The sequence below is a fragment of the Choloepus didactylus genome, chromosome 21 (assembly GCF_015220235.1).
Source record: "Choloepus didactylus isolate mChoDid1 chromosome 21, mChoDid1.pri, whole genome shotgun sequence".
Taxonomy (NCBI): Eukaryota; Metazoa; Chordata; class Mammalia; order Pilosa; family Megalonychidae; genus Choloepus; species Choloepus didactylus.
The window spans coordinates 31,525,882-31,777,065 of NC_051327.1; the positions used below are offsets into that span (position 1 = coordinate 31,525,882).

At 49.3% G+C, this 251,184-nt stretch overlaps 6 protein-coding genes across 16 annotated transcripts; 2 read left to right on the forward strand and 4 right to left on the reverse strand.

Moving 5' to 3' along the window:
• The first annotated feature begins 13,837 nt into the window (after positions 1-13,837).
• On the forward strand, positions 13,838-53,603 carry SEC14L5 (SEC14 like lipid binding 5). Of its 4 annotated transcripts, none has more exons than XM_037814017.1 (16): positions 13,838-14,084; positions 14,758-14,873; positions 29,431-29,547; positions 30,154-30,285; positions 32,205-32,333; positions 32,938-33,130; positions 35,791-35,903; positions 36,622-36,811; positions 37,630-37,718; positions 37,799-37,869; positions 39,255-39,426; positions 41,857-41,991; positions 43,541-43,675; positions 44,153-44,380; positions 47,463-47,641; positions 49,615-53,603. In XM_037814017.1, the coding sequence occupies exons 2-16, from the start codon at positions 14,811-14,813 to the stop codon at positions 49,724-49,726; spliced, it is 2,058 nt and encodes a 685-aa protein (XP_037669945.1). In that variant the 5' UTR covers positions 13,838-14,084; positions 14,758-14,810; the 3' UTR covers positions 49,727-53,603. The 4 variants fall into 4 exon arrangements, with proteins under 4 accessions (XP_037669945.1, XP_037669946.1, XP_037669943.1 ...); XM_037814018.1 differs by lacking the exon at positions 49,615-53,603 and adding an exon at positions 48,914-49,280 and having other exon boundaries at positions 29,398-29,547; XM_037814015.1 differs by having other exon boundaries at positions 13,839-14,084; positions 29,398-29,547.
• Positions 53,604-56,392: 2,789 nt separating this feature from the next.
• NAGPA (N-acetylglucosamine-1-phosphodiester alpha-N-acetylglucosaminidase) lies at positions 56,393-65,779 on the reverse strand. The gene is made up of 11 exons (XM_037814019.1): positions 65,644-65,779; positions 65,093-65,542; positions 63,944-64,083; positions 62,977-63,085; positions 61,910-62,038; positions 61,213-61,418; positions 61,054-61,101; positions 59,725-59,853; positions 59,404-59,535; positions 59,251-59,314; positions 56,393-57,155 (listed from the first exon to the last, which is right to left on the reverse strand). Exons 1-11 carry the CDS (start codon positions 65,727-65,729, stop codon positions 56,948-56,950), a joined length of 1,701 nt encoding a protein of 566 aa, XP_037669947.1. The 5' UTR covers positions 65,730-65,779; the 3' UTR covers positions 56,393-56,947.
• A 2-nt stretch (positions 65,780-65,781) lies between these two features.
• Positions 65,782-85,315, reverse strand: C21H16orf89 (chromosome 21 C16orf89 homolog). 2 transcript variants are annotated; one of them, XM_037814021.1, is made up of 8 exons: positions 84,837-85,315; positions 81,067-81,216; positions 79,828-79,978; positions 78,496-78,613; positions 76,157-76,292; positions 75,350-75,454; positions 74,230-74,316; positions 65,782-65,922 (listed from the first exon to the last, which is right to left on the reverse strand). In XM_037814021.1, the coding sequence occupies exons 1-8, from the start codon at positions 85,039-85,041 to the stop codon at positions 65,810-65,812; spliced, it is 1,065 nt and encodes a 354-aa protein (XP_037669949.1). In that variant the 5' UTR covers positions 85,042-85,315; the 3' UTR covers positions 65,782-65,809. The 2 variants fall into 2 exon arrangements, with proteins under 2 accessions (XP_037669949.1, XP_037669948.1); XM_037814020.1 differs by lacking the exon at positions 65,782-65,922 and adding an exon at positions 70,966-71,733 and having other exon boundaries at positions 84,837-85,310.
• A 3,780-nt stretch (positions 85,316-89,095) lies between these two features.
• On the forward strand, positions 89,096-110,693 carry ALG1 (ALG1 chitobiosyldiphosphodolichol beta-mannosyltransferase). 5 transcript variants are annotated; one of them, XR_005213543.1, is made up of 15 exons: positions 89,096-89,344; positions 91,012-91,089; positions 91,201-91,307; positions 93,084-93,232; positions 94,597-94,686; positions 94,956-95,066; positions 95,666-95,787; positions 95,913-95,951; positions 96,246-96,305; positions 97,096-97,206; positions 98,161-98,275; positions 99,119-99,194; positions 100,246-100,373; positions 108,961-109,100; positions 110,514-110,612. XR_005213543.1 is itself a non-coding variant. In XM_037814255.1 (14 exons), the coding sequence occupies exons 1-14, from the start codon at positions 89,134-89,136 to the stop codon at positions 110,608-110,610; spliced, it is 1,494 nt and encodes a 497-aa protein (XP_037670183.1). In that variant the 5' UTR covers positions 89,096-89,133; the 3' UTR covers positions 110,611-110,693. The 5 variants fall into 5 exon arrangements, 3 of the variants coding, with proteins under 3 accessions (XP_037670183.1, XP_037670185.1, XP_037670184.1); XR_005213542.1 differs by lacking the exons at positions 108,961-109,100; positions 110,514-110,612 and adding exons at positions 101,489-101,675; positions 101,788-102,032; XM_037814255.1 differs by lacking the exon at positions 108,961-109,100 and having other exon boundaries at positions 110,514-110,693.
• On the reverse strand, positions 98,451-118,299 carry EEF2KMT (eukaryotic elongation factor 2 lysine methyltransferase). 3 transcript variants are annotated; one of them, XM_037814259.1, is made up of 8 exons: positions 118,161-118,299; positions 116,144-116,206; positions 113,531-113,611; positions 112,333-112,434; positions 105,371-105,504; positions 105,005-105,285; positions 103,561-103,710; positions 98,451-100,893 (listed from the first exon to the last, which is right to left on the reverse strand). In XM_037814259.1, exons 1-8 carry the CDS (start codon positions 118,254-118,256, stop codon positions 100,802-100,804), a joined length of 999 nt encoding a protein of 332 aa, XP_037670187.1. In that variant the 5' UTR covers positions 118,257-118,299; the 3' UTR covers positions 98,451-100,801. The 3 variants fall into 3 exon arrangements, with proteins under 3 accessions (XP_037670187.1, XP_037670186.1, XP_037670188.1); XM_037814258.1 differs by lacking the exon at positions 98,451-100,893 and adding an exon at positions 101,067-101,333; XM_037814260.1 differs by lacking the exon at positions 98,451-100,893 and adding an exon at positions 102,984-103,039.
• Positions 118,300-118,501: 202 nt separating this feature from the next.
• Positions 118,502-165,560, reverse strand: LOC119517237 (ectonucleotide pyrophosphatase/phosphodiesterase family member 7-like). Its single transcript, XM_037813803.1, has 6 exons — positions 165,375-165,560; positions 162,462-162,519; positions 146,114-146,259; positions 126,203-126,829; positions 122,437-122,674; positions 118,502-118,794 (listed from the first exon to the last, which is right to left on the reverse strand). Exons 1-6 carry the CDS (start codon positions 165,558-165,560, stop codon positions 118,502-118,504), a joined length of 1,548 nt encoding a protein of 515 aa, XP_037669731.1.
• Between the last annotated feature and the right edge of the window lie 85,624 nt (positions 165,561-251,184).

Here is a 251,184-nt window from a genome sequence, read left to right on the forward strand (position 1 = left end):
AAGGGTCTTTCTCCTGAATGATCTTCATCCTTGGTGTGGGAGGGGAAACATTAATTTAAAAACCCCACTCAAACTGTAAACTTTTCAAAGGGGCGTGGGGACCTAAAAATGATAAAGACCCCACAAGAGGGTTTGGTTCTGAAGTGCAACAGAATCCCCAGCCAAGTTTGTAAAATGCAGATTCCAGGGCCCTGGCTTCCTGAGGTCCTGACTAGGGAGGTCTGCAGAGGAGGAGCCCAAGAACCTGAATCTTTGACAAGTTTCCCAGCCTTGCTGTGAGAAGCCAGGAGTAAGGGATGATGCTGTCTGCAGCCCCCAGCTCTCAGGCAGTGGGGATCCCTGGGCAGAGCTTCCTGCGAAACCCACCCTGGTCATTTCCCCTCCTGGCTCCTCTCTCAGGTGCGCCCCGCCCCCAGGTGAGGAATTCCTCCCAGGGCAGGTAGGACTTAAGCAATTCCCTTCACCGGAAGTGCCCTCCCTTGGCAGCTGGCATTGGGAGCAGGTGTTGGGGATGAGCCAAGGTTCCAAGACACAGGCATTTGTGGGGCGTTCGTGCAGAAGCCTGAGCTTAACACAGCTGGCTCACCCACAGAGCCCCTCTCCCGCACCCCACATGGGCCACAGAGAGGGGCTCGGGAAGGAATCTTGCTTGTCCCTTTGCCTCTGCCCACGCTGCACCCTCCCACCCCCCAAGTCCTCACCTTTCTCCTGGATTAACCTCCCCTACAGACAGGCTCTCATGTGGGTGCTAAACTGGGTTGTGGGGTGCTCATGCAGCAGCATGGCTAACGAGGAAGCCCTGGAAACAACCTGTTACCCCTCAGGAGGGGGTTGATTAAATAACCCAGGCATGTCCACACCGGGGAAGACCTTATAGCTGAAAAAGGAGAGGCTGGTGTAGGAGGCTTGCCACGACACATAAAGTCAAATGCAAGAAGCAAAGTGTGAAAGAGTGCATAAAATGTGGTGGCAAGATGTTGAACTTGGTGGATCTGGGTGTCTGGGGTGGGGGTAGGGGTTAAGCTGAAGTTCTCTGTATGGGGTTTGTATTATTTCTGCAGCTGTCCTGTAAGTTTGAAATTATTTCAAAATTAAAAGCTTAGGGGAAGTATTGACCAAAAGGGGGAAAAGAAAGGTAACAATAAGGTCACAGTGGCTAAGAGATTTCAAATAGAGCTGAGAGGCTAACCTGGAGGTTTCTTTTATGCAAGCTCCAGCTAGATATTCCAAATGGCCACAGCATGCCAAACCCTAATCAACAGTAGCCCCAAAATACCTAGGTCCCTATCTGAGACTCTATAAAAGAATCACCACCAAGTTTATCTTCCAGAAACTTAAATCCACCAGAGTGTTCCTGTGCCAGACAAGTCCTAAAACCCAGAGGCAACAGCCTTTTTAAGAACACCAATCAGATGCAGCCCCCTTCCCCATAGTGTTGACACCCCCTTTCAATATGAACAAGTTAGGGTGGTCACTGCCCAGACACCCCTGAAGATGGAGAAAGAGATTAAGTGAGAGGAAGGGGTAGCAACAAACAAGATAGAATTTAACAAAGAATTACAAATTCTGAATCTTTATATAAATATATATATTTAGATGCTAGAGTATTAGAATAGCTAGAAGGAAATAACTGAAAAGGTGGAATTGTAACCCATAACATTCTTTGAAAGTTGCTCTATCACTAGTCATTAAATTGTACTTTGAAAGATACCAGCTTTCTGTTTATATCTTATATTTCACAATAAAGAAAGAACTATGAAACTGTAACCCATAACAGTTTTTGAAATTACCTATATAACTACTTGTTAAATTGTACCTTGAAAGTTACCACCTTTCTGTATATCTTATCTTTCACCATGAGGAAATAGCCGAAATTGTCTAACTGTGACCCATGGCATTCTTTGAAATTTGCTAACTACTTGTTAGTTTGAAAGTTTTCACTGTTATGTGTATTAAACTTCACAATTAAAAAGTGTTAAAAAAGTTTAGGGGGAAGAAAAGATAGAGCATAGGAGGCTCCTGTTTGCATTTAAAAAGAAAAAAAAGGACTCTACATGCGTGTATGTGCACTTGTACAAGCATAGACAGCTTCTGGAAGGATCCACATGAAGCTCCTAGCTATGACCCTCACCCCCTTAGAAGGGACAAGGGGAAATCTGAATTTCCATTGAACACCTTTACACTGTTTGGATTTTATTTATTTACTTTTTTTATCGTGTTTGAATTGCCTATTTTGCAGTTGCTTTAGAAATGACCCAAGCCTGGCATTACCTCTTCCCAGAACCTTTCTTGCCCTGCCTTGCTGGGAGAGCCCCCCCCACCCTGCAATGCCCCCTCCCCACACCGGGTGCCCCCTGCCAGCACAGACCGGCAGCGCCTTATGGGAACAGCCACTCTCCTACTGGACTGGGAGATGCTGGAGGATAAGGATCATCACAGATGGGAAATTAGGAAGTCAGCCTGCCCTCAAGATGCTGCTGGTCCACGAGCAGAGACAGAGACCACGAAGCCGGTGGGGGGCAGGGATGAGAGAGACCTTTCAGGGTCCCAGTGGTGGGGAGCGGGCGGGCAGCCTGCGTGGATCTGGTCGGGCCAACACGGTCAGTCATTTTGCCTGAGCCTCAGTTTTCCTCATCTGTGAAATGGGTGCCATTGTGCGTACAGCCCTTGGCATTTATCAAGGAAGGGCTCAACCAGTGGTGCAGGGGATCATATCTGTAGCTCGAGGCTGATGCTTGTGGGTGTGAGGGGTCTAGCAACTCCGGGAGCTCCAAACTGTGTCAAAACTCTGGACTTCTCCACACTTCCACACCCCCTGTCACCACACCCCCTGGGCAGGGGAAGGTCGGCCTTGGGAAGGAAAGGGACAAGGGACGCCCAGGCTAGCAGGCGTAAAGCTCAACTGCTCAGTGGTGGCAGTGGACTGGAAATATGGATGTCTCTGCTTGTTTCTTGGGCCCACCTCTGTGTCAACCAATGTAGCGTGTACCCAACATGCCTCAGCTTACCCATCCTCCCAGTTCCCCACACTGGGTGAGGCGGGCCAGCCCTCCCCGCCCAGGGTGGCCACTACCCAGCTTCATTTTCCAGAGAGGCAAAGCGAGGCTGTGCGGGGTGCAGTGACGAGCTGGGCTAGGACCCCAGCGCCCGAGCCCCCAGACCTGCACCCTCTGCTCAGGGCCGCTGGGTCCCGCTCCCGCTGACTCAGCTGGGCTCCGCCCAGGAGAGGCCCGGCAACAAGCAGATTTAGGGAGGGATGCCAGCGGCTCCTCTCGGTCCCTTCCCCCCGCGGTCTCTGACAGGGGGCTCAGAGCGGCCTGGGCTGGGTGGGGCAGGCTGTGTGCGCGCGCACGTGTGTACACATGTGAGCACGCACGCGTCTCTGGGTGGACGGAGTGGGAGATCGGTTTCTGCCCGGTGCATCCGCCTCTGGGCAGCTGAGATTTGATCGGTTCCGAAGAGCCGTCCCCTGCCAAGTGTTTCACCCCCGCCCGGCCGCGGGTGGGGCCCGGCCTGCTCCCAGGGGCTCGGGGAGCGGGGTTCGCTCCCCTGCGCGTTTGCCTAAGGGTTAACCCCTCGGCGATGGCATTTGCAGGGCAGTGCCCACTTGGTGCAGCTGGGCCAGGCTTCCATCCTCTTGACTGGCGCCCCTGTGTTCCCCCCCCACCCCCCTTTTGCCCGTCACTGTTTCCCCAGCAGCTGGAGAGGCACTCGGGGTGCCTGGTGTGAACCAGTTTGAAACCAGACAGGCAGCATTCCCCAGGCCAGGCGAGAGGGGTGTGAGGATGGGGGGATGGGGGGTGGGTGCTGTGCCTTTTGGGGTGGGATCTGCAGCCTTCTCCTCCCCGATGGAGGCTGGGCCACCCCCTGGGGACAGCCATTCTCCACCCTCCATCCATACCGCCTCCCCACCCCCTGGGGAGCGGGTAAAAATGCAACTTCCAGCCAGATCCCACCACCCCAGATATGGCATGGGGGGTCTTGGAGGGACCCAGGCATCTGCATTTTTAATAAACACGTGCCCTGTGAGATGCTGTAGCAGGTGGTCCCAGTGTCACCCTGAGAAACCCCCCCATGGACCAAGATGCAGGACAGACACAGAGCCTGTCTGAACACAGCCAGGGTGAGTCCCAGCTCCTCCAGGCACCCAACTGCGTGACCTCGGGCAGGCGGCTTAACCTCTCTGAGCCTCTATTTCCCCATCTGTAAAATGGGGCAAGCCAGCGAGCTGTCATGAGTGCAGAGGCCGGCCATGGAGATCCCTTCCTCCCCCGCCCCAAGGGCACGCGAGGGGGCTAACCCCACTTCACCCTGTGTTTTGTAACATTTATTTACTTTTTTCACAGGACAATGTGAGGAATGGAAAATCTTCGTGGGCCTCCAGCTCAGATGGGCTGACTCACACTCGCCCCGGGCAGGGGGCCCCCATGAGTTCCCCACGGTCCTCCTGGGGCCAGCGGGGAGGCCAGGCTCTGGCAGCAGGGACAGGAGAGGGGCCTGAGTCATCCCCCGAGAATGTGCCGCAGGTTCCCGCCCGCCCCCGCCCCTGGCAGGCTGCCCCCCTCCAGCCCTGCCCTGGGGGCCCATGCCTGGAGGAGCCCCTGCCAGCCCCCCAGGTGCAGGTGTGCGGGGCCGCGGCCACGTCTGTTGTCAAAACACCCAGCTCCGTGCTATGGCTGGATAGTGGCCCCCAGGGTCCCCAGGGTCCCCTGCTCCCAGGACCAGCCGAGGCATCAGCTGTGCCACCCCATCAGCCCGGCTCCCCGACGCAGGCCTCCGGGGCTGCAGACACCTCACCTCATCTCAAACCCTGGGCCGCTTTCCGGCACATCTGCCACCCATCACTGGACACCTCATTTCAAGCCTGACCCGGCCTCTCCCTCCAGGTCTCAGGGGCCATCCCGGAGGAGGTGGCACTGTCAGGGCAGAGGGAGGAGCTGGTGGGGCCAGGCCAGCTCTGCCAGGCCCAGGATCCCTGCAGGACGGGCTGCCCAGCCCCACCCCAAGCCCCGTCCTCCCCTCCGTGCCCGCTCCCACTTCCTCCCTGCCCCACCTGCTCCCAGGGCCCTGCCAGGGCTCCCACTGCCCCGACCAGTGGGGCCGCATTTCTGGGGCCAGTGTCTGGGGTGTGCCCCGACCCTGGGGAGTGCCTGGGTCAGGAGTTTGGGCCCCAAGTGATGGATGGGCCACACCACATGGGCAGAACGCAAGTCAGGTCCCGGCTCCCCCGTTTGCTGTCTGTGTTACAAGGTCTTCACCGCTGTGAGCCTCAGTTTCCCCATCTGTAAAACGGGGAAACCCTGGCATCTGCCCCAAAGGGTCTTGAAAGGACTCTGTGAAGTAAGACAGGCAATAATGACAAATGGTAACCTTTTTTGAGTGCTTTACTCTGTGCCAAGCACCATTTTTTCTCAGCTTTTCTGCAGTGTAATGGACAGTCAACCAAGCGCACACATTTAAAGTGTACAATCTGATGAGTTTCGACATGAGTGCACAACCATGAAGACATCAAGATGATGAAGTGAGGTTCTTTCTCACCCCCATTTTTCAGAGGAGGAAACTGAGCTCCGAGACTTTAAATGCCTGCCCCAGGTGGTCAGTGGGGCAGTCAGGATTAAAAACCCCTGCCCTCTGAGCTAGAGCCCCGTCCCCACCACCTCTGCCAGCAATCAGCAGGGCGCGTGGCACAGAGCAGGGGCTCGAAGTCAATGTGGAATGAATGAATGAATGAGTGAGTGAGTAAGGGAAGGTTCTGAGTCAGAAATATGGTAGAAGGGAAGGAGTCCCTCCTACACATTCATTCAGCCAATGGTTGAGCACTTACCGTATACCCAGCAGCAAGCAAGACACACCCCACATTTAAGGGGCTCCTGTCTGGGAAGTGGTGGATAGAAAACCAGACAGACAGCCACATATAAAAAAAATTGGGAGAGGTCTTTAAATTATGAAGCCACCCTGGGATGGAGTGACAGGCAGCAGTGGGAAGGTGGCGTCTGCACATCTGACAAGGGGGAACCCGGCGGGCAGAAGGGAAGAAAAGGAAGTTTCCCACCATTAGGTGTAACTGTTGTCCCTGCGTCTCCAGAGAGCCCCCTCCTGCCTGCCGCTGTCTGGGTTTGCCCAGCCCCTTTGTCCACTCTCTCTGCTGGACTCAGACATTCCTGCCCGGGACTGGGCGGCCAAGCCGTCATTGGCTGCCCTTCCAGGCCATTCTCTGACCACAGACTCAGGCTTAATCCCCGCCCTGGCCCCATCCTCAGGGACGGATGAGGCAGAGCCAGTTCTGGACAAACATCCCCTCCTCCCAGCCCTGCTCCACCCTGACCCCCGGCCCAGTCTGTCCTGCCCCTCACCCCCACTGCCGAAAACTCCAGCCTCTGCTGCTCTGGGGAAGACCCCAAGCAGTGCTAGGCAAAAGAACCTTCTGCGAGGATGGATATGTAAATGTTCTACACATTTGGTAGCTACTGAGTGTTTAAAATGGGGCTAGTGCCACCGAGGAACTGAAGTGTCAATTGTATTTAATTTTTTTTTTAATTCAGTTTTATTGAGGTATATTTACATACCATACAATCATCCACAGTGTACAATCAATTGTTTCACACTACCATCATATAGTTTTGCATTCATCACCACAATCAATTTTTGAACATTTCATTACTCAAAAGAAAACAAATTTTAATTAAGAACAAAAATAAAAGTTAAAAAAGAAGACCTAAAACATCCCATTCCCCTATCCATCCCTATAATTCATTTAGTTTTTGTCCCCATTTTTCTACTCATCTGTCCATACACTGGACAAAGGAAGTGTGAACCATGAGGTTTTCACAATCACACTATATAGTTACACAATTGTCTTCAAGAATGAAGGCTACTGGGTTGCATTTTGACAGTGTCAGGCATTTTCTTCTAGCTATTCCAATACACTAAAAACTACAAAGGGATATCTATATAGCGCATAAGAATGCCCTCCAGTGTGACCTCTCGACTCCATTTGAAATCTCCCAGCCACTGAAACTTTATTTTGTTTCATTTCTCTTCCACCTTTTGGTCAAGAAGATTTTCTCAATCCCAGGCTCATCCCCAGGAGTCATGTCCCACGTTGCCAGGGAGATTTACACCCCTGGGAGTTAGGTCCCATGTAGGGGGGAGGGCAGTGAGTTCACCTGCTGAGTTGGCTTAGCTAGAGAAAGAGGCCACATCTGAGCAACAAAAGAGGTTCTCTGGGGGTAACACTTAGGCACAATTTTAGGTAGGCTTAGCCTCTCTTATGCAGTCACAAGCTTCATAAGGGCAAGTCCCAAGATAGAGGGCTCAGCCTTTTAAATTGGTAGTCCCCAATGCTTATGAGAATATCAGGAATTCCCCATGTGGGGAAGTTTAATATTTCCACTTTCCCCCATTTCCTTGGGGGTAGGGGGAGGAGGGGGCTGCAAGTGCATTTTTATTCTCTGCCAAAATTACTTTGGGATGTATCAGGATTTGTATTTCATTTTAATTAATTTAAATTTAAACAGCCTCATGTGGCTGGCAGCTGTCACGCTGGGCAGCTCCAGAATCAGCCTGGACGTGGGTCTGGAGGGGAACTGGAGGCCAGCGGCAGCCAGAGACCCGGCCTCTCCCCTGGCTGGGCAGCTCTGAGGGGCTGGGGCGGAGGTGACTGGGGCCTCAGGGATGGAAGGATGGGCTCATCCGGGCTTCCCCTTCTCCCCTTTCCTGGGAGCTCCGTTTCCCAGCAGAAAGCATCCTGCCTCCTCTCCTGCACACGCAGCACAGCACCGCATGGAGAGCAGGTGCAGAGCGGGGCTCACTCATCCTCTGCTGCCAACCCCAGTGTCCGTCCACCTCCATCCCTCTCCCCGTTTACTGCAGGAGCCTCCTCCCGGGTCCCTGCTCCCACCCTGGGCTGCTGCAGTTTATCCCAACATGGCAGCCAGAGAGCCAAAGCCGAAGCCAGCAGACCTTCCCCTGCCCCGTCTCCCCCGGCACCTCCTGTTTGCCTCAACATCAGAGGCCCACGACACCCTGTCCCCCTGCAGCCTCTCTGAGCTCATCCCGTCCCCTCCTCTAGCTCATCCACCCCAGACCCACAGACCACCTCCTGTTCCTGGAACCTGCCAGGCCCACTGCTGCCCCGGGGCCTTTGCACGGGCTGCTCCCTCGGTGCTGGGTCCTGCGTGGGTCCCCTGCTCTTCCTCCAGTCTGTGCTGCTCTCGTCACCTCCTCCATGAGGCCCCCCCATCTTCTATGCAACCCCTCCCCCCATCGTAACTCAGTACACTCTAACACACAGCAGCGTTTCCTTATTTATTACTTGCATTGTCTGTCTTTTCTCTGGAGTGTAAACTCCCTGAGGGCAGGGCTTTGTCCTTTTTTTTGTTCACTACAGTATCCATGGTGCTCAGGACGCCGCCTGGCCCTTAGATGACACCAAGTAATTTCACACTGAATGACCGCATGGTGCCACGGTGCCCCAGGGGCGGCCGGCCGGAAGCAGTGGACCCTCCTCTCCTTCACCTGCAGGGACTGTTGGCTCAGGCGCTCACCAAGGAGGAGGCCTGGGGTGACCAGGGTGGAGTAAGGCCCAGAACTGTCCCCCAAACCTACTCGGCACAGGCTCCCAGCTCCTCCAAAGGACCCTGAGGGGCTGTGAGGAGGGGGCCCCAGTACGGGCTGAGCTTCCGCTCCCCAGCAGCCCTCGGCCCCCAAACTATGGGGCATCTCGGTGTGCACCCAGGTCCCCCTCGCACGGAGACGCCCCCTCCCCAGCGGCTGGCAGCGTCCTTGCCGAGGCTCCCGGCAGTGTCCCTCCCAAGGACCATCTCGGTCAGTGCTGGTCAGTGCCTGTCATGGAGGGACTACAAGGGCCTGGGTGGGCCCTGGCCTGAGATCAGGCCGCTGCAGGGCCCCAGCTCCCGCGACCCTGTGACCCAGCTGAGGCCTCTGTCCAGCCTTTCCCTCCACCTGGCCTCCCTGCTGCCCGCCACCCCCTTCTGGCCTTCCCCCTTCCTGACCCACCTCCCTGGCTTCTCCTCTCCCCAGCCTCCTTCCTACCCAGCCTCCCCCCGGCCTGGCCTCTCCCCTCTCTCCTGTGGGTGCTGTGCACCCCCTGTAAACCTGCTTGCAGAGCTCCGCTCCAAGCCTTTTTCCCGAGCACCTGACCCAGGATGGGGTTTGGAGTCTCACCTGATCTGCCGGGAGGGCGATAACAGTGGGTGCTCCCTCAGCCCACGTGGTCCTGCCCGGGTCCCCCAGGATGCAGAGCTTGGGGTGCAGCAGGGCCCAGGCAGAGAGAACAGGGAAGGAGGCACAGCAGCCCGGGGCTGCTGTGGAAGGTGGCACCGCTGTGAGTGGCCTCAGCTTAGCTAATCACATCTCCAAATAAAGGCCACACTCATAGAAACAGGGGTTGGGACTTGAATGTATCTTTTGGGGACCCAGCCCTGCCGACCCCTTGACTTCAGCCCAGGGAAACTGATTTTGGACTCCCTACCTACAGATCTGTAAGAAAATAAATGTGCATTGTTTTAAGCCATTAAGCTGTGATCATTTGTTACAGTGACAACAGAAAACTAGCACCGGGGATTCTGTCCTCCCCGCCATCAAGGTCCCTTGGGTGCTGAGGCCCAAGGAAGGTCAGGGACAAGGGTGGGGGGTGCAGGGCCTGGATCACGAGCTAGGGAGGGGCGCGGGGCTCTCCCTCACCCCCCAGCCCCTCCTTGCCCAGGTTCCCGGGAGTCTGCTCTAACTAGGAGAATCGTCTGGTATATGAATTGTATCTCAATAAAGCTGTCATTTAGAAACAGAGCTCTCACCTCCCTACCTGCAGCCCAGCACCTCCTGTACCCTGAGGTCTCCCAGGAGGCAGTGTCTCCCTCCGAGCTGATGTAATAGCATAAAGATTCATGCTCTGTCCTCTGGTCAGGCCCAGGCAGCGACCGTCCCCCCATGATCCCCACCAGCCCTCAGGACAGCCCGTTACCCCATTTAAAGGAGGGGACGCTGCAGCTCTGCCAAGCCTGTGGCCACACAGCTGGAAGGTGGCCAGGTCAGCCTCACTCCAGCACCCGCCTGCTCACCACTCTGCATCCCCGGCCCCCCACCCCCAGCGCTGCGCTGATCCCCCCAGCCCCCTCCCTCCACTCCTGCTCTCCGCACCGAGAGCCCCTCGGTTGCAGGACCACTTTCCAGTCACCTGTGGGCCCCGCCTCCAGGTGCAACACCTGTGGAGCCCTGACGTGTTTGTGGAATTGGCTGGACTTGGGAGCCAGGCTGGGGGTGGAGGGTGGGTGGCCCCTGGGGACAGGCGCCCCCAGACTTGAACTCTGCCCAGCAAGGCCACCCCCAGTGACCAGGATGGCCGTAGAGAGCTGAGCAGTTTACAAGCAGCACACCTGGACTTGCTGTCCCTGCCGTTGACCCCATGGCCCTCATGCTCCCCAAATCCAGGAGGCCTCTGAGCTCCACTCAGAGAAGTGGGGGAAGGAAAAGGCCTTAGAGGTGGCCTCAGGAGAAGCTGAACGCCATCCAGGAAGTGGACTGCGGGTGCCAGGGGCTGGGAGGGCCTGCTAGTGGGGACAGGGCTTCCTTTCGGCACGATGTTCCTTCTGGAACTAGATAGAGGTGATGGTTGCACGACATCATGAATGTACTAAATGCCACTGAACTGTTCACTTTAAAATGGTTAAAATGGTAAACTTCATATCATGTGTATTTGAACACAATTTAAAAAATAATTGAGACATCATCCTGCCTGCCCTGCTCTCTCCAGCTTCAGTTCCATCCCAGGACCCTTATGCATTCCAGGTCCCAAATCTAGGGCCTCTGGTTCCCCCACAAATGTCTGGACACCAGTGGTCCCAAGGCTCAGGATTCTGGATCCTCTCACTCCCAACCCTCTTTCTCCTCCCATCTGTTCTTGGTGTCACACTGAGCTATCAAATTGGGGACATTTTCCTTCAGGATGCCTTTCAGGGACAATTGCATTTGGGTTGGGTCCATTGTTGTAGTCAGATAAATGCATTGCTAATGGTTGAATTACCTGTATTAGTGGCCCACATGTGGGAAAGATATTCAGGGATGTGGGGTGGTTTCTGGGATCCTCAAGACCTACATCCTCACAAAGCAGTTTTGACTGGGTCCTTCCAGTCGGGCAGGTAGGAAGCAGTGGGCAGAGGCTGCAGGTCCTGCTCCTCAGGACTGATTTCAAGTCCCCACTGTTCCCATCTGGGCCCAGGGTGCCTGGATACTTTGCAGCTCAGCCTGGGGATTCACACCTTCTGGGCCCTTCAGCTGCAGCCCTGGACAAAGAAAGCATCGGAGAACCAGAGAGTCCTGGGTTTGAGTTCCAGAGCTAACCCCTACTAGCAGTGTGACCTTGAGCAAGTTACTTAACCTCTCTGAGCCTCAGTTTCTTCATCTCCAAAAGGGATAATAACAGTCCCTACCTCATAGGACTCTACAATTAGCCACACAGTCAGCATGATCTTGGCCAAGTTACTCAACCTCTGTGAAATGAGGATTAAAATAGTTTCGAGCCCATCAGGGTGGTTTTGAGGATTAGAGATGTGATGTTTGCTAAGCCTGCAGGACAGGTACCTGGTGCAGTCCTAGACAGTGGAGAATTTAGCAAGAGGACAGCATTCAACAGGTAGCACAGGACAGGTGGCAGGTGAGTGTCACACCCCTGGGGCTGGAGGAAGAGGGAATGACATTCTCATGCCCCCTGGGCCCCCGTCTTCCACTCTGGGCTCTCTGTACCCAGCCCGCTGGGGTCCTCTTTCTCCCACCCACAGGCACGTCCTCTCAAGGTTATGTGTGTCTGTGGGGGGGTGGCAGGAGAGGGGCTGATGGTAGCCAGGAAAACTGGAGCCTGCACTCTAGCTGCCCCCAGCCGCTGGCAGTCTCAGGGCCTCTCACTGCTCCTCTTGGCGCCCCTCAGCAAGTGCTGACCCCTCTCGCCCCATCTCCTGCACCCTCTTCTGCTCTCCCCAGCTGTCACCCTCTGTGGCCCGCGTGGGGAGTGGGCGGGGCAGCCAAGCAGATTCTGCCTGGGTGGTGGTAATGGGGGAGTGATGGGGAGTGAGGAGCAGCCAGACGCCCCCGTCCCCGAGGAGCTGAGACTTAGGAGCCCACCCTACTCCTCCCCAGCATCCTGGGATCCCCAGGGGCTTGGAGAAGCCTCCAAGATTGGCCAGCCAGTATTTTCCCAGGCCTGTCTGCTTACAAGAACTGCTTGGAGAGCTTGTTAAAAATTCAGAGTCCCAGGCTCCTTTGGGTGGGAACCTGCATTTTAACGTGCACCCTCAGGGTGTCCTAAAGCCTGGAAAGTTTGGGACAGACTGCTCCAGCCCCAGCCTCCCAGCTGTAAACCTTGGCTTCTGAGCTGGAAATAACAATGAACGCTGTTAATGATTAGTGCGTGTCAGACACTGACGTCCAGGCGGAGGACGAGTAGTTCCCATAAGTCCAGGACCGGGTGAAAAATTCCTGGAACCCCAATTCCATCCCCAGTTCCCCGTTCTGGAGACAGCCGTGGACTGTTATTTGCTGCCACCTTGTGGCAAGAAGTGGAACTTCGAGCCCTATTTCCATCCTTGATGGCATTAGGAAAACACGTAGAACACGGTTCCTGGACCCCAGCCGACATGGGGGCAGACGAATAAGACAGACACGGTCCCTACCCTCATGGAGCCTACCGTCTCCGGGGAGACACAATGACCCACAAACAATTGATTAATTATAACGATTATACAGTGTGATACACCCCAGGAAGCAAACAAACAGGAGCTGGTTCTCCCAGGATGCAGTGATGCATTTCCTAACCGGAGTGTTATCTCCCTGCCCAGCTCTCCACCCTGCAGGACCGTGGGTCACACGAGGGCAGGCACATCTGGTCGGACTCACCCATGTATCCCAGTGCCTGGCACGTGGCAGGCGCTCAGTCAATGCTGAGAGAATAAGTACGAGGTAGTCCGCCGGCTCTTCCAGGTCCCAGCAGATGGGGAGCAGGAAGGGAAGTCTCATGGGAGGGAGGCAGGCCCGTAGCAGGCGCTCTGTAAACACGCGCAGCAGGAATGAATGACTGCACGGGCGGGGCTTGGCGTGGCAGCGGGACCGGCGCTGGGGCGTGGCCAGGTGAGTAGCGCGGCTCAGTGGCCAGGCGGAGGGGCTTGAGAGCGAGGCTGATCCAATCAGGGAAGGGGCTGCAGGTAAGCTGCATTAGGAGGGCGCAGACCGGTCAGGGCACAGGGTCCGCCCGGGCCACGGCTAAACTGGACTGGAGCCTTGGGGCGGGGTCTTCCCTTGGCTGGGTACCTCAGAGGAGCGACCAGAAGGGGGCGCAGGGCCAGGCTTGGAGGCGGGAGGGAGGTGGTGCCTGAAGGATGGCCAATCAGGAGGAAGGGTAGAGATGGGGGCGAAGCCAACCAAAGGATTTGGCGAGCGGAGGGCGGGGCTAAAACTGAGGTGTGTCCCGACCGGGGGCGGTGCCAAGCTGGCGAGGGACCAGTCAGGGGGCAGGTTAAGCCTGGGGCGGGGCCATTGCGGGATGGCGTGGGCGGGATTGGACTGGGGCGGGGCCAGGGAGGGCCAATCAGGAGTTAGGATAAATCGGGAGAGGCGGGGTCACGGCAGGGTGGAGTAGGCGGGGTTAGACTGCGGCGGGGACTGGGTAAACTTGGGGCGGGGCCATGGCTAGGTGGTGTGGGCGGGGATAGATCGGGGCGGGGCCACAGGGTGGGACCAGTCAGGGAGCAGGATAAGTCTGGGGCGGGGCCCTGGCAGGGCGGCGTGGGCGTGGCCGGTCGGGGGCGGGGCTCGCTCCGGGACCTCCGCTGTCCCAGGTCCTGGAGCTCTCCGGCCCGGCGGGTCTCACTCCCGCCCCGCGGGCCCCATCGGGACAGCCGGGCCCCAGGGTGCACGGAGCCGGGAGCCCCAGGTCGGGCGGCTGCGTTCGGGCCTCGCCCCAGGCTTGCACTCGGGGCTGGGCGACCACAGAGGTCCCCGGCGGGCTCGCTCCCGGTGCGGGAGAGTGTCCAGGGTACTGCCCCGGGGCTGCGTCTCCGGAGACTTCAAGGGCGCGGGTGAGCACGGCTGGGGGGAGCCTGTGCATGCATGGGTGTGTGCGTGTTACGTGTGTGTGCATGTATGCATGCACGTGTGCGAACCGTCTGTGCGCACCAGGGCAACTGTGTGTGCGTGGAGTTGGGCAGGTGCGTGTGCTAGGGACGCTGAGTGTGTGTGCACAAAGTTGTGGGCGTGTGCAAGGGCGGTCCCGCGTGGGAGGGGAGTCGTGTGTGAGTGCGTGTGTGTGACAGAGTGCATGAGATTTGGTGAAGGCTGTGTGTGTATGTCAGGGTGTCCTGGAGGAAAACGGAAGGGCAGGTGCGAGGGTCTTCGGGGCTAGAGGCTCAGGAGGTCTGTGGCCGGCTGTGGGGCGCATGCGCGAAGTGAATTGCTGTGTGTGTTCACGTGGATGCTTCTGGGGGCCCTCAGAATGAAGAGGTGGGTGAGGGGGAAGGTTTGGGGGTGCTGACTGTTCTTGGAGGGGAGAGTGGTCTGAGGCCGTGGGGCACACACAGGCAGGGGTTTGGGGCCTGGCTGGGAGTGCTTTGGGGATCATATCCCGGCTCACTTTGAGGACTGGAGAGATGTGTGGGTGGGGCCAGAGGGGCTCCGCCCCATGCACCTGAGAAGCAGACAATCTCCCTGCTTCACTTGAGGGAGCTGCCACCTCACGTCGCCCCCTCGCCCCAGGTTCTGTGTGCTCACCCCGCGCCTGGTGGCTCCACTGGGGCTCCCGCAAGAACATGGTGCAGAAGTACCAGTCTCCCGTCCGCGTCTACAAGTACCCATTCGAGCTGGTCATGGCGGTGAGTGACCCCTGATTCTCGGGCCCCTCAGGTGATGGCTGGAGGGATGCAGGAATTCAGTTGTGGTGGGAAGGAGAGGGGGCCCCTAAGACCCCCAAATCAGAGGGAATTCTTGAACCTGTGTCAGCCATACCACACCTCTCAGCTGACCTGGTGGTTCAAATTTCTAACCAGTGACCCCTCCACCTGGCTTTCCCTCCCGTCTTCCACCAGAGCTTCCTGGATCCTTGCCCGGAGACCACCACACAAGTCCTTTCTTTCTTCCCCTCATCAAAGCTTTCCTGTTCTCTCACCTCAGACTCCCTGGCAGAAAACAAGGATATCAGGGCCCAAGCCACAGCTGTCATTTTGTGTAATGATAATAATAATAGTAAATATAATGATGATGCTGATGTTAGCAACCATTTATTGAGTGTTTACACTGCTAAGTCTTTCCATATGTTGTTTCATTTAATTCCCAATAGCTCTCATTATTCCCATTTTGCCACCACTCAACTGAAAGGTGAAGTGACGGCTCCAGGTTCCGAGGCTAGGGTGAGATGGAGCTGTGGCTCAGATCCATGCAGAGGGGTTCCAGAGCCCTGATTTCAACTGTGACTTCCATGAGGGGGCTCCTTCCACTCGCAGACCCCCGCCCCTCCCCTTCCAGGTTGCTGACGTCAGGAGCAGAGGGCAGTAGAGAGGGAGTGAGTGGGCAGGCAGGGTCGGGACACCTGACATCTTGGCAGGGCTGTCTTGCTTGCAGATGTGAGTCCTGGTGGATGGGGTCTGAGACCCCCCCAACCTGCAAGTTGCTGCTTCTCGAGGTCCCAGGCTGCTCCTGAGACGTGGGGGGCTGACCAGGCTCTGGGTGGCCCCAAGTATAGGCACTGACTGCACCTCAGGGTGATTTGAAAACAAATCAATATGGTGAGTCGTTTTCAGAGTAGACTCTCAGTGTCGACACAACCTGCTAAGGATCACACGGTGAGTCAGTTGGGGTCTAGAACCAGCTCCTGGCTCTCGGCCTCCTGGATCAGTCATCTTTGCACTGCGGGGCAGGCTGGAAGCCAGAGAGGCCTGGGTTTCCTCCTTGGCTCCATCACGACCTCTTGGGGCTGCATTTCCCTTTGTGGTAAAATGGGGGCAATGCCACAGGTTGTAGTGAGGAGTAAAAGACAATGTGTGGGGCCTCTGGGATGCAGTAGGTGCTCACTAAATGCTGCTGCCACTGTTATGACACCATGTGGACTTGTCAGTGATTGCACTGAAAAGGTAAGAAATGCCAGAATCCAAGCCCCCCACTCCCCACCACCGCCGTTTAACCATGGCCTCCTCCTATCCAAGGGTGTTCATATCAATGTGTGTATCCTGCTTGATCTTATTCTACAAATCTACGTATATGTGTGCTTATAGTTGCATCAAGGATTTAAAAAGCATCCTGGGATCATCCTTACGCACTGTGCTCTAACACAGAGATAGTTCCATATCAAAGAGAGGCAGGGGCATCAGGCTTACAAGTGCAGGACTCATCATGCCTGGGGCCATAGTCCAGCTCCACAGTGGACAGGCTGGATGACCTTGGGCAATTCACTTAACCTCTCTGAGTCCCCACTCCATCATCTGTACAGCAGGGATCACACAGATTTGCAATCTAGGCATTGGGTTGTGGCTTCAATGAGTAAATATCTGTAAACTACTGAGTGCAGATGAGGCACTCAGTGAGTTTAAGTTTTTAGTGTGGCTTTTGTGGCTGGGGTCCGTGTGGTTTTCCTGTGTTTTTAATAGGGATGCAGTGGGGTGGGGCACCAGAGTGTGATAAAGAGACCTGGGGACGTGTGGTCAGAAGCCCTGCATCCCTGCCGCTGTTCCAGCATGCCCTGGCTGTGTGTCTTTGGAAAGTCACTGAAATTCTCTGAAATGGGGATGATTATAAGGGTGTCATAAGGATTAAAGATGGTAATGCATGTGAGTGAGTGTGTGTGTGTTTGTGTGTACACGCACGGTGCCCAGCAGGAGGCCCGGCCCACAGTAAGCAGACAATAAATTGTAGCTAAATATGAATAATTGTCCTCTGTCTACAGCTCCTGGCAGTTCACTGATTCTAAGATCCCGGGACTCATTCATTCATTCATTCACTCAGTAGAAGGGAGACACCGTGCCCACCCTTCTGGAACAGTCCAGAGATCCACAGTTCTCTGCTGTGAAGTAGAGAAACCCACATAACTACAGAATGGAAAACTCACTATTGCATGGGCTTAATAAGTATAAACTTTGTTTAGTCTGTTTAGGGTTCTCAAAAATATTCATAATCTTTGCACTTAAAAATAAAACATGCCCACTAATGCAGCACTTAAGACCATATTAATAGAATAGCTAATGTTCTCGCCTTGCCTTTATCGGAACGTTAAACATATTTTTAAGCTCCGCGCTCAGTGAACGAAGGCAGGACTCGGTTTACCCCCAGGTTGCTAACCGTCTTTGGACTCTGATGCATGGAGGCCTGTAGGTACAGTCAGAAAGAAAGATTTTCAAAATATTTATTATCTGTATCTGTGCTAATTTAAGTCCTTCATATTTTTCAAGGAACCGCAGTGACCCTGTTGCCTTATCTTCCACACAGTCCTTGTTGGCAAAATGTCCCCCATCCGCAGCGTAGCCAACAAAGCCACTTTGCTGACTGTTTACAAAACATCATTGTCCCCAAAATAGCTGCATAACTCAGCGTAAGTTGTGAGCTGGGCAGGCACAAAAGGGTTTTTCTGCACTTAAATGTCTGCTTTTGTTCCTCAGTTAAACACTTGCCCTCAGTTTGGGTTAGATGCCAGGGAAGTTTCGGATGAACTCGGCTGTTTTCCTTGCATCCGAGTCATAGGATGAGTTTGCCTTTTGTTTCTTCTGTTTAGCAAAACTGACTTGACAATCACTGTGTCTTTTGCTTCTTCAAAAGTCCACCAGAGACGAATATACAACTGAACTTGGGATCAATGATTTGTTAGTAAAACAGCTGGCTTAGGCAACCTTTCCAGACCCAGCTTTAAAAGTTTTTGGTTTTTCTTTTATCTTTCACTTTCAAAAATGTATCTAATCAAATGAAGGAGCATCTCTGTCCTTAGGTCAAATCCTTGGACATGCATTCTGCCTCCAACAGGTGGGATTCCAGGGGGATCTTGGCTTTCTTCTTTCACATTCTGTAGTATTTGATTCCAACCAATGAGCTTGTAATAACTTTGTAAACAGAGAAAAATGATTGAAACAATGGAGGCTGGAGAGGGTCCTGGGTTCCTCTGAACCTGGTCCCAGGAGGATGGGGGGCTTTGTTTGAGATCCTGAGTGTGGGATACAAAGGGGCATCTTGGACTGAGAGGTAGATGATTCAGAGTCCCGAGGCCATTCTCCATCAACCTCCAGCTCGTTGTCGTGATTCTGGGTGACATGGACGCCCTCCCCTAATGGTGGCCATTCGGTGAGTTTAAGCAGATGGCGTTTTAACTTTGCTTAATTTAACAAACACGTCCCAGGCATGGTTCTGAGCCCATTCAAAAACTAACTCCCGGGCTGCTCACGACCACTCTATGAGATGGGTTTTGTGAGTGGCCCCATTCTCTAGATGAGAAAACTGAGGCACAGAGAGGCTACACGGCGTACCCCGGGCCACCAAGCCAACATGTGGAGGGTTGGGACTGAGAGGAGGCAGTTACATTCCGGAACTTACATTCCCACCCATTAGCTCTGCTGCTTCTCGGAGCTGGTTGAGGACTGGGAGTTACTGTGATGGCAGAGCTGGGCAGAGGAAGCGGTTCCACTGGGGCAGTGACCATCGGGCCTTTTTCCAGGGCACAGACCCCTAAAAGGAACACAGAAGGGACCTGCAGTCCCTGGCCACTTGGAGGGTCACAGAGCCCGGGGGTGTTGACTGGACCCCACATGCACCCTACCCTACACCATCCCAGACACAGGTACTATTAGAGCAGCCTCATCTGTAGCAGATGAGGAAACTGAGTCTTCGAAAGGCCAAAGAAACAATCACAGATCACAGTCAGTAAATGGCAGAGCTGGAATTTGGACCCCCTGCGCCCAAGCTCATGGCCACAACACCTGCCCTGCCACTGCCCGGGGACCCCTGGGGGCCTGAAATCCCTGTGGTTTCAGATCATCACTGGTTCTGCAACCTAAAGAAGAAAGATGGCACGGCGTAGAATTTCCTACGCAATAGAAAGGGTTGTGGAGTGAAGATCATCCTCAGCAATTAAGTGTTAAAATATTTAAAGGCCTAGCCTGTTTGTATTGATAAACAGCTTGTAATTTAGCAAATGGATCATTAATAAGGAGCAGCCTTTGCAGGCAAATTCTTGCAGCCCTGGCCAAGGGCGGTTACAGTTGGAATCGTAGTTAGGGACATAGTTTTAATAAAGCAGCAGGGGCCTAATTTAAATGAGTTTAAATTAGTCCCCTGGAGCCTGTCACCTGATGCGGTTGCTAACGGATTAAAGGAAGCAATGTTTTCCACCCTGGATGGTTTACAAAGCCTTGAGCCGGCTCTGATTTGCACTGGGAGAACAGAGCTTATTCACTGCCCGGCAAAGCGGCTTCTGCTTTCAGGTGCTCCTGACATAAACTTAGGGCCTGCCTGTGTTCAGACCTCCTACAGCTGCTTACTGGGCTCCCACCATGTGCCAAGCACTGTGCTAGCTGCAGGGGCTCCAAAATAATTGCCTCCTAGCCCTTCCGGGGATGCATCAGTTTTTCTGTTAATTTGCTTTTTCATATGGGTCACTTCCATCAAAGGAAGCCCCAGGAGGGCAGGACTGGATCTGTCTTGTTTGCCTGGCTCTTCTGACTTGGTCCCTGCCGGATCTCATAGAGCTCCCACTTGCATGCATGTTGTGGGGGAGGAAGATACAGACAAGCAGCCAGCAAATACCACGTGGACTGATATGTCCCCTAGTGGGGGAAGAAAGGGGTGTGGTAGGAATAGAGAGAGGGGCCCAAGTCAGCCAGGCTGAGAGTTGTCGAGAAAGAGAGAAGCGAACGCCAAGAACTATGAGGGCAGAACTTGTCCCTTCGAAGAAATGAAAGTTAGAAAGTGTCTGGCCGGGCCGGCAAGGGCCGGTTGGAACGGACTGCAGTCATCTAGTTGAGGACTATGGGAGCCTTGGAAGGTTGTAGGTAGGGGGAGAGGCCTGATCGGGTTTTGGGTTAGGAGGATACCCCCAACCCCAGCTCCTATGGAAAGTGGACTGAAGGGAGGCTGCATCCGGAGGCTGCCAGAGTTGTCCAGGTGGGAGGCCCGGGATGCACTTCTAGGGTGCTTGGAAAGTCTAAACTGGCTCTTCCCTGCCGGTCAAGAGCCTCACACAGCACATGAATGTCACAATATTCCAGGCCGGCCTGGCGGCCTCCTTGTCCCTCTCTGAGCTGTCCGGGCACCAGGAGATCCTGGAATCCCCAGGCACGGTGCCCGTTCAGAGGAGAGAAATCCCTGCCCTGAGAAGCGAGGTTGCTGTGCTCTGACGCTGGGCACAGGTGGGCATGCAATCCTGGAGCCCGTGAGGCCGGCTGCTGGGACGGTGGGTCCTCAGAGGGGAGAGACGTGGCGCCCCACACCCAGGGAGCCTGCCTCGCTTGGGGACAGAAGCAGGAACGCATAATAACCAGGCCCGGGCTAATGTCCCCCATGCTGCAGCTGCAGGACTGGGAACCTGTTAAAAACAGGCAAACCTGTTCAAGACATCCTTACTGCCTCGTTCTCGACGATGCATTGACCAATGCCACTGTTTTGGGGGAAGATACTCAGGTGTGTCTTCACCTGTCCAATATGCACCTTCCAGAACTGCACTCTCCAAGGGTGGAGACTGCTTGGCTGTAGTCAGTCACAGGTTCCACTCTGAGCCGTGCGCCGATGTTCCCCAGCGGGTGTAGACGCCAGCCCGTTCACTCTGAGATAGGGGAGGCCTACACGGCCTGACCTGCGTGTCTAGTATCCATAGGAAGATGGTTCAACTGCCCTGTTCTTTCCCCAGTGCCTGCTCATTCATTCATTCATTCATTCAACAAATATTTGCTCGATGTCTGCCATGTCACCGTGTATAAGACACTGGTGAACAAAACAGACAAAATGATGGTTATATTGAGGCAGTAAAATAAACACAGACATAAAATCCTATTCCAAGTCATGATAAATGCCGCTGGTGGGTTCTAAACTTCCTAGGGTTGCTTGACTCTTGTCCATTTTTGGGGTCAGTTTTTTTTGAAAACAGCTATGTGCTGTCTGGCTCTGTGCTAAACTCATACACAGATTGTCTTCTTTTAATCTGCACAGCAAGGCTTAGAAAATAGGTATTGTCATTGTTATCATCATCATCATCATCCCCATTTTTTTCTGAGCAAATTGAGGCTCAGAGAGGTTACATAAAGGTCCCCTAGCTGGAAAGAGGCAGACGGGGTCCAAACCCTGTGTTTTCTGTCTCTGCCCCACTGCACCCCACTCTTGTCCCCTTTGCACCTGGGTGCCCTGGCTGCAGGATCCTTCTGACCCTTTGTGTGTGTCTTCCAGCTGGCTTTGGCTGGAATAGTGGTAGGTTTTTCAGCTACAAGGCCACCTGGCGTGGCTGCCTTTATAGATTGTGTGCCTCGGGCATCTCAAAGGGCTCTCAGGATACTGTCGCCTTCTCCTCTGCCTCCTTCCCTTCATCAGCTGGGTGTCTGATTACTCATTCAACAAGCTCCAGTGGAGCACTCCTGCCATAGGTGGGGATCCCTACGATGGAAAATTACTCGGTCACAAAAAAGAGTGACGTTCTGATCCATGCTACAACGGGGATGAACCTTGGAAACATTACGCTGCGTGAGAGAAGCCAGACACAAACGACAAATATCATATGATTCCACGTATATGAAATGTCCCTAGGGGGCAAATGCATAGAGAGAAAGTAGATGAGTGGTGTTCTAGGGTGGGGGCCAGGAAAGGAGTGGGGAGTGACTGCTGATGGCTTCCTTTGGGGGTGATGAAAATGTTCCAAAATTAGTGGTGATGGTCACTCAACCCTGTGAATGGACTAAAACCCACTGAATTGTACACTTCAAAAGGGTGAATTGTATCTCAAAAATAAGAGTTGGGGGAGGTGAGGGGACTGAAATGCCTGCCTGCCCTGGGGTTGCCCTGGCTCACAGGGTCCACGAGTGAGACCCTTGAGCCGTGCTGGCACCGTCACCCAGTGGCCCGTGCCCCCAGTCCGGCTGCAGGGTGGGAAAGGGAAGGTGAGGTACGGGGCTGGACTCTCTGGTGCGGCTGGGCTATTCTCTCCCCACTCGCAGTGGAAGGTTTGGGGTGAGCCGCGTTCCAGCTTCCTTTGGATTTGGATGAGGAAGAGCAGGAAGGAAGGAGGGAGGGAGGGAGGGAGCAGCTGTCAAGCGAATTTATTAGCAGAAATAGCTTCTCTGTCCTTTATAGAAGCTCATTCTTTTTTTTAAATTTAAATTTGTTTGACAAATGCTTATGTAGAACTTGCCATGTGCCAGGCACTACTCTAAGCGCTTTACAAAAAGGCACTCCTTTATTCCCCTGACAACCCAATAAAGTAGGTGCTTTTATTATTCCCCTTTTTACCAACCAGTGCATTAGGAAGGGAGAGGCGAATGACTTGTTCAAGGTCATGCAGCTGGGAAGAGGCAGAGCAGGGATTTTAGCCCAGGCTCCAGAGTCTGTGCTCTTAATGGCTATGCTGTCATTCATTATTCATTCATTCATTCATCATGTAAATATCTATTGAATGTCAACTCGATGCCTGGCATTTTGCAAAGCCTCCCACCTCCGCATGCTGAGTGTGTCACTGTGGATTTTTGCAGGATGGGGGCTCATAGGAGGCAGCCAACGGGTCCCTGCCCTTCCTGGACATATCCCTGCAGGGGCAGTTTCTGGGCCTTGTCCAGCGTCCTTTCCGAGTGGGCAGGCTTGAGTGTCCCTCTCTGGTCACCTGGCAGGAGCTTGTAACCTAATCCTTCTGCCGCCTCGTGTCCCTGAGGGGGCCAACCCACGTGTTTATTCAGCAGGAAGAGGCTCAGGGTTCATCTGTGGATGGTCAGCGCTGGGCAGGCCAACTGTGCGACAGGAGCCGAGCGGCCGAGGCCCTTGGGCAGGGGTGAAACTGGCCCTGGTGAGCTGGTTTCCCACACAGGCACGTTCCTCCCTGTGAGACCCTGTGATGTGCTGAAGGTGATGGAAATGACACCCTCTGCTGGGGCCTTCTGCCCAGGGTGCAGGAGCTTCTCAAGGGTCACAGCCATGTTCAAGAGAGAAAGAAAAGAAATGTAACGATTCCAGAATATGGAAGAATGCTATAAGAAACGGGGAAAGTTAAATGTCTACCAAATGCATCCTCATGTTAGGTCCTTATGTTACCCCCAGCTCTTGTGGGGTAAGATATGTAAAACAGGGAGGGGCTACATTTGCATATGCTTGCTGTGATGGTTGTAGGTGGGGTCAGGGGCCTGCAAACCTTCTGGGGCTCCCTAGTTCCCTTCCAGGCAAAGTCCCCATCTGCATTTATTAAATGCCTGCCCCGAGCCAGGCCCAGGCAGGGGACAGACCCTCAGGGGTGCTCCCGTTCAGCTGTGTAGACAGACGCACTTCCAACCACACTGGGCTCTGGGGCCCCCCCATAGGTGGGGTGGCTCCGCTGGTGGAGCAGCCACTGGTGGCATGGAGGCAGCACCTGCTCTTTGGCTGTCCAGATGCCCATTGGCCGCTGACCAGTGTCCCCTGTCCCTGTTATCTGGGAGCTCCAGACAGGGCTTTCCTAACACGAGGCTTGTCATGGCAGGAAGTGAGCCCAGCTGGCCCAGTGCCCTCCGCTGGCTGCATGTGCTGAGCCTGTGGCCTGTTGTCCCCTGATCAGGACACTTTCCCGGGGCTGTTTAGCCCATCGGCAGGTTTACACAATTTCCTTCTTTGTTCACTGACATTCCTGTACTGTGTGAGCCGAGGACACAGCCAGGTGCTGGGCATCTGGTCAGTGCTGTGGAAAAGCAGATTCGTCAAAGCTCAGGCTCTAGACACGCCCCTCACAAGCAAGTGCATCGTTCCGGGGTGTGATGGTGCTATCAAGGAAACACAGGGACGAAAGGATGGAGGATAAGGGAGGAGGCAGCTGTGTGGAGGATGGGGAAGGGGGCGTCCCAGGGAGAGGGACTGGCATAGACGAGGCCTCGAGGCCGCAGCATCTTCTCAGCCCCCAATGCAGGTCTCTGACTCCTCCAGGAAGTCCTCCATGACTGCCTGCCTCCCTCTGCCTCCTCTGGATCCCACCATTCCCTGAGAATGGGCTTTTCCTTCAATCTCCCTCCAAAATGAGGTCTGGAGGGTTATGCCATCAGGGGAGGATGTGACGATTCTGCAGCACCCAGTGGAATGCTGGGACCTGTGATCAGTCTGCTTGGATTCAAATCTCCACCCGCCCCATGTAGTGGGCACTCAGCTTCTCCCCGTGGGCCTCGGCCTCCTCTTCTATCACCAGCTCCAGCTCCTAGGGTCTGGGCACACAGCAGGGGAGGAGGACATTGTCCTTGGGTGGGAAACAGAGCTCTCTGGGGAACGAACAACAAAAATGGTCAATGTGACACCCTACTGCAGTCCCTGCAGGAAGACACATGCCCGGTGATGCTTAGCAGAAAACGCTGCCCAGGAAGTCCTCTGTTCATGCAGGTTCAAGAGCTGACCCAGAGGCAGGACCCAGCAATGGCTAAGTGTTGGGGTCAATGGGGACCTTGCTCTTGTCAGAAAGAACGGTCGTGGCTGTAGGATTCTGTGCGTGGAGGCAGGTGGCCCTCCCTGTCTCAGTAGCTTTCCCTTCCCTGCTCTGTTCCCTGCAGGGCCTTGTTCTGGTCCCAGGTGGCACCACAGCTAGGTGTGGAGGGGGCTCTATTCTCCCAGCAAGGCTCCCGGCTCTGGGCATAAAGCATGATGGGGACTAAGGTGGATCTTGCACGTTCTTTGTCCCACCAGGGGACTTTCCTCATAATTCAGTTATTCATTCATTCATTCACTCATTCACTCATTCATTCATTCTTCACATATTTACTGAGGGCCTCCTGTGTGTGGGGACTGCAGAGCCCGAGGGGTCAGCAGTGTGTTCACTGTCTGCGGAGGGCTCAGAAAGGACCAGGGTGGGGCCTCTTTCATTTCTTGAAAACCTGCGCTGAGCCACTGGGTCCTGCTGCCGGGTGGAGGCCCCGAAGAATAAAAGTCCTGGGTGTTACTATGCATTGAGCTCCGAGTGAAATGTTCAGCCTCGTTGCATCCTCTGGGGAATGAGCTTGGTCATAGACCCATTTCCCGGACAGGCAAACAGGCTTGGAGGAACGGAGCCTCCCAGCTGGGCTTCCAACCCAGGCCGCTGACCCCACGCTCTGCTCTCCCCCACGGCGCCAGCGGCTCCCTCCTCGGGAGAAATGCGTTCCCTTCAATGGAGGAACACAGTTCTCAGGAGGCCCCTTTGCCTGCCCTCCGACCCCCCCCCCCCCAGGAGTCCCACTGAGCCCCCTCTCCTGGGGGACAATGACTCCCACTTCTGCGGCTGGTGTGTTTGTCAACAGCTCGGGGATGTGGCAGGAGGCGGCTCTGTCCTCGGACCCCGGGCAGGGGAGCGCCGGGCTGGCCGTGTGGGCGCCGGGATGGGCACAAGGGCACCTGGGGACAGCGCTAACTCTTCCTGAGTCCCCTCCCCCTGCCCCATCTGAGTGGGGCGCTGACGTCTCTCCCTCTCTTCCCAGGACCCGGGAGGGAAGTGGGAGGAGGGCTCTGTCCTCAGATGCCGGCGCTATTTTTGGAGCTCACCTTGATCCTGATCCCAGGGCGCGTGGGCTGCGACAGGCGCTGGGAACATACCCCCCCCCCCCCCCCCCCCCCCCCCCGCCAAGCTCAGCAGCCATGGATGCCGGGCGCCCCCAACCTGCCCCCAGCTCTGAGCCTGGTGCTTCTAGGACTGGGCACAGACTCCCTCTTCCTGGGCCCTTGTCTGTGGATGTGGGAGTCCCTCCAGCCACCCTGGCCCAGTTCTGCACCCATCTGGGAGGACCCTCCCCAGCTGAAGGGAGCCAGTCCTTGCCCGGAGCCCCTGCTGACCCCGGGGTGGCTCAAAGCAGCAAGGCTGGGGACCCCACCCAGACCCGGGAGGCCTCCCCTCCAACCGGCACAGCACCAGAGAACCCGGCCTGAAACCTGCCTGCGCTCAGCGCCATGCCCTGCCTGAGGCACACAGAGAAGCCCCAGAGGGGATCACCCCACTGCCCCCTCAGCACCCACGCCGGCTCGCTCAGTCCTCACAACCACCCTGGGGTAGGGCTGCAGATTAGCCTCAGGTATCCGGAGAAGTTAAGGAACCTGCTCAAGGACACGCAGCCTGGAAGTGGCGGAGCTGGGGTTTGAACCCACGTGGGGGCTCCGGGTCTGCTGTGAACCCTGGGGGGGGGGTCTCCCCCAGCTCACAGGTGAATGGGTCACAAAGGGCATGAAGATTTACATGCACATATGCATTTATAATATAACACAATGCAATGCAATACAATACAATATAATACAGTGTATTACAATTCAGTGCAATGCAATACAATGTAATGTAATACAATATAATACAATGGAACACAATGTAATACACTATATATGCTATATATAATATAATAAATATATTCATATATAAACAAACCCAGTATTTAAATACATATCCATTTTTTATATATACCTTTATTTACATATTATATTTAAAATACATGCATGCTATCTATATTTATCAAATTATAACACACTACTTATGAAACCTTGTATATATTATGTATAAAACTATATACACACTATATATAAATATATTCACATAAATTCATATATATTCATGATCCATATAAACTATCTTAATATACACATTTATTTATTTATATTTGTTATGTATGTTACATGTGTGGATACATATGTGTGTGGATATACACACAGAATAAGAGGGACTTTTTTTTAAAACAAATTTACCTATTTGTAAATACCATACAATTCACCCATTTAAAGTGTAGAAATCAATGGCTTTAGGAAAATTCACAGAGCTGTGCAACAATCAGCACAATCAATTTTAGAACATTTTCATTACCCAAAAAACAAACTCCCCACCCCTTAGCTATCATCACCTATCCCCACCTCCCAGCCCTTGGCAACTACTACTGTACTTCCTGTCTCTATAGATTAGGTTTTTCTGGACATTTCATATAAATGGACTTATACACTGCATGGCCTTTTGTGGCTTCTTTAACATAGCATAATATTTTCAAAGTTCATCCATGTTGTAGCATGTATCAGAATTTCTTTCCTTTTGATGGCTGAATAATATTCCCTTTCATGAATAGACCACACTTTTTTAATCCATTCCTCAATTGATGGACATTTGGGTTGTTTCCACTTTTAAGCTATTATGAATAGTGCTGTGATGAACATTCCCATAAAAGTTTTTGTGTGAGACATATGTTTTCAATTTTCTTGGGTATATACACTTATATTTAACCATTTGAGGAACTGCCGGACTGTTTTCAACAGCCGCTTCCCCATTTTACATTCCCACCAACAGTGCATGGGGGTTCCAATTTATCTGAGTCCTTGTCAACGCTTGTTATTTTCCATTATTTAAATAATAGCTATCTTAGTGATTGATATTGTGGTTTTGATTTGCATTTCTCTAATTACTAATGGTTAAGTATCTTTTCATGTGCTTTTTGGCCATTTGTATAGTTTCTTTGGATAAATGTCTATTCAAATTCTTTGCTGGTTTTTAAATTGGGTTGTCTTTTTGTTGCTGAGTTGTAGGAGCACTTTATATATTCTGAATATTAAACCTTTATCAGATATATGATTTCTAACTATCTTCTCACTTCTGTAGGTTGTCTCACTTTCTTGATAATGTTCTTTGATGCACAAAAGTTTTTAATTTTGATGAAGTCCAATTTATCTATTTTTTCTTTTGTTGCTTGTGCTTTTGGCATATCTAAGAATCCATTGCCAAAATCCAAGGTGGTGTAGATTTTCTCATATTTTTCTTCTAAGAGTTTTATGGTTTTTAGCCCTTATAATAAGGTTGTTGATCCATTTTGAGCTAATTTTTGTATAAGGTGTGAGGTAGGAATCTAACTTCATTCATTTGCTTATGGCTATCCAGTTGTCCCAACTCTTTTAGTTGAAAAGACTATTGAAATTATACTGAATTTTCTTGGTAGCCTTGTTGAAAATCCCTTGACCATAAACATGAAGGTTTATTTCTGGACTCTGCAATTCTATTCCATTGATCTCTGTGTCTATCTTATGCCAGAACCACACCGTTTTGATGACTGTAGCTTTGTATTAAGTTTTGAAGTTGGAAAATGTGAGTCTTCCTATTTTGTTCTTCTTTTTCGAGATTGGTTTGGCTTCTCTGGGTCTCTTGCATCTCCATATGAATTTTAGGACCAGCTTGTCCATTTCTGCAAAGAAGTCTACTGAGATTTCGATAGGGATTTTGTTGAATCTATAGATCAGTTTGGGGAGTATGACCATTTTAACAATATCACGTCTTCTAATATATGAACATGAGATGTCTTTCCATTATTAGATTGTCTTTCATTTTTTTCAGCTGTTTTGTAGTTTTCAGAGTGTAACTTCCTTTGTTAAATTCCTAAGAATTCTATTCTTCCTGACACTATTGTAAATGGGATTATTTTATTAATTTTATTTTTGGTATTCTCATTGCTACTGTACAGAAATACAGTGGATTTTTGTATATTGCTCTTATATTCTGCCACATTGCTCAGCAGTTTATTAGCTCTAATAGTTTTTTTTTGGGGGGGAGGTTGTTTTTTTTTCTTTAGGATTTTCTATATACAAGATCATGTCATCTGCAAATATGGTTTTACTTTTTCCTTTCCAATGTGGGTGTTTCTTACGTCTTTTTCTTGGCTAATTGCCCTGGTTAGCACCTCCAGGACGATACCGAACAACATTGGTGAGAGCCGGCATCCTTATTTTGTTGCTATCTTAGAGGGAAATCACCTAATCTTTCACCATTAAGCATGGCCTTAGCTGTGGGTTTTTTGAAAATGCCCTTTATTGGGTTAAGGAAGTTCCCTTCAATTCTTAATTTGTTGAGTGTTGTTGCTGTTGTTTTTAAATCATAAAGTCCTGTTGAATTTCGTCAAATGCATTTTTTTTTTTTTTTTTTTTTTTTTTTTTTTTTTTTTTTGAGAAATGCCTTCTTTTTAAAAGACCCTGGTGAGTCAACTTTTCCTTCTGAGGGTGAAAATTCAGATGTGGACTAAAAAGCTACTGGTCAAATCTTGCTCAGGCACTTGTATAGCTCTGCCCCTAAAGGTGCAAAAACGGTGTCATGGCTAGAAATAATAGCACACGTCTCCATTCCCCCACGAGCCAAGAAAGCTTATCCCTGCTCTGGATCCCGGGCTTGTAGATGGGACAAGAGCCTTGCAAGGGCGGGAGGAGGGTGCGCCCCGGACCCCAGGAGCTCACGCCCGCCCCGCCCCGCAGGCCTACGAGAAGCGCTTCCCCACCTGCCCGCAGATCCCGGTCTTCCTGGGCAGCGAGGTGCTGAACGAGTCCCGCAGCGCTGACGGGGCGGTGCACGTGGTGGAGCGGAGCTGCTGGCTGCGCGTGGAGGCCCCGCGGCTGCTGCGCAAGGTGGGCGGGGCTCCGGGGCGGGCAGGGGAGGGGGCCCGGGGATGTGGGCGGGGCTTAGGGGGACAGGAGGCGGGGCTCCGGGGCGGGCAGGGGAGGGGCTCCGGTGAGGTGGGCGGGGCTCCGGGGATGGCAGGGGAGGGGCTCCGGTGAGGTGGGCGGGGCTCCGGGGCTGGCAGGGGGCAGGGAGAGGCAGGAAGCGGTGGCGGGAGATCCCGCGCGGGATGGGCGGGGTACGAAGGGTCCAGGAATCCTGGACAGAGCAGATCAGACCGCATGCGGGGGTCTGCGCCTTGGGTCCGGGGCTGTGGGGTCCGGGGGGAAGAGAGGGGGTGCCAGGGAGGGGGCAGGCGGGGTACTGGGAATCCAGAGGTCGGGGGGTTTGGGTCCGGGCAGACCAGACTGGGGTCAGGGGTTCCGGGGAACGCGGGCTGGTGGCAGGGTGGGATTTAAGGGTCCAGATCGGGAGCGCACCGTGTCGGGGGCCGGGGCCGGGAATCTGGGCTTGGTGCGGCCACCCAGCTGGGGACCGCAGGGCAGAGGTACCCCAGGACGGTGGTGCGGGGTCCCGGGTGTCCCCACCCCCGCGCCCTCCACAATCTCTTGCAGATCGCGGGAGTCGAGCACGTGGTCTTCGTGCAGAAAAACACCCTGAAATGGAAGGAGAGGACGCTCCTCATCGAAGCGCACAACGAGACGCTCGCCAGCCGCGTGGTGGTCAATGAGAACTGCAGCTACACGGTGGGCACCCGCGGGGCCACCCGTGTGCCCAGAGCTTTGCCGTGACGTCCACGCAGTCCTCCCTGCCTTCTGGGGTTGCCAGATAAGATGTAGGAGCCCAGTTACATTGAAGTTTAGATCAGCAATTGATACTTTCCTAGTATAAGTATGTCTCAAATATGTTTGGGACATACTTATACTGAAGTATCAATTGTTGATCTGAAATTCAAATGTGACTGGGAGGGGGCTGTATTTTATTTATTTGCTTAATCTGGCAACCTTATTCCCTCCCTCCTTTCTTCGCTCCTTCCTTCCTTCATGAAACTGTGCCTCAGTTTTCTCATCCTTTAAATGGGGTTGATAGCCATACCCACCATATAGGCTGTGGTGAGGAGTAAATGAAGTAAAATATCCAAACCCATGAAACAGTGTCTGGCACATACTAAGTTCTATACCTTACCTTTCAATATAATTAATTACTATTATTGTTATTCTCCAGTATATACTGATTGAGCACCATCTTGCCTGGCCACTGCCCTCTGCAGCTTCCTTTCTTGGAAGGCACAGAAAAGAAACAAAACCAAACAATGTAAATTCACAACTTTGTCACAGGTGCTAAGAAGGAATCTGGCAGGTAGAATTGAGAAAATTAAAGGGGTGCTTTCTTAAATGACAGTAGTATCTCGGGCCTCTCCGAGGGCATCCCATTTAAGCTGAGAGTTGAGGGGGAGGGGAGCCAGCTGTGGGAAAGGCTGGGAACAGCATCGTGGTGGCGGGAACAGCATGGAGACCCCGAGGCAATGAGCTGGATGGGAGGAGGTGGGCCACACGGCCAGGTCCTCCTGGTCTCGGGGGCTGTGCTGAGGGGTCTGGAGGGCATTTGTGGGTTTTATACAGGGCAGGGACTGGTCCCGACTTACATGGAGAAAGACCCATCTGGCTTGGGTGGAATGGGAGAGGGACAGACCCAGCTCTGCCACTTTCTGGCTGAGTGACCTTGAGCAAGTGGCTTCAGCTCCCTGGGCCACCCTTTCCACATATGAAAAATGGGGTTGTTAATGGAAACTGCCTCATTGGGTGGCTGTGAGGATCGAGTCAGCTAACATAAGTAAAGCCCCTTAGCCCATCCTAGATCCCCAAATGGAAGTTATCACTATGTAACTCTTTATTGCACTTATATAGCATTAGAGACTTTTTGGTGTGCCTTGGCCCAGCCTCCCCCACGGGGGGCCTTGCCTCACTCATCTTAGCCATGGTGCCTTATATACAGCAGGCATCCCGTAAATGTCCCTCGCTTTTCCTTTCCACGCCTCCAGCTCTTCTCGGGGCCTCCTGGATGTTCAGATACTTACCTCTGGAGAGGTATGGGTAGCAGATTTTTAAGACTGTTTTAGAGCATGCTGTTCTTTCAGCAGCAGAATCAGAATCATTGAGGCTGTTTGTGAAATGCAGATTCCCCAGCTACACCCTGCACCAGGGGGTGGGCCTAGGAATCTGCATATTTAATAGACTCCCAGGTGATGCTTCTGCTCTCACAATTTTGAGGAGCACTGAGCTGGGGTCTGCATAGTAGCTCTGTCAACAAAGTTTGTTTTTGGAAGTTTTATTTATATGTAATATGTGTTATATATAACATTTGATACATTCTTTATATGTATCATTACATATTTGTAGTTTTTTAGGGACAGGAGGGGCACAGACAACCAGACCTGCTTTCTCCCGGCCCCTCGTGAGGTGGCTCCTTGCTCCTTACATTACAGGGGTCTCTGGGTGGGGCCCTGGTACTGCTGCCCCCTCCGTGTGGTCAGACCGTGATGTGCCATCCATGGTTTGCTCTGGCCGGGCCACTGTCTCCTGGAGATGCTGGGGTGGGGGTGGGGAGGGCACAACACCCCCACCCCAACCGTGACTCTGTCCTTGTCCCCCCGTCTTTCTTTCAGGTGCACCCCGAGAACGAGGAATGGACTTGCTTCGAGCAGTCTGCCTCCCTGGACATTCGGTCCTTCTTTGGCTTCGAAAGTGCCCTGGAGAAGATCGCCATGAAGCAGTACACAGCCAGCGTCAAGCGGGTGAGAGGTGGGCTGGGTGTCACCTGGAGGCAGGTGCACAGACCCGGGGGTCCTGCTCCTGTGTTTAGACACACTGTCTCCTGGCAGTTGTGTGACTTTGGGCAAGATCCTCCACGTTCCCGGGCCTCAGTCCCCTCACCTGCGAAGTGGGGGTTACAATCATAACCACGTCACATGAGAATGGGTGGGAAGTGCCTGGCCCCTAGTGGGTGTCCCCTAATCTTTGTTCCAGGGGCACCCTGATGTCAGGGCTTGGGGAGTGAGCTCCTTGGGTGGCGGAGGGTCATCCGTGGTGCTTTTTCCTGGTTAAAATGATCGCTTGGTTTGAACAGCTCAGACCTATCACCTGGTGCAATGAAACAGGTGGAATTCATTTTCAGAATACATTTTGCCCAATACGTTGTCAATATGAAAATTATTACTGAGATACTTTGCATTCTCTATCACATACTAAGTCTTGGAAAGCCAACAAGCATTTTATACTGACATCACATCCTGATGGCTCAGGGCAGGTTGAAAGCCTGGGGTAGGTGACCCCACACCACCAAGTCTCCCCACCGTCCTGCCCCCATGCTCATGTGTCTTGGGTCTCTCTGGCTTCCAGGGGAAGGAGGTGATTGAGTATTACCTGAACGAGCTCATCTCACAGGGTGTCTCCCACATCCCCCGGTGGACCCCTGCTCCTGTCCGGGAAGAGGACGCCCGCACGCAGGCTGGGCTGCGGGACCCTGGGACCCCCGAGGCCGACAGGCCCAGCAGCAGCCCGGGCCCCACCCCAGAGACCATCGCTCCGGAGGGTAGGTCACTGTGGCCGAGGCCAGAGGGCAGGGCAGGTTCGGGGGACCCCCCTCAGTCCTCAGAAGCCCTTGGCTTGCTCTGTGGAGGGAGAAAGGCCCGGGTCCCCTCGGGTACAGGGCTGGGTCCTGGAGGGACCCCAGCCTCCCCCGTCTCCCGGTGCTCCCCGCACTCTCTGTCCTGGCCCAAGAACCAGAACCGGTGTATTTCTAGGCTGGAAATTGACCTCTGGTGCCTCAGTGCTTCCATTTTCTCTGTTTTATTTCTATTTTTAATTAGATGAGTCATGCCTGGTTGTGGTAGAAAAATAATCAAACTGCTCAGTAGCTGTAAAGTAAGATGTCAGACTCCCTTCCCCTTCCCAGATGCAGCGATAGTTTTCTGTTTATACTTCCTGAAAATATCTAGGCATATGTAGGTACAGAAATATATATGCATATGCACACACATATGTGTATAGACACATCTACGTGTAATGTATGTTGAACAAATGAGAGCATATTATACATTTTAGTTGACATTAGCTTTTTTTTCACTTACTAATATTTCTTGATCGATTTTCCATGTCAGTGCAGTATCTTTTTTTTAGCAGGCCACAGTATTCTCTGGTGTGACTGCACCATAATTGATTAATCTTGTCTTCTAATGATGGGCATTTAGGCTGTTTCAGTTTTTTTTTTTTTTTTTTAATACAAACAATGCAGAACATCTTTGTGCTTAAGAGTGTTTTCTTTTCTTAAAAAAAGATATATTTGTATGAGTAGATACATAGAACAAAAAGTTCAAAGTGGAATTGCTGGGTCAAAGGTTATGTGCAATTAAAATTTTGGTAGCTATTACAAATTTGCTCTCCAAGGAGATTGTACTAATCAGTGTTCCTACCGAAACTGTGTAACTGTTTATTCCTAACTTTCTTCCCCATTTCTCATGAGAATGTTATTAAAAGTTTTAAACTTCTGAAAGCTGAAGGATTATCACTAGTAGATTAGTAATCAGCTCTTTGATTATGACTGAGGTCAAGTATGTTTTCATGTTCAGTGATCCTTTGTTTTCCTTTTTTGTGAATTCCTTTTCTCATCCCTTGTCCATTTTCCGATTGCCCATTGATGTTTTATTGCTTTGTGAGTGCTCTTTATATATTAAGGCAATTAGCCCTTTGTCATATTTCATACTTTGATTGACATGGAAAATGCTTACAATATAATGTTAAGGGAAATGTAAAAAAACGAGTACACAGACCTCTACATACAGTCTTTAAAAATGTGCTCGTGTGCTAGGAATGGTTCAGTTTTTAATTTAGTGACACAAAGCGGAGGGGCTTCCTGACTCCAAGATACTCGAGTGACAGTGCCATGTAATTAACACACCTGGGGCTGCATTATGAACCAAATTCATTCATTCGACAAGCGTTTATTCCACACCAACTCTGCGCTGTCTGCTGTCGTACGTGCATTGTTTTTCTTCAAATGAGACATTTCTTCTGCCCCTTTCCATACTGACACCCAGTGGTGTCCCGGGTGGGCCTTCTTCCTGTGGGGTGGGCACTCAGCACGGCTGGTGGAAGGCACAGTCCTGCCCTCCTGCCTTGCTCAGTCACTGAGCCTTTGTGCTCAGAACTAGAAAGGGGCCTTCACATCCACCTCGTGCCTTTCCCCTCGTCCCCTCTCTCTCCTCTGCCCTTCTCCAGCATCTCTGCCTTGGACCAGTCTGGCCAGCAGGGACTGGACGGTCCCCCTGAGCATCCCTCCTGCCTCTATTTACCCAGATGCTTCCTGGCACAGTTGGGGTGACTCCTAGCCCTGGGCTTCTCTGTCTGGGGGGATCCATGGCTCCTGGAAGTGCAGATACTCCATTTGTTTTCTCACTGTGCCATCTGTACACAAAGACCTGCTTGTGCCAGATGGGCTGCTGCTTGGTGTGACATCTCCACCTCCTGCCGAGCGGCTGGGATGCTTCAGGGCGCTGGCATCTGCCCCCCTAATAATTAAGAGTGGGGGCAGTGGGCTCAGGCTGGGGGCATGACCTAAGCATGCCGGCACACGCAGACCCCAAACAGCCCAACTGCACGAGATGGGATTGCACAGTGGGAAATGATGCACGGGTTCCTGGGCCCCTAAAGAGACGGCGTGGCTGCATCTCAGATTCAAGGCTCTGTCTGCCAAAAGGCTCACATCCTGCAAGGGGGCTGGGGAGGTGGGAAAGCAAAGGGAGCTGATATTTGAGGTCACCTCCTTGACACTGGTCACACTATGTGTGTATTCTCATTTATGTTACATGGCCTCTCCAACCTCAGTTTTGTTTTCTCTAAAGTGGGAACAGTCACGAGGCCAGAGGTGTTGGGGGGCTTCACGGGGGTGCTGGGAGAATTCACTGAGCATGTCCTGAGCCCTCAGCAACCCAAGCTTGTCTTGTTAATAATCTTCAGAATAGCCCCAGAGGGTGGGAGTTATTATCCTTATTCAGGGGGTCACAGTGAGAGCCAGGTTGGCTGTGCCATGAATCGACTGGAAGAGTTCCTGGATCTGGGGCCCACGGGGCTGTGGTCAGGCAGAGAAGACGCAGTCAGAGGCGGCCAGTAAGGGGTCGACCGCCTGTTAAAGAAACGGGGCGTCTCCCTCTTGTCCTGATGTGCTCCTCCTTCCCTTCTTTCTTCTCCTCCAAGGGGACAAGCTGGATGCCGACTACATCGAGAGGTGCCTGGGCCATCTCACGCCGTTGCAGGAGAGCTGCCTGATCCAGCTGCGCCACTGGTTACAGGAAACCCACGAGGGCAAGGTGGGCTCGGGGGCAGGGCTTGCCGGAGCAGCCTGCCAATCACAGGAGCTCAGCCCCAGACCCGGGGAGGGGTGTGGGGGTAGATACATAGGTGGATGTGATTAGCACTACTGAACATTTACATTTTGCCTTATTTTTGTAATATACCACCTCACACATCTGAAATGCATGCCGTGCACACCACCGAGGGCCCAATTTTTGAACCCCAGCACCATGGGCATTTGGGGCCAGATGATTCTTTGCTGTGGGGGGCTGTCCCATGCACTGTAGGGTGTTGTGCACCATCCCTGGTCTCCACCCACCAGGTGCCAGCAGGTCCAAGCTTCCAGTTGTGACAACCAAAAATGTCTCTGAATGTCCCCAGGGGAGCAAATTGCCCCCAGTTGAGAACCACTGCTGTATAATACTATGTTCTCAAAACCATGTATATTGTTCTTTTCTGAGAGATTTAATGACTTCCGAGGGTAATTTTGACTCCCTGGGGACTTGGCTGTGCGCTCTATCCCCGCTAACGTGAAGCTGCACCGTGGGGATAGATCCCAGGCGTGTGATTTATCACCTGCGCCCCTCGACTGCCTCCTGCTTTAGGGTTGAGGGAGAATTTGGTCCTTCTTCCAGCTCAATATTTGCAGATGAGACAGGAGACTCCTCTGCTGGCATTTTATCTCCTGGATTAGGAAATAAAACGCTATGGGGTTTCTCCTACTTTCCCTCCCAGATTCCCAAAGACGAGCACATCCTCCGGTTCCTGCGTGCTCGGGACTTCCACCTGGACAAGGCCCGGGAAATGCTGTGCCAGTCCTTGAGCTGGCGCAGGCAGCACCGAGTGGATCTGCTCCTTCAGACCTGGCGGCCCCCTGCCCTGTTGGAGGAGTTCTATGCGGGAGGCTGGCACTACCAGGACATAGGTGCACCCCTTTTCCTGCATAATGTAGGGGGCACACCTCAGTCACTCTTTATCCTAGCATCTTACGACTTCTCCTTTGGGTTTTCTGGGCATCTGGAGATGGCTGTGAGGTGACGACCCAGCCCCCGAGAAGGCGGAGCTGGGATGACCTCTGGACTTGAGGTCAGATGTTCCTCCCCGGGTCTGGGCAGCCCCCAGTCATCGTTTCGGTTCCTTGTGATCATATAAGCAATGGCCACGTGAATATCCTTTCTAGGTGTGTTACTAAGTTTCCATGGAAGCCAGTGCCTGTTAGAGCTTTCAGTGTCCTTTATACACAAATTCATTTACACATGGATCAGGGAAAGCCTTAACTCCCCTGATAAATTGTGCTAGTTTCCTAGTTGTCGCTTGTCCCAGAACTTCATTCTTTTTTCGTGCTGTGTAATACTCCATAGCATGTTAGACCACGTTCATCCATTGATGGACATGTGGGTTGCTTCCAGTTTTGGCCATGGCAAATAACGCTGCCATGAGCCTTTATGTAGAAGTATTGGTTTGAGTCCCTGCGTTCAGTCCTTTTGGATTTACATACCCAAGAGTGGGGTGGCTCTTATTTTATAATGATTTTGACACTTCCGTCATTTCTGTCTTTTGGAAGCAGGCAGGGTCTCCGTAAATGAACGAAGGGAGGGGCCTAGGTACTGTGTGCCAGGCTGCACAGGCTGGGCATCCCATCCGCCGAGGGGGTGACGCTCTTGTCTCCAACTCTGGCCTGTTCCCTCAACTCCATCCCCCCAATAACCACCCCCTCTCTTTGCTCGGTCGCGTCTCACCAAGACGGCCGCCCCCTCTACATCCTGCACCTGGGCCAGATGGACACGAAGGGCTTGATGAAGGCTGTGGGGGAGGAGGCGCTGCTGCAGCACGTGAGTGGGGTCCCCACTTCCCGGACGCCTGGGGCCCATGCGGGAGCAGCACCGGGAACAACGCTGTGTCTGCCTTTCAGGTTCTCTCGGTCAATGAGGAAGGACAGAAGAGGTGTGAGGGCAACACGAAGCAGTTTGGCCGCCCCATCAGGCAAGATCCTGGGCTGCAAGGCCCCCCTACGTAGTAAAAGCGGCTGACTGTCCATCAAGCACGTGGGATGTGTCAGGCCGGGTGCTCGGGGTTTTACACGCATTTCATCATTTAATTCTTTCAATGATTCCATGAGGCAGGAACGTGATCGCTGGTGATGCCCAGCCGAGATCACTAAGCATTTAGCAGCGGGGATGGGATCTGAACCTGCTCCCATGTGGCTTCAGGGCCAGGGAACCTTGGCCCTCGTGCTCCTCTGCCACCTCGCCTTTCCCCTTAGAGACCAGCCCTCCCACCCCGAGTTTCACCTTGACGAGGCAGGTGCACCTCCAGGTGCCGCGGTGCAGCCAGCCGTCCTCTGTCCCTCTCCAGTGTCCTCAAATTTCTAGTCCTCAACCGAGTTTCCCACACCCAACATTTGCAGCGTCATTCCCCAAAGGCAGGGAGCCTCCTTTAGCCACGGCTTCGTCTTCCGTAGAGTGGGAATAGTAAGACGTCCTCGGGTTTCTGTGCAGATCATCAAAAGTAATAGGTGATTAAGAAATATAGTGCAGACACAGATGTCACACTTCCTACTACCGGGTGCTCTGCTAGGCACCTTGATTTATTGCATCCTCATAACTGCCCTCTGTGGGAGGGACAGGCAGGGCCTGCCACCTAAGTTTTTAACCCCAAATATCCTGATCTTTGTGAAAATTTAGTTCCTTTGCTGTTTGGAGATTTCCTAAGATGACACATTGTGGTGGCTGGGTGGGCGGGTGGGGGAGTGAATCAGTCAGGCTGTGTTCTGGCTGGAACCAGAATTCACCCCAGATGGTTCAGACACGGAGGTGTGTGTGTGGGGGGAGGGTTAAGGGAACAAAGTTGGGATGGAGAGGCTTCCAGGGGGTTAGCAACTGTAGTAGGACTGTTGTTTCCCCCATTAGCACTACTGAAGTTAGTAGCACAGAGAGGTTAAGGAACTTGACCAAAGTCACACAGCAGGCGGCAGAGCTGGATTTGGCCCTGGATGCTGGGTGCTTCGCCCCTATGCTCTCTCTTCTTATAACAATTAGTAATGAGAACTAGATTTTACCACAGCGTGCTCTGCGCCGGGCCTCACAAAGAGCTCTACCTGCGCCATCTCATTTAATCCCAACAATCGTTTGAGATGGGGCCTGTCCCTGTGCCACCATCCTGGCTCGTTGAGTCGGGACAGTATCCAGTTCACTGCCCACGTGAGACTTGGATTCCAGCTCTTAACCTCCTCGCCAGTGGCCTCCCCAGGGTGGGAGGTCCCCCGAGAGTGCCCTGTGGCCCCAGCCCCCTCCCCCTCCATCCCTCTCTGTCCGGGCCCGGGGCAGGGGCCGAGTGAGGTGCAGCTGAGGGTCCTGTCTCTGCCGCAGCTCCTGGACCTGCCTGGTGGACCTGGAAGGCCTGAACATGAGGCACCTGTGGCGGCCGGGGGTCAGGGCCCTGCTGCGCATGATCGCCGTGGTGGAGGACAACTACCCCGAGACCCTGGGCCGGCTGCTCATCGTGCGGGCGCCCCGCGTCTTCCCCGTGCTCTGGACGCTGGTGAGAGCAGAGCCCCAGCCATGTGGGCTCCCTGGGAGGGAGGGCGGAGGTCCCTCTGCGAGCTGCCCTGCCCCTGGCGCCTCTTTCATTTGTCCAATAACGGTTTGATTGGGATATAATTTGTATACTATGAGGTTCACCCCTTTAGCGTATTTGCTGAGTTGTGCAATCATCGCCGCCTGCTAATTCCAGAATGTTTTCATCACCCCCAAAGTAAATCCCAGACCCAAGAGCAGTCACTCCCCACTCTCCCCCCGAAGCCCCCCAGCCCTGGCACCCAGCAGCCTGCTCTCTGGCTCTATGGGTTCTCCTGTTCCGGAACTTTCATATAAATGGGATCAGCCAGTATGTGGGTTTTTGGGTCTGTCTTCTGTCACTAGGCTTCATGTTTTCAAGGTTCATCCTCTGTGGCATGTGTCAGAACTGCATTCCTTTTCATGGCTGAGTAATACTCTGTGGGGTGGACGGGCCACGGTGTAGTTATCCATCGTCCTGTTCCTCTGACGAGAGGGACACTCAGACTTGCTCCCAGGGCCCCTTGTGCAGGAAGGCAGGGGGTGTACAACTGTTTTGCCCACAACCCACAGTAGGAAATGCCTTTTATGTTGCAACCTAGTGTGTGCACACACAGACATGCACACACACCCACAAACACCTGAAATGAGGGCCACAAAACCAGGCTCTACTTACCACTCTATAGTGCTCTCTTTCCCAGTCTCTATCTCATTCTGCTCAAATGTGCTAGTCTCAGGCCACTAAACTGCCAGGGCCCACTGGAAGGCTGTCACTTGGGTGGGTTCCATGAGCAATGCCAAGTCTTGGGCCCCACCCAGGGCTACAGAATCAGAATCTGCATCTTAAGATCCCAGGGAATCATAAAGTGTGAGAAGTATGGCTGTAAGTAGTGGTGAGAATAATAATTGGGGCAGAGATCTGGGAATTGAACATTAAATGTATTCGATCAGTTTTGGGCTACATGGCAGAGGCCTTTCCAGGCCCTGGGGGTCCAGCAGGGAACAAGCCAGCCGTGGTGTCCCCCATCATCACGGGGAGAGAAAGGGTCACCAGCCCCATAAACACATGCATCCTGGTTCTCTGGGGCAAGGGCACGAAGTTCTGGGTTCTCAGAGGGACTAAGCTAAGTGGGGCGGGAGGTGGAGGGCATGATTTAGGTCGGAGAATCGAGGTGGGGGCCCCCCTGGGGCTGAGACCTCCAGAAGGAGCAGGCGTTGGTGGGGAGGGCGGGAGGAAGAGTGTGGCTGGCAGAGGGCACACAGCCCAGGCAAAGGCCTTGAGGCGGGACCAAGATTGCCGCTTTTGAGGAATTGAAAAGAAAAGTCCAGGGTGGCTGGAGCGGAAAGCTCAGTGGCCCTGCGGAGGCTGGGAAGATGTACAGGGGCAGCTCCTGACCAGGGTGAAGGTGAAACCTTGTCCGGAGGCAGCAGGGAGCCACGGGAGGTTTGCCAGCAAGGAGAGCATGCGTAGACTTCCAGGGCAGAACTTTCCCTCTGGTTTCTGTGGCCACTGCCAGGCTCCTCTGTGCTGGAAGGGCTGGCGAGCAGGAGCTGGGAGAGGAGAAGGCAGCAGGCCCTGCTGCTTAAGGTTTTCATCCTGAAATGTCCTGATTGCCAGGAAAATTTAGCTCCTTTGCTGTTTGAAGATTTCCTCAACAGACATACATCTTCGCCTTACAGCAGATGAGTCAATCCATCAGGGTCATGGCGTGAAGCAGAAATCCCCCGATAGTTCCAAGGAGGGGACGTCATGAAGTAGTCCGTGCAGAGGTGTGGGTGGGGGTGAGGGAGCAGAGCCGGGGAACTGCATTAGCAGAGCCTGGGGGGAGTGGACCCCAGAGAGGGGCTGTGGTTTTGGAGGGGCCCTGAGGCTGGGAGGGCACAGGGAAAGGAAAAGTGTCTCCCCACCCTCCCATCCCCTGCTGCCCACCCCACTGGCATCAGATGGGAGCCAGAGGAGCCCTGCGGCCTGCAGGCGTCAGGAGGGGACAGTGCAGGGGGCTCCCCAGTTCCCAATGGCTCTTTTGCCTCTGGCTTTCCTTGCTGCTTTGGCTTGTCTTGTATCTCACTCATTCATTCATTCATTCACCCATCATACTGAGTGAAAGAAGCAGGCACCAAGGGCCACACAGCGTTCGATTCCATTTAAGTGGAACGTTCAGAACAGGTGCTCTCTAGAGACCCCGAGTGGAGGGGTGGGTGCCAGGGGCTGGGAGAGGGGCAGCTGGGGAGTGGCTGCTTAACGGGTTTGGAGTTTCCTTTTGGGGGGCTGAAATGTTTTGGAGCTGGACAGAGGAAGTGGCTGCCTAGCCTTGTGAAATACTAAAAACCACTGGATTGTGCACTTTAAAATGGCTGATTTTATAGGGTGTGGATTATTCCCCCATAAAATCTTGCCTCACTGCCCCTGTTTCAGATCAGTCCCTTCATCAACGACAACACCAGGCAGAAATTCCTCATCTACAGCGGCAGCAACTGCCAGGGCCCCGGAGGCCTCCTGGATTACCTGGACAGGGACGTGATCCCCGACTTCCTTGGGGGGGAGTGTGTGGTGAGGTGTCCGCGGCTGGAGGGAGGGTGGGGAGGGGAGGGGGCGGCGCTGCGGCCCGGCCGGGTCTCCCCTCCGCTGCCACCACCCACGCCAGGGTTCCTGAGGGCCTGGGCAGGGGACAAGGGATGGGCCCCCAGGGGGCTGGAGGAGGGCGGGAGGTTCCACCTGCTCCTACCTGCGGAGGGCCGTCCTGGCTTTTGGGGGCTCAGGACTTATTTTAGGAGCTGCCCCCTGGAGAGGTGACTCCTTTCCAAGGGTGGGGCCCTACTTTGGTTCTTTGAAACCCAGTGGGAGAGACCAGGCTGTGAGAGCTGCGGGTTTGGTTTCTCCCACCCCTTATCCACTCTCTGGGCGTTGATGAGCAGCGGTGAGTTTACCTGCCCAGGTGGGGGTGACGAGTGTCTCAAATGTCCCAGCAGCCTTGGACCCTGGAGCTCATGCGCCTAAAGGGATTTCCCCGGCGCACAGCCACACGCCCTTACTGCCCCCCTGGGGGCCACGGTGACCTGCGGTCTCCAGCAGAAAGGCTAAACAGCAAGCTTGCATCTTGTCGGGATTAAAAAAGTTTTCATAGGAATTTTGCCAACCTGTTCTTGCCACTTGTTGCCACACAGACACGTGACTCATGTTTGGCAAATGGGCTGCAGATCTTAGGGTGACTTATTTAGGAACAGTGGACAGTAGCCTTGCTTTAATACTAGTATTTTCTCAAGCGGAATGAAGGAGAAAACCATTGGCCTGGTGATCCAGGATCTGTCCAGCAGCCACTCCGCCTCATGCTGAGGGGTGCGGTGTGGCGTGTCCCCCAGGCCTGGGCATCACCCAGCACAGTGGTAAAGGCTGTGGCTGTGGGGGGCTGATCCCTGTGGGTTTTCATCCCGGCTCAGCCACTGTCTGCTGTGTGACCTTGGGCAAGTGGCCTGGCCTCTCTGAGACTCTGAGACTCTCTTTCCTCCTCTGTGAAGTGGGAAGAAGGATGGTTCTGCTAAAATAAGTTTAGGTTTATTGAGCAATTCATGAATCGGGCCGCATCCCATTCAGAGAGTAGAGGGGAGCTCCCCGAGGGGGTGGAAAGGGGGAGCTCACAGATGGCAAACGTGGAAGCAAGCAAGGAAATGTTCTGATTGGCTGACGTTAAGTTTCCATTTTACACAGTGGGGGGGTGTTTCCAAGTGGGGAGCAGGTACACACTGGTTAGTGTGGCATGCTTGTCCCTTTGGTTGAGCTCTCTCTGCTGGACCATTACTGCTTTATCACCAGCTGTTTACCTGCAACCCTGTAGGCTGCCTTCCACTCGCTCAGAAAGCCCTGCAGGTCAACTGGTTCTGTCTTCTGGAAAACCCTTTCTCGGACAGGGGTCCCCCCCGCCTGGCCCAGTACAGCGGCCATTTCATTGATGAGCAGTTCTCACCCTTCTGCTCTCCTGGGGGTGACGTGGGGCTCAGCCAGGGGCAGCTGTTCTAAGTGTCTCGGGGTCACAGAGCCCCCTGATGGAGGCCAGGCCAGGCTGGACGCCCCTGACCTGCCTTCCTTGCTCTGTGTCCCTCAGTGCAACGTCCCCGAAGGAGGGCTGGTCCCCAAGTCCCTCTACCTGCCGGAGGAGGAGCAAGAGCACGCAGAGCAGCCAGGGCAGTGGGCGGACACCTACCAGTCGGCCAGCGTGCTCCGGGGGGCCCCCCACGAGGTGCCGGGGCTCGGGCCTGGGAGGGGCCCAGAAGCAGAGCCTGAAGCGAGGATTCCTGTGCAAGTGATTTGTTGAGGGAAAGTCTCAGGAGGAGCCCGAGAGGAGGGACAGGGGCCGGGGCAGGGTGGCTGCAGAGAGACGGCTCCTGTGGACATCTAGCCTCAGCCTGATCCCACCCGAGGAGGCTCTGGGGAGTGACCAGCCCCACGGCCCTGCCTTGAAGCTGGGGAGCAGGGTTTGGACCCTCTTGTCACTCAGGCATTGGCTGTGGGCCGCCCCCAGGGGAATTTCAGAGAGAGGGGGTTCCCCCTGCTCAGAGCAGTCCCCTGGAGCCTCAGCAGCCTGAGCTCACAGCGGCAGGGGAGTGGCTCCCATGCCGTCTTCCCCATCCCCACTCTCCCCATCTTGGGTGGGATGTAGAGGGTGAGAAAGACACCCACTGGTCTGGACCCTCGGACCTTGCTTGTCTCCGTGCAGGTCGCCGTGGGGATTCTGGAAGGAGAGTCCGTCATCACCTGGGACTTCGACATCCTGCAAGGGGACGCGGTGTTCAGCCTGTACCACACCAGGCGGGCGCTCCCGCTGGGCGTCCAGGAGCCCAGGGCCAGGGCCGGGGGGCAGCTGACGGACAGAGGCTGGGTCCTGGGCGTGGACTACAGCCGCGTGCAGGCGCCCCTGGTCTGCCGGGCGGGAGACAGCATCCAGGTTCTTGCTCTCTTGTTCATTTTTCTTTCGTTACACATTACCGAGCGTTCACTGAGTGCACAGGCCTCCGTCTGAGAATTGGGAACCCCGAGGGGTGTCTGCCCTAATGTCTCAGAGCTGCTGTACCAAGGAATCACAAGCTGGGGGGCTTCGAACCACAGAAATATATTGTCTGGCAGATCTGGAGGCTGGAGTTGGAAATCAAGGTTTCGGTACCACCAGGCTCCCCAGAAGGTTCTGGGAAGACGCCTTCCGGGCCTCTCCCAGCTGTCCTTGGCGTCCCTCGGCTTGAGGATGCACCGCTCCTCCTTCCTTACAGGGCCCACTCCTTGCATCCCTATTCTGTGGTTCCTTTCTCTTATGGGGACCCCAGTCGTTGGATTTAGGGCTCATCCTTAACTTGGTGACATCTGCAGAGACCCTATTTCCAAATAAGGTCCCATTCTGAGGTTGCGGGTGGAGGTGAATTTGGGGAACATGATTCGACCCCTGCGGAGGTTACGAGGATTCACGAGTTAAAATGTGCCTGGTGCACGGCCGCCCTGGGGAAGTGTCCAGGACCCTGTCAGGAACTGTTCAGGGGAGTGGGGCTGGCGTTGTGGGTGTGTTCGGAGGGTGGGGGGATTGTCAGGAGGGATTTCCTGAGGAAGAGGCACTGCCCTGAGTCCTGAGAGATGCAGGAGGAGTCTTCTGGAACCTTCTTATTCAGAGAGCAGGGACAAGTGTGCTGTGGGGTGCTGGGGGAGAATAACTTGAATGTGGGGGAGCAGAGATCCACCTCCTGGGCTATGACATCATTCGGGAGTTAAAGGATTCCGGCCATTGTAAGGCCCAGGGTCACCTCCAGGTGGGCACAAACAGGTCTTAGGACGTGTCCTTCAAGTCAGTCACAGATCTCCCGAGAGACAGAACCAGCAGGTTACAGATATGTGTATACACGTGTGTGTGCACGTGCGTGTGTAAGCATCTATGTGCATATGCCTGTATGTATATGCACACACATATATTTTTAAAGAGATTTATTTATTTTAAGGAGTTGGCTCCCACAATGGTGGGGCCTAGCAGATCTGCCATCTGTGGGGCAGGCTGGAAACCCAGGCAGGAGCGGATGTAGTCTTCAGTCTGAGATTTGCAGGGCAGGCTGGCAGGCTGGAAATTCAGGTAGGATTTTTTCTTCTCTCGAACTTCCGGGTTTTGCTCTTAGGGCCTCCCACGGATTGGATGGGGCGCCCCTACATTATTGAGGGTGATCTCCTTCACTCGAAGTTGACTGACTGTAGGTGCTGACCGCATCTACAAGACACCAACATCCTAGACTAGACGTGGACCCCCCGAGAGGGAGCTGCCGGGGGTGGTCGTGGTGGGGTACGGCAATAAGATACTTCAGAGGATGAGGCTGAGGTGCTTTGGCTGCATCCTCCTGGGGGCCCTGACTTGGGCTGGGCCCTGGGATGTGACAACCGAGTGGAGAACTGAGGGACAGAGATGGATCCTCGGAAGCCGAGTGGGAGAAGGACTGAGGGGCTGCCCAGCCTGGCCCCTGTCCTGCTCTGCAGCAGGGCTGCCCCGGCCAGGCCCCAGATGTGGGGGACAGGAAGGGATTTAGACCCAGGAGCAGGGGTCTGGCCTCAGTTTGTGATACCCATTACCTGGTGGAGCTGTGAGGAGGCAGGGGCTGAGGAGGGCCCCTCCTGTGGCCACTCCTAGGTGGGGCTTCTTGATAACTTTGAAAATGGGAGTTTCCTGGGCCCTATTTCCCCTGGACTTGGGAGAGTCCATGCCCCCAGGCTGGGGGTCCCCTTGCTCAGGGCCTGTGTGATTTTGTGGCTCCTCTTTAAACCTCTGCTTCCTCTGGGCAGCAGCTCAAGGCCATGTTGGCCTCATTGTTCGGCTTCTGGTGTCCCACGTGCCCCCTGTTCTGTCCCTGACTTGGGATCCGGACTCTCCTAAGACAGGACATGTCCGCCCTGCCCCTGGCCATCTGTCTGAGGGTCTTGGCCCATCCTTGTGTCTCTGAGGAGAACAGCCACCCCCTTGAGCCCTGTTCTGGGCTGCAAATGCTGATGGCAGGGGGGCAAATGTGTTCGGATGTGAGGTTTGAGTTCTCTGCACGTGGAGGAGCAGTGGGAAAGCGCCATATGGAAGAGGGACCTACAGGGCGGCCAGGGTTTGGAAGATGGTGACAGAAGATGAGGTTCCAGGTGGCGCAGCAAGTGCAAAGTTGAAGCAGGGGGTGGGTGAGCGGGCTCAGGTGCAGAGTGTGCGCCGGAAGTGTCAGGAAGTTACCTGGATGGGCAGGACGTGCTAGGGCCCTGCGGCCAGCAGGCTGATGGGAGTCAGTGCTCTTCCGGGTACAGACCCAGGGCCCTGGGACCCCAGACTCAGACGGCTGTCAAAGATGCAGGTGGCCAGGCCCCACGCCAGGTGGACTAAACCGAATTCCTGGGCACAGGGTGGAGGGTCTGCCTCCCGCCTCCTCCCCTTCCCCAGTGATTTCTGATTCACACTCAAGTTTCAGAACAGACACAATTGAGAAATTGTAGATCTGGAAACAGAACTCTGACGTGTAACCTGAGCGTGAGCCACCCCTGCTGGCCCCTCACGTTCACCAGTGCTTGCAGGTTAGACATCACCCCATTCCTCTGAGCCACACAGAAGGCCAGGTCCACAAGACCGGCCAGTGCAGAGGATGTTCCTGAAGGTTCCGCGGGGGAGAGGAGCAGAGGCCTGTCTTACAGATCACCATCCCCACCCCCATTTAACATCTCACTCCGATCTCAGAGCTGCTCTTTTTATAACTTCCTCTTCCTTTCTCCTGGCTCCTCAAACTCTAACCACCAGCCAGCGCCCTCTCCAAATCCCCTCAGCTTGCAAATCCGGTTCAGCAAAACAAAAGTCCAACAAAATCCGGGGGTCTGGCCAACTCTCAGCTACCAGGGGTGTGGAGATGATTGTGTGGGGGTGTGGGGGTTGGGGGTGGAGTGTGGCTCTGGACATCCTCTGAAGGAAGACTTGGCCAGAGCCAGAAGCCTGTGAAGGCCTGAGAGGCTCCTGAGGCTCAGGGCGCGGCTCCTTGTTTCAGGGCTCCCACGTGGCCCGGTGGCCCGGCGTCTACCTGCTCCAGTGGCAGCTGCTCGCCCCCCCTGGCAGCGTGGCCTGCAGCCTCCCCGGCGTCGATGACGTCCTGACGGCCCTTCACAGCCCCGGCCCCAAGTGCAAGCTTCTGTACTACTGTGAGGTCCTGGCGTCTGAGGACTTCAGGTAGGAGGGGCCCCGGGACCCCCTCTGGGCCAGGCGGCCCCCAGCCTGCACTCACGAGCACCCCTTCCGGACCGCTGCTGGGATGTCCTGATGTCCGCCCCCTACCCTGGGCCTGCTGTGCCAACTTTCCCAGGGCTGGGCCCCAGCTGCGGTACTGTCAAAACTCCCCAGTGATTCCCATGAGTCCCTCAGCGGGAGAAAGCGGGGGGTCGGGGGGTCAGGGAGTCAGGGTGGGGACACCAGGCCCCAGACTGCTTCGGAAGCAGAACTTCCCCTTCCACGAGAACCTGCACGGAAGCCCATCGTAGCACCCCAATTAGTCCATCACAGTTTCCTGGGGCTTCCATAACTAATTACCACAAACCAGGTTACTCAGAAAAAACACAGGAATTTACTTTCTCGCAGTTTAGGAGGCCAGAGATGGGAAATGGGGGTGTTGGCAGGGCTGGTTCCTTCTGGAGGCTCCAGGGGAGAATCCGTCTGTGCCCCGAGCTTCTGATGGCTCCTGGCTCTCCTTGGTTCCCTTGGCTTGTGGCTGCATCACTCCGGTCCCTGCTTTCACCTCCACGTGGCCTTCTGTGTGTGTACCTGTGGCTTCTCCTTTCTCTTTCTGATGAGGACACTCTCATCTTAGTCAACTATGACCTCACCTTGATCCTAACCTTAATCTCACCTGCAAAGACCCTACTTGCCAAATTTCACTTCCCAAATTTCCTTTTTCACAGTCTGAGGTTCCAGGTGGACCTGAATTTGGGGGTGGGGGAGAAGGGGTACACTGCAACCCAGTGCAGAGCCTCTAGAAAGGTGGATTCCGGCAAAGAGGCCTGGAGCAGCTTCTCCCCCATTTGGCCCTCCTACCTGGACCTCCCCTCACTCCTAGATGCCCACAGAGCAGGTCTGGAATGCTTCTAGAACAGTGCTCTGGAACAGTGCCTCACGGACAACTCGCCCCCAGTGTTGGTGTTGGGGGGATGGGGAAGTGTCATGGCTAAGATGCTGCAGCATGGCCTGATTGCTGTGTCACCTCCCTGAGCCTTGGGCACCCCTCTGTTATACGGGGATCATGGGAGCCCCTGCCCAGTGGGGATGTCATGAGGCTGAATGGTGGTGCAGCCCCAAAAGCAGAAATGAAGCAGCAAGTCTGGAGACGGGGCTGGCTGGCACCCCCGAGGGGCAGGCCCTTTCTTCAAGACTTAGAGTTTTATCTTTAAAAACGGAATGTGCTTTCACCTTCCATGTCCATGACGTAGCTGTGTTCGTTTTCGTCTGCAGATAATTCTTTAAATTCTCTACTGTGGAGTAAAATGGAGGTTCCGGCAGATGTCCCATTTGGACACGGTGTGGCTGCTGGCTGCATGGAGCGATTTAAACTTAGCAGTTAGAATTAAATACAAGTAAAAGTTCAGTTCCTCGGCCGCCCTGGCCACATTTCAAGCACTCAGTAGCCACACGTGGCTAGGGGCTGCTGTGCTGGATGGCGCAGGCGTGGAATACATTGCAGAAAGTTCCACAGGACGTGCTACTCGCACGTCGGGAGCAGGAGCTAACTAGACCAAGCGGGGAGGCAGGGAATGCTTTGGGCAGCAGGGACAGCACGTGCAAAGGCCCTGAGGGGAGCTGAAAGGCACCCGTGAGACTCGACTACACTCTGCCGGGGTGGGGGGTGAAGTGGGAGATGGGGGCCGGGAGCCCCCCAGGCTCTGGAGGGCCTTCTGGGCCAGGTTTGGTCCCCAGGTCAGTGAGAGCCCCTGAAGGGCAGAGGGGGGCTCCGTGTGGTGGGAGGGGCTTAGGGAAAGGGCTGGAGCTTCATTTCTCCTCATCCTTCCCTCACTTTTCCCTCTGCACTTGACCTGGAGCCCTGGGCGGTTACCAGCTTTGTGGAATGAGCCCTGGGACCTCATTTGCAGCATCAACAGCTTTCGTGACGCTGCGTCTCAGCCCCAGGGCCATGCCACCGCCTCTCTCCTCCCCAGGGGCTCCATGTCCAGCCTTGAATCCTGCACCAGCGGCTTCTCCCAGCTCAGTGCAGCCACCTCCTCCTCCTCCTCCAGCCAGTCCCACAGCAGCTCTCTCGTCTCCAGATAGCCGGGACAGCGCCCTGTGGGGCAGCCCACTCACTTCCTGTGTCCAGAAGTGCCCAGGACCAAAAGGCAGTTTGTCACGGAGCCTGGCACCACATGCGTCTAGACACTGCCAACATTGGGGCTGTCTGGAGCCAACAGCAATGCCCCAGCTCCGGGGCCTGTGTGCGACTCTGGGAGCACAAGTGACAGAACCATCTCATCCAGGCTTCATGTAAAGAGAAGCCCAGGGTCCACCTGACCTTCAGGTTGCCCTGGACCGAGGGGTTCCGTGTCTCCAGGACTCGGCCCTGCCCTCTCCCTCTTGCTCTGCTTTCCTTGGGGTCGGCTTTCCCCATGCCCGGGGACCCCATGGCCCTAGGCTCCCCTACCTCCCTGAGAAGAGGACCCATCTCCCCAGTAAGGTCCAAGTGTCACCCCACAATCAAATCTCATCAGTTTGGTTGTGTACCAGCCAATTCCTGAACCAGCCGCTGTTGCCGAGATAACGAAAAGAGCAGACTGGCATTGCAGGGTCATGTGCCCAATCTGGACCAATCTTTGGGACCAGGGGGATGCAGGGATTGGCCAGCTCGAATCACGGACACGTCACTGGGCTGTGCAGTGATTGGCCAGCCTGGATCATGTGCACACACCGGGAGCCAATCAAATGGACCAAAAAGGGCAAGAGGAGGAGCCCCAGGGAATACAGGGCTCCCCTGCAGAAAGAGGAGGATGGGTTGCCAGTGGGCAATGGGTATTCACGGTGGCATCTGCTTCTGTAGACAACGCCTGGGTCCCAAGGTACCAGGGGTGGGCAGCCATAGGAGTCTCGGGCTCTGCTCCCTGTGTATTAAAAAGCCATTTTCCCAGTGCTGCCTGGGAAGGCCTGACCCTGCCCACCCCTGCCCTGAGGAAAGGGGGAAAGCCCAGGGTTACCTGCAACTTCCAGGCAGCAATGAGGTGATTAGGGCTGTCTGTTCTCCACCTGAGGCCCCTCTCTCCTGGGCAGCTGTTTAATGGTGACTTTTTCTGGTTGGAAGTCACAGGAACCAACGACCCCCCAGTGACTTAAACTGAAAAGGTAACCATTGCCTGGTGCCTGCAGCTGGTCAGTAGGGGCTTGCTTCAGTCAGGCTGGTGCAATGGACATCGGGACCCTCCTGCAGGTGACAGCTGGGACTTCACTGTCACTGTCCTGGAGCAGATCTGAGCCCCCAGAACTGGCTCCGACATTGACCACAATTTCCTTGAGTCCACAGATGGGAGAGTCTCGGTCTCCTTGGGGCCTGAGGTCATTTTCTCCTTCCTCTTCTGGGATCCTAAAAGGGCAACGGGTCAGAGGTCACCAGCTGGCAGCCCGCAGTCTGATCTGCCTGCCTTTAGTTTGATTTTTCTGCCTATGGAGTGATTTTAAAATTTTTACTTAAAAGTCAGGATTTCTGGCTTCTCTTAGGCTTTTGGGTATGTTGGCAAAATGGGGCTGTGGTTACTGCATAGAGACAACCAACCAGCTGCGCCCCCTGGGATGGAGCCACCCCAGCCCCATCCCTCCCTATGGACTCCCACCCAGCCCACATCAACAATCCCATTATCTGCCTGCAAAGAACCTCACTGAAATGGCTCTGGAGGCAGCCTGGGAGCTGGGAGCCCCAGTATTACTGTTGCCTCTTAGCTGTGCTTAGAGTTGGGGGGTCCTCTGTTGCCCACATCCGGAGCCACGGGGCCTGGTCCAAGGGGTGGGTTTACAGCCAGGCATCATCACCTTAACCCAGCGTGGCCTCCCGGGGCAAGAAGAGTGAGGACGTCCCTACCCTCCTCCACCCAAAATGCAGCACAGAGGGAAAGGGCCATTCTTTTTCAGAGAGTCTTATCCAGTTTCCTGTTGACTCTCTGTGCTTCTCAGGTACACAACAAAATGCCCAACTCTGCACCCTGCAGCCAGATACCTGTGCACGTGCACGTGTGTGCACACCAGAGAAGGACAGAGACTGGTGGGAGAGACCTCCAAACCAGTTGCTCCCATGCCACAAGGCATTTATCACAGAGAGCAATTTGCGATATTTTAAATGACCTGTAGATGAATGTCTAACTTGTCTCCAAAATGTAGGTGTTATCCTAGAAGTATTGCCCAAGTGCTGTCAGCTCTCTCTGGAATCCGGTGGGATACCCAGACGTCTCCCCCACTCCATCCAGGTGGGGAGGCAGAGGCAGCAAGGGCTGGGGCTGGCCTTGCATTCTCCTGTGGCCCAGGTTGGAGTGGACATTGGAAGGAATCGTGTTAACAGCAGTAGGGACTCGGCGGTCACCTGTAATCAGAATCCAAGGCGGAGACGAGAGGCGGGTCTTGTTGCATTCATTGTCAAGGGCCAGGGCCCAGGGAAGGAGGGAGAAACCTTCCCTTCACTTGGGATTAAATTGGCTTTTGAGAAGTGGGGAAATTGCTGTGTTTGGAATTCAGTTCCGTGATTTTCCCTGGGTCTGCCAGTTCCAGAGAGGAGGGTTGGCCATCATCAGTCCACCCTTAACAACAGGAATGAGAGCCTCAGGCCCGCTCGGCTCTCCTCTTAGGGGCTCTCTGGAGAAACCCAGCTCACACCAGCTTAAGCAAAAAATGGAATTCACTGGCTCCTGTAACTGGGAAGGCTGAGGGTGGGCTTGCTTCAGGTATGGCTGGATCCAGGAGCCCTGTGTCATCAGAACTCGCTTTCTCATCCTCTCAGCCTCACCCAGGACTCTTGCCTCTGCATCTGTTTGCAAGTTGGCCTTGTTCTCTCCTCCACCTGGTGGCTGCCAGCAGCCCCAAGCCCTACAACCAAATGGTTCACAATCTCAAAGGCAGAGAGAGGCTCTCTCCTTTGGACTGTCTTGGCCCGGGGTCTAGGGGTTCTGTGATGGCTTTCCCTCCAGAAGTGACAGTGGACACTGTCCCCTAGTGGACAAGGGGAGCTGGGCCATAAAACCAGTAGATGCCCATCAGATGCCTGATCTACGCTGGAGGTGTCTGGGACTCCATTGAAGCATCATCAAATGGCCAGTCCTCTTGCCTTGGGGAGGCTTGGAATTAAAATTCACAAAAGGGGCTGCCAAGCTTTGGGCTTTCAGATTTTCCCAGCCCTGCGGGGTGGAAGCTCCTTGGATTGGGCTTCTTTCTCCATCTTGTCCATTCCTCTATTATGGCTGGGACAGAAGCAGTCTGCTAGCCATAGCCCCCTGCCCAGGCAACGTGATGTTTAGAAGCCTGGGTCTTGAATTTAGACAGACAGGGTGGGGCTCAAACCCCACTTTCCTTTCACTGGCTGTGTAACTTCAGGCAAGTGACTCAACCTTTCTGTGCCTCAGTTTCCTCATCTGTAAAATGGGGATAGCAGTGCCTACCTCACTGGGTTGTAGTGGGACTGAGATCATGGCTATAACATCCTTAGTGGTTACAACACCTGGCACACAGGAAGCACTCGATAAATGCCAGCGGTTATTCTGATTATTTAATGCTTCTCATCCAAAGATTCCAGCTCCTTCCAAGGATGCCCATCAGTGCTTCCCGTGGGACAGAAAGGCTCAGAGCGCTACGTGGATCCAGGGGAAAGTGGTCTCGAGTCAGATTTTCTGTTTTTGAAACTGCTTGTGTGTCCTGGGCAAATCCACTAACCAGGAAGGGCGAATTCTGAGTGGCATTTCCCTCAATCAGTTAGAGAACATCTTCTCGACAGAATGAAAGAAGGGGGATTTGAGATTTTTTTCCAGGCTGCACTCTCTGGCATTTTTCCCCCCTGTACAGTTAACTGTTCAGTGAGAACTGCATACTTCTTTTCAACAAAGTCTGTTGCATCCTGTAAAACAGTTTGTTTTCCTGAACATTTGTTCCAACCGAACGCATTAAATATTTTAGATTTGGATATACATCTATTGTCTACTTCCTGAAACCCTGGATTTCCCTGGACTAAAGAATTTGGTAGCTGCCTTTTATGAGTGGAGAATTCTCAACAGGAGTGCTATCGCCCCCAAGGGGCCGGAAATTGGTTCTGGGGAGTGGAAAATTCTTAGTCTTTTTATGTATAAATCACAGATGCGCATACAGAACACAGACAGACAGACACAGAGTAGATCAACAGCATCACATTTCATGATGGGGGGAGCAACTGGGAAGAAAAAAGCCAAAAAGTTTCCTTGAGTGGGGAGAGGGTTGATAGTGGGAAAAAAGGCTGAGCAGCATGGCTCTAGAGTAGGCTGTTCATTGCAATCGCCCCTCAAATAGTGCCCTGACCGCTGTGATTTCCCGTGATCCCAGGTGTCGCCGGGAGCCGTGTCCCCTGAACAGAAGCCGCCCTCAGCATCCTTCCCCGAGTGGCACGGTCAGCCTCGTCGGAATTGTTTGGGCCCTTGCACAAAATGCAGGTCCCTGGGGCCCACTGGGTGCTGCCGATTGGGAATCCTGGGGATGGGTTTCTGGAATCTTCTTTCCAGGTGTCCAGGTGAAGGTGAAGTCTCTGTGATCCATCTTTCCCTGCCTTTTGATGTGCCGTCTCCTGAGGTTTTAGCAAACCCAAGAGCGGGGTCTCTGAGGACAGAGTCCTGACGTCAGAGGGTGCGAAGGCCCCGTCCTGGGGCCGCCTGTACTTCCAGGGAGCACTTGGGCACTGGGCTGAATGGAGGGCTGGGGGGCAGGTGCTGGCTGCGTGACTCGGAGCTGCAAGCCTGGCACTGCCACTTGGGTGAGGATTGGGGGTGCAGGTCCTTTGCATGAAGGTGTGGGGCCGCCCGTCTACACGTTTCTGACCCAGCGCTGCCCGGCACGTCTGCTTCCCTCCACTGCACTCATTCCGAGAGCAAGCAGTTCCCAAGAACCAGCCAGCCCGCTTGGGGGTTGTTTGGAGGGTTATTGAGAAGGAGCAGTCCCATCGGAGGAAGACGGAGTCCCCTGGGGCCGGCGGGAGGTGGCATCTGAGCCACAGGTCACGGCTGATGTCTGTCTCGGTCACCAGCGCCTCCTGCGAGGCCTCCAGGGAATGGGCCCAGAGAGGGCAAAACACGCCCAGGGCTCCCGTCGGGCCCAGAACCGCCTCTGGGAGCAATTCTTGCCCCGGGGCCACGGACTGGGTCCAAGGCAGCCCTCTGCGGCCTCTGCAGAGGAGGGTCTCAGGGCAGTGGCAGCCGTTGGGGGAGTTAGGGCAGGGCCTGGAAGGAGCTGGAAGGAAAGGAGCTGGGTGGCTCTCTGGGAGGTCAGGAGGCTGCAGCTAGCAAGCTGCTCCCAGCCCATCTCCCCCTCAGCTCCTTTCTCTTGCCCCCCCCACACACCGCACCAGCAATTTCTGAGGAATGCGGGTCTCCAAAAAGCAGTTTGAAACCTCTGAATTAACAGTTTTCTGGAGCCAAGATTTTTCTGAAACACAGACTCCTTTGAGAATCTGATGAAAGCTGTGGCACCACACACACACACACACACACACACACACAGACACACACACACACACACACACACACACACACACAATTCTATTTCAGGGCTTCTCAGAACTCTTGAAAGCCCACCCAAAGGATCAGACCTTTTCCTGAGGTGTTGCCCAATGCTAAAGTTTGATACAGAGCATCCCGGCAGCCAGGACATGTGTCATTATGGTAACCGCCCATGACAGGTCCCCAGTCTGGCCTTGAGAGTTCCGGTCCTCGTTCTGTATGGGGAGGGGGAGGGAAGTCTTCCATGTCTAGAATGATGCGGGGGAAGGGATCCTCGTGACCCTCTTGCAGCTGATGATTTTCGCTCTCGTGTATTTGTGTCACGTGTCTCCCTCCCACCACCAGAGGCAAGTGTTGGGCTCTTGGACACTTCTCTGCTTTCTGCTTTATGTCCCATCTAAGCTCTGCAAGTGCTTGAGTCCAAAAACGTGTCTCTGCTGCAGGGGTACATTATGAGTGTCAGGACTCTTGGGGTTTCTGCCTCAAACAAAAAATGGTAATTTATTGGTCCATGCATTTGCAAAGTCCAAGTATACATCTAGCTTCAGGTATGGTTGGATCCAGGAGCTCCAATGCTGACCCCTCCCACTCCCCTCCCTGTTAGGCTCCTCTTCACGTTTGGAGCGAGCACCTGCAGGATCACACGCCCTGTGACAGACTCATGGTTGGGCACTTCCCAAACACCCTCCATGGGCCACAAATTGCACATTCTGATGCCCACAGGGTGGGGCTGGGCAGATCACTGGGACTGTGAAGGACTGGAAAGGGCTGGCCAGGCTGGCGGGCTGTTGGCCCCCACCTGTAGCCAGTCATTGCTGTGTGTCAGCTGCCAGACTGCTCTTCTTTTTCAAAGGGACACCAGAAATCTGGAGTTTTTGTTAATAGTTTGCTTTTTAAACATTGGTAGCTAATTTAAATTTATAAAACGACACTGTGGACTAAACCTTTGCCACTCAGAGTGTGGTCCCTGGGCCAGCAGCCTCGGTGTCGCGAGGGAGCTTGCGAGCAGCTCACAGCATCCCATCCCAGGCCCAAAGAATCAGAATCTGCATTTTAATAAGCCCCCACATGATTTGTGTTCCTGTTAGTCTGAGAAGCACCGGGTTAAACAAAATACCTCAGGGAGCTGGACTTGGCTCCGGGCTGCCTGCGATCTTGGAGGCAGGAGTTTCAAGACTCAGGTTCAAAGCCCCACCTGTGAGGCCTCCAGGACTCAGCACTGACACCACCTGGCAGCTCCTTTTATTATATCAATTTATTCAAGTGATAGAAAACCCCTTCAGCGGCAGGGCGCCATACAAAGTCTGTAAACATGATGCTTTCATCCTGCATCTGGTCTTCCGATGCGCTTCCTGTGACGGGAAATAGAATTCCAGATGGGCAAATTCAGTGATGAGGTCTGGAAGAAGCCAGGAAGCCCAAGATGCAGCTCTCGAACCAACCCCCGTCCACCGGGGCTGGCTGGGATTTGCCACTTGTCATGATTTGGTTGCAGGGAGTTCCATTCTCCAGCAGCCTTTTCTCCAGAAGTTGGAGACTCTTTGGCACCAAAGCAGGCCCTCGGAGGCCAGGCCTCATGGGCAGCAGACACAGGCAGGCAGGGATGAGCGTGGGGGCTCGGGCCTGGGGAGCCCCGTGTTCTGGGGCTGCAGGTCCCAAAACAGGCGAGGGCTGAGGCACAAGTGCCACCAGAAGTGTGGCTGGGGCACAGGGGCAGAGGCCACCCAGATGCATCCCATTGGTGGCCTTGCAGTTCCCCCTGCAGAGGCTAGACTGCGAGGAAAATGGGGTGTCAATCCTTGAAGGTGGTGCTAACGTCCCCAGGCTGCTCCTTCTCGGCGGCCAGGAGCTCCCCGTTCATCTCCTGCAGCGGGTGGTAGACGTAGTCCCCGTGGAGGTGCCGGTTCCTCTGGGCCCTGGAGCCCAGGAGCAAGATGTTTGCCACGGTGCTGACCAGCAGCAGGAAACCCAGGGCCAGCGTGACGCCCAGCCAGGTGGTCCTGGGAGAAGAGGGACACTGAATGGGGGGGCGGGGAGAGTCACTGGGGGGGGGGGTTCCTTCCCTCTCCTCACTTCACCCCCCCCACCCCAGAACAGGGGTCACAGAGTCAAGGGCCCCCAGGCACCACACAGGTTATGTCCCTAAGGGGCCACAGCACGCTCAGGAAGCTGGGGGCAGGTCCCATGTGGGAAGCCACAGCTCCTGATAGTTCACAAAAGGCCTTAAAAAACAAACAAACATTTTTATATGAACACCCCTGGTTTTCAGATGTTGCTGATAACTTCGACAAATTTAAAAATTGTGCGGGCCAAATAAAACAGCATTGCAGTTAATCCGGCCCACGAGGCAGCAATTTGCACCCTGGACCCCAAGGGATGGAGAGGAGAGGGTGGGCCTCTCTGAAGTTCTGGGTCCCCCTCCGGGGTCCTCAGTGTAGACAGAGCAGGGAGAGCTGGGACCCTTTCCCCCAGGGCAGCGAGCTGGCAGACAAAGGCAGGGTCTTTCAATGATTATTTTTTTTTCTTTCAAAGGGGTCTCACGCTGAAGCCCCCAAAGCAAAAGCAGACACCAGCAGAATTAAATGCCCAGAGTGGGTGGGCTGCAGCCCTGCCCCATCCCCTCCATCAGACCCCTCTCCTCGCTGGCAGCTGCCGTTGGGTTCCGGCTCTGTGGGGGCAGGTGGGGAGGCAACATCTCACACCTGAGGGTGCGGGAATTTAGAGCGGGGCACGGGGGTGCTCCAAAGTCCCGCTGTGCCCGAGCTGGCGTGTGTTCTGAGCACTGGGGGTCTCCCCCAGGCCTGGCTCGGCACCTTCCACGTCTCGTGCAGTTTGTTCAACTTGCAATTCCAGGCCCCACCCCAGAGGGTTGGAACCCCAGGAGGGGCCTGCGATCCACCTTTGTGATGAGCCCCCAAGATATCCTCTAGGACAGTGTGTGTGGGGGGGTTTAAAATTTTGATAACATACAAAATATTCCCAATTTTAACCATTTTTAAGTGTATAACTAAGCGGCACTGATTACATTCATGAAGTGGTGCTACCGTCACCACCATCCATTACCGACACTTTTTCATCACCCCAAACAGCAGCTCTGTCCCCACTAAGGAAGACGACCCCCCCATTCCCACCACCCACCCCTGCCCGATAACCACTTTTCTGCTCTGTCTCTGAATCTGCTTCTTCTAGGTAGTTCGTAGAAGCAGAATCATGTAACATCTGTCCTTTTGTGTCTGGCTTGCTTCATGAACATAATGACTTCAAGATTCATCTGTGTTATAGCATGTATCAGCACTTCATTCTTTTTTACAGCTGAATAATATTCCACGGTTTGGGCAGACCACATTTTATTTATCACGGATGCTTGGGTTGTTTCTACCTTTTGACTACTGTGAATAACGCTGCCATGAACACTGATGTGTAACTATCTGTGTGAGTCCTTCTTTTTGATTCTTTGGGGTATATTCCTAGCAGTGGAATTGCCAGGTCATAGGGTAGTTCTATTTTTAATTTTCTGAGGAACCACCACACTGTTTTCTCCAGCAGCTGCACCATTTGACACCGTGGGAGCTTTTACTTCATCCCCACGTGACCCCACTCTGGAGCTGGGGTGGGGCCTGGGCATCAGTATTGCACGATTGGAGGTGGGAACCACCAAGAACAGGGGTTCTCAAAGTGGGGTCCCAAGTTCTCAGACTCCACCCAGACCAGCTGAATTCAAAACGCTGGGGGTGGGCCTGGCAACCCCTTTCACTGAGCCCTCCAGGGGATCAAGTTTGAGATGTGCCATACTAGAGCATATAAAATAACCTGCACAATGCCGGGGCGCTCAGAGGGACCTGAGAAATGTGAGCTCCTCCTGTCTTTGTGTGTCGGCACCAGGAGCCAAGAAAAGAAGTCTTCAAGGCCAAGGGGATTAAGTCCTGGGCCCTCCCCACATGACCCCCCATTGGGATACTGGCCGGGCCCCTCCCGCCATCCCCCAGGACCGGACGGCTCGGGCAGCCACGCACCCTGGTTGCACCTGAGCTTACGTCTCAGAATTATCGGTGCCAGTCCCCGGGAGAGGCCAAGACGCATAGGTAGCCAACCTACCGGGTAAAAAAAGAGAATTCTCCTGCCCTCAGCGTGGCCTCAGCGGATGGAAGACACTGCTTCACTGTAAAATATCAGAGAGAGGCTTGGGGGCCCGGGCCGGGGAGGGGCCTGCCCTCTCCTGTCCCCCGGGGTCCGGGGAGGGGCCTGTACCTCGGGAGAGGATGCTGCTCAGAGCAGGTACCTGGACGAGGCTGCAGTTGCCAGTCCTGGGGTCGCAGGGACACTGGTGCTCACACTCACAAGGCCTGTGGCAGCCTGGCCCGTGCCAGCCGAGGGGACACTCTGCAGAGGTGACAGGGGTCAGAGGTCACGCCACATAGCAGGGTCCCAGCTCCGTGCACTGACTCTGGGCCCCAGGTGTGTGCAGAGCCCAGCTGACGGGAGATCCGAGAGCAGCTGAGCAGGAGCACCTCTCTGGGCCTCCCTGCAGGGGGCCCTGGGGGTCCTCCAGGCTCACTGACTTGGGCTTACCACGTGCACAGGTGTCTCCAAAGAAGCCAGGGGGGCAGGTGCAGGTCCCGTGAACTGGGTCGCAGGCAGCTCCGTTCTGGCACTGGCACTTCCTGGCACAATCCTCCCCGAAGGAGCCGTTGGTGCAGGCTGGGATGGGGGAAGGCGACTCGCTGCAAAGTCTGGCCCTGCCCGCCTCAGGCCACGGACCCAGGAACTGCTAACGGACCTCAGCCACCCTGGGGTGGCCCTGTGGGTTCACACACTCACCTGACAGGTAATTACTGAGAACTTATTATGCACCAGTCCCCAAAGATCCATGGAACTTATAGTCTAGAGGGGAGCCCACCAGCAAGCCAGCAAGCAAACATCAACGCACAAGTGGTGCAAGCGTGGGAGGAATACGAACAGTGGGTTCCATTGGTGGTGGTGGTGGGGGTTGGGAGGCACTCAGCTAAGGGAGGGGAGGACTCCGAGGAGATGATGTTCAAGCAGAGACTTGGAAGAGGAGCCAGACATTCCGGAACTGGGGGAGGAGCACTTGAAAGGTGAGAAGAGGAGGCAGAAACCCGGGGACTGTCTGAAGGCTGACCAAGGGTGGCCTGGCCGGGCTCAGCCAGCAGGGCTGGGTGAGCAGAGCGGGTGGGACCAGGGCATGGGGGCCTCACAGGTCACCCCTAGGATTTTTCACTAAGTGCAAAAGGGAAGTCACCCAAAAGGGTTTTAAGCTGTGGGTGATTATCATGGGTTGAACTGTGTTGTCCCCCCACCCCCTAATAAGTATGTCCACACCCAAATCCCTTGAAACCTGTCGACATGACCTTATCTGGAAAGTCTGTAGATGTAATTATTTAAGGATCTCCAGATGAGATCATCCTGGGTTTCAGGTGGACCCTAAATCCCATCCCTGGTGTCCTTTTAAGATAGAGGAGAGGGAGATCTGGGGCACAGACACGGAGGGGTGAGGGGGAGGTGAAGAGGGAGGCAGAAGCTGGAGCAACACAGCCACCAGCTGGGGAACTCCTGGGACCTCCAGAAGCCGGAGGAAGTGAGGAAGGTTCCTCCCCTATAGCTTCTGGGAAGCAAAGCCCTGTTGATACCTCGATTTTGGACTTCTGGCCTCCAGAAGTGAGAAAGTCAATTCCTTTTGTTGTAAGCCACCCAGTTTGTGGTAATTTCTAGCAAGAGCTCTAAGAAACTAAGTCAGTGATTTACAGGCGAGATGAGGGACAAACCACTTCCAAACCGGAAGGCAGGGACGCTGCTCTGCCTTGCCAGTGGGGAGAAAGGCAGCGGAGGAGCTCAAAATTGCTGCCATCACCCTCTCCCCATGTGTCCGGGGGCGTTTACCTTCACTGCAGTTGGACCCCGTCCATCCAGCTTCGCAGCGGCAGCCAGCTGCCAAGATAAAACCAAGGCTGGGTGAGGGCCCAGGCAGGGCTGGGGGCAGAGAGAACTGGGAGACCCCAGGCTGGGAGCTGCCGCCCTGAAGCCCCCCCGCCCACTCACTCTCGGTGCACAGCCCGTGCTGGCTGCAGTTGGAGGGGCCGCAGTCCAGCTCGCTGCAGGCAGCTCCCTGCCAGAAGTGCCCCGTGCACTGGCAGGTCCCCTGCACGCAGACCCCGTGGCCGCTGCAGTCGGCCGGCCGGCAGCGGGGCTCATGCAAGCACACCACGGTGGACACGTGGCGGGGACAGCGCCACATGTTGTCCTGGCTGGGGGCGGAGGCATGGTGTGAGGAGAGGCTCAGGGGCCGGCCACCCCAGGTGACCCCTTGAAATCCCACCTGCAGCCCACGAGGGCAGTCCTCCCTGCCACTCTCTCCCCTGCCACTTCTCTGGCTTTTTACGGTTCCTCACACTCCTTGCCGTTCCTCCCACCACAGGGCCTTTGCACGTCGTCCCCACTGCCTGTAAGGCTCCCCCACCCCTGCCAAGCGGCCTCTGCCTCCTTCAGGGCTCTGCTTGCATTTCCTCATCCCCAGGGAGGTCTTTCCTGGCCCCTCGACCCCCTTACATAGGCTTGGGTCGTCCTGGGGTGCCCCATACCAGTCGTCACACGTTCCCTAGGTCGGGAGAGGCAGGGATTGCAGCTTGCTCTGCCCCCTCGGGAGTCCCCAGGCCTGGCACCTAGCAGGTTCTCAGTATTTGCTGAACGAGCCAGTTGGGGGCAGGCAGCCACCATCCAGGGGTTTGGGTGGGCTCACCAGTGGTCCGATGGGTAGCTGGCCAAGGTCCCGTTGAGCACGAAGGTGGCGGAGCCTCCCCCATCCAGGTTGATGGCGTTGACCACGCCCTGCTTCAGCAGGAACTCCGCCATCTCCCACAGGTTAATGCTGCAGCACAACAGCAGCTCCTGTCACCGAGTTCCCCACATTTCTGGGTTAACTTGTCTCACTTTCAGGAGTGGACAGTATCATGCTTGCTGTGGTCAGCGAATTTCTAAAACAGCCCCCAAGATGTTCTAATCCCCAGAAGTTGTGTGACAAGAGAGACTGCCGTGACCGTGTCATGTTACGTGGCACGCCTGACCCCAGGGAGGGTGATGATCTTGGATTATCTGGTTGGGCCTAGAATGGATTATCTGAAATGAGACCTCAGAATGCAGAGATCTTTCTCTGGCCAGTGGCAGAAAAAGCAGGTAGAGGGGGATTTTACACACCTTTGGTGGCCTGAAGATGGGAGGGGGGCTGGGGTCAGCCTGAAGGAGCAGAAGGCCCCGGCTGGCAGGCAGCAAGGAAACAAAGACCTCAGCCCTACAACCGGAAGGAACCGGATTCTGCCCAGGACCTGACAGAGCCCGGAAGCAGGTTCTTTCCCAGAACCTGCAGGTTAAGAGCCCAGCTGGCCAATATCTTGATTTTGTTCACAGGAGACCCTGGACATAGAAGTCAGCTGAGCCACCAGACTTGTGACCTACAGAACTCGGAGCTAATAAATGGTGTTGTTTGAAGCTGCTAAGTCTGTGGTCATTTGTTACGCAGCAGAAGGAAACACACACCCACTGTGGCTCAGAGAGGGTGAGTGACTTGTCTATGACCACAGAGCTGCCAAATGACTGAGCTGGGAGTGGAACCAAGGTCTTCCTCCTAAGTTTGTCATCTGATCCCTTTACTCCAACCAGGGTGCAGCAGACCTAGAGGTGGTGGGCTGTGGGAAGTGTGTGGTGCAGGATGAGTTCCTGGAAAGAGGCCAGAAGGATGTGAGGCCAGAGAGGGGGCTCAGAAGCATGGCTGTCCATGGGCTCATATTCCGCAAAGTCCCCGGCACTCACCCCCGCTGCTCTGTCTGCCCGTCCACGTGGAAGAGTACCAGCTGCCCCTGGCGGTCGTGGCCCACAGCCGTCCTGGCTGAGATCACGTTCACAAATTTGCTAAAGGAACCTGAAAGAGAAGCCACCAGCTGGGAGGCTTCATCGGCTCTGCCTCCCACTTCTGACCAGTGCCCACCCCACTCCCCACCTCCAGGGTCCAAGCCATCACCATCCAGTCCTCCCTCTGGACCCTAATCCAATCTCCATGTAGGAGCCAGAGGACTCTTAAATGTAAACCACGTGAACTCTGTCTGCCGGTGAAAAGCCTCCAATGGCTTCCACCACTCTCAGAACAAAATCCAAATGCCTTACAGGGTTCCAAGGCTACCACATCTGCCTGCTTCTTGGACGGCATCTGCTGGGGCTCCCTGCTCTCACCACCCTGCAGCCACTTTCTGCCTCAGGGCCTTTCCTTCTACTCCCTTTGGCTGAACTGTACTCCACCCCCCTTCCCCCCATGCTTGCTCCTTCTTATCTAAGGTCACCTCAGTGTGGCCTTCCCTGACTGTCCAGTCTAAAAGAGCCCCTCTTGGTATCGGGGCAGGGACACCCCTACCCCCAATATTCTCCATCCCAGAGTGTCCACTGGAATCACACAGACTCTTGGGCTTTACTCCAGGGATTCTGATTCAGGAGGTTGGAGGTGGGGCCTGAGGTTTGATCTTTCTAACAAGCTGCTGCTGCTTTTCTCTCTTCCTTACCCAAGGCTCCCTGCCCACTATCTATCTCCTTACCCTCCAAATGTAGTTTTCTTTCTTAAAGGTTCCAAGAGAACTGGAACCTCATCTATCTTAGTTCCTTAAAAATAGTGCTGGACACAAAGCAGCTGCTGAATCTGCTGAAAGACTTCACTGTAGCTTCTTGCCCTGCCACCCCACCATTCCTGGTTCTCAAGAGGGCTGTGGCCAACGACTCCCTCTCCCCATACCTGTCTCCTGTGTCTTGTCACATTCGAAGGCCTGGCTCTCATTGATGTAGATGCTTCCATTGCGAATCAGCCACACGACGCCGCTCAGCAGCTGGACAAATGGATTCTCCGTATCTAGCACCTCCTCCTCAGACAGATATCTGGACACAGAGAAGGTGTGAGGCTCACTCACCAGACTGGGTGGCTTTGGGTTGTGGGGCATCCTGTCCTCCCTCCTTCCTGGAGCCTGGCTGCTTGATCCCCACCCACACCCCCAGGAGCCCCAGGAACCTGCCTGGTCCAGAGTGCAGCAGTATTGCCTTGCAGTTCTTTGGAGCCTCCATGTTGTTAAAAGTCAGGGCTGCCAGGACTGTAGGCCCAGGGCAAGACTCTGCCAATACTTCCCCACGTCCTTGTGATCTACTGGGCACCTCGCAGTCTACGCTTCATTTCATCTGAACAACTGTCCCTACCATATCTCAAATCTACCTATTGTCCTCAATATCCCCTGCCATCACCCTAAGCAAACTACCACCTGATGATGCCTGGACCTCCTGGCTTCTACTCCAGGCCCTCCAACCTATTCTCCACCTGGGGTTACAGCAAGCATTTAAATAATCAAAGCCAGTCCCGTCATTCTCTGCCACTCTGCTCCTTCTCTCCGTTCCTTGAACACACAAGCTCTCTGCACCTCTGGGCCTCTGCACTAGGTGTTCCTTCTGCCAAAATGCTCTTCCTTCAGTTCTGACTCTGGCTAACTTATGGTTAATCTTCAGGTCTGAACTCAGAGAGGTCTTTCCTGACCACCCTCTCTAAAATCAACACTGTTTATTACTTATTCTCCCTGCTTATCACTTCACTGCACTTACACAATCTGAATTCATCTTGGTTATCTACCCAGCTCTTACTTCCAGTAATGGAGCAGTCATTTAAGGCATAGCAGAGAGTGCTCATTTACTGCTATAGCCCCACTGCAAAACAGGTAGGTGCTCAGTGCTACTGGCTGATGAATAAACTCTGCAAGGAAGGTATCACCTAGTCCCATTTTGCAGACAAGGAAATGGTAAGCCTAAATCAGCTTCTTCCGATGATCTGAACCAAGCGGCAAGACTGCAACTGAAAACTCTGGTCCGCTGCCCTGGATAGCCACGGGACTCCCTGCCTCCTCACCCGGTGACCAGGGTCCCGTCGCGGCGGATCCCGAACTGCGCGTTCTGCAGTCCCCCGGAGCTGCTCACCCGCCGCCCGTCGCTCACCACGTTCCCCAAGCACTCGCCCGTCTCCATGCGGAAGAAGCCGCCGTTCTGCGCGGCGCGGCAGTCCGCGGCCCCCGCCGTCTCCTCCACGGTGGCACGGCGCTTGGACGCGCAGCCGCCGGGCCCGCCAGGCTCCAGCACCGAGAAGGTGCGCAGGGGCGCGGCCACCCGGGTCAGGTGGCCCGCCACCGGGCGGCCCGCGAAGTGCGAGACGAAGGTGCGCACCGCCGGGCCGCCGGGGGCCGCGAGGGACGGCGGCCAGCTCTCGTGCTCGCGGTGGCCGGCGCGCGCCCGTGCGCAGTCCCGGGCAGAGCGCGCGCGCCCGTGAGGGTAGGGTAGCAGCAGGTCGTCGTCGCGGGAGGCCCTGCGGGGACCGGGCGGCGGGGAGGCCGTGAGCTCGAGAGGCCGCGCCCCGGGCAGGGACGGACCCCCTGAGCCAGGCTCGCCTCCGAGAGCTGCACTCACCCCGAGCCGAGGCCGCGGGACGCCTCCCCGAGCGAGCGGAGCAGCGCGAGGAAGAAGAGAAGCCAGCGACCCATGGAGGCCGCCATGTTGGACGCCCGCTTCTGGTCACGTGGGCTCGCCCCACGTGACACACACCCTCTGGCGGCAGCTTTCAGCCGGGACTGAATTACCTTCGCTCCTGGCGGATATCCCGAGATCTCCCATTTCCCGTGATGTTTTCCTTTTTGACTTCCGCGGTGGGGAGAGGGAGTAACTCGTTACCTCCACGTAATTTCAAACCTATAGAGAGTTGCAAGAATAATACAAAGAATTTCCTTAAACCTTTTACTAAGATTTCTCCAACTGGTTTATCTTTCACCCCATTTGCTTTATCATTTGTATTCTATTCATATATATATATATATATATATATATATATATATATATATATATATTTTTTTTTTTTTTTAATTAGTTGACAGTAAGTTTGAGACATCATGATCCCTCACCCCAGTACTTCACTATACATCTAAGAACAAGGATATTTTCTTACATAACCACAGGGCAAGTTACAAAATTAGTATGTAGAGCACAGGCAGGACTGGCTATCTCATTTGCCGGCCCAGTGCAAAGCAAAACTGCGGGGTGCGCCCGGGGCCCTTGTTCAAAACTTATTAAGAATTTCAAGATGGAGGCTGATCAGAGTATTAGAGCAAGTGGGGGAAGGTGGGGGTGCTCTCTGAGCAGGGGCCTTGTGCAGCCGGGCAAGTGTTCCTCACCTGAAGCCAGCCCTGCATACAGGTCAGTTATTTTGTAGCATGTGGCTCATGCTTCCTTTGAGAGGATACTTCTCTTCAGGGCTCTTGCCACAGGGCAGCCTCTGGGGTTAGGTTGTGTTTGATGCAGTGCTTTGCTTGGCTGCCCCAGGAGCTGTCAGTAGCCCCAGGTACACAGGGCCAGCGCTGTTCTATCCACAGTAAGCACTGTTTAGGGCTTGAAGTCAGGCCCCTCTTTGAGTCACTATTCCTTATAGCCAGTGCTTGATCAGGGTCGGGGACCTGAATTGGGCCCCCAAGAATGTCTCTAAGGCTGGTGGGGGAACCGCAGTTAGTTGACTTCCATTAACTACACTCTAACACATGAAAATGACTGATCCTCTCGGGGGTTAAACAAGCAGACCTGACACAAATATATATGCGAGGAGGGATCATCATGCCTTTCGGATCTTTGCATTTAGGTTGCCATAAATTATCAGCAAACAAGCCAAGGCCCACCTCCAACTTCCCTGCCTCCAATAAGTCCTCTTTTCTCTGTCAACCGGGAGCTGCAGGTGGCAGGCAGTCTCGGGCTGGTTCTGACCTTTGGTCTCTGTAGTCTGATGTTTGTCACTCCTTTGCCAAGTCGTTCTAAGTACATGACAGGTGCCCTAGAAACCCTCCATTTGATTGAGCAGCCAAATCCACAGTTCTAGCCTAACCGGCTAACTAACCCAGGGGTGTTTGTACTCACACCCACTCTTCAGCCTGGATGCCTCTGTGCCTTTTAGTGCCCTCATCCAAGTCGTACCATCATTTGTTTATTCAACAAACCGAGCACCTGCTATGGGTTGGAAGTTGAGAAACAGCCCTGAAATAGATAGGTCCCTATCTTCATGGAGCTTTGATTTTAGTGGCAAGACAGACAATACACAGCAAGTGGGGTGAGAGCTGCCAAGGAGCGAGGGCCAAGAGAGAATGAAGCTGCAGGGGTGCCAGGAAAGGCCTCTCCTAAGCCACTAAGAGGGAGACATAAAGGATAAGAGGAAGGGACAGCTCTGTGGAGACCAGAGGCCAGAGTCTAGCGGACAAGAAAAGGGCAGAGCCTTGAGTGAGAAAGTTTGAGCACGCTGAGCAGGAAGTTCAGCCTGGCTGGAGGGGGCTGCTGGGGGTGGTGGGGTGGTGGATGGGTGAGTAGTGGGGGCAGGCAGGGGTGCGGGTTGCTGGGCTGAGGCCACATCCTGCAGGGCTTCAGGGAATGAGTTTGGGTGTCTGCCAAAGTGCAACAGGAAGCCACTGGAGTTTTCCTGGGTTTTTTGGTTTGTTTGTTTTGTTTTAAGCAGTTTTATCAAAGTATAATTTACCTACCATAAAACTGACTTGTTTCAAGTGCACAGCTCAGTGATTTCTTATACATGTACAGACATGTGCCAGCATCACCACAATCAAGTTTCAGAACATTTTCATCACTCCCCAAACTGTCTATGATTCCATTTATATTAACTGTCTGGAAAGGCAAATCCAGAGAGAAAGAAAGCAGATTTGTGGCAGTTGGGGGTGGGTCTGCGGTGTGGGGGTGAGAGTGGGGAGTAACTACACTTAGCATGGGGGGGGGCATTAAGCAGGATGGTGGCAGGACTGGAGTTAGGTTTCTAGGCCGTCTTCCATGAGACCTCAGCCAACCGTGTGGCTGTCTTCCCTCAGTGTCTGTCTGTCTTGGTGTCCAAATTTCCCTCTTCTTGTAAGGACACCAGTCATATTGGATTAGGATCCAACCAAACCTGGTATGGCCTTATTTTAACTGATTACATCCGCAAAGACCCTAATTTCCAAAGAAGGTCACATTCCCAGGTTCTGAGGGAATCAGATCCTGCACGTGTGCCCTGGGAACTGGTTAAAGGCTTCTCCTGGAGGCTGACTGAGAATCTCTGGGCGCAGGGCCTGGTAATCTGCATGTTGAACAAGATTCTCCAGGTGATTCGATGCAGGTGGCCACGCTTCTAGGAAAGCGAAGAAGAGTGACAGGTAGAATGCCCATATTTGGCAGCGAGGAAACGAAGCCCCACGTTGACATCATGCTAAATGGTCACCTTTCCAAGGAGGGAGATGCTGAGTTTCTCTCCCTGAGAGCTACAAAGGTCCAGGAGGGGCTGGAGAGGCGAAAAGACTCACTTCCCGATATTTTGACCCATTCTCAGTGTCCTGAGCCACAGAAACCCAACAGAAGTGATGACCCCGATATCCTTTTCATGGAAGTGACTTGGAAGCTCGGGCTTTTCTCTGTGGTCACTCCCGCCTGATTTGGTAACTTCTAGAATGAATTGGTGTCAGGCTCTAGGGACTGATCCACCCCAGGTTCGGGAAGGACCAGGGCATAATGTCCTCTAATCCACTCATGGGCAGCCTGATTTCTCTAAGGTCACACGCTGTCTTGGTACATTTTTGTTGACTCCATGTGAAAGAAATCTTTGAAGTAGATGGAATGCCAAGTGGGTATTAAATTCCGGCCTCTCCCCAGAAAAAAAACAACATTAAAAGCAAGTCAAACCTGTCGCTGAAATCCAGGCACAGCCCTCTGGGCTGGACAACTTAAGAAGGATGTGGGAAAGCGTTCAAGGGACAGCAGCAAAGAAGGTTAGATAAAGGGAGACTGACTCCAAAAGAAAAGGTTTAGAAGAATCTCCTGTCCCTGAGTTATTCCACTGGGCCTGGAAGGAGCAAGGACATCTTAACTCTGATGTTCAAATATGATAAGTTGCTTGGTAAGGATGATCAGTAGCTACTTTCCACCTTGAGGCAAAGTAGAAGGTATTTAAATTGTGAAGCAATGGGGGAGAATCTATGGATAAAGTTGGTTAACATTGGCCCTCTTTTCTACAGTCCCTTGTGGAATTCTATTGGCAGTGGAATGAAAGAGAAAACACATACTTTAATAATGGGAAGAGTTCCAGTGAAGATTTTTTTCCTGAAAGCAATGGGATGATGAACTTAAAGGAACTTTCAGTCCAAGGACCAGGTTATTGTCTGGTTTTTCTACTTCAGAGCCTAATATTGACACCCTTCGGTGTGTAGCCAGTATCATTAGCACAGCCAGCGTCTGAACCCCAGATGTGGCTCCAGAAGGTATTTTCTCAAATACTAGTTAGTGTCAGAGCTCCAGGTAACACATTTAGGTAGATTCCTACTGAGTCAGAACACGAGGGGAGAGCTGCAATCTCGGAATGAAAGCAACATGGAAATGCTAACCCCCCTCCCCCCACCCCTTCCTGCTGCTTCTGGACAAGTCCCTGCTTCATGCAACATTGTCGCCGTTGTGTCAGCAGGTATCACTTACCTAGCACTTAATACAAGTACTATTCTTAGTATCCTACAAACAAATCTTGCAGCCCTGGAGGTAGTTCTGAGTCTGGTGCTATCATGGCTCAAATTTACTGATGAGGAAACTGAGGCACAGAGAAGTTACATGACTTGCCCAAGGTCACAGAGCTAATAAGTGGGGGAGCTGAGATATGAACTCAGGAAGCCTGAGCACAGAATCCATGCCATTAACCACTATGGACATGGCATTTTATAAAATGATATGGCCATGGCATGATGTGCCATAAGGCTACTCTGGAGTTATTTGTGCAGGATATAAAAACTAGTATGTGCAACCTCTCCTGGTGATATCTCCATTTCGAGGTAATGAGTTGAGCTCATGACTTTCTAACTCAGAACTTCAGCTTAGAGATTCTTACTTCTCCCATCTGGGAAATTCAATAGTTCACATCTGAACAAACAGTCTGTGTGCCAATTTGAATGTATTATGCCCCACAAAATGCCATTATCTTTGATGTAATCTTGTGTGGGCAGAGGTACTTAGTGTTGATTAGATTGTAATTCTTTGAGTGTTTCTATGGAGATCTGACCCACCCAACTGTGGGTGATAACTCAGACTGGATAATTTCCATGGAGGCGTGGCCCTGCCCATTCAGTGTGGGCCTTGATTAGTTTCCTAGAGCACTATATAAGCTCAGACAGAAGGAGCAAACTTGCTATAGCCAAGAGGGACACTTTGAAGAACACACAGGAGTGGAGAGAGGAGCTTCAGCTTACAGAGACATTTTGGAGACGGCCTTTGAAAGCAGACTTTTGCTCCAGAGAAGCTAAGAGAGGACAAACACCCCGAGAGCAACTGAGAGTGACATTTTTGAGGAACTGCAGCCTAGAGAGGAACGTCCTGGGAGAAAGCCATTTTGAAACCAGAACTCCGGAGCAGACGCCAGCCGTGTGCCTTCCCAGCTAACAGAGGATTTTCGGATGCCATTGGCCATCCTCCAGTGAAGGTACCCAATTGTTAATGCGTTACCTTGGACACTTTGTGGCCTTAAGACTGTAACTGTGTAACCAAATAAACCCCCTTTTATAAAAGCCAATCCATTTCTGGTGTTTTTGCATTCTGGCAGCATTGGCAAACTAGAACAGCCTGTAAGACTCAAACTTATGGGAATCTAGAATTTGTGTTAAGTGAGATTGAAGATTCGAAACAGAGACCTAGAGATTGTCCCAGATTGTCCTTAAGGCTGAAAAACAAGACTCAACTCCCAAGTCAATTCCATTCTAAATTTATTCATCTAGACAAGAACTCCTACAAGGCTGATATCTGGAGGTCCCTGTGAAGGCAGGACCCAAGCTGGAGATAACTGTTGGAATGCACAGCCTTTAACCAAGGGAACTCAGCAGAGCCTGGCATGAAGGACATGTGGGATAATCTGGATTTTACAAGCCAAGGGAGAGGCAGAAGACCCACTGATGAGCAATAGGATTGATTAGTTATAATCAGGAATTATTTGCCTGATGCCTCCAGCTATTGGCTCAAGGGGACAGGGGAGGGATAATTTGGAGAGCTGCTCAGATAAGCAAGTATTTCAGTCTTTTGCTTCAAGAAGACAGAATCCCAAGCTGGCTCTGAGCTCCTGCAAGCCCCACGGGGTGGAGCAGCAGCCCCACAATTCCCAGGCTTGGGGGAGTAGGAAAGAGAAGGACCTTGTGATCTTTGCTGGGGCAGGTCCTGGGTTCCCACGCCTGGATCCAGCCCAGCTCCCACCTTCCCTGGCCCTGCCCAACAACCGAGATGATGTATCCAGGTTGTCTGGCTCATCTGTTTCCCCAGGAACCCAGGACCTAAGAAAAGGACTAAACAAGTCTGTTTCATCTTCCAGGCAGCACATCTGGAACCATCCATCTCAGTAGCTGCTTGGTGGGGAGGGGGGCGGCTGAGGTGGCTTTCTGTTTGTGGAGGGATAGTCTGCCAGGGCATAGAGGAAGCCACCCAGGGCTCCTACCGCCATGGCTGTGTTGTGGGAAGAGCAGCCATCTGTGGAGAGAGCATGTCCCCCATGAGTTCTGGGCGATGGCAGCCAGTGCCATTTGTTGGGCCAGGGAGCCCATCCTCCAGCTGCTGAGCATTGGCTGCTAACAGCTTCCCTCTGCCAGGGAGTGGTCTTCAGTCAACTGAAGCCTCCTTATCTGGCAGGTCACACCCCTTCCCCAAATGGCTTAATAATACAGGGATACAAAAGCTGCCCCCTTGTCTCAGGGGGTTGACTCTGTGGTGCGATTCACGCTCCAGAGATCCCCATGGGATCAGGCCGGGTGGACCTGACCCGAGTCCACCATGCTCTGCTCCTTCCTCACCCTGGCCTGCTTCTCTTGTGCCCCTAGCCAACAAGCCCCCCAAATCTGCAGGTGCCCAAACCCTGTCTGAGGCCCTGCATAGGGAGCCTGACCTCCTAAGACAGTAAGTTATTGTCCCTATTTTACAGATGGGGAAACTGAGGCTCGGGTAGCAGAGCAGCTGCCTTCCACAGTAGCTGATGACTCTGCAGCTCATTTCCTCACCCTCCATCAGCCTCCCTGGAAGGCCCCTCGTTGCTGCCTCAGGCCCCCACATGCCACTCACCCAACTCGTGGATTCAGGGTTTAGGGAATGAGAGGAAGTCACTCCTGGAGTTACTCAAACCCTGCCTGAGACGACAACCCCTTGTCTGCACTCAAGGTGGGTCTACCCTTAGCCTCACACGCATCTGGCAGGTTTGAGGGAGCCGGGGCTTTCCCCCCACTCCCAGAATCTGAGGAGGGAAGGACCCCAGCCAAGCCCCTTGGAGGGAGGGAGGTGCAGATTTCAAGGTGTCTCCTTGTGAACACTGGCAGTTTATGCCTAACAGTCTCCCACCATTGGCCAAATACTATGGTGAGCACTTTACAGTGAGCTGGTATCGACACCAGCAGCCTGTGGATGAGGCGCTATTTGATCTCCATTTTACAGATGAGGAAACAGAGGCTCAGAAAGGTTGAGTGACTCCCACAGCGAGTAAGGGGCAGACACAGGATCCAAACCCAAACTGCCTGCCTCCAAACCCTGAGCTCTTAATCTCTACGCCAACTGCTCCTGCTCCGTGGATACCTCAGATCTAGTCAAAGGCCTTGGGCGTCAGCATCTTTTCAGCTCCCTCTCTAGCCCCCAGGGACAGTCCTACTATCAAACTGACAGTCTTTAGAGAACAGTCAGCTCTCCAGGGTGTGCACGGCAGCCCCCGACCACCGGCCATGGGTGGCCCCAGCCCCTCTGTGTTGGGCTGGACAAACCAGAGTAGGGGCTTCTGGAAGCTTCCTGAGAACCCCACTCCCTTCCCCTGCCCGATCTGTGGTGGCAGCTACAGAACAGACTCATTCTGCGTTTCCACTCCCTTCTCCCATCCACCTGCAGACAGAGGAGGAGGCCCAAGTCCGGCTGAGGTGGGGGCTGATGACAAGACATGTATTTCCTGGAATCACCAACGAGCAGGGATCTACAGTGTGAGCTGACTCTTCCACTCCTTCCTCCTTTTGCCTTGCAGTTGTGTTTTTCATCAATAAAAAATGGAAATCCAGGTCTTCTCTCCCTTCCTTCCTTCCTTCCTCCCTCCCTCCCTCCCTTCCACATTATTTCTTGCCTTTCATCCCTTCCCGATATAGTCATATTTTATTCCCAGCTCCTCTACATTGGTGGGTTTACCATATAACCTATCATCCCTACCAGGACGCTTCTGAAGGGCAGGCGGTGCTATTTGCAGTTACTGCAGGACAACAGGTGCAAACGAGGGCAGCCCTGGGAGAGCCAGGGCATGTGGTCACAGGACTGAGCCGGTCACTTGCCCACTTGCTCTCAGATCCTTTCTCTCCCCTTCCTTTTTCCAATCCCAGTGCCCCAAGAGCCCTCCAAACTACACTTCCAGGCTCCTTTGCCCACTGGCTTCTGGTTAGGCTTGACTAACAGGAGGCGGACAAAAGGGAGAAGACGGAGGAGTTCTCCCCCTCCAACCTCCTGCCAGGAGCCATGTCTCCCCCATGTCCAGCCCCTGCGGGGTGGCCCCGGCCCCCATTCTCTGCCACACCACCTCCTCATGCTGTGTCTCCAGCTCTAGGGGGGAGGTGGCTTCCTGCAGTGGTGAATCCCTGGATTTTCTCCCCTTTTCTGTGTTTAACTCTACCAACACCTCTGAAACGAGTTCCCTGTATTAAATTCCTGGTGTTGAAGTTCCCGATGTGGGTTCTGTTTTCCTGACTGGACCCTGGCTGATATGGTTATCTTTGTGAATTCCATTAATATGCTAAAACTTCTCCTTCATGTTCCTGTAACTAGAGACAATATCTTTGGACCCCCCACTTTCTAAGAGGGGGTATTAGAGACCCCTGTCCTTCCCTCCGCCTCTTAGTAATACTTGGGGCTTTTTCTCCCTCGAGGGAAATCTGTGCATAGAAGAACACAGCCTTCGGCTTTGCCAGGTGTCCCAATTTCATGCCAAGAAAGTTCCTTGGGTATATTCATTACCTGTAAAGAGTTGTTCTCGTCTCTTTACTCTTCTTAAAATATGCTGTTGGTATTGAGCAGCTTTAGAGGATCCTTCTTTTTCAGCAGCTGAGGATGGGAAACCGAGGAAGGAGTGAGCAGTGAACTTCTCAAGGGGGCCTTTTAGCTCAACTCACTAAACTCCCTGCCCCCAACACCACCTCAAGCAACTCGGTTCTTCTCCTGTATCTGGGGGCCCTCTCTGTAGTTTTTTCCTGCATGGGTCTGCAGATCTTTCCCTCCACTAAATATGTCACCCCAGGCCCCCCACATCATCACTGCTGGAGATGCTGGTCAAAACTGCAGATTCCACAGCCCCACCCTTGACCTGCTGGATGTATAGGGCTGGGAGCCTGAGAATCTGCATTTTATCAACTCCTCTGTTTTAAAACAGACTCTCTAATTTCAAAAGCTTCTGCTTCTTTGAGCATCCCGAGCTCCTCGTTTAGGACATGGGCATTTCCTGGAGGCTTGTCCTGTGCCTGGCTCTGAGCTAGGTGGTTCCACACAAACTATATCTACTCCTCTGCCCAGTTCAAGGAGGCGGAAATTATTATATTCATTGATTTACAGATGGGGAAATTGAGGCTCAGAGAGGGGAAGCGACTTATCCTAAAGAAACCCAGCCATCAACTAGAATGTGGCCACACTCTCAGTCTCTCCTCCCTTCCAGGTCTCACCTAAAGAACCTCCCCGACCTCCTCCTCCTTCACAGCCCGTACCAGAACTTGCGGTTATTTTACATGTTGGTCTGTTTAGGTGCCTCTTTTCCTCAGGGTCCTTGTTTCCCCCAGGAGGGCAGGGGCCTGTCAGTCTCACTCCCCTCCAGAACCCCAGAGCCTAGAACAGCACCTGGCGCCTAGTACATGCTCAGTAAATACTCATTGAATGAATGGATTTGCCTAATGCACGTCCAAGGGGCCAATGTCTTCCGGAAAGGCAGCCTCCCATCTGATTATTTTGGCTTCTAAGCCCCAATCTCATTTCCACCTGTGCATGTGTGTGTGTGCACACACATATGTGTTACAAAGCTCTCTCTGCGCTGTGCAGCCCAGCCTCCCTGCCACCCTCCGCTCCCAGCTAGCGTGGAAGCACAGCTCACCAGGCTTCCCGAAGCATCCTTCCCGCGGCTCCTGCCAGCTGAGGATGGCCTGTAGCCACTGGAGCTTGTAGAAGTCGGAGAACCCGCTGATTCCACAGAGCATGACTAGAAGAAGATGGGGGACCACTGCAGGCCTGCTCCCCAGGCCCACCTCCTCCCTCTCCCCAAGGCCACCACAGTGCCACCTGCCTCCTACCACCAGGATGCGTACGCTCAGCATGGGGGCTGGAAGGAGGCAGCCCTGAGGCTCTGCCGGAGTGACCAGGGGCCCCCATATCTGTGTCCTGCCTCCCACTCAGGGCATCAGTTGGGGCTGTTCAAAAGTCGAGGCTCGTAGGAGGGGTCTGGAAGCCCAAGCCAAGGAGCAGTTGCCCAGGGGTTCCCTTTCTGCCTCCTCTCTAAGGCTTTTGAGATCTGTTTGCCTGTCATCTAGTCATTTGGTTCTTCAACCTTTTGAGGTCAGCTTCTGGGGGGCAGGAAGGGCTCACACAGTGGTGGCAAAGTTAGCGTCTGTAGTCAGCTTGCCAGATAAAATACAGGGTGCCCAGTAAAATTTGAGTTTCAGATAGTAGAACGAATCATTATTTAGTATAGGTAAGTCCCATGCAATTATTTGTTGAAATTATTCATTGCTTGTCTGCAATTCATATTTAACTGGGAATCTAGTATTTTTATTCGCTAAATCTGGCAACCTTCTCGTGTGTGTGTGTGTGTGTGTGTGTGTGTGTGTGTGTGTGTGTGTGTGTGTAGATGTGCACGTGTGCCCTGAGCCTGCTGCTTTGTCTCGAGAAGGGGATGCCGGCGCACTGTTTTCCATGAAGATGTCCCGGATGGGGTAGGCGTATCTGATGGCCTCGGCTCGCCGGTTCAGGTCCATCATGTTGGCGCAGAAGAGGTCCATGTAGTGCTGGCTGCGGCAGAACAGCCCCCTCTCGCATCCCTTCTGGGAGACAAACATCCAGACACAAGGAAGTCAGTACAGAGGACAGACAGCAGACTGCAGTGCTGGGATGATCTGAATGGAGGCTACATTTGGGGAAGGTCTTTTCCCTTTTCCCAGGATTTCTTCCCCACCAACTCTCCCGGCTTCCTTGGGGCTCTGTTACTGGAGAATTGTGCTGGGTTCTCAGCTGATCCCTAAGAAATGTCCAGCACAGATTCAGGCACCTGGGCTGCTCTCAAACTGTGAGCCGCCCCATTGCCTCTGGATTTGGGACAAACCCTGTGCCTGCATGCTGACCCCTGACCCCGAGGCCTGCAGATGCTTCAGCGCTACTCAAAGTGGGCTCCACGGACCGGGGCTGGTCTCTGGGCCACGGTCCATGCAGGCCAGGAGTTGAGAGTTGGCTTTAGAAACTTCTATCACAATGTGTCAGTCACGTTCTATCTGTCGAATCCAACCATAATAATTTCCCTCATTATCCAGAGTTATTGTATTTTATAAAAATATTGGTCTGTGATAGCTTTCAAATAAGTAATCAAAAATAAAAACTGTGGAATAGAAACAGACTTTCCAGTTCCTCAGAAGGTTAAGCATAGAATTTCTGTATGACCCAGCAATGCCACTCCTGAGTATAGATCTAAAAGAATTGAAAAGAGGGACCCAAACAGATATTTGTACACCAATGTTCACAGAAGCATTATTTGCAATGCCCAAATGGCGGAAGCAACCCAAGTGCCCGTCAACAGATGAATGGATAAAATATGGTATATAGATACTATGGAATTTCATTCATCTGTAAAAAATAAATGAAGTTCTGATGCATGCTGCAACATGGATGAACCTTGAAGATATCACGTTGAGTGAAAAAAGCCATACACAAAAGGACAGATATTGGGTGATCTCACTCATATGAAGTAATTTGAATATGTAGACTCATAGAGATAGAAAGTAGAAGACAGATAGATTACCAGGGGCTGGGGATGGTGGTGGTGTCTGGGTATGGGGCATTCTGCTTAACAGGTGCAGAGTTTCTGTTTAGAGAGATGAAAAAGTTTTGGTAATGGATGGTGGTGATGGTAGCACAAAATTGTAAACGTAATAAATTATCACTGAATTGCATATACCAATGAAAGTGGTTGAAATGGGAAATTTTGTGTTGTATATATATGTTACCATAATAAAATTTTAAAATCCAAAACCCCAGTGAGTCTCTTCTCTAAGAATTCTCTAAGAGCTTCTGGATACTGAATAACATTTTTGAATAAAGAGAATGAGCCCTACCTTCTAATATAAATAATGAAAGCATATATATATGTAATTACTATTATTCAGCCAGCCTTGAGCTCTTGGCACATCGAGCACTGGAGAGGTGAGGGTGGATGACCCCCCCATGCTTTGGTTCCCAGGACCAACGGACAGAGCCATCGTCTACTGCAGCAGGGATCCCCAACATGCTCACGCCTCACGAGGGGCACCCAGCTCACCTGCGACCACTGGGGAAACCAGGTGTGGGTTTGCCTAACGGCTTTTGCTTGAAGCCTGTGGTTTCACACCATTGACCCCCTCCCCCATTTTTCCAACCAGTTCAATCGTATTTTTAAAATGAAGCTAAAAGGAACAAGCAAATATACAGCTTAGTCTCCTCCTTGATATTTCAACCCAGTTACCTTGTGCCCCTTCTCCACTGAGATTGTCCATAAATTCAAGAGTGGAACTAGCGACCCCAAAGCAAGGATGAGTTTCTGCTTCTGACCCTCTCTTCTTCCTTTCACCTCCCCACTCACTCTCTCCCCACTGGCTGCCGCTAAGGACTACGAACTGCCCCTGGCGCTGGCTTGGTTTGTCTACTGGAAAGGGCTACCGAGCAACCTTCTCTGAAGTCCTTTTTGATTTGGTTTTCTTCGCTGAGTTCTTCCTGTTGCTTCTTTCACTCTCTTTTTGTCCTTCTGCTGCCCTGCCCTCCAGCTCCGTACGCAAAACCATCCGCTTTGCAACCCATCAAGCTCACTGATCTCCCCCCCTCACGATTTCATTCAATTATGTAGCAAAGGATGACAGGGCACTCACCTCTCCCTCCCACGGCCCAAGCACACATCCAAAAAGCCGCGTGGTGTTCTGGGGTGTCCTTACAAGACTGCACTGCCGTGAGCCCCTTCCACACTCTCCTTTTCCTCCCCGGGCCCCGCCTGCCCCCCACACTCACCAGCCGGGCAGAGAGGAAGAAGAGCAGCTGGTGGGACAGGCAGTAGCCGGAGCAGCCCGGCGTGGTCATCAGGGTCCTGCAGAAGTCCGAGAGCCTGCAGGGGGGGCCGCCCTCGGTCCTGGGGAGAAGGGGGGTTGTCCTGGAGGAAGATGCCGGGCACTGGAGCGCCTTCTCTGGTCTGACCCCTCACTAGTTATTAGAACCCCCGGGAGGTTCCAGGCAGGGAATGGGGCACAAGTATGGTTGTCAAATAAAGTATGGGCGTCTAGTGTTTTTATTGGCTAAATTTGGCCCTCCCAGGCACAGGGCACGGGTGGAGAGGTCTCTGGGGTGGTTCTGGGACTGGGAAACATCTAGGGCTGCACCTCCTATTGCTCTGTGGGGGTTCCAAGTCAAATTTTTCCCAGCACTGCCCTAAACAGCAGATACCTAAACCCAGAGAGCTTGAGGTCCAAGCCCCAAATGCTCCCCAAAATGGAAGGGGCGCCTCGGTGGAGAGCAGGTGTACCCTGGCCCAAACGCCTCTCTGCAGGATGCAGGGGAATTGGGGGCCTTGGGCACCTGCTCCCCCTCTGCCCATGGGTCCCCCCACCCAGGGCTGCCATGGGGGTTCTCTTCACCCCCCCCCCCCCCAAACACACACAGCAGGATAGTGACGAGCCAACCTAGCCTGGGGACCAGAACACAAAAGTAATTGCATCTGTGGCTACGGGAAGGAGAGAGACGTGGTGCCACGACCGTCTATCCTGGGGGCTTTGCCTTGAGCTGGGGGGGGGGGCCTGGGGGGGGAGGTGGGGAAGGCGGGGGTGGGGGTGGACTGGGGTGGTGGAAGGACTCTGGGGCCGGCCCCCGGGTGGGCGGAGCTACTTAGAGGAGGTGGGGGCGGGGCGGGGGAGACGAGGCTCTCGAGGACCTGAAAGGGGGCCCCGGGTCTGGGTGGGGGAGTGTGGTGGCGGAGGTGGAGGGGCCTGGGGACGTGTGGGGCCGTGCGCACTGGGAAGCCGTTGGGGTGCCGTGCTCAGAGGCGGTTTTTGAAAAGTTCATGGGCGTTGAAGTGGGGGGACCCGAGAGGAAGCCGGGGCGGGGGCCCAGAGGGAGGGGACGTGGCTGGAGCAGCTGGAGGCGGTGGCGGTGGGGAGCGGCGCGCGGATGCGGGGTGTAGGGGACCGATCCGGGAAGGGCTGGATGGGGCGCAGAGGGCGGGGCGTCAGGGGCTACTCGGCGGGGCTGGGGTTTGCCCAATCCCCGAGATTCGGCCTCAGGACTTGGAGCAGGCCTGGCACAAGAGCACTTCGGAGTTTTCACGAGGCGGGTGGGGTTCGGCAAACCCACCCTGTCCCCAGCATCTGCACCAAGCACAAATCGCTGCGCTCTTCTGAGAAGGAGTCCTCGGGATCGAACTCGGGGTACACCAGGGAGGCGTTGGTGCGGGTCCACGCGCGAGGGGGCTTCCAAAACCCGGGCTGGACGATGGGCTGGAACTCTGCGGAGAGGAGGCTCAGGGCCATCCGGTACCTCCTCCCACCCGCACCCCAACCCCCAGGCTCGGAGCCAGGAACTGGGTGTCCCGCTCCCGCTGTCCCAGGCAGTCCCAGTGGGGAGTAGAAACCTCGTCTGCTGGTTGGGTACTGAGTTTGAATCACTTGGGAAACTCCTTTTCAAACAAACAAACAAACAAACAAACCAGGAGCAGCAGAGAGCCAGCTTTGATTACCTTCACCAGCTCCCGTGGAAGCCTGGCTTGGCTGGGAAATGGGGGCTTTTACAAAATGGACTCCCAGCCAAGGGGCTGAGCTATTGGGGGACCAGGCCAGCGAGGGGGCATCTCAACTGCAGAGAGGCCTGCCTGCGGGAAGGGCCGGGGGGTGGGCTGGGGCAGCTTTCCTGGCTATTGTTGGAAGATGTGGGGTGGGCTGGCGAGCTACCTCCCTGCTCGCCCCCACAACTGGTGTGAGCTGTAGGGTCGGCGGAGAGGATGGCTTAATAATCTGGCCCTTCCCTCCCCAACATTTTTTTTTCTTTAACACTGCACACTTGTATTTGAGCATTTCTTGCCCAGAGCACACCCCTCTGCAAGGACGTGCAAAGCTCGGGCCAGGGTTATCGCATGGGGTCCTTTTAGGATAACTGAAGGATAACCAAGGCTGGCAAGGGGACGGCGGCTCAGCATGATTAGGTATGAGATGCACTGGCCGGACGCTCATCTTTGCAAAGGGTCGGGTTACCGTTTAGATATTCCCCCGCTCTGGGACAGACCCCTGTGAGGGCCTCCTCCCCCTACGCTCTGGTCCAGGACAAAGGCTCCCACGTGTGGGGGTGAACTGAACGGTGAGGGGAGACACGCTCCCTGCTTTCCAGGCCTCTGTGTGGGTGGGGGAGGTCATCTGAAGCCAAGGATGACGGAGCTTGCCCGGGGTCTGTCCGCGGCGTCCTGGGCAGACCGTGTGCGCTCCGCCCCGCACAGCGCGTCCCACCCTGCCCTGCGCCCCGAGGCGCCTGCGCTGGGGTATTTCAGTAAACTGCCCCAGATGCTGCGTTCCTGAAGAAAGGGGACTCCACCCCACGCATTACCTCTTAGGTACTTGGGGTCACTCTGCTTGAGGTAGAAAATGGATCTGTGGAGGAGGGTCGCCAACTTCTCGGCCAGCTTTCCCGTGCGCAGGCGCAGAGGCTGCAGCAGGGGCTCCCGGGCCCACGCCTCCTGGGCGCCTTTGAGCTGTGCTGGGAGGGGACAGGGTTCATTCATTCCACATTTGACCAACGACTTGGACAGGAAAAAAGAGGCCAAGTTGTCATACTCACTCAGAGCCTCTGCCTCTCCCAGCTTCCAAAGGGCAGGGTTTTCTGAGCTGATTGGAGATTAGAGCTTTGTGGGGCTGAGTTGCATGATGGGGTGGGGGGTCAGAGGGATGGAATGCAGTGGCTAAGATATTGATTTCTGGAGGAGGGTCTGGTTCAAATCCTGCCTCTACCACTTTCTCGTGGGGAGATCAGAGAAAGTCACTTTCTCGCCACCTCACCTTCTTCATCTACAAAATGGGAGTAATGAAAGTCCTTACTTCTTGGGGTGACTGTAAGTATTAGATGAGCTAATGCATAGAGAGACCTTAGCACTATCTGTAGTGAAAAGTTAGCACCTCCTAAAGTTTTGCTATTAGTATCAATTAGAGAGACTTGAGTTTGCTGTATGTTGGAAAAAATATGAGAGAGCTCCAGCTGGCAGTGGTAGAGAGCCCACTGTGTACAGTTGGGCAGGTTGTGTACTGCAAAAGGGCAGTGTTGTCTCTTGGGTCTGTATATTTAGAAAGACAATTTTCCAGTAGATGACATTAAAGTGACTCGAAGAAGGGGCACTTTTTTGGTGATGGGGGCAAAGGGGGAGAGAAAAGGCCCAGAGAGAGGGAGATGTGAGGGAGAGCATTAGCACAGGGCTGGAAGGGTCAGAGCTGAGGGGCGACAGCTATTCTTAAATAGAGAACGCTGTGGCGGAAGGTGGACCAGGGTTAAGGAGGATGCTGAGGAAGTCTTGCAGGGTGATGGGCCCTCTGAGCAAACCTTTGGAGAAGTATGGACTCCTTGAGCCTGGTGAGTCCCAAGCATGCCAGAGGCTTCTATCCTGTGCCAGGTGCTGGGACAACAACGTCCAAGACAACACAGAACCTGCCTGCAAACTGCTTATTGTTCAGACAGGGAGACAGACGGGCCCTTTGTAGAGGCTGCTCAATGCTTTCATAGACAGAACATGTATGGAGCTCGCTATGTAGGAGGATGTACATACGTGATCTCATTGAATATTCCCATCAACCCGTTGGGGTACCGCAGATGAGGAAATGGGGCTCAGTGAGATCAGGAAACTCACTCAGCATTACCCAGCTAGCGAAGGACAGATCTGGGATTTGAGCCCAGGAAATGTGGCTCTACTTGGCTCTACCAGCAGACTGAGGGTGCTGGGGCTGTACCTAGAGGGGATGGTCAAGCCAAAAGCAGGGCTAGGAGAACCTAACTGGGCCCCTGTGCTGATCCTGAGTCCTGAGACTTAGTCCCCTTTCCCCCTGCCTGGGTGGAAGCTGCTGCCACATTTGGGGAACCCCACCCTGGCCGACATCAATGTCTCCCAGCTTCGACCCAAGCAGCGAGGACCCAGGGAATGGAGTGCGCTGTGCTCCTGTGTCTTCCCAGAAGCTGAACTGCCCGCCCCCCTCCCTCTCCCAGGGAGGCTGAGAATGAGGGCGGGGCCCCCACAAGGGGAGCGGTGGGAGCTGGCTGGTTTTTGTGCCCTTTCAGTCCCCTCCCACACTGAAGTGGGCTGACCTGCAGAACCAATGGAAGATGGTGGAAATGGCTGGCGGCATAAAGGCCCTCATGGCTTCCACCTGGCTCTCTCTTGGGTCATCGCTCCAGGGGAAGCCACCTACAGAGAAGCCCATGTGGCAGGAACCAAGGCATCCTGCCAACAGCCAGCAGCCACTCACCAGGCACGTGAGTGAGGCTCCTTGGAGACGGAGCCCCCGGCCCCAGTCGAGCCTTCGGGTGACGGCAGCCTGGCTGACATCTCAACTGCAGCCTCACGAGAGACCCTGGGCCAGAACCAGCCAACTAAGCTGCTCTCAGATCCCCGATACTCAGAAATGGTGAGATAATAAATGTCTGTGGTTGTTTCAGGCAGCTGAATTTTGGGGTGATTTGTTATACGGCAAGGAATTATTGCGAGAATTTGGGGTGATGGTCACAGAGAAGGGAGGGGGCGAGCAAGAGGCTGCCATGTGTGGCTCCCCTCCTCTCTCCCGGCCAGCGCTACCCTATGTAATGAGTTAAAAAGTGGGCCCTGGAGTTAGACAGAGCAAGGCCTGATCTACCTCCTTCACTTACACCCTGTGAGATCTTGGCTAGGCCCTAAACCCCACTGCCTCATTAGTTAAAGGGGGATAGTAATAATAATAGGATGCACCTCCTGGGTTACCAGGAGAAGTGAGTTTTACTATTACTTGCACCCTAGAAATCACTGCTTTCCTGCACCCCCCAATGAGACACCCCCCCCCCCATCTATCTTTAAAAGGAACCAGGGGCTTCTGATTACAAGATTCTGTTGATCCATTCCATGGGTGCTTATTGAACATCTGATGCCGAGTGCTGAGCTGGGCACTGGGGGTGGAAGGAAAGGTCAGTAAGATGCCCATGCACCCAGGCGCTGGCATGGCAGGGTGGGTTTGAATCCCAGATCTATTACTTGTCAGGACTAAGGCTTTGGGTGGAGGGGTCTACTTAACCTCCCTGTGCCTCGGTTTCCTCAGCCACAGAAGGAGAACAGACTGGCTCCCCCCAGGGGGTCTGCTTGACAGATTGCATGACACAGGTGAATGGGGGGAGGAGGGGGCCCCCATGCATGTTTCTGGGGCCACATCATGTCCTTCATAGGCCTGTTTGCCTTGCTGGGCCCCTTCCTCCATTAAAAAAATATTTAAAATTATACTTTGTGTCTCTCTTGCTTCACCCTTGTCCTGGCCTGGGGGTGGTGGTGCAGGATCTGGGGGCTCCCCAGGGTGCAGCCCGGGAGATTAGGGGTATGGAGAGGACCCAGGGAGGCCCAGTGCCTGTGAAGCTCCCGTGCAGGCGCCAGGGAGGAGGAAACCTGCTCCGAGCCACACCTCCTGGGCTCTTAGTTCCCGGGTGGGCGGAAGCTGTGCTGGCCACACTTAGGGCGGGATTCGGGGAGACGTCCCCTGCCCTTCCCCAGGGGCCCGGGTCAAGCCGACACTGATACCAAGCCCCAGGTGGCCTGTGGAGAGGGGCTCAAAGCAACTCACAGTGGGGGACGGAGCGGGTGGGGGCTCCCTGTCTGCCTTGGAACATCTCCAGCCCACTCCTCAAGGATCTTATATCTCCCCAGCTGAACAAACACTTGCCTGTTTTCTCAGAACCTCCGGGTGGCTTTGGCTGGAGGTGGAGGACGCTGGGGTGGGGACCCAGTTTTGTCCGTGGGCCACCCCCCATGCAAAGGGAGCAGCCACCCCATTAGTCCCTGTTAAAAGGGTGCCCTCCCCTTGCCCGCCTTGTCCACCTTGTTAGGGGCCTGTCCTAAGGGGCTGCAAAATGGATCCCCCCACCCCCACCAGCCCCCGGGAAAATAGTAATTCCGAATCATGGCTCATGTTGCATTAAATCCTTCCTACTTCTAGAAAATTTGACAATAGCCAGGCCCTAGGCACCCAGGCAGAGCCAGCCACCCCCTGCCCCCTTCCCTGGAGCAAATTCAGGCATTTGGATGCCAGGAAGTGGCCGGGCCTTGGGGGTGCAGAGCAGGCAGGTGACGGGGCCGAGCCGGGGGCCCAGAGCTCACCCACCTTCCAGCACCCGGAACCCCACCACGCAGTCCAGTTTGAGCTCGGGCAGCCTCGCCTCCAGGAAGACCGTGGCCCTCTCCACCGCAGACAGGACCAGGCCGGCGATGGGGGCCATGCCCTCCGGGGCGTCCGGCGGTAGCAGCAGGGAGGGCCGCAGCGGGGGCACCGCCAGCAGGAGCAGCAGCAGCAGCCCCGGGCCTGGCATCCTCTTCTGCTCCGGCCGGGCGAGTCCAGCGTCTGCACGCCCCGCTCCTGCCTCGCCTCCTCCCACCTCCTTCTCCCCGCTGCCCTGCTGATGAGTGGCCGAGGCAGGGCTGAGCCAGGAGCCGGGGGTGGCCGGGCAGGGTCAGGCCCTGAGCAGAGGGTGCTGGGAAGGAGAGCCACAGAGGGACGCAGGGGACTGGCCAGCAGGGGCCCTGGGGCCAGGCCAGGGGCAGACATGGAGCCAGCTGCCCTTCTCTCTCACCCGATTCCCTCCCCCTGTGCACAGCCATCTTTGAGCTTCCTTCCGGCTTCACAACCCCCTAGTTACAATGAGGAAGCACTGAAGCGCAAGGGGCTTTTTCTTTTAAAAAAGTAAGCTCGGAGTAAACTCATTTGATGGCAATATGTGCCCTGAGCCGACGTGACGCTCCTTAGAGCAGCCCCATCCAATAGAAACAGAACACGAGCTGCATGAGCAATTGAAATTTTTCCAGTGACCAAATTCAGAAAAGCAAAGAGAAATATATATACCCCAAAGAATCGAAAACAGGGGCTCGGAAAGATACTTGTACACCAATGTGCATAGCAGCATCCTTCCCACTGGCCAAAAAATGGAAGCAACCCAAGTGCCCATGGACAGAATGGATCAACAAATGTGTATATCCATACAATGAAATATTATTGGGTTGTAAAAAAGAAATGAAGTTCTGATGCATGCCACAACATGGATGGACCTTGGAGACAGCGTGTTGAGTGAAATAAGCCAGAACCAAAAGGACAGATGTTGTATAATTCCACTTATGTGAAATACCTAGCATAAACATATTCATAGAGATAAAAAGTAGATTGCAGGTTACCAGGGACTGCAGTGAGGGGATGGAGACTTGTTGCCTTAACAGAGGCCAAATTTCTCTTTTGGGTGATGAAAAAATTTTGGTGATAAATCGTGGTGAAAGAAGCACAATAACATGAATGTAATTATTATAACTGAATTGTACACATCAAAGTGGTTAAGATGGGAATTTTTGTGTTGCATATATATTATCATAATAAAAATTAAGAAGGGAAAAAACAAAGAGAACCATGTGAAATTAAATTACTGATCTATTTTATTTAACCCAATAGGTTCCAAATATTATAATTTCAACAAGTAAGCAGGAAATGAAGGCAGGACAAGAGAAAGCAAGACCCAGCCATGCTGTCTTGATACACTAGGTGTGTTGTACCATTTTATATGTTGTGTAAAACAAAAAGCACTTATCAAAGCAAAAGGTGATGTATGTTTATGAGAAAATTAATTGTATGGCAGCGTTGCAGTACATTTTGTTGTACATTTTAATCTCATTTACTTTCTCTTCATTGTTGATAAGACGATGCAGACTGCCCAGCTAGTTACCCATATTAGAGAAGAAATAAAAAGAGAGTATTGGAAGAAATCAGGAGAGACAATGTTTGCGAATTGCAGTTGTTAAAAAAAAAAACTGCCTAGCAGGCCTAGGCTGGGAAGCATAATTGCTTTTAGCCTTTGGAAGTGTTTTTGTCACATTTTCTTTGTATATGATTTGTATTAAACTTAAATAACTTTTTTTGAAAAAAAATTTAATTAATTTTTTCAGTATTTTTTATAGCCTTGTGTATTTTACTTACAACTCATCTCAACTTGGGTCAGTCACAAGAGGCTACCATATCAGTCAGTGCCAAGTTAGAGTCCTTATTTAGCTCACTTACTGTGTGTGGACACTTTCTGTTTCCCTTGTGGAAATTTGAATGTTTGTTTATGGGGTGTTGTCCCAAACTTTGCTGGGGCTGTTTTGAGTCTATGTACCATATTATCTTTATAAAATCCCCCCAAATCTAAATTCAGAAACGCATCTGGCCTCAAGAATTGCAGTTCAGAGATTACAGATTTGTAATAACAATAAAAATAATAACACCAAACTGTGTCCTTGATAATCCTTGTCGACAGGCTCTAGGTTGGGGCTTCTTGACCTTTTCATTTCATTATAGCCCCCCTACTGAAGGAGAGTTTTAAAACATTTTTCCTAATTGCCCCCCTCCAAGAATTTTTAAAAAGTAGCACCTTCTTCCTTTTAAAGAGTACTGTTCAGTGGTTTTCAGAATAAATCAGAGTTGTGTGACCATCACCACTATCTAATTCTGGGACATTTTTATCACCCCAAAAAGAAACCCCATACCTCTGAGCAGTCAGTCCCCTTCTCCCCCTCCCTGGACCTGACAGCCACTCACCTACTTTCGGTCTGTGTGGATTTGCCTATTCTGGACATTTCATACAAATGGAATCACATAGTGTGTGGTGGATCTGACTTATTTCACTCAGCTTCCTGTTTTCTAGGTTCGTCTGCATTGTCGCATGTACCAGAATTCATTCATTTTCATGGCTGAATACTATTCCACCACATGGCTAGACCACATTTTGTTCATCCATTCCTCAGCTGATGGCCATGTGGGCTGCTTCCACCTCTTGGCTAACTGAAGACTGCTATGAACATTAGGGTACAGGTTTTTATGTGGACCCTCCCATGAAATTTTAATACTGCAGATACACTGTATTTTTGTTTGTGAACTGTATCTATGTATGTGCTTTATACATAAGAGTAAGATTTTTTTTTTTCTCCCCAAGACCCACTCTTTGCCCCCGGGGGTTGGGAATGCACACTCAGGTGTGAGGCTTAAATGTCTTACCTGTAGTCATACAACTAGTACATGGTGGAGCTGGGATTCCAGTACTTGAGCCCAGAGCTTACCCATCAGGCAATCCTGCCAGGGGCCAGCCCCTGTCCCCCTCCCTGTCTGTGACCTCACCTGAAGGGGACAGCGATTCCCTCTTAACTGTTGGGAGGAATGAATTTCCTGCGAGATACAAGCCGAGTGCCTGGATGGTGGGCAAGCGGGGCAAGCTGAGGTGGCCCATCTCTGAAGTGGCCTTGGGTGGTGTCGCCTTTGCAGGGTAATCATCCCACTCCTTCCCCAATTGCAGTTTCACCTTCCAAGGAGCAAGGAGTTTGCTCTTGATTTGTCATAACCATGGAGACTTGTCCCTCTCCTCTTTGTGTGTTGGAACTCCGTGAAGTTCCCCTCCCTTAATTTATAGGTGAGGAGGGTCAGTTGATCAGAGGTGACTTGCCCAAGGTCAAGTGGGGGGAGCCAGGACCTCTGGGGATCCCAGGGGCTCAGGTCTCCAGATCCCAGGTCCCGGCCCATCTCAGAGTGGGCAGGGATGTGTGCAGCTCTTGGAACCTACAGGCAGGTCCTCGCTGGGAAATGGAGAATTAAGAAGGTTTCCCAAAGTGTTTGTCTGTCCATCCCTCTCATCTGTGCATATTTGCTCATGCTTCTTGGCTCTGCCAATTCCTTTCTAATGATGTGAGCCTCAGTTTTCTTAAATATGAAAAGGAGAATCAGTGGGCTGTCGTGAAAATCAAGTGAGGGTGTGCCGAGGCCCCAGCCGGGCTCTGAGGACACAATGAGCTGTTCTGTCAGCTTGGTGCCGCCTATCCGGGCTCTGAGCAAATGGGAGGGCGACGGCTCTGCGGTGCGGGGCACTCTGCAGGTTCTGGGGCACCCCTCAAGGCGAGAGGGCAGCCGGGCAGCTTCAGGAAGGCGCTGGGTGTTTCTAAGCAAGGGGGCTCCCCTTTCAGAGTCAAAAGGACGTCACAGTGTATGGGATGATGAGTAATAAAGACAAAAAATAAATAAATAATAGGATGGAATAAAGGGTTTGGGGTGTTTTGGATGCTCTTTTTTATTTTCATTTTTGGAGTAATGAAAATGTTCTAAAATTTATTGTGGCGATGAATGCACAACTATCTGATGATACTGTGAGCCATTGACTGCATACTTTGGATGGATTATAATAAGGGAAATACACAAGAATTTGGGGAATCTCGTGTGCCTGTGTGTCTCTTATTAGTTCCCGGCCCTGAGGGGCTCCTCGGCGGTTCCGCGGGCCCCCACTTTGGGAAGCACGTCCCGCCTCCCTTCTCCTCACTCACCCGGTAGGCTCGGTCTGCGGCTGCGCAAAGCGCGCTCGGCGGCGGAGGCGTGGTCACGTGACTGCCGCCAGCCCGCCAAGATGGCGGCCTCCGCGGTGGCTCTGCCTGCGCTGCTTCTCCTGCTGCTGCTGCTGCTGCTGCTGGGCGGATGGAAGCGCTGGCGGCGGAGGCACGCGGCCCGGCACGTGGCCGTCGTGGTGCTGGGAGACGTGGGCCGCAGCCCCCGCATGCAGTACCACGCGCTGTCGCTGGCCAAGCACGGCTTCTTCGTGACCCTCCTGGGGTTCTACAGTGAGTGCCCCCGGGGCGCGTATCAGCCTTTGATCCCTGGGCTGACCGTTCCAGGAGGACCGAGGCCGGGCGCCCCTTTTATCGCTTCTCCCTCGGGCAGCTCTCCGAGATTTATCGAGCCCCCTGGGCGGCTGTTTCCGGGTTTCTGTCCAGTCTCGGCTGAGTGGATCTCCAGGAACAGGGGGTGCAATTGAGCGCTTACCATATGCCAGTACAGCGCTAAGTTAAGCGCATTCATTGCATGATCGCACTTAAGTCTCCTAATAAGTGAAGAGACTGGGACTGCAACCCCGATGTGTATGACTTCAGGGCCAGTACTAGTCCCCACATGTCCACCCGGCTACTCTTGTCAGACTGCACGGCAGTGGGACAGGCACTGTGTCTCTCCTTGTGATGCCTCATCACCCCGCGCAGAGCTCTGCAGGTTGGAGGTGTTGCATTTGTGCCCGACAAGCAGCTTTTTCTCCCTGTGTGCAGGGGCGGTGTTGTCTGCCCCTTTCTTTTTTTTTTTTTTTTTTTTTTATCATCATTTTATTGAGATATATTCACATACCATGCAGTCATACAAAACAAATTGTAGTTTCGATTGTTTACAGTACCATTACATAGTTGTACATTCATCACCTAAATCAATCCCTGACACCTTCATTAGCACACACACAAAAATAACAAGAATAATAATTAGAGTGAAAAAGAGCAATTGAAGTAAAAAAGAACACTGGGTACCTTTGTCTGTTTGTTTCCTTCCCCTACTTTTCTACACTTCCATCCATAAACTAGACAAAGTGGAGTTTGATCCTTATGGCATTCCCAATCCCATTGTCACCCCTCATAAGCTACATTTTTATACAACTGTCTTCGAGATTCATGGGTTCTGGGTTGTAGTTTAATAGTTTCAGGTATCCACCACCAGCTACCCCAATTCTTTAGAACCTAAAAAAGGTTGTCTAAAGTGTGCGTAAGAGTGCCCACCAGAGTGATCTCTCGGCTCGTTTTGGAATCTCTCTGCCACTGAAGCTTATTTCATTTCCTTTCACATCCCCCTTTTGGTCAAGAAGATGTTCTCCATCCCACAATGCCGGGTCTACATTCCTCCCCGGGAGTCATATTCCATGTTGCCAGGGAGATTCACTTCCCTGGGTGTCTGATCCCACGTAGGGGGGAGGGCAGTGATTTCACCTTTCAAGTTGGCTTAGCCAGAGAGAGAGGGTGCCCCTTTCTTTTTCATCCTGAGACCTTTGGAGGATAGCTCAACCCAGTCTCAAAAAAGCAGGGACTGTGTCTTTGGTCACTGTTTAGTCTGCTGTCCCACGGTGAGGGGGAGGAGTTGGACTTCCTGGGGGTCCCTTCGTGGCGGGATAATTCCACCATCTAGGGGCTCCAGATCAGTTTAATCCAGTGGCTACAATGGGCCAGGCATTGTGTTAAGTAAAGGTGGATGCGATTTGGATCCTTCCCCTGTGGGCAGTCTGGTGGGACCTGGACTTTCTCTGTTTTGGCTACTGAAGAACAGAGAGGTTTTGAAAAGTCTTATTTTTCCAAAGCATTCCCTCTCTTCACTCTTCAGCCTGAGCTGGGAGAATATCTCGCTTTAAATTAGATCACTCCATCCCAGGGCTGATCCAGACATTCTAGTGGGACTTTAAAGGTGACATTCTCTTTTTCAGACTCCAAACCTTATGATGAGATCTTACAGAGCAATAGAATTCAGATTGAGGGGTTGAGAGAACTTCCCAGATTTGCAGGTAGGATGCACGTAACCTCCAGATCCCTGCTCCGAATATTTCAGGGGTGGCGGGGAGCCTGCAGATTGCTGAGGACTCACTTGGTAATGACTGCCATTTTCTGACTTGCAGTTGGACCCCGCGTTCTCCAGTACGGAGTCAAAGTTGTCTTTCAGGTAGTGCAGCTGCTGTATGCTTTGTTGGTAAAGGTGGCGCCATCAGCCTACATCTTCCTCCAGGTGTGTGCCATCCTCCTCCTCCCTCTGTGAGAACCGCCGCTAACAGTTTTCTTTACTTTGCAGCCTTTTAGGAATGCCGTAACAACTTGATACGTAAATTGCATAACTAGGTGTATATAAAAACTTTAAACAATGTGTTGTAGGAGCCCATGGTATGTGTCCATTCTATTCCTGGTACCCCTCCATGCAGTTTTCCATTCCATTGTGGTTAGAGTTGGAACTTACATTGTGCTTATTATGTTCTACTCAGTGTTGTAAGTGCTTTACACATATTAACTCATTTAATCCTCTATATGCACACACATAGAATTTTATTGAGATATATTCATACAACATATAGTCCATCCAAAGTGTATAATTAGTGGCTCACACTACCATCATATAGTTGTGCATTCATCACCACAATCAATTTTAGAACATTTTCATTATTCAAAAAAAAAATATATATATAAAAGAACATCCAAAACATTCCATACCCCTTATCCCCACCCTATTATTGTTATTTTTTGGTCTTTATTACTCATCTGCCCATACCCTAGAAGAAAGGAGTGTCAGTTAAAAGGTCTTCACAATCACACGGTCCCATGATAAAAGCTCTATATAGTTATACACTCATCATCAAGAATTAAGTCTACAGTTCAACAGATTCAGGTATTTCTTTCTATCTATTCCAAAACACTAGAAACTAAAAAGAAATATCTATATACTGCATAAGAATAACCTCCAGAATGAACTCTTGACTCTATTTGAAATCTCTTTGCCACTGAAACTTTATTTTGTTTCATTTCTTTCCCCACTTCTGGTCAAGAAGGCATTCTCAATCCCACGATATGAGGGCCAGGTTCATCCCGGGGAATCATGTCCCACGTAGTGGGGAGGGCAGTGAGTCCACCTGCAGAGTTGGCTGAGAGAGGCCACATCTGAGCAACAAAAGAGGTTCTCTGGGGGTGACTCTTAGGCATAATGATAAGTAGGCTCAGCTTCTCCTTTGCAGGAAAAAGTTTCATAAGGGCAAGCCCCAAAGAAGAAGTAGGTTCTTGTATTATCTATATTTTAGAGATATGGGACCCCAGACCTGGAGAGTTCTAAAAGTAGCCCTCCATCACATGGCTAGGAAGGGATGGAGCCAGGATTTGAACCCAAGATCAACTGATTCTAAATTTCTGCTCTTAACCTCTTCCCTTCACCGATATTGAACATCTGAATGCACCTTGTTATTTTAATTGGCTGCATTGTATCCCAGTATGTAATATCCTAATGTATTTATTCAACCCCATCCTAAAGTTCTTCCTGATTTTTACAAATATGATGCTAAGAGCATCTATGAACATACCTGGGTCTAATTTCTTCCTTGGGATAAACTCCTGGCTGTGGAATTGCTTGGTCAAAGATTTTACAGTTTTAAAATGTAATAGTATGTTATGATCACCCCAGAATAAGGTTGGGCCAAGTTATCCCCTAACACATGGGGGCATCTCACCCCCCACACTGTCACCTTCGCCCTCACTAGATGTTGTTAGGCTTTGCATTCTGGTAGGTGAAAAACGGAGATTTTTTAATCTCTTTGATTATCAGTGATCTTGCACTTTTCAGGCTGGTCAATTCTGTTTTTGATTTTTGGGGGTGGGGGAAGGTGACTTTTCTCTGCTTACTGATTGTCAAGATCTCTATAAAGATACCTGACTCTTTCCCATGTATGTTGCAACTATTTTCACCAGTTTATTGTCCACGGTGGTCTGGGTTTCCTCCTCTTGATTCAAGCCTGCCTCGTTCCAGAACCCCCCAGGCCTGCCCGCCATTGCCGTCTGCTGGTGTGTGGGCTGCCTCTGCGGGAGCAAGCTTGTCATCGACTGGCACAACTATGGCTACTCCATTATGGGCTTGGAGCATGGCCCCAACCACCTGCTCGTTCAGCTGGCCAAGTGGTGAGGGTCTGTTGGGGTGCATGCAAAGGAGGGACGGAGCAGAGACACGGTGACACTGGTTCCTGTGTGTCTGGCAGGGGTGAGGGCGAGGCTGGTGACCCGGGCTGGCCACTGGTTACAAGAGAGAGAAACATGCCTAAGCCAAGGAGGGCATTTTTCTTTTTGGCTCAAAAGACTAAAAAGTCCAGAGAAATGACTACCCTCAGGCCCCTGCCCCTCTCTTATCTGCACGCTCTTGGATTCCGTGAGCTCCTGGGCTCGCATCCCCACCACTTCAATTTTAGTGGAGTGAGTGAGCCTCTCCGGTTGGCTCATTGGGGTCGCCTGCCTTCTTCTGGTCATGCCCTGTTGTCTTGGGCTTAGGACAAGTGCTTCATCGTGAGGGCAGAGGTCCCAGGCAGATCCCCAGGTGGGAACTGAGGAAATAGGCCGTAGTCTGCTCCAGCTGGTGAGACAGGGAGAGGGGGGATGGGCCTGCAGGAGCAGACTGGACCTGGAGTGGGAGGAATCCGTGATCCTGAGTGGAACATCTGCCTGGCATGGACTCCCAGCCTCCCTTGGGCTCTGCTGCCTTGGCCCCAATGGGCTCCTTCATCAGTGATGCTCGTGGCAGTGGTGGCAGCAGCAAATAACCATTGGGCGCTTGCTGCCTGCCAGGCCTCAGGCCACAACCTTGGCTGAGCGCTGGGTGGGTGGTGACAGCCCCAGACAGGGTGCCCTGGGATTGCTCTCCTTGTATGGCAAGGACACTGAGGCTGAGGGTGGTACGTCACTTGCCACGTAGCCAGGAAGCCTGAGAACCAAAATGCAGTCCCAGGCAGTTGGTCACCAACGCTTTTCCTGAGCGAGGGGCAGGATGCGGTATATTGGCAGGGCATTCAGTAACCTTAAATCGCTAATTCCCCTTTTCAGTTCTTTTCGGTTCTCCCCTGTGATCAGGGCTCAAGCCTCCATCTGGATGTGATGTGTTTTTAGCGCCTCCCTCACATCTGCTCAGCTCCCTCTGTGCCCATCGAGGGCAGGCAGACAACAGCACAGCATGACCAAGACTTAATAACGAGCCTTATCCTGCATTTTTTTTTCCTCTTTCCTTTTTATGGCAAGAGAGACTGGATATTTGCTTAGGTAGGGATATAACGTTTCTTCTTAGAGTAAGTGTATATAAGCTAAAAACTGACCTGATTTAAAGAAAGGGGTAACGGGGATGCTAGTACAGATGGAAATCAGTGCTCGCAGGAGGACGTGACCCAAGTTTGGGAGAGCCCAGCTCTGCAGCCTCTTCAGTCCAGGAGGACGCGGAGTCGGGAAGTGTGGAGGTGGGGCCCAGCCCAGGCTCCAGGCTGACCAGCGAGTCACCTCTGCAGGTACGAGAAGCTCTGGGGGCGCCTGTCGCACCTGAACCTGTGTGTGACCAATGCCATGAGGGAGGACTTGGCCGAGAACTGGGGCATCAAGTGCGTATGGCTGCGCAAGGCGTGGGGTGCCAGGGCTGCGGGGATGGAGAGCCTTGCTGGCAGGGGGCCCGGGAGATGGCGAGGGCCTCAGGAAGCCGAGGGGGCAGCCGGAGTTCCTTTCTCAGACAGCCGAAGTGATTCTGAGGCTTCTTGTCATTGGCTGAGACTTGGTTCCTCAACCCCCTTCTTTTTTCTGGGTCCTCCCCAGTTCTTGTTTCCTTTGGCCGCTCTCCACCGCTGCCTAGAGCCCCTCAATGATCTCGTTGCAGAGCTGTGACCGTCCATGACAAGCCAGCATCTTTCTTTAAAGAGACGCCGCTGGACCTGCAGCACCAGCTCTTTGTGAAGCTGGCTCAAACCCACGCTGCCTTCAGGGACAGGTAGGTCTCCGCTTTCAGCTCCCCCAGACGCCTCCTCTTGTACTCGCTGCTGCCCTGGCTGCTCCCCGTCTTCTAACTGCTGACCTGGGGGCCCACCAGGCTGCGGGCCGGCCACCTGTTTTTATGAAGTCTTATTGGAACCCGGCCACACCCACTGGTTTATGCACTGTGTGTGGTGTCTGCACTGCAGTGGCAGAGCTGGGTAGCTGCGACAGAGACCGTAGGGCCAACTGAGTTTAAAATATTTGCTCTCTGGCCCCTTAAGAAAATGTTTGCCAGCCCCTGCCCTTGGCTCTGGGCCTCCTTCCTCTCCCGCCAGCAGGAAGGGTCTGTGCTGAAAGGACCTCTGTGTAGCCCACTGGTGTGGCCGTCGGGTGGGTCTCATGTCATCCACTTCTTATTGCTGTGGGGATGACGAGCCGTTCACTGTTACAGCCTCCGCCCCCAGCCACAAAACTCCACAAAGAAAGCGAGCAGGCCCTGTATGCACCAAGGTCTCAGAGTGGTGGGGGCGTCCTGGTTGTTCCAGTGTGGCACGAGGTGGCTGTCATGGGGCGCTGGCCTGCTCTCGCCTCTCACGGCTCTGTCTGCCCCCTCAGCGCGGAGCTGGCGGACCCGGGCCTGGAGAGGACCATCTTCACGGAGCAGGATCCTTGGAGCGGGGCAGTGGCGCATCGGCCGGGGCGGCCGGCCCTGCTGGTCAGCAGCACAAGCTGGACAGGTCTCCAGGACCCCTCTGCCCCTGTCGGGCCCACCCAGGGGTGCGGGGTCCCTGAGGAGGAAGGGGAGGCTTGCTGAGCTGGGGTGGGAGGCATCTCTCCTGACACCTGCTTCTTTCCCCTGTAGAGGATGAAGACTTCTCCATCTTGCTGGTGGCCTTAGAAAGTAGGTGTGAGGCTGCGGGCAGGGGCTCTGGGACCCTCAGGGGCTGCTGGGCAGAGAGGGGCTCCCCGGCCTTGCATGGCATCCTCTGCTGCCCATTCTCACCCTCGGGGTCTGGGGTGGGAGGACCTGGAGGCCAGCGGGGGTGGTGAGGGTGGGCAGCCCCGAGTCCCCGTGGGGTCACTGGGTTATCAAGCTCTACATTGGAAATGCTGTCTTGGGACTGACACCCCTCGCCCCTTGCCTTGCTTGATTCCATGGTCCTGCTTGTCCTTTGTTTATGATTTTTAAACACAGAGTTTGAACAGCTGCCCACGGATGGAGAAAACCTTCCTTCCCTCGTCTGTGTGATCACAGGTGCCGCCGGGGCCCTGGGAGTCCTCTGAGAGGGGGATGGTGGGTGGGGCGGGAGGCTCAGCCTTGTCGTGTCCCTTCCACATGCCAAGCACCTGGTGGTCACTGCCTCCTTGGTCCTCACCACCCCACCTTTGGTAGGGTCGTCTACACCCCTTTACCGAGGGGAGACTGAGGCACAGAGCTGAGCCTCACCCCAGTTCTCTCCCAGCAGGGTGCAGAGTCCAGGTTGAGTGGCAGGTGGCAGGACTTCAGAGAGAATGAGCATCCCATTTTCCCCAGGGTTTTCAAGTCTTTTTTTAACTGCAGGAGTCCATTGTCCACCCTAAACTTCCTTTGAAAGGAACGGTGATGAGAGAACGGCAGAAGGGTTGGGTGGGGGAAGGGCAGGGAGAGGGTCCCAGAGTGGTGGCTCACCTCCCTCACGCCCCTCCTTGTCTCTGGGTGCCGGGTGGGCTAGGCAGAGCTCAGCGTGTGTCCCCCGCACACAGCCCTGGTGGAGAAGCTGTGCCCAGTGGGTGCTCTCGGGCACTGTGGGCCGGGTGGGAGTTGCTCCTGGCCACGTTCACAGCCCAAGGCCTGCTGGCTTCTGGCTGCTCGTGGTAGGCTGTGGTCCAAATGGTTGGGGTGTGTTCCCAGAAGTCGTTCCTCTAGGAGGCCCAGTGGGGCCTACTTGGGGCTGCCCGGGGACGCCCCATGTAGGGGGCTTCTGGGAATGTGGCGCTCATGCCCCAAGGGCCTTCTCAAGCCCGAGACTGAGGGGACAGTGTGGTGATGCTGCTGCTCTGTGAAGGCAAAGGGCCCCTGAAGGACCATTACAGCCGCCTCATCAGCCAGCAGTGCTTCCAGCGTGTCCGAGTGTGCATGCCGTGGCTGGAGGCCGAGGACTACCCTTTGCTTCTAGGTGAGCACACCCACAGGAGGCTGAGGGGTAGAGGGGATATTCGGGGCAGGGTGGGCAGACTTTCTCTGTGGGGTGCCAGACAGTAAACATTTTACTGGTCTCAGTCACATTTTCTGTTTTTATAACTCTCTAAAAACATGAAAATGTTCTCAGCTCAAGGGCCATATACACACAGGCCCCAGGGGCCCCTAGGCGGGGAGATGCAGCCTGCCGGGAACCTGCCAGGCAGCCCTTGGCTGACCTCCAGGAGACGGGGCATTTCCTGGTGTGCGGCCTGGGTGCTGTTTGCTGAGGGGTGATGGTGGCAGGGGGTGGGGGTCCTCAGCCCCCGCCCTCCATTTGGGCCTGCTCTTGTGTGCCAGCCAGAAGGGCTGGGCCTGGGCTAGGGCCGGGACCCAGCATCCCCAGGAAAGGGAGAGGCAATGGCTTTGGGTGGCACAGAGGCGACGCACCGAGCAGCACTGACTTGAAGGCCGAGAACGTCCGTCCCTCCGTCCCTCTCTCTGCTTCGTCATTCCTGGAGGGAAGTCTTGTCTTCAACCCCTCATATTTGGAGGCTAGAGCTTCTGGGCAGTATTTAATAATGTAAAGTTGTTTACTTGGCTTTATTTTCACAGTGACAGCTGGTTTTCTGTTAGGTTGGCTTACAGGTTCTTTTAAAATAAAATGCAGTTAAATAGAAAAAGGGAGTCATTTGAAATAAAAATGACTAGTGAGCCCTAGGCAGGTAGTTTTCAGATGGGACAGAGAGGACAGGGCTGGCAGTTGGGGTCTCACTGCCTTGCAGGCTGCAGGCTGCCCCCCACGGGGCTCTAGCTGGTGGTGTGTGGGCTGGGGGCTTGCCCGGGCTGGGTGGGGTTGTGTTCCCTGCCTCTACTCCCTGCCGGGGGCATCAGTTTACGGCCCTTGTGGGCCTGGCCCTCACCTGACCGTGCCCCTGGCCTTCCCCTCCAGGGTCGGCGGACCTGGGCGTCTGCCTGCACAAGTCCTCCAGCGGCCTGGACCTGCCCATGAAGGTGGTGGACATGTTCGGGTGCTGCTTGCCCGTGTGCGCCGTCCACTTCAAGTGGTAGGAGCGGAGCCTGAGTCCTCCTAGGCCTGGGTTCTCAGACCAGCAGTGAGGGGGGAAAAGGCGCAGTCAGGACCAGCCTGGAACTCCCCAGGAAGGTGCCTCTTTGCAGACAGGTGGTTTCTGTGGTCGGGGAGCCCTGTTTCCGTCTAAGCTGGCATTACATAAAAAAATATGTCTTAAATCCGAGGACTCCATGCGAGCATCGAGTGGTGGCTAGATCTGCCTGCAGTTTACACTGCCCTCCCCCCTCTGGCCGAGCCCACGGTGTTGGGTTTGGACCAGTCTGAGGCATGTGCTCCTGTGGCCCTGGGCCCAGTGGGCAGGGGTGTCTAGGCAGGGCATTGGCAGGAGATATCAGCCCGCACCACACTGCAGCCCCAGTGCGGGCTGAGGGCTCCGGGCTGCTCAGGCACCAGTCTCTGAGCTGGAAATGTGGGATGTCACGGCCTGTGGGGACCAAGCTCAGGGCCCGCTGGAAGCACCCTCCGTCTAGCCTGAAGGTGCCCTGGGTTGCTTTTACTTTGTTTCTCTGGCACAGAGTGAAGAAAAAAATAGACAAATGATCCCAGAATTTTAAGTTCTCATTGAAAAGTTGCACGGCACAAAAGGCCCAAGTCCCTTATCATCATCCCTCACCTGTCAGTTTGAGTATTTAGATGTATATCCTTCCAGATCTTTTTCCTGTTGAGACACCAAGTCAAGGAAGACTCCCTGAAACAAACTGATGTTTCTGACCCCCAGCTTAGCCTGAGGCGGGTGGGATGAGGGTCTGGGTGGGTACCACAGGGTTCCGGGCTATTCTCCAGGCAGCTCTCAGGCCTCCCTTGGTTCTCTTTGCAGTTTACATGAGCTGGTGAAGCATGAGGAGAACGGCTTGGTCTTCAAGGATGGGGAGGAACTAGCCACTCAGCTGAAGGTAGCTTGTTTGCCCCGATCCCAGGGCCCTGTGGCTTTTTGGATCCACTTCCTGAATCCTTACTTCTACAGCCCTGGCAGGACAGTGTGGGATCCGGATGAAAGCAGGGGGCAGGAGCTGAGCCCCAAGAGACTGGGTCTCCTTCCCTGTTGGCCTTTCCTGGGGTCGGTGGGTGCTGGGGGAATCAGTGCATGCTCCCGTCTCCCTGCTGGGTTTTTGGAGCTTCCCCCACAGATGATGGCAGAGCAAGGCTGAGGTGCCTCCAAGAGAGTCAGGCAGGTGGGGAGTGAGGGGTGGAGGAAGCTTCCAGGCCCAGCCTCAAAAAAGGCTACTAAAAGGATACTTATTCTTAAAAGGATAATCATTTTTTATTACAAAAAGTAATACATTGTCAGCCTTGGCAGTTTAGACCAGGGGTCAGCAAACTTTCTGTTATGAGAAAGAAACTACTTTAGGCTTTGGCATTCAGTCTCTCTCACAACTACTCAACTCTCCGCTGTGCAGCCCTGGACAATCTGTAACAGGGAAGTGGCTGTGTGCCGATTAAACGGTATTTACAGATGGGTGGTGGGCTGGAGTTGGCACAGGCTGTGGTTTGCTGACCCTGATTTAGACATTCCCTGTGGCCAGCAGATGGGTGGGACTGTGCTGGGGGAGCAGTGGGGAGGGCCCTTTCCGAGGAAGGGTCAGCCCAGGTGTGGTGTGTCTGGGAGATGGGGAGCTGCACAGCCTGGCTGGGACAGGGGAGCAGCGGAGGAACTGGGAGCAGCACAGTGAACGGGGAGATGGGGCCGGAAAGGTTAGCTCATTGCTGGGCATAAGGGGTCTCGGATGCCAACTGCACGAGTGAGGTGGGAGGTGGTTTTTCTGGGTGGGATCATCGGGATCTGCGCTGTTTGCGGAGGTCACCCAGCTGTGTGGTTCTCGGGTAGGGGCAGCAGTCCCGGCTGACGGGCCAGCGCCTGGTGGGGGAGGCGGAAGGGCCGCTCTGGGATGGGATGGAGTCGGGGAGTGGTGATGAGTTATGCTTGGGTCTTTATTTTTCTTCTAGATGCTTTTCTCAAAATTTCCTGATCCTGCTGGCAAACTACACCAGTTCCGGAAGAACCTGCAGGAGTCCGAGCAGCTTCGCTGGGACAAGAGCTGGGAGCAGATTGTGCTCCCCCTGATTACGGACAGGTGACCCTAGGGCCAGAGACGAAATCCCAAGAGGGACTTTGTGCTGGACATTGGAGACGTGCTTCTCCCGTCCGTATGACAGGAGCCCCTCACGCTGATCCCCTTCCCCTCTGCCCACCGCCCTGCCTCGCCCCCAGCTGACCTGACTCCATTCCTTGCCTTCCCTTGTGGGCGTGGGTGGGCCCGAGTCCCTGGGCAAATCCTTCAGAGGCAGTGCCACCCAGGGGTCGGAGGCCGAGAGCCAGGGCGGTGGTCCCTGCCTGCTCAATCAAGTTGTTTCTTGAAGAACCAGGAGTTCAGGGGCCTAGAAACGGCGGCTCATCCAGGTTTCTTCTTTAGAGGCTACAAAATGCTTCTTCCTTTTCTTCTACTGCTCCGCAAGCCTTCTTTCCCGCGGTTTCTTTCTTTTCTGTTATTTGCTTGTGACGTCAGTGTCCTTTGTCCCCTTGTGTGTCTGTCACCAGGACATCGGCACTAATGTTTTGATTCCTGCCTTGGAAACGGTGTGTCAGCATCTGCACTGGGGGGGTGGGAAGATGGGTGGGGGGTAAAGCAGGCTCCGCGTAGTGGGAAAAATGGCCTTGATGGACAGGGATTTTTATTTGCACAAGTGAAATGCTTGTCTTTGAATGGAAATTTTCATTTCTCATTTTCATGGTTGTTTGCTTAAGAATCAGAACTACTAGCAGAAAGTAGTACACACTTCAACACACATTTGTGTTTTATTAGAACACAGTTTGTGGTTCCTGATTCAGAATTTAACATTCTTCAAAAATTCAAGTCCAGTGAAGGTTTTATCAGCTTTCCCATGTAAAAATTCCTTCCACAATGATTAAACTTGCATGTGAGTTCGTGGAGCCTGCAGTGTTAGTTTCAGAATTGCCATCTCTGAGTGCTCATCGTAAGGAAAGAGTTTCTGGCTGTGACGGGGCACTGCTTCCCATCGGATCCCGACCTGGTCTGGGGGTACCACGGGCGTCTCAGGTGGGGGTGCCCAGGGACCGGGTAGGACCCTGCCTGTCCGCAGAGGGCTTGCACGCAGGCCTGGGCCATGCCTCCCAGTTGCCCAGAATCAGCCTTCAGGGCTGGGACCAAGGTCCCTTGCTTTTCAACAGGTGGCCACTCTGCCTTCCCAAGTCCCAGGCTCTTCCTGGGCGAGAGGACAGCGACCAGAGGGGCAGGAGTAACCCAGGCCACTGAGGGCTCCCGTGTGCTGGGGGCTGCTCTAGGCCCCTCACAGGCTTCTGTCCTTCGCCTGAGTGGGGGGTCTCCCCTCTACAGAGAAGGAGGCAGGCACAGGAGGTGATGTGTGATGAACCCTACGTGGGTGGGTGGTGGGACCTGCCTTGTGCAGACCAACCCTTGGTGAAACCTGACCGAAACTGACAGAGCTGCCACCACTTCCCCTGTACAGACAAGGAAATGGAGGCCGGAAGGCTCCAGAAACCTGCTTTAGAGCACACAAGAAGCTGCTGCCTCCTAACCATGTGGCTGGTGCTCCAGCCGTCTCCTGTGCCTCTACTTCCAAGATGGGGTCCTGAAGGGCGGGGCAAGATGGCGGAGTGGGGAGGAGCAGAATTTCGTCTCTCCCCTACAGCAGCTGGCAATTACCCAAGAGCTATATGAAACAGTGTTTTCGGGGTCTCCAATAACTAGTCACACACTGGACGCAAGTTTGGAATTGGAGGAAAAGCTGAGATCGCAGCGAACATTTTAAGTTCCCCGGACCAGGGGTCTGGCGCCCCTCCCCACCCAGACCTCACAGACTGTCTTGCTGCCGGCTCCCTGAAAGGGGGGAAAAAAACACCAAAAAACAGCAATCTGCTGAGGGCAAGAAGGGAGGCTCAAACCAGCCTCAACTGCAGAATTAATTAACAAATTAATTAACTAACTTTGGGAGCTGGGGTGCTAAAGAAGGGCTGGGCTCTGAGAAGTGGGGGCACGTAAAAGCGGGCACCCATTCCCAGACTCCAAAAAAGCCATTTTTTTTCCCCCTACATTTTGTCCCTTCTGGCTTCTCACTGATCCCTTATCTTTTTGCATTTCAACAGCCCCCGGCAGGGGTGGAACTGAAGCTGTTGGAGAGTAATTATCAGACAGTAGCCCAAAGCATATCTTTAAATGCTCTATTCTGACACTGACAAAACTTCCAGGCTGGGGAAAGACTTTAAAAAGAGACTCTTTTTTTTTCTTTTTTCTTTTTCTTGTTTTTCTTTTCTTTTCTATTTTTTTTTTTTTAATCTAAAAGTAATATATGTGGTTATTTTCTATCGGAAAGCCCAGGTTGACGGACTAGGCTGGGCTTGGGGGAGACAGAGTACCCACAGCGTCTTTGAATTCCGTATTCACTACTGAAGGCCTCCAGCCCCGTCTTTAATTGGCAACTCAGGCTGACCAAGGAATCTACCTGGAGAGGCCCCAAAGAGGAGAGAGGAGAAGGGAATAGTGCCCCTGAGAGACAACTGGAGTTCTGAGGATTGGGAGAGTGGAGGGAGGCCCAGCTCAACTGGCAGTCCTCCTTCTGGGAACTCAGACCCCAGGGGCTGGAATTCAGATTCCGGCTTCAGTCAGCCACGCCCCCGACAGGATCAGAGTCACCAGGAGAACTAAAGGCTCCACACCTCCTTACACTGGTGGGGGAGCTGCGGGCTGGCCAGCGCCACCTGCTGGACAGGAGAGGAAAAGCACCAATTCTAAAGGCCTCATAGGAGGGTCTCATTCTCAGGAAAACTCCATACCCTCCCAATGAGACCTGGGCCTCACTAGACTGGGAAAATCTGACTAGGGTCGACCATATCTGAGGAGACCCACTCACAAAAAGGTTACATAGAGGCAGAGCAAGAAACAGAAAAAACAAGAGGGGAAAAATTCTGATCAACTAAATAAAACCAAAGTTAGAGGTCTAGAATAAGTTGAACTGAATAACAGAGGCCAGAGAACAAAGCCAACCAACAAGAAAACCACTAGGTAAAAGATGGGGTCCTGGGCCCGTCACTCTGGGCGTCCTTACAGGGGCTGGGGTGGGGTGGCTCGTCTGCCCAGCCTATGTCCACTGTTGGGCATCCTGACTTTTCTCTACTTTTTCTAAGTTCTGCCTCCCTGGAGTCCTCCTTGTGGGGACTGGGGCCTGGGGTCCTCTGAGGCTGCTGCCCGCCCTCCCCAACAGACTGCAGGGCCTGGCGCTTACCCAGCTCGGCTGTGAACCTCTGGCTCGTCTCCGGGTTGCGGATGGTGAAGGCCACGAAGGCGTCTGGGGCCCGCTGGTCTGTCTGGCCCGCTGAGAGTGCCCGGAGGGCCCTGACCAGGGAGTGGCTGGTTTCTGGGCAGTAGAGCACATCTGCAGGGAGAAGCCGCGGTCACTGTGTGTGCCGCTCCGCAGAGCTCAGGACCCCACAAGGGGGCTGGGGCCTTTGCCGACCTTGGGGCAAAGCAAGGACTGGGAAAGCCGCAGTCATATCAGATTCGTGTTATGAGGCTCAAAGAAAATTACTAGGTAAGGGAGAAAAAAAGACTGTGAAAAGACACTGCAACAAATGAAAAAAATCCTAGGGCTTACTGGTGTTTCTTAGGAAAAAAGAAATTGCCAGTTAGCCTATTTCAGAGGTGCTTAATGAAGCAAAGCCCCACTCTGCACCTTATATTTCCAGGCATCTGCTGATTTGCTAGTTGATGTGGTGGTGGTGGGGTGCTGTAGCCTCACTCTGTGTGGGGGACAGGCTTGTGGTGGGGGGTGGTGCTGGCGGGGGATGGGGAGGGTGGCAGGGACGGTGCTGCCTTGGGGCCAGTTGCTCAGCCTCTGTGTTCCCAGTTCTAGCCTCCGGGGGGCCTGTGGGTTCCCTGGCCAGAGCCCAGGCTGCGGCCCAACACTGGAGAGCCAGAAAGGAGGGCGTTGGTGAGGGAGGGACAGGGTGAGCTGGGCAGGGAATGGGCCTTTTGGGGGCCTGGGCAAACGCCACCTTATCACATGGACACTTTCTTGGGCCAGAGCTGGGTGGTTCCCCCTTGGGGTGACCTCTCTGGGACACAGGGGCCTGGGCCTGGAAGGAAGACCTGGAGACACAGACAGGCACAGCCATGGGGCCCCACAAATGGGGTAGTGTGCGGAAGCCCCGAGCAGTCGTGCAGGAACGGACGGAAGCAGAGCCCTCACTGCCCGCCTGGGCTCAGCCACCTCTGTGCGCCCCGTGGCTGTCCCAGGGCTGGGTGCTGGGGGCCCACAGAGACAGACAGATCCTGGGAGCATCGAGTTGTTCAGTGACCCTGGAAAGATCAAGGCTGCTGAGGCCCTTCCCACCCCCTCATGTGAAGACTTGGGGTGTCTGGGGGGACACCCTTGCTCCATGCCACACTCTCAAAGGGGCAGTGGGGGGCGCTGGGGAGGAAACAAGGTCTGTGGACAGGTCAGACTGCTTGGGCAGGATTCACTGATCTGCCATAGCTGCCTTAACCTGTGGGCACCAACCAAACAAGGTGCCGTCCTCAGAGGCACAGGCCTGTGCACTGGTTTCATTCAGTGACTTCTTGAGGCCCCTTCTTCCCCTGCCCTGGCAGCATCCACTGTCCCTCCTCCCCGAGCCTGAGAGCTGGGAGCAGCAGCAGAGGGGCCACCCGCTCCTCTGGCTGGGTGGTACCTGCTGCGATGACCGTATCTGGCTGGAAGGCCGAGAGCTGAGAGACCGTCACGAGATCCCAGTCTAGCTGGGCCACCGTCACCGTGGGTTTCTTTGAGTCCGGCGGGCAGTGTCCTGGGGGCTGTGTAGGCTCTAATGAGAAGCCATTTAGCAGAATGTTCCCTCGGAGCTGCTCAAGGACACGGCTGTGACAGTCACTGAAAATGTAGGCTCTGGGATGGCAGACCTTGCAGATGGCCAGGCCCGTGAAGCCGGCCCCACTACCGAGCTCTAACACCGTCCTGGTGGGAGAAGGGGACCACGTGACGGTGACAGTGCCTGGCAGACCTGCTTTGGCACCCTGCCCCATGCCCCCCACCCTGGCACCTGTTGGTGAAGGCTGCCGGGTTCTCTACAGCCCATTCCGCGAGGTAGAGTGCGGCATTCCAGGTGACCAGGCCGGTGGTTCCGTGGGAGATGATGGCTGTGCTCTCGCAGAGGGTGACCGCGTCTCCGGAAGGCTGGACCAAGAGACAGGGAGAGGGAATTCACCCAGGTGCTAAAATAAAAGTAGCTGCTTCACAAGGTGCTAAATAAAAAAGGAACCAATTACTGATACACACCACCACTTAGATGGATCTCAAGGGCATTATGCTGAGTGAAAAAAAAGCTAATTTCAAAAGGTCACATAGTCTGATTCCACTGATGGAACATTCTCAAGTGACAATATTCTAGTGATGGAAGATGGACTGGGGGTTGCCAGGGCTTAGGGGTGGTGGGGAAGAGAGGAGGGCTGTATCTAAAGGGACAACAAAGAGGAGATCTTTGTGGTTGTGTGTCCCAGCAGAGGCCACAAGCCCTAATAAACAAGGTAATTTCATTATCATTATCCATTGCTACAAAGAGAACGAAAAGGATCACATGATAATAGAAGACTGGGGGATTCCATTTCAGACAGATTGAATAGGGATGTCCTCTCCGAGGAGGTGAGCTGTGACCTGACATCTGAGTGAAAAGGAGAAGTGAGGCATGGGAGGTTCTGGGGGGAGAGCATTCCAGGCAGAGCAAGTGCAAAGGCCCTGAGGCAGCACTGTGGTTGGTAAGTTAAAGGAAGAGAAAGCAGACCAAGGTGCTGGAGCCCAGAGGGGTGGGGTGGAGCACGCAGGGCCTCGTGGGTCATGGTAAGGAATGAGGATGTTCAACTGAATGTGAAGGTAAGCCACCGGCAGGTTCTGAGCAGGAGAGTGATATGATCTGATTAACCTCTTAGAAAAGATCTCTCTGGAGGATTCTGGGACGACGGTGGCAGTGGGTGCAGTGTTTTTTTTTTTTAGTGCAAAGCCTGGCTCATTTTTTTTTTTTGGATTTTTTGTAGCAAGTTTTTTTTTTTTTTCATTTTTATTGAGATTGTTCAGATACCATACAATTATCCAAAGATCCAAAGTGTACAATCACTTGCCCCTGGGTGCCCTCATACAGCTGTGCATCCATCACACTTAATTTTTGTTCAATTATTAGAAACTTTTCATTACTCCAGACAAGAAATAAAGTGAAAGATGAAAAAAGAAAAAAAAAGAAAAGGAAACTCTAATCCTCCCCTATCCCTAACCAACCCCCCTCAATTGTTGACTCCTAGTATTGATATAGTACGTTTGTTACTGTTTATGAAAAAATGTTGAAATACTACTAACTGTAGTATATAGTTTATAATAGGTATATAGTTCTTTCCTATATGCCCCTCTATTATTAACTTCTAATTGTATTGTCATACATTTGTTCTGGTTCATGAAGTGATTTCTAATATTTGTACAGTTGATCATGGACATTGCCCACCATAAAGAATCAGACAATACCACCAATGTCAAGTGTCTAACATGCCTCTCCTATCCCCCCCTCTTATCTGCATTTACCTTAGTATATCACCTTTGTTACATTAAAGGAAGCATAATACAGTGATTCTATTAGTTACAGTCTCTAGTTTATGCTGATCGCATCCCTCCCCCAATGCCTCCCCATTTTTAACACCTTGCAAGGTTGACATTTGCTTGTTCTCCCTCGTAAAAGAACATATTTGTACATTTTATCACAATTGTTGAATACTCTAGATTTCACCAAGTTACACAGTCCCAGTCATTATCTTTCCTCCTTTCTTGTGGTGTCTCACGTGCTCCCCATCTTCCTCTCTCAACTGTATTCATAGTTACCTTTGTTCAATGTACTTACATTGTTGTGCTACCATGTCCCAAAATTGTGTTCCAAACCACACACTCCTGTCTTCTATCACCCTGTAGTGCTCCCTTTAGTATTTCCTGTAGGGCAGGTATCTTGTTCACAAAGTCTCTCATTGTCTGTTTGTCAGAAAATATTTTGAGCTCTCCCTCATATTTGAAGGACAGCTTTGCTGGATACAGGATTCTTGGTTGGTGGTTTTTCTCTTTCAGTATCTTAAACATATCACACCACTTCCTTCTTGCCTCCATGGTTTCTACTGAGAGATCTGCACATAGTCTTATTAAGCTTCCTTTGTATGTAATAGATTGCTTTTCTCTTGCTGCTTTCAGGATTCTCTCTTTGTCTTTGACATTTGATAATCTGATTATTAAGTGTCTTGGCGTAGGCCTATTCATATCTCTTCTGTTTGGAGTACGCTGCGCTTCTTGGATCTGTAATTTTATGTCTTTCTTAAGAGATGGCAAATTTTCATTAATTATTTCCTCTATTATTGCTTCTGCCCCCTTTCCCCTCTCTTCTCCTTCTGGGACACCAATGATACGTACATTATTGTACTTTGTTTCATCCTTGAGTTCCCGGAGACATTGCTCATATTTTTTCATTCTTTTCTCCATCTGCTCCTTTGCGTGTAGGCTTTCATGTGTTTTGTTCTCCAGTTCCTGAGTGTTTTCTTCTGCCTCTTGAGATCTGCTGTTGTATGTTTCCATTGCGTCTTTCATCTCTTGTTTTGTGCCTTTCATTTCCATAGATTCTACCAGTAGATTTTTTGAACTTTTGATTTCTGCTGTATACATGTCCAGTGCTTCCTTTACAGCCTCTCTCTCTTTTGCAATATCTTCTCTAAACTTTTTGAATTGATTTAGCATTAGTTGTTTAAATTCCTGTATCTCAGTTGAAGTGTACGTTTGTTCCTTTGACTGGGCCATAACTTTGTTTTTCTTAGTGTAGGTTGTAATTTTCTGTTGTCTAGGCATGGTTTCCTTGTTTATCCAAATCAGGTTTTCCCAGACCAGAACAGAGGGAAGAAATATTCAGTATCTGGTTTCCCTGCGGGTGTGTCTTAAAAAATTGCTCCACCCTTTGATGCCTCGAGTCACTGTGCTTTTCTGCCCAGCAGGTGACGCCTGTTAGCCTATAATTCTTGACTGGTGTGAGGAGGTATGGCCGTGTTCCCCCAGGCTCTGGGGTCTGGTTCTGAATGGAAAGGGCCCCACCCCTTTCCTTCTAGAGAAGACAGACCCCCCAGGTGGAGGTCATTAGCATTTCAATGGTCTCGCTCTGCTTGTGCTGTCTCCGCCCTTCCCCGAGTCACAGCCCTGGAAACTGAAAATGACTGGGGCTTTCTCCACTGAGCCGAAAAAGAAACAGATAGTCCCCTTCAGACCCAGTCAAGGCGACCCTCCGGCTCTCCCAGGTCAGTCGTCACCCAAAGCCTCTGTCTGTTTTTTGGGGCTGCGTACCTGTAGTGAGCAGTTCACACTCGCTACTTAAAACCCCAGTTGGAGCTCAGCTGAGCTGTATTCGCTTGCTGGGAGAGAGCTTCTCTCTGGCACCACGCGGCTCCGCAGCTCGGGCTATGGGGGAGCAGGTCTCCCGACCTGGTTCCGCAGGTTTTACTTACAGATTTTATGCTGTGTTCTCGGGCATTCCTCCCAATTCAGGTTGGTGTATGATGAGTGGATGGTCTCGTTTGTCCCCCCGCAGTTATTCTGGATTATTTACTAGTTGTTTCTGGTTTTTTGTAGTTGTTCCAGGGGAACTGCTTAGCTTCTACTCCTCTCTATGCCGCCATCTTGCCCCTCTGCAGTGTAGTTTTTGAATCTTCCTGAGTCTCCACGAGAACTGCCAGACCAGGACAACACTTACAACAAAACTAGGTGACAAGGTATTCCTGTGACACCCAAATAGAAACAAGTGGGGACGAACCACCAGCAGGTACAACACCATGGGGTAAAAGTGTCTGTGGCAGACAGGTGAGGGAAGCAACGGGGTGTCCCACAGAGCTGAGGCCAGGAGACCCCAATGGCCAAGAGCCAGCCACCGGAAAGTGCAGACAGAGGCCAAACTGAGGACGGACAGCAGACAGCACCAGGAGGGCACTCAGCCTTCCTAGCAGCAGCAAGGCCTGAATCAGAACTGGAAACACTTGGAAATGTGTGGCTACGTTCGCATGTGTGGCTACATTCGCACGAACCGCAAACGTCACTTTGGAAAGGAAGACCATGCTAGAAGGAACTTAGGAGTGACAAAAACAAACACATAGACTCTTTAATAAGAGTCTAGGGGTGAAAAGGAAAACTTTTTAAAATTGATAAGAAGTGAAGAGATATACAGGATTTAAGAAAAAATGACACAGAATGAAGATAGGCAAAGAAGACTCAATATAGTGGAGAAAACGATAGCCAAGAACAAATACTAAAAGTTGTAATTCAAGAAAACTTTCCGAAAAAAAACAGAAAGAAAGATTTGAAGTAAACATTGAGAGAGCACACATACCGCCCCCGAGATTACAGACCCAGGACGATCAACCTGAAGACATTCTAGGAAAATTACTGGGCTTCAAAGAAAAGCCATATCCTTTGGCCTTCTACAAGAAAAGAGCACATGACTTATAAGGAAAAGAAAATTAGATTATCGTAGGCTTTTCCACAGCAACACCTATTTTTATGCCAAAGAAAATGGAATGACGTATTTAAGAAACTCAAGGAAAGAAAATGTGCATCAGGATTCTGTATCCAGCTAACTAACTCCAAGTTTAAATGGCTCAAGCTATTACCAGCATTTAGGAACTCGGGGAAGATTGACCCCTGGGTCCTTTCTAAAGAATCTACTAGAAAAGGAACTTGAGACAACTGAAATGCCTGGAGAGGGCTCGGTGAGCTCTAGGTACACAGTTACCTGCAGAACTGAGACCAAGTGAGACTTCAAAGGGCAAGATTATAGCATCTGGGTTAGGTCGAACAATGGCCCTCAAAGATGTCTCTCTGCTAGTTCGCAGAACCTTCAGTTATGTTACATGGGAAAAAAAAAAAGATGTGCTGAAGGTTACAGGTCTTGAATGGGGAGTTATCCTTGATTATCCAGGTGGGCCCAGCTGAATCACAGGAGCCTTTAAAAGTAACCGTTCCCTCCCTGGCTAAAGTCTGAGAGACGCAGAGGAGGTGGCAGCAGGAGAGAGCGGGAGTGGGAGGGGAACTCAACCCTGTGGCTGGCTTTGAGGATGAAGGGGGCCGTGGGCTGGGGAGTGTGGGCAGCTTCTGGAAACTGAGAACAACCCCTGGCGCTCTTGGTCCTACAGCTGCGGGGAACTGAACTCTGCCAACGACGTGAATGACCTGGGAGCAGCTCTGCCCCCAGAGCCCAGCCCTGCTGACACCTTGATTTCGGCCTTTTGAGACCCGAAGAAGAGAAACCAGCCGGGCCCATCAGACTTCTGATCTATAGAACTATAAGATAATTAAATAATGTATGTTTTAAGCTACTTAAGTGTGTGGTTATTTGTTTTGACAGCAACAGAAAACTAACCCAGTACGTAATGGCCATATATTATGACAGTGTAGTGACAGTACAACTGTAACAAACAAACACACAAACAAAATGAGGCAGAATGGGGACAGCATATGTAACTTTTTAACTGTTTTCAGGAGCTCCAATAAGTGGGTAGTAACAGCACTGTTATTCCGAGGTGGCTGTGGAAATAACATGGGATAAAGCAGAGAGCTAGCTCTGGAATAGCCTCACTCTATCATCCTCTGTGTTCTTGAGAACAAGCAGCCAGGGCTGTTTGAAGAAATCTACAAGATGAGTCTGGAAAAGATGGACACAGAATAAAGCAAGAGAACTATTAGGGTGATGTTGAAAGGACACAGGGGCCAACTTGAAGTGGCCCCAAAGAACTTCTGGGCTTCAGGAGGGGTAAGCACAGAAGGAGGTGGTAAGGAGGGGATAAGGAACCAATTCGCTGGCAAACTGGGTAAAGGAAAGGAAAAGATCAAGCCTTTATCCTGCCTTTCCTTTATGATCTGTACCACTTAACAGAGCATGGACATATCTCATAAAACTATCTCAGCTAATATGTGAAAACAAATGACAGAATCAGAATATTACCCTTTTGCCTCTCCCAGTGAATTAGTGACTCTAAGCCATGACTGCTGACAGCTAAAAAGAGTGAAAAAGCAGACATGTGCCCCTACACTCCTACACTGTGTTCTTGCCAGAGGGTTAAAAGGATGTGTGACTCTGAGCCAGCCTCTGGATCCAGCTGCCAGTGGGCAGAGGTGGAGGAGGGAGGCCAGCTCAAGGGCATGATGAGTGTGCAGCCACTGTGCAGACAGGACAAGTGTGCGGCCATCGTACAAGCTGGGGGAGGCAAGGCTGGCTAACCCGCTAGGGTGTTCAGGATGTACTGCATGGAAACGAAAAGAGACTGAGTCACACCTAGTTAATGGGCAAGACAGAACTCCACGGTCCAGAGGTGCATACATGTGATAAAACCACAAAGACAGAGACTCAGGAAGTGATTATAAAGGGCAGGGGGTGGTGACTTTATGGGGCAGGGGCTGGGGGACTGGGGTCAGGGTTGGTCAGATGGAAGGCCTTGCGGCCTGGCCACCAAAGTTCTGTCCCTTGGCCTGGGGGGCGGTATCCACGGTGACCATCTTACAATGATTTCATAAGCTGCACATTTCTTTTGTGTGGTTTTTCTGTATTCCTGTTTTATTTTACTATAGGAGGTTAAAAAACAAAAAACAAAACTGAGGTCCCTCTGGCTGTTGAACGGATTTTCGTGGGGACAAGAACAGGACAACCAGCCAGAAGGCTGCAGCACTGGCCCAGCAAGCAAGAGAGCAAAAGGAGGCTGCTGTCCAGTGACACTCAATTACCTTGTGATCTAATCTAACCACTCCTTCAACAACCCTTTCAGATTGGTTCCACTATTTGTTGAAGCTTAGTTTCCGGATGAGGACAGTGAGGCTAAGGGAGGTTAACTGATGGCCTCTAGGATTACAGAGCTGCTGAGCCTGGATGTGGACCCAGGAGAGGCTGACAGAGCCCATGCAGCCCTCCCGGAAGGATCCGTCTGGCCTGCATCAGGGAAGAGAGTGCACGGCTCCTACCAGCAAGTAGCTCCGGTGGGCCTGGGAGGACTCCTCGGTGGTCAATACCTCCGCCAACGCCTCGTACAGCTCGTCCAGAGGCTCTGTGTGGACGGCCTCGTGCTGGGGGCAGACACAGCAAGGGATTAAGCTGACCATCGTGAATGAAACAAAGGTTCTGCCTGTTTGCCTTTACTCCGACTTATAAAAATAGCTGGATAATTTGCACCAAATATGGAGGGTTGATTTAGGACGAAATGATTTAATTTAGGCCCCGTAGCACCCGTAGCATGGAAACATTCATTTGATGGGCGGGTCTGGGGGGTTCCTCAGAGAGGGGTGTAGTTACCCTCTAGGGCAGCAGAAACTGGGGTTCTATGAGAGGTGCCAAGCGAGGGCTGGAGGATCAGGGTGTTTTAGAGAACACAAACGCTGCTCTGAAATGAGCTCAGGCAAAAGGCACAAGGATGGGCCTCTAGATTGTAGATGTGGTTTCCATCACCTGCTGCGTCATGGGGAATAGCAGCAGGGTCCCACTGAGGCCACGTCAGGCCGCTCCCGGGTGGTGCTGGGGAGACCTGCTGGCTGGGGTCAATGACAGAGAAGTGGGGATTATTCCCACTGCTGAGCCTGGGCTGTTGGAACTAGGTCTGCCACTGCTACCGTAGAATCGCCTCTCTGAAACCCAGTCTGACGACAGACCCTTAAACTCCATCCCGCATCAGTCCAGGACCAGTCAGGACTGGAGCCCACCCAGGTCGTTTAGGGGGAGAACATAATAAAGGGAACTGATTACAAAGGTTCTGGGAGAGCTGAAAAGCCCAAAAGGGGCCAGTAAAGCAATCCAGGGATCAGCAACAGTGGGAAACTGTTAAAAAAAAAAACAAAAAAAAAAACCCAGAGATGGCAGGACTGAGGGAGGAAGTGGGGTTCCCATGCTCAGGGCAGGCAGCAGAGCCCGCACAGTGACAGCCAGGGCCACAAGGGGAGGTGGCCGCTAAGGGTGACCCCTTGAAACAGACAGAGCAAGAAACCCCCCAGCCTCTCCCTTCCTCTACTGCCCCCGTCAGCAGAACCCAGCTGGAAGGCAGGTCTGCAAAGCAGGCAAAGGTGGACCTGAGCAACCCTAGGTAAAAGACCGGCAGACGGCCCACTCCGGGGGATGCGGCAGAGCCCCACATGCTGGCTCACTACTGGGTAGACCCTGCCTGATGCTGACCTTTTTGATGAGCTCCAAGAGAAAGCAATGCACATATTTCGCTGATGGCGGATGCTTCACACTCAGGGGATGTTTCACAGTCTATGATATAGGACAAGACACTGATTATTGGAGAAACCCCTCCTCTGTCCCCCATGATCCTCAAGTTTTAAGTGAATATAGGAGTGACATGTTCAATGGTATCCCCCAAAAGTCATTTCCACCCAGAACCTCGATGTGCCCTTCTTAAGGGTCTTGCAGGTGTTATTAAGTTAGGATCTCAAAATAGGATCATCCTGGATGTAGGGTGGCCCTAAACCCAATGACTGGTGTCCCTGTCAGAGAAAGGAGAGGGAGATTTGACACTGACAGACACATGGGGAAAAGGCCACATGAAGACAGAGCCAGAGACGGGAGTGATGCCTCCACAACTGCGGAGTGCCAGGGGCCACCAGGAACTGGGAGAGGAGTGAAGGCCCTGCCCTGGAGCCTCCGGAGGGAGCTGGGCCCTGCTGACACCTTGGTTTCAGACTTGTGGCCTCCAGAGCTGCGCGAGGATAAATTTCTATCGTTTTAAGCTGCCTGGTCTGTGGCTCTTTGTTACAGGAGGCCCAGAAAACTACCACAGGGGTAAGCCCCAAAGTCACCTGAACCTCCCATTCCTGGCAAAGAAGGGGCAACAGGGGGTTTGGCCACAGGAGTCCCTAATGCATCTGAAAGATTAAGCCTTAAGGATTCAAGCACTTTCCTAAAAAATGTTTTTTACTATCACAGCTGCACAGTCTGTTGAAGGTGTTTCTTTGCCCATTTTGGGCTGGCATATGGGCATATGGAATCAAGCCAACTCCCCTTCCCAGGGATCCAGTGTGCACTAGAGTTGTGGCACGGACAATCGTCAGATGTGTCAGGTGTGGCTCTGGCCCATGGGAGTGAGAGCCCAGATGGAACAAGGCAGACTTGGGGCCCAGCCAGTCCACAGAGCTGGCCATGGGCCACACCCGTGAGAACACGGTGATGAGTGTTGGGACCAGGGCAGGGAGGGAGACGAGCGCCGAGGCGGAGACAGACGGTGTGAGGGGCAGGGACCCTTCAGCTGACACCTGGGGAAGCAAAGGGCAGGGGAAGCGAGTTCCAGGCAGAGGGGAGAGGCTGTGCAAGCTCTGGCATTTGGGGAAGAAGGCCTAATGGGGGGCGGGAGGGGGCAGGATGGCGAGGGTGAACCTGGAGAGAAGGGTGGTGGTCTCGCAGGGCCTGTGTCCTGTCCTGGAAGGACACTGATTTTACCCAAGGACAACAAACACTCTACCCGACCCTGAGACCCTTCAGGGGCCGGGGTTAGGTCTTGAAGGGCCCTCCCCACACTTCATGCTCTAGCATCTCTGGGTGCTCAGGGAGAAAGTCAGAATAAGGCGACAGCCACAGGTACTTCCGCGTTCACATTTCTGAGCTACCGGACTGCTCGGACACCCTTCCCTTTTCTTGGCTTCCCCGGGGCTGCCTGAACAAAGAGCCACAGGCTGGGCCGCTTAAAATAACAGAAACTTATCCTCGCACAGCTCTGGAGGCCACAAGTATGAGAACAAGGGGTCAGCAGGGCCAGGCTCCCTCCAGAAGCTCCGGGGAAGGGTCTTTCCCTCCTCTCCCAGCTCCTGGTGGCCCCTGGCACTCTGCGGCTGTGGAGGCATCACTCCTGTCTCTGCCTCTGTCTTCATATGTCCATCTTCTCCCCTGTATCTGTCTGTCTGTGTCCAAATTCCTCTTATAAGGACGCTGGTTATGCTGGATCAGGGCCCACCCCAAACTGGTTTGGCCTCATCTGATCTAATCATACCTTCAAAGACTCTATCTCCAAATAATGTCACAGTCACTGGACCGGGGCTCAGGACTTGGGCATGTCTTTTTGGGGGACACCATCTGGCTATAACACCTCTCTAGGGGTGCACCTTTTCCAGCTGGTGGTCATATGGCCCATCGTGGTTCACTCTCAGCTTGGGAATTCTTAACCTGGGCTCCTTGGATGGGCTTGGTGTTTGGGCGGAGTGTCTGTGACTCCCCTGAATTTATATGCAAAATGTATTATTCTGGTACATTTTTCTTCTGGGAAGAAAGTCCATGGCTTTTGGTTTTTGGAAGGGTTCAGGACCCTAAGAAGGTGAAGACCCAGGAGGCTGTGTGACCTGCATTTGGCAAGAGCCGTGGCACCCAGATGCACTTTAGGATCCACATCCCACCTCCACAAAGGGCCCGGCTTCGCCTAGACAGGAGACAAGTGGGAAGACGCGCCTCTTTATTTTCTCCTTAAATGTAAAGAAGAAAGCCTTGTTCTGAGCAGCTCCCAAATGCTACAAGATGTTCCTGCACCTGTCATCTCTGTTTTCACTGCGGAGGGTTTAAAAGACATTCCTTGAGTCCCACCCCCTCACGCAGAGTTTTGTGTATTCTGATGTCTTCATCTAAGAAAACAAAAGAGCCAGAGCTGTCTGGGGTGGCAACACCCAAAACCAGGGCTGACTTGGATGGCTTTTCTCACTGTGGCTTTTTTAAGGCTACAAGGGCACCGACTGCACTCCTGCCACGTCCTCACGGGCAAGTCAGGAGGCCAGGCTGCGCCCCCCGAGATTCTGGGATTCTTACCTTCTGCAAAATAGCCAGCAGCAGCTCTGAATCTGTCGAGTCCCTTAATTTCTCTTCTAGAGTCTATTTGGAGGGGAGTTTAAATAAAGAGAGGGGGAGAGAGAAATGTCAAGGGCATTTTCACAGGAACATTACACACGCAAAGACCATGTTGGCAAAGTGCTAACTGAGCTCTCCCCAGGGACCTGGAGAGAGTGGAAGTGGAAGCCACAGGCAGCTGAAAACCTGACCTTGAGATGTTACAGGTTACACCTGGCCGAGTTGAAGGACGCGTGTACACGAGCATGCCTGCTTATGCTGCCTTCTCTTCTGGTGAATTCGAGCCCGGCAGCATCTTAGGCTCCAGTGCTAGGCAGGTGTGTGATACCTCATTTTCCCAGAGCGCCTTACCAGGCCCTGGAAGGCCCCCTCTCTCTGACCTCATCTCCCAACAGCCCTGCTCCATCCCTCAGTCCATACTGGCCTCCTGGCTGTTCCTTAGACCCGGCAGCCTGGTTCCTGCTCAAGGCCTTTGCACTTACTGCTCCCCCAGAACTCCCCATGGCCTGTGGCTTCCCGGGTCTCTGCTCATTTGTTACCTCTTGAGGGTTTCCCTTACTCTCCTACTTTGAGACATTACCCCCCAGTTGCTCCATTTCCCATTTCCCTGTTTTACTGACATCCTAGCCACTCTCATCACCTGGGGTCTTCTTGTTCATTCTCTGGCTCTCCCATCTGGGCAGGGCCTCTTCTGTAATGTGTACAGCTGATCCCTGGCACCTGGCTCATGGATGGCATTTAATAAACATTTGTTGACCAGGAAAAAATGCTCACCAGCACTACATGCCAGACACTGCCCCAGATGCTTTCACATCATGTAATCCTGACATTGGCCTGATGAGGTATCGTTATATTCCCATTCTACCAATTAGAAAACTAAGGCACAGGGAGATGCAGTCACGTGCCTAAGGTCACACAGCTGCTAAGTGTGGAAGCCAAGATTCAAATGCAGACAGGCGTTCTCCCAGGTCCCTGCCCCCAGCTACTGCACTGTTGTTTTCTGATCAAATGTGGATGACAAGAATCACACCTACTTCCTGGAGTACTGTGGGCAGGCCTAAGTATGCATTTAGCCGGGCACACAGTAAGCACTCATTTCATGTGAACAACGCTATTATGAAGGTTCAAATGTTGGGTTAAATGATGCACACGCTCCTTCCTGGCAGCAGATAATCTCTCAGAATGCTACATGCTTTATGTTGATGAAACAACACAACTGATGCCACCCCAAAAGATGGGGCAGACCCATGAAGTAGGTATTCAAACTGAGTCCTCCTGGAGCGCTCACCGCACACGAATTATAAAGGAGGCGGCGCCCACGAGGGCCCTCTGCTGGCCCAGTCAGGGCAGAACGGCCGGTCCCCAAACCGGCTGGGCCGGTTTTGTACTCCCTCATCTCTCCTCCATCGCAGGCAAGGCTTAAGAACCCCGAGCCGCCTGTGATCTGATTTAATCCAATGCCTGATTACACGGATGCGAAAGGTGAGGCTTGGGGTGTGCAACCCAGCTAAGGTCGCAGCGCTCTCCCCCTGCTCCGGGGACACTGAGTTCCCAGAAGTGGCGGCAGCAGCTGTTTCGCAATGACCGGGATGCGTGGCTTAAAAAAAAAAAAAAATCCCAAATAAATAAAACATCTACTAGAGCTATCAATATTAAAACAAAAAAAAACCATGCAAATGATGTGAGCTGTTCACGACCCCCCGAAAACCAGACAAGAATCAGCGAGTAGACTGAAAAGGGAGTCGGGAGAAAGCCCCGATTCCTCCGACTTTTGGGACCCAGTCTGCAGAGGCCACGTGGCAGGTCACGGAGGGGCCCGGAGGCGAGGGCGGGCGCCGGCGGCGGAGCGCAGGGCCTTCCCTTCCCAGCACGCGCCAAGCAGCGCCCGCTCCCCGCCGCAGGCCCGGCTCGAGGACGCGAGGCCGAAGGGGACCCGAGCCCGGGCCGGACACCCGCCCCTGGACAACCCGCGGCCCACCTGCCAAGGGAAGGAGCGCAGCGCGCGCGCCGCCAAGAAGCGGCGCTCGAAACTCCGCAGCAGGCGCGCGGCCTCGGCGCTCTCCTCCGGCGTCATGGCGCGCGCGGGCCCCACCCGGCGTTGCCCGGGAGACAGGGCGGCAGCGGGCCTGGGCCGGGAAGGGGCGGGGCCGAGGCGGCGCGCCGGGCGGATGGGCGGGGCCTGCGGGAAAGGCGGGGCTAGGGGGCGGGGCCGAGAGGGGACGCTAGGGCAAGAGGGCGGGGTGTGAGTTGTTGCTTGAGACCTCGGAGACCCGGCTTGGGGAGGGCGCCCGGAGGGGCGCGGGGCCCAGGAGACAGGGCTTAGGGCGGAGCCGAGGTGATGCGCGAGCTCTGGGAGGCGGTGCTTGGGGCGGGGATCCTGGAGGCGGGGCCCGGGAGGCGGTACCTGGGAGTCAGGGGGCTCTTGGCTGGGCTCGGGGGCGGGCCCACGGGCCCACTGGGATGCTGCTCGGGCCTGGGAGACGGGGTTTGGGACGGGGCTCGGGGCGGGGCTATGGGGGACGTGGGCGGGGTGGCGAGGCTCTCGCGGGGCGTGGGGTCAGGCCACGGTGCCGCGTGGTCATTCTCGATTCTTCTGAACCTCCTGGAGGGTCCTACGGGCGGGCGCGACCCTACCCCTCTGAGTCCGGCAGGAGGGAAGGACTCTGCCGCCTTCACCGCCAGCCCCAGCCTTTGGGTCTGTCCCTAACCCAAGGCTTGCCTGCGGCACATACTTTTTAAGCACCGACTTTGTGCCAGGCACTGCCAGGAGCTGAGGATGTAATAGAAAATCCACTCGGCATGGTCCCTGGCTTCCGGGGTCCAAAGCCTTGTGTGGGAAGCAGGCATTCGGAGAATTGTCATACAAATAACTAGGAGAAAGTGGCAGTGAAGGCGGGCACAGGGAACCATGAGGACTTAACAGTAGGAGTTTTGACCTTGTACAAAAGAAAGGAATCCCACAGTAGAGTAGGAGTTGGCCTTGGGGAGTGGTGTATGTGTAAGGTGGGGAGGGGGAGGGAGGGAAAGAAATATTTTCAGGTCAATGTTCTTCTTGTTTGTCTCTTGAGTTCAAAGATAGTGCAGTTATCAACCCATGGGTACTGTTCAAAGTGCAAAACGTTTTACCTTAGCAAATTTTTCATAAAACTCCATTTGGAAGAGTCCCGAGAGTTAATTTGTTAAATATACTTGCAGAAGGTAGATGAAGAGGACAGATTAAATTTTATTACCCCTTTCAGATGGGGAATACTTAAGCCCCACTCAGCTATGAGAACAAGAGAGGGGAATTAATGATAATGGAATGCAATTATTCTCTCCTATCAGTTGTTCCTTCTCCAGAAAAAGTGAGCATGGGAGCTGAGAAAGTGTTCATCTGTTACTTCCTCAAGGTTGTTGATTTAAATAAAGAGGGTGAGCTGTGGTCGCTGTGGTTTTTTTACATGGAATTAATGGTTTCTGAGTCTATGATGTTGTATAACTCCACTTCGCCGTTGTATCCTGGGACGCAGTCACCTGTGGTATGACAGGGAGTCTTGGCCCAGTCTGGGTCTTGGTCTTTGAGGATGAAGACTTCAGAACTGGGCCTGGCACTCCAATTCGTTCTTGCTGTTTTCCTCAGCTCTCTGCCTGTAGCAGAGAATGCAAACCAATGGGAGCAGGTTAGCTCAACTCATAAATTCTGGGCTTATTCTATTAACACACATAATAGCTACTAATTTATTCGCATTCACTACCTTTCCTCTGAGGAGCAAAAGTGCACATGCAGTGTGCTTTCAATGCCTCAGGAAGTAACGCTGTGTGATGTTATACTAAAGTATTGATAAATCCAGGCTGGGCCAGCCTTTCCTGGGACCAGACACTGGAACCAGATGGAGGAATGATCCTGTGTGGCCCCAGAAATGATCAGCACACAGAGAAGAACACCTTTATCTTGGTGTGTGGGTTCCTAGGAGGGACAAAGGGGCATATATCTCAGATCTGATTCTGGAAAGGATCAAGACCCTGAGGGGACTTGAACGACAGGTGGATCTCACAGGTGTGATGCATTCAGGGAAGATTTGATCTGCTGCTTAAAACAAAAAGTAAAAATTCCAGGGGGTGTTGATATAGAGAGAAGCACTGGGATATTTCTGAGCAGTTCTACCACTGGCGAGAGGGGATTGTGTATGTATGTGCAGGTACTATATTAAAGATTTAACTTGTGGATTTGAAGTTTTTTATAATAATAATAACAAACCAATGCATTTTAACTGTATGAAATGGTCACGTTTTAGAAATTATGCTGTAGGCATGGTAGTTGAATCAGTAAATTGAAAATCTTCCTTTATGTCCTCTATGGCTAATGGTTTCTATGGAAAAGGACCAATTGATTTCTTTCTAAAACGTTGCTTCAGGGTGTAGAGACCTTTATAGGTCATGTTTCAAATCACAGAAAATTTTTATAGTTCAAATATAAATTACATTAAATGTCGATTTTGTAAGGCGTTTAAGGTTAAGTAAAGTTCCAACTTTCTTTAGGCTGTTTATCACATTCAGGACCCCACCACCATGAGATCATGTCTCGGGCTACATTCCAGTAGAGAAATGGTCAGGGTTGGACGTAAGAAGGAATACAGAGGCTTGGTCTAATAATGTAACTTATCGAGATATGGAAAGAGATGTATCAGAGCCAAATAGTGCTTTGTTTGGTGGCAGGACTGGCTACATAATTTTCAGGGCTAGGGACAAAGTGAAAATGGCATCCCTTAGTCAGAAAATTATTAAGAATTTCAAGGTGGTGAGAGCAGATTTCTAAACCAAGCTCAGCATCCTTCTGTGTGGGGTCCTGAGTGACTGCACAGGTCACATACCACAAAACTGGTCCTGGTCATTGGGTTCTCAGTGTGCCCTACTCCAACCAGCAGGCCGGAAGTGGTTGAAATGGAAAATTACAATGTGGTCTGGTCAACCAAAGGCAAACCGAAGGCCACTTACTTCTTTTTCTCACGAATGGCTGTGTATGTGACGCTAGAGACAAACAGAACCACGAGAACTCCTGTGACAGTGCCGAGACCCAGCCCTGTGCTTTGAAGAGAAGATGCCCTCCATGTCTCCTTTCCTGTTAAAAAAAAAAAAAAACAAAGGGATTTTCATTGTCAGATTATTAAGAGGCTGTTGTGGCTGCCGATGGGTCCCTGGGAAGTTCCCCATGCAGGCGCTGATGAATATTAATTATGGAAATGAAATGTACATTTAACCCAAGGAAGTGCTCACTGTAGGGAAATCTTGTAGGGCAAGTCGTTGAAAGCCGATTTACTAAATGACCTATCCGCCAAATGATCCATTTGCCTAAAGACCAATTTGCGAAAAGCCAATTCGTTGAAAATCAGTTTATGGAATGTCCTGCTCATCAGTAATTGACAGTCACCCTTCTCACCCAGCCTGTTGATGGGATATGGGGCACGGGCAAGACAGTTGTGGCAACAAAATAAAAGAAAACCTCAGTGACTTGGCAAATTGCTCATTCAGTTAGATTTCTGCAAAAAGTCCTGCTTCTTGTAAATTCACAAGAAGATTGTGGACAGTGACTTAGAAGAAGGGAAAAGGGTACAGGAAGCGGTGCTTTGTACTCCTCTTTGGATCTAATTGTTTTAAGCATCCTTCAATCATTGGGTGCTATCTTTATACATTCTCACCTTGGCAGAAGAAAAGACAATCCGTGTTTGTTAACAATCTACTAAGGAAGGGTGATACTGAACTCCTAGAGATTTCCAGTCTTCCTTTATATCGTTCATAGAAACTTGCACAGATTTAGGGCTTTCAAATCTACAAGTGACCAACCTCATTTTACAGACACCCCGCCTCCCTCCCTTTTTCAGCAAGGTTTGTCCTCCCCCACGACCAGGCACCAGCAAGCGCTCTGTGGTGAGGGAGGCTGATACTCTGTATCTGGAAGGGGCATCTTGGGAGCAGACTCTGTACAGGATTTCCTCATGATCAGGATTATCCTGACTTTCTCTATGGGGCACCTTCCTTTTGCCCAAAAGGCACTGTGCAAAATATCACCAGCCAGCAAGTCAGGGAATCCCTACTCCCCCTGTATCTGTTTAGAACTGTTGTTATCTTCTTCTGGGGACTCCAAAGCACCTGGGGAACCTGAGGTTTTTTTTTTTTTTTCCTTCTTCTCCCCTAGGAGACCCCTTTTTGAATCTTTTCTCTCTCAAGAGAGAACAGACTATGCTGAGAATTTTCTGACTGTTGCTTTTGTGTCTCACTGGACTGTTGGTCAGAAGAGTCCAGGAGCATTTCCTGGGTGACTGCCAGAGAGCCGTTGTGGGGTTCGGGGGTCAGTCCCAGGAGCTTACACATCAGTGGGTAGATGTGGATGCTGTCAAAAGGCTCGGCCAGGTGATTCTTCTTGAAATCTGGTCCAAAAGCTCTGAATATGGTCTTCATGTCCATGTTGGCATTATCAAAGCCATGATCCCCTTTGTTGAAATATATTATAAATCGCTGAAAAATAATACATTAAAAAAGGTCATTTACGATTCCAGTTCCCTGAAAGAAAACTATCCCTTGGTTAATCTCATTCTTGTCAAATCCATGAAATCTTAAAAACTTTAAAGTACAAGGGCACTGCTCTTTGCAGTGGCAGAAAGGATAGCAAGGAATTAATTTATTATCTTTCTTAAGAAAGAGAATAAAGAAAGCATACCCCATAGAAATAGCCAGAAAATAATACTATTAAGCTAAAATATATAGGACTGACTGTGTAACCAGCAATTGTTCAGAATGCTTTATAAATATATTTTAACTCCTCTAATCTTCACAGCAATCTGGAGAAGACATTATTATTATCACCCCCATTTTACATATGTGTAAACTGACGCACAGAGATGAAGAACCTGCCCTGAACCACGAAGTAGCAAGTTAACCCAGGCAGTCCGTTCTAGACCCAAGTATGCTTCCTATGTCACAAAAATATATACATTTTTGGGGGACAGATTGGAGGAGGGAGTTAATTGTTTAATGAACCAAAAGTAACCTTTTTCTGTTCCTTTTCAAATGACTAAGCAAGGCAGGTTGAGTTATACACCCCAACAAACACATGGCCTTCATCTTAATCGCCGCCCTGTGAGTGTGAACCCATTGTGCACAAAGTGTGATCTCTTGATGTTGTTATTTTTACTCAGGGTGTGGCCCAACGGAATGAAGGTCTTAAATCGGACTCCTAGAGTTCTTGCAAGGAAAGAGCCCGGAAGCCAGAGGCGGAAAAGCCCATGGGGAGGCGCCGGGAGCCGGAAGTCAGCGGGGAGCCGGAAACCGAAGTCAGCCGGAACCGGAAGAGAAAGGAGAGGACGTCGCCGTGTGGCGGGAAAGGCGAGGGGCGTGAAGGGTTGCCAGCTTCTCAGAACCCTTAGCTTCTACGGCCCCCAGGAGGAAGCAAGCCGTCCAGCCTCTGAAACCGTAAGACGGTATTCATATTATCTAATAAGCCAATCCATTGTTGTATTTCTCACAGCAGCAAACTAAGACACTGAGCGACATCAGTCACAACGCGGCTTATGCCTTCTTAGCATCAACATATATTCCAGCATGTAAGGAACGTCATGTGCTGTACTTTGGAAATTTGGTCTAGTATTCGCCCAGGTGGACACAGACGGTGTCTGTCTGCTCACTTCCGGCTCCCTCAACCTGGCTAAACAAGCCAAACAAATCCCCTCCGAGTTCCCCAGGCAGCGCAAGAACGAATTCCCTAAGTGATGACCTTTGCATGTTTTGCAAAGCCCCTAGTTACTGACGGGAGGCGAGCAATGTCCATTTACCTGCGCATTAAAGCAGGAAGGTGGATGGGACTCTGAGAATTGTATTCAGGGAGCAACAGTGGGACCCAAAGGACTTTCTGCCTAATGGTAGGAACCTTCTGCAGGTCATTGTGCTGGGTTGAAGAGTGTCCTCCCAAATTCATGTCCTTCCTGGAACCTATGAATGTGGCCTTATGTGAAAGTAGGGTCTTTGCAGATGCAGTTAAATTAAGATGAGGTCATGCTGGATTAGGGTGGGCCCTAGATCCTATGATGGGGTCCATATAAGAAGGCTCTGGGAAGACACAGACACAGACACACAGGGAAGAAGTCCACGTGACGATGGAGGCAGAAGTTGAAGCGATGCAGCTACAAGCCAAGGATTGCCAATGATTGCTAGCACCACCAGAAACTGGAAGAGGCAAGGGAAGGTTCTCCCCTAGAGCGTCCAGAAGGAACGCCACCCTGCCAACACTGTGATTTCAGAAATACATTTCTGTTGTTTTAATCCACCCAGCTTGTGTTACATTTTTAGGCAGTCCTAGGAAACGAATGGTCAAGTTGGGGATGTGCTTATCCCATAAATGCTCATGTCTTCTCTCCATGATGAACCCCACTTGCAACCTGTTCAGTTATGAACATCACAATCTAGCTTTACAAAAAGACCGTTTGACTACGGAATATCTCCTTGGTGAGACCTTAGCTATAGGCGTGTGGTCTCAGTTTTCTGGGCCATCTTGAAGGATTAGAATATATTTTAGGTGACAAATTGTTGCCTTTTACCGTGGATATTTCCACCACAGTAAGCAATAACCCTAATGGTTTTCTCATATTTGTTATACTCTGGAGTTGTAACAAGCTAAGACTATGTAAGTTGCAAATATAATTACAATATTTGGCTGCTGTCTACAGCCTTAGGCAAGGGTTCTTCAGGCTATACCTTAGACAGCCTTTTGTAACTGATGGTCGCTTGTAATGTGATGTTTATAACATCACCTAAACCTTGTTTCTGTCATGAATCATTGGTTCATAGGTAGTTAACAAAAACCAGACCATCTCATGTATGTCTCACAATTAGCATTAATTTTAGCATTTTCAGTTTAAGATATAATTCATATATCATACAATTCACCCATTTAAAGTGTTTTTCATTAGCCCCAAAAGAAACCCTGTATCCTGTACGCCCCCAGCCCTAGGCAACCACCAGTCTACTTTCTGTCTCTATGGATTAGTATATCCTAAAATTTGTATATACATATAATTTGTATATCATAAAATTAACCCATCTTAAGTATATAATGCAAAGATTTTTTAGTAAGTTTACCAAATTGTGCACCCATCATCCTAATCTCGTTTTGGAACATTTTCATTACCTGAAAAGGATCCCTTGGGCCCGTTAACAGCTAATCCCCCTCCTTCCACCAGGCTCTGGTAGCCATGAATTCACTTTCTGTCTCTATGGATTTGCCCATTCTGGATATTTCATAAAAATGGAATCATATAATGTATGGTCTTTTGTGCCTGGCTTCTTTCACTTAGCGTATTTTCAAGGTTCGTCTGTGTTGTTGTATGTATCAGGACTTCATTGCTTTTTATGGACTAACAACATTCGGTTGTGTTGTTGATATCCCATATTTTGTTTATCCATTCATCAGTTGAGGGACATTTGTGTCATTTCTACTTTTTGATTACTGAGAATAATGCTTCTTTGAACATTTATGTACAGGTTTTTGTGTGGACAGTCTTGCTTATTTATTTATTTATTTATGTATTTATTTATTTTTTGATATGGGCAAATTGGAACCAGCAGAGTGGTTGTTTTTGGTGACTCTATTGGTGATTTGTGCATAATGATCGAGCACACAGGCTTGGGTTCAAACCTTGGCTTTATACTTCTGATCACAAGTCAATTCTCCCTTTACTTTGGTTTCTTCATCATTAAAATAGGGGAAATAGGAGCATCTATGATAATGTTGTTGGAAAGAAAAAAAGGAAGTATGTGAACTTTTTAGCATAGTGCTGGGCACATAGTGATGGTCGGGGATTTTGCCATTATTAATGAGTAATGGCAATGCCCAGCAGGGTTGGTTGAGTGGGGTGGAGGCTTGAGGGAAAGGAACTTATAAAACAGTGGGCCGCAGTAGTTGTGCCCTTGTGTTTTAATTTTTTCAGAACCCCTGCCCCTCATGGCTGTCTCCCAAATTGGAGACAACAATTCATTTTAGTGTCAACTTACCCCATTGATGTTGTAACCAGAGTCACCATATATCACAATTGGCAGGACCCGCTCATGTTTAGCAAAATGAAAACGTTCTGGAAATTCCTCCTTTTTGTAGACGTTGAGGTGAGGATGTGCATTCTTTAACGCTTGGTAAATGGCTTCCTCTTGCCCCGGTTTGGGGAGGATCATCCCAAAGCTGCCATAGTCCTCAATGTCAAACTTGACTAGGTTCCTGAAACTGATGTAGTTTGACAAGAGGATCTCAGTGACATTGGGCTGCTTCTTGACTGTGGTCATGCCATGGTCTGATGTGATGATGATGTTAAGGTGATTCGCCAAGCCATGCCTCTTGATGGCGTCCACCAGGTACCTGATGGTTCTGTCGATTTGCCGAATGATCACCCTCCTGTTCTCTGTCTCAGGCCCGACTCTGTGCCCCACCTTATCCGGCTCTCCATGGTACAGAGTCACGAAGTCAAAGTCCTCCTTGGTGAACCAATCCATGACGATGTCGATGTTCTCTCTCCACTCCGTCTCGTTGCTATCTGGGTGTGTGTAGGACTCCACCAGGGAGCTCTGGACGGCCTCACCTTTATACTTGGCACCTCCCCCGGGGTAGTGGAATGATGCTGTTTTCCTCCCCTGCAAGTGCAAGAAGAAGGTTCTATCAGGGTCATCTCATATCTTTTTCACAATAAGCAAAGCCCAAGTGATTGGTATCCCTTGGTGCTCCAGTCCAGGGGAATAGAAAACACATGGGCTTTGGAGTCAGGCAGGTTTGGGTTTCATTCCCAGCCTTACCTGGCTCTCCCTGAATCTGAAACACTCTTAATTATAAGACATGCCATTATTTTAGGTGCTACTAAGAAAAAAAATGCTGCCGATTAAACTCTGACACTCCAGTGATTGTAAGATGCTCCTCAGTTTCATAGAGGGCAAAATGAAACACAAACACAAAAACAAAAACTAGAACTAGTGCCTTAGACCGGAGGGAAAATGGTGCTTATAAGTTGGAGATGGTGAGTGAGTCCTTTGTTCTCTTAATGCCTCAGTTTTTCCACCTGTAAAATGCCAAAAGATTGATAGGATTTCTGTGATAATTAAGTGAGATAACTTAAAATGTTGGACATTGTATTTTGGCATGGAGTGGGCACTCTTTCTTCTGCCTCCAGATAGAGGCACCACCATAAGTCTTCCCAGATGTGTATCAGGGCAATGACTATGTTTGCCTGCCCGGCATCTGCCCCCTTCTTCTTGTTCATGACACCCTGACTTTCCTGTGGAGGTTCTCCTCTCTGCTCTTGGTTCCTGTGGTTCAGGATGAGTTGACTCCACCTTGGGCTCCAGAGGTGGGATGTGACTCAGGCCTGACCAACTGGAGGACACTGCATCCTTTGGCCATGGCGATTGGTTCAGCCTTGGGCACATGTCCTTATCAGAGCCCATGCAGAGCCCAAGTTCCCACTGGGACTGTTGGGAAGGGGAAAGGTCTGAGGCTGAGGGGCCCAAGAATATCACTTGGAAAATTTGGGAATATTTTCAAGAAGAGGACATTGTCATCTTGTTCCCTGTACAGATGTCCGCTCAGCCGCCTGGCTTAATGACCTACTCAGAGGCAGAATAATACGGTGCTTGAAGGCATGCCCAACGCCAGACTGTGTGGTTGTATTTTTTTTTTTTATCTTAATTTTATTGAGATATATTCACATACCACGCAGTCATACAAAACAAATCGTACATTTGATTGTTCACAGTACCATTACATAGTTGTACATTCATCACCTAAATCAATCCCTGACACCTTCATTAGGACACACACAAAAATAATAAGAATAATAATTAAAGTGAAAAAGAGCAATTGAAGTAAAAAAGAACACTGGGTACCTTTGTCTGTTTGTTTGTTTGTTTCCTTCCGCTATTTTTCTACTCATCCATCCATAAACTAGACAAAGTGGAGTGTGGTCCTTATGGTTTTCCCAATCCCATTGTCACCCCTCATAAGCTACATTTTTATACAATTGTCTTCGAGATTCATGGGTTCTGGGTTGTAGTTTGATAGTTTCAGGTATCCACCAGCTACCCCAATTCTTTAGAACCTAAAGAGGATTGTCTAAATTGTGCTTAAGAGTGCCCACCAGAGTGACCTCTCGGCTCCTTTTGGAATCTCTCTGCTACTGAAACTTATTTCATTTCCTTTCACATCCCTCTTTTGGTCAAGAAGATGTTCTCCGTCCCACGATGCCAGGTCTACATTCCTCCCCGGGAGTCATATTCCACGTTGCCAGGGAGATTCACTCCCCTGGGTGTCTGATCCCACGTAGGGGGGAGGGCAGTGATTTCACCTTTCAAGTTGGCTTAGCTAGAGAGAGAGGGCCACATCTGAGCAACAAAGAGGCATTCGGGAGGAGGCTCTTAGGCACAATTATAGGGAGGCCTAGCCTCTCCTTTGCAGCAACCGTCTTCCCAAGGGTAAAACCTACGGTAGAGGGCTCAACCCATCAAACCACCAGTTCCCTATGTCTGTGGTAATGTTAGCAACCATTCAGGTGGGGTAGGCCAATACCCCTGCATTCTCCACAGGCTCCTCAAGGGGGCACTACATATTTTTTTCCTGGTTTTTTCCTTTTTTATTTTTTAACCTTTCCTTCCTTTTTAAATCAACTGTATGGAAAAAAAAATGAAAAAAAAGAAAAAAAAAAAGAAAAACATACAATAAAAGAACATTTCAAAGAGACCGTAACAAGGGAGTAAGTAAAAGACAACTAACCTAAGACAACTGCTTTACTTCCAACCTGTTCCTACTTTACCCCAAGAAAGTTACATAATATAGCACCATTTCTGTGAACTTGCTCCTACTATATCCATCAGAAATTAACAGACCATAGTCATTCCTGGGCATCCCCAGAACGTTAAATAGCATATCTGTTCTTCTTGGATTACTGTTCCCCCTTCCTTAATTGCTCTCTATTGCTAGTTCCCCTACATTCGACATTATAAACCATTCATTTTACATTTTTCAAAGTTCACATTAGTGGTAGCATATAATATTTCTCTTTCTGTGCCTGGCTTATTTCGCTCAGCATTATGTCTTCAGGGTTCATCCATGTTGTCATATGTTTCACGAGGTCGTTCCTTCTTACTGCAGTGTAGTATTCCATCGTGTGTATATACCACATTTTATTTATCCACTCATCTGTTGAAGGACATTTGGGTTGTTTCCATCTCTTGGCAATTGTGAATAATGCTGCTATGAACATTGGCGTGCAGATATCTGTTCGTGTCATTGCTTTCCGATCTTTGGGGTATATACCGAGAAGTGCAATCGCTGGATCGAATGGTAACTCTATATCTAGTTTTCTAAGGAGCTGCCACACTGACTTCCAGAGTGGCTGAACCATTATACAGTCCCACCAACAATGAATAAGCGTTCCAATTTCTCCACATCCCCTCCAGCATTTGTAGTTTCCTGTTTGTTTAATGGCAGCCATTCTAATCGGTGTGAGATGGTATCTCATTGTGGTCTTAATTTGCATCTCTCTAATAGCTAGTGAAGCTGAACATTTTTTCATGTGTTTCTTGGCCATTTGTATTTCCTCTTCAGAGAACTGTCTTTTCATATCCTTTGCCCATTTTATAATTGGGCTGTCTGTACTATTGTCATTGAGTTGTAGGATTTCTTTATATACGCAAGATATCAGTCTTTTGTCAGATACATGGTTTCCAAAAATTTTTTCCCATTGAGTTGGCTGCCTCTTTACCTTTTTGAGAAATTCCTTTGAGGTGCAGAAACTTCTAAGCTTGAGGAGTTCCCATTTATCTATTTTCTCTTTTGTTGCTTGTGCTTTGGGTGTAAAGTCTAGGAAGTGGCCGCCTAATACAAGGTCTTGAAGATGTTTTCCTACATTATCTTCTAGGAGTTTTATGGTACTTTCTTTTATATTGACCTCTTTCGTCCATTTTGAGTTAATTTTTGTGTAGGGGGTGAGGTAGGGGTCCTCTTTCATTCTTTTGGATATGGATATCCAACTCTCCCAGCCCCATTTGTTGAATAGACCATTATGACTCAGTTCAGTGACTTTGGGGGCCTTATCAAAGATCAGTTGGCCATAGATCTGAGGGTCTATCTCTGAATTCTCAATTCGATTCCATTGATCTATATGTCTATCTTTGTGCCAGTACCATGCTGTTTTGACAACTGTGGCTTTATAATAAGCTTCAAAGTCAGGGAGTGTAAGTCCTCCCACTTCGTTTTTCTTCTTTAGAGTGTCTTTAGCAATTCGAGGCATCTTCCTTTTCCAAATAAATTTGATAACTTGCTTTTCCAAGTCTGCAAAGTAGGTTGTTGGAATTTTGATTGGGATTGCATTGAATCTGTAGATGAGTTTGGGTAGAATTGACATCTTAATGACATTTAGCCTTCCTGTCCATGAACATGGAATATTTTGCCATCTTTTAAGGTCCCCTTCTATTTCTTTTAGTAGAGTTACATAGTTTTCTTTGTATAGGTCTTTTACATCTTTGGTTAAGTTTATTCCTAGGTACTTGATTTTTTTAGTTGCTATTGAAAATGGTATCTTTTTCTTGAGTGTCTCTTCAGTTTGTTCATTTCTAGCATATAGAAACATTACTGACTTATGTGCATTTATCTTGTATCCCGCTACTTTGCTAAGTTTGTTTATTAGCTCTAGTAGCTGTATCGTCGATTTCTCAGGGTTTTCCAGATATAAGATCATATCATCTGCAAACAATGACAGTTTTACTTCTTCTTTTCCAATTTGGATGCCTTTTATTTCTTTGTCTTGCCGGATTGCCCTGGCTAGCACTTGTAGTACAATGTTGAATAACAGTGGTGACAGCGGGCATCCTTGTCTTGTTCCTGATCTTAGAGGGAAGGCTTTCAGTCTCTCACCATTGAGTATTATGCTGGCTGTGGGTTTTTCATATATGCTCTTTATCATATTGAGGAAGTTTCCTTCAATTCCTACCTTTTGAAGTGTTTTTATCAAAAACGGATGTTGGATTTTGTCAAATGCTTTTTCAGCATCTATTGAGATCATCATTTGATTTTTCCCTTTTGCCTTGTTAATGTGTTGTAATACATTGATTGATTTTCTTATGTTGAACCATCCTTGCATGCCTGGAATGAACCCCACTTGGTCATGGTGTATGATTTTTTTAATGTGTCTTTGGATTCGATTTGCAAGTATTTTGTTGAGGATTTTTGCATCTATATTCATTAGGGAGATTGGCTGGTAGTTTTCCTTTTTTGTAGCATTTTTGCCTGGTTTTGGTATGAGATTGATGTTAGCTTCATAAAATGAGTTAGGTAGTGTTCCATTTTCTTCAATGTTTTGAAAGAGTTTGAGTAAGATTGGTGTCAGTTCTTTCTGGAAAGTTTGGTAGAATTCCCCTGTGAAGCCATCTGGCCCTGGGCATTTATTTGTGGGAAGATTTTTGATGACTGATTGGATCTCTTTGCTTGTGATGGGTTGATTGAGGTCTTCTAATTCTTCTCTGGTCAGTCTCGGTTGTTCATATATTTCCAGGAAATTGTCCATTTCCTCTACATTATCCAGTTTGTTGCCATACAGTTGTTCATAGTATCCTCTTATAATTTTTTTAATTTCTTCAGGATCTGCAGTTATGTCACCTTTTTCATTCATTATTTTGTTTATATGGGTCTTCTCTCTTTTTGATTTTGTCAGTCTAGCTAGGGGCTTGTCAATCTTGTTGATCTTCTCAAAGAACCAACTTTTGGTGATAGTTATCCTCTCTATTGTTTTTTTGTTCTCTATGTCATTTATTTCTGCTTTAATCCTTGTTATTTCTTTTCTTGTACTTGGTTTAGGATTGGTTTGCTGTTCATTTTCTAGCTTCTTCAGTTGATCCATTAGTTCTTTGATTTTGGCTCTTTCTTCCTTTTTAATATATGCGTTTAGCACTATAAATTTCCCCCTCAGCACTGCTTTTGCTGCATCCCATAGGTTTTGGTATGTTGTGTTCTCATTTTCATTCGTCTCTATATATTTAGCAATTTCTCTTGCTATTTCTTCTTTAACCCACTGATTGTTTAGGAGGGTGTTGTTTAACCTCCAGGTATTTGTGAATTTTCTAAGTCTCTGATGATTATTGACTTCTAATTGTATTCCACTGTGGTCAGAGAATGTGCTTTGAATAATTTCAATCTTTTTAAATTTATTGAGGCTTGTTTTATGTCCCAGCATATGATCTATTCTGGAGAAAGTTCTGTGAACACTAGAAAAGTATGTGTATCCTGGTGATTTGGGATGTAATGTCCTGTATATGTCTGTTAAATCTAATTCATTTATCAGATTGTTTAGGTTTTCAATTTCCTTATTGGTCCTCTGTCTGGTTGGTCTATCTATAGGAGAGAGTGATGTGTTGAAGTCTCCCACAATTATTGTGGAAACATCAATTGCTTCCTTTAGTTTTGCCAGTGTTTCTCTCATGTATTTTGTGGCACCTTGATTGGTTGCATAGACATTTATGATTGTTATTTCTTCTTGCTGAATTGCCCCTTTTATTAGTATGTAGTGGCCTTCTTTGTCTCTCAAAACATCCCTGCATTTGAAGTCTATTTTATCTGAGATTAATATTGCTACACCTGCTTTCTTTTGGCTGTAGCTTGCATGAAATATTTTTTTCCATCCTTTCACTTTCAATTTCTTTGAGTCCCTGTGTCTAAGATGAGTCTCTTGTATGCAACATATTGATGGTTCATTTTTTTTGATCCATTCTGCGAATCTATATCTTTTAATTGGGGAGTTTAATCCATTTATATTCAACGTTATAACCGTGAAGGCATTTCTTGAATCAGCCATCTTATCCTTTGGTTTATGTTTGTCATATATATTTTTCCCCTCTCTCTATTAATATCCTTTATGGTACCCATACCGAATCTCTTTAGTACTGAACCTTTCTCCAAGTCTCTCTGTCCTTTCTTTGTTTCTCTGTCTGTAGGGCTCCCTTTAGTATCTCCAGTAGGGCAGGTCTCTTGTTAGCAAATTCTCTCAGCATTTGTTTGTCTGTGAAAAATTTAAGCTCTCCCTCAAATTTGAAGGAGAGCTTTGCTGGATAAAGTATTCTTGGTTGGAAATTTTTCTCACTCAGAATTTTAAATGTATCATGCCACTGCCTTCTTGCCTTCATGTTGGCTGCTGAGTAGTCACTAATTAGTCTTATGCTGTTTCCTTTGTATGTGGTGAATTGCTTTCCTCTTGCTGCTTTCAGAACTTGTCCCTTCTCTTCCGTGTATGACAGTGTGATCAGAATATGTCTCGGAGTGGGATTATTTGGATTTATTCTATTTGGAGTTCGCTGGGCATTTATGATTTGTGTATTTATGTTGTTTAGAAGATTTGGGAAGTTTTCCCCAACAATTTCTTTGAATACTCTTCCTAGACCTTTACCCTTTTCTTCCCCTTCTGGAACACCAATGAGTCTTATATTAGGATGTTTTATATTATCTATCATATCCCTGAGGTCCGTTTCGATTTTTTCAATTTTTTTCCCCTTCTTTCTTTTATGCTTTCATTTTCCATTCTGTCATCTTCCAGGTCACTGATTCGTTGTTCAACTTCCTCTAGTCTTGTACTATGAGTGTCCAGAATCTTTTTAATTTGGTCAACAGTTTCTTTAATTTCCATAAGATCGTCTATTTTTTTATTTAGTCTTGCAATGTCTTCTTTATGCTCTTCTAGGGTCTTCTTGATATCCTTTGTATTCTGTACTATGGTCTCATTGTTCATCTTTAGTTCTTTGAGTAGCTGCTCTAGGTGATGTGTCTCTTCTGATCTTTTGATTTGGGTGCTTGGGCTTGGGTTATCCATATCGTCTGTTTTTTTCATATGCTTTACAATTTTCTGTTGTTTTTGGCCTCTTGGCATTTGCTGAACTTGATAGGGTTCTTTTAGGATGTGTAGACCAATTGAAGTCCTTATCTCTAATATATCAGATCTACGGCTTTGTGGAGTACACTTTCTCTAACTAACCAGCAGGTGGCGTCCACGAGCCACCTGTTCTCCACAAGCCAGTTCTCCCCTGCTGTGCCTTTGTGGTGAGTGGGGGAGTGAGTCTTGTGGGGTCCAATTGGTGTACCAAGCTTGCCTGTGTAGTTGGTGTTGCCCGCCCTGTATATGGGGTGTGTTTCTGGGCAGTCAGGGAGGGGGGGGTGGCTCTAAGAATCAAATCTCCCTGGTGATCCTGGAGTTTTAAAGCTGCTGCAATAGTCTAATCATTCAGTTCAGTCCTGCCACAGTTTGTCTCTGCCACTGACCCACAAGTCCTTGGTATTGGCGTATGGCTCCTGAGACTTGCAAGTGGGTCTCTCTTCCAGGCCGTGCACCCCCTGGTCCTCTGTTGAGGGATGACTGTGCTATGTCACAGGTGAGTGCCGTCCCCCCAGGACGGTTCTGGGCTGCTGGGCTGTGTAGGGAGGCTCCCAGCCTGCTGAAATGATGGCTGAGTGGGGCTTTGTTAATTCACACTGCTCCACCTTCCCAGCTCTGGGACAATCAGCTGAGGTTGCAGGGAAGGCTAATGTCCACACCCAGTTTTGTGGTGTGTGCCTGTTAATTTGAAGCACTTCCGTCACACTGGGTTGTCTGGGGCAGCTCTGGGGTATGGGGCTGGCGATGGGCAGGAGTGTTTCCTGTCCACCAGGATGATGGCTGTGAGCAGACACCCCCCTTTTCTTGGGAAGTTGTGGTGTTTAGTGAATTTTCTCAGCCACTGGATTATTGCCTTTTGTCTCAGAGCTCTCTTAGTTCTGCTCTTGTCTTGACCTGCCGAAATTGCAAGTCTTTGAAGCTTTCTGTATTGGGCTTCTTAGAGTAATTGTTTTAGAAAAAGAAAAAAGGATTAAAAAAAAAAAAAAGAAAAAAAAAAGGGCTCTCCTCACAGATCTAATGGGTTATTGAAATGCTAAGAGACAAAGCAATTAGGGCCATTAAGGAAAGGTCCACAGGGCAGAGAGATCAGCTTTTCTTCGCAATTTGCATATGAGCCTGAGGGCCTGAGCTCTGCCCTTCCCCTTTCAATGTTCACCAGAACTCCAAAAATCCTCCGCTTTTATTTTGGAGTTTTTCATGCTGTTTTTTTTCTATGTCTGTCTCCTCTCTGCTGGGCTGGCTGCTCTCAGATTCTCTGTTGTCTGGTCTCAGTCTATCTATGGTTGGAGTTTGGATCAGTAGAATGAGTTTCCGATAAGGGCTGCCACTGCAGTTCTCCCTTCTCCTTCCCGGAGCTGACAGCCCCTCCTCCCAAGGGACTGAGCCTGGCAGGGAGGGGCGCAGGTCCCCTGGCTGCAAAAACTTACAGATTTCGCTGAGCTCAGCAGTTCCACATTTTCATAAATGTTGTATGAAGTATGCCGAAAGTCAGATTGCTCTGTGGTGTCCAGTCCACGCAGTTCCTGGCTTTCTACCTACTTTCCTGGAGGGGTAACTAAAACATACAGCTCACCAGTCCGCCATCTTGCCCCGCCTCCTGTGGTTGTATTTTTAAATGCCATGTAGCCTTGGGCTTCTTACCACCATTTCCCAGTCTGTAAAATGGACATGATAATACCTACCCAGTGGGGGGTCATGAGGACCAAATGCACAATGGAGTATATTAGTAAGCATGCAAGGAGCTCAGCTATTGTTTTTCCTGGAGAGGAACAAGGAGCTCCAGGTGAGGTGGCCTGGTCCAGGGGAGAGGGGACAAGGGTCATTTCCCCTTGTTTCTATCTCCTGAGGGGTACCAGTGCTGGATCTGGAAGGTACCTGCTGAGGGAAGATGTGATAGGGGGCCCCAGGCCTGGCAGAAATAGCTGCAGTGTGGAGCATTGGGTCCCTTGTGTCCAAGGAATGGGGTGGGTCAACCATGAAATGGGGCTGAGTCTTAGAAGGGACTAGCTTGTCAACGGGGCCTGGTGACCTTCACCTTGCCATGTGGATCAGGCAGTGAGAAAAGGGCCATGGCCTCCTCACAGGCTCTCTTGGGAGGAGATGAGGCCCCTTCCTTCCCCTTCTCCCCTAGGGAAGAGGCAGGGATGTATGTACCAGAGAGCAGCCCACAGTCCACACTCCTTCTCAGGGCTGCTGGGGTCACCAGAGGTTTGGAGATGGGGAGCCAGAGTGGGGGGTGGTGAAAGAGCTTTGAATCCGGATATGAGATTAAGGTTTTACCATGAGTAGGACTGAATCTTCAGACTGGAAACGCTGTTTTAACAACAAAAGTGAACTGCAAAGTCACGACAGTATTCTTAAGTGACTCCCCAGCAGAATGGTGGTGGTAGATAGAGGGTGACTTTTAACAAGCATGACAAAATCATTAGGACAATAAATAAAATAACTGTGTGCTTGTGCACCTCAAGTTAATGAATTGACACTTCTTCCTGAATAGTCTACCCTGTGGTAAAGCAGTTCCCCAGTCAGGACCTGACGTGGAGAAGGCGCTCAGTGGATATTGGCTCAAGAATGATCTGCCTAATTGGGGAGCAAATATGTTCCTTTGTCTCAGCCCAGATGTCAGCTTGAGGGCAGTTCTGTGACACTTTATGTATCACTGAGCATTTAGTACTGATAAACACTATAGTTGGCTTTAGTAGAGCCGAGGGGTGTGTGTGTGTGTGTGTGTGTGTGTGTGTGTGTGTGTGTGTGTGTGTAACTATGTTAATTTGGAATGGAGGATAGGTAGCTGGGAAGAACTGTAGGATACCAGAATGGTCAATGAATGAGCAGGAAGGCATGGCCAAGAGTAACCCCCCAACTTCCCACATTCTCTTTGAGAAAGAGAAACAAGGGGGTGAGTTTGGAAGGGGGTGCCCCACCTGGATCCAAACCCCATTTCTGTGAAGGTGGCTGCTAATGACTCACAGCTGCTGCATGCTCTAGACAGCTGTCCTCAGCCAAATGGCCAAGTCCAAGCTGGCACAGGAGCCCATGGTTGGCACAGGAGTCCCACAGAGCACACAGTGGGGTTCACGCTCTAGAGCTCCCCGAGGGGCCAGGCTGAGGCCCCTTCCCCTGCCCTGTCCTCACTCCCATCTCCCGAGAGCTCGAGTGACTGGCACTGAATCCCTGCCTCAGGCTCTGTTTTTAGGGAACTGGACCTACTGGCAGAAATCTTAATTCTAAATACTTGGCAAGGCCTCAGAAGCTATGCTATCTCCAGAGAGGTGAGACACTGTCTCCCCACCCCTCAGTCATCTTCTGTTCTGTTCTATTCTGTTATTCTATTTTGTTCTCCAGTTTTATTTTTTAGAGTTCTTTCCCCAATCTGAAATCAATCTTCATTTGTTTGCTGTCTGCTTTCCGTTTCTCTGTTTTCTCTAGGACGTGAAGCCCAGAAGGCAGGGACCATGTCTGTCTTATTGGTCTTTAGGGACCCAGAACAGGCCTGGCCCAGAGTAATGCTCACCATCCGTTGAATACATGTTGAATGAATGTATGTATCTCATCTTTCGTGGATGAAAAACTCACTTTACTCTCACTTCTGATTAGCTTTTGGAAATCATTGCAGACATTCTTTCTCTTCTGGGTCCCAGTGTATTATTTGCAGCCTCTCCAGTTAGCACATTTTCCTTTCTATGGTTGCTTTAGCTTGCAAATGATCTTGTATTTATTTATTGCATTTCTGATTGGTATTAAATGTAATTCTCAGGTTTTAGTGACGGCACTTTGTTTAACTTACATATAAATTGGCTTTGCCCTGAAGTATGGAATGGACTAGAAGGATGAAAGCACTGACATTTTGTAGAGCATAGTTTGTCTGGCTCTTTTATTATTTAGAATAAGCTGACACCAACATCCTGAGAGGCGTGGGCACCCCTGAATACCTGCTTGAGTTCCCGTTGTTTGCACATTAAATCTCAGCTGTTCCCAACTTAAAATCGTGCTGTGTTCTCAACACAGGACCTTCTTTAAAGATATCCCAAGTTGCAGTCTTAGGAAGCCATGATTTTTCTCACTTGGTCTCATAGGCATTTTAAGAGCTACACTGCTTGTGAAATGGTCTCCAGAGTGAAACACGCATGTGCGCACACACACACGACTGTTTATTTGGGACCCATGATAATCGAAAATGCTATTTTCAAAAAATACTTCTGAGAAATAATCTGAGCACTTAATTGGATGTGTAAGAGTGGGTATTTACTATTCTACCCTTTAATTAGCATGATCAGTGTTTTCAGCAGCAATAGCAGTGGGGAAATCGCTAGTTTCATTAGGTTCATTTTTCTCCCTTAGTGTAATATTGCATCATGGCATCTATTTCTCTGAAGTTGCTTCTTTTAAACAAGGGTTGGCTCTTTTTACAGGCAAATCTTGACTCTTGGGTTTTGTACAGAGTCTACCGGACTCTTCAGAACCAATCATTCGAAGAAAAATTTCCCTTTGGTTTTGCATTTGTCCTGTCATTTCCTTGAGGTGACAGAGTTGATGTTGCCAGGCACAAATGTTTTAGGGAGGCCTGTTATCAGGCTATACTGTTGTGCTTCGTTTTGGTAGGAAGGGTGTGTGGTTCGGGGAAAGGAATTAGCTGCTCATTCTAGAGGATGACTCAGTGGAAAGAGGTGGATTTGCGTATTTGAAATTCGAGAGTCAAGATTGGTTCTGTTTTTGTTGCTTTTTTTAGTGCTCTGGTGGAGCCCCTGGACAGAAGGAAGGTAGCTGGCCCCAATTCTATGTTTTCTTCTCCCTCCCCTCCTCTTTCAGAGCTTGTTATTCTTAGATCCTTTTTGATGCATAATAAAGACCAATAGCAGCATGCATTGTCTTGCTATTTAAAATATCCTTCTAGGCAGAAGTAGCTGGCATCACCTTGCTCATAACTGTCAAGTTTGGAAGCTATTTTCTAGAAGACTTGGCTAATACTTTGAAGCCCTCCTGACGGCAGCCTACTGCTGTCTTGCCACAGACCCTCATCAGCCCATACTTGGACCACCCCCTCTGCCCTTTCTCTCTCCCAAACTGTTCATAGCTCAGTTGGAGAGAGGTGAAGCATGCTGTGACGGTTTGTATATATTATGTCACCCAGAAAAAAAAGCATGTTCTCTGATGCAGTCTTGTGGGGACAGATTGAGTAAACTCTTTGATTAGGGTGTGACCTTTGGATTGGATGTTTCCATGGAGATGTGATTCAATCAACTGTGGGCAAGACCTTTGATTGGATAATTTCCATGGAGGTGTTACCCCACACATTGAGCATGGGCTTTGATTAATTAACTGGAGTCTTATAAAAACACATAGACAGAAGGAGTTAGGAGCTGCAGCTAAGACAGACATTTTGGAAGACGGCCTTCATGAAAGCTGACATTTTGTAGAACGCCATTTTGAAACGCAACCTGGGAGCAAGCAGACACCAGCCACGTGCCTTCCCAGCTAACAGAGGTCTTCCGGATGCCAATGGCCTTTCTCCAGTGAAGTTACCCTATTGTTGATGCCTTACTTTGGACACTTTATGGCCTTAAGACTGTAACTTTGTAACCAAATAAACCCCCTTCATAAAAGCAGATCCATTTCTGGTGTTTTGCATAATGGAAGCATTAGCAAACTGGAACACATGCCCTTAGGTTTTTATGGTTTTCCTGATCTCACAGCCATGGCTGGCTGCCTTTCTTTGGGAACCAGGACTTCTGAACTTGGTGAGATACCTCAGCCGTTGATCATGTTGCGTTCACAGGGGCACTCATTTAAAAGCCAGGCCTGGGGTGGGGCAAGATGGCGGAGTGGTGAGGTGTAGGTTTTAGTTACTCCTCCAGGGCAGTAGGTAGAAAGCCAGGAACTGTGTGGACCAGACACTGCAGAGCAATTTGACTTTGGGGATACTTCCTACAACACTCATGAACATGTGGAACAGCTGACATCAGCACAATCTGTAAGTTTTCACAGCCAGGGGACCCGCACCCCTCCCTGCCAGGCCCAGTCCTGTGGGAGGAGGGGCCATCAGCGCTGGGAGGGAGGAGGGAGAACTGCAGTGGCAGCCCTTATCACAAACTCATTCTACTGATTCAAGCTCCAAGCTCAGATAGACTGAGACCAGACACCAGAGAATCTGGGAGCAGCCAGCCCAGCGGAGAGGAGATAGGGATAGCAAAAACAGCAAGGAAAACCCAAAAATAAAAGCAGAGACTTTTTGGAGTTCTGGTGAACATAGAACAGGAAGGGCAGAGCTCAGGCTGAGTCAGGCTCACATGCAAATCCAGAAGGTGAGTTTCTTTGTCTGAAAAACTGGTCTCTCTCTTCCCTGGAACATTCCTTAATGGCCCTAATCTCTGTCTCTTAGCATTTCAGTAGCCCATTAGAACTGCAAGGAGGGCCCTTACCTTTTTTTTTTTTTTTTAATCTTTTTCTCTTTTTCTAAAACAATTACTCTAAGAAGCCCAATATAGAAAGCCTCAAAGACTTGCAATTTGGGCAAGTCCAGACAAGAGCAGAACTGAGAGAGCTCTGAGACACAGGGCAATAAGTCCAGTGGCTGAGAAAATTCACTAAACACCGCAACTTCCCAAGAAAAGGGGGGCATCCCCTCACAGGCATCTTCCTGGTGGGCAGGGAAAACTCCTGCCAGGCGCTGGCTCCACAGCCCGGAGCTGCCCCAGACAACCCAGTGTGACGGGAAGTGTTTCCAACAACACATGCACACAGCACAAAATCGGACGTGGACATTAGCCTTTCCCACACCCTCAGCTGGTTGTCCCAGAGTTGGAAGGCGGAGCTGTGTGAATTAACACGCCCCATTCAGCCATCCTTTCAGCAGACTGGGAACGCCCCTGCAGCCCAGAACCGCCCTGAGGGGACGGCACCTACCTGTGACCTAGCACAGTCATCCCTCAACAGAGGACCTGGGGGTGCACGGCTTGGAAGAGGGACCCACTTGCAAGTCCCAGGGGCCATACGCCAACACCAAGGACTTGTGGGTCAGCGGCAGAGACAAACTGTGGTGGGACTGAACTGAAGGATTAGATTATTGCAGCAGCTTTAAATCTCCAGAAACACCAGGGTGATTTGATTGTTAGAGCCACCCCCTCTCCCTGACCGCTCAGACAAATGCCCCATATACAGGGCAGGCAACACCAACTACACACGCAAGCTTGTTGCACCAATTGGACCCCACAAGACTCACACCCCCACTCACCACAAAGACAAAGTGGTGGAGAACTGGCTTGAGGGGAATAGGTGGCTTGTGGATGCCACCTGCTGCTTAGTTAGAAAAAGTCTTAGCCACAAAGCTGTAGATCTGACAAATTAGAGATAAGGGTTTTAATCGGTCTACAAATCCTAAAAGAATGCTATCAAGTTAAGCAAATGCCAAGAGGCCAAAAACAACAGAAAAATTTAAAGCATATGAAGAAACCAGATGATATAGATAACCCCAGCCCAAGCACCCAAACCAAAAGATCAGAGGAGACATAGTACTTGGAGCAATTAATCAAAGAACTAAAGATGAACAACGAGACCATGGCACAGGATATAAAGGACATGAAGAAGACCCTAGAAGAGTATAAAGAAGAAACTGCAAGAGTAAATAAAAAAATAGATGATCTTATGGAAATTAAAGAAACTTCTGGATACTCATAGTACAAGACTAGAGGAAGTTGAACAACGAATCAGTGACCTGGAAGACGACAGAATGGAAAATGAAAGAACAAAAGAAAGAATGGTGAAAAAAATTGAAAAAATCAAAATGGACCTCAGGGATATGATAGATAATATAAAATGTAAAACATCCAAATGTAAGACTCATTGGTGTTCCAGAAGGGGAAGAGAAGGGTAAAGGTCTAGGAAGAGTAGTCAAAGAAATTGTTGGGGAAAACTTCCCAAATCTTCTAAACAACATAAATACACAAATCATAAATACCCAGCGAACTCCAAATAGAATACATCCAAATAAACCCACTCTGAGACATATTCTGATCATAGTGTTACATATGGAAGAGAAAGAGCAAGTTCTGAAAGCAGCAAGAGAAAATCAATTCACCACATACAAAGGAAACAGCATAAGAGTAAGTAGTGACTACTCAGCAGCCACCATGGAGGCAAGAAGGCACTGGCATGACATATTTAAAATTCTGAGTGAGAAAAATTGCCAACCAAGAATTCTTTATCCAGCAAAGCTCTCCTTCAAATTTGAGGGAGAGCTCAAATTTTTCACAAACAAATGCTGAGAGAATTTTCTAACAAGAGACCTGCCCTACTTGAGATACTAAAGGGAGCCCTACAGACAGAGAAACAAAGAAAGGAGAGAGAGATATGGAGAAAGGTTCAGTACTAAAGAGATTCAGTATGGGTATGTTAAAGGACATTAATAGAGAGAGGGAAAAAAATATGTATGACAAACATAAACCAAAGGATAAGAGGACTGATTCAAGAAATGCCTTTACAGTAATAACATTGAATGTAAATGAATTAAACTCCCCAATTAAAAGATATAGATTCGCAGAATGGATAAAAAAAATGAACCATCAATTTGTTACATACAAGAGACTCATCTTAGACACAGGGACTCAAAGAAATTGAAAGTGAAAGGATGGAAAAAAATATTTCATGCAAACTACAGCCAAAAGAAAGCAGGAGTAGCAATTTTAATCTCAGATAAAATAGACTTTAAATGCAAGGATGTTATGAGAGACAAAGAAGGCCACTACATACTAATAAAAGGGGCAATTCAACAAGAAGAAATAACAATCATAAATGTTTATGCACCCAATCAGGGTGCCACAAAATACGCGAGAGAAACACTGGCAAAACTAAAGGAAGCAATTGATGTTTCCACAATAATTGTGGGCGACTTCAGCACAACACTCTCTCCTACAGATAGATCAACCAGACAGAAGACAAGGAAATTGAAAACCTAAACAATCTGATAAATGAATTGGATTTAAAAGCTAAGCCTGCCTGGAATGGACCCTCTTCCTTCATATCGGACTATTAGCAAAGGCATGCTGGAGTGTGGATACACCTGTGGGCCCCGAGAACAGCTGGGGATCCCATCTTTAAAGCATCATCCACCTCATCATGTCAGTTGCCCTGTGTAGAGACTCTGGCAGCACTAAGTGCCGCTGAAAGGAACTATTTTAGCCATATTAAAGGTTAATGCATTCGTCTTCACAAAGCTTACCTGGAAGATGCTCTGGAAAAGGATGCATTTTTCTCCTTGCTGGATCCAAGGCAGGCTACCCTCCTGCAGCCTCACCCAACAATGCAGATGTGCCTCGGAGGGTCAGATGGGGGTGGAGGGCTGACCTGGGGCCACGCGTTTGCCCTGACTGCAGCGGCTTTTCCACCATCCCCTCGAGGAGCTGACTGATGGCCCTGCAGCGCTGCCAGTGGCAGAGTGAGATGCCCCACTTTGACATTCCCCTGCCAAATTAGTGGCATGTCATCAATTTCCTGGCCTCTGTGCCCGATGCTCCTTTTTTTTTTTTTTTTTTGTATAACCAGTCGTGAATTCAGAAGAGGAATCATGAATTGAGCCGAAGGAAATAAAGTCCTGTAAGTAAATGGCAACAGCACAAGAGCTGTGAATAAGAAAAACGACAGGAAAGGAGAACGCCACCAGACGCCACCTCATGCCAGTGAAGAAGCATAGGAGACTATGGTGGCCAAGGGTCCTGCAGAGTGCACAGAGGAACACTGTCTCGACCTCCCTGGAGCCAGGCGAATGTAAGACTTACTCCTGAACTCCAGGATTGTATGGCTTGGCCACAGAAGTGATATTACGCCTTGGTGGAGATCGTGGTCACTGGAACCAGAGTGAGTTCAAATCCTGGTGCAGCTGCTTGCTTGCTCTGTGACTTTGAGAAGGCATGACAGCGCTCTGTGCCTCAGTTTACTCATCTGAGAAATGGACATAATCGTAGCACCTGTCTCTGAGTTGTTATGAATCCATACATTTAAAGCACTTAAATTGGTGCCTGGCACATCGTTGGTGCTATAAATGTTATTTTCTTGGGAGGACAGAATTTATTTGCATGGTGTTTGCTGGAAGGTTTAAAAATGTGACAATGGGGAAAAAAAAAGGAATAGGGTCATGGGCAACTGCTGGCTGCGTCCCATACGGTAGCCACTAGCCACAGGTGGTTTTTAAATTTAAATTTAAATTAATTAAAATGAAATAAAATAAAAAATTCAGTTTTTCAGCCATCCATAGCCACATGTGCCTAGTGGCTACCGTGTTGGTTAGTGAAGGGTAGGACAAATCCATCATCACAGAATGTCCTAGGGGATAGTTCTGGCTTAGTTGGAGAAGTGCTAAAATTATGGAGTCTTCATCAGTAGAAAGACTAACATTTTTTGAGCACTTAGTTCTAAGCCCCCTACATGTATTATCTTGGTTAATCCTCCCAGCAGTCCCGTGATAATCTTCAGTTCACAGATGGGAAACTCAGGCCCAGGGAGTAAGTCATTGCCCGAGGTCCCGCAGCTGGGGAAGGGTGGAGCCAGCTGGGACCCTGTGCCGGGAGTCTAACTGCACGGCCTGTGTTCTGAGCTACATGCACAGCGTCGGCTTGGAGTACGGAGGTGAAGCACCAGGTGCCACAGGTAGCCTTGGAGCAAAGGTGTTTCCTTGGTGGTGTGTGGGGGAAGCAGAAAGGAGTCATATTTGAAAACAATGACTTTGGAAGCTCATTGAGAAAACTCAAAGCTGGCACCAGCTCTTGGGAGTGGGAGCTGAACACTTGGCTGATGACTCAACACAGCTCTGCTTGCGGCTTTTTCACAGCCGTGATGAATGTCCACCAGACTCCTCTCGAGCTAATATTCTTGTAGCTCGTCACGGGCCAAAAATGTGTGAAACAGTCAGTTGCATTCATTCCAAGGACTTTTATGCCATCCAGTTGGAGGTAGGGCATAAACAAATATTGATGTAAAACCTAGTAGGTCCTGGAACCACAGTCATGAACAACCAGGCCCTGCCTTCATGGAGACTGGTCCAGCATTAGGAAGAGCTAACTTCTGCTGAGCGTTTGCTCAGTACCAACTGCACCATAGCACACTGAATCCTCACATCAAATCCATGAAGTACACACACTAGCATTATCCCTGTGTCCTAAGGAATTTGGCTTCCAAAAAGGGGTCTACCCTTTGTGCCAGCTCTTGTCCTGCGGCAAGGGGGGCGGAGTGTACCCTCTAAATGCTCGGACTTTCCCCAGTGATAGGAGTGGCTTCTGTTAGTCATGTGACTCCACCACAGTGCCTCACAGTTTGTGCTCACTGAGGTGGGACCAGTCATACTGGGTGGTCTTAGGGTTGGGGACCGGCCACACCAACCCTGTGATTAGGAAGTTGGGGAGGGGGCTGGAGGTTGAGTTCACCTTCCTGGCCATGGATTCATCAATCACATGGAGGCCATGAAACCCCAGTAAAAACTCTGGACACCGCCGCTCGAGGGGGCGTCCCTCTTCAGTAACATAGACCGATGTGCCAGGAAGGTTCCGAGTCCACAGAGGTTAGTGTTTGAGACTCTCTCAGACCTCACCCCATGTGGCTCTTCTTTTGGCTCCTTCTTATTGCTATCCGTTTTGCTATAATAAAGCTGTAATCGTCAGGATAGCACTTTCCTGAGTTCTGTGAGTCCTTGTACCGAATTACCAAGTCTGACGGGGCGTGGGAAACTCTGCAGCTTGTAGCCAGTTGGTCAGAAGTGAGAGTGGCCCTGGGAACTTCCCAAACCCTTGGCTGGTGTCTGAAGCGAGGGCAGGCTTGCAGGGACTGTGTCTTTAACCTCTGAATCTGACCTAACTTTGAGTAGAGCCAGTAGTCATTTCATCCTTATTTCACATTTGGGGTGAGAGAGAGTAAGTAAGTTGCCCAAGGTCACACAGCTTCTGTGTGGCAGAGCCCAGATTCTAACCCTAGTCCCGCTTGCCTAGGACTGAGAGGTGATGTCCTTGAAGCCCACCCAGGGGCCTGACAGCACCTGCCTCTGGGCTGTGATCCAGAGGGGGAGGACCCGTTTGTCCCACCACTCAGACTTGTTCTGGGTGGCCTTGTAGGTGTGCTTCCAGAGCGTCTCTGTGTTGAACATCATGTTGTGAATGACTCCATGATCTTCAATCCAGCGACCTTGGGGATAAAGGAGAAAAGGCATGAAAAATTCAAGAAGGAATGCGGCCGATGTGCTTTGAGGGGCAGGCTGCGTGACTGTAGAGAGCTCAGCGTCCTTTCTCACTCCTCCTGAGACTGAAAGGGTTGGAAGAAAAGATGTCGAATTACAAACGTTTTGCAGTCTCCGTACCTCCGGAACCTCTTTGTGCTATAAGGAGGACAGTGTCTGGTTGCAGAAACCAGGCAGTGGGCAAAGGGAAGAGAAAACTGAGGAGTTTAGAGATGTTAGATTGATATATATGAAAGAACTGAGGCAGAACTGGGTTGGCTGGGTAATTATTTGAATTCCTTCCAATTGTATTTTTCTGTTAGATTCTGCTTTTCTTCAAATTCACTACTATACAAAGATGGGGACATGTGGGTCGCAGGTTTATATGGGTTATGAATAGACACTAGAGGAAAGATATGAGAAGGCAGTCACCTGCAGAGCATGCTTTCCCAGACTCCATAGGCTCTGGGTAAGGGAATGTTTACTGAGAAGTGCCTGTACTGGAAAGAGAAGATTCACCCCACCAAGTCATCGGGGGAGTCAATAATTCATGGAATGGGATGCAGAGGTACTGCTAAGCACGTCTTCAAAGTCCTTTTAATCCACTCGTTCCCTCGCATGCTTGAGTTTTTTCTCTAAGTAATGTTATATCTTTCCTTCTCTCTCCTAATCCTATCTTTACCATCTTTTAATCAGCCCTTGAAATCATTTCTCTTCCATGAATTATTGCTCATGTTTTCCACTCCATGCTTTTTAGAAAAAAGACCAGAATTGAAACCTGGAAAACCTGAATTTGAGTGTCAGCTCTGGCTTTACTAGCTATTTTGAGAGGATACTTAATTTCCCCCTTTTAATGCAAACTGGAAGACAGATATTCAGAGAGGCCTGCACTGCCCATCTCAAGGAATTGTGAAGATCAAATGAGATAATATGTGTCAGAAGGTTGAAAAAGGCTTCAAAGCATTGCACAACTGAAATGAAACTACTATGTTTTTTTTTTTTTGAACCAACCAACCAACCAAAGATCTCTTCCCAACCCCCACCTAACCTCTCCCTCCTATTGTTTCCATAATTACATACTTGTCTTTGCCCTTCTCCCCCCAGTGCAAAAAAGTGTTTGCTTTGGCCCTTAGTGGTAATACCGTCTATCCTTTCATGAAAATGCCTGGCATTCTGGCTGCCCTTCAATAAAATACTTTCAATGACCATTCACTGAGTATCTCTTATGTGCCCAACTGTACTAGGTGTGGGGGATACAGTGGTAACCTAGAGAGCCAGAGCAGCTCTCTGTCCTCACTGAACTATGGAAGAGAGCTGTTAATGTAAAAAGTCACAAAAATAAAAATAGGATTGCATGTTTGCTTAGTGGTACAGAAGAAAAGTACAGGAGGGGCATGATGCAATTTGGCGGATGAAGGAAAGCTTAGATAAGTGGAATGAGTAGGAGGCAACTCCTTGAAAGAGGTGGTGGTAGTGGGGAGAAGCTTCTGGCAAGGGCATCAGCACGTGCATGTGAAGGCCTGTAGGACTGTGTGTGGGGGTCTGATAGCCCCCAATGAAGGTTCACAGTGAGAGCAGAAAGAAGTGGGAGGAGAGAGGTCTGGGGAGGTGGGGGTTGCAGACCATTCCAGGGCTTGTAACTATGGCAAGGATTTTGCCGTTTATTTTGTGGTGGTTTGGCCTCTTCTAAAAGTAGACCCTGAGACAAGGATTCAAGAGCATGTCCTTTAGGTGGAGGTGAGCCCAGGCAGCATTGCTGGGGGCGTGGGGAGGTGAGCAGCCTACCAGTGCTATGCTTTCAGACCAGTGACTGTTATGGGCATGTCCCCCAAATAGACAGGGCAGGTCCTGATCTGGTACTCATGGATGGACAGGGCAAGTCCTGACCCAGTACCTGTGGACATAGCAGTGTTTTGAAATGGGGTCTGTGCAGGTACAGCTGCACTAAGATGAGGCCATGAATTAGGACAAGCCTTAATCCAGTGTGTCCAGTGTCCTTAGAAGAAGAGGAGTGGACGGAGGCACAGAAACCCAAGGAGGAAGGCCCCATGATGGCAGAGGCAGAGCTGGGGAGAGGCAGCCACGGGCCAGGGAGCCCAGGGATGGCCAGGTAGAGGCAGGGAGGGATCCTGCTCTGGAAACTTCAGAGGGAGCACAGCCCTGCCAGCGCCTCATTTCCGGACCTCCAGCCCCTGGAACTGAGAGAGAATAGATCTCTGTTGCTCTAAGCCACCCTGTTTGTGGTCAGTTATTACAGCAGCCCCAGGAAGCTGTGACAGGTGTTGTGGGCAACTGGGGCTTGGTCCCAATGGGGAACTCTGGGAGATGCTATAGTCCCCAAGCCCAAGAGTCCCTGCATCCCAGGGGCTGCTGCTTCGTCATCCGAAGGCTGTTCCCGGGGGCCATTCATTCCTGGGCTCTCCAGCCTCCTCATCGGTGCGCAGGGCCCTGGGCAAAGAAACACGAGTGTTGGGAGTGGGAAGTTGGCCTGGAAAGCGTTCAAGCAGCCAGGAGGAAGCTGGGGGGTGGGGACACCCTGCCTCTGCTGCGTTTACACCATCACCTCGGCTGGGTACCCAATTATCTTTAGTTCCTCCTGTCCCTGGGCCTTTGGGGTGGAGGGTGGGGGTAGCTCAGCCCCGCCCCACCTACCTTCACAGTGTCGCCTGTCCTTCCCTTGTCCCCTCCAGGTTCTCAGGTCAGGGCCCTCCCCCCATCACCAGGAGTAGAGAGCTACAGTTCTCTCAGCATCCATCCCCTCCCCCCTCCAGACCCTCGGTCCTATAACACAAGCCCAAGCATGGCACTTCTCTGTTCAAAAGTCCCGTGGTGTCTTCCCACTGCCTAGGAATGAAGTCCAAGGCCCTCAGCTGGACAGCTCGCCCACAGCTGGACTCTAACCTTCCTTTCCTATGATTCAAGATGAGGAGGGCAGGCTCTGGAGTCAGAGGAGAATGGGAGGAACCAGGGAGCTGTCAGAAGACCTTGGGCCTCGGTTTCTTCATCTGTGAACTGGGAATGATGATCGTCCTGATCTCTGGGTTGGGAAGATATAATGAGATGGGGTATGTTAGGAAGGGCTACACGCAGTGTCTGGGACACAAATTCCCCCAGAAGCCCACTGCCTTCATTGTTAGGTTTAGTCATTACCCTCCCCTATGTGCCAGCAGTGTGGCATCAGGGCTGTGACCCTCACCTTCTCAGGTGCTGCCGTACCTGGGGTGGGGTCTCCCCCGTCTGGGATGCCCTTCTCCCAGCTGCCCTTCTCTAGTGGAGCTGCACTGCTGCCTCCCCCTCCCCACGATCCCCTTAACTGTCCCCTCCTCTATGCATGGGCCTCTCCACTGAGCACATGGTTTATTCTGTTTCCTGGCTCCATGGGGTGGCTCTCTCTATTTTCATATTTGTAGTCCTAATCTGCCTCAGGACTCCTGGGCTAGAGGTTTCTGGAGGTCGGCAGTTCTCTCTGACATCTGAATCCTCTCAGGGCTTTATTTTGAGTGAAATATTGCCCATCACCCTCTTAGGAATGTTGAAAGGGATTTCTGCTCTCTGCTGACTTTTCTACCCGGGTCTGCTGCAAATGAGCCCCAACCGGGAGGCGGCTGCTGCTATGAGAGCCTCTGTTTCATGTTATGGAGAACACGTCTATCATATTTGGTTGCTTCTCACTCACTAGTGATTGGCGCCCTTATCTGAGAAGGCACCACCTGCCTTTGTGCCAGTGGGACAGCCTCATTCGTTTCCCTCCTCCAGGAAGGAGGGGGTGGGGGGAGAGGGGAGGGAGAGGAAGGGGTGGGGAGACAGGGGAGGGAGAGAGGGGGAGGAGAGGGGGGTGAGAGGGAAAGAGAGAGTGAGGGAGAGGGGGGAGGGAGAGAGAGAGGGAGGGAGATAGAGGAAAAGAGAAAGAGGTGGGGAGACGGGAGGGGGGGAGGCTCCCTGAACTGTCAAAATGAGTTATCCAAATAGTAGACACAGAGGAGCTGTGCGGATCGCAGACAGCATGTTTCAGATGAGGCTAGCCTCTTCCCAGCAAGTTTAAGGCGGTTGTTATTCCTAAACATGTTTTCAAACGGATTTGGCATTTCCTCGCCATGGTAAAATCAGCATGGGATTGTGATATCGAGGCTTAGGTCTCAGCTGGAATGGCAAAGTAGCTGGGCAGACACAACCTGGCTGAGGTGGGGAGAGAACGTCAGAAGGAGCCGTGGGGCCCCCTCGCTGGGGTGTCAGGCCCGTCCCTCAGGCCCCTGCTTCCCAACTGGCCGGCGGACAGTCTGGCCACTGAGAGCCCCTTGGGCTGCCCCTGTTAGGCCATAGATTTTTTTTTTCACTCGAAGCATTTTATCTTTCACTTTAAACTTTGTATTATGGAAAAGATCCTGTTCTTTCTGCTTGTTGATATTCGATAATTCAATAATTCATGCATTTATCCCCAGCTTCAACAACTGTCAATTCATTACCAAATGGATTATTTTTGAAGCCAGTGTCAGACTCCGTATCTTTTCATTTATGAATATTTCAATGGAGGCCTCATGGAAGGACTCTTAGAAAAACTCACATGGCTGATGTCATTCATACTCCTTAAACATTAACAGCAGTTTCTCATTATATTCTGTTCAGTCAGTGTTCAGATTCCTCAACTATCTGTCATGGATTGAATTGTCCCCCCAAAAGATTAGTTCAAGTCCTGATCCCGGTCCTGTGGGTGTGTCCTATTTGGAAATAGGTTCTTGAAGATGTGATCAGTTAAGATGAGGCCAAACTGGAGTAGGGGGGCCCTGACCCAGTATGACTGGGGTTCCTCTAAGAAGGGGAAATTCAGACACACGAACACAGACAGACAAGGGCAGGTGGCTATGTGACGATGGGGACAGGGATTGAGTTATGCCAGAAGCAAAAGATCACCATGGATTTCTGGCAAGCCGCTGCCAGATCCTACAGACCGCAGAGGCAGCCGGGCCCTCTGACTTTGTGATTCAGATTTTGTGGCCTCCAGAACGTGAGACAGTAAATTTCTGTTGTTTTAAGCCATCCAGTCTGTATTCCTTTGTTGTGGTGGCCTCAGCAAGCTAAGACACCGCCTCAAGTAATATTTTTAAATAGTTGATTTGAATCAAGGTTGAAAAAATAAGCCATAGATTTTTAGCCTAGTCTTGCAAGTAAGAGCCAACTGTATGCCAGTTAAATCAGAATCAGATCTACTGAAGTCATCTGCCACTTTGCTTGTGGAACTTTAACATATTGGACAGGGGGAAATGACCGGGCCGGGGCCTGGGTTAGAGGAGAGTATGGGGCTATGTTGGTTGAGGGACTGAGGGATGGGTTGGGGCGACGTCTGTGTGTGTGGGAGGCTGAGAGAAAGGGAGAGGGGGAAAGAAGATTTTAAGAATTGTTGCTCTGCATTTTGAAAATAATTTTTCTTTGGTGTTTGTCTTCACGGACAGCAGTGCGAGTTTCAGTTGCCTTTAATTCTGTAAGCTTGGGTGAAGGCAGTATTGGACTGAAATCAGTAGTGTGGCAGTGTGACTTTTTAGGCTACACATACAAAAAATGAATGTCATGGGGCCCACCTTCATGGTCCTCACAATTTGGAGAGTTGGGGCCTGGATGATGTTTATAAATCTCCCAGTCAAGGAAGCCTGGAGGACAGTAGGAAGGGGTGTGAAATAAGTAATATATTGTCTGCTCAGTATTTGGAGTCTTCCTAGCAGTATTAAACCCCTGGGCTCCCTCCCTTGGAAGGACTGGAAACAGGTTTAGGCTGAGTAGGACTCAGCTTTGGTGGAGTTTGGAAGTTTCCCAGAAGATGCTGAATCTTAAGCCCACCCCCTCACCCCCCAGCATCCTTCTGGCTGGCCTCCTTTTTCTGGGGGACTGTCACTCTGGGTGGACTCCCTGGGGCTTCAGGCTGGTTTTCCTGCAGGTGTAAATCCTGGCAGCCACGAGGCAGGGCTAATCGTGTCTCACACCTGCCAGGTCGGATCTGTTCCCTCCCACAGGCTCTCCCAGCCCAGGGGCCACCGGATGGAGGGGGAGCAGGAAGGAGGGATGTCAGTCCTGTTTGTTTTTCTGTGTCCAGAAGCCGAGACCCTGGGATTCAGGGGCTTCCCATGAGATTGTTTCCTCATCTTCTGCTTGTGATGATCTGATTCAAAATGGAATACCCAGTGCCCAATTCTTGGCAAACATTCCAGCATTTCTCCAAGGATTCCCATGGGCTGTGTCATTGGAGGGAACCAATGGATTTGGAAGGGTCTCTAGCCATAGAGGGCAGGATATTTAGTTCTCTCTACTGAAGGAGAGAAGGCAGGGGCAGGGACACATGAATAAGCTGGATTGTTCCTGAAAACATAGGAACGGAAATAAGAACAGAAAAAACTTTTGATCTTACATTATCCCAGGACCAAGCGGTGTCCCTGGGGGCTGCAGGATAACCAGGGAGCTGAGAGTCCCAAGGGGAGAGTTGGGTGCCCCCTCCCTCCTCCTGAGAGACAAAGCTGCTGGGCGACCCCACGAATTATAACAAGATAGTGACTATTTCTCATTATGTCCGAGGTAAACTGAGGCAGGCACTTAGTGACCAGAACTTGATGTCCAGGGGATCAGGGAAAGGGACAGCCCTCCACCAGTTCAGGGCTGGAGCCAGGCAGTGGGTGGGCGAGGTCTCCCTAGACTGGCCACAGCTTTCAAGTGGGAAGAAGCAAAAATAGCTTTTGCTGAATTGTTTCTGCCTTGTGAGTGGGTGAGACGGTGAGCCATGTGTGGGGTCCTCGGGCACAAGCTGTGCTGCTGCCGGTGACTGGGATTTTGGGGTTTTGAGATTCCTGGTCAGGGTTCAGGTCAGACATTCAACAGGGGAAGAGTTCAAAAGATCTGGGTGCCAGTGCTGCCTCTGGTTCCAAACTTGCTGCTGTACATTTGAACGTGCCCCTTGTCCCCCATCTTAGCTTCCAGGGCTTCTCTCACCGTTCACAAGGCCCTAAGTCCAAAATCCAGGTGTTGGCGGGGCTGCGTTCCCCCTGAGGCCTGTAGGGAAGAATCTGTTCCCCGGCCTCTCTTCTGCCTTCTCTCTGTCTGTGTCCAGTTTTTTCTTCTTAGAAGGACCCAGTCCTATTGGATCGGGCACACCCTACTCCATTTTGGCTTCATCTTAACTAATGACATCTTCAAAGATGGTATTTCCAAATAGGGTCACGATCACAGGACTAGGGGTTTGGGGGGACACAGTTCAGTCCTTAACACCCCCTCTGGGCCTGGCTTTGCCTGTATACTCAGGGCAGGGTTTGTATGATGAAGTCATGGCCAACATCCACGGTCATGTCCTGCATCAAGCAACTTCCCTGAGTCCCTGGAGGCCTTAACTCATCAACTCCTCCTAAGACCCCTGTGGAGTGGTTGTGTTATACGCCCATGTTAGAGACAAAGAAACTGAGGCACACAGAGAGGACATGGTTTGCCCAGGGTCACAGGGAATTTGGGTCCAGCCTCTGCCCTTAGCCTCTCTGCCATGCCTCCCCCAGGGCAGGGGCTGCTTTAAATACGAGTGGGAGTGCTTGGTGGCACAGAGACCCAAGTGGGCAAGACCCTTTTGAGCCTCCCAGGTAAATAATGGAAGTCTTCTGAAATTCACAGGAAACCTCTTGTTGTTATGATGCCTGAGATTTCCAGTGGATGTGCCATCCACTGATGCTCCTCCTATTCCCTGGTGCTCCCCCCAACGATGATGCTCCCACCACCCACTGGTGCTCCCATCACCCACTGGTCCTGCCACACGGTGGCTGCTGAAATGGAAGTGCAGAGATACTTCACTCAGGGAGCAGCTCCTTAATTAAAAGAAAAAAACAGCAATATAATATAAAATATAAATATAACTATTATTAAAATATCAATATCCTGGTATCCCAAGAGACACATTCAAGTCTAATCCCTGGTCCTGTGAACGTGATCTTATTGGAAATACGATCGTTGAAGAATTGATTAGCTACGATGAGGCCAAACCAGATCAGGTGGGCCCCGATCCACCATGACCTGTGTCCTTCTAAGAACATAGACGGAGACACAGACAGACACGGGAGACGGAGGCAGAGAAGGCAGTGCTGCGGCCACAAGCCAAGGAATGCCAGGGCTGGCTGGCTGCTGCTGGAAGCCAGAAGCAGCCAGGAAGGGTTCTCCCCTAGAACCTTCAGAGGGCGTCTGGCTTTGCTGATACCTTGACTTTTAACTCCTAGCCTCCAGCACTGGGGGAGAATAATTTTTTTTTTTTTTTAAGCCATCCAATTTGCGGTATTATGTTGCAGTAGTCCTAGGAAACAAGTATCCTGGGGTTCTCTTCTGTGTGAGACTTCCTGCCCGGTAAAAAGCAGAGCATTCTGGAATTATAAACGCCTGCCATTCCATCGGTTCTGCTGTTTCTGAGGTGCCTGTTAAAATACAGATCCCGCTCGTCCCCACTCCAGGCCTTGCTGAATCCACACCTGCTGTGGGGTGTGGGGGTCTGGGTTCCAGCAGCTCCTGGATAGTTTTAGTGCCCGCTGAAATGTCAGAACCGTTGGTTTAGGGGTTTCTTAGTCATTCACACATGCATATGGAGTAGCTCTAGAAGCTTGTCCATTGCTCCAAAATGAGGGTTGACAGCAGACCCCCTCATGCTCTCTCTGTCCCCCATCTCCTCTACCCGGGGACCAGGGAGAGGGTGGCAGTCACCAAAACCTGGGTGGCTCCCATGTCTCGGAAAGCTCGGAAAGCAGACTCACAGAGAGGGACTGGAAGAGGTGAAGGATGCCACAAGCAAAGTAATTGAAACATTTTGTCCGGGCCCACTTGCACACAAAGAAACCTCCCATCCTGTGTACCTTCAGGCCTCTCGCCTCCATGCCCCGGGACTCAGAGAGGTCAGTTCTAACATTAGGTGAGCTGACCAGCCTGGGAACCAACCAACCGATCAAAGCAACATTACCCAACATCAAACAACTAATGTAGAAATGAGCTCTGGGAGCACGACCCTTCCATTCCACTGGCCCTGAGAGCCCCAGTAATTGCCCAAATGGGACGTGCTCTGCGCTCCGAGGCATGTGGGCTATTTCCACCCTGACACTTAAAGGAATGTTCTAAATCCAGCCAGCGGCTGGGGCCCATTAATGACCAGGCAGACATCTCTACCACCCCTTCTGTTTCTCTTTCCTTGGGTTTGAAAAACTTGCTTTTTTCCCAGTGCTGCTCAACACTCTTTATGATGGGTCAAGGGCCAATTCTGGAATGCAGGGAAAAAGAAGATAAAGAAAAGAAGCTAAGAAGTGACCAGCTGTAGGGAGCAGCAATCACATTTTTACTTCAGTTGCCCAAGAGCTGGCAGCATTTTCTACTCTGCAGACGTCGGCTTGTTGAGCATCGTGAGGGCGAGACTGTTGGCTGTTCTGGGGGTTCCAGGAGCTGCAGAGGAGCTGGTTTCACCCGTGCCCGTGATGCCTTTGTCTCTGCAGAGCCATACGGTGGAAAGGGGGCTGGATTCAGACTCGAACACCTGGGTTTGGTCTTGGCTCTGTAAGCCCTTGTTCTCTCTCTGGGCCTTAGTTTCCCCTTTGGTAAAATGAGTGGTTAATGATTTCCAAGAGCCTCTCTGGCTATCGTTCTGGGGGTCTATCATCCATGTCATTTAATCATCGGGCCACATGGGTAATTATGTAAGTTAAACAGGAAGTAGAATGAGCTCTCTTAGTGAACGCAATTCCTCCTGCTTGCTGACTATGCTTTAATCAGGGTACAATGTATACTCCCATGTCAAATCACTCGTTGCAAGGTGCAGGTAAATTCTCCCAGCTGAGCATATGAGGTTCAAGAACAAACCCAGCTGGATTAAACACTTTTCTCTTGACCTCCAGGGACCACCATTCAATTATTTCTCAAATTCTTGCAGAGTGAATTTAGGAAACTGTGAAGTCCAGTGTTTGATCCAACCCATGCTCTGCTTCCTACCTTTCTCACATATTATGAGCTAGGAGCTATTCTGGATTGCCCCACAGTGTTCACAGCCTAGACGCAGGGGAGAGAGAGAGTTAAAAATAGCATCTTCTGGGATGCCGGTGATGCTCACCAGCACTTTCTCTTGGGATACCCCAGCTCATAGGCCCTGCGGAAGGGACACCTCTAGGGCCATATTTGTACCATGTGACACCCATTCATACAATCCATTGATTGGCTGAAACCAAATGGGTTCTCTCTCTGTCAAATCTTGAACCAAGAGATACAGTGACTAATCAGCTGCTGGTGGATTCTGGTCTGGCTGCTGTGCACCATAAGGGAAAACAGAAAGCTGTTTGTGAGTGACAGAAGCAGAGATGAGAGAGTTTATGGGGCTTCTGAGAGCTGGAAAGAGGGAGCTTGGTCTCTACAGCTCCAGTTTCTTTTCTCTAGTTGTTTCTAATCTGGTTCCCATGCCCATGAGTCTGCCCCAGTGCGCCCTCTTCCTTGAGCTGGCTGAAACGGATTTCTGTTTCTTGCAACCATTGTTTCCTGATATGGACAATGAGCAAAGCTCTCACAGAGGCTGAACAAACCACAGTGGGAGCACAGAAAAGAGGGTATCATGAAAAGCTTCACAGAGGAGGTAGCATTTGAACTTGGACGGAAGGCAAGAGTAAATGTTTGCCTTGATTTTTTTAAAGTCTTAAAACTCACTGGCTCATCGCTTGGGCAAAAGCAGATTTTATAACATTCTTCCCTGTACCCACTGTCAGTTACAGCATTGGCAAGGGTTGTGTGGTCTTGAGTTCGCTTAGTGCTTATTTATTTTAGGTGGTTCATTTTCCAGATTTCTCAAATATTCTGCATTTGGAAATGGTGAACAGCACTGTTCTGTTATGTGGTTGTAGACAAACCACTGCTTTTGTCCACTTTTAAGTGGCATGAATGCTTAGCTCTAAATTTTGAACTGAGATGAGAGTTGGGCCTCTACTGATTGAGACTGCCGAAGGTCCTCCCTTTCTTTTTTTGTGATGATGAAGATGAAAAAATGTCTGAGATGGCTTCTGACTTGCTTGTTCGCATCATCTCTGTCCAGGATTCTTGGCCTGGAAGCCCAGCTTTGGAACCTGCCTCTCTTTTTTTCTTTCAATTTTTGTCCATGTTCTGGGCTATTTCTTGGCTTGGGATAGGTGAAAACCACTCCTTTTATTCCTTGACCCTGAGGTCAGGACCAGACCTGTCTCCAGACTCAAGCTTCCATGGGTCCACCGAGAAATGGGTGCCCATACAGTATTGGTGACAGCTGGTCCCAGGTGTCATCAGAGCTGGATCAGTGTGGCCCTCTCATGCCATTCTGTCATACTTGTACATCCCTTCAGCATCAATCTCATCTCCTTTTGTATTACAGATAATCATCTAAAAACCTGTTTTCTCCATTAGTTTGCCAGCTTCTTGAGAGTAGGGCTATGCCTTATTTATTTTGGTATCTCCCTGGCATAAAACACAAAGTTTTACCCCTAGTAGGCATTCAACAAATGTGCATATGTGTGTTGAATTTAAGTTAACAACTCTCCCTGACCCATTTGCAGATGGCTAAGAATGATCCGAACAAGTAGGAAGCAGAACTTGATTTAGGGTTTGAGTCACAATGAAGTCAATTTGGGCAAAAATACTTTAGTGGGATTAAAATAAAACCACACTATTAACTCAATAAGAGTGCCATCGGAGAGCACCCTTCCCAACTCCCTCACCACATATATTTGCTCAGTTGCTGTGTACCATGTTCAGATGGAACGGGATATTTTTAAAGATAGTATCTTTGCACATAGATACACTTCCAAACATTCATTTATTTAACAATAATTTGAAGACCCACTGTGTGTCATTCACTAATTCTTTTGAACTAACCTATCCTATGTTATAAATATATCTTCATTGTACTTGCTATTGTGAGGCCTAGTGCTTTATTAAGTTCACATTTCCAAGAGTAAAGAAGAAAATATCTTATTAACCAGTGAGTATGAAAGAACAGCTGCCAAATCAAGTCCATCAACCACCTTAAATCAATCCAATACTTCAATCTTGGGCTCCTTCAGGACCACAGCCAAGACCCTGATGGAAAAGCAGACCCCACTGGGGTTCAAAACCAGACTTACCCCAAATCTATACACCCAGTGTCCCCACCCATTGAGGACCCATAATGAAACAAAAGTGGTTGAAATCCCCTTGTTATAGAAATGAGGCTTGTCCCAAACAGTAGCAACCCTTTTCCTGATGGAGAAAATAAAACCCTAAAGCTCTGATTTTACTAAACCATTCTTGCTCATGTGTAAAGTGCAAATGAAGAATGCTGACGCTGCTTCTTGACATTGCTTTTTAATTATGGCCATCAACAAGTCATTTTATCCGTGAATAAGACTAGAGAATGGCCCCAGGATAGAGACTCGCTTCCATGGAAACTAGGCCAGCAGAGAATGGATCTTCCCTCTCCCTGCCTCTCCCCTTAATCTGCGGTCAGAAATAGAAGAGTTTTTTCTTCAGGCAGATGGCCCCACTTGAGTTCCACCTGGGAACTCTGTTAACACATAGTTTTACCCTTGGCCACTGCCATCGAACCTGGATTTGTCTTCTATTCTGCATCTTTTCCCACTTCATCTTTTCTTCTTACCCATTGTGGTGGGCTGAATGGTGGTCCCCATAAGATACGAACACTTTCTTATCTATAGAATCTGTGAACATGACCTTATGTGGAAAAAGGAACTTTGCAGATATAATTAAGTTCAGGATTTTGAGATGAGAGATGAGATCTTCCTGGATTACCTGAGTGGGTCCTAAATGCAATGACAAGTGTCCTGATAAGAGACAGAATAGGAGAAGACACACCAAAAGGAGAAGGCCAGGAGAAGACAGAGGCCGAGATTGGAGTGATGCACCCACAAGCCAAGGAAGGCCTCGGGCCACCAGCAGCTGGAAAAAGACCAGGAAGGATCCTCCCCTAGAGCCTCTGGAGGGAGTGTGGCCCTGCTGACACCTTGAACATCTGGCCTCCAGACGTGAGGGAATAAATTTTCTTGTTTGAAGCTGCCCAGTTTGTGGTCATTTGTCACAGCAGCCCAAGGAAACTCCTACACCTGTGGTCATTTGCACAACAGTGACCTCGGCAGCTCTACTCTCTCATCTCCGTCTCAGCTTCTCTTTTTACTTGAGGCTTTGGAACCAGGAGCAGTCACAATTTGTTCTGGTGACACTGGTTTGATCCATTCATTCCATGTTGGCCCCACCTCCCATTGGTACCAGGGTTACCACATGTTCTGGTTTGCTAATGCTGTCATTTCGCAAAACACCAGAAATAGATTGGCTTTCATAAAGAGAGTTTATTTGGTTACACAGTTACAGTCTTAAGGTCATAAAGTGTCCAAGGTGAGGCATCAACAATAGGGTACCTTCACTGGAGAAAGACCATTGGCATCCAGAAAACCTCTGTTAGCTGGGAAGGCACGTGGCTGGTGTCTGCTTGCTCCCAGGTTGTTTTTCAAAATGGCATTCTCCAGAACGTCTGTGTCAGCTTCCAATGGCTGTCTTCAAAATGTCTGTCTCAGCTGCAGCACTCTTTCTGCCTATGAACACTTTTCTAGGACTCCAGTGATTCAATTAAGACCCACCCTGAATGGGTGGGGTAACACCTCCATGGAAACATCCATCAAAAGGTCACACCCTAATCAAAAAGATTAACCAATCTGCCCTCACAAGATTGCATCAAAGAACATAGCTATAGCTATTTCTGCGGGACATAATATATACAGACAGGCACATCACAGCATTGGAGTCACCTTGGAGCTTTTTAGAAGTGCAGACTCCCCACCTTATCCCAGATCTTTTGAATCAGAATCTGCATTCTAAAATGATCCCAACTGATTCCTATACACATTCAAGTTTGAGAAGCACTAACAGGAGAAACTCTGAGGTGGTAATTAGATTTTTTCTCTGCTTGCAAGAATCCTGGTGACTTTATGTTATACTTGTTAAATGTGGCAACGGCATGAAGGTTATGCAAAAACAAAGCAAATCAAAATCCCTGGGTTAGAGATGTATACAGACATATTTACATTTGAAATGACAAGATGTCTGGAATTTGCTTCCAAAGACTGCAGAAAAAGGAAAAGAGAGTGTATTGGGTGGGAATGATGGAACAAAACTGGCAAAATGTTGACAATACTTGGAGCTGGGTGATGGGTGGATGGGGGTTCATTATGCAATTCTTTCTACTTTGGGAATTCTGGATATTTATTTCTATAATGAAAAGTTAAGAAAAATCCTGATTTTCCAGCATTCTTTATTTTCAATTTTTTCATGAATCCATTATTTTCCCCTCTCATGTAGTTAAGAGATTTTTTTTTTTATTATTATCCCAAACTGTGGCTTTCATTACTTAGTTTGTGTATGTTTGGGGCTTTGTTGACTTCTAGCACTTTTTCAGTAGAGAGCTGTTGCTGGGGAAGCAAGGTGGGAACTGATTAAGTTTTACAGTCTCTTCTAACTAGGTTTCCAACATCTGCTGGGCTTGTATTGCCACCAGCAGCAGGATTTTAATTTCCTTTCTCTTTCCCAACTCCCTTAACTCTTTCAGATTCTGTCTTTGTCTTTGGATGAGTGTCATGTATGTGACCTGTAGGCTTTCTTATTTACATGTGATTTGCATGTTATGTATTTGGTCCAGCATAAGTTTGCCCCTTAGGGAACATTTGGTTGGTTGTCGCAATTGGGGGGTGGTGGTGGAGGTGCTAGTGGCATCTAGTAGGGAGGGGGCAGCGATGCCACTAAACGTGGGGCAGACCTCCACAACAGAGTCATCCGGCTCCAAATGTCAATAGTGCTGCACTTGAGAAATCCTGATGTCTTTTTCTTTTTCTTCTTCTTTTTTTGAAAAGCAGGTTTATTCACACACAATACCTGATTTATTCTTAAAGATCATCCAAGCATACTTGGCCACACTTCTCTGCTCTCCTCTTGTAGAGAAGGAGTAGACTTGTGACTGATTACAGCTTTGGGAAGTTTTTACTTGTTATAGGTCAATTTTGGAATAGAATTTAAGAGACTTATAATTTGTACAGGCTGCATACTGCACACTTCTAGGGGGCATAATATGCGTGGTATTTACGAAAATTGTGCCCCCATAATTGTGTGGTACACAGTCTACATGGCTATACATTGTTGCTCTGGTTTTGGGAGAGATTTTATTTCTGGCCACCAGGGAGCCTGAGCTTGCCGTTGTGTCCTTCCAAGAAAGGAGAAAATGTTAAACAGAGAGGGCCTTGCTTTTATTACTCTTGACCATTGTTGAGTCCTGGACCATATTCATGACTAGATCTAAAATTGTCAAATGATGACATCACAGGTTACATTTTGGGTAGCTTTTGTCTGAAACATGGCTGTGATAGTGACTTATTTTCGGTTGATCCACTGGGGGAGACAAGGTTTGCTGCCCCCATAAGACAAGATATGCTGCCGCCATTTCTGTCTACACGCCATCTGCTTGACGGGCTCTCCTTAGTTTCAGTCACATAATTTATTCTTACTGGTCCTCAGTCACTTTGCAATAAAAACTGAGATTGCAAAAATGTTCATTGTTATTATCCGTGATAGAGCTGTAAGGACAGGATTCTGGAAAGAGGGAATCAGGTGGTTTAGACTAGGAGCTGCTAACCCTCAGAGAATCTCTTTTCATTTCAGCAATTCAGAGTTCAGGGAGGCTGGCGGGGCAGTGCTGCAAGGCGGCTGTTTGCACGTATGGTTCCCCAACCCCATGGGAGCCCAAGCCCTCTGGGCAGCCCCGTGAGTTGAGTTTTGATTTCTTGGGACTGGTTCCTGAGTCACCCGACTACAGACCCCTATTCCCGCGTTGCTGTGGCCCAGGCTGGTGTGGAAGACATCTGCAGGTTTTGCCAGCCCTTCTCCTCTGCCTCCTGGTAGCAGCCCCTGATTTCCCACTGTCTCCGATAATCATGCCTTCAGTGTGGGCTGGACTCGTCAACTTGTTTTGAATGGATGCAACATGGCAGCAGCGATGAGGTTATGAAAAGACTGTGGCTTCAATTGTGGGTGCCCCAGGGTGGCCAGCTGTAGTGTCTCGAGACAGCCCTGCAGAGACTGGCCAGGCCAGCTGCACAAGTGGGCTTGGAAGTGGACTCTTCCTGCCCGTGGCCCCTACTTGAGCCCCCAGATGACGGCAGCCCAGCTGACAGCTTGAAGGCAACCTCGTGAAAGACCTTCAGCCAGATGCACCAGCTTGGCTGTGCCTGGACGCTGACGCACGGAGAGGGTGAGATAATGAATATCGGTCGTTTAAATGGCTAAGATTTGGGGTGATTGGTTGTGCAGGAATATATAATGACCACATCAGGCAAGCTCCTTCCTGCCCCAGGACATTTGTTTGTGCTGTTTCCCGCTGCTGGTTTGCTGTGCCCCGTACTCTACATCTGGCGAAGTCCACCTCATCTTTCAGGTTTCAACTCTGTAATACTTTATTAAGCAAAGAAGAAACCAGAGATTGTGCCCTCTTAACATTTTCAGTTAATGAGAGAGACAGACATTAAACCAAACAGACTATCAGGGCTACGTGTAATTATAAAGCAAAATGTATCATGGAAAGAATGGGGTTCTGGGAGAGAAAATAATGAGAGGGCATTCTTTCCATTTGGGCAGTAGAGTGCCACATTTTTGTGGCAGAAAGTATCCATGAGACTGAAGCTGAGGCATACCTGGAAGGGGTGTTTCTGGAAACTGGTGATGGTGGCAGAGCCCAGCCTCCATGGATACCCACTGACCCCTGGGGCTCAGGGCTTAGACTGTGATTCTGGGGACTTCCTAGAGAGTCAAGCTGGGACCCCATTCCCTCTTACCTACTGCCTTTAAACAAATACTGATGCTCATGCCTGGTTATGTGAGCTCCACGGGGGGCAGCATTCTAAGGTGGCCCCTGAGAGTCCTGCTCCTTGGGTGAGTCCGAGATGGGTCCCCCAGCCCCGACAGCCTCTGCAGGCACCTGGCAGGTTCCACTGGCTCTGCTTTCCAGAGGGGAACATGCCCCAGGGAGGCCCATGGTATTGGCCCCGGCAGCTGGGTCAGCTCCTTGTGGGTCAGGAAGCTCCTCTTGAGTCTGGGGGCGGGACCTCCTGCCTGGGACCACTTGGTCCCTGGCCTCTTGGACCCTGTCGAGGAAGCTTGGTCTCTGACCTGACCCCTTATCAGAGCTGTTTATCATAATTCTGCTGCAAGACGTGAAACAACTCGGTCTTATCACCTCTCTCCCCTGTTTTAAGTTGCCAAGAGGTTTTCATGAGAAAACCACTTCATTAGCAGTTGAGCCAAGAAAGCCCCTTTTATCGTAGTTTATATCAGACCAACCCTCTGGAATCTGATGAGGAGTTTGGGTGTTGGCAGAACCAATTTTTATCCATTACTTTCTCCTATTATGGATGAATCTTTTCCACATTGGAGTCAGGCAGAGGTCGGCTTGAGGCCAGCTCATGAAGACAAATGCAAGTGGTTCTGCCCAGTCTGGGGTGGCCTCTGGGTCCTAATGGAACATATTCGGGATGTCTTCTGGCTGCTTGGGAGCTCCAGAGCTGGGAAGTGTGATTATTTAATTATAATTAAAGACAGCTCTGGCTATAAGCATGCTAGAGGGCAGGGTTAAGAACCCAGTTTCTGAGTTTGACTCCTCTACCTCAGCAACTGTGTGACCCCAGGAGAGACAGGCACACTCTGTGAGCCTGGGATTTCTCATCTGTAGAGAAGGTTAATTGCTCTGACTTCACATCATCATTAAGAGAATTGAAGGATACGACTGAGTGTTTTCTTAAGCCAGGTGTCTCACGGAGACGCGAGGCAATGGCTGGAGACATTTTTGGTTGTCACAACTGAGGGGGCGCGGGGGGGAGCTGCTGCTGACATCTAGGAGGTAGATCCAGGGATGCTGCGAAGCACTCTGTAGTGCACAGAACACCCTCCACGCCCCCCAGCGACCAAGAATTATCTGTCAGATTGTCAACGTTGCCCATCACGAGAAACCTTGTTTTCAAGTCAAAACAGATTGAATGCTCACTGGCGCAATATATGACAGGACTGATTATAAATAAGAGGGACAGAGGGACAGGTTTTTGCCAAGAGGTAAATAAAGAGTAGCTTATGTAATAACATTCTGTTATTTATAGGTAATGCATTCACAAGATCCAAGATTAAGGTCCCTCTCACCCCGTCGTTTGGCTCCCCAATTTCCCTCGCTGGAGAAACCATTGTTACCAATTTCTTGGTTTATCCACAGGTCCTATGCACCTCTTGCTTTTGCCACTTAATCCATTTTGGAGATAGTTTGTTACCTATCAGTATACAACGAGTTTCCTTATTCTTTTTTTTTTTAAGGCACAGATTATTTTTTTCAACCACTCCCCTTTCTATGGATGTTGAGATTGTTTCCGTTTTCTTTTGCTGTTACAAACATGGGTACAATGAATAATTTTGTATGCACATCATTTTCCACTGAGCAAACATATCTGTAGGGTAAAATCCTCCGCCTGCAATTGCCCAATAAAAGTGTGCGTTTGTAACTTTATCAGATGTTGCCAACTTACCTTGTTGAAGCTGTACCTGTCTCCATCCCCACTGGCAATGAACGTATGAAAGGAGTTGGGGTGATTTTGTAATTTTTAAAATGTGCCCACACTGTTTATATCTTATCCAGACCCTTCTGGGAACACACACAAGAGGGGTGCACTACATGATATTTTGTCCCCATCACCTTCTCAGTGCTCTGGGATCTGGAATCCACCACTGGAGATCTTTTAAGTGTTATGAAATTTATGTTGCTGGGAAATGGCACCCGCTTTCTCCAGAAAAGGGCTATTGGGTCCTGCTCCCCAGCACTAATAATGCCCAAATGAATGGCGTCTCAGCGAGTTTACATGCAGGAAATCTTCCTCAGCAAATCTCTCTCTGAGTATCTTCAGCTTTATTTTTTAAGTTTTTGATTCGAGGCTCTCCTTTGAGGTTCCAGGGGAAATGTTAAACCCCCTTTCCCCAGAAAGAGGCACCTACAATTTGCTTATAATTCTGGAGGGGTTACGGTCCCCTGGAATCTGTCTTTGGCCAGGCTGTCCATGTTGGGGGTGTCCACATCCTGGTCGTAGTCCCAGCGGAAGCCGTCGAAGGAGATCAGCAGCAGCTTGTGAAAGCTCTTCTTGCCGGGGACGGGGTGGCTGCAGCCCAGCAGGACGGGCAGCAGCAGCGCCAGGGAGCCGAGCCCCAGCATGGCACAGGCACCTGTCCACTCTGCCCCTCGTGTCCACGGCTTGCACCCGTTTTCTTCCCTATGTATCAGCATTTGGACAAAGTCCAAATTGATAATTCTGCACCAGTGCCATTGTGGAATGAAAAACCTGGAAGGTAACAAGAGGCTTTGATTTTAAAAGTCAAACCACATGAAATCTTCAGGACTCATTAAAATGAGTATGAAGATTTGTAGGGGACAAACTAGATTGGTACTTAACTCCTTTTTATTGAAAGAACAAATTGTTGCTCATTGTGATTACTGAAATAGCCTCCATGGATGGTGTGCCCTGAGGGCTGGGAGCTGTGTGTGCGGACATTATCCATAGGACTTTGTTTTTTCTGTATTAGCAAAGTTGTGGGTTGCAGAGGAATTGTGTAAAATACAGAATTCCCACATGCCACCCTATTATTAACACTTTGCATTGGTGTAGACATTTGTTACAATTGATGATAGCACATTTTAATAATTCTATTAAATATAGTCCATGGTTTAACTTAGAGTTCACTGTGTGGTATAGTTCCATGGATTTTAAGAAATTTTTTATTCTGTTACAATATTTGATATTTTATTATAAGAGAAGTTGTGGGTTTACAGAAAAATCATGCAGAAAATACAGAGAACCCATATAACACACACACCCCACCAGGTTTTCCCTATTAGCACTTTGCATTACTGTGGTACTTTTGTTACAACTGATGAAACAATGTTATAATTATACTGTTAACTGTAGTCCTTAGTTTACGTTAGGGCTGACTGTGCGTTATAAATTTTATGTTTGTTTTTGTAATGTAATATAACCTAAAACTTCCCATTTTAGCCACTTTCAAATATGTAATTCAGTGGGGTTAATTACATTCATAATGTTGTACTGCTATCACCATCATCCATTACCAGAGCTTTTCCATCACCCTAATAGAATTTCCATATCCTTTGAGCATTAATTTCCCCTTCCCCACCCCCACCCCGGCCCCTGGTAACCTTATTCTAGTTTCTGACTCTATGAATTTGCTTATCCTAATTATTTCATACCAGTGAGGTCATACAATATTTGTCCTTTTGTGTCTGGCTTATTTCACTCAATGTGATGTCTTCAGGTTTCATCCGTGTTTTCACATGAATTAGAACTTCATTCATTTTTATGGCTGAATAATGATATTTCATCATATGTATATGCCACATTTTGTTTATCGATTCATTGGTTGATGGGCACTTGGGTTGCTTCCATCTTTTGGCTACTGTGAATAATGCGCCTATGAACATTTGTGGGCAAATGTCTGTTCAAGTCACTAATTTCATTTCTTTTGGGGTACATACCTAGAACTGGAATTGCCAGGTCATATGGTAATTGTGCTGGTTTGGAGCTGTTTGTACTCCAGAAAAGGCCATGTCCTTTTTTTTTTTTATGTTTTATTTTGAAATAAATTCACAGTTATAGGAACAGTTGCAAAAACAATACAAACCCGATACACAGAACTCCAGCATTCCCTAACCCTCCCCCGATACCCCAATCCACTAACTTTAACATGTTGTCACACTGATGTTTCTTTCCCTCCCTCCCTCCCTCCCTCTCTTCCTATCATCCATCATCTATTGCTCTGTCTTCTGAGCATATGAGAGCTAGCTGCACACATCCTTGAACAAACACTATAATTCACATATACAATTCCCATGAACAAGAACATTCTTTTATGCAATCCCATTAAGCGCAGCTAAGAAGTACAAGAGATTCAACAATGATACAAAGCTTACATTCTATATTTCCTTTTCCATATAAGGCCGTGTTCTTTTAATCCATTCCTGTGGGTGCAGACTTGCTGTGGGTGGGTCTTTTTGATTAGATTGTTTCAATTTGAGATGTGACCCACCCCATTCAAGGTGGCTCTTAATCCTTTTACTGGAGCCCTTTATGAGAGGATAAAGGACAGAAAAAGCCTAGAGAGCTTAGAGAGGAAGCTCCAGAGAAGGTAAGAGAGGACCCACAAAGGAAGCCACTGGAACCAGAAGCTGAAAGCAATCAGCAGATGCCGGCCATGTGCCTTCCCGTGTGACAGAGGTGTCCTGGATGCCAGCAGCCTGTCTTCAGAGTCCGAGTATCATCCTGTTGGTGCCTTAATTGGGACATTTTCATGGCCTAAGAACTGTAAATTGTAAGTTAATAAATCCCTGTTGTAAAAGCCAACCCATTTCTGGTATATTACATTTTGGCAGTTTTAGCAAACCCAAACAGCAATTCTATACTTAACTTTCTGAGGAACTGTCAGACTGTCTTCCACAGAGGCTTCACCATTTTTACATTCCCACCAATAGTGAATAAGGGTTCCTACTTCTCCACATCCGCTCCAACACTTGCGATTTTCAGGTTTTTAAAAAAAATAGTAGCCATTCTAGTGGGTGTGAAATGGTAGCTCATTTTGTCTTTGATTTGCTTTCCTAAGGGCTAATGATATTGAATATCATTTCATGTGCTTGTTGGCTATTTGTATATCTTATTTGGAGAAATCTGTATTTAAGTCTTTTGCCTGTTTTTTAATGGGTTATTTGTCTTTTTCTTGTTGAGTCACAGGATCTCTTTATATATTCTGGATATTAAACTCTTATCAGATCTATAGTTTACAAATATTTTCTCCCATTTTGTAGTGTCTTTTTACTTTCATAATGGAGTCCTTTGATGCACAAAAATTTATGATTTTGATGAAGTCCCATTTATCTATTTTTTCTTTTGTTGTTGTGCTTTTGGTGTAAGTCTGAGAAACTTCTGCCTTGTCAAATGTCATTTGGCCGTAGATGTGAGGGTTATCTGTTTGATTTTTACAACACGTCTGTGAGGTGATTTTTATTTGCAGCTGAGTAAACAGAGGATCAGAGGAGCTATGTGATTGCCTTAATGTCACACAGCACATGTGAAGCTGGGAGTGCAGTTTTAATATTTGATTCTACATTTGCTGGGTATAGGGCTGAGCAGGGACGTTAAATTCCCCAAGGGAAAAAAATTGCTTTGAACACACTTTAGCAGCTGCCCATTGCACTCTCACTTTTGAGCACATAGTATGTGCTTGCTGCAGGAGACACAGAAGCACATTTTGCAGCGGTTGCTTGTGAGAGGCTCAGAGTCCAGGAGAGAGGCAGATGGGCAGGGGGTTCCATTCGATGGAAGGGCCTGCCGGGGATGTCCATGGAAAATGACTTGGGAGCACAGGCGGAGGGCCTTAACCCAGAAAAGCCAGGTAGGGAGGACTTCCTGGTGGAGGCCACACTCAGCTTGAGTTTTGAGACTGGCCCCACATCTGGATGTGACAACAACCTCCTAACCCATGTCCCTGCCTCTGGCCCTTCCTGCCCTTCCCTCCCCATGGGCCGGCAAAACCTTTCTGGACCTTTGCCTCCCCTGACACCTCCGATGGCTTCCATGCTTCAGAATAAAGTCCCAAAGCCTGCCATGTGAGGCTGTTTGGTCTCATGGCCCTTTCAGGCTCATTTCCTGCCACACTGGTCCTCACTCTGTAGAAAGAACATGCATTTTCACTGTTTTATATTGTGATAAAATGCACAGAACATAAAAATGATCACTTTAATCATCTGAAAGAGTCCAATTCAGTGGCATTAAATATATTCACAAGGTTGTGCAACCGTCACCACTATCGATTTTCAGGACATTTTCATCACCCCACACAGAAACCTTGCACTCATCAGCAGTCCCTCCCTATTTCTCCCCCACAACCTGGGCAACCATGAACCCCTTTTCTGTCTCTGTGGATTTGCCTGTTCTGGACATTTCATGTAAATGGAACCGCACAATATTTGTCCTTTTGTGTCTGGCTTCTTTTATGTGGCCTACAGTTTTCAAGGCTCATCCGTGCCGTAACGGGTGTCATTCCTCTCCATGGCCAGATAACATTGCCTTGTATGGATGGACACATGGTTTTGGTCTGTGCATCCACTGCTGGGCATTTGCCTCCGGGCCTCTGCTCATGCGATCGTCCACCTGGGGTGCCTGTTGCCATTCCTGTCTAGTGGTGTTCTCCTTCCCACGTTCCCTGGCCCGGGGTCTCCTATTGAATTCCCAGGTGTCATGGATGGATTGTGTTCCTTCCAGACAGGGTCAGGTCTGTGGAGGTGATCCTGTTGGAAACAGCGTCTTTGAAGATGTGATAAGAGGAGGCCAAACTGGGTTCAGGTGGGCCCTGCTGCAGTACAGCTGGTGTCCTTACCAGCAGAGGAAATCTGGAGAGAGAGAGAGAAGACGGCCATGGAACGGGCAGAGATTGAGTTATTCCCCAAGCCAGAGGAGGCCGTGGGTCACCAGCCAGCCACCACCAGCACCCCAAAGACTCCAGAGGAGGCCTGGCCCTGCTGAAGCCTCGAGTCACACTTTTGACTCTGGGGCCATGAGACAGCACGCCTCTGTCATGTTAAGCCACCCAGTTTGGGGTCCTTTGACGGCAGCCCCATGGAGCACATGTCCCGAGTGATGGCTGCTCCAGGTGCCCCAAGGCTGCCTTTCTTTGTAGGTCCACTGACCTGTGGCAGCAGTGGCACCTGGCAGCTTGTTGAATGAGATGAGAACATCGGGCCCTGTTCCAGAGTGATTGAATCAGAACCTGCATTTCCCGAGACTTCCTGGTGGTTCTCATGCATATGGAAGTTTGAGAGGCTCTGGGCAGCTCTGCTTTTAAGTGATTTTTTAAGTGTCGGTCTCCTCAGCTGGAGCTCAGCTGGGCCAGGGTGTCTGGGGTCTGGAGCAGTGGGTTAGAGCGTGTGGACTTTGGGGAGTGAATCCCAGCTCTACCGTGCATCAGCCTTGGGCGAGTTGCTCAACTCTTCTGCCCTTTAGTCACCCCAATTGTAACAAGGGGTCGACAACAGTACCCCCTTCCTGGGGAGTAACTGACGTCATAACAAAGCGTTTTGTTTTCGCTGCTATTTTTCATCATTATTATTTTTATTGTTGTCACCATTGTTGTTACTAGTCATTTTCAGAATTTCCAGGATCTACAACACTTGTGGCATGTAGTATATGCTCAGTCAGTGTTTATAATATGAACAAATGATACTGTAATAGGAACTCAGTTCAAACTTGGTTAAACAAAATATGGAATTATTCATTCATATAACAGGAAGTCTGAGGGGAGGGGGCTCCAATGACATCCTCAGCTTCTCAGCTGTCCCCGTTTCTCAGCTCTGTGTGGCTTCCATCCTTATAGCCTCTCCCCTTTGTGGTGGTGAGTTCCAGCCCACGGGAAAGAGTGTGTTTCCTAAGGGTGTAAGCAAAGTCCCAGGGAAGACTCTGATTGGCTCTGCTGGGTCATGTGTCCTTCCCTGACCCTGTCACTGTGCCTGGGAGATTGGGACACTCCTTTTGGTGAGGCCTGGGTCACATTTTCACTCCTGTTCGATGGAATTAATCCCACCCAACCACATGACCCCATCGAACCACTGAATTATTTAAACTGGGGCGAGGTAGTACAAGAGACGCTGGGTGGAAAGGAACATACCTGCACCGTGGGCCAGAAGGGCTTACAGGCCTCCTTTCTGATCATGAAGACATGTGGCCCAGGGACGTTTGTGGGCAATGCTTAGTCTAGATCTGAGTACCTGCTTATGTTTGTAAGAACATGGCATTCCTTAATATTTTTTTCTGATTATAAAGATAAATACATGTGTATCTTAGGGAAATTATTTTGGAAACTATAGAGAATTATGAAGGGAAAAAAAATCACCCATTATGTCACATTACCTCACTATTCAAATAAAGCTTTGTTAATATTTTGGGGTAAACCCTGCCAGACTTCATTTCTATGCATATGTAATGCGGATGATATGAAACTGAGTTTGTTTCTTGATTTTTTTTCCTCTTAATATTTGTAATGTGATATCTCCCCATTACGGTAGTATTAAACGAGATGGCTTTTATTGTCGTCACACTGGCATTTATTTTTGAACTTTCAAGCACTCAGATGTTTCATCAGTTTAGACCACCTGCCCCCTGCGGCAGTTTGACTTTTGATGAAGAGGAGAGAATGCACCCAGAGACCGAGGACATGGCTGGCAACTTTTGGGCTGGACAAGTCAATCTACCTTTTCCAGTCTCAGCATCCTCACCTTTAAAATGGGAATAATGATCTTGACCTAAATCAAAGGTTGTCCCAGAGATCAGATAAAATACTGTAGGTAAAAATGTCATGCAAATTGTTGAATGTGGTACAGAGATATAGTAGTAATTTGGGGTCAGCAAGCTATGGGCTGTGAGCCAGGTTCTGTCAGCGACCTGTTTAGTATGACCCTAGAGTTAAGAATGATTTTTACATCTTTAAAGGTTTGGAAAAAGAAAGAGAGAAAGATTGAAAGAGAGAGAGAGAGAGAGAGAGAGAGAGAGAGAGAGAGAGAGAGAGAGAGAGAGAGAATGAATACAGACAGAGCCTGTATATCGTTTGCAAAATCTAAAATATTTACTATCTGGCTCTTTACAGAAAAAGTTTGCTGATTCTTGACCTATTTGCAGGTAGATGGATGACATTCACCTTTGCACTTTTAGAAAGACCCATGAATTGTGGAAAAATGCCACAATTCACCACTGGATTTTCCAGTAACGGGAGGAGACAGTCTGCCAGGATTTTCAGATGATATTTCTGGAAGACTTTTGTGTTGATGTAGGTAGACTGAAGGCTGGTTATCAGACCCAGATGAGATGACCTCACTTTTTCCTTGCTGACTTGTCTGAGATTTCTGTTCCAGTATTTGCTTGGGTTGAATCTTCGAGGTGAGAAGGTGGAGTGTTGGGGGAGCTCCATTTTATATTTACATAACTTTGCTTACCCTCTTAATTAGCATGGAGCTGTACTTCATGAGGGAATTTCATTTAATTTTGTGATGAGTATGCGGCATAGTGGTTGACAGTATTTTGAACCCTGCCAGGCCTGGGTCATGTCCTGGCTTTGTCACCTACTATCTGTGACACCCTGGAGTAAGCCCTATAGCCTCCCTAAGCTCCTGTTTCTCTTTCTATAAATTAGGGATAATACTGTATTTTGTGGGGTTGTGAGGCTCAGATGAGATGATGCATGTTGGCAGGGACACGTACTGCTCATGAGATATCCATATGCTCCCTGACATTTTCCAGCTCCTTGTGACTATTTATGTCCAATGTTCTGTGAGTGGAAGTCACATGCATCATCTCCAGCTGAAGCTTTCAAGGGCTGATACATAACCCTCCTACTTTCTCATCCCCTTCTGAGTAACTGTGGAGGCCTCTCATTGAGATGTTGGAATTTCCATCTTTCTGGGTCTCAGACTGACCTTCTGGAACATAACTCTGAATCAAGCCAGAGTGGACATGGAATCTGAGAAATTCAGCCTGTCTTGCTAAGTCACTGAATTTTTGGGTTAATTTGTTACTGCAGCAAAACCTATTCCAAACTGACTAATGCAGCGTGCAAAACACTTGGGGTCCTTAGTAATGGTACGAACGTAATCATTGTGCGTTACTTTTAGTTTAATGATGAATTACCATTGATAATTTTGTTATCCAATCTCATTAGGCCAACGTTGCCATTTTGTCTTGGGACAAATTGGACTTGGCACCCTTTCCAGCATGTGGGAGGGGCAGATGACTGAGGGATGATAAAACGTGATTACCTTTAGTTTGTGCCCCTAAATATCCTTGGTGGCAGTGAACAACAGATGCTGCCCTGAGGAAGCTGGGCCGAGAGGAGGGTGGCTGTGGAGATAGGATCAGGGCTGTCCCAAAACCAGGCACTCCCTCGTCCTGAGAGAACCTTGAGTCCCTGGTGGCAGATTCTCTGAGGGGACGCGAATGCCTGTGCTAAGTGGCTTGGCCCTTCTTAGGACCACCCACACATCTTTATAGTCTGGAAACACAGAGAACACAGGTAGCTACCATGCAGCAATCTGCCACGTTCACTAAAACTTCCCCCAAAGTGCAACATTCCGTGTAGCTGGCCAGGTTTAGGAGGGGTGACCGGCTGAGAGAATTCTCATTATCGGCACTGTGAGGCTTGTGGTCACAGCGTTATGATGTGTGTCTTGGTCTCTTTTTGGTAAATTAGGGTGTGAAAGGAATAAATGTATCATTCATTTAACAAATATTTATTGAACACTTTGGATGAGGTGGAGGATGAGATGTGGGGGGAAAGGGTAAATCTCTTTTATTTACTTAAAAGTGCCTCTGTTTTTTCAAGCTGTCCTGGTATTCTCATGCAGGCTTGAGGGTCCCGGAGTTGTAGAAGCATCTCCCGACATGCCATGCTGAACAAGACTCAGTAAGTCAAGTAGAGTCAAATTTTTTTTTTTTTTTATTAAATTCAGTTTTATTGAAATACATTCACACACCATACAATCATCCATGATATACAATCCACTGTCCACAGTATGGTAACATAGTTATGCGTTCATCACCACAATCTATCTCTGAACATTTTCCTTACATCAGAAAGAACCAGAACAAGAATAAAAAATAAAAGTGAAAAAAGAACACCCAGATCATCCCCCCATCCCACCCCATTTGTTCTTTAGTTTTTATCCCCATTCCTCCACTCATCCATACACTAGCTAAAGGGGGTGTGATCCACAAGGTCTTCACAATCACACTGTCACCCCTTGTAATCTACATTATTATATAGTTGTCTTCAGGAGTCCAGACTGCTGGGTTGGAGTTTGGTAGTTTCAGGTATTTACTTCTAGCTATTCCAAAACATTAAAGCCTAAGAGGTGTTATCTATATAGTGCATAAGAATGTCCACCAGAGTGACCTCTCGACTCCATTTGGAATCTCTCAGCCACTGAAACTATTTCGTCTCATTTTGCATCCCCCTTTTGGTCAAGAAGATACTCTCAGTCCCACGATGTCGGGTCCACATTCATCCCTGGGAGTCATACTCTGCGTTGACAGGGAGATTTACACCCCTGGGGGTCGGGTCCCACGTAGGGGGGAGGGCAGCGAGTTCACCTGTCGAGATGGCTCAGTTAGAGAGAGAGAGGGCCACATCTGAGCAACAAAGAGGTGCTCAGGGGGAGACTCTTAGGCACCATTACATACAACTTTAGACTCTCCTTTGAGGTAATGAGCTTCATAAGGGCAAGTCCCATGCTCGAGGGCTCAACACATCAAACCGCCAGTCCCAACATTTGTGACAACATACGCTAGGGGATCAGCATCTCAAAGTTTAGAGATAGGCCTTACAATTCAGGGATAGAGTTAACTGCTGTAAGAGCTTACAATCTAGGGACTATTACAATTATTGTGTCCATGTTAGGCTATGTTCTAAGATTCAATTCTGAGTTTACACATTGTAGTTAGTCCATATTGGTGAGGCATCATCGCTCTCACCATGTTTTCTCCAACACTTTTACGGTAGAGTCAATTTTGACCCTGATCTTTTGCGTGGCTGATGTATCAGTAATAGGGAACCAACCTATGGAAGTGCTGTGTGATTTGTGAAACCTAAGTTTGGTCAAAGAGTACCATTAAACTTTGTAAAGAAATCTCCATTTTTATGACATGGTCACTATAGGCTGGGTTGGGGACGTTCCAAACACATTTTAAGAATCATCCCAGAAGGAGGTAATAGTCAAGACTCTGGGATGCAAGTGACAGAAACCCAACTCTTACAAGTTTAGGTGAGAAAGGGGGCATTGTTTTAGTTTGGTTTCCCCAGAAGCAGGCCCAAACAAGAATGAGTGTGTGGTTTATTGGGAAAGTGGTCCGAGGGAACACTAAATGGGGATTGGGGAAGTGATTGGGGGGAGGGAAGGAGGCCAACGCTGAGTTCCTCAATGAGCAGGTCCCTGCTGTGGGAACAGGCTCATTCCACTGGGGACTAAGGGGCAAGGACATGGAGGCACCTGCAGCCTGCCTCCATTCACTGCTGGGCTCTCCCAGGTGCGGGACACTGATTACATGCTTCAACTTGGCGGGCCTGGGCTGGGGGACCTAATCAGCCCCTGGGGAGGGTGGTGGGCACGGGCGACAGCGCCCTCCGCAGCCCCCCGGGCCTGGGAAAGTGAGGCCGGAGGCAGGCCCCATTTCCTCACCCAAAATACCACTGTTAGGGGAGGCTTGCCGGAGGGAACCGCCTTTTCCCCACCCCCTTATCTTGCCCGGACACTCCCCGTTGCCAGTGCAACTCCCATTACCACCAGTGCGCATACATTGTTGCCAGACACCGTTACCGGAGCAACTCTCGCCCCTTTTCAATCAACCTCCGCGCCCTCTCAGAATCAATCCAAGCCTTTAACCTCTACAGCTACCCCGCCCTCTAAACGCCCGATATAAGCTTGTACTCTCCCCTAATAAACTCTCTCTCTTGGCTTCTTCACCCTAAAAGAACCGTGTCCCACCTGTTCCTTTCTCGCCGCCCTCCATACTTTGCACGCCACCCCGCCGGGGACCTGGCCAAGTCCCCCGCCTCGCCCTCGCCTCCGGGAAAGAGCCCCCGCCGCCGGTACCCTCCAAGCAATCCTAAGAGCCTAGGATTTAGCAACCGGCCGCCCCCCCCCCCCCCCCGACGAATCAACTGCGACCGCACCCAGGGTGTTAATTCTCTGACTTTTCAGGCTCACCGTGTGCCAGACTCTGAGACAGTCCACAGGGGGACAGCCTTGGCACATGTGGCAGGAAGCATGTTCTAGAATGACGAGTGCCAAGGAGCTACAGGCAGGGCATTGACTCCAGGCCTTTGTTGGTATGATTTTCCATGTCATCTAAGTAAGGATTAAGCAGCCATTCTGTAGAAGGGCAGGGGTGCAGCTGGCACCAGGAACCAGCAACTCCCCCATCATCAGTCTCTCTCTGTCTGTGTCTGCCTTCATCTGCACATTGGCTTAATTTTCTTTCACTTGGATTGGTTTTCTCTGTGAGGTGATGGATGAGGCTACAAAAGCCTCTTTATCCCTCACCCTATGTCTCCTGCCATCAGCGAGAAGGAATATCTTCTCTCAATTCCAGTTTGGAAAAAAAATCCAAGGGAAGAATTCTGATTGGCCTATTTGGATCAGATGCCCATCTCTGGACCAACCAGCTGTGGCCAGCGGGGCGGGGTCATGTAAGAACATGGCAGTCCCCACTGGAACCACAAGGCTAGAGTAGGAGAATGTGCAAGTCTCAATAGAAGGGAGGGATCCTGGGCTGAAAAAAACAATAGATGTCTGTGAGGAAAGGATTCAGAGATGCATTCTCTTTAACCTGTTAGTTATTGGAGTGTCGTTTTTTCTCTGGACTTTAAGCTTCATTGTGGTTCTCTCAACATAATTTAGCAGAAAGGAAAAAAACCTACTATGAGCTGAGTATTTCCTAGGCACAGGCTGCTGCTATGGATCCAAATATGTATAAAATTGTAGTCGAAACCCAAGTTCAATTTAGGGTCTGTTTATGATGAGGCTGAACTTAACAAGAAGAAAATCGGCATTTAGGGCACTTGACTTTCTTTCTTCCATGGAATACTGTCAAGTTTAGGTTTTGAATGAAAGTTGATGCCCCTCAAGGGAAGGTGTACAAATAAGGGTGTCTGTGTGGGGGTGGAGGTGGGGTGTTCCAAAGATGAGTTCAACATTCTGCAAATGCCCTTTTGCAATGTGACTTTGTTCAATCCTTTCATTAAGAGGTGGAGTTTAGTTCCTTCCCCTTGAATCTTGGATGGCCTTGTGACTTGCTTTGTCCAGCAGAATGTGCCCCAAGTGATGGTGTGTGACTTTTGGGCCTTAAGAGGCCTTGCAGCTTCCACTTTTGCCCTCTTGGAAGCCAACCTCATGTAAGGCTGGGCTCTCCTGCTCAAGGGGCCACATGGAGCGGGGCTCTGGGGGCTGAGAAGCCAGCCATCTGGAGGAAACCAAGTTCTCAGCCAGGCCTCTATTTGCATGGTGGGCATGAGTGAGCCCAGGTGAAACCAGCAGAGAAAGTGCCCGGCCAACTCAAAAATCCTGAGGAAGAAAATGTGGTTTGAAATTTCAAAGTTTTGTGATGCAATAGATAACTGAAACAGCCCGAGGGTGTGGGCACGAGGGTGGGATTTGGGGGCGGGGGGGGGGGGTGAAGCTCCTGTGGTTCCCAGAATCCATCCCAGCACTGACTCATGTCCTCATTGTCACTCCTGTGTGAAACTTAATTTTCACAGAATCGGAACATCTCAGGGGAATCCCAAAGCTCAGAAACTTTTCCTTCCTGGGGTTTTCCACATGGGATTGAGCCTCAGGAATTCCTAAGAAGGATTTGAAATGAAAGAAAAAATTTAAAAACGTATTGTATTGCTTTCCTTCAGCCAGGCTCATGGTTAGTGTTAGACTTAAGTGCTAATATTAAGCCATATCATGTTTTCAAAGATTCATGTGGCCTCGGGGGTGGCAGGATTGGAACTGCTCCCAGCATCTGTGAGGGAGTCACAAGGGCTGGTTCAACCCGAATGCACCCAGGTTTCTTTGGGATAATTGGTGATTTCTTTGAGTCAGATGTCACCGTGTCATACTCTCCTCTAAAATCCCTGTAACTACAACCCCACGGGCATCATTAATGTGTTGCTTTCATTCATGAGTTCAGGAGGACGTGGAAGAAGACGTTCCCTTGCATCCCACCTAGCAAAATTTTCCTCTTTCCTAAAGTTCCTCACCCTGTGGCTATGTCCGTTTCCCTTCCCCACATTTTCTCCTCTCAGCCACAGCCCTTTTTCCAGCCTGTATCCTGCCTTTCAACCCTGTCAGCTTGCATGCTTCCTTAGGCCAAAGCTTTGTGACATCATTCTTCCTCCTCTGAGGCAGCCATCCTGGATTCAGTGCCCACTGGAGAGTGCATCCCTATACTCAGGTGAACTCTTGTCCTGGAACTTTAATCCCTTGCTCCTAGTTCCATTTCTTAGGCCATGCGAACAGGTCTAATTCTTCTTTCTTACAATGGATATTTACATAGAGCCATGTACCTCCCTCTGCCCTTCCCTCCTTCCCTCCCTCCTTTTTCTTTCACTCTCCTTTCCAGAGAAGAGGTTGGCATCCTTTTCCTGTAAATAGCCAGAAAATAAATATTTTAGATCTGTTGCAACTACTCAACTCTGCTGCTGTCACATGAAGCAGCCAAGACAATGCATAGATGAATGGGTGTGGCTGTGTTCCAATAAAACTTTATTTACAAAAGCACGTGGCAGGTTGGATTTGGCCCATAGACCATATTTGCCGGCCTCTGCTCTGGAGAGTTCTCTTCGGCTTGAACATTTCTCTTTTGACTGTTGATCATTTGATGTGGCTTTGACCTTCTTCATGGAGTAATCATTTCATTAGTTTGTCCGTCGCTCTCAAAATGTGGCCCCTAGAACCAGCTGCATTGTTCTGCAAACCCAACCAAGTAGCGCTCTCTAATTTTGAGCAGGAGAAACAGAGCAGAAGCGACTGGTGCCCTCGGAAACTCTGGCTTCGAGAGATTTTAGCGAGTGTTCTCTGGAAAGGTTGTTAACCTGTTAATCCTCAGGCCAGAGGCAGAGAAGCCAGAGCATGATCTTCCAGGCTTGAACTTAATATCTGATGTCCGGAGATCCCTGACTTTTCCGATAGGGGTTAGAGGGGGATGACGTGCCGACAGAACACGACTCTCCCAGGTGAGGACCCAGCAGCTAATTCTGTGAGCAGAACTCCCTGAGAACTGGGATGGAGGAAAAGAGGTGGCATTAAGAGGTGAAAAGGGCAGTAATTAAGGCTATGACTGTTCTGAGGGAGGTGAAAGAAGAACATTAATCTACTGTCCATGAATAATGAGAAATCTTTGATGAAATTAGCAGTGCAGAACAGATACAAGCACAGCTCGGAGATATTGCGGGTTCGGTCCCAGAACACCGCAATAAAGCGAGTCACATGCATTTTTTGGTTTCCCAGAGCATATAGAAGTTATGTTTACCCTATACTGTAGTCTGTTAAGTGTGCAATAGCATTATGTCCATAAACACATTGTACATGCATTAATTAAAATGTGACACAGAGAATTGAAGTGAGCACATGCTGTTGGAAAAATGGTGCCCAAAGACTTGCTCGACGCAGGGTTGCCACAAACCTCCAAGTTATAAGAAATGCAATATTTGCAAAGTGCAATAAAGCAAAGCTCAATAAAATGAGGTGTGCCTGTACTAAATGCTTCCTTATTCCCCTCGTAGTCAAAAGTTTTTGCTTAAACTGGATGGGGAAACAAAGGCAAGCATGACGAGAGCCTGTTTCACTGGGTCTGGGAGGGAGATTTTAGAGAAGGTCTAGAAGAAAAAGAGATGTGTGGGGGGATTCATTGGGCCCCCTTGTGGCACAGCACAGAGATTTGGGAGGCAGAGGACTGGCATTGGACCAGGTCTCCCCTCCTCTGGCACAGTCACTGTTTAAATGTTATCTGCGCACAGTCTGGCCCTGGATACTCTTTTCTGCTCTCTCTGGAATTGCTTGCCTGGTGATTCCATCCATTTCCACAACTTCAGAGGCCATTCCCTACTCAAATAGCTGTCTTTAGCTCAGACTCTGACTTTTCCTTTGAAAACAGGACTTGTACATCCAGCTTTCTTCTTGGCTTTTCCACTTGTCAACTCATGGACGTCTCAAACTTTAACTGCGTCCAAAGTCAAACTCTCGTTCCTTGTCCCCCTCCTCTACCCATATCTTCCCCGTTCCTAAATGGCAATACCATTGACCCACTTGGTCTTTTGTCTTCTCCCACACCAACAAGGCCTGTGATTCTGAGCCTTATCTGAAGTCGTCTGTTCTCTCCATCTTGGCTGCCACTCTCTCTGCCCAGGCTCAGATGAACCACTGCAGCAGCCTCCTGACGGGTCTGCCTGCTTCTGCTCTCAACCCCCAGCAATCCATTTCCCACTGGCCGCTAAAGTGATCTCAAGGTGTAAATGGGTTCTGTTCTCTGCTTTGGCTTCCCATTCCCCAGTAGAATAAAAGGAAGCCCCCAAGTCTTCTGCCGGCTCCTGCCCACCTCTCCACCTCCTCTTCTCTCCCTCTCCCCTTTAAGTACCCTGCTTCAGTCACCTTGGCCTTCTTTTAGTTCCGAGAGCCCTCCAAGCTCTTTTCTACCTCTGTACTCGCTGATCCCCTAGCCTGGAATGATTTCCCTCTAGCCCTCCCCAAACCAGCCTTTTGTCATCCTTTAGGACTCTGCTTAAAAGTCACCTCCACGAGAGGTCTTTCCTGACCCCCTTTCTAAGGTGGACCCTCCCTGTTTTTGTCCTCCCATCATGGACTCACTTATTTTTTGCTCTTCTCTCCCAGTAGCCTGGAAATGCCTCGAGGGCAGGACCATGCCTGCCCAGCACAGTGCCCAACACATAGTAGTTGTGCCATAAATAAATGTAGAATGAATGGATAAATAAATGGCAGGTTACTTCTCTGAATTGCAGACAATGAGCTTAAACATTTTGTGTTTTTCTCAGCCAGACATTATGCATAATTAGGCAAACAATAAACTATGATGATGACAACATCTGTGTCTGGCCTGATGTTCAGCAATAGTCACTAGATTAGTCAGCTGTGCCTGTTTTGGCAGTTCTGCTTTCAACCTAATGATTTGTTTCTTTTAACTTATGGCTGTTGGCTGTGTTAGCCTAAGTGGCAGATTATATTGACATTTGCTCTTTTATTTACAATGCCATTAACTTGAAAAGTGCTTTTGCCTTTAGGCTAGTGGATTAGTCAGGAAAGTTTGGGTTACGCTGTGGTAACAACAATCCCCAAATCTCAGTGGCTTAAAACAACAAGTTTTGTTCTTGGTCATGTCCCATGTCCAACGCGTGCCAGGGGATCTGTTCACTGAAGTCACTTAGGGATCTGGGATGATGAAAGCTCCATTTGCACATATTTCTTTGGTCACCATTACAGGGGAAAGAGAATGTGGCAGGTCACACACGGTATCGTAATGCCTCCCCCAGAAGCGACCACACCACTTCTGCTCATACTCCATCAGACCATTGACTTCCAGGCACATGCCCAACATCCATGTGCCTGGAAGTCAAGGTCTGTGTGCCTGGAAGGAGAACTGGAATATTTGTGAACAGCCCCACTGACTACCCCTGGCACTTAAACTAAAGACCTCATTTAAGTATAGTTTACTAATTTGTGATCCACTCAGGTTTTGAAGCAAATTGAAATCCATCAATCCTCATAGAAGATATATGTATTTCCAAGCTATTATTGGGTGCCATTTTGTTTAGGAATGTGGGACTCCAGGCTTCTGTTAGAGGACAGTGTGGTGTGACGGCTGAAGGTGTGGAATCCAGTTCTAGCCTGGCCTCTAGGTCGTGGGGTGGCCTTTGCTGGGTTCCATCACTTCCTGGGCCTCAGCCTCACCTGTAACAAGGGGGTCAACAGCCTCCATCTTTCAGGGTCGAGGTAAAGAGTAAGTAAGAGGCAATAGAAGTGACTTCTATTGATGGCCAAAAGCGTTGGTCTACTTCTACATTAGTTTTCTACTGCTGTGTAACAAAGTACCACAAACTTAGCAGGTGAAAACAGCACCCACTTATTACTCAGAGTCTCTGGGTCAGGAACCCAGGCACAGTCGAGCTGGGTCCTTTCTCTGCTCGGATCTCACAAGGCTTCAGTCAAGGTGTTGGCAAGGGCTGGGACTCACCTGAAGCTCAGGTCTCTCTTCTGAACTCATTACGATTGTTGCTAAAATTCCATTCCTTGCGGTGGTTGGCCCTTGGCTCCTAGAGGCTGTCCCTCTCCACATGGAGTCTGCAGCATGGCTGTTTGCTTCCTCTTGGAAGCCAACAGGTGAATCTCTCTGGACTGCCACCTTCTTTAAAAGTACTCACCTGATTAGGTCAGGCCTACCCAGGACATCTCTCTTTTGATTAACTCAGTCACTGATTAGGGTCCCTAATTATATCTGCACAGTCCCTTCATCTTTGCCATGTAACCTAATGACAGATCCTGCCCACAATCAAGGAGAGGGATAATACAGGGTGTGGCCATAGAGAGGACTGTGGTCTTGGGGGACAAGACTTCCATAACTTCCTTCCTCGAGGGAGAGCAGGCTTGGGGGGTGTATTAGTTAGGGTTCTCCTTGGAAACAGAATCAATGAGAGATGTCTCTTATTATCAAATTGTAAAAGTGACTCACGCAACTGCGGGAGCGCACGAGTCCAAATTCTGCAGAGCCGTCAACAAGCTGTCAACTCCAAGGAAGACGTCCGACAAACTCCTCGGGAAACGAACCGACAACTTTGATGAACTCCTCAGGAAACGAACCGGCAACTTTGAAGAACTCAGGAAACGAACCGACAACTTTGACGAACTCCTCAGGAAACGAACTGGCAACTTCGACGAGCTCCCCAGGAAAAGCTTCACTGAGCAGCTGAAGAAGAAGTGAAGGTTCTCTAACCGTCCGGCTTATAAGCCTCCAACTGATCACCCGGACCAAATCCAGCCAATTACATTCTCTCACTGTGGAAGCACGCCCCTTGATGAATCATCAGTCAGCTGCAGTCAATTGACTGATGATCCGACAAACCAACCAGCCTCAAATAGCCTCACAGGAATCGTCAGGCCAGTGCCCGCTTGACCAGACAGCTAGGCCACCTAGCCAAGTTGACACATGAACCCAACCATCACAGTCCACCCCTTGTCAACTTGGCAGTCGTACACATCACCTAAAACCATATCTTCAAAATGAACATTACAGCTTATGCCATATGATAAGGGGATAAGACAGAGAAGAAAGCAAAAATATTTTCTTCACAGACAAATACAAACATAATCATCACAAAACGAGGAGGAAATATTCATATCATCATAGTCCTCGTTTCTGTAACTGGTCACGTGGCCGTAGTTCATATTTATCACGACCTTCTTCCACTACCCATTCCATGTTCCCTTTACCCTCAGCAAGCACTTCAGCTGGCCGTGGTTCTTTGCCTGGTGGGGTGACCCAAACCTTCATTCCTGAAGTTTCTTGGCCATTGGTAGTCCTGCCTGGATTGGGTTGTTGCAGTTTTCCATTGACTTGAATCACGGGGCATGGTAGGACTAAGAGACGCCCCAGGGGATCTCCTGTATGCCAGGAAAACTCTTCTTTACTTCCATTGTGTAGTTGCAGTGCTATTTCCCCTTGATAGTCAGGATCAATCACCCCAGCCAGTACAGTAATCCCCTTACTTGCCTGTTGATTCAGAGGCATAAGAAGCCCAAAGTGGCCAGGTGGCAGCCTTAACTTCCAGTTCAATGGGATTATTGTTGTGTTTCCTGGTGGAAGCACTCCTCCTTTTGGAACCAAGACCTGTAGACCAGCAGAGCTTAAACTTGCAGGGACAGGAAGCAAAAATTTCCCTAGTGGATCACTAGGAGTGATAGTGAGTGGTGCTACTCCTGTTTCCACCGCTTGATTCCTGGACCCATGAATCCTGGCTATGGGAGAAACAGCACCATAGAGTGGACGCTGATTCAGAGCATACACAGCCTCCTGGAGAACACTGCCCCAGCCCTGCAAGGTATTGCCACCTAGTTGGTGCCGTAATTGAGTCTTCAATAGGCCATTCCACTGTTCTATCAACCCAGCTGCTTCTGGATGATGGGGAACATGGTAAGACCACAGAATTCCATGAGCATGTGCCCATCCCCTCACTTCATTTGCTGTGAAGTGGGTTCCTTGGTCCGAAGCAATGCTGTGTGGAATACCATGACGGTGGATGAGGCATTCTGTAAGTCCACGTATGGTAGTTTTGGCAGAAGCATGTCGTGCAGGGAAGGCAAACCCATATCCAGAGTATGTGTCTATTCCAGTAAGAACAAATCGCTGCCCTTTCCATGATGGAAGTGGTCCGATGTAATCAACCTGCCACCAGGTAGCAGGCTGATCACCCCGAGGAATGGTGCCATATCGGGGACTGAGTGTGGGTCTCTGCTGCTGGCAAATTGGACACTCAGCAGTGGCTGTGGCCAGGTCAGCCTTGGTGAGTGGAAGTCCATGTTGCTGAGCCCATGCATAACCTCCATCCCTACCACCATGACCACTTTGTTCATGAGCCCATTGGGCAATGACAGGAGTTGCTGGGGAAAGAGGCTGATTGGTATCCACCAAACGGGTCATTTTATCCACTTGGTTATTAAAACCTTCTTCTGCTGAAGTCACCCTCTGGTGAGCATTCACATGGGACACAAATATCTTCATGTTGTTTGCCCACTCAGAAAGGTCTATCCACATACCCCTTCCCCAGACTTCTTTGTCACCAATCTTCCAATCATGTTCCTTCCAAGTCCCTGACCATCCAGCCAAACCATTAGCAACAGCCCAGGAATCAGTATACAGACGCACCTCTGGCCAGTTCTCTTTCCAAGCAAAGTGAACAACCAGGTGCACTGCTCGAAGTTCTGCCCACTGGGAGGATTTCCCCTCACCACTGTCCTTCAGGGATATCCCAGAAAGGGGCTGCAGTGCTGCAGCTGTCCACTTTCGGGTGGTACCTGCATATCGTGCAGAACCATCTGTAAACCAGGCCCGAGTCTTCTCTTCCTCAGTCAACTGACTGTAAGGAACTCCCCAAGATGCCATGGCTGTGGGCTGGGCAAGAAAAGGTAAGGTGGAAGGAGTGGGGGCCATGGGCATTTGGGCCACTTCCTCATGTAACTTACTTGTACCTTCAGGACCTGCTCGAGCTCTATCTCGTATATACCATTTCCATTTTATGATGGAGTGCTGCTGTACACGCCCAACTTTATGGCTTGGTGGGTCAGATAACACCCAGCTCATGATAGGTAACTCAGGTCTCATGGTAACTTGGTGGCCCATGGTTAAGCGTTCTGTCTCTACTAAGGCCCAGTAGCAGGCCAACAGTTGTTTCTCAAATGGAGAGTAGTTGTCTGCAGAGGATGGTAAAGCTTTACTCCAAAATCCTAAGGGCCTGCGTTGTGATTCTCCTATAGGAGCCTGCCAAAGGCTCCAAACAGCATCTCTATTTGCCACTGACACTTCCAGCACCATTGGATCAGCTGGATCATATGGTCCAAGCGGCAGAGCAGCTTGCACAGCAGCCTGGACCTGTTGCAGAGCCTCATCTTGCTCCAGTCCCCACTCAAAACTAGAAGCTTTTCTAGTCACTCGGTAAATGGGCCGGAGTAGCACACCTAAATGAGGAATATGTTGTCTCCAAAACCCAAAGAGGCCAACTAAACGTTGTGCCTCTTTTTTGGTTGTAGGAGGGGCCAGATGCAGCAGCTTATCCTTCACCTTAGAAGGAATATCTCGACAGGCCCCACACCACTGAACACCTAGAAATTTTACTGAGGTGGAAGGGCCTTGTATTTTTGTTGGATTTATCTCCCATCCTCTGCCACGCAAATACCTTACCAACAAATCTAGAGTAGTTGCTACTTCTTGCTCACTAGGTCCAATCAACATGATATCATCAATATAATGGACCAGTGTGATGTCTTGTGGGAGGGAGAAATGATCAAGATCCCTGCGGACAATATTATGACATAGGGCTGGAGAGTTGATATAACCCTGAGGTAGCACGGTGAATGTAAACTGCTGGCCTTGCCAGCTGAATGCAAACTGTTTCTGGTGGTCCTTGCTGACAGCAATTGAGAAAAAAGCATTTGCCAGATCAATAGCTGCATACCAGGTACTAGGGGATGTGTTGATTTGCTCAAGCAATGATACCACATCTGGGACAGCAGTTGCAATTGGAGTCACCACCTGGTTAAGCTTACGATAATCCACAGTCATCCTCCAAGACCCATCTGTTTTCTGCACAGGCCAAATAGGAGAGTTGAATGGGGATGTGGTGGGAATCACCACCCCTGCATCCTTCAAGTCCTTAAGAGTGGCATTAATCTCTGCAATCCCTCCAGGAATCCGGTATTGCTTCTGGTTCACTACTTTGCTAGGCAGAGGCAGCTCTAGTGGCTTCCACTTGGCCTTTCCCACCATAATAGCCCTCACTCCAGGAGTCAGGGAACCAATGTGAGGATTCTGCCAGTTGCTGAGTATGTCTATTCCAATTATGCATTCCGGCACTGGGGAAATAACCACAGAATGGGTCCGGGGACCCACTGGACCCACTGTGAGACAGACCTGGGCTAAAACTCTATCAATCATCTGACCTCCATAAGCCCCAACTCTGACTGGTGGACCAGAGTGACGTTTTGGGTCTCCGGGAATTAATGTCACTTCTGACCCAGTGTCTAATAATCCACGAAATATCTGATCATTTCCTTTTCCCCAATGCACAGTCACCCTGGTAAAAGGCCGTAGGTCCCCCTGGGGAAGGCTGGGAGGAAGATTAACAGTGTAAATTTTTGGCAGTGTGACAGGGTCCTTCTCCAAGGGTACCCGGCCTTCCCTTCATTCAAGAGGCTCTGGATCTGTAAACTGTCTCAAGTCTGGGAATTGATTAAGGGGCCGTGACTCTCTGTTTTTGTAATTCAAGGGAGATTTTTGTTCACGTGGCCTAGAATTCTTCTGCTTATATAGTTCAAACAAGAATTTAGTCGATTGCCCATCTATTTTACTACTTGGTACTCCATGATCCACTAGCCAACGCCATAAGTCTCTGCGAGTCATATTATTTTGATTGCTACTTTGAGCCTGTTTTACATTATGGTAGCCCTGTCCACCTTGTCTGTGGCGATTAACTGCAGCCACTTGGCTTCTGCTGACTCGGGACCCGATTATCCCCATTGTGTTTAAGGATTCCAGCTCAGTGACAGCAGTTCCTACAGTAATATCTGACCTACAGAGAAGGGCGACTACAGAGCTCTTCAGGGATGATGGAGCTAGTTTCACAAATTTATTCCTTACAGTCCTGGTAAAAGGTGTGTCCTCTGGACATTCCAGGACTGTGTGAGCAGGTTTTCCATGATAAATCCACTCTAACATTCCAATCTCTCTAAGCCTTTGAATCCCCTCCTCCACATTATACCAGGGCAGTTCTGGCATTTCAACTTCTGGTAATGCCGGCCACCTTTTGATCCATGTTTCAGCCAGCCACCCAAACAAACTGTTAACACCCTTTCTAACCCCTCGAGCTACAACATTGAATGCAGAATCTCTGCTTAGTGGGCCCATATCAGTAAATTCAGCCTGATCCAACCTTATATTCCTTCCACCATTATCCCACACTCTCAATATCCATTCCCACACATATTCCCCTGGTTTCTGTCTGTATAAGTTGGAAAACTCATACAGTTCTTTTGGAGTATAGCGTACTTCCTCATGGGTCACACTTTGTACCTCACCCTTTGGGGCTTGTTGGGACTTGAGCCTAGTTATAGGTCTTGAAGCAAAAACTGGTGGTGGGGGTGGGTCATGAAAAGAGTTAGAATTATCTCTCAAGCCATTCACCTCAGGGCACTCTGTTGCATTTTCATCTCTTAAAACAGGATTAGTCTCTCCAGACGAAAGAGTGAGGGCTGCTTCCTCAGGGGAGGTGATTACAAGATTAGCAGGCATTGAAGGGTCAATCTCCTTAGGTGGGAGTTGCGTGGCAGGCTCCTTAGGGCAGACTGGAGGCAGAGAAGCTGTTTCCCCAGGACAGCCCTCTACAGGTAAATCTAACAATGACCCAGCAGAATCCAGGGTTCCAATGTCCTCACTGTCATTATTATCAATCCATATGTCTCCATCCCAAGTTTCTGGGTCCCATTCTTTTCCAATCAATGCCTTTACTTTAACAGCAGACACCCTGAGAGGTTGAGATTTTAGTTTACGCTGTAAATGTGCTACTCGCACAATAAGAGACTGCGTCTGATTTTCAGAAACCTCCAGTCTGCGGGCACAGGAAATAAGATTTTCTTTCAGGGCACAGATGGAACTCTTTACATCTGTCATACGGCATTCAAGTTTTGAATTTGAAGCCTTTAGCTCATCCCTTTCTCTTACAACTGTATCCAAAGTATCTAAGAGCAGCCAGCCAACATCATTATACTTCTTAATACTGCAAAACTCTGTGAAAGTGTCGAAAACGCTGTCACCCAGAGCCTCGCTTCGTACTAGAGCACAATTAGGAGAATCAAATGGTGCTATTTTGCGTATTTCCTTTGCCAACTCCTGCCATGGACTCTTAGTACCCTCTTGATTATTGGAAATAGAGTCATTAGTGCCTCTGAATCTAATCAGAGTAGAAAACAAGTTGTAAAAGCCCATTTTAAGATTCCGTTTCTCAAGAACCACTTCCGGTACCAAGTTGTATTAGTTAGGGTTCTCCTTGGAAACAGAATCAATGAGAGATGTCTCTTATTATCAAATTGTAAAAGTGACTCACGCAACTGCGGGAGCGCACGAGTCCAAATTCTGCAGAGCCGTCAACAAGCTGTCAACTCCAAGGAAGACGTCCGACGAACTCCTCGGGAAACGAACCGACAACTTTGATGAACTCCTCAGGAAACGAACCGGCAACTTTGAAGAACTCAGGAAACGAACCGACAACTTTGACGAACTCCTCAGGAAACGAACTGGCAACTTCGACGAGCTCCCCAGGAAAAGCTTCACTGAGCAGCTGAAGAAGAAGTGAAGGTTCTCTAACCGTCCGGCTTATAAGCCTCCAACTGATCACCCGGACCAAATCCAGCCAATTACATTCTCTCACTGTGGAAGCACGCCCCTTGATGAGTCATCAGTCAGCTGCAGTCAATTGACTGATGATCCGACAAACCAACCAGCCTCAAATAGCCTCACAGGAATCGTCAGGCCAGTGCCCGCTTGACCAGACAGCTAGGCCACCTAGCCAAGTTGACACATGAACCCAACCATCACAGGGGGATTGTCACAGATGAGAGCAGAAAGCTCCTGAGTACCTGGCAAGGGGCTAGGCTGGAGGCGGCTGAGGGATGAGTGTGAAAAATGTGCTCCATTTTGAGTTTTTGTTGGGGCTGTGCCTTCCCAAACAACCAGGGCCAAGGAAAGGCCGGGCAGTTTGGATCTTAGTTTCTCTTCCTCCCGAGACTGTGCCTGCGGCCCCCCCCAGCCCTCCCCTCCCCACCCTAGACTCCCTGCTGTGGGTCGGACCCAGCAGCTGCCACCCTCAGAGACCCGGTGAGCAATAGGTGGTGAGAATCACGGGGACAGAGAAGTACCCAGGAAGCTTCTTTCCAACGGCTCTGCAAAGCTGAAGGCAAATGAAAACAAACCTCCAATAAAATAAAACTCTCCAAGAAAACAAGTTTTAAAGGGTGATTTTTTTTCAGAACCTGCCAGATGTCAGAGGTGCTTTGAAACAAAGCGAATGCTGCCTCGGTTCTGCAGCAGGAGGCCCAGAGATGCTGGTGTGTGTGCGGGAACCAGGTTACCGTGCACTGCTGCAGGCAGATTGTCTCCTCTTGCTCCCGGGGGCGTAGGGTACACTTGACAACAAGCAGGGTGAAAGTCAAGGTCAGCTAACCCTGAGGTCTCCAGGTCAGCAAAGCCTCGAGCATAACAAGGTCAGTCTGATTCCTTATCAGAGGGCCCCTGGCAGCAGCCCCCAGCTCCCCAATGGGCCTGCCATAGAGGACACCCTGCAGGGAGGTCCTGGGCCACTGTCCTCTGCAACCGCTTCAGTGGCTGTCAGCATCTGCCCTCAGACTGGATGACTGTCACTTGTTTGTGCATCGCTGTCAGGAAGGATGGAGGAGGCTCTCTTCTCTGACAACAAAAACAGTGGCACAATAGGGTAAGATGGAGCGCCGGCTTGGATTATGAAGGGTTCTTAGAATTTATGTAATTCCAGAAGGGGGTGAGCCACAACCAGTCTGGGTTTAGAGTGATGTTGATAAACCCAGGGCTGCTGGATGGGAGGCAGATTAGAAGGAGCCCTTTGTCTTTGCCGGGATGCTAAATGGGCTGGAATTCAGAGTCGGTAAACAATTGTAAGAGACTGCGCACCAGCGTGCATTGTTGATAAATGTTCATGAGACAGGAGCCAGCTCTGAGATCGGGCTGTATTGATTAAGAGAGGAAATAAAACTTGCCGAGCAGTTCTTGACAATCCGAGGCAACGGCTGCATTTTGTTTAAAGCATCTCTGGCCGCGGCATACGTCCTTGTAAATCTGGGACATGATAGATGCTATTTTCTCCCTCCCGTCTTCCCTCCTTTCCTTCTCTTCTTCCTTCCTCCCTCTCTCCCTTCCATTCATTCTTTTGCTCATTCATTTGTTCAACAGATATTTGAGTGCCTATTATGTATCCAGGACAGTGCTAGGCTCTAGAGATGGACAAAATGGACATGGCCCTTCCGCTTGGAGCTCATGGGCAGTAACAGCAGAGATGGTTAAAAGGCCGCTATAAGGTAGCGTGTACGACTTGGGAAAAGCCAAGGGTCCCCTGATGGGGGGCCAAGCAGGGGAGGTGGGTGCTTCCCGGGGGAGGCGGCGGCTGGGCTGACCTGAGGATGAGGAGGATGGGGATGGTGCAGGGGTCCGGGGGGAGCAGTGTCACCAGAACAGCTAAGAGCATCCTTGGGGAGGCCTGGAGGCCCCCAGTCTCGGGTACATTGCGGAACGGAATGGAGTTTCTGAGGGTTGTGGTGTGGAGAGAGTGGGAGGTATGGGGGAAGAAGAGTAAGAAAAGGAGGTGGCAGTAAGCACAGGTGGAAGAGTAGTGGGGTGAGCTGTGTCCCCCCAAAAGTCATATCAAGGCCAGAACCCTGGTACCTGTGGATGTGACCTATGGGAAATAGAGCCTTTTTGGATGTGATCAAGATGAGTTCATACTGGATTAGGATGGGCCCTAAATCCAATGGCTCATATTTTTATGAGACAGGAGAGGGGTATGAGGACAGACAGACACAGACACACAGAGGAGAAGGCCATGTGAAGATGGAGGCGGAGGCTGGAGCAATGTCCCTGTGAGCCACGGGTCTCCTGGAGCTGCCGGACTCTGGCAGAGGCCAGGGTGGAGCCCCGCGGAGCCCGTGGAGGGAGCGGGGTCCTGCTCAAGTTCCGACTCCTGGTCCCCAGAACTGCGAGAGAATAAATCTGCGTTCTGTTCAGCCCCCCCAGCCTGCGGCCCTTTGCCTTGGCGGCTCTGAGAAACCAACAGGGGTGGGCAGGATGGAAGATCTGGGAGGGGGCGCCTGCGGAAACCCGGGTTCCCAACTCAGGGCCGGGTGGGGGGGGGCAAACCGGGGCTTCCATGTAGAGACTTCAGCGGACTGGGCTGCATTTCTGGATTTTTCAGTAGAATATGGAAATTAGATTTTATTGTTGTTATTATTGGCAGTTAATTACGAGAACTTAAAAACACTGTGTGGACAAAGCCAAATGTGTCTGCAGCCCTGATTTGAACTGTGGCCTGAAGGTTTGACCCCATGGGAACAGTTTGAGAGGATGTGAAATCTAGAGACAGAAGGTAGATCTGAGGTTGCCAGCGGTTGGGGGAGGGAGGTATGGGGCGCTGTTGATGAATGGATGCAGGGTTTCTGTTTGGGTGCTGAAAAAGTTCTGGCAATGGACGGTGGGGATGGCTGTACACCAAGAATGTAATTAATACACTGAATTGTACACTAAAACATGTTTAAAATGGCAGATTTTATGTTACATGTGTGTTACCACAATAAAAATTTTAAAAAATGTATGTGAAATCATCTTGTAAATTGCCAAAACACAGCCCTGTGGGTTTTGGGACAGCATATAAATGGCCAGTTTTCCATCAATGTAGAAAAAATTAGTAAAACTCTGAGCAGCATCTCCTGGGGAGACCAAGGGTGACTGTCAGGGATGTATCTGTGGTCTGTGACTCCCTCCACCCCCACACTCTGTAAGGCAGGCATCCCTGCCCAGGGACAGGACCTCGGATCTTGTTCCGGGGACCATGTGTGCACACAGCCGCTTAGGAATATTATTCAAATGGAGGTTCTGCTGCAGTGGGGCAGGGGTGGGGCCTGAGAGTCTGCATTTCTGACACGTTCCTGAATGGTCTCGAGGCTGCGGGGCCCAGGACCTCACCTGGAGCGGCGAGGACTTAAAGCTCCTGTGAGACCCCTGTGCATGTCAGAAGAGCAAGCCCCCAGCTCCAGCATTCACTGACTCCAGCCTGTCTGCCCACTCTCTGGGGATGAATGGGGGAAGCAAACAGGAGAGGTGGGGACTCCAGCTTCCATCACCTTTAGAAGTGGGGAGGAGAGAGCATCTCTCACGGCGGTTTCGGGAGGTTTTGGGAGAGGCTTCTCTTGCCACATTGGCTCCAAGGATGGAGGGGGAAAGGGGCGAGACCAATGGAGAGGAAACCAAGACACCTGAGGAGCCAGCTGCCCTCTTCCCGCCAAATTCCAAGTGCAGCCTGGTGGGCCCCAGTGGCCTCCCCTCCTTGCCCAGGCCTGCGGCACCTGGCCTCTACTTGTACAGACATTTTTCTTTTCACTCCAGGAAGAATTGGACCATAAATGGCATCTGCCTTCAGGCGGTTTAAGTTGCATGGCTGGCACTTGCTCGGCAGGTAACCATCAGCCTCCTTGATCTTGGCTCCTTCTCAAAAATAATTTTTGGGGGGTGGGGTTGGGTGGGGACATTTTCAATGGTGGTAGAGCTTATGAATTATTCTTTGATAACTTCTTGAGTCTGTTCGGAGCAGAGTCATTCATTATGTGGAGTACATGTGGTTGGCTTTCCAAGCCCTTTTTGTTGGCCTTGTTGATGTGTGTGTGCAGCCAGAGGATTCTTTCACACACACAGGCTTGAAATGCTGGAGATGTACAAAACCAATGCCTTTGGCTTTATCTAGAACCATGTTTCTCAAAATGTGGTCCTCGGCCTACATGCATCAGGTTTCCCGGAGAGCTGGTTAAAGTGCAGATGCCCGCGCTCTACCAGAGATCTGCTGTATCAGAGTCTTCAGTGCTGGAGCCCAGGAATCTGCATTTAAGGCAACTCTCCCTGGTGACCCTCAGACACAGGGTTTTGGAGACTGCTTTAGATGAGGCCAAGCGGCTTCTTGCTGCATGCCAGCTGGGTCATTCCACGTATCCTTGGGCAATTTGCTTGCTTATAAAATATATTTGTATTTTTTATCACAAAGTGATTTTATTTTGCAGGGATCACTGGGTTGACTCTTTTAAGGTTCACTGTGGCCTGGTGTAGTGCCCTTTGTGGCTTGCTTCATTTCCTCCCTTTTTGTGAACAGCCCCTGGTTTTCATGTTGGGCTCCTTCCCTCTCCCATTCCCCAAAGGACACCCAGCCAGGAGATGGTCATCTCCCAAATATAGTCCTTGTACCCAAATCCTCATCCCAGGGGGTCTGCTTCTGGAACACAGTGTGTTTAAGTTGCTTTAAGCACATCATCTCACTGGATCTCCATGTCAGCCTAGTGGCTCTTTATAGGACCCATCAATACCCCATCTTATAATGGGGGAACCTGCGGCTTGGCCAAGCCCCTTAGTGGGGCCAGGGCTGGAACCCAGTTCTGTTGGCACCGGCAGCCAAGCCCTTTGCCACTGGTTTATACCGCAGTTTATGGATAAGTGGGGTTGGGCAAGCTCCCGATCTTCCCTCGTCCCCACCTGTCCCAGCTGAGAGGGTCCCCCACAGTGCGCCCTCTTTACACTGACCATTTGGGTGGGGAGGGAGAGGGCCTTGGCCTCAGGCTTGGCTGTCGCACCCACCTCCACCCGGCTCACTCGCGTACAAGCCTTCTGACACTGACCCCAGCAGGACCGGTGAGACGATCCCCAGCCAGACAAACCCTCGCTGGTGGAGTTTCCTCCCGCAGCCCCTCCAGCTCACGAAACCCCCAGTGAGCTGACCTCTGGGTCCCAGCGAGATGCTTTTTTCCAAATGGATTTTTCCTGGTGAGACGATGACCTTGAGGGTTTTGTGTTGATTGATTTCCAGTCTCTGATCTCATTTGCTGCTGCCCCCGTTGTTTCCAGGGTCTGCCTTCATGTTATAATTTTGCACTTGTGCCCACAGGCCATCCTGCCAAGAGTAGAGTTTCTATTTTAAAAGAGTAAACAATAAACCTTTCGGAATGGTGCTTACTTCCAGAGCCTCCTTGCATCCGGTCTCTGCACTTGTTCATGTGGGGAATTTGGAGAGTTCACGGGCTCCTACTTGGAAGGAGTGAGGTCCGAGACCCACCTGGCAGATACTTAGTGAGTGATTAACATGCTCAGGTCTGTCAGTGCGTGATCCAACACGCAAGCACTGTCATGGGGAAGAAATGGTGCTTCGGGAAAGAATAATAGCAGCCAGGTTTTATAACCATTGTTTGGTTTGTTGTTTAGTCTTCTAGATTATTCTTTGTACACACATTCATATAAAACACCTACACACGTAAATAAATGGGATTACATTGTATGTATTATTCTTTGACTTGCTGTTTCTTTTACTTTAGAATGTATCATGGACCTCTTTCCAAAACAGACCATAAGGACCACCTCATTTTAAAAAACCCTTTCTGATCGAAAATTCCAAACGTACCAAAGTAGAGAGAAGAGTGTAATGAACCCCCCTTCATCCAACTTCAACAATTCTCAACTCTGGCCAAGCTTATTTATTTCATTCACCCCTCCCCATCTGTTTCACCCCTTCCCCAGGATTATGAAGAAAATCGCAGACATCAGATACTGCATTTATACACATCTCAGTATGCTTCATTCTCTTAACTACTGTAGAATATGCTGCTGATAAACAAACCATGATGTTTATCCTGTGTTCCATTGGTAGTCAGTTTGGCTGCATTTAATCTGGGTAAAGACACGTATTCTAGCCGTAAATGCGGAACTAAATGAATGTGTTTTTTTTCCCCCCACCTTCTGACGGGGCCCCTTATACAGGGAACACAAACACCCCAGGTTGAGTGAAACGAAAGCTTTGCTGCTTCCAGGCACCGCGGGGAGGAAGGGAGTCTCCAGGTCAGGGAGGAAGGGATGAGGTCCACTCTCCACGAAGCTGGGGGTGGGGGAAGGTCATCCCCACTGTCACGGGTTGAATTGTGTCCCCCCAAAAGACATGTTCAAGTTCCAATCCCCAGTCCCATGAATGTGACTTGTGGGGAAACAGGGTCTTTGAAGATGTGCTTAGTTTAAACGAAGCCAAGCTGGATGAGGGTGCATCCTTATTCCAGTATGGCTGGTGTCCTTGCACAAAGAGGAAATGTGGACTCACACACAGATGGACACAGACCAGAGAAGGCTGAGTGAAGGGGGTGGAGGTGGAGATTGCAGTGGTGCATCTACAAGCCAAGGATTGGGGGCAAACCCGAGAAACCGGAAAAGGCCAGGAGGGACTCTCCCCTGGAAACTTCAGAGGAAGCCTGGCCCTGCTGAGACCTTTATTTTGGCCTGGTACTTGGTTATGGCAGACCCGAGAGGGAGCCTGATCAGCCCGTCTGGTCAGAGAGGCATAGCGGTTTCCAGTGGGTCCCGGCAAGTGTGAGGGGCATAGAAAAGCCTGGAGGGAGTGTCCTGGGACTTACTGTTGTCCTAGGCAAAAATTTTAGGGTTTCCCTCCTTATCTAAGGCTGATCAGGTATAACTGTGGCAGCCAAACAGTCACAGGCTAGCCATGGGGCTGCTGGGTGCATCCAGCTGCAAGTAACTGAGAACCCAGCTCTTGGGGAGTGAGCTGGAGGATCAACGAGAAAGCTGGAGGCTTGTTTCCAGGGTTGCGTTGGCAGCTCCATGGTGTCAGGGCTCTGGGTTGGTGATTTCTGCAATTCCCTTGCTTTTCCCTCATGGTTGCAAGATGGCTGCTGTGGCTCTGTCGTGAAATCTTCACACAGCTGCATCCAAAGGCATAAAACATGAGTGAGGGGGTTTGGGGTTGGCCAGGGTGGTGTGGTGTGTGTGTGTGTGTGTGTGTGTGTGTGTGTGTGTGAGAGAGAGAGAGAGAGAGAGAGAGAGAGAGAGAGAGAGAGAGAGAAAGGAGAGAGAGAGAGAGAGAAAGAGAGAGAGACATCTTACCAAGAAGCTTCCCAGGAGACCTCCCTTTATGTCTCACTGGTCAAGACTAGGTCACATGGCCACCCTGGCCGCAAGGTAGGATGGGAGAGGAGACAGCTTTTTTGTTCACACATGAATAAACAACCCTCCAATTCTCAAATGAATTGCCAAACAATCCACTGTGCTCTTCTATTTCACCCCCATTCAAGTCCCTGCATTGCAACAAAGTCCTATCATCTTGTTTATAACTCGAGACCTCTGTGCTTCTGCTAATGTCAGAGACAGTCTCATTACAAGGCAGCATTTGCTTGAAGGGCTCAGCCCCCAAGGGGGGTTTTCTGGAGAAACCCTGTCAAAACAGTGGATTTAGTCCCTGTCTCCCCTCATTTAAGACAATTGAAATGAACATTCTTGTGCTTAAATATGTGTGCATCCTTGACCATCTCTGGGTAGGGTGGGCTGCCAAATGTAAATACCTCTTATGTTCTTGTTGGGAGCTTTCTCTAGGGCCGGGTGAAGATCCCACTTGCTCATCTTCGAACCAACCACAAGCCATGATTTCAGGGAAAATTGAGCAGGAATATGCATTTCTCCCGCTTCCCTCTCTAATCCATTATTTCTGCCCGCCGTGCCTGCCCTGCCTTGGCAGAGAGCCTCTCTGATGACTCCAGGGCTGCTGTATACATTATTCATACATCTTTTTATGTCACCTACTGTGGCACCAGCTGGGGACAACAAATACTACAAACATGGCACCAATAAAAAAGAATGTGTAATCAGTCTTTAAAAATTCCTTCTAGTCTGCCAAGTGCAATACATGAGGGTGGGAAGGGAGCAGCTGGCTCGCCCTACTAATTTAGAAGCTGCTGCGCTCTGGAAATGACTGCTGCGTCACCATCAGCTTCTCCCCAACCCCTAGAAAGGGCAAATCCCCTGAGCCCTGGCGGATTTTATGGGTAGGGTGTGTGTTTCTGATGCCATAAGGGAGGGAAAGTGTTATGCCATCTCAATGAATGAAATTTTGTTTCTGGCTCTCTTTGATGCTGAGCTGTGGGAGTGCTTAGTTGTTGCTTGTTTTTTTATTGAGGTGTATTTCTAAGTAAAGTGCACTTATCTTAAATTTATAATTTGATGATTCTTTTTTTTTTTGCATAAGTAACCGCCACTGAGATGTAGGTAGAGAACCTTCCAGCACCCAGAAAGTTCTCTTCTGTTCCTTCCCAGATGATAAGCGCTTTCCCCACCCGAGTTAACCTTCTATTCTGATTTCTATCATTGCTGATAAGTTTTGCCTATTCTTGAAGTCCATATAACTGAAATCATCCAGTAGGAACTCTATGAGATTCACTCATTGTGTGGAGCTCCCAGATCACTGCTTACTTATTCCATCACCATCTGATCACCCGTGGTACGCTGTGCTATTGGGGACTCGTGGATTGTAGGGGTTCACAGTCTATTTTGGAAGAGAGGATTGCCAGTGACACCCCATGAGATGCTGTAGACATTCCCTGATAGAGGGAAGGGCTTTGGCACCACAGAGCATGGGAAGTCAGGAGAGGCTTCCTGGAAGAGGAGAGATGTTCGGTCGAACATCCTGGGAGGATGGGTCAGCCTGAGTGAATGCGTGGAGGAGTGAGGGTGCAGGGCTGTGTCTGGGAAACCCTAAGAGTCTGGTGTAACTCAGGCATAAGATGTTTATCAACCAGGGCAGGAGTTGGCAAACTACAGCTCATGGACCAAATTCAGCCCGCCTCCTGTTCTTGTAAGTAAGTTTTAATTGAGTAATTGTGACAGAGATCATATGACCTGCAAAGCCTGAACTATTTAGTCTCTGACTGTGATGGTTAATTTTATGTGACAACTTGGCTGGGTTATGGTGTCCAGTTGTTTGCTCAAGCACTGGTCTAGTTTTTACTATGGAGGTTATTTCGTAGATGGGATTTACTAGTTGACTTGAAGTAGCGGAGACTACCTTTGGTAGTGTGGGTGGGCCTCATCCACTCAGTTGGAGGCCCCAAAAAGCAAAGAACTGAGGGTTCCAGAATCAGAAGCAATTCCGCCTCAAGACGGCAGCCTCCATTCCTCTCTGGTTTCCCCTGTAGACTTGGGCCATCAACGTTACTCCTGGAATTTCCAGCTTCCAACCTGCCGTATGGAATTTGGACTTGTCAGCCCCCAGAATCACATGCACCAATTCTTTTATGATAAATCTCTTTATATACATACATACATATATATTCTGTTGGTTCTGTTTCTCTGGAGAACTCTGACTAATGCACTAACCTTTACAAAAATGTTTGCAGACCCCTGGTCTAGTGTATGCTGGGGACTGTGCCAAGTGCCCTTCAATCATCTTCTCATTTACTAACCATAGTAGCTCTGCAAGGGGGCTGCTGTGACCCCCACTCTGCAGGTGAGGAACTTCAGGCTTGGAGAGGTGAGATAATTTGTCAGGGCCACTCAGCCAGGGAGAGGAGTAGCCTGGAAGTGAACTTGGGTCTGCCTGAGTTCATCGGACCTTCTCCAGAGTAATTGAAATTACTGTGACAATAGGCAGTTGTTGAAGTGGGTTGCATCTGGGCTGTGGATTTGTGCTTGTATGTTTATCATTGGGTGAGGGGGAGCCGCTGAGGCTCTGGAGAAAGGGAGTGGCACCATCAGACCAGTTTGGGACTATCACATCTAAGCCCTTTTCCAGGTATGGGGTCCAGGACTCATCAGGCAGGGTTTACACCCTTCTCGAAATTCCTCTCAAGGGCATCATTCCTTTGGGAAAGGAGAGAAAGTGCTGACTGATCTGCATTTCCAAGTTATGCCTTGGAGCTGAGCATCACTCTTGATGGATAGTGTGGTGGTTTGGAGCACCCCAGGAAAAACGTGTTCTTAAACTTATCCCATTCCTGTGGGTGTGAACCCATTGTAAGTATGGCTTTTTGATGACGTTATTTCAGTTAAGGTGTGGCCCATCTCAATCAGGATGGGTCTTAATCCTATCACTGGAGTCCTTTCTAAGCAGAATGAAATTCAGACACAGAGAGAGAAAGCCACAGAGGGAGCAGCCAGAAGCTGAAATCAACAGAACCTGGAAGAGAAGCTAGAGGCCAGGAGAAGCTGCCATGTGCATTACCATGTGACAACCTAAGGACCAAGGATCACCTGCAGCCAGCCCCAGAACGCCACAGTGTTTGGGAGAAAGCATCTCCTTGCTGATTTGGACTTTCTCCTAGCTACAAAACCATGAGCTAAAAAATTCCCATTGTTTAAGCTGACACATTGCATGGAATTTGTTTGAGCAGCCAAAGGAAATGAAAACAGATGGGGCGTAGAGTGGGGGAGTTACATCAGCCCAGTGCCTGGATTTAGATCTGGGTCACCTGTTTGTTGAGCACATGCTGTGTCCTGGTCGCTGCACCACGTGTTTATGTGCCTCATCTCACCTCCTCCACACCACAGCCCAAGGTGGCAGGAGCTGTCCCAATCCACTGCCAAGTTCCAACCCGTCTGCACAGAGGAAGAGGGAAGGGTCTTACCCATCAGGAAGCAGATTGTGGTTGCTGATTGTATTAGTTTCCAAGGGCTGCTGTAATAGAATGCCAAAAACTGGGTAATTTAAAACAACAGACATTTATTCTCTCAGTGTTCTGGAGGGCAGTGTTGGCAGGGTTCACTCCTTCTCGGGGCTCTGAGGGAGGATCTGTTGCAAGCCCTTATCCTGGCTTCCAGTGGTTGATGGCAATCCTTGGCGTTCCTTGGCTTGTAGATCCTTCACTCCATTCTCTTCCTCCATCTTCACATGGCCTCCTCCCCTCTGTGACTCTGTCCAAATTTCCCTCTTCTTTTAAGGACACCAGGCAGTGGATTTAAGGCCTGCCGTAATCCAGTATGACCTCGTCTTAACTATGTACCTCTGCAAAGAGCCTGTTTCCAAATAAGGTCACATTCACAGGTTCTGGGTGGACATGAATTTTTGAGGGGCGCAATTCAACCGAGTTCACTGATGGACTAGGGGCGAGAAGGAATACAGAGTGACTTTTTGCGGCACAGGGTTTCTCTTTGGGATGAAGAAATGTTCTGGAATTAGAATGTGGTGATGGTGACACAACTCTGTGAATATACCACTGAATTGTACACTTTAAAAGGATGAACTTTATGCTTTGTGAGTTATATATAAATTTTAAAAACTCATATATTAATGAGATATTAATTCCTACCCACTAGGATGGCTATAATCAGAAGGATAACAACAAGTGTTGGTGAGGATGTGGAGAAATCTGAACTCTCATTGCTGGTGGGAATGTAAAATGATGCAGCTGTTGTTGAAAAAGTGTGCTAGCTCCTTAAAGGGTTAATGACCCAGCAATTCTTTTCCCAGGTATATACCCAGGAGAAGTGAAAACATACATACAAACAAAAACTTGTACATCAACGTTCATAGCAGCATTATTCATAACAGTTAAAAGTGGAAACAACCCTTGTGTCCATCAGTGGATGACTGGATAAACAAAATGTGTCTATCCATACAGTGGCATATAATTGGGCAATAAAAAGGAATGAAGTACTGATTCATGCTGCAACATGGATGAAGCTTAAAAGCGTTATGCTCAGTGAAAGAAGCTAGACACAAAAGACTGTGTGGTTTCACTGATATGAAATGTCCAGAACAGGCGAATCCATAGAGACGGAAAGTAGGTTAGTGGTTGCCAGGGTCTGGGGTCAAGGGAAATGGGAAGTGACTGCTGATGGGTCTGGGGTTTATTTTGGGGTGAAGAAAATGCTCTGGAATTAGATAATGGTGATGATTGTGCAACTTTGTGAATATACTGAAAACCACTGAACCATACACTTTAAAAGGGTGAATATTATGGTATGAATAATAAAAATATATGTGAATAAAATTGTGACTAATAAGAAACAATAACAAATCTCAATCCTGAAAAAAAGAGTCCTGTTCATGACGACACAAGGAGCACTGTCAGGGCCAAGGTTCGAAACCAGGCCATGCACCTCCAGGGCCAATGTTCTTGGATCCCATCCCATGGAGATCCCTTGTCCATCCAGGTAGGGTGTGTCCATGTCACACCTAAGAAATCCGAAGTTGCCGGTTTTATATGCTTCATAGGGGAGATTCATGTTGATCCAGGAGGCAATGTGGCAGAGTGGTCGAGTCACTGGACATATCGCTGCTCCTCCAGGTGTTGGCTGTGCCTCGATTTCCCTGCTTGGCAGATGTGGTTGATAATAGTGGTGCCCATTTTGTAGGGTTGCTGGGAGGATTAAGTAAGTTAATACGTATCCTATATTTTGAAGCGTCTGCCTGACAGCACGTGCTTGGTAGATGTTTACCTGCCTCTCTCTTTACAGACATGGGTCTTGATCTGGACCCTGATTCCCCATCTTTGCTCTTGGGTGTGTCTACAGCCGCCTAATCTCTGCTGTCCAAGAGATAAAAGGTAAGATCAAGCTGACACTGTGGTCCAGGTACAAAGGTGAGAGAAGGAAAAACCCCCAAGTATTGGTGACACTGGGACTAACCTTTGTTCCTGTATTATCACTATTCTGAATTCATCAACAGCCCCGATTTTGAGGACAGTGTGAATAAGTAAAGATTAACAAGATCTGATGGTACAGGGGTCACATAGTCTCCCCGGGGAATTTTAATAGGCAAACAGAATTTGAGGTGAACTTATATAATCAAGAAGTTTGTGAATCTCACTCCCCTTTCTCTTCTAGGTCTCCTTAAGGCTTTGAAATGGCCACACATTTGCATAATGGCTTCCGCAAAGCTAATTACTTTAGGTCCTGAAGCATTTTTGCTTGGGGCTCTTGTAGTCTTCCTCTGCTCTCCTACCTGATACATAACATCCGGGTAACAGGATTTTATTTTATTTTTTTTTGCATAGAGCAAGGGGCCTCCTTGGAGCGCTGAGGGACAGACCAGGTCCCAGGACAAGATGGCAATGGAACTCGCTCCTCCTGCCACTTTGGGGTTGCTGGAGGGGGTGGAATCCAGGGGCTACAGGAGAAGGTTTATAACATGGGGTTTTCCATTATTTGGGAGAAGTGCCCCACCCCGAGTCAGCCTGGAATGGGTTGGAGGATGCCATGGAGCCCAGGAAACGTGGTAGGATTTTGCTGCCACCTCTGTCTCCTTCCCAGGTGCCCCAGGACTCAACAGGGGCAGTCTGGGTGGTATGACTCAATTTACCTGCTTCTTGATTTTACACATTTTAAATAATTGGAACCTTGCAAACCTGCATGTCATGATAATGGAGGGAGGTTTTTATAAATTTAAATTTTATTAATTGTTTTCAATGGTCATTACAGTTCAAATGATATAAAATTCAGAAGGAACAAAGGGGTACACATTGAAGAGTCATCATAAGCCCCTTTCCTTGGCTACCAGTTCCCCTTCCCAGAGGCAGCCAGTGTCAGCAGTTTCTTTAGTCTCTTTCCAGAGTCTCTCTCTCTCGCTGAGTAACATCTCTCTCTCTCTCTCTCTCTCTCTATATATATATATATATCTGTCCGTCTCCTATAATAGTAGCTTTAGTGTGCACGCTGTTTGTACCTTGCTTTTTACACTTAAATTATGTATTCGCTTCTTAGTGCTGCTGTAAGAAATGACAACAAACGTAGTGGCTTAAAGCCACCCAACTTCATTATCTTACGTTCTGGGTGTCACAGTTAAAAATGGGTCTCACTGGGCTAAAGTCAAGGAGCCGGCAGAGCTGCGTTCCTCATTGGAGGAGAGAATCCATTTCCTTGCTGTCTCCAGTTTCTAGGGTTTCCCTGCATTCCTTGGCCCGCGGCTCCTTCCTCCATCGTCCAAGCCAGCTGCACAGCATCTGTCATTCTCTCTGACTCTGACCCTCCTGCCTCCCTCTTCTAAGGACCCCTTGATTCCGTTAGGCCCAGCTGGATATTTCAGGAGCATCTCTCGTTCTGAAGACCCTTAATCACATCCGCAAGGCCTTTTTGCCATGTAAGGTAACATATTCGTGGGTTCTGGGAATTAGACTGTGGACATCTTTGGGGAACCATTATTTTGCCCACCAAAATTTATCATGGAGAATTGTTCCATGTCAGGACATAAAGAGGTTCCTATATATTTTTTTTAGCTGCATAACATAATATTCCATTGTTGGAATGCACCATAGTTTACTTAACCAGTCCCCTTTTGATGAACATTTGCTTGTTTCTGGTGTTTGCTCTTACAGTCAGGGCTGCAATGAATAACATGCTAGTTATCACATTGGATGAATTTAAGAGGTGAAATTGCTGAGTCAAAGGGTATATATGTTTGTAATTTGATTAGATATTGCCAAATTGCTTTTAGAATGGTTAGAATTTTATTTTTATTACAGAAATTTTCAAATATATTAATAGCAGAGAGAATAATATAAGGAACACCGTATACCTGTCACTCAACTTTAACAATAGCAATTATCAATTCATGGCCAATCTTATTTCATCTACACCCTCGGGACTCCCCCCAGTGCTGGGTTATTTAAAAGCAAAACCCAGACATCATATATTCCAAGGGAGTTATTTAAAAATCCCCAAATACTGCATAACCTGCTAATGAAATACTCATGGCAGGACTGAACTGAGGGGGGTGTCCCTCCAAGGATGTCATGTTCCAAATGTCTGTGTCCCAGGAAAGTGACGCTGCACCTGGCAGAGGGAAGGGTCTGCCGTCTGCCGTTATTAGCTGGGTTGCTGTGGAGATAGTGGCCCGCCCCACTGCCTCCAGCCGGAGAGGATAACCTCAGAAATCAGCATTGCACTGCCGATTTGCAGAGATGATGTTCTGGAAGGTTGAATGGTTAGGAATGGGCTGACTCAGCCAGCTGCTGTGGAACTCTGGAACTGAGCGAGAGCCCCGAAGCAATAAAAAAGTACTTTTTGACCTGCTGTATCTGCACATTATCAGCACTGTAACAATACCAGAACTTTGATCTCTTGCCTTATCAAATTTTCACACCACCTTTCTGAGAGTAATAAAAAACAAGGATTTGGGTGAGGAGGGATTTTCTTGGGAGATTGGCTGGGGCGGGGGTGTGTTTTTTCCCACCATTCATGACTTGACAGAGGACTTACTTGCTATTAGTGGAAGAAGGTGCAGAAATATGAAAGGACATGGCAAAAAGAAAAGAAAAAAGAAATCCTGATTCCCCCTAATATACTAGCTGCCATTCACCAGCCATTCCCGTTGGTTCTATCATTACAATGTGTCCAGAATCCAACATTTTTTCTTGCTTCCATGGCCACTGCCCTGCTGCACACCCACATCCCCCCTCCCCCAGGTCACCATGGCCCCTTCTAACTGGCCTTCTTACTTCTGTTCTTCTCCCTTACGCCGCAGCCAGATCATGTCTCTGCTATGCTCAAAGCCCCCAGTGGCTCCCATCCCACTTGGGGTAGAGGCAAAGCCCCTACCTGTCTCCCCTCCCCCTCTCCTGCTGCTCTGCCTTCCCCGGTTGGCTCCTGGCTCTTCCTCCCACAAACTCTGCACTCTCCTGCCTCAGGGCATTTGCACTCGCTGTTCTCTCCTTCTGGGCCGGTCTTCCCCAAGGGGGCTGCAGGACCTGATCCGGACCCTCTTCCAGGTCCCCTTTAAGGGAAGTCTGCCCTAGCTGCCCCAGTGAGACTGTAACCCACCCTGGCTCTCCCTATTACTCTTCCTTGCTTTACCTTCCCCTCACCTCAGTACTTCCAACTAGCTAACCAGCTAACTAATGAACTAACCACCTACCCATCTCTAAGTTCCTTTTTCTTATCATTTATTGTTTGCTTTCTTTGGACAATGCATACATGTATGCTTGTATATGATGTATATATAGTATATGTAATATGTTAATATATGGTTATGTATATATATTATGGTACTATGTATTACTTAATTCTGCATATTAAGGCATTACACATATGACGTGTTAATATAATAACCTGTTTTTTAAATTTTTCTTCTCTCTCCCTCAACTAGACTGTAGGTTCTGTGAAGTCAATGATTTTTGTCTGTCTGGCTCACTGCGTGTGAAGTGATGTTTGGCGTACTATAAGTGCTTAAGAACCATTGGTTGAATCATCCATTTTAAGGCTGGAATTAGAACACCTGCATTGACATGTTTCCATTCAGGTTGAAATTTGTGATGGAACTGGGTGTTTCAGATGAGGGAGGGGAGAATAACTGAGGTTCTGGGCTTTTCCGATGCCCCCAGGTGGCCTGGAAAATGTTCCAGAGAATGGATCTGCCCATTCTTAGAGCCCCAGAGGGTTGAAAAGAGAAGGAGAGCAGGAATCCCCCCCACCCCCCAGTGCAAGACAGAGCAGGGACAGCTGGAGGGGGTGCTCGTGTACCCCTCTGTGGGGAAGGTGAGGCCGTGGTCCAGCTCCTTCCAGAACTGCGCTTTGTCTCCCACCCTCACATGTGAAGCATCTTTGGTTGCAATATCAACTGTGGAGTTCATAAACACATGTCAAACAAGACATCCTAGAGTTAAACTAATTCTAGAATTAAACTCTCTGCTTACCGTGGCCAGATGGACTCTCCTGGGTGCCTGATGCACCTGCGGCAGGGCTGGGGAAACGCCCACAATTTCGCCCCAGGAGCCTCTCCTTGGAGGTGTTCTCTGTCTAATGCTCAGTCGTTCCCCAGCTGTGGCAGCGTCCAGCTTTTCAGCAACCTCAAAGTCAGTTCAGATGTTGCCATATTGGAGGTTCAGTTTTTCCCTCTAAGTTCATTTCACATGTAAGTTATTTTTTCTTTTTAATTGGGCAATATTTCAAACACCCAGAAAAGAGCAGATAATAAAAAATGACATAGCAGACCCCATGTGACAACATACACTGTGCAATTTTTACTTCTGATCTTTTGTGTTTTCTTAAGAAACAGCACATCACAGAAGCAGACAAACCACCCTGCCTCCCTGCGCTGCCCTCCGTCCTCGCCTCCCTCCCAGAGGGAGCCTCCACCCTCAGTTCCTGCATGCATTTGGCTGAGTGCACATTTACCACGCAGTGCTGACCCTGCCACGGTAGCACCTAGAGAAGGTTTGGCGTTAGGAGGCGTGGCCTCGGGGATGTCTGGGACACTGTACCCCAGGAACGAGTTGCACTTTGCCCTGGTATATCATAAGACAACTGCTGTTTGCTATAGAGGTCAACAAGATAGTTTCACCTGCAGTCCAGGCCAAGAAGCCACATGGAGCTGCACAAAGATATCTTTGGAGATGTCTGTGCAGTTCAGGATGATCTGTGTACCTTGAGCTCTCTCTCCTTTCTGTGTCTTGTAGGGATGGGCCACAGCAGTTGTATTTGAACTATTTCTTCACTTTGCAGGTTTCTCGTCCTTGAGCCTGTGCTCAGATATTACCAGGTGATAGGCAGGAAATGGTCACCCAGCTCTGTCCACATCCTAATCTCCAGGATTGGTGAATAGAATAAATGTTGCAAATGGAATTAAGATTGCTAATCGGCTGATCTTAAAATAGGGAGATTATCCTGGATTATCCGATTGAGCCCAATGAAATCACAGGGGTCCTTAATGTGGCAATGGGAGGCAGAAGAGGAGGTTGGAGTGATGCCTCATGAGAAAGACTTGACTGGCTATTACTGGCCTTGAAGATGGAGGAAGTGGCCATGAGCCAAGGAATGCAGGCAGCCTCCGGAAGCTGGAAAAGGCCAGGAAACAGATTATCCTGTAGAGCCTCCAGAAAGGAACACAGCTGTGCTGACACCTTGATTTTAGCCCGGGGAGACCCTTTGCAGCCTCTGACCCCCAGTCTATAAGATAACAAATCTGCATTGTTTAAGTCAGTAAGTTTGTGGTCGTTTGTTGCAGCAGCAGGAAGCTCATACGCCCCTCCTAGGTAAGGCTCTCCCTGACACCTCGTCCCATCTCTCTGTATTCTTCCATTCTGTTTTGTTTTTTACAGCATTTCTTATTTTTCTTTTATTTTTGTGTTCTCCTGCTGGTCTGGCTCTCCACTGTGTCTCCAGCCCCTGGAACAGGATCCAGCACGGAGTGGGTGCTTTATGACCGTCTGGTGAGTGACTGAGGGTGGAGAAGGGCCTCTCCTAGTTCCCTACCTACCTTGGGGTCCTCCTCTTGACCGCAGTTGTTGGAGACCTGGGTGGACACGTGGCCCAGCTTGGCCGATCAGCTTCTCTCTCCTGGAAATTTGGCCCTGGGTTGAGAGAGTCTCAGCCAGTCTGAGCATGGAGAGGGGAGGGCAGAACCCATGGGGCCACCATCTTTGCACACATATAAAAGGAACGTGGGAAAGCTGAGTGCCAAGGGGCAAGATAGAAGAAAAAATTGCAGGGTTCTGGCCCCCTCTGGCTCTGAGTTCCAATTCCCTGAGAGGCCTGATTCTGGGGCAATCAACTGGCCCCGGATTGAGGGGTTTTCTGGGATGCAAGACTTCCAGTGCTAAACCTGGGAGTCCTGGGAAAACCGGGACGGTTGGTCACCCTGCCTGTTGTTCTTGGGTTCCATGGGACACCCCGATGTTCATCCAATACATTCCTTTTTATTTGGCATGAGCTAGCCTCAGGCAGTTTCTATGACTTGCAGTGAAAAATCACCCAGACAAAAAGACACTCTCTTCTTTATCTAATTCTCACCCTGTCTGACTCTGAGAGCTCCTGACTGCCTTTGGGTCTGCGGAGCAGGGAAGAGCTGTCATCATCTCCAGGTGACAGGCCCCAGCACCATCCTGGGGAAGGGGTGGGGGAAGAGTGTATCTGCGTCAGGCTATCCTGGGTCTGGGAGGGCTCATACAGGGCTGGCAAAGGCCATCCCTCTGCTGCCTCCACCTCCGAGGCGAACCCCTGCGTGAGGAGTGCCTGGTACAGAGCAGGAGCTCAGTGCATTTCGCTGTCAGTTCTTTTCCCGTTCTAGCTGACCCAGCTCTGCCTGTGGAAGGCCAGATGCCGAGGGCCAGTCACACGGATGGGAATGGGCTGTGGTTCCTTTTTCTGACCCTCTGAGTCACACTCAGTCAAAACCAAATATCTAACAATAACATGTATTTTGCATTTATGACATGGCAGGCTCTGCGCCCAATGCCTTACATGGAGCAGCTTGTTTATCCTCATGTCAAGTCTGTGAGGGGGGCACCAACATCCCCATGGGTGACCTTGTGCCTTACAGCTGTTCATAAGAAGCTACAGACGTGCACCACAAAGCTTTTGGACAGGAGGAAAAAACCACTGAAACCCCCCACTCCACCCCCATTACAGTAGAAACTGCCATTTGTTGAGCCCTCATGGTCGTTGACTCCACTCTGGGGTAGGTGAGCCTCCTGCAGCCCCTCCAGTGCTAACAGAGCCCTGGAGGGAGGTGGGATATGATTCCCACTTTGCAGATGGGGAAACTGAGGCCCAGTGAGACATTCTGGGGCCCTGTCCCGGGCTGCCCAGCTTGTGGGTGATGGAGCTGGACACCTCACCTTGAGACCAGAGCCCATGAGCTCCAGTCCCCGGCTCCCCTGCCTATGCCATTTTCAGGATGGACCCTGTGGAATGAGGCAGCCTGGCTGTACCATCCCTGCCCACACCACACAGCACATCCCACCTGACCGTGCTCCTTCTTGTGTTGCTAAAGATCTCAAATTGGATTTATAGAATTCAGCTGGCTCCCAAGTACAAACACGTTATGGTTTTGAGGTTTTAGAGGAATTTAGTGATAAACTCTGTCTTAATTCATCTTTGTGAAAGTGTAGAAGGTGCTTTCCTCAAGGTTGCACGTATAAATACATTCTGGGCATAGTGTAAACCTTGCACTTGTATGTGTCATTTCACTCTGGGGTTCATCTATAGATGAACCTGGTTGTTCCTTTGCTTAACTTTAAAATGGTACCACCTTGTATCCTTAAAACTTATTTAAAAGCACAATAAACCCATTAAAAAGATTTTGAAAAATATTGAACAGAGACCTGCCGTCCCACCTAAAATATTTTTGTTATTGTGTTTCCTCTTTTTCTCTGACATGGTCACAGTCCAAGGCTACTAAAACTATTAATCCTTTACTCACTTAATGTTATACTTATTTTTCCAGGGTGTTACATGATTTTCACAATTATGACTTTAAATAGCTCTATTAGATTCCACTTAATGAATATGCCATTATTATTTAACCGTTCCCTTATTGTTGGACTGATAGATTGCTTCCAGGATTTGCTATTTGCATGGTCGCCAATCGTGAATATCAGTTTCACCTCACCCAGGGCAACATTAATTACTATCATTTAAAAATACTGTAGATATTAATATATGAAAAGATGATCTCATTGTTTTCATTGAAATTTCCATTATGACCCCATATCCTTTTGGAGGTACTCATTTTCTTGGTAATTATCATGTTGTTTCACAAGTGTGTATTCTGTTTTTTCAAGTAAATAATAAATTTATCCAGAGGTGGTTTCTTGACCCTCTGCATGGTGCCTAGCATTGTGTTGGACCTATGACAAGCATTCGAGACATTTTTCTTGCTTAACATAATGTGGCAGTGGCAATACTATGTTTCCAAACCTGTTTTATTTTATTGCCGGGTAATCTTCATAACATTTACTGGCCCTCTTGCACTCAGATTGGGACCATGGGATTAAATTTTGGTCTGTGGAATGTGGGTTGGGAGTAACAAATGCTACCTCTGGTCTTGGCCATCACAAGCGCTCCTGTAGGATCCTGTACAGTCTCTTCTACTCCAGCCTCGAAGGCCACATGTTGAAGATGGCGAGGTCAGTGCTGGAAGGAGCATGGATCACTCAATGACCACGTGGAGCCGAGTGGAGCCCATCCTCCCCTCCCCCAATCCTCCCCCCCACCAGCTTCATTGGATTGTGATGTTAATGTGTAGCACATCTTGACTGAGCTAGGTCTCTGAGATTTTGGGGTTGTTTGTTATAGCAGCTAGCTTTTGTTATCCACTCTAACACAAATACCAACCAGTAGCAGATCAGGGAGTGATTGGTCTCTACTCTGACTTTCAAATTAAACTTACAAGCACATATCCTCAAATATATCCAGTCTGATTCTCCTTTAGCATATCATTTACATGTCATGTATGCAAGCAACAGGAAAAAAAAATCTGGTCACCTTAACCAAGAGGGAATCTACTGGAAGACTTTGGGGAACTCATAGAATTAAGGCCCTGCTGAGAACCAGGCTTAGGACGGACAGGAGTCAGGAAATTCCAGAAGATCTTGATAGCAGTGCAGGGTAGAGACTAGGAACGGGGCCAGACTGCCTGGATTTGAACCCTGACTCCCCCACATACCAGCTATTGGCCAGGGCAAGCTATTTAACAGCTCTCTGCCTCAGTTTCCTTGTCTGTCAAATGGAGATAACATCACTTACCTCATATTGTGAGGTTTAAATGAACTGATCTATGAAAAGCTGTCAGAACAATGCCTGGGACATAGTACGGGCTCAGTAACTTAAAGTCCTTAGTCCATGCAATACTGTTGAATGGAAGGCCTTCGATCACTTCCTCCTTCCGGAATCCCCTTGCTCAAGATTCATTCAGAGATCCGGGAGACAGTCTAATTGGCTGAGCCTTGGCCTTGGAGGGCCAATGCAAGAAGGATGCAGTGGATGGAGACCCCAGGAACCCCTTAGCCTGCCATGGTGGAGTGGGGGACAGGCATCTGGAGTTTCCATCCCAACAAGACTGGATAAAAGGAAATGAAGTGCTCTGGGGGAGCAGGAGAAATAGATCCTGGGGAGCTAAAAAGAGACAAATATTCACTCCAGTCTCTTAGGCATTTGTGTACGTTGTCTTATATTCTCATCCCTTTGTTTTTTTTTCTCTGAATTGCAACCTGCTGCCAAAATTTAAAATCAAATTAAAGCATTGAGACGGCTCAGTGATTGACTTTCAGTTTCTCTTTGGATGCTCGGCACAGTGAAAGGGCTGCCCAAACGATTGCCTCTTTCTGTCATTGCGCAAGTTTGCGAGTGTGTGCAAGTGTGTGCTGCTCAACCCCCATAACACATAGTTCTTCCTTCTCTGGTGGTGTTGCAGCACCATTTCTCAGTATTGAGCTTTCTGGAAGAAAGAGCTATGTTCTTAGGGGTGGAATAAGCAACCAGTCCCCTCCAGAATGACAAAGGCCGTACCTATCCACCTGAAAAGAGGCTTTATATATATAATGTTTTATTGTCATTCAGGTATAACTACTGGTAATTTCTATTGTGTTTTCCCCTTTCACTCAAGGATTATTCAGAAGGATGTTTTTTATTTTCCATATGTAGGCTTGGGTTTAGTCATCTTCTTCCTGTCGATTTTTAATTTTGCTGCATTATGGTCAGAAAATGTGGTCTGTAAACTGTCAGTTATACAATGGGTTTTGTTGAGACTTCCCTCTTGGTCTAATATTTGATCAAATTTTTGCAAATGTGCTAGGTGTGCTTAAAAGGAATGTGGGTTATTTGTTTTGTAGGAGGAAGTTTTAATTTTAAAATATAATCAAGTTTGTTACCAGTGTAACTGAAATCTAACTTCTTTTTTGTGTCTGCTAGTTTCTCAGTACCTTAGTGTGTTAGTCAGGGTAGACTAGAGAATGCTGCAGTGGCAAATAAACCCTGAAATCCCAGTGATTTAACACAACTGTTTATTTTTCACCCACACCACAGTCATCTGCAGGTGTGGGGCTCTCCTTGGTGGTTCTCCTCCAACAATGTTTCAGAGATCTTGGATATTTCCTTCTTGTAATTCTCCTATCAAGGGGTTTTTCACCTCTATTCATATGGTAGGGAAAGAGGAAGCCTGGAGAACTTACTTTTAATTCCCTGGGGCCAGAAGGGGCATGTCATTTCTTACATTCCCACTGGTAGAAATGCAGTCACATGGTCCCAGCCTAACTGTGGGGGAGGCTGGGAAATGAAGTCTTCCTATGTCCAGGAAGGGAACTAGCACAGTGGCACCCTGAGTGTGTGCTAAACAATCTCTTACTCTTAAGGGTTTGTCTGTCTTTCGATGTAACTTTCTGAGTTTTTGCTTATATAGTTCCGGGCTATGCTGTTGGGTGATTATTGTATCCTCTTGGAAAAGAAGTCGAGATTCTTACCAGTATGAATGAAAAAGGGTTTTACCGATAGATGGGGCACAGTCTTGGTACTTTCAGGGGACCTCGAAGATTCTCCTGCTCTCCCACTTTACAGACAAGAACAGCCAAGTGAGAGAGAGGGGATGTCCTGGGTCCCTCTAATTAGTGGCAGAATTGAGACCAACATTGCAGCAGCTTTGCCTTTGTTCTTTTTCCTTTTTCTTCACGCTACTGATTTCTTGAGTTTCTCTGTATGAACCATTCAGTGCTAAGTATGTAAAAATAGTGATTAATCTGCGCTTCTCAAGAAAGCCCTTTCCTGGTTGGCACTGGGAGCAAGGAATCTCAGCGGGTAAAAAACATCAAGTAGTAGCACTTCTGTGAATGGCTCCCAAATTAGTACCTTTACTTTTTTTTTTTTTTTAATGAACCACAGTTTGCAGGAAACACACTTAACCTGAGACGAAGCACATATTAGAGAAAGGTTCTCTCCATAGCATTATCTATTATTCTAATGAGCATGAAAAAGGGGAGAGGGGACGTGCTCTCTCTAGCTATTATTACCTCCACTATAGAGTTCACATACACAAGCTCATTATTGCGTTATGTTTTATTCAACAAAATAACTTTAATGTTGTAGCTTAAATTGAATTTGCTAAAACATCTTCATCTCTAGTATAATGTGCCTCAAGTGTCTTCTTGGTGCCTGCATTTTCTCCAGAATTATAGTGTCGAAGCTATGGAAATGGCGAAATTATATGCAATCTGCAAAACAATGTGGCTATAACATGGTAATTGGCCTTCCACATAATTAAAGGAACATTTCCTCATCAGAGCTGTTCCGTCAGAGACCCAAAGGCTATAGCTGTACAAATCATCCACTTAGTAAAACCTTTATTCCCAGTAGCCTATAAAAATCTGGTTATGCAAACAGATTTGCTTCTTTAGGAACATTAATGACCTCTCACAGTTAAAAAATATCAAGGTGATTGACCTACAATCTACCTCCTCCGTGACCAAGTGCCGTTTTTATTTTGACAGTTGGGAGCCTTTTGACTCTGAAAATTATTCACAGCTGGTCTCAAGACCCAGCAACAGGGTCTTAAAAACCAACCACCTGCGTATGCCCGGCCTGTTAATCAACAGAAAATCACTTCACCTGGATTAGGGGCGCGTACCTGGCGGAAACGCTAACAGACAATGCAATTGGCTTCTTCCCTTGGAACGACACCTCCCTCGAGTCTTGTTTGATAGCCACTTGCTGGAAAACTGCTCCAGGGTATGTGTAGTACCTGGACTCTTTTATTTATTAATTGATTGAAAGCAGCATTAAATGTTGTAATTGAGACCTTCCCAGCAGCTATTTTGAATATGATCTCTGGAAATGGTCCTGAATAACTCATACTGAGGATACCACCGTGCAGTGTTTTATTGGAAGATGTCTGCTGGTTGGTTTGTTTTAATTATGAATTTCTCCCCCTCATCTGTCCCTTGGGTTCTATTCTCACCCCTCCATGCCTTCTTCAGGGGTGCCTTCGTTTTCTGGGCCTGTTATAAGCAAGTACCACAAACTGGGTGGCTTAAAACAATAGCAATTTATTGGCTCACAGTTCTGCAGCCTAGAAGTTTGAAATCGAAGTGTCAGCAGGGCCGGGCTCCCTCTGAAACCTGTAGAGGAGAGTCCTTCCAGCTTCTGGTGTTTTCCGGCAATCCTTGGTGTTCCTTGGCTTGTGAATACATAACTCCATTCTCTGCCTCCGTTTTCACATGACCTTTTCTCATCTGTCTATTCTCCTCTTCCTTTAAGGACTTCAGTCCTATTGAATTAAGGGGCCTGCCCTATCCCAGTATGACTTCATCTTAACTAATTCCTTCTACACGACCTCATTTCCTTATTTCCAAATAAAGTCACATTCTGAGTGATTGGGGGTTAGGACTTAAGCATATCTTTTTTTTGAGAGGACACACTTCAAACCATATTTGGGGTTTCATCTACTCCCAAGGTCCTTAAATCTTTCTTTCCATTCCAGAACTCTCTGCATAACTCTGGTCTGCCCTTTGGTCATCTCCACTTGGATGTCCCTCTTGCACTGATGTCATCGTACCCTGCCCTCCTACCCCCTAGTTTCCTCTACTGCCTGGGCTTATTGGGTCAGAATCACACCACCATCCACCAAATTTCCAAGAATCTGGGAGCATCCTGCCTTCCTCAGTCAAGTCAGTTCATCTGCCCCTCCCCATCATACCCCACAGCCTTGTCCAGCCCACCATGGATGGCTCCCACTCAACTCTCCATCCCTCTCACCTCTTATTCTTCTAATCATATGAGCTTCGTTTAGCAATTCAAACATGCTCTCATCTCTCAGTCTTTGCACACGCTCTTCCCTCTGTTTAGAACAATCCTCTGCTTCCACCCGCCCTCCCACTCCCCCCACTCCCCTGGCTATCTCCTTAATTATCTTCTAGTCCTCAACTTAGGGGTCCTCTGATGAGGAAGTGTTTGTGACCACCTGATACTCAATTCAGTGCCCCTTCTGGTGCCTCCACTGTCCCATGCTCACCCTTATCACAGCACTTACCACTTTGCATTGCATACACTTAAAAAAAATTATTTCCCTCATCAAATGCAAGGCTCACTGAGGGAAGGGCCTATGGCTGTTCACTGTTTTGCTTTCAGCACCAGGCACTTGACTCAGAGCATGTGTTATTTCCCATGTGCTGTGAGGTCTGCCCAAGGGCTGTGCCTCTCTCAAATTCTGCTACACACAAGTTGAGACATTGTACAGTGTCCTTTCTACCAACTATTCTGAGTTGACTTGGAGAAAATCCAATAGGGTACTTCCCAAAGCGTGAAACAGAAAGTTAGTTTAAACCTAAAGTTCTCCAACTTCAGGTTGTATTCGAATCCCCTGGGATGCTTGTTAAAAATGCAGGCTCCTGGGGCCCTCTCTTAAAGGGTCAGTGGGTTGCGCCAACTTCAAGATATATCCGGAATCCAGCCTCTCTTCAGCACCAGCCTGTTCTGAGTTGCATCAGCTCTCACCTAGATCTCTTGGCATTCTCCTTTTGGTCCCTCTGCTTGTCTGCTCCTCCTTAGAATGATCCTTCTAAGATAGAAGTCAGGCTCAGAAGCCCCCAGTGGTTCCCATCTCACACAGAGATGGGACTGTAGCTGTGAGGCCCTACATGGCCTGGTTCCTAATTGTCCCTCTGTTCTTGTCTCCTTCCACTCTCCCACCACCCCTTCCACTCCAGTCACAGTGACCTCTTCAGTGTCCCTTGATCATGGAGGACCTGCTCTGCCTCAGGGCCTTTGCACTTGCTGTTCCTTCTGCCGGGAATGCTGTTCCCAGACATATACATGGCTTGCTGTATCCCTCCCTTTAGCTCCCTGCTCAAATGTCACCTCAGTGAGCCCCTCCCAGCCACCCCATCTAAAATGGCAACACCCACAATTTCTCCAACTCTTTCTACCCCCCTTGCACTGCTTTGCTTTTCTCCTTCACTTTTATCTCTAACGCTTGAACATTTTAGTAATTATCTTATTTATTATCTGTCCACCTACCCTCTAAAATGTCAGCTGTACTAGAGCAGAGTTTTTGTCTGTATTGTTGAGTCCTCCATCTCGAGCATCCAGAGCAGAGTTTGGCACAGAGTGGGCGTCTCATAATCTGCAGTTTTAAGAAGCCGGCCTGCTGGAGATCCTGATGCAGAAGATTGAGCCCCTGGCTGCCGTCTGGGAAAGTTCCTCCCTCCTCCCTTGCTCTTTCTCTCTGCCTTCCGGGTGCCCTGGGGGGCAAGACCGCAGCCTCAGGCAGCCCTGTGATTCTCCTCTGCTCTCACACTGCCGCTGCTTCAAGTGGCGCCTTGATCTGAATTTTTGAACTTACACGTCCACATTGTTTTCCTTGTTGGCAGAGCCGTGCTGCTTCCCACTGACAGGGCGCAACTGCCATCACTGCGGTGGTTTTACTCGCTCAGACCTGCATTTCCTCTTTGTTTCCCCAGGGCGTGGGTGGCTTCTGTGACTTCTGCCTTTATCCTACCAGCAGGGCGATTCTGAGCACAGGCTTTGGGAGAAGAAGGTTTTGTGTCTCAGCTCCACTGCCGGTGAGCTGTGAGACCTTGGGTTAGTTGTGTGGCCTCTCTGGGATCTGTTTCCACTTCTGTAAAAAGTGGGAAGTGTGAGGGCACCCACACAGGGGCTCCCGGGAGCATGGCCCGACCTCACCTTCGGCCCGCTTCTGACACCTGCGAATGTTGGCGATCGACTTCATTCCTCGCCCTCCAGTTCCCTGGATTGCTCTTGCTGATTCTGTGGAAAGCCAGTTTCCAAGTTCCCAACAACCAGATTCCAAACAAGGGTTGAGCCCCCTAACGTGGGAAAAAGACTCCCACCCTCCCCTAGTTTCCCGTGGCCGCTGTAACAAAGAACCACAAACCGGGGGGCTTAAGCCACCAAAACTGTCGTCTCGTGGTTCTGGAGGCCCAAGGTCCGACATCTGGGTGTTGCAGAACTGGGCTCCCTCCAAAACCTGTTGGGGAGGATCCCTTCTTGCCTCTTCCAGTTTCTGGTGGTGGCGGCCATCCTTGGGCTGCCACGTACCTCCGTCTTCCCATGGCCTTCTCCCCTGGGTCTGTTGTGTCCAGTTCTTCCCCTCTTACAGGACCCCAGTTATGTTGGGTCAGGGCCCCCCTACCCCAGCTTGACCTCATCTTCAGTGATCACATCTTCAAGACCCTATTTCCAAATAGGATCACGTTCACGGGGTTAAGACTTGAACGTACCTTTCCAGAGGACACAGTTCAACCCATAACAGCCCTTCCACCCCTCCAAGGAGACTCCAAGATGCTCACACCCCTTAGACCTGCCTGCCTTCTCTTCCGAGGGCCAGGTCACCTGGGGGCTTGCAGGGCAGGGCTGGTGTGTGTTCACAGAGCCCAGGCGCTTGGAAAAGTCAACTGAGAGCGTTGCTGGTGACAGACGGCACTGTGGAGCAGAGGTGAACTGGGGGTGGGGATGGGGGGATGGGGCCAGTGCGGGCAGCCACCCCAGCAGGGTCTGGGGTTGGGGGGTTGCTTCCATGCCTGTGAGCTCTCACATCAGTGGGTGCCAAGAGCCAGAAGATCTTGTTTCCTGGGCCTCGGTGGAATCCTGTTCCTTGCTGCCCATTCCTGCCCTGCAGTAAGTGTTTGTCCCTGTTGCATGGTTTAAAAGTGCTTGCAGCCGGGCTTGGAGGGGAGTGATGACAGCGTGAGTCATGGCTCCTGCAGCTGCCGGTGGAGCCGGCTGCCCAGCATGGCTGTGTAAGGGAGCTTTGAAAAGTGGCTCGGCTCTCCAAGAGTGTAAATGTTGCTGCTATGACATCTTGTAGCGTGACTGCGGCCGTGTTTGCAGAGTCAAACACTGGGACACTCATTCAGGCGTAAAAATAAGCTTCCCTTCCTAGCTACTCTGCCGAACCTGATTTTCCTTCCCTAGAAGTGTGCCCGCTCCGATGCCCGGGGCCCTCCCCTGACTCCTGGCAGCTGACTCTCAGCAGGGATGGGAGGAAACCCTTGGTGAAACCAATTTCCCTGACTGTTTGAAGGACTCTGGCTAGCCCTAGAGGTGTTTGCATTTTAAAATTGGTTTCTAGTTATCTCAAATGAGTTTCTAATTAGAGAGCTTCAGGCATTGTAAGGAAATGAAGTGAAAAGCTATAAATATTGGGGTTTGGGGGGAGATTCTCTCCCCACCTCAAACCAATTTGTGGTTTTGACTTTTTCTGGCTTCTTTTCTTTGCATCCACAGATTTTCTAAAGCCTCAGTGGGGTCTCTGGGTGTAGCTACTTTGAAGTTGGGTGTTTGTAGTTTGGGCTAGCCCTGTGAAATCATGCGATAGAACAAATCTCTTGTCCGCGGTGGCAGAATGAACTTTCCAAAGATGGTCATAACATCCTATGGGTTCTTCCCCATCCTATGGGTTCTTCTGGAGGCTTGTCGCATCCCTGCGGAGTACAGTTTCCCTCCCCCTGAATCTGAGCTGGCTGAGACCATTTCCACAGATAGGACACCCTGGCAGTGATTCTGTGACTGCTGAGGTTACATGTGGCTTCTGCCTGGTTCTCTTTGGACACTCATGCTTGGAGCCCGGCCGCCATGCCGTCAGGAAGCCCCAGTAACCCAAGGTGAGGTCCACGTGGGAGGACCTGTGGCCTGGTAGCAGCCCTGGCTGAGCCCCCGGCTGACAGCGAGCCTCATCTCTCCAGCCTTGTGAATGAGCTGCCCCGAAAGTGGCTCCTCCAGCCCCAGGTTGATGCCCAGTTGACTCTATGTAGGGCAGAAACCAGCCGTGCCTGTGAGCCCTGCTCAAAGTGTAGACAGGTCAGCAGAACAGATCTTTTCTTCCTTTTTTGAGCCACTGCATTTTAGGGTGGTTTGTTATGCAGCAACAGATAGCCAGAGCATCCACTTTGTGTAAAGCCCCTGCTCATGGAGCAATTAAGAGGACTCTGGAGTCAGAATACCTGGGTTCAGATCCACTCTGTATCACCTAGGTGTCTGATGGCAAATTCCTTCTCCTCCATGTTCCTCTGTAAAAAGGGATGATAATATCTACTTGACCAAAAGGGGGAAGTGAAAGGAAATGAAATAAGCTTCAGTGGCAGAGAGATTCCAAAAGGAGCCGAGAGGTCACTCTGGTGGGCACTCTTACGCACACTTTAGACAACCCTTTTTAGGTTCTAATGAATTGAAGTAGCTGGCGCTAGATACCTGAAACTATCAAACTACATCCCAGAACCCATGAATCTTGAAGACGATTATATAAAAATGTTGCATATGAGGGTGACAATGTGATTGGGAAAGCCATATGGATCACACTCGCCTTTGTCTAGTTTATGGATGGATGAGTAGAAAAATAGGGGAAGGAAACAAACAGACAAAGGTACCCAGTGTTCTTTTTTACTTCAATTGCTCTTTTTCACTCTAATTATTATTCTTGTTATTTTTGTGTGTGTGCTCATGAAGGTGTCAGGGATTGATTTAGGTGATGAATGTACAACTATGTAATGGTACTGTGAACAATCGAATGTACGATTTGTTTTGTATGACTGCATGGTATATGAATATATCTCAATAAAATGAATTAAAAAAAAGGGATGATAATGCTGTTTACTTTATGGGTGTCATGAGGGTTAAATAATAATGATAGTAATAATGACTTGGGTGTGTTCTATCCCATGGATGTAAATTCTGGCACAAATATTTATGGAATACAATTACATACCAAGCTATGGTAGGCAAGGAGGAGAGAGCAGTGAGGAAAATAGCTGTGCTCATGCAGCTTACAGTCTAATGGGGCACTCTGTCTTGAACAAATAAACAACTACTAAACATATGATGACATATGAGCAAGTGACATTTGGCTAAGCTGATGCCTGAATGAGGAGTGGGTGTTAACCAGATGGGAGCCCAGGGAAAGGCACATGCCAAGGCACTGAAGCGGGCAAGAGAACTTGGATCTCAAATCTAGTCCTCACTCAAGGCATCATTATCTTGCATCTTTCTTTCCTGAAGCATCTGTAAGTGCTTCTTCCTGGAGGGCACCTAAATGGTTTCTGGTTCCTTTTTATGGAGTTGCACCAGTCCCCACTGTTTAAAATATCTAGGGGTGCTGGCTCTGGAAACAAGAACAATGAAGCTGCCCTTAACGTGTGGATTCTTGGCTGCAAGCAATAGCAACTAACCCTGTCTAGGAAGCAAGAAGGGAGTTCACTAGAAGGTTCTCTGGGGTTCACAGAATCCACAGCCGGCTGTGGGACCAGGCTTGCAGAATGGGCAGGAATGTGGAAGTATTGGGCCAGCTAGCTGGAGTTATCCACCGGATGGAGCTGGTTCCTGTCTTTGCAACCCTTTCTCTTGAGTCAAAGTCTTGGGAGTCAGTGAATGACTGGCTGAGCCCTGGTGTTACCTCCCGTAGCACCAGGAAGGATTTGGTCCCTTTGGTCACATGGGTATTTGTGGGGGTGGGGACTGGCAGTGGGAAATGGGCTTTAGGCTTTGCCCCCTGCTAAGGCTGCACACAGTGAGGTCTTTATCCCAAAGGCAGATTAGGATGCTAATGGGGATGATGGTTTATAGAGGATTCTAAGACACCTGCAGACCAACAAATGTCTATTATGACATTTTTCTTGGAATACTTCTGGCTGGAAACAACAGGGTGGCTGTACTTCCTGGCCACTGTGGCTTCTGTGAGAGAAGCAGCAACTCCAGAATTCATTTCTGCTTCATTCCCCATCTTCTGCTCTTCATGGGATGCTCTGGTGGGGTCCGAGCCCTCCGGCTGGCTGGGAGGAGAATGCCAGCCTCGTTCCAAGGCATGACCTCCATGAAGATGTTCTCACATGACATCACTGCTTTGGACTTCATCCTAATTCACTTGTGGCTTTTATAGCCTTGGCTTCCTGACTTGCGTGTGTACCATTTGTCATTTATGGGACGTGGCGCAGCCTCGGGGCTGGCCTTCCTCATTTCTCCTCTGCTTCGTACTTTCGTTTTACTGGAACTAAGCCAAAGCCTGCTGTCCTTCGTGCTCAGCATATAGACATTGGCTCTGAACTTGAGATGGAGGATTGTGACCCCTTTGTCAATACCATGGGCCTCCCTAGGGTGGGCTGAAGGGGAAGGGCAGGAGACCAGGTGGGGGTTGAGGGCTGAGTCAGCTTTAATGAGGGTGGTGATAAACCCCAGCATTCTCAATTACTGTGTGCAGAAGGGCACGGAGAATGTGGGCTGGCTTTGGTGGCCCAGTCATGAATGCGTGGCCCAGCAGCTGCAATTTTGAAACAGTATTAACCCTTGATCTAATTTTGGAGGTCTGAGAATTGGGAAAAGGTGCTGGGCAGTGTCTGGAAGTATGAGTGTATGTGGGGGTTTGGAGCTATGTACCCCAGAAAACAATATTCTTAAACTTAATCCATTCCTGTGGGCATGAACCCATTATAAGTAGGACCTTTTGATGACCCAACTCAATCAGGATGGTTCTTAATCCTATTACTAGAGTTCTTTATAAGCAGAATGAAATTCAGACAATATAGAGAGAGCCATGGGAAGCAAGAAGCTGAAGGTCAGTGGTACCCAGAAGAGAAGGGAGAGGCCAGAAGAGGCAGCCTTGTGCATTGCCATGTGATAGAGGAGCTCAGGATGAGGGATCACGGGCAGCCAGCCCCAGGAGAAAGCATCACGTTGATGATGCCTTGATTTGGACTTCTTCTAGCCTCAAAACCATGAGCTAATAAATTCCCATTGTTTAAGCCACCCATTGCATGGTATTTGCTTTAGCAATGAGGAAACTAATACAGTGTAGGAGACAGAGTCCAGTGTCGGGAGAAGCTGAGAGTATCCGGGTAGAAGGGCATCCCGGCTTCATGGCTTTGTGGTCAGGAAGAACTCATCTGGAATCCTGGCTGTGCCACTGACTTTGTGAAGGTGGCTTGATTTCTTTGAATCTTGGTTTTCTCATCTGTAACATGGGGATAAAAATTGAATCCATACTGCATAAGGTTATTGCAAGAATTAAATGATATGATGCTTATGAAGCTCTTAGCACATTTCTTGGTACATAGAAAGTGCTCAGAACACATTAGCTATTGTTAACAAAGACTCAGGAAACTGTGGCTTGGTGGGCTTGTGGGTGAGTTTCTGGAGTTTATCCCAGGACCACCTCAAATAATTTTACACAGCAAGATGGCTTCTAGGAACCACTGGCAGGTGCACCTGAGCTTACTTGTCCAAACTGGGTTGACATCTTCAGTGCCTATGCCTGCATCTCCCTCAAAAATGGCTGCAGCTGTTCTCTCATCTCCTTAGGCAGTCCCTCTAGGCTCCCCTCCACCTCTGTTCTTCTTTGAAACTCCCCTCCCCTAGTATCCTCAGATCCTTTCCCTCTGCCTAGACTCTTTGGATTCCTGGCTTGCTTGACTGCCTCCCAGGATGCTGCCTCTCTTTTGGTACCCCATTGCCCAACAGTGCACACCAAGTGCTGAGCCAAGTTTCCAGAAACCCAACTCCTGGAAGTCCGTGAGGGGTGCTGACAGGCTCCCGATTGGGCAAGGATTCGCTTAGGGATAGGAAGGGCAGAGGCTTTCTCAGTGCCTGCAGCTGAGAAGGATGCAGGGGGCAGGGGTCAACCATCTTTGCTATTGGCTAGTGAGGATCTTAGTATTTTGGACGCTAAGGTGTTCTTTGGGAAGTCTGGTGCTCAAGAAGAGAGAAATTAGAAGATGGAAGGGAGGCCTGTCAGCCAGCTGGGTTCAGGGAATCAGTTAAAAAATATGACATTAACTTCAGTAAGGCCAGGGTGCTGGTGGTCTTGTCATCATCTCGTCATGGGGCATTCTTCGAGGGCTCTGCATGGAAGCAGCAAAGGAGAATATATTGGTTGACTAACCAGCCCATGCCGAAGCTCATTCTTTCCAGTTTTCTCCCTCCCTCTCGGCACTGTATCTTTCTTTTCTTCTACTGTAGAAAGTCATTTTGCACATGCTGGGGATCCTAGCAGAGGTGTCAGAGATTCATCCTCATGGCTTTGGGTGCAGAAAGGAATTGACTTCCCTTTCCCAGGTCCAGTGTGAGAATTCCCAAGAAAGGGTTGTGACAGCCCTCTCAGGTCACATGTCCACCCTAGGACAGATCATGTGACCAGAGGTTTGCGACACCATGATTGGCCCAACTGAAGTCTTCCTATAGCCAGGGGTCGGCTTGGGTGCACCTGTCACCACGGGGAGGAGTCACTGGGGACTGATGCTACCACAGTGGGCCATGCTGACAAAGCCATTTCCAACACACTATCTTCTTAGTCACTACAACTCCTTGTTGGAATAAGGCTGGGTACCGACACATTCATCAGTAAAATATATGATTCTGCTATGGCAGAAATGAGTGTGAAGTTAAAAAATAGAAGCCCAAAGAGAGTTACTAGAAATCAGGAAATGACAAATAAATCAGTTCTGCCTTACTGTTCTTGATTATTTGTGGTTTTGAAGGCATGGGTAAATATGAGATCACGGTGATAGTGAGTTCATAGACTCTCAGCCTGCAGAGCATTTGAAAATGAAAGTCCAATACTTCACATTACTGTGGAGCATCTTCACAGACCTTGGGCATGTAGAGGATATGAGTGGCAGGGCCACAGGAGGAAATGATTCTAAGATCTGGGAAACACTATAGACCAAACAAGGCAGCTTCTATGGAATGTCCCGTTACATATACAGCCAACTTATTACGTTTGTGGTTCTATGTAGAAATATTTAGGAAATATACTGATTTTCTTGTCTGGGCAATTCTCCATTGCCCTAGAGGGTGGCCTGCATGACTTTAAGCTTAATAATATGCAAGATGGGTCGTGTTTGCAGAAGGATGAGTTAACTACATAGGCAGTGCCACATTTTTAATTAACTATTGATTTGTAGGATTTGTGTATTGCGGTTAATCCGGTACAACAAGAACAGATAACTTTACTTGACTTCCTTTAAATTCAAGTATATCAATCTGATGTGGGTGTCTGTATATTAGAGATGGAAGTTTTTTTTGTGTCTAGAAGTAATCAATGTAACTCGAAGCTGAGAATAACAAGCATACCGCAACCTTCTCTTACTTGCAAGAAACTGTTTTATTTTCTTCTTGGGTTATAGAGCAAAGGGGACCTATTTCTCTTCTTGGGTTTGCAAAAAAGCTCACTATGTATGGTGAGCCACAGCCCATACTGGGGAAAGGACAAATGCAGTGTTTTCCCAACAAAGAGTCACCTTACATTCCCAGAGATAGCTGGAGCTGAAATATAAGGACTGGCCATGGGAGAAATATTTTTGAGTTTCCCACTAACCCAGGAGTATCTTTGGCTTAAATTTGAAGGTCTAGTGACAAAGCTGAGACAAATACACCAAGTGAGATTTCAAACTTGCTAAAAGACGACTTTTTCTTGATGTCTGATTTATAAGACTGTGATAGCATTTGTCATGAGTGTGGGATCCGAGAATGAGTTTTAACCACGTAGTTCTTTGTCTGTCAGCCTCACAAAGAACCTGGGAGCTCACATCTCTCTTTACCAAATCAGCACAAACAAATAGCCCACATAGCTGTCTTTTCGGAATTTGCGCTTGGCTGTAGTTCTTGGAACCTGGGCAGAGAAAAGCTAAGGAGTATTCTTTTCCCTCTCCACTTCCCTAGAAGTTTTGGGGCCCTATAGCATTGGTCTTTGTGACCTTCTTAGAACTCTAGTGACGTCCTGGATTCTCCAGGTACTGGGTGTTGACCACTGGTTCTAGTGGACAGGTCAAGACCCCTTCCTTTGGTGAACCGCTCTCTCTGACTTTGACAGTAATCTTGCTTAATTCAGGTCGCCCAGGATGGTCCATGACTCAGGCTTGTCCAATCAGAGGGCTGGACTTGTAGATTGGTTCAGGAATGGGCATATAGTAAGAATGGGGCTGATTGTGGCTTTTCACAAGTCTTTTCAGAGGTTTTGAACACGATGCTGTATTTTAAGCTGTCTTCAAGGACTGTATTTAGGATACAGGCTTGGGGCTATGAATGCCACCTTGCATGCATCTGGATAAAGCTTGTCCAAAAGCAAACAAAGATGAGAGGTAAAAAGAGAGAGAAAGAGAGACATACAGGGCCTTGGTGGCATTATTTGAACCTGGATCCAGCTGAGCCTGAAGCCAGAGCCATCCTCTCAAACTTCCTGGTCATGTACATCAATAGCTTCTTTTTTTCTTTAATTTTTTTTTATTTTTTAAATCTTCATTTTATTGAGATATATTCACATACCACACAGTCATACAAAACAAGTCGTACATTCAATTGTTCACAGTACCATTACATAGTTGTACATTCATCACCAAAATCAATCCCTGACACCTTCATTAGCACACACACAAAAATAGCATGAATAATAATTAAACTGAAAAAGAGCAATTAAAGTAAAAAAGAACACTGGGTACCTTTGTCTGTCTGTTTGTTTGTTTCCTTCCCCTATTTTTCTACTCATCCATCCATAAACTAGACAAAGGGGAATGTGGTCCTTATGGCTTTCCCAATCCCATTGTCACCCCTCATAAGCTACATTTTTATACAATTGTCTTCGAGATTCATGGGTTCTGGGTTGTGGTTTGATAGTTTCAGGTATCCACCATCAGCTACCCCAATTCTTTAGAACCTAAAAAGGGTTGTCTAAATTGTGTGTAAGAGTGCCCACCAGAGTGACCTCTCGGCTCCTTTTGGAATCTCTCTGCCACTGAAGCTTATTTCATTTCCTTTCACATCCCCCTTTTGGTCAAGAAGATGTTCTCCATCCCACGATGCTGGGTCTACATTCCTCCCCGGGAGTCATATTCTGCGTTGCCAGGGAGATTCACTCCCTTGGGTGTCTGATCCCACGTAGCGGGGAGGGCAGTGATTTCACCTTTCAAGTTGGCTTAGGTAGAGAGAGAGGGCCACATCTGAGCAACAAAGAGGCATTCGGGAGGAGGCTCTCAGGCACAATTATAGGGAGGCCTAGCCTCTCCTTTGCAGCAACAGTCTTCCCAAGGGTAAATCCTGTGGTAGAGGGCTCAACCCATCAAACCACCAGTCCCCTATGTCTGTGGTCATGTTAGCAACCATCGAGGTGGGGTAGGCCAATACCCCTGCATTCTCCACAGGCTCCTCAAGGGGGCTCTCCATATTTTTTTCCCCTTTTTTTTTTTTTTAAATCAACTGTATGAAAAATAAAAAAATAAAAAAAATAATAATAAAAAATGCAATAAAAGAACATTTCAAAGAGACCATAACAATGGAGTAAGAAAAAGACAACTAACCTAAGATAACTACTTTACTTCCAACATGTTCCTACTCTACCCCAAGAAAGTTACCTAATATAGCAACATTTCTGTGAAATTGTTCCTACTATACCCATCAGAAATTAACAGACCATAGTCATTCCTGGGCATTCCCAGAACGTTAAATTTACCCATGATAGCTTATCTGTTCTTCTTGGATTACTGTTCCCCCTTCCTTAATTGCTCTCTATTGCTAGTTCCCCTACATTCTACATTATAAACCATTTGTTTTAAATTTTTCAAAGTTCACATTAGTGGTAGCATATAGTATTTCTCTTTTTGTGCCTGGCTTATTTCGCTCAGCATTATGTCTTCAAGGTTCGTCCATGTTGTCATATGTTTCACGAGATAGTTCCTTCTTACTGCCGTGTAGTATTCCATCATGTGTATATACCACATTTTATTTATCCACTCATCTGCTGAAGGACATTTGGGTTGTTTCCATCTCTTGGCAATTGTGAATAATGCTGCTATGAACATTGGCGTGCAGATATCTGTTCGTGTCACTGCTTTCCGATCTTCCGGGTATATACCGAGAAGTGCAATTGCTGGATCGAATGGTAACTCTATACCTAGTTTTCTAAGGAACTGCCAGACTGACTTCCAGAGTGGCTGAACCATTATACAGTCCCACCAACAATGAATAAGAGTTCCAATTTATCCACATCCCCTCCAGCATTTGTAGTTTCCTGTTTGTTTAATGGCAGCCATTCTAATCGGTGTGAGCTGGTATCTCATTGTGGTCTTAATTTGCATCTCTCTAATAGCTAGTGAAGCTGAACATTTTTTCATGTGTTTCTTGGCCATTTGTATTTCCTCTTCAGAGAACTGTCTTTTCATATTTTGCCCATTTTATAAATGGGCTATCTGTACTATTGTCATTGAGTTGTAGGATTTCTTTATATATGCAAGATATCAGTCTTTTGTCAGATACATGGTTTCCAAAAAATTTTTCCCATTGAGTTGGCTGCCTCGTTACCTTTTTGAGAAATTCCTTTGAGGTACAGAAACTTCTAAGCTTGAGGAGTTCCCATTTATCTATTTTTTCTTTTGTTGCTTGTGCTTTGGGTGTAAAGTCTAGGAAGTGGCCGCCTAATACAAGGTCTTGAAGATGTTTTCCTACATTATCTTCTAGGAGTTTTATGGTACTTTCTTTTATATTGACCTCTTTCGTCCATTTTGAGTTAATTTTTGTGTAGGGTGTGAGGTAGGGGTCCTCTTTCATTCTTTTGGATATGGATATCCAACTCTTCCAGCCCCATTTGTTGAAAAGACCATTATGACCCAGTTCAGTGACTTTGGGGGCCTTATCAAAGACCAGTCGGCCATAGATCTGGGGGTCTATCTCTGAATTCTCAATTCGATTCCATTGATCTATATGTCTATCTTTGTGCCAGTACCATGCTGTTTTGACAACTATGGCTTTATAATAAGCTTCAAAGTCAGGGAGTGTAAGTCCTCCCACTTCGTTTTTCTTTTTTAGAGTGTCTAGCAATTTGAGGCATCTTCCCTTTCCAAATAAATTTGATAACTAGCTTTTCCAAGTCTGCAAAGTAGGTTGTTGGAATTTTGATTGGGATTGCATTGAATCTGTAGATGAGTTTGGGTAGAATTGACATCTTAATGACATTTAGCCTTCCTATCCATGAACATGGAATATTTTTCCATCTTTTAAGGTCCCCTTCTATTTCTTTTGTAGAGTTATGTAGTTTTCTTTGTATAGGTCTTTTACATCTTTGGTTAAGTTGATTCCTAGGTACTTGATTTTTTTAGTGGCTATTGAAAATGGTATCTTTTTCTTGAGTGTCTCTTCAGTTTGTTTATTTCTAGCATATAGAAACATTACTGACTTATGTGCATTAATCTTGTATCCTGCTACTTTGCTAAATTTGTTTATTAGCTCTAGTAGCTGTATCGTCGATTTCTCAGGGTTTTCCAGATATAAGATCATATCATCTGCAAACAATGACAGTTTTACTTCTTCTTTTCCAATTTGGATGTCTTTTATTTCTTTGTCTTGCCTGATTGCCCTGGCTAGCACTTCCAGCACAATGTTGAATAACAGTGGTGATAGCGGGCATCCTTGTCTTGTTCCTGATCTTAGAGGGAAGGCTTTCAGTCTCTCACCATTGAGTACTATGCTGGCTGTGAGTTTTTCATATGTGCTCTTTATCATATTGAGGAAGTTTCCTTCAATTCCTACCTTTTGAATTGTTTTTATCAAAAACAGATGTTGGATTTTGTCAAATGCTTTTTCAGCATCTATTGAGATGATCAATTGATTTTTCCCTTTCGAATTGTTAATGTGTTGTAATACATTGATTAATTTTCTTATGTTGAACCATCCTTGCATGCCTGGAATGAACCCCACTTGGTCATGGTGTATGATTTTTTTAATGTGTCTTTGGATTCGATTTGCAAGTATTTTGTTGAGGATTTTTGCATCTATATTCGTTAGGGAGATTGGCCGGTAGTTTTCCTTTTTTGTAGCATCTTTGCCTGGTTTTGGTATTAGATTGATGTTAGCTTCATAAAATGAGTTAGGTAGTGTTCCATTTTCTTCAATGTTTTGAAAGAGTTTGAGTAAGATTGGTGTCAGTTCTTTCTGGAAAGTTTGGTAGAATTCCCCGTGAAGCCATCTGGCCCTGGGCATTTATTTGTGGGAAGATTTTTGATGACTGACTGGATCTCTCTGCTTGTGATGGGTTGGTTGAGGTCTTCTATTTCTTCTCCGGTCAGTCTAGGCTGTTCATATGTTTCCAGGAAATTGTCCATTTCCTCTACATTATCCAGTTTGTTGCCATACAGTTGTTCATAGTATCCTCTTATAATTTTTTTAATTTCTTCAGGATCTGCAGTTATGTCACCTTTTTCATTCATTATTTTGTTTATATGGGTCTTCTCTCTTTTTGATTTTGTCAGTCTAGCTAGGGGCTCGTCAATCTTGTTGATCTTCTCAAAGAACCAACTTTTGGTGATATTTATCCTCTCTATTGTTTTTTTGTTCTCTATGTCATTTATTTCTGCTTTAATCCTTGTTATTTCTTTTCTTGTACTTGGTTTAGGATTGGTTTGCTGTTCATTTTCTGGCTTCTTCAGTTGATCCATTAGTTCTTTGATTTTGGCTCTTTCTTCTTTTTAATATATGCGTTTAGTGCTATAAATTTCCCCCTCAGTACTGCTTTTGCTGCATCCCATAGGTTTTGGTATGTTGTGTTCTCATTTTCATTCGTCTCTATATATTTAGCAATTTCTCTTGCTATTTCTTCTTTAACCCACTGATTGTTTAGGAGTGTGTTATTTAATCTCCAGGTATTTGTGAATTTTCTAAGTCTCTGATGGCTGTTGACTTCTAATTGTATTCCATTGTGGTCAGAGAACGTGCTTTGAATAATTTCAATCTTTTTAAATTTATTGAGGCTTGTTTTATGTCCCAGCATATGATCTATTCTGGAGAAAGTTCCGTGAGCACTAGAGAAGAATGTGTATCCTGGTGATTTGGGATGTAATGTTCTGTATATGTCTGTTAAATCTAATTCATTATCAGATTGTTTAGGTTTTCAATTCCTTATTGGTCTTCTGTCTGGTTGATCTATCTATAGGAGAGAGTGATGTGTTGAAGTCTCCCACAATTATTGTGGAAACATCAATTGCTTCCTTTAGTTTTGCCAGTGTTTCTCTCATGCATTTGTGGCACCTTGATTAGGTGCATAAACATTTATGATTGTTATTTCTTCTTGTTGAATTGCCCCTTTTATTAGTATGTAGTGGCCTTCTTTGTCTCTCAAAACATCCCTGCATTTAAAGTCTATTTTATCTGAGATTAATATTGCTACACCTGCTTTCTTTTGGCTGTAGCTTGCATGAAATATTTTTTTCCATCCTTTCACTTTCAATTTCTTTGTGTCCCTGTGTCTAAGATGAGTCTCTTTTATGCAACATATTGATGGTTCATTTTTTTAAATCCATTCTGCGAATCTATATCTTTTTTTTTTTTTAATCATCATTTTATTGAGATATATTCACATACCACGCAGTCATACAAAACAAATTGTACTTTCGATTGTTTACAGTACCATTACATAGTTGTACATTCATCACCTAAATCCATCCCTGACACCTTCATTAGCACACACACAAAAATAACAAGAATAATAATTAGAGTGAAAAAGAGCAATTGAAGTAAAAAAGAACACTGGGTACCTTTGTCTGTTTGTTTCCTTCCCCTACTTTTCTACACATCCATCCATAAACTAGACAAAGTGGAGTTTGGTCCTTATGGCATTCCCAATCCCACTGTCACCCCTCATAAGCTACATTTTTATACAACTGTCTTCGAGATTCATGGGTTCTGGGTTGTAGTTTAATAGTTTCAGGTATCCACCACAAGCTACCCCAATTCTTTAGAACCTAAAAAAGGTTGTCTAAAGTGTGCGTAAGAGTGCCCACCAGAGTGATCTCTCGGCTCGTTTTGGAATCTCTCTGCCACTGAAGCTTATTTCATTTCCTTTCACATCCCCCTTTTGGTTAAGAAGATGTTCTCCATCCCACGATGCCGGGTCTACATTCCTCCCCGGGAGTCATATTCCACGTTGCCAGGGAGATTCACTTCGCTGGGTGTCTGATCCCACGTAGGGGGGAGGGCAGTGATTTCACCTTTCAAGTTGGCTTAGCCAGAGAGAGAGGGCCACATCTGAGCAACAAAGAGGCATTCAGGAGGAGACTCTTAGGCACAAATACAGGGAGGCCTAGCCACTCCTTTGCAGCAACCGTCTTCCCAAGGGTAAAACTTATGGTAGAGGGCTCAACCCATCAAACCACCAGTCCCCTATGTCTGTGATCATGTTAGCAACCATGGAGGTGGGGTAGGCGAATACCCCTGCATTCTCCACAGGCTCCTCAAGGGGGCACTACATCTTTTTTTTTTTTCCTTGTTTGTCTTTTTTCTTTTGCTTGTTTTTTTTTTTAACTTTCCCTTCTTTTTTAAATCAACTGTATGAAAAAAAAAGTTAAAAAGAAAACAAACATACAATAAAAGAACATTTCAAAGAGACCATAACAAGGGAGTAAGAAAAAGACAACTAACCTAACTGCTTAACTTCCAACATGTTCCTACTTTACCCCAAGAAAGTTACATAATATAGCAACATTTCAGTGAACTTGTTCCTAATACATCCATCAGAAATTAACAGACCATAGTCATTTCTTGGCATCCCCAGAACGTTAAATAGCTTATCTGTTCTTCTTGGATTATTGTTCCCCCTTTCTTAATTGCTCTCTACTGCTAGTTCCCCTACATTCTACATTATAAACCATTTGTTTTACATTTTTCAAAGTTCACATTAGTGGTAGCATATAATATTTCTCTTTCTGTGCCTGGCTTATTTCGCTCAGCATTATGTCTTCAAGGTTCATCCATGTTGTCATATGTTTCACCAGATCGTTCCTTCTTACTGCTGCGTAGTATTCCATCGTGTGTATATACCACATTTTATTTATCCACTCATCTGTTGAAGGACATTTGGGTTGTTTCCATCTCTTGGCAATTGTGAATAATGCTGCTATGAACATTGGCGTGCAGATATCTGTTCGTGTCACTGCTTTCCGATCTTCCGGGTATATACCGAGAAGTGCAATCGCTGGATCGAATGGTAACTCTATATCTAGTTTTCTAAGGAACTGCCAGACTGACTTCCAGAGTGGCTGAACCATTATACAGTCCCACCAACAATGAATAAGAGTTCCAATTTCTCCACATCCCCTCCAGCATTTGTAGTTTCCTGTTTGTTTAATGGCAGCCATTCTAATCCGGTGTGAGATGGTATCTCATTGTGGTCTTCATTTGCATCTCTCTAATAGCTAGTGAAGCTGAACATTTTTTCATGTGTTTCTTGGCCATTTGTATTTCCTCTTCAGAGAACTGTCTTTTCATATCTTTGCCCATTTTATAATTGGGCTAGTCTGTACTATTGTCATTGAGTTGTAGGATTTCTTTGTATATGCAAGATATCAGTCTTTTGTCAGATACATGGTTTCCAAAAATTTTTTCCCATTGAGTTGGCTGCCTCTTTACCTTTTTGAGAAATTCCTTTGAGGTGCAGAAACTTCTAAGCTTGAGGAGTTCCCATTTATGTATTTTCTCTTTTGTTGCTTGTGCTTTGGGTGTAAAGTCTAGGAAGTGGCCGCCTAATACAAGGTCTTGAAGATGTTTTCCTACATTATCTTCTAGGAGTTTTAATGGTACTTTCTTTTATATTGAGATCTTTGGTCCATTTTGAGTTAATTTTTGTGTAGGGGGTGAGGTAGGGGTCCTCTTTCATTCTTTTGGATATGGATATCCAACTCTCCCAGCCCCATTTGTTGAAAAGACCATTATGGCTCAGTTCGGTGACTTTGGGGGCCTTATCAAAGATCAGTCGGCCATAGATCTGAGGGTCTATCTCTGAATTCTCAATTCGATTCCATTGATCTATATGTCTATCTTTGTGCCAGTACCATGCTGTTTTGGCAACTGTGGCTTTATAATAAGCTTCAAAGTCAGGGAGTGTAAGTCCTCCCACTTCGTTTTTCTTTTTTAGAGTGTCTTTAGCAATTCGAGGCATCTTCCCTTTCCAAATAAATTTGATAACTAGCTTTTCCAAGTCTGCAAAGTAGGTTGTTGGAATTTTGATTGGGATTGCATTGTATCTGTAGATGAGTTTGGGTAGAACTGACATCTTAATGACATTTAGCCTTCCTATCCATGAACTTGGAATATTTTTCCATCTTTTAAAGTCCCCTTCTATTTCTTTTAGTAGAGTTATGTAGTTTTCTTTGTATAGGTCTTTTACATCTTTGGTTAAGTTTATTCCTAGGTACTTGATTTTTTTAGTTGCTATTGAAAATGGTATCTTTTTCTTGAGTGTCTCTTCAGTTTGTTCATTTCTAGCATATAGAAACATTACTGACTTATGTGCATTAATCTTGTATCCCGCTACTTTGCTAAATTTGTTTATTAGCTCTAGTAGGTGTATCGTTGATTTCTCAGGGTTTTCTAGATATAAGATCATATCATCTGCAAACAATGACAGTTTTACTTCTTCTTTTCCAATTTGGATGCCTTTTATTTCCTTGTCTTGCCAGATTGCCCTGGCTAGCACATCAAGCACAATGTTGAATAACAGTGGTGACAGCAATCATTCTTGTCTTCTTCCTGATTTTAGAGGGGAGGGTTTCAGTCACTCACTATTGAGTACTATGCTGGCTGTGAGTTTTTCATATATGCTTTTTATCATATTGAGAAATTTTCCTTCAATTCCTACCTTTTGAAGTGTTTTTATCAAAAAGGGATGTTGGATTTTGTCAAATGCTTTTTCAGCATCTATTGAGATGATCAATTGATTTTTCCGTTTCGAGTTTTTAATGTGTTGTAATACATTGATTAGTTTTCTTATGTTGAACCATCCTTGCATGCCTGGAATGAACCCCACTTGGTCATGGTGTATGATTTTTTTAATGTGTCTTTGGATTCGATTTGCAAGTATTTTGTTGAGGATTTTTGCATCTATATTCATTAGGGAGATTGGCCGGTAGTTTTCCTTTTTTGTAGCATCTTTGCCTGGTTTTGGTATTAGATTGATGTTAGCTTCATAAAATGAGTTAGGTAGTGTTCCATTTTCTTCAATGTTTTGAAGAGTTTGAGTAAGATTGGTGTCAGTTCTTTCTGGAAAGTTTGGTAGAATTCCCCTGTGAAGCCATCTGGCCCTGGGCATTTATTTGTGGGAAGATTTTTGATGACTGACTGGATCTCTCTTGCTTGTGATGGGTTGGTTGAGGTCTTCTATTTCTTCTCTGGTCAGTCTAGGTTGTTCATATGTTTCCAGGAAATTGTCCATTTCCTTCTACATTATCCAGTTTGTTGCCATACAGTTGTTCATAGTATCCTCTTATAATTTTTTTAATTTCTTCAGGATCTGCAGTTATGTCACCTTTTTCATTCATTATTTTGTTTATATGGGTCTTCTCTCTTTTTGATTTTGTCAGTCTAGCTAGGGGCTTGTCAATCTTGTTGATCTTCTCAAAGAACCAACTTTTGGTGATATTTATCCTCTCTATTGTTTTTTTGTTCTCTATGTCATTTATTTCTGCTTTAATCCTTGTTATTTCTTTTCTTGTACTTGGTTTAGGATTGGTTTGCTGTTCATTTTCTAGCTTCTTCAGTTGATCCATTAGTTCTTTGATTTTGGCTCTTTCTTCCTTTTTAATATATGCGTTTAGTGCTATAAATTTCCCCCTCAGTACTGCTTTTGCTGCATCCCATAGGTTTTGGTATGTTGTGTTCTCATTTTCATTCGTCTCTATATATTTAGCAATTTCTCTTGCTATTTCTTCTTTAACCCACTGATTGTTTAGGAGTGTGTTATTTAATCTCCAGGTATTTGTGAATTTTCTAAGTCTCTGATGGCTTATTGACTTCTAATTGTATTCCATTGTGGTCAGAGAACTGTGCTTTGAATAATTTCAATCTTTTTAAATTTATTGAGGCTTGTTTTATGTCCCAGCATATGATCTATTCTGGAGAAAGTTCCGTGAGCACTAGAGAAGAATGTGTATCCTGGTGATTTGGGATGTAATGTTCTGTATATGTCTGTTAAATCTAATTCATTTATCAGATTGTTTAGGTTTTCAATTTCCTTATTGGTCTTCTGTCTGGTTGATCTATCTATAGGAGAGAGTGATGTGTTGAAGTCTCCCACAATTATTGTGGAAACATCAATTGCTTCCTTTAGTTTTGCCAGTGTTTCTCTCATGCATTTGTGGCACCTTGATTAGGTGCATAAACATTTATGATTGTTATTTCTTCTTGTTGAATTGCCCCTTTTATTAGTATGTAGTGGCCTTCTTTGTCTCTCAAAACATCCCTGCATTTAAAGTCTATTTTATCTGAGATTAATATTGCTACACCTGCTTTCTTTTGGCTGTAGCTTGCATGAAATATTTTTTTCCATCCTTTCACTTTCAATTTCTTTGTGTCCCTGTGTCTAAGATGAGTCTCTTGTATGCAACATATTGATGGTTCATTTTTTTAAATACATTCTGCGAATCTATATCTTTTAATTGGGGAGTTTAATCCATTTACATTCAATGTTATAACCGTGAAGGCATTTCTTGAATCAGCCATCTTATCCTTTGGTTTATGTTTGATATATATATATATTTTCCCCTCTCTCTATTAATATCCTTTAATGTACCCATACCGAATCTCTTTAGTACTGAACCTTTCTCCAAGTCTCTCTGTCCGTTCTTTGTTTCTCTGTTGGTAGGGCTCTCTTTAGTATTTCCATTAGGGCAGGTCTCTTGTTAGCAAATTCTCTCAGCATTTGTTTGTTTGTGGAAAATTTAAGCTCTCCCTCAAATTTGAAGGAGAGCTTTGCTGGATAAAGTATTCTTGGTTGAAAATTTTTCTCACTCAGAATTTTAAATATATCGTGCCACTGCCTTCTCGCCTCCATGGTCGGTGCTGAGTAGTCACTACTTAGTCTTATGCTGTTTCCTTTGTATGTGGTGAATTGCTTTTCTCTTGCTGCTTTCAGAACTTGCTCCTTCTCTTCCGTGTTTGACAGTGTGATCAGAATATGTCTGGGAGTGGGTTTATTTGGATTTATTCTATTTGGAGTTCTCTGGGCATTTATGATTTGTGTATTTATGGTGTTTAGAAGATTTGGGAAGTTTTCCCCAACAATTTCTTTCAATACTCCTCCTAGACCTTTACCCTTTTCTTCCCTTTCTGGAACACCAATGAGTCTTATATTTGGACGTTTCATATTATCTATCATATCCCTGAGGTCCATTTTGATTTTTTCAATTTTTTTCCCCATTCTTTCTTTTGTGCTTTCATTTTCCATTCTGTCATCTTCCACGTCACTGATTCGTTGTTCAACTTTCTCTAGTCTTGTACTATGAGTCTCCAGAATCTTTTTAATTTGGTCAGCAGTTTCTTTAATTTCCATAAGATCATCTATTTTTGTATTTAGTCTTGCAATGTCTTCTTTATGCTCTTCTAGGGTCTTCTTGATATCCTTTGTATCCTGTACTATGGTCTCATTGTTCATCTTTAGTTCTTTGATTAGTCGCTCTATGTACTTTGTCTCTTCTGATCTTTTGATTTGGGTGCTTGGGCTTGGGTTATCCATATCATCTGTTTTTTTCATATGCTTTATAATTTTCTGTTGTTTTTGGCCTCTTGGCATTTGCTGAACTTGATAGGGTTCTTTTAGGATTTGTAGACCAATTGAAGTCCTTCTCTCTAATTTATCAGATCTACAGCTTTGTGGAGTACACTTTCTCTAACTAACCAGCAGGTGGCATCCATGAGCCACCTGTTCTCCACAAGCCAGTTCTCCCCTGCTTAGCCTTTGTGGTGAGTGGGGGAGTGAGTGTTGTGGAGTCCAATTGGTGTACCAAGCTTGTGTGTGTAGTTGGTGTTGCCCTCCCTGTATATGGGGCATGTGTCTGGGTGGTCAGGGAGGCGAGGTGGCTCTAACAATCAAATCTCCCTGGTGTTCCTGGAGTTTTAAAGCTGCTGCAATAGTCTAATCATTCAGTTCAGTCCTGCCACAGTTTGTCTCTGCCACTGACCCACAAGTCCTTGGTATTGGCATATGGCTCCTGAGACTTGCAAGTGGGTCCCTCTTCCAGGCCATGTACCCCCTGGTCCTCTGTTGAGGGATGACTGTGCTATGTCACAGGTGAGTGCCTTCCCCCCAAGGTGGTTCTGGGCTGCTGGGTTGTGTAGGGAGGCTCCCAGTCTGCTGAAATGATGGCTGAATGGGGCTTTGTTAATTCACACTGCTCCACCTTCCCAACTTTGGGACAACCAGTTGAGGGTGCAGCGAAGGCTAATGTCCAAGCCCAGTTTTGTGGTGTGTGCGTGTTATTTGAAGCACTTCCGTCACACTGGGTTGTCTGGGGCAGCTCTGGGCTATGGGGCTGGTGACGGGCCGGAGTGTTTCCTGTCCACCAGGATGATGGCTGTGAGCGGACACCCCCCTTTTCTTGGGAAGTTGTGGTGTTTAGTGAATTTTCTCAGCCACTGGATTATTGCCTTTTGTCTCAGAGCTCTCTTAGTTCTGCTCTGGTCTTGACCTGCCCAAATTGCAAGTCTTTGAGGCTTTCTGTATTGGGCTTCTTAGAGTAATTGTTCTAGAAACAGAGAAAAAAAAAAAAAAAAAAAAAGCCCACCACACAGATGTAATGGGTTATTGAAATGCTAAGAGGCAAAGCAATTAGGGCCATTAAGGAAAGATCCAGGGGGCAGAGAGATCAGTCTTCCTTCGGGATTTGCATATGAACCTCAGGGCCTGAGCTCTGCCCTTCCCCTTTCTATGTTCACCAGAACTCCAAAAATCCTCCGCTTTTATTTTGGAGTTTTTCTTTGCTGTTTTTTGCTATGCCTGTCTCCTCTCTGCTTGGCTGGCTGCTCTCAGATTCTCTGGTGTCTGGTCTCAGTCTATCTATGGTTGGAGTTTGGATCAGTAGAATGAGTTTCTGATAAGAGCTGCCACTGGAGTTCTCCCTTCTCCGTCCCAGCGCTGATGGCCCCTCCTCCCACGGGACTGAACTTGGCAGGGAGGGGCGCGGGTTCCCTGGCCGCAAAAACTTACAGATTTCGCTGATTTCAGCAGTTCGACGTGTTCATGAGTGTTGTATGAAGTATGCCCAAAGCCAAATTGCTCTGTGGTGTCCAGTCCACGCAGTTCCTGGCTTTCTGCCTACTTTCCTGGAGGAGTAACTAAAACATACAGCTCACCAATCCGCCATCTTGCCCCTGGTCCAATAGCATCTTAATATAAGCTAGTTTGAACTGAGTTTCTCTTGCAACTTCAAGAGTCTTAATGAATGTATTGGTTGAGTGTGGAATATTTTAAATTTATTACTCAGTCCAGAGAAGGAGGGTGATCTCAACAGATAAAGCAAACACCTGGTGCTGAAATTATTTTATCAAAACAATATCTAATAGTTCCAGTGAAAACATTTTTCACCAAAACTAATAGGATGGTGACAGGAAGGCAGTGAAAAAATTGCCAAGGCGTCAGCTTATTGGGAAGGGCGAGGCAGGCAAAGGAATTATGGAAGCATTTTGGTGAGGGCAGGAGTTGGCATTTTTTTTCCATAGAATGGTAGAGAAACGTGTTTATGAACACTGTTGAAAGGAAAAGTCAACTAAAAATGTGATTGAATCAGGGAAAAATGAAAAATCAGAAAAAAAACAAACAAGCATGACATAGTATTGAAAGATTAAACTCAAATATATTACTAGTTACACTAAATATCAGTGGATTGTACTTTTTCATTAGAAGACAGTGACAGTCAGCAAGTAGGGGTTAAGAAAACACAGTCCAGTGATATGCCTTTGTATTATTTAGCTAATATGACATTACAAACCTGCCGTACCCCACCTCCCAAAACAAAAACTCACAAAAACAACTCAGTGACCTAAAACACCCTGTGTTTATTATTGTTCATGAGTCTGTGAGTCAGTCGGGTAGTTCTGAAGTTGTCGGGGCTCATTCATGCTTCTGTGGCCTCCTGTGGGTTGGGTAGGTAGCTCTGCTGATCTTGGCTGTCAAATTGTTGGAGACTGGCTGGCTGTAGGCTGGTTTAGGATGGTCTTGGCCTTTCTCCATACGGTCTCTAAATTTCCAGCAGATTAAGAGGGGCTTCTTTTCATGTAGTAGTCAGGGGGTCTAAGATAGAAAGCGCATGTGCACAAGCCTTCTTGAATCTGATGCTTTGTTAGTGGCACATCATCACTTTGGCTCCCTTCTCTTGGTCAAAACGAGTAACAAGGCCAACCTAGATCCAAGGGGTGGGAAATAGATTCTATCTCTTGATGGGATGAGGTGCAGTCATTTGCACAGGGTGTGAATACAGGTGGGGTGGAGACTTGGGGCCATAGCTGCAGTCAGTCTACTATAGCTGTTTACATGAACCACAAAGAAAGGCTGAGAAAAAGGGATAAAGAGATTCCAGAGAGATACTCCCTGTGGTGGATTGTATCATCCAACAATGACCACAGAAATATCTTCAATCCATACCCTCTTCTTATCATTGGGTACATGAGATTGTGCCATTCCTCCCTGTTTTGGTTTTCTGGCTGCCAAAGCAAGTCCCATGCAATGGGTTGACTTGAACAACAGGAATTTATTAGCTCATGGTTTTGAGGCCAGGAAAAGTCCAAACCAAGGCATCATCAAGGTGATGGTTTCTTCCCAAACAGTGGCATTCTGGGGCTGACTGTTGGTGATCGCTGGTCTTGGCTTTGCTGTCACATGGCCAGGCACACGTCGGCTTCTCCCAACCTCTCCCTTCCCTCCCAAGTTTCACTGATGTTCAGCTTCTGGCTGTTCCCTCTGTGGCTTTCTCTTCCTCTGTCTGAATTTCACTCTCTTATAAAGAACTGCAGTAACAGGATTAAGACCCATACTGATTGGCCTGGGCCACACCTAACTGAAGTAACCTCATAAGGGGTCCTACTTATGATGGGTTCTCACCCGCAGGAATGGATGAAGTTTAAGAACATGTTTTTCTGGGGTACATACAACTCCAAACCATCACACTCTTGCCAAAAGGTGGGGTTTACCTTCCCTCCCCTTGAATCCAGGCTTGCAACGGTGGTGGGAGTGACACTTGGTGGCTTCAGAGCTTGGGTCACAGAAGGCAGTACTGCTCCTTCTGGTTCTACTGGGACGCTTGCTCAGAGAACACAGCTCCCATGTCAAGAGGAGCTCCAGGAAGCACTTGGAGAGTCCCATCTGGAGAGGAACCGAGGCCCCCAGCTCAGCTGAGCTCTCAGCCAACTGCTAGGAGCAATGTGCCGTCTGTATTTGTTTCCTAGTGCTGCCATGACAAACTGCCACACACCCGGTGGCCTGAAACAACAGAAATTTATTTTTCCAAGAGACCGGAAGTCTGAAATCAAGGTGCTGGAGACCCCCCAGAGGCTCTAGGGGAGGGTCCTTCTGGCCTCTTTCAGCTTCTGGGGCCCCAGGCAGCCCTGGTTTCTGGCAGTATCACTCATTCCCCGCCTCCGTCTTCACAGGGCCGCCTTCGTGTCTCGCTGTGTCTGCTCCTCTTCCATAAAGACACCAGTCACTGGATTTAGTTTCTTCATTTGTAAAATGTGGGCAATGCATATGGGTGTGTGTGTGTGTGTTCAGAAGCACAAATGACAGCATACTCCATACAAAACATGCCTGAGACTTCAAAGGCCACACGTCTTGGCTTCCATGTCAGTGCATGAAACATTGCTTCATATTTTAGTAGTTTTATATAGTCTGATTTTTGTCTCTTCCATAAATTCATTAGTCAACCCCCATGCATAGAAATGTAGATTGTTTCTGTTTGTTTGCTTTTCCAAATGACGCTGCAGTGAATTTCCTCGCATACCATCTCGGCTCACTTGTGTGAAAGTATCTCTAGGATCAATCCCTGGAAGTGGGATTGCTGGGTTGGAGGGTGTGTGCATTTAAGATTTGAAAGATATTACCAAATTAGACAGTTTAATTTGCAAGTGTGTATTATTAGAAGAAAAATCTGTTAGATTAAGTCCAGCTTGTAAATGTTATATTTGAGTAGTTCATTTATTAAATTGATTCGTGTTCTGCCTCTTCCCCAAAAGGGCTCAAAGAAGCTTATAGCAAGAGGCAAAGCAAATAAGGCTGCAAATAAGAAACATTCAGAAAAAAGCAGTATGGTAATAGTGAAGCTAATGGCTATTTTGAGCACTTACTATGTGCCAGATAGTGCCAAGTACTTAGACATATTCACTCATCTGAACCTCACAATCCCATGAGAAAGGGATTATTATTAACACCCCTGTTTTACAGATGAGGAAACCAAGGCACAGAGGGGTCAGATAACTTGTGCAATGACACACAGTAGGTGGTGGAGCTGGGATTTGAACCCTGGAAGTCTGGTTTCAAAGTCTGCTCTATTAGTCATTATGATGTTCTGCCTTCAAAATCAGGAGTTAGGAGAAGGAGAAAGTGGGATAAACAAGGGTTAGCATCACTGCTGCGATTCAGTCATCCAACCCTCTCCCTCCCTTCCTTCCTCGCTCCCTCCCTCCTTCCTTCCTTCCTCTTTGCTTCCTTCTTTCCTCCTTCCTTCACTCATTCATTCAACCATTCATTTGTCCGTTCAACCATTTAACAATAGTTATCAATGGCCACCTCTTTGCCAGGAGCACTGGGGATAACAGTGACCCAAAGAACATGAGGTCCCTGGCTCTGGTGGTCTGGCAGTGCTTGATGATGGAGCTTGCACACTTTGGGGTGCGCTGCCCTGGATGGAAGGACTGGCATACTAGGTGGCTCTGACCAACCTGTTCATTCTTCAGTGCAGAGAGTCAGGACCCTCTGGTCCCCTGGCCCTCAGCCTTATATCGCTGGCTCACTCCTGCTTTTGCCCCATCAGCTGGAGCTTTTGGATTGATCTTTGTAACGCATCAAGACCCCATGGACAGGGTGGGTGGGGCAGGTTTGCGGTGGCTGGGTAAGCCTCACTCCCCAGACTCTGAGCTGAGCCATGACACCCTCCTTGTTGAGGTGTGGGGGCCTCAACTGAACTGGAGGGACCTCTGGGGAGTCCTGCTGGTTCCAGAAGGGGAAGGGGCAGCCTCAGACATCTGTTTCCTGTCCTCAGGTGGAGAGAGGCCTGGAAAAAATGCAGACCAAGTGGGTTCTCACCTTGCTTGGACATCCGATGCACCATGCTTGGATAAATTGTGGTTTCCAGCCTTAGTTTTTCCACCTGTAAAATGGTACAAACCCCTGTCTTTTCTGCTTTGTCTCTTTAAAGCCTGTGTGAAGCAAATAAAACAGAACAAGCAAACACAATTTCCATTCATTCAACAAACATCTTTTTAGTACCCATTGTGTGGCAGGCTCTGAAGGCAGCCCTAGTACTGTCATAATGAACAGATGGCCCATCTCTCTGCCCATGGAGCTCACAGTCTAGCGGGAAGACAGACTTGAGTCAAACAGCCACAACACAAATCTTAACAAGTGTTTGCTGAGTGCTTACTCCTTGCCAGACCCCCATCTAAGCCCTTTATGGGTGTCAGTTCAGTTCCTCGTTACTACAGCTTCAAGATGTGGGTGCTTTCTACCACTTTACAGAAGAGGAAACTGAGGTACTCGCCCAAGGTCCACAGTTAGTAAGAGGTGGAGTGGAGATTCACCTGCAGGCCTCTGGCTCCTGAGCCTGCACCCTAACCAGGACGCCATCTTTGCTTCCCTGCTATAAAGCGACACGGAGAAAAGGAACACGATGGGCTATGAGAGAGTTAAGAGTGAGGACCTAGTTTGCATTGGGGTGCTTGGGGAAGACCCCTTAGAGGAGGTCTGAAGGAAGAGAAGGAGCCAGCGATGCAGAGGAGAAGGTGTGTGGAGGAGCTGGGAGGAGGCAGAGGAACGGTATATGCGAAGGTCCTGGGGTGGGCAGGACCTTGGGGGCATTTGTGGAATGGGAGGGACGCCTCTGTGGCTGGGCTTCTTGATACTTGGTACAGTGCCTGGCTTATTGTCAGGGCTCAACAGAGGTTACTCCTGCTGTGTTCTTTCTATGCGATGAGAAACCAGAAGTGGGAAATTAGAACCAGGCTTGCTGCTCCTGGCCACTGGGTGGGCATGGCAGGAAATCACCTGAAGGCATTAACAGTAGGAGCAGATAAATCCCAAATGGTCTCCTTGCAGTGGGACAGCCATGTCTGGCCTCCTTCCTCCTGGGAAGGCTTGGGGTCTCCACCTTTCGGGGAATCCTACTTTGTCAGATTCATTGCCCATGCTCCTTTTTCTTCATCAGTTGTAGAATGGGAAGAAGGCAGCTCCGACTTGCTTTCAAAGCTGAGCAAATAAAGCTCTTTTACAATTGGTTCCATTGTAGAGGGAGCATTAGACTGATTTATTCAAATCAATTCTGGGTAAAAGCCATAAAAGAGAGCTGAAGAATGAGCTGTTTCCCCAGGAAACCCACCTGATGGATTAGCACCTGAAGGGGGGTGGGCATTTGAGTGACTTCTGAAGGCAGCAGGGGCAGCTTGCACTCTGGGCAGCCCAATGAGCATTTTCCTGGGGACTGAGGTCAGATGTGGCTCCTGTTAGTATCTGGGGAGCCCCCTGCTCCTTAAGCTCCTGCGTGAGGGTGAGAGGGTCCAGTGCCTCTCTGGCTCTGGAAGGGAAGGAAGCTTTGCGATAAAACACCTTCTGGGCACACGAGCTGATGTCATGGCTGGAAGAATCATCACTCTGGCTGGAAGGAGGCCCTCCTGTTTTTGGTAGTGGATGCTGGGTAGGGTGGAGGGAGACTAAGGCCCAGAGAGCTGGATCAGCTTTCCAAGATCTCCCCAAGTTAGTAGAAAAGCCAGAATTCCGATTCAAGTCTCCCTACTCCCTTGTCCAGAACTCTGCATCACGGCACCAAGGTCTACCGTCTCTCCAACTAAAAACACTAGCGCTTTAATTCAAATCACTTCCTTTTCTTTGGTACTACAGTCACATGGAGAAAAATCCATCGGCATTGTCTTTATAGAAATTCTTTGGTGACATTTGAAGACAGGAAGATAATCTCTGAGTTTGCTAAACCCTAATCCATTTAACTTCTCCTCACTGGACTATTGCTACCCTTTTAATCATGTTGCTCTTTCCTTTTTATATGCTCATGCTTGAGAGCACAGTGTGTGTGTCGTTCAGTAGTTGTGTGATTCTGATAGAGTTGCTCAACCTCTCTGAGTCTTGGTGTTTTCACCTGCATAATGGGAATGGTTCCTACCTTGTAGAGTAGCTATCATGATTGGATGACATGATGCAGGTAAACCAATCAGCACAGTGCCTGACCATATCGATTGCAAAGAAATGTTAGTCTTTCCTATTATTTGCACAGGGGATACTCTTCCCAGCTGGATACATGCTTGCCTGTCCTTGTTCTGCTCTCTGACTGATCTGGCCTGCCCCCACCCTATTACTAGGGGCATCCCTAAGCCTCCCTATTTTATTTCCAGCATCTAGGTACCCACAGAGCCAGTTACATGCACACTTGTGTACACATAACACAGTAACACAGGCACTCCCTTCTTAGTTGCAAGTAAGAATAAGGGAAAGTCTAAAGGGTGAGGAAGTCTGTGTCCTGACTTACTTCTTAGCCCATCTATTCCCCAGCATTTTCCCTGCTCTGGACTGGGGTGTGAAACGTCATGTTGGAGTTGGACTGTCTTGAAACAGGTGTAATGTGGATATCAGAAATTGAGATTTTTGATTCCTTGTCCCTTCTCCAGGGCTCAATGCCCAAATCAACCAGACTTCAGAGCTGAGACGAGGTAGCTCCAGGTGGCGCTTGTGCCTGTGACTTGTACAAGCTGCGTCTTCTTGGCCAGCTGGATTGTGTCCCTGTATCTGTCATAGCAACTTTCCTTCTTGAGCACAACTTTTGACATCACTACACGTGTGCTCAAGCAACATAGGTAGAGGGGGGTAGAGAAGGAGAGAAAGGGAAGAAGGATAAGGAGGGAGGGAAAGGGAGTAGAGGGAGTAAGAGGGATGGCTGGGAAGAGAGGGGAGAGAAATGCAAAACCATCCACTGCCTGGAAGGAAAGGGGATGTTAGCTCTGGCCATGGTGCTGAAATGCAAGCCCCTGGGATGGGATTGGAGGCCAGCGATGGAGCTAGCAAGGAAAGGGGTGTGTGGCGAGGGTCATAACTGGGCCACCTATTGATAAAGTAGGAGCCAGCCTAGGAGGTGGGAGGAAGTAGTTATGAAAGGAAGGGGAGGGTGGGGAGGGAGGGAGAGAGGGAGCAAATACAGAAAGGAAAAATGTGTGCACATGGATAGTAGTAGCATGATGACCCCTGCTTTGATGAGAGGGTTAAATGCCACGTTTTCAGACTGGGGAGGTAACACACATCTTTTTGCTTGTATGTCCATTCATCCATCCTCCCCTGACCCTTAAATAATGGTGTGTGTGTGTGTGTTGTGTGTGTGCGCATGTATATAAGAATAGGGATTATTATTATCATATGGATTTTACTCAGTGTTGAAGGCACTGATTGGAAAAGTGTTTTTTCCATTGCCCACAAAATAGTACAGTAGCACCGCTGGGACACAAACACAGGTTGCCTCACCCACTGGGACTCTGTAGCCTTGCTCATAGTGCTGGCAGTTGGAAGCCCTGTGGAGCAAGGTCTTCTGTTCTTAGAAGTCTTTGGCTCCTTATTCAGCCCAAGGGGCTGGGGAATTTCCTGCTCTGTCTTGATAATCAAGGGCTTCCCCTAACCCACATGGTTGCCTATCAGGTATAATTGTCTGGAGGTGCTTACCATCTCCTCTGCCTCATGTGGCCTTCCTGGAAGCCCCGGGCTTTCTATGCAGGAAGACAAAATGTTGGGCCACATTGTGGTTTAGATCTCAGGAGCCAGACATACCTGGGTTCAAACCTTATTTCTCTCACTTACTAGCTGGTGGTTTTGGGTGAGGTATCTTCATTGCTTGTCCTATTAAGAACATGGATGTGGAGGATCCTAGGTAGGGAGTGGTGTTTGAACACACGACAGAGCTAAGGATGAGAGTCGAACTAATGTTAACCCTGGGATTCTTACAGAACACACATGATCCTTGCTGGTTCTAAGTAGTCAAATCAGCCTGATCTTACAGTGATCACCAGAAAGTTCTGGAAGGTTGTGTCATTGAGAAGTTGAGAACATGGGCTTGAGTCAGACAATTGGGATGCAAGTCCCAGCTCCATCCCTTACTAGCTGGGTGACGTTGGCCGGTTGTTTCACTTCTCAGAGCTTCACCTTCCTCGTCTGTGAGAAGGGGATAGAAGTAAAGATGGTGATAGTAATCACAGTAGTGATTTCCACATTGCAGGACTGTAGCAAAGATTAAATGAGTTAATACAGCTAAAGTGTTTAGAACAGTGCTTGATGCATAGTAAACTCTCAGAAACATTAGCTATCATTATATTTTAGTACTGTTACCATGGCTGGCACCACTTGGATGGCATTCAGAGTGACTTGTGTTCTCTGTCCTCAGTGTCCAGTCCCTTCATAGAGTTAGTTTGAGAAAGAAATGAGCTACTTCATACAATTGGCTTGCATAGAATAGGCATCCAAAAAAAAAATGACTTTTCCCTTCCTCTCCCTTCCTTGGCCATACCTAAGATCAAGCTGTATTGGAATAAATGCACAGTTCAATGGAACTTTCCTTTTTTGGGGTTATGGCCCCTTTGCAAATCTGATGACAGACTTGAATCCTCCCTTCTGAAAAATGGAAATGTACACATACAATTTCAGAGGGCTCAGCGCCCACTGACACCCAGATTATGGGTTTTATCCCATAGCTCACAAAAACTCATCTTAATCTCCCCTCCACACCATAAATTACATAGAATTTCTGGACAAAAAAAAAAAAAAAAAGGTGATCCACGAAAAAGGTGCCCTTAAATGTCAAGGTGTCATGATGGGTTCTGTGATGTTGAGTGTCTGAGGTTCCCAGAAGATTCGGCTGTGGGTCTGTCCAGAAGCTTCTGAGCTTCAGGACCTCAGCCTGTGCCAGGACTCGCAGTTCCCACTCCCACACTGCCTCATAGGCTGCCGAGGCTGTCTCATGGCTGAAGACACAGAAGCTGGAGGTGTTGGGGCTGGGGTGGGGGGCTGCCAACCTCCTCCTCCGGTGCCGTGTCTCGCATCCACGCACTGCGTGGGTGCTGCCTTTAGCATTCTCTTCTCTAAACTCTACAATTTATGGTGCAGTCATGCCAGGGAGAAGGCAGGGATTAGTCTTTGTTGTAAGAGGCAGCGTGTGTATTAAAAGACTCTTGCAGCAATCAGCACTCCATGGCAGAAAACAATGGGACACTGCGCATCCCCATTTAGTTAGAACAGAAGGAGGGGAGATTTAGATAATCAAGACAAATATCCATGTGCCCAAGATGCCTCCAGGCAGGGCTGGCAGGAATGGTTTAGACAAACGCTGATGTAGGATGTTTGCACCTCTGTCCCCAGAAGATGCCTGCTTACCAACTAGGTTCAGAGTGGAGGAGGGGAAAAATTGGGTGCTGGAGGGCCAGAGAGACCCTCAGAGACCCCGTTTCAGTTGACGAAGAGCTGGATTGCACTGATCTCGGGAGGAGAAGAAAAACACAGGATTCCAAGCACATCCTAGAATTAGAGGTGAGACTGGCAAAAAGTGACATTTTTGCACCTGGAGTCTGGTGACTCGTCGAAATGTCATGTGCATCCTGATCGCATGATGAGAAAATTTAAAATGAAGAATAAATCTCTAGCAGGATTATGTTCTTTTGCTTGGGCTGATGGATAGCTTGTTGACAGTCGTGGTGGGAGCTACGGGTCCCTGTATAATTTACAGGTGCCAGGCACACAGATACACACAAATCACAAATGAACTAGAATCCAAGAAGTTAGATATGTGGGCATCAGGGCTATGGTTTGGGAGGAGAAAGCCACCTCATCCTGAGGACTGATGGAAGAGCCAGGTGGGATTTACAACGTTCTCAGCACAAATCCTGACTCTTCGGTTCAGCACATGGGGCCATGGTGCTGACCATCACGTTGTAGGTGTGTGGACGTGGCATGTGGTTTGTCTTCAGGAGTCGCGTGCTTGTGGGGCCGTTGCTTGAGGAAGTTATGGGGCTGGGGGATTGTTTCCCTTGTGATTTTTTTATTGGAGAGGAAGCAGCAATGTCTTCGGTCCAGGGGTCTACCCCTTTGGGGGGTACCTGTCGGGTCTGGATGCATAAAAATTTGGGGAGAGCGATCGTCTCGTCCTGATGGAGTCCTGGAGACTCAGCTAACAACTACAGCTGGTGTTTTTGGGAAGAGGGAGGTCTAACTGCTGGAATCTTCCACAAACCTCCCAAGTGGCTGAGAGTTTGCAAGAGGGCTGTCAGCAGGGAAGCCACGGACTTTATTCTGCTCATGCCCAAATTCATTCCCCGCTGAAGATGTCCGACTTAGAGCTTCGTGCTGCTGACCTGGCTACAGAGCCTGATGTGGCTCTTCCCCGGGGCCCTTGGCTCTGACCTCCCAGCTTTGTCTCACAGTCTCATTGTGATTCAGTCTGACATAACCCAGGTCTCTCTCCCCTTCTCACCGTGATCTCATCTGGAAGCCTCAGAGCCCTTCAACTTCAGTGCCAGACTTGCCTTCCTTATAAGAAAGCATATGGATTTATGATATTTAAAAATAAACACCTTTTGAGCCCCTATTATGTATTGGGCCAAGAGCTTTACAGGCATAATTTTGTTTAATTCTCACAACAATCCGTGATGTAGTATTGCTAGCCCCATTTTATGGATGAGGAAACTGAAGCCCCAAGAGGGTCATTTTCCTTGCCAGGGGTTATAAAAAAGGCTAAGAAGAGTGGAACCAGGACTCAAATGGACTCTGGCCCCAGAGCCAGAGCCAAGCTGACCTGCCTTCTCAGCCACACCTTGGAATGGTGAGAACTGGACATCATTGAGACCTGACAAAGACCTTTGCCCATCACCACCCTGACAGCCCCCTCACCCCTGGTGCCATCCTGCTAGCCTTTGTATGTCTAGAGCTGACCTCACCGTTGCTGGTGCCCATGGCCCCTTGCCCTGCCGTCTCTGTGCATGCAGGCTCGTCTTGGCCAAGGGTCTCTGTGGCCACCCACATCTGCTTGTCTGAAAGTTCTTAGGAAACAAGGCCCTCTGGGGAGTAGCTGTCAGGCATGACTGGTGAGATTTGGTGAAGGAACACTGGGGATGACTCCAGGGTGCACCGTCTACATTTTCTCCCAGCCAGGTTATCCGTCAGATGCCCACAAGGTGATTTGGTTGATACCAAACTTTGTCGGCCACCTTCCCTTCCCTTTCCCACATCCCCATTCTATTACTAGCATTTCCTGGAATCATCTCCAAAAAACACTACTTGCCCTTCAGTCCTTGTCTTAGGGTCTGCTTTTGGGGAACCCCAGCTCTCTTTGGGGTCAGGTTCAGCACATCTATGTGGGTTAGGATGGCAGTCCACAGATCCCGGAAATGCAGAAGGTGCATCTTCTTTCAAATTGTCCCAATAATCTTTTTCACAGTTATCATCACTTTAGCTTCTTGTTTTTATTACTTAGTTCCACACCTGAAGTGGTGAGAACTCTGTTCATAGCACCCCCCCCACCTCCTTTCTCTAGCCACACCTACGTTGATCCAAACATCCTTCTTGTCTGGGGTCACAAGGAAACTTTTATTTTCCTAGGTGAGGGTCAAAGGACTCCCCTTTGTTCTCACCTTTCCCCTGCCTTAATCTTCAGATCTAGCCATGCTGCTGGGATTTGTATAGTGACCCTGGGGCAAAAGTCCCACTGGCTTGGTAAACTCATGGCCCTTTCTTTGGCTGTCAGGTCACTTTTACCTCATGGCCGCTCTTCTTTATTTGTTGCCATATCCATCCATTCAGCAGCCATGTGTTGGGGACTTGGGACTGCAGGGTTCACCGCCTGGGAGAGGAGACAAATAGATCAGCAGCTTGTTTCAATGGTGGGATGCATCTTGGGGCAGAGGCTGGCCAAATTAAACCTGAGAAAAGCGGTGTTCACAATCCATGCCAGAAACTGACCCCATGACCACTTGGTGGCCCCCTGACCCCTCTGATTGTCCCTGATTTTCCTGCCTAGCTTCAAATGCATGAGAAATGGGGTTTACACTGTGGCCTTAGGCACTGGTTTTGGGTTGGGGCAGGCAAGTGGGACTGGAACCTGGACTCATGCTTTCTTTCCAGAGATGTCAGAATGTTTTGTGATTGAGTGCAGCCTCTGAGCCAGATGTCCTGGGTTTGAGTCCCAGCTCTGCCACTTACTAGCTGGGTGCTGGGGGCACGTCACTCTCCATTTGTATGACTCGATCTCCTCATCTGTATAGTGGGGATACTAACAGTATCCACCCCACAAGGTGCTCGTAAGGTTTAGCTGAGTTAATATGTGGAAAGAACTAGAAGAGCACCTCAAAGCCTGCATGCATTATTAGAATTATCTGTGCTGGGAAGAGGAAGGGAAGAGATGGCTGGAGCAAGCAGGGAAGGTGAAGGAGGCAGAGAACACTGGGCAGGAGCAGATCCATTTGTTTCTCCAACAAGTGTTTCTTGAGCACCTGTTATGTGCCACCCACTCTGCTAGCTGTTAAGGATAAAACGGTGAAGAAGTATGAGGCAGTTACTGCCTGCAGGAGCTTAGTGGGGGAAACAGCAGGCAACTGGAGTATGGTCTGAGTGCTTGGCTGGTGAAGGTTAGGAGGCATAAGGGCCTAGGGCAGAGTGGTCCAAAGTACACAGCCCCCTACCCCTGCCTGCCTTTGTCCCTGAGGTGGGCCGGGGACCCTGCTGGGGCTTATCAGCCTGCCTCGGGCTCTGGGCATAGCATGCGATGTTCAGAAAGTACATCCTGGTTCAATTCATCAGGCAGCTGCAGAGGGAGCCCCATGTTGATGCCAAGGCTGCATTGTGGGCACACGCAGAGTTATCAATCCATTATCCAAAATATTTCTCAGTGTTGCATCTTCACAGCTGAGTCCTGTGCTTGAGACCCGGCTGGATGCCTGCAGTGGTCCTCTACCTGACCCTCCACCTCCTTTCTCCAGGGAGCAGGCAGGTGAGAGTCTGGAAGGTTTCAGAATGCAACCTGAGCATGTCAATCTCAGCATGAGTTAAAAAGCAGCCCCTTCCTGGGGCTGGGAGGGCTGCCCTGCATGGCCTGGTCCCTGCTGCTCTGTCCACCCACCACTGTCCCTCTGTCCCTCACCCACCGTGCTCCAGCCACACAGGTCTTCTTGCCGATTCTTGACCATGTCAAG

Coding starts and splice junctions, on each gene's coding strand:
- SEC14L5 (XM_037814015.1), top strand. CDS start 14,811: ATGGTGCAGAAGTACCAGTCTCCCGTCCGCGTCTACAAGTACCCATTC. Junction 33,131..35,790: donor AGAGACCATCGCTCCGGAGG/GTAGGTCACTGT, acceptor TTCTCCTCCAAG/GGGACAAGCTGGATGCCGAC. Junction 37,719..37,798: donor AGGAGGCGCTGCTGCAGCAC/GTGAGTGGGGTC, acceptor TCTGCCTTTCAG/GTTCTCTCGGTCAATGAGGA.
- NAGPA (XM_037814019.1), bottom strand. CDS start 65,729: ATGGCGGCCTCCATGGGTCGCTGGCTTCTCTTCTTCCTCGCGCTGCTC. Junction 61,419..61,909: donor AGCTACCCATCGGACCACTG/GTGAGCCCACCC, acceptor CTCCGCCCCCAG/CCAGGACAACATGTGGCGCT. Junction 57,156..59,250: donor GAATTCTCTTTTTTTACCCG/GTAGGTTGGCTA, acceptor CTCTTCTCCCAG/GACCACCTGGCTGGGCGTCA.
- C21H16orf89 (XM_037814020.1), bottom strand. CDS start 85,041: ATGCCAGGCCCGGGGCTGCTGCTGCTGCTCCTGCTGGCGGTGCCCCCG. Junction 78,614..79,827: donor GTGCAGATGCTGGGGACAGG/GTGGGTTTGCCG, acceptor CCTTCTCCCCAG/GACCGAGGGCGGCCCCCCCT. Junction 75,455..76,156: donor GGACATCTTCATGGAAAACA/GTGCGCCGGCAT, acceptor ATCTTCTTCTAG/TCATGCTCTGTGGAATCAGC.
- ALG1 (XM_037814255.1), top strand. CDS start 89,134: ATGGCGGCCTCCGCGGTGGCTCTGCCTGCGCTGCTTCTCCTGCTGCTG. Junction 91,308..93,083: donor CAGCCTACATCTTCCTCCAG/GTGTGTGCCATC, acceptor GCCTCGTTCCAG/AACCCCCCAGGCCTGCCCGC. Junction 95,952..96,245: donor CTTGCTGGTGGCCTTAGAAA/GTAGGTGTGAGG, acceptor TTTTAAACACAG/AGTTTGAACAGCTGCCCACG.
- EEF2KMT (XM_037814258.1), bottom strand. CDS start 118,256: ATGACGCCGGAGGAGAGCGCCGAGGCCGCGCGCCTGCTGCGGAGTTTC. Junction 116,207..118,160: donor TGCGCTCCTTCCCTTGGCAG/GTGGGCCGCGGG, acceptor CCCTCCAAATAG/ACTCTAGAAGAGAAATTAAG. Junction 101,334..103,560: donor GAGGTTCACAGCCGAGCTGG/GTAAGCGCCAGG, acceptor TGGTACCCCCAG/ACCAGGTCGGGATCCGATGG.
- LOC119517237 (XM_037813803.1), bottom strand. CDS start 165,560: ATGCTGGGGCTCGGCTCCCTGGCGCTGCTGCTGCCCGTCCTGCTGGGC. Junction 126,830..146,113: donor GGATCACAGCCCAGAGGCAG/GTGCTGTCAGGC, acceptor TTGCACTTGCAG/GGGAGGAAAACAGCATCATT. Junction 122,675..126,202: donor CTGGTTACAACATCAATGGG/GTAAGTTGACAC, acceptor ATTATTTTTCAG/CGATTTATAATATATTTCAA.